Source organism: Mesocricetus auratus, unplaced genomic scaffold (assembly GCF_017639785.1).
Source record: "Mesocricetus auratus isolate SY011 unplaced genomic scaffold, BCM_Maur_2.0 Super-Scaffold_100001, whole genome shotgun sequence".
NCBI lineage: Eukaryota > Metazoa > Chordata > Mammalia > Rodentia > Cricetidae > Mesocricetus > Mesocricetus auratus.
The window spans coordinates 16366904-16655261 of record NW_024429187.1 but is presented as its reverse complement, the minus strand read 5'-3'; the positions used below and the strand labels follow the sequence as shown (position 1 = coordinate 16655261).

Genomic DNA, 288358 nt, shown 5'->3' with positions numbered 1-288358 from the left:
AATATTTGGGGATGTGTGAATGAATGGACAAGCTATAAAGTAGATTACCCTTGCTGTTCTCAAAGCCATCCTTTGTGGAATTTTTGATGCTGTTATCATTGTATTTTCTGAAATGGGTCTAGGGTTTGGGTGTTCAGAGAATAAATTCCGATTTTTTTAAAGATTTAAAAGTTTTTTGATTATGTACATGTTTGTGCATCTATATGTGTCATATCCACTGGAGCTAGAGCTACAGTTGGTTGTGCACTGTTCCCTGTGGGTTCTGGGATCTGAACTTTGGTCCTCTGCATCCTCTCTTAACTGCCAAACCATCTCTCTAGCCCCAAGACTAAGTTCTATTGTGGGGTGTTACTTGAAGATATGTTATATTTGTTTATGTTATGGAATATTTGTTCAATGACACAAAGATGCATTGCATTATTTTTATGTTACATTTGTTTGACTCTGTAAAGCCGTGTTACTTTGTCTGCCTAAAACACCCAATTGGTTTACTAAAAGAGCTGAATGGCCAATAGCTAGGAAGGAGAAAAGATAGGCGGGACGCAGAGAGACTAAATAAGAGGAGAAATCTAGGCTTGACAGAAGAAGAGAAAATGAAGAATGAGAGGAGAGGAGGACACGGGTGGGGGGGGCAAGCCACCCAGCCATACAACCAGTCACAGATTAGGAAGGAAATAAAGGTATATAGAATAGAGAAAAGTAAAGGCCCAGAAGCAAAAGGTAGATGGGATAATTTAAGAAAAGCTGGCTAGAAACAAGCCAAGCTAAGGTCCCGCATTCATAAGTAAGAATAAGTCTCCATGTATTTATTTGGGAGCCGAGTGGTGGGCCCCCAAAGAATTAACAAAACAAAACAAAAAGCAAAACAAAAACCACACAGTTTTAGAGTTCTGTTTAGCTCACAGTTTCATACCAGTTAAAAATGAAGTCTTGGTTGTTTGACTCAAATCCAGAGGCTCCGTACTCACAGCTTTATGAATAGGGCAAGTTAATTTAGCCCCTCATCTATCCTTCAGTTTTTCTACTGAAAATGGGGCGATGATGATCACCAACCCCACAGCACTGCTAAGAGCACTTGGGGGTTTTTGAGAGACCCTCTCCTTTGGAGGAACTACAGCCTCACCCAGACTATTTGCTTTTCATTTCTGACAGCTCGGGCTCAGACACCTTCCTTCCAGCCACCAGAGACTTGAGCACTGTGCTCGGAGTCCCCGTGGCTCCCTCCCTGTATTTATTTCCCAGTGAGTCCTGAGGCAGTGCTTGGCCTCATGGTCTCTTGGTGACTCCTACTCTATTGACCTGCTCTTTTACCTACCCCACCCCCATTCCTGCATCACAGCTTTCATGTCTTCAGTCTTCACGTCCTTGCACCTGAAATCTGAACATCTCACTAGATCCCCTGGAGCCTTTACTCTCTCACCAGCTTACTTTTCTCTGAGTGAACCCCAGTGACTTTTTAAGCCTCATTTTCACCTACTCAGTCATCTCGCTTCATGGTTCAGGTCCTTTCTTCACATTGTGCATATTATTGACATATCATGGCCTGGGATTCCAGAGAGTAACAACACCAATATTCAATTACTAGCAGGGAAAATATATCCATAATAAATCACCAGGATAATTCCCCCGAATGATTTATGCTGTGGTATGTTGTACAGGGAACGGTAACATGTAGGAGAGCCAGTAGCTAGCCATATATGGGATTTGGGGAGGATTCCAGGACGCCTAAGACCAGCAAATACAAAGACTATGAAAGGGAATCACTTGAAGGGCCCCAGAAATAGAACCAAGCAAGATAAATAGATTGGAGTTGGTAAGGGAAAGAGACACAAGAGGGATGTGAGCAGCTGACAAAATGAGCCTGTTTCTATCTGGGGTTTCATTTTCACTTGGTCTTTCTTCCCACCATTGCCCTGACTCTTTTATCCACATGCTCAGTATTTCTTAAAGTGTGTCTGACATCCCATACCGTGGGTCATTTTGTCACACTCAAGGCTCTCATCATCTGTCACTCAAACTCTCCTGGAGCTCCCCATTGTCTTTAATCCAAATACTCAACTAATCAAAAATGAAAGTCTAATTATGTCACTATATAGTATATAATTCTCTAGAAGATATAAAATCCAACTCCCCATCACCATAGAATGTTTTGTATAGTCTGGTGGTACCATTTGCTAACATTGCAAAACAAAACACATGAGGATTCCCCCTACTCCCAAAGCCTTTGGTAAGTCACTGCATCTCATGGACTCTAATTTTTCCTGATAACTACTAGAAGTAAGTTTATACTTCAATATAGTTGTACACAGATTCAAAGATTGTTCACATTCTTCCCCCTTTTTACTCTCAGCATTATATGACCCACTCTTTATCACCTGCAAGGCCTGTCCTTGTTTCTAGTCGAAAGAACATGGTAAAGCCAAAGGGCTGTTGTTTCTTCTTCAACTATATTAATGGTACATCACTATTTCTGGGAGACTTCTTTCTGCTTGCTTTGAAAAGGGCAGCTGCTGTGGTAAGGGAATCAAGAAGGTTCCAGGAACTAAGTGACACTCCATTCAGTAACCTCAGGACCTCAGTTGAACAGCAACAATCAAATAAATTGTGATAATACTGTCAACTTGACAGGATCTAGATTCACCTACGAGACCAACTACGAGGCAAGCCTGTAAAGGATTACCTATCACTAAGAAAGACTGTAAAGGATTATCTACCACTAGTTGAGTCTGTAAAGGATTTTCTACCACTAGCGGAGCCTGCAAAGGATTATCTATCACTAGTTGAGCCTATAAAGGATTATCTACCACTAGGCAAGCCTGTAAAGGATTATCTATCACTAGGCAAGCCTGCAAAGGTTTATCTACCACTAGTTGAGCTTGTAATGGATTATCTATCACTAGGCAAGCCTGTAAAGGATTTTCTACCACTAACTGAGCCTGCAAAGGATTATCTACCACTAGTTGAGCCTGTAATGGATCATCTATCACTAGGCAAGCCTGTAAAGGATTACTTATCACTAGTTGAGCACGTGAAGTATTATCTACCTCTAGTTGAGCCTGTAGACGATCATGTGGACTGTGTTAATAAAGTTGGGAAGACCCGCCTTACCTGTGAGTGGTGCTGTTCCATTGAGTGGGGTCCTGGACTGCAAGATGAAAAGTGAGCTGAGCACCAGCATCCGTCTCTCTCTGTCTCCCGCATGCAGATGCGATGTTGATCAGCTGCCTCATGGTCCTGCTGCCATGACTTTCCCCACTATGCTGGACTGCACCTTCAGGGAGTCAAAATAAGCCCTTCCTCCTTTCCGTGGTCTCTTGCTAGGTATTTTGTCACAACAACAAGACAAATAACTAGCACACAGAGGCTGCAACCAACATGCACACAAAGACATGCACTTAGCTGCCCCCGTAGAGCCCCCAGTGAGATCACAGCCCCAGCCAATACGTTGACTGAAGCCATGAAAGACTCTGAAACAGAGGTTCCGAGTAAGCTGTGCTTCAAATATGCAGGCATCTCAACATCATTTTTTTTTCAGTTCTTCCCTCATCTTTGCTATTTTAGATAGAGTCTCATTTAGTCCAGGTTGGCCTTAAACTCACTATGCCTCCAAAAATGACTTTGAACTCTGACTCTTCCTGTCTCTGCCTCCCAGTGCAGGATTGACAGGTGTGCACCCCATGTCTGGCTCTTTCCGCAGCCCTATGGGCACCATGTCATCCAGGCCACATGCCATTATTTCTAATGGAAATGATCCACCCTGGCTCACACATCCTTCAAAAATGGAGGACATCCTCCCCCTCCCCTTCCTCCTCCCCCTCTCCCCACGCCCTCACCCCCCCACCCTGAATCAGACATGTTTCCCTGTGTTTTCCTCGGCAGAACATTGGTCCCTCCCAGCAGACACCACCTCCCTGGAGAGATGGCAAGCAACAGATGGAGGAATCGGAGGTCACACTTTATACACCTAATTAAAGTTTGTTACTGTGTCAGATTTACATCCTTCCTTAGTACCTATATAGTTTAATTTCATTTCCTAAAAAATATTTAAGTAGGATTCTCCCATAAAACCCCCTGATACTGTTTTTTGGATGAGAGCTCTTATGTGTGTAAAGAGCACTAATTTCTCTGCTCTCTGATGAGTCCCTTTTAATCTTTCTGTCGTCATTTTCACTCACAAATGTATGATCATCTTTCCAAACACCCCAAAACTTTAAGGAGTTACAGGATCACACAAGATGTTGGGGAAAGAGCCCAGTCATGAACAGAGCAGTCGACTGTCCCTGTAGTATCGCTCCGTGTGTGTGTGTGTGTGTGTATTTTCTCTTGTTCTTGAATTCAGTGATACAGTTTGTCCCCTGCACCCCGAATCTCTCCATCTTACACTAATGTTATCTTTTATTTCTCCAGTCTCCAACTACCCCCGGGGAAACTTGTTGAGAAAGAGGCTAATTTTCTCTAATTGAGATGTGCAATTTGAAATTCTAATTCTCCATGATAGCTTTATTTCTTCTGTAGCATGAAGGCGCTTGATAGTTATGAGCAGTGTCTCTCTTTTGGGTCATGGGTGGGAAAAATTCAGCTCCACTAGGCTCAACTTCGCACATTCTAAATCTAGGCACAGCGGTAATTGGGAACTCCTGTGTGTAACTCACAATGTTGTCAGGAGCTTGGAAATGAGACTTGCAAATGAAGCCGTGAGCGGGTGCACCAGTCTGCTGCAGACTGCTGGGTATAAGCCTCAGACAGCTATTCTGATTTTTTTTTTTTTGCTGCATTTTACTTTTGGTCTCGAATGTGGCAGCGTTTTTCTTTCTAGATGCTCTCATTTCCCAGGTCCTTTTTGTCATCAACTGTGCGGTTGTAATAGACTTTTCTGTAGATGTGGCGTGGCCGTCGACTAGGGAAAGAGGGAAAAAAACATCTCCCTCATTTGGAAAATTGCTCTTTACATAGAATAAATAGTCCCCAAATGTCTGTTATCCCCAGAGCTCTGATGAGTCTAAAAGCAAAACACCGTGCCCCAGTAGCTTAATAATGTATGCTATCATCTTTAACAATGGTAATGAAAATGATGTCTTAAGTAGCACTCTCCTAATTCCGCAAGCATTTGCACATGTGTTACTGTATTACATGACTGCCCGAGTTTTGTGCTTTGATGCATAATGCAATTCCTCTCTTAGGATGGGAACTCGGATAGCACTTCACGTTCTCACGAGCAGCATCCACAGGGGAGCTGGGAAGAGTCTTTGTGTTTCCCACACCAGCTCTTTTCAACAGCGCATTTTCACTATCTAGTCATAAATAGTGGTTCCGGTGACTCTTAAGATTCCAAGTAGGAAGCAGCGATTTTACTGCTCTGGGTTCCTGCCACACAAACAACTCTCTGTAGTGACCTGTGAGTCAGTGGGCCATTAACCCTTCTGTAGTGACTGATGTCAGTCAGTTGGCCATTTGTTCACCGGGGAGTAAATCTTCTCAGCTTCAGATTTTCTGGAGATGGATGAAAAGGGCTTCATTTCATTTTCCATCTCAAACACGCCTTCCTTGCAGATGAGTTGCAGGGCTGCTTCCCCCCGCCCCCTTTGTGATATTTGTTCATTATCTTCTGCCTTACGTTGCTCTTGTGTTTATCTTTTCCTTTAAATAGTGTGTGTGTGTGTGTGTATGTGTAAACATGTATGCTCATGCTCGTGGAGGCCAGATGTGTACATTTGGTATTTTTCTCAGTGGCTCTCCATCTTATTTTTGAGACAGGGTTCCTTGCTGAACCTAGAGCTCACTAAATCAGCTAGACTGGCTGGCCAATGAGCTCCCAGGACCCACCTGTCTCTGCCTTCTAGCCCTAGCATTTCAGAACTCCAGTCCTCATCAAGCACTTCCCCATCCCAAATACTCGATGATATTTATAGTCACTTTTTTTTTCTCCGAAGTCTTTTCTTACCAACCCTATCATCTACATGGTTTGAGCATGTATTGCCGTTGATAACTTTGATAGATTTTCTTTTTGGCTATAGGCCATATTTACCGCGTTTTTGTGTTTCTAACCAGTTTGACCATCTTTTATTGTATATGTTAAGTACTTTTGGGGGGGATATTTGAATTTGGTTATTTACTTTTAATTATGTTGAATTCGCTTTGGCAGCTTTGAAGATTTGTGACCTGCGGGCAATCTTGACCTTTTTTTTTTCTTGTCTATTGAATTAGTTTTCATTTTTATTTTTAAATTTAAATTAGAAACAAGGTTGCTTCACATGTCAATCCCAGGTCTCTCTCCCCTTCCCTTCCCTCCTCCCATGCCCTCCCACCAACACCCCCAGGCCCCCACATTTCCTAAGGGAGGGTGAGGCCTTCCATGGGGGTTTCCATAGTCTGTCATTTCATCCAGGGCAGGGCCTAGACCCTCCCCCAAGAGTTCAGGGTGAGAGTGCATCTCTCATTGTTGGATAGGCACCCAAAGTCCATTTGTATGCCAGGGGTAAATACTGATCTACTACCCAAGGCCCAATAGATTGCAGAGGCCTCCTCACTGACACCCACATTCAGGGAGTCTTGATCAGTCCCATGCTGGCAATCTTGACCTTTTTGAGACTTGTTTTTGTATTTTACTGATGCAACACTCATCTAGGATGTCCTTTACTTCTGGGTTAGATTTGCATTGTTATTACAATAACTCTTTAGCCTGGTTGTTCCCAAATATTCTACTGGTAACAAATCAGAAATCGAGGACTCAGTAGCCCCAGGGACTTGAGACTTGCTTGGCTTTTAGTTGCTTTTACCCTCTGATCTCACCAGATTTCGCTCCATCCACATATTGATATAAAATAATGGCTGTTTCAAAGGATATAAGAAAATAGCTCATTTTGAAGGGCAACGAAAATGGCTCAGGTAGTAAGGCACTCATTGGCGTACCCAGTGACCTTGTCAATCTGCCAGAACCCACATGGCAGGGAGAGAGAACTGACTCCCACAACCTGACCGCCACAGACGTACAGTGGTCTGAGTGCACACACACACATGCACATACACACTGACAAGAAAATGGAAAACAATGAAAGAATATAGTTTTATTTTTGAGCCAAATGTGAGTAACTACAGAACCAGGGATATGGGCTCACCTTAAAGAGGTGACATGAACTTTATGGTCGCAGAACAGAAGGAAGACAGAAATCAATGCACCAGATGCATTGGTGGAGAATGAGAAAGAGAAGCTGTTGCCGAGTGGTGAAACTGGTGAGACTCTGCTGTCATATTAAAGCACTCTTAGCGCCAGTGTCGCCGGGGCTGGAGGTCTACAAAGTTTAGCTACACCTTTAAGAATCCCCCCCCAAGTCACAAGAATGTCAGATCAGATACAGAAGTTAAAATAAACAGGGACCAAGATGGCCTGAGATGGCCTTGGTGGTAAACTACAGTTCCCCATCCTCTCAGAAGCATGATGCTCTGAGTCACACAGTCTGAGGGGTCTTAACAGAGACACACCAATACCAGTTGATATTTGTTGTGCAATCATTTGGACCCAGAACCATGTTCATTATCAGACTCATAGCACAGGTTGAATATTCCTTATACCCAAAGGCTCCAAACGGGAAATTTCAAATGTTCACAGATGTTGCAATATTTACATATTCATAATAATAATTTTATTTTATTACAGTATTAATTTGTTTCGTGTATACCTTATACACATGGCCTAAAAGTTAAACATAATGTTACACAGTGTTTTTTAGCACATCTTGGCTTCAACTAAATCCATCCCACTAAGTCAGAGGTGGAATTTTCCACTCATGATGTCACGTTAATGCAAAGGATTTCAGGTTTTAGATGGGGTTTAGGTCTGAGACATTTGATCAGTATTTTAAATTAGCACAAAGATGTCTTTCAGAGTAAAGGATAGAAAGTCTAGTGATTGGCTTATGGTCAAATGGCTTTTAAGTGGAAAAGCTGAGAATCTGAGGTGTGTGTGTGTGTGTGTGTGTGTGTGTGTGTGTGTGTGTGTGTGTGTCTGCGTCTGTGTCTGTATGTGTAATGAGCATTCTTCCTGCCAGCTTGGTCCCTGTGCTGCATCAACCCCAAATAGCACACAGAGACTCTATTAGTTACAATGCTGTAGGCCAATGTCCGGGGCTTCTCATTGTCTAGTTCTGTCTTAAGTATTACCCATAACTACTAATATATATATATATATATATATATATATATATATATGTATTTCTATAAGATCTTATCTTACTGAGGACACTAGCCTCATGTGTCCTCTCTTCCCAGGATCACAAAGCGACTCTCTCCTCTTTACTACATTTCCCAGAATCCTCCTCGACTCCTAGTCCCATCTATCTTGCTTCCCTATTGGCCAACAGTACTTTATTCATCAACCAATAAGACAAACTTATGCACAGAAGGACTTGCCCCTTCATGTGTGTGTCTGTATCTGTGTCTGTGTGTGTCTGTATCTGTGTCTGTGTGTGTCTGTGTCTGTGTCTGTGTCTGTGTGTGTCTGTGTCTGTGTCTGTGGTATTAGGTATGGAACCTAAGGCCTTGTACATTTTAGGCAAGTTCTATCTGCTGAGCCCAAGCCCAAGCCTGACATCTGAACACATGTGGTCTAATCGCAAGTTCCCATGTCCTATGTGAACTGTGATAGCTCTAGCTTTCCCAAGACTTTTCTTGATTGTTCCTGATGCTCTGTTCAGTTTAATGATCACAATCAAGAAAATGCCATAAACAATGATTTTTGTCTTCATAAGTGGTATTTTAAAAAAAGCAGAGTCTGAGCCGGGCGGTGGTGGCGCACACCTTTAATCCCAGCACTCGGGAGGCAGAGGCAGGCGGATCTCTGTGAGTTCGAGGCTAGGCTGGACCAACAGCCTCCAAAATAGTACAGACCTTATGCTGCTCCATGGCTCTCACAGGAAAGGCTCACACCAGTGTTAGGATTGGACCACAGGCCTTTCTCCCCCAGCCCTCTGTCCCAGCCTCCTATGCCACCTGAGCTTTAGTCTTATCTGCTCTGTCCCTCTTTCCTAGACTATGTCACCAGTTGTTTTCCTAAACTAGTGGTTGGTGCTAGCTGGTGACTAGTATTGCTAAGGAAATGAGGGTTGGGGTGGGCCAGGGAGGGTATTACTTTGCAATGCTGTTGAAGGGAGCCCTGTTTCTCCTTAAGATTGATTAACTGCAGGTTTTGCATTTCCAAATGTAATTGTCTTTAAACACGGCTTGGATCTTGAAGGGGATGGGGGGGTCTTCATTAGGCAGGCAATTGTGTACCAATTACTTGAGTTTAATGTATTTATAGAAGTCCTGTCTGTCACCAGGCCTTGGGGGAATACTTGCACCGTTTAAAATATAAATTAGAAAAATATGCTGATGTAATTGTCTGCCCTGAGGAATTTTCCCCTCATCACTGCCTTCATGCCAATGTGAAAACTCCCACTTGGCCATTCTCCCCAGGCAAACTGGAGTATGCAATGCAAGTCAGTGAGAGATGCTTGGTCTGAACACAAATGCTTTATAATCTAGGGTTCTTCACGGACATTATCTTCTCCTGCCTCTCTTCTACCCAGGAGCATCTCGTATCTCCTACCCACTGGTATCAGTGGCTCTACGTGATATTCCCTGCTTGAACATCTTCAGTGTTTACTTGTCTCCAACAGCAACAAGGCTCTATAAGTGGTCTTTACTTCCCTCCTCTTCCTACATGAAAAAAGGCAGGAAAAAAAAGCCACAACATCTGGTTTGAAGTGGATGACCAGTAATTATTTTGAAATACAGGGTGTGTTGTGACAGAAATGATTATGATTAAAGAGAAATCAATCCTAAACTGCTTTAAAAAAAAATGGGTCTCACGCATGCCGTGTGGTGGTGGTGGTGGTGCATGTTTTTAATCCTAGCACTCAGGAGGCAGAGGAAGGTGGATCTCTGTGAGTTAGAGGCCAGCCTGATCTACAGAGCAACTTCTAGGACAGCCAAGGCTATGAATGCAAAGAAACCCTGTCCCCCAACAAAACAAACAAAAAGATGGGTCTCACATGGTCCAAGCTGACTTTGAATCACTATGTACCACTAAGAATGACCTTGAACTTCACATATGTGCCACTACCCCCAGTGTGTGAGGTGTTAGAGAGGCAGCCCAGGAATTCATGCATGCTGGGCAAACACTCTACCGACTGAGCCGCATTTCCACCTCAAGGTAGGTTCTGGAGAAGTTTTCCTAGACTCCATAATTTCCTTTGTGGAAAGTCTGGAGCCTGATGGCAGTGGGAACCTGCTGAGAATGTAAGTCAAGCCATGATGCAGTTTAAACCCCCAGAAATGGCCGGCGGCTTCACATCCATTTGGTGAGGCCTGCGTAGCCTCACACCCAAAACCAAGCTCACCCAAAACCCCCATCCTCTCCAACTTCACCTCCTGCGGTCACATTCTTTCTCAGTCTGTCTGACCACCCTGGCCTTCTCCCTGCTCCTTCACCAGAGGCCTCAGGGCCTCCGTACTTCCTGTTGTTGGTCTGGGACAGGGGTTCTCAACCTTCCTGATGCTGCCACCGTTTAGTACAGTTCCTCCTGCTGTGGTGGCCCCAACCATAAAATTACTTTTGCTTCTATCTCATAACTATAATTTTTCTACTGTTGTGAATCACGGTGTAAATATCTGATGTGTGAAATCATTCACCGCCCCCAAAGGGTTGACATCCACTGTTGAGAACCACTGATTTAGAATATTGTTTAGGACATGTATACTCATCTTCCCCCTTTTATTCAATGCTACCTTGTCAATGATGCATTTCCTAGCTATCTTACTTCAGATTACACACACACACATGCACACATGCACGCACGCACACACACACACACAGGTTTTATCCCCCATCTATATTCTTTCTCCTAAAGCCATTATTACTTCCCATATACTACATTTTATTGCTTAATTTTCTCTACTTTTTATTCAAAGACTCTTTGATGGCCATGTTTTCTCATTCTCTATTGTATCCCTCTCCTAGACCAGTGCTTGGCATGCAGTCTAGTCAGCCATAACATACATTTATTGCACTGACGAATGAAAGCCACCAGTTGGTGAGTTGCCGGCTTCCTCTGGCTCTCTGAAGGGACATCCCTTTCATTTATGGCCTTCTTTTTGGCTGTGGTGGTCTCTCAGTCACATTCTCTAATGAGCCAAGCTTGCACTTCATTTAAATAAATGCTTTTTTTTCTTGTTCTTCTGTGTCTAAGTATTGTTACCCAATTTTATTGTTCCAATAATAATTGCTGAAGTAGTGACAGAAAAAAAAATCACTAACATTGTGGAAGTGGCAAAAATAAACAGATAAATTCAAAGAAGGCCTTACAGGCACAAAGCAGAATTGTGTTTATTCTATTAAAACTACAACATTAATTATTTAAAATGTATTTCCTGGGAAGCCCACCCACCCACTATGCTCCAGGCTCAGTTCTAAGAGCCAGAGTCACCATGATGAATTAGCCCCTGTCTTCTTGGAGCTATGTTGTTGGATAATTAACAAACAAACACATGGTCCAGGATGAGAGAAGCTGAAAGTTAACTCAGTGTGTTAGACAGAGAGGCAAAGTGGGGCCTATTTTGTCGGGGCCAATAACAATGTCTTCGCTCTATCTTGGCTTGAGGTCAGAGAGTTCAAAACTATCCTTACTCTTCCAAGGTTAAAGTCATAAGACCTAAAGGTCTAAGGCATGGCTACTATAGGATGTTTGGTCTTAGTCCTGGATGTCTTGTCTAAATAACAAGTCACTTGGTCCGGGGTGTGGTTACTCTTATATTTTTGGTTGTGCGTCTAGCCTTTAGCAGCTGGGCCATCTCTCCAGCTGGGGTGTGGTTACTCTTAACCTTCAAGGCCAGGTAATGAGAGATTTTAGTAAGGTGTGGTTACCAAATGTTTGGAGAATTAAGGCAGAAAGCCTGCTTCTTCCTTGTATCTTGATAAAGAAGTATTTTGCCATTCCCCCCCTTTTTTTTTTGGTTGGGGTATAAAAGAATGTTGAAGAATAAACTCGGCACATTCAGTATTCACTGGGTTCCCTCCTGACTCTATCCTGTGTCTCTGTCTCTTCCTGCCGTTTCGCAATCCACACTCCCCTTCTCGGGTACGAATGAACCAGGCAAATTGGCTGGATCCGACTGAAGCCCCACAAAGACAGGTTACTACACTATTTTAAGTAGAAAGAATGTGTTAGGCAGGTTTTCCATCAGTGTGAAAAAAATGCTTGAAGAAAGTATGCTAAATCTCAGTCCATTGTCCTTTGCTTCTCGGGAGCTGAGCTTATGGTGAAGCAGAATGTCATAGTGGCAGGAGCCAATGGTGAAGCCACTCACCCTGCAGCACATAGGAAAATATAGAGAATAGAGATCTGGGCCAGGTATAACCTTCCAAGGCATGCTCAGCTAACACAGCTCCCAAATACATCCTTTCCCAAAATAGTCCCAACAGCTTGGGACCTAGCATATAGAAGCCCCTCAGTGATATCTCAAATTTCAAACCATAAGAGACAGAGTAGGAAGCATTTTAGAGAAGTGACCCAAACAAAGAGAGAAAGTCACATGATGATGACGACCACCCCACCCCACCCCCTTTCTTTTAAAGGAACAGTAAGTATGAAGCCCCTGAGATCTGAAAGTCTGCTGCAAAACCAACTCCCTTCATTCTGGATTACTATGATTGTGTGAAGTCAGGCCAGAAGTTCAAGTGGATTCATCCATCCTCAGGGTAGAAGTAAGGAACCACTGTGGAAATCTGGGAGGCCAGAGTCTCCTGTCTACCACACAAACGAGTTTGGTGCCTTTCAAACGCAATCTAGAACTTGCTTCAGAGTCACCCAGAGAGCTTGCTGAAATGCAAATTCTTGGGCCTCAGTTCAGAACTCCTGAGTCAGATATTTTCAGGACAGACCTCAAAATTTGCATTTAAACAACTTTCCAAGATACTCCGATGCAAAGATGATTGGGGTGTATGCTGAATGGTTTTATATGTCAAGTTGATACAAACTAATATCATGAGAGGAGGGAACCTCTTTCTTTAATTAAGAAATGCTTCCATGGACCCCAAGAAAGACATACATGGATGTTACTGGGAAGGGAAACACATAAGAATTCCAGAGTTAAAAACAAAAAAATTTCTTAAGTAAATTGGGAGGGGGAGAGAATTTCCTGAGTAAAGGAGAGGGGTGAGGGGAACATGAGGAAACAGTTGAGTTGGGGGAGGGATAGAGAGGAAAAGCAAGGAAACAGATATCTTGATAGACAGACCCATTATAGGGTTAGAGAGAAACCTGGTGCCAGGGAAACTCCTAGGAACTCACAAGGATGACCCCAGCTAAGACTCTTAGCAATAGTGGAGAGGGTACCTGAACTGGCCTTCCCCTGTAATCATTGATAGAACCTTCATCCAGTTACTGGTGGAAGCAGATACAGAGATCCACAGCTAAGCACTGGGCCATGCTCCTGGAATCCAGATGAAGGGAGGGAGGAGGGATTATATGAGCAAGGGAGGTCAAAATTATGATGGGGAAAAACCACAGAGACAGTTGGCCCAAACTAATAGGAGCTTGTGAGCGCTGGACTGATTGATGCCTAGGGAACCTGCATAGGACTGAACTAGGCCCTCTGAATATGGGTGACAGTTCTGTAGCTTATGCAGTCTGTAGGGCCATTGGCAGTGGGTATCCTTAGTGAATGAATTGGCTTTTTGGAGCCCATTCCCTATGGAGGGATACCGTGTTCAACCTGGGCTGGGGGGCTTGGTCTTGCCTCAACTTGATATACCAGACTTTCGTTGATTCCACATGGGAGGCCTTACCCTTTCTGAGGTGTGGATGGGGCATTGGTGGGGGACAGGTGGGAAGGGAATGGGAGGAGGTGGGGGGGAACTGTGGTTGGTATGTAAATTGAAAAAAAAACTAAAGAAAAAAAGGAAAAGAAATGCCTCCATAAAATTAGACTGTAGGCAAGCCTGTAGAGCATTTTCTTAACTAGTGATTGATGTGGGAGGGTTCAACGCATTATGGGTGGTGTCATCCCTGGGTTAGTGGTCTGGGTTCTATAAGAAAGCAGGTTGAGGAAGCCATGATGAGCAATCCAGTTAGCAGCTCTCCTCCTGGCCTCTGCACCAGCTCCTGTCTCTAGGTTCCTATTTTGTCTCTAGGTTCCTCTCCTCACTGTTACTACCGAACTGTGAGTGAAATAAACCTCTTCCTCCCCAAGTTGATTTTAGTCATGGTATTTCATCACAACAACAGTAACTTTAACTAAGGCAAGGAGTGTTGGAATAAGGGATCTCAGTATTGGGGTCACCTTTGCTAGGATGGCAAGGAAGGAATTCTGAAGTACAGGAGATTAGAGGCTGGTTTAGTAGGGCCCCCTCTTCCTCTTAAGATACTCCTTTCCTTTTGTCCTATGTTTTAGAAATGTCTGAAATGCACACATCGTGCAAATACCTGTACTCACTTTAGACAGTGAAAAAAAATTAAAGGGTTAGGGAAATTGATGATATCTGTGACATTAGCTGGCCTATGGGGATAACCCAAGGTCATCTCACACCACAGACTGCTTTTGTTGTTAATTTAGGTCCTTTGTCATTCTGGAACATGATAAACCCCTAACAATATATGTAAACTTGTATGTGTGCGCTCATTTTTTTTCAGAAGAGAGGGGCAGTCATTTTCATAAAATATTCAGAAGAGTCCAAGAAGTTTACAAACCACAACATAAAAAAGATGGCTAGCTAACTCTGATCAAAAGTTAAACACAATTTGAAAACCAGGGAAATTGCCTTTCTTACCCTTGAGCCTCCCCACATCCAAATCCTGACTCAGAAAGAATTAGCTTTGTGTGTGGCATTTTTCTTTGCATATACAGTGTGCTCTTTTAAATCGTAGAACCTCATAAATAGTAATTTTATGCCTGTCAGGGTAGTTTTGACTTCAATGAGGTGGGTAGGGTTACAAATTCCCCTGGCCTCCCTCCTCCTGACCTGTTATCTCTGAGGGTGACAGCTGGCCTTCGATTCTAATGTACACACACACACACACACACACACCAAAAACCCTCTCTCATCTATCTATCTATCTATCTATCTATCTATCTATCTACCTACCTACCTACTTATCTACCTATCATCTATTATCTATATCTCTATTATCTATCTCTAACTACCTATCAATCACTCATCTGTCTATCATATATCTACCTATCAATCATCTATCAATCTATCAACCAATCAATCAATAAATCTATCTATCTATCTATCATCTATCTATTATATATCTCTATTATCTATCTCTATCAATCATCCATCTGTCTATCTATCAATCAACCTATCAATCATCTATCATCTATCTATTATCTATATCTCTATTATCTATCTCTATCTACAATCTATCAATAATCTGTCTCTCTATATATGTATATATGTCATCTATCTATCTATCTATCTATCAATCATCTACCTTTCTGTCATCTATCTCCTCCTTCTCACTCCATATACTAAAAGCCCCACTTTCTTTTCTTCATTGGCTTCCCCTCTAGCCTCAGTATATTAACCAAGTGATAACTTTCAACCTGAGAAAATAAGAGTCACCATCAGCCACATGGCTTCACAGTTGTCATGTAAGAATTCTCTCCTAGGTCCTAGAACCAGAGCGTTCATTGGAGGAAGTCCGGTGATGAGCTGGACCACTGGATACTGTCCCTGGGGTGTCTCATTTTATGCTTCACTCTGCTGTCAGCTCTTCCAGGTTGCCCAGAAGAGGCATGATAAGCTAGGTGATAGTGGCTTATTGTGGGAAATGAAAAAGAGGAGGGAAAGGAATCCAAGCGACTGAACACACACACACACACACACACACATACACACACACACACACACACACAAGCAGCCTTTGGCTATAACTGTCTAACTGTAAGGGTCAGTGGTTCTGTCCATCTGTACTCACTTTGCTGGAAATGGGTTGGGGCCTGCACTGTGGTCCATAGAATTCTGCAGCACAGTGAGAGTCCACTTCTAAAATTCCTGTTTTTGCCTCTTCCTCTCTTCACTCTGTCCTCTGCCTAGGAGCCAGGGTAGGTCTATTGGGACAAATCCCTCTGTGGTCTCCCCATTTTACCTGGCATACGGTCAAACCTGCTATGCCCATGGGGCTCTGGATCATCAATTTCCTCTTTTTCCCCTCTCCTGTCATCCCTTCAGCTCTCTTCCTACCTAGTCACCATCTCCCACAGAACCTTGGTGTGGGGATGGCTCACAACTACCCATGACTCTAGCTCTAAGGCATGTGATGCCTTCTTCTGGCCTCCGTGGGCATTCAAGTGTACACACACACACACACATACTAAATGAAACATTTAAAAAATAGCCATGACAAACGTGTATTCTACAAGGGTAGTGATTTTTTTTCCTAACACATGGTATGATTTCCATAAGCACCTATGTGTTCGTAATATTTTTCTTTTGCTTGAAACATTAGCTGTTCCTCTGTTAAAAAGCAAGAGAGTTCCAGTGCACCCCAAATGTTCAAATGTATGTTGTGAACAGCATCACTGACAAAGATGCTGTCCTCTTAGACTACATTTTCTGTACCCATTCTCACCATTGCTAAGGCAATGGGGATAATCTCACTATGTAAGCAGTGGCCACTTCCTGAAGGCAGCTGTTATTTCCCTTGTGGCTTTCCTTGTCATGATCAACAGTCCCTACTTTTTTCAGCTTTCTCATGCCATGCTGTTTTAGGAAATCTTTCCCTGCTGGGCTAGAAAGATGGCTCAGAAGGTAAAGGCACTTGCCACCAAATATAAAATTCTGAGTGTGATCCTTGGGACTCATGAAGTAGAAGGAGAGAGTCGGCCCCTGCCTGTTGTCCTCTGACCTCTGCATGTGTCTGGGGACCTCACCCCCCTAGGTAAATGAAAATGTAACACATATGTGTCAGGGTTTTTGCTTTTCTTCTTTTTCTTCTTTTTTGATACTTTCCCAAAATCAAAACCAAATGGCATACTGAGTGGGATCTGGAAGAGTAAAGAAAGCAGAATCCGCAATGGAAACGTAGCTCAGTGGTAAGAGCATTTGCCTAGTATGTGTAAGAACCTGGGGTTCAATTCCAAATGCTGACATTTTAGACACACACACACACACACACACACACACACACACACACAGACAGAGAGACAGGGAGACACATGAGAGAGAGACAGACACACTATACACACACACACACACACACACACACGAGAGACATACACACATGAGACACACACATGGGAGAGACAATATACACATACATGAGACACACACACAAAAGAGACAGAGAGAGACAGAAAAAGAGAGAGACACACAGACACACACACACACACGAGAGATATAGAGAGACACACACACGAGAGAGACAGAGAGAAAGAGAGAAAGACACACACTCATACACGAGAGAGAAACAGAGAGAAAGGCAGACAGGAAGACACACAAACACACGAGAGACAGAGAGACACATGAAAGAGAGACAGAGAGAGACATAGACACACACAAGAGAAAGACAGAGAGACAGAAAGACACAGAGAGAGAGAGAGAGAGAGAGAGAGAGAGAGACAGAAAGACACACACACAGAGACAGACACGGAGACAGACAGAGAGACAGAAAGACACACATAGAGAGACAGAGAGAGACAGAGGGAGAGAGAGAAAGCAGAATCTTCACCTCTCCTCTTTAAGATATTAATACACTAGACAGGCAGTCATTGCACACACCTTTAATCCCAGCACTCAGGAGGCAGAGGCAAGCAGATCTCTGGGAGTTCTGGGCCAGCCTGGTCTACAGAGTGAGTTCCAGAGAAACCCTGTCTCAAAAAAAAGGATATTATTAATACACTGGGAAAGTAAAAACACAAATTTGACCTTACATTAATGAAATCCCCAAAGTCTGAGCCAGTAAGGCCATTGTGAAGTCATATCACACTACCTAACTGGATGATTGACACTTGGACCAAATTGCCCACGTCAGGCTCCAGACCCCATGTCTACCATTGTCTTTTAAGGCTCTGTGTCAGCTCTAGGTTTCATCAACTGTCTCCTCCTTTTCCCCACTCTTCTCTCACCTGAGCATTCCAAGGCAGAGGCGCCTGTGTCTCTGAACAGATGGGGACAATCACTGGTGCTTACCACTCTGGTGTAATGTCCAAAGCCCTGTGTTCTCCAAGAGCTGGAGAGTCTTGATTTCCTTCCTCAACTCTGGTTCCACTCCCAGGATTTCTTCCCTCACCTCGGTCCTTTCCTGCTTCTACTTGGACATCATCTTTCTGGGAGTACAGAACCTTTCCCTCTCTGGGAAAAAAGAAGACCCAGAGCCCACTGGTAAGCCATGAGATATTGACACCAGCTCGCCCAGACCTCAGTGCTCCATGATGGTGCTCTGCCCTCCCACTGAGCCCCAGGAAACACATCCATGTTTAGTAATCTCTCTCCACCTAGAGACACAGAGGGCAGTCTGCTTTCAGTACACTTGTTACAATTGCTGCCGGTCATGAAGAGCACTCAAAGCATAGCTTTGTTATCTGTGGTGTCACACAGCCGCACTGACCTGCAGTCACCACACCATGTCTTCTGCAGCCAAAGAGGATGCTAGAAAGAACTGTCCCAAGAACACATCTTCCTTGCCTGGTGCTCTCAGCTTGGTCTGTTACTTGCAACCAAAGAATCTTGGTTGCCACAGACACCAGCCCGGGAAGAGGGCCCAGTCTTGCCATTCCCCAGCGCAAGAGCTCTGAGCATCCAAGCTTTCTTTCTCTCTTCTAGAATCAGGATTAAGCCACTGAATCTCCTCTTGGACTAATTCTCACCCTTTCTCCTCACATGCTACAGCTCTTGCCTCAGCAGGGAAGCGATAATTTGAAAATTTCTCGGATGTACATTGAACTGAATTTGTGAGACATAATTACACAGTGCAATCTTCAAAGTTTAGTTTCGCACTGACACGTGACTCTTGTGATGAAAACACACACACACATACACACACACACACACATACACACACACACACACACACACACACACACACACACGTCTCCACGAGAGGTGTGCTGAGGACATGGCAGAAGCCAGATGTAAGGAAGACCTTAGTGTCAGCCCTCAGCCATCACAGGGACAGCCAGACTGAGGAGATGAGGGGTATCCCACTTTCTCTTGTGTTACAGCCAGATGTTGTTTCTGTTTACAATTATGTTTTTGTCAGACCTTATTAGCACTGTAGCACTGCCAAAAACAATCACAGGACTCCACACTGATCAAGTTGTATCCTGCAACTGTGGTAGGTCCCAGTTGCTTTTCAAGTTTCACCCTGCACTGAAAGGGTATCTGTTTGATCAGTGGATGTCCACATGGCATGCCCAATTCTCAAGTCTGTTGGTTTCACCCTCCCATCAAGTATATAAAGACAGAAACCATGGACTAGTGAGAAAAATAGGCAGGCATGGATGTGAGGCTGGAGGCTGGCCAGTGCATGTTTGTGGGCTTGCCCCTGAGAAAACTCAGACAAAGCATTTGCTTCCTTTTCAGAAAACAGAAAATAATGACCTTCATGCCAAACATGTTACTGTGCGTGGGTGTCAATCCCCTTGTCTCTGGCTGCTTTTTCATAATATCTACTTATGAAGAGCATTAGGTACATAACTCAATGCATTTTTGACGAGTATGTGGCTGGGACTGAGACTGGTTCTGGGGATGCAACCATGGAAGCAGCAGCCTGTGGTCAGCCCGGATCCTCCATTGTCAAGGTTGCCTGTAGCTTTAGACTTACATTGCACAGCCTTTCCACAAGAGCGAGTAGGAGCCAGGCGTGATGGCGCATGCCTGGGCTTCTGGCACGCTGGAGGCCGAAGCAATGGGGATGTCCAGTGTTTGAGATGGGCCTTGGATACACTGAACATTCCAGGCTAGCCTGTCTCAAAAGGCAAGACCACCACCGCAACAAAAGAACTGAAACTTGTCCTCCGTGGTGAGATTCAAAACACCCAAGGAGGACGGATTACACCCAACTGCAATCAACTGCAGAATTTAAGCTTTCGTACTGCAAGGCTCCCATCCTAGATCTGAGACGTACCAAGACCGATTCTTATGTTACAGGGTTCAGTTGGTAACGCTGGTTGTATTGCTTAGCACTGATGGACTGATTAGAACTTTGTGACTATGGAGAGTTAGACTGTCACAGTTTCAGACAAATGTTGGTTATCTTTCATCTCCTTAATAGCCATTCATTGCCCACCTCTGTGTCTGACCTAACATCTTGTGAATCTCAGGTAAAACTGCTGGAACACATTAACTTAGAAGACCAATAAGTTTTATAAAGCCAATCCCTATGGGCCTATAGGGCTATTTGCATTCAAACCACCAGACCAGGTATCTGGCTTTAAGGGTTCTTGACCTTACAGATTGAATAAGGAACACCAGGGAACCTTAGCAATCTATAGGCATTGAAGGCAAAATATGTTAACAAGATTTGGGATTGACTCCCTCATTTTAAAGGGCTTTTAAAGTCCAGCCTGCTATTCCTTATTAGAAGTTTCAGGAAAACAAACTTTAAAGGAATCTAAATAGTTAATATTGTTACAACATTTATAAAAGTAATCAAATGAAACTTGATAGGAGTAGGTCTATTTGATGAACAAATTAGGGCTTATTATGCTTTTCTTCTTCTGAGACAGGTTTTCTCTGTGGCTATGGAGGCTGTCCTGGAACTAGCTCTTTTAGACCAGGCTGGTCACGAACTCACAGAGATCTGCTGGCCTCTGCCTCCTGAGTGCTGGGATTAAAGATGTGAGCCGCTACCACCTCGCCTTATTATGCTTTTTGTTGTTGTTGTTAGAATTGAAGGTGGCTCGAGTCCACATTGAAATCTGTGGACCTGCTGCAGCCACAGCTGGACCTGTTGTAAAATAATCTTTTGTACATTGTGGATATGTGTTGCTCTCATTGGTTTAATAAAGAGCCTCGAGAGCCTGTGGGTAAATAAGGCAGGGAGTCATTGCCTTTGGCGGCAGACTACGAGAACCTAGGAAAATGGCAGACAAGTTCATTCTTAATGTTGACAGTGAGAGGGAAGCATAGAAGGTCCTCAAACGAGGGAGGAGCTTGGAAACGAGCTGAAGATTAGCAGTTGTGGCGGTGAGGGGACCGAGCCTGAAATTTCTGCTTGCGAAGTGAGGCAGTGGAGGCCAGAGATGAGGCCCTAAAACCATAAACAAAAGCCACTGTCTCGTGACGAATGATTAAAGACATCCTATCATTTCAGCAAAGAGAAATTTGGAAATAGCCTAGAGGTTCCTATAATAACAGTGCTACAGTTGAGGTATAATTAGACGGGAGGGAATGGAGCCATTAAAATGTAACCTGAAGTCTTCTTTGTTAATAGTTATACCACGGGGATACAACTGAGGATTAGGGAATGGAGCCAGGTTGGCTCGGGCAAGTGTGAGGAGGCAGCCTCGTGTTGGCATGTTGAATTCTCATAGGTGCCATGTCAGAATGGAAATACCATTTTTTAATTTTAGCTGAAATATAAACCACAAATTACATTTTCATTCCATGGAAAGATCTTGACTGGCCAACACAAGGATATATTGTCCTTGCCCTTAGCCACTCCAGTTGGGAGGATTCGACAAGAAAACAATTACTGTGCCACTAATCAGCCTGCAACGTGTCAGCGATTCTTGGCATCTTCACATTGGAAAGTGGGACTCTGCACTACAGATGACACTAGAAAGCATTCTTAGAAATAATGGACATGAAAATGTGTTGTCATCCATTGCCATGCCAACCACGCTTGCTATTTCCTGGGGAAGCGGACGTTGGTGGCCTTCCGAACTTGTGCATTTTGAAGAACCCCAACAGCATCTTAGACTTGCCATTATCTTTTGCATCATAGAACTAAGGGTGCTTATTTCTGTAGTAGAGACCATTTGTTTACATTTATGTACTAAATATTCTATGTGTGTCGTCTTATTTTCCAGAACAACCGAGTAGAAAGCAAGTCTCCAAGTGGTGAACAAGATTCAGAGTCCTTGGAGAGCCTCTCATTCTCCTTTCATCTTCCAGATGCTCTAAGACCCTTTCCCCCTCTCAGGAACTGCCCTTGGTTATGGGGCTGTGAAGACCCTTAAAGAGCTCACAGCCCAGTAGGGAAATGCATCCAAGAGTCAGCTATGCTGCAACCTTATCCTTGTTTTACAGGACATCAAGCTGTGTGAATACACATTCCAGGAACCTAGTTAGCAGAGGGAGCCACATGGAAGAGGTGACCTTTGGACCCTGACTTGAAAGACAAGGATACAAGCTCAGCTGAAGGAAGACGAAGAGGGTCCCTGGCAAATAAAGGACAAACATGGCTGAAGACTGTAAGCGAGACAGAAGTTGGCGGACGGAGATAAGTAGAAAAAGCTGTGTGGTTGATCAGTGGTGTTGGAGTAGGTGTGGGGCAGCCGAGCCAAGTCATCCCAGCCAAGATAGGACTTAACGCCTGCTGAGCGCCAGTGCCTGCTCTTGGCTTCTCTCCGAGGCCTGTTGGAGCTTGTAAAAGAATTCACGTTAAGTTGCCATTTTTAGGTGACTTGGAAGCCAGTAACAACTGGGTTTCTCACTTTATGATGGTGGTGTGGCCCTACTATGCAAGGGGGCAACGTTGAATGGGAAGAAGGAGTCTTTGAAGTTAGCTCGTCCTGAGAAGGTAAGAATTTTTTTCCTCAAGAAACGACACTTCGGGTAACTATAGTGTAAAAACAAAACAGGACGAAAAGCAGGTGCGACATCACGCTGATGTACTAAAACACAAGAAGGGAATTCCAGTGGGTTGTAAGGGGACACGGATACAAAATGCCCAGGTATTTCCCAAGTTTGCCATTTGAACAAGTTACTCTTGATTTTCACTGTGCAAGTCAGGATCTAAAATTTGGGGTTCCCACTTTGTGGTTTGTTTTTTTTTTTTAACTTCTCCATGAGAATGGCTATCATTTCAGCAGCAGCTCCTGTGGAAATGAAAACTGTCCGTCGGTAAGACCGTGACTTGAAATCATTTTTTGGCATCTTTAATCTAGGGCAGGATTTATTTGGAATATTAATCTGATGGTTCCACAAGCAACATTTTCCCGTCACCACCCCTTCTTTCTGTTTCTTGCTTTGAACTTGCTATGTAGTCCAGGATTGCCTTGAACTCACAGAAATTCTCCTGTCTCAGCATCCTGAATGCTGGGATTACAGGAATATCCACCAAACCTGACTTTGATCTCTCCCCCCCTCTCCCTCCCTCCCTCCCTCCGTCTCTGCCTCCCGAGTGCTGGGATTAAAGGCGTGCACCACCACCGCCCGGCTCCCTTTCTCAATTTTTAACTTAGTTCTTTATTATTTCTTTAAAAAAAGAATTTATTTACTTGTGTACACACGAGTGTGTGCACATATGTACACACATGCATGTGAGAGTATGCACACATACATGCAGGGGCCAAGGAGAGGGCAGTGGATACCTTGGAGCCGGTCTTCCAGGAATCCAAACTCCAGCCCTGGTGATTGTTCAGTGAGAGCTCTTAACCGCTGAACCACCTTTGGTTTCAGGTCCTTACTCAGTTTTAGTAATTTCTCGTGATAAACTTCATTGTTAAAAACATTCATCTTATTCTTAGCTCGTCTTCAGAGTCATAGACGCTTAGCATAGATGAGAACTTGACAGCTACTGTATGGTTTTAAGCAAGTTTTATGAATGGTCCTCAGAAAGAAACTTTATTTAATTTGCCCCCCAAAAAAATATTGAACAAGACAATCACCAAGTTTAGCTCAGATCCATGTTGAAGGTATCTATCTGACTCTCCATGAGAGATAATGATCACTTTTGACAAGTCTTCAATATAAACCGGTAGAAAAGTCAGTGTTTCTTTTCCGTTGCAAACCCAGTGATTCCTTCCAGTCCGTGGTGGTGACAAATGGATTTGTCCAGCAAAGAATATAAATATGTCCATAAGTCGTTTCTCATTTGAACCAGTTTAGCTTCATCACTGGTCTCCTCATTAGTGTATTAAATAAAATACTTGATGGTTATTCCTTCTGCGCTTGTAGAGGGATTTTGATCTTGCCATCTGAGAAGTTTGTCTGAACCCAAGTTTGTCCTCAAACCTTTGCTTTAGATCATTTGACTGCCATTCTTATTTTTAGTAAATAGAACAAGGTATTAGGTTTTTTTTTTCAAAGGATTTGCCGAGATTCAAGGTTTTTGTGCAGGCGTGAATTCACAGCTCTGCAGAGGTCTAAGCAATGCTGCAGGGAGTTAAACTCATACGGTCAGCTGTGTGCATTCTTGGCGGCTACGTAAACCTCTTGTATTTCATTTCTTCATGTTTAGTATGAGTTTGGTGTAAATAACAAATTAATAAATCCACGTGAAGGTGAAGCCCTTGGGATAGTCATGTGCTGTTTTGTTGTTGTGATTTCTAACTTGCCTTTCACAGACGCAAAGTTTTGTCAAGCATCACAGCTGCTTTTGACTTTGCTATGGGGGAAAGAGAGAGAGAGGAGAGAGAGAGAGAGAGAGAGAGAGAGAGAGAGAGAGAGAGAGAGAGAGAGAGAGAGAGAGAGAGAGAGAGAGAGAGAGAGAGAGAGAGAGAGAGAGAGAGAGAGAGAGAGAGAGAGAGAGAGAGAGAGAGAGAGAGAGAGTCAAACCATGTGTGTGATGCTCCCATCAAGGGCTGGGGAGTGAGTCTCACAAATTGCAGTCCCGTTTGCAGGCAGCATCCAAGAAGTTGCTGGACCCCAGTTGGCCTCTGTAACAACTTGGCTTTGTGTCCCCTTGGATAGCATGAACCAGATTTTCAAAAATTCTCCTCTTGTAGTCATGCTTATGGTGAGTCACCAGGAAGATGGCAGATGGAATGATCTGCCATTTGAGAATTGGCAGATGTAGTCACTGATCTGCTGATGTGTTTTGTTGTCCAGAGACAGCTGGACCTAAAGACATTCTATGTCCTCCAGGCACAGACGAGCGCATGTGGCTTCAGGCCAAATGGCCAAAGTTTCCGGAGGACACATTTCTCACCAAGAGTACACGTAAGTTTCACTCAACAATTCATTCACTCCCATTTGTCTTGTGAATGTCAAGATCCGGGATCTGACAGAGACTCTTCACTTAGTCCTAAATTCTTCAATGTTGGCAACAAACCCCTCCATATGATTGATTGTGTGTGTGTGTGTGTGTGTGTGTGTGTGTGTGTGTGTGTGTGTGTGTGTGTGTGTGTAGACTCACCTATGTGAGTACATATAAACATCAAAAGTCATCCTCTGCTGCCTTATATGTGGGTGCCAGGGCTCTAAACTAGGGTCCTCATGCTTGCAAGGTTAGCAACCGACTCACTGTGCCGTCTCCCCAGCCCATGTCATGTGTTTTCAATGACCATAAGGTTTCTTTTAATCATGTAACGTAATGTTTAAATCAAAAACCCAAAGAGAGCAATCACCTTGCTTTTAATGCCGGCCCAGCAGCAAACACTTATATGCATGGTCCTTGCAGGGTTCTTTCTGATTATTCTCTTAAAGACATGCTCCCGGAAGAGAGGCTGTTTAATCAAATGCTCAGCACAATTACATTTCGATTCGCTTTATCAGAATAGTTGCTCTAATTTACTCTTTTACCGGCTAAGGATGAAAAGACCTGATTCTTCAGAACTCCCTTGAAGTTTTAAACCAGGGCATCTCCCACTGGACTTCAGCTTTGATGAAGTGGCTGGGGATTTTGTTTCTCAAGATCTGTTATAGCCAAAGGCCGTCTCTTAAGCCAACGGGCTGCTTTGCTTCATCTGATCTTAGTCACGCACATCTCTACTCTTTGGGCCAGGAATGAAAGTCCAAATTTCCCTGCCTGCTTCCAGGTGTCTCTCGTGGGAACATCTCTGAGACTTCAAGAAGGGGTTCAGGCTGAGAAAATGTGCTGAATCAGCTTGCTTGAGGAACCGGCTGAAACTGATTTCTTTCACCTTGTGCTAAACACCAGAGCTCCTGTAGATCTGCAGCAACAACCTCCTCTCTGCCTGAGAAAGGATGGGCTTCAGAAGTCCCCTATATGCCCACAGCCCTCATGCTGAACTCATGAGTGAACTTGAAACACCTTTCATAGCTAAAAGGGGGCTGGAGTTAGCTGCTCAAGCTGACCTACATATGTTTGTTTTTCCATCCTGTTTAAAAGGATGCTGTCACTGTGCAGGCTTTGAGGGGGGTCCCAGTATGGCAAAGTCCATTTCAATTATAGACCTCAACGATTAAAATCATATCCCTGCCAAACTCTCATTTTCTAATGTAAATCCACTCCCTTCTTTTTAAAAGACAGCTGGGAAACTCATCTTTCTCCAAGAACAGCAGATAAAATGGCTTCAGCCCACAGTCAATGACTCCCTCCACCCCGTCTTGGTTCTTGGCTCAGGTAAGGAAACTACCTCCTTTTTATAGCTGGGTATCCACATACATGGGAACCTCATGTGGGTGGTGACCTTCTTCAGGGGGGTAAAGTGTCAGTCTGGGGAGATAGCTGGCAGAGTGCTTGCCTTGCAAACACTAGGACAGGAGTTCCATCCCCAGAATTCACATTTTCAATGAGAAGCCTGTGTGTACTTCTAATCCCAGTGCTGCGGAGGAGGAGATAGGTGAATCTCTGGGACCCCCTTGCTTTGCTGGCCAGTTTAGCCTACTTGGGAATTTCTAAGCCAATGAAAGACTCTGTGTAAAAAACAAAAAAAGTGGCTGCAGCCTGAGGAATGGCACCCAAGGCTGTCACACACACCGTGCATCCACATGTACACCCACTTGAACACACACCCACAAAGAAATACTAGATCATCCACAAATCTACCGACATAATCAGCAACAGACTGATAATTAGATTTAAATAAGGTTCAATAGGTTTTACACCCACCTTGGAGATCTGAGAAAACTCTAGAACACTGCAACTGGTAAGCTAGATGATTAAAAAGTAATTAAAATGACAGATATGTGACAAGGACAGACAGCATTCAAATACTGTTTCAGACATGTGCATCAGGAGTCTTTGCAAATGAAGTCTATCTCAAAGGTTTGTCAAGTGTTTGGCTTTGAGTGGGTTTTGAATGGCCGGCGGTGCCTAATTAACGAATGAATTATGTGGTTGGGATGTGTGATGTCATTGTTGGAACTGTGTGGTAGTGTGGTTGGGCTGTGTTCTGGTGTGGTTGGGATGTGTGTTGGTGTGGTTGGGGTGTGTGGTGGCGTAGTTGGCATATGTGGTAGCATGATTGGGGGTGTGTTCTGGTGTGGTTGGGATGTGTGATGGTGTGGTGTGGTAGCATAGCTGGGGTGTGTGAAAAGTACCTCTTCTTACTAACAAGGAAGCCTCTTTCTCCTTAGAGTCACTTGAAACACTTTTACAGTTGCCTTACAAATTTCTGAAGCCTAGAACCCCAGTTACCTGGAGTTACTGCTTCTCACTAATAGCGTTCTTGCCCAGCAGGTAGAGCTGCTATGATCTATGGCAGGCTGAGGAAAGAGGAATTCTGCTTTCACAAGGGAAGAGGGTCGTTTGTTTTCAGGGATGTGTGGCAACAGCTCTGGAGATAAAGTCACATCTCGGTCACACTGTCCTTCTGTCCTGGATGTTAATGTGTGTTATGGTTTGCATCTGAGGCTCGTTGCTCAGAGTGGGGCTACGGAGAGGTAGTGGCACTTTTAGGAGGTGAGCCTTGTGGGGTTGTCTGGACTGGAGCACGCCCATTAGAGGGCTATAGTGTAGCCCTAAACTCATCCTGTCTGTTTTCATTCTCGTCCTGTCCATGGAATGACTTTGCTTCACTGGTGTTTTATGAAAATGCTACAGCCCCAAAAGCAGTGGGGCAAATGACTGCAGATTGAGTCCTTTCCACTTTGTAAGCTGACTAACTAAAAGATAACAATTAGTGAAACTTTCCAGGTCTAGAGAAGGTAACGCTTCAAATGGAGGTGTGGTGAGAAGAGGATGGGCTAAAAGCTTTCATTTTTTGCATACTCTGTGGTCTAGGTTTAGTCTCAGGGAAAGCAGCTCTCAATGGCTAGTCAGTATTACCCAGCACTGATTTATGTTGGACACATTTCAGACGGCAGCCTGCTTGAAGCCTATCATTTTATTATCAAGGAAATGTCCGAACTCTGACATTTCTCTCATCTGTATCTTGGCCAGATCTATTCACTAAATTCATGTGCGCGAGCGTACTCAACTCACAGACACACGTTCACACACATAATTAAAATAAAGTAGTCTTTTAAATATGTAAATGATTTTGGTAGAGAGTTTGGGTATCCTACCTCTGAAATGCCTGGGACCAGAAGTGTTTTAGGTTCTGGAACAATTGATAGTGAACTGTTTGGGGGATGGGACCCCAGTCTACACACAAAACCCACTTATGCTTCATGCAGATTGTCTGAAGGTAATTTCATACAATATTTTTTGTGCATCTACATTCTGACTGTGACCTAGTCAGATGAGGTAAATTCTGGAATTTCCCACTTAGGGTATCAATCATATCAGCACTCAGAAAGGTCTGGTATTAAGATTTCAGGTTTTTGAATTAGTGACACTCAACTTATTTTGACCTTGATCCCATGACTTTGGTAATCTTATTTATTATAAATTGTTTAGGGAGTTCTAAAACATTTGTGTTAACTCTAAAGATCTTCACTGTTCCTTTTCTGATTTAAGGTTTTCTTTTCCTTTTCTTTTATTGCCACATCCAAGATGGCCAGTCCAATACAACACTGAAGGGAAGTAACAGTGATTGTAGTCCACAGGGGATACTGGACACTCTGGCTGGCTCCGCGTGCCCAAGAGCACATATCCCTAAGGAACAGCAGGTTTTGACTAGCTGGTGCAGGTATCAGTTGAATCTATAAGCATTATAGAAATGCCAAACTGACTTAACTACTTTGCAAGAGAGAACTGTCATTAGCTGAGGGGAGGGTGGATCCCTAAGGTTGATGCCCAGGGACAAGACAGCAGGCGAGAAGCCTAGAGGGTAGAAGAAGGAGCAACCTTTCCCCTCTCCTCGCCTTCCATTCCTCCTCTAGTAACGAGGCCCCTGATAGGACCACTCGGTAGAGGAAAGGCGTGGCTTGCAGATCACAGACCCAGCATCACAAAGCTGAATGCAGACTATAAATTCAGAGGTGATGGAGCAACAGATTAATAACGGTCACTCCAGAAGTTCACGTGTCAACTTGAACCTGGCACGAACCTGGGCGACTTCCAAAAGTCCACAGAGCCTCACCTCTGTGTTGCTTTACTCTCATAGCATGGGAAAGACTATCCGAGCTCAGGGTAACACGGATTCACTCCGCTCCGAGCTCTGCCCCACACTGAGGCCCTGGGAACTCAGCTCTGGGGAAACCCCTTGACAGTTTCACTTCTGCCGTCTTAAACACCTCCGCCATAGCCTTTGTCCTTATTTCCCCCCACATTCTCTGACTCGCTGTCACTCTCCTCCACAAAAGCATTTTGCTCTTGATCCTGAGAAAACTCCCTTCTTAGCATCCCCTGTGTTAGGAGCCAGCTTCCACCCAGGGTACCATGAGCATGGCGTCCGCATCTCTCCCTCCCTCTTACAACATCGTGCACACATTCACAAACACACAGGCAAGTGCGCACAGCCCTGGCAACCTCAGCCCGGAAACCCAGGATGGTAGCAGAGTTAGCATCCAACTTTAGCCTTGGCTGAGTCTTAAGTTCTTATTGTTTGTGTCTGCCCTGATCACCACCGTTCTTTAGTCTTCGGCACGGAGAAATCAATAACTCCACTACTTATATCCCTTCATTTTCAATTTCCTTTGAAATATCTTGTTGCGTGTGACAGTCAAATTCCTGTTTAAAAGGTAGGATGGATTACGTTATTTTCTGTATGTTACAAGAGGAAACTTTGGCTTGGATCCTTTCTTAACAGAGAGGAAAACATGTCCGAAGGATGGTTGATGAACCCACCTCTGTTTCAGTGTGCTTTCCTGTCTGAGCGCACATTAAACATTTTGAGGTTAACTCTACATCCCAAACTCCCCCATCCTCTTCTCCTTCCCCTGCCTGGAAGCCATTGGGCATTGTTTGTGCTTTTAGAGATGGTTGGCTTCCTTAGAAGCTAGTTTCTAGTTCCTGGGATATTTACCAGGCACATTTGCCTCTTATTCAATTTTTTTCCTTTTCTTTTCTTTTTTGAGTACTATGGTCTGAGTACTTGTGTTCTTCTAAAACCAATATGTTGAGAGATGACTAGGTCATGAAGCCTGCACTCCCATGGGCTGGACAGGGCCCTTATGAAGGAGGATTGAAGGAGCTTGCTACCACACCACCACCTTGTGAGTGCTTCTGTAGAAGGTGAGTGCTCCTGTAGAAAGCGAATGCTCCCCTAGAAGGTGAGTGCTCTCCTAGAAGGTGAGTGCTCCCCTAGAAGGTGAGTGCTCCTCTAGAAGGTGAGTGATCCCCTAGAAGGTGAATGTTCCCCTAGAAGGTGAGTGCTCCTCTAGAAGGTGAGTGCTCTTATAGAAGGTGAATGCTCCTGTAGAAGGTGAGTGCTCCTCTAAAAGGTGAGTGCTCCTGTAGCACGCACCGTTTGGAAGCCCAGAGAAAGTCCTTTCACACACTGACTCAGCTGCGCCTTCATCCTGGTCCTCTCCGCCTCCCGAGCTGAGAGCAATACACTTCTAGTTTTTACAAAGCAACCGTACTATATTGTGTATTGGTATCCCACATGAGCCAAGGTTTGTGGCAATCTCTTGAACATCTGGCTTTTTGTTTCAGCGTGGTGTGAGAGAGACACAAACATCAAAAGGTCTGCACTTACTTCGCTGTGAGAGCCTTGATCTGCAGAGCCAGGAGAATGTAGCTATTTGTCTACAGATTTCATAGGCATCGCATCAGTGCTGCAAGCGTTTGTAGCTCCATGTCCCTCCAGATCGCCCTCTGGGGAACGAAGTATTTAATCTGCTGGGTCGCTATAGCTACAGTCTTGAAGTAGAATTGGCATTAACATCAGAACTTCTTGGCTAGATTCAACTGATCCTTCCTTGGTCCCTTTTGTTATTATTTGTTTTTGAGAGGGGGTCTCTGACCCAGACATACCTTAGACTCACTATGTAGTCCAGATCAGCCTTGAACTCCAGATCCTCCTGCCTCCATCTCCCAAGTCCCAGCCTTACAGACACGCACTACCGTGCCTGACTCATATGTGCACATTTGTGTGAAAGCTAGAGGCCCGTCTAAATGCTATCCACCATATTTTAGAGGCGGAGTCTTTCACCAAACCCAGAGTTCACTGATAAGACTGGTCTGACTGGCCAGAGAACTTAGGGATCCACCTGTTTCTTCTTGCCTAGCACTGGGCCTACAGGCATGCCCCACATCAGGCAGACGGAAAAGGCAAATCAATTCACAAGTGGGATGCTGTAGATATAAGCATGGGATTCCAGCAGAACAACGCTATCCTTCAACTTTTCCCTTGACAGAAATGGGTGAGAGAACCTGGGTGGTGGCTCAGTCAGTAAAGTCTTTCTAGGTGAATGTAAGGACTCAGGTTGAGATTCCCAACCATAAAGGCTCGGAGTGGTGGTGTGCACCTGTAATCCCAGCACTAGGGAGGCAGAGAAAGGAGAATCCCCGTGGCTTACTGGCTAGTCTAGCCAAATCAGGATAGCCCTAGGTTCACCAGAGAGACCCTGTCTCAAAACTTAAGGTGCAGAGTGATTAAAGAGAACACTCAGCATTGACCTCTGACCTCCACATACACACATACCCCCATATATTGTACAACACACACACACACACCAAAGGGTGGATGAGATTGCATTATTTTTTCAACAGATGCTGTGATTTCATGATTTCTTAGGCTATGCTATGTCTTGTGGCTTTCTGTTCTGGTTCTATGAACATTAGGAGTACCAGGGGGAAATGTATTGATAAACAAAGTCCTTAGAACTGTCTCTGGCAAAATAATTTAAAATTGGCTTGAGATGATGAAGGCATATGTGTAGCAAGCTTCCTTGTTGAACTATCTTTGGATTGCTAGCCCCCAAATAACAACATGGAGACTTATTATTAATTATGAAAGCTTAACCTTTAGCTTAGGCTTGTCCCACTAGCTATTATGACTTAAATTAACCTGTTTTCCGTAACCTGTAGTCTTCCTGCCAGCTGCCTGGGTCCCACAGCTGTCTCAGCCCCCAAATAACACGTGAAACACTATATTAATTATGAAGCCATTGGCTGTTTGCTTGTTTTTTTATCAGCTAGCTCTGACTTAATTATTAACCCATAACTGCTAATCTGAGTATTTCCACGTGGTCTTCTCTTATCGAAGAAAGGGTCCAGATCTCTTTCTCCTCTGGTGTCCTACATCATGATTGCCTGTGCCTCTGTTTCCCAGAATCCTCCTCAACTCCTAGTCCCATCTATCTTGCTTCCCTATTGGCCAACAGTGCTTTATTTAATCAACCAATAAGGCAACATATTGTTTTCATTATTTTATGTTCTGTCATGTGGCTCAGTTACCTCTACTCCATACCATATATCTGTGTCTCCATGGTATAATCTGTGCTCCTAGATTCCTCCTCCTCTTCCTCCCTCTCTCTCTCCCAAAATCCTGCCTATCCTCTTCTGCCTGGCTATTGACCATTCAGCTCTTTGTTAAACCAATCAGAAGGTGCCTTGGCAAAGACACATCTTCACAGTGTACACAAACATTCCACAACACACATGTAAGAGAGTGAGTACGTGATGCTTCCTGCTGGGACGGCCAACAGCACACCCCTGGAGCTGGTGCTGGATCTGGGCAGAGCCTGACATTTCTATGATGATCTGGAAGAGGGAGCCAATGGCTCGTTAATGGAGTCCACAGATGAGGTAGAATGATTGATGGAGTTCTGGGAAGGAAAGGGATTAGTGAAAGTAGTAAAGCTCGATGCAACTTGTGGAAATGCTCCCTCATCCTTGGAACAGAAAAATCACCATCTGAAAGTCATTTAATGGGAGTGATCAGTCCATAAAACACCTTGGGTACCAACCAGCGAATGCCTGGAGGCAATGCCAGGAAGGAAGTTAAGGCAGAGACGGGAAGCTGAGCCAGGACAGTTGGAGTTTCTCTCTGGCAAAGATCTGGCCAGGGTTTGCGAGTTTTCCTTAGCTCTTGATACACATCCAGGGACCCTAAAGTCCATTCTGCTCTGCCTGGTTGCCAGCTTGGCCTCACACTTCTTGCTGGCTGAGAAAGATGCCCCCAGATGGGTTTCTCATCATTTTGAACCAGTCAAGTGGGTACTGTTTAATACTTTGTCCCGTGGAGGCCAAGAACCAGGCCAAGGCTAAAGGTGTAGGTCTATCTCCCATGCAGAATGTTGGAGAAAGTCCCAGCTTGAATTGGAATTGGTTATGTCTTTGGCTTCTAACGCCATCCTAACCCAGGTGTGCTCTATTTTCAGTCTTGTACCCAAGGTGATACTGCTTGTCACTACAGAGTGTAGCCACTGGGCTGGCTGGATGGATACGATACCTTGAGTGTTTCCCCCGGCATCTGTGTGCCTCCCTTCCAGTGCCCTTTTATCTCCTGACTAATTGGGAAAGACTGAAGAATTTAAGGTATTTAAGTATCAAGTAGTACAGACCTCTGTGTGGCGCCCATGCTCCCTATGGGGGAAGGGTCCAACACCCCTGACTTCAAAAAGACAGGGTCAAACATGTGTTCCCCCAGAATTAGGGGTCTAAGTATCCCCTGAAGGTCTAGACGAATTCCTTCTCTCCTCTCTTTTTTCCCATATTTTTGTTGTTTCTGTCTTTCCTCCTGTTGTTTTGAGATGAGGCTTCACGTAGCTCAGACTGGTTTCTAAGTAATTATGTAGCTGAAGTTGGTCTTGAACTCCTAACCTTCCTGTTTCTACCTCTCTCCCTGAGATTACAGGCATGTGCTGTTTTCTTCTGTTTCTCCTGTGAGCTTAACCAAGTCTTATAACTTCTGAGAGGGGGACAGAAATATTCTTTTTTGGTGACAGTCTTACCTGCAGGAAGTCATGGCCAGCTTCTCACCATAGTACAGCATCATATACATGACATTTAAATGATTCAACCCAGAAAAGCACAATTGCTTCTTATGAGAGTCTGGAGTCCACTCAGCAATGCTACTAACTCTACTATCTTGGGCTATTGATAAAGTTGAATTTATGTTGATTCAACATTTGGAAGAGTTATGGATAACAGGATGAACTTGCAAATAAATTGTTGCATGATTACTAGATTATCCAGGAAGAAATGACAAGGGTGGACAGGACAGGCAAAATGATAGTGTCCAGCATGCAATGGATAGGATGCACTCTTCAGACTGGGGTTCACTGGTGGCTGTGCCATACCAGCTTGGAAAGCCAAGATACTGGAGACCCCCACATCCTCTTTTCTTTAAGCTACATGAGGACACTTGGTACAAGATACACTTCCTTCTTGCTCTGTGATGTGGAAATACCCACTTTCAAGAGCAGTCCTCTGAGAGCCACGCTTGGCCGTGCCCAGAACCGACTGTAGCTTCTGACCTGAACTCGGGGGATCATGGAAAAGATTCTGTAGATTACCAGACCCTGATGGAGGCAGATCTGTCCCTTGTCAGACGCCAACTGCATGCTTGCCCAGCGTTCAGCAGCAAACATCTGACAGTTCTGAACCCTGCATCCTTTGCCTCTGCCCTTCCCAATGTGCGGCCTCCACCTGCTCGCTGGTTCCTTGCAGCCAACACAGCAGCGGCCGCTATGATCACATTTCATGCCACCCTCAATTAACCCAATAGGATCCAGCCCTCCCTACCCCCTCTAGAGACTAAGAGGAGAGAAGAGGCTTAAAGCAGAAAACAGAAAGAACTTTTACTTTCTCCGCTCTTCTGCAGGTAAATCTCTCAGAAAATTGCACATTTATTGTTTCCAGGCCCCACGCTCACACTACAGCAGCCCAGGTCTAGAAGGGCCTGTCAACTCATCCATCAGTTTTCACTGGGAGGAAACCCCTGTGAGACTGAGGCCACTCAGCACAGTGGGGACGCTAATGTCAGGGTCACTGCAAACGCCTGTCTTTGTGCCTGGTGGGTACCTCCCATGTCATCTTTCAGATAAAAATAGCACAGAACTTGATTGTAAAAGAAATAAAAGATGGTGTGTGTGTGTCTGTGTGGTGTGTGTGTGTGTGTCTGTGTGTGTGGTGTCTCCACAGGATAGTGTCAGATCCAAATGCCTGTGGAATTTTCCAAGGAAAATGAAAATACAGTTGCTGTCAACCTCTTTCAGGGAATCCATTTTTCCCCCTCTCTGAAGTTGGACTGAATACAACCCAGAAGCACGGCAGTCTGTACTAAAGTGGTGGCTGGTGGATATTTCTCCACATGCAAATGAAGCTTATGACATAATCACTCACATTACCTACACAACACATAACTAACATTTATTACCCAGAAAGCAACACTGACAATTAAACTGAAAGTTGGGGGAAGAAGCCTGGCTAGCTATTTAATCTCTTTCCAACGCTGGAATACGCCAAGTATATCATATTAAACTTAACGGACTACAGGCTATTATTTTACTGCTGTATCAGTCATTGAAGGCCCAAGATGTAGCGATGACAAATTAGCAAATACAAATACACCAGTTGTTCTGTGGCACACACCTTTAATTCAAGGCCTCAGGAGGCAGAGGAAGGTGGATCTCTAAGTCAGAGGCCAGCCTGGTCTACAGAGTGAGTTCCAGCCCAATGGAGGCTACATAGTGAGACCCCGTCTCAAACAACACAACACAAATCACAACAAAGAGGGACACACCGATGTGATAATTAGCTTGAGTTGCCAACCTGACCCTGATGAGTCAGCATGCTGACACTGTTCCCTAGGCAGGCAGTCCTGAACTACATGGAAGTGGAGAATGGTGTGTACACCCATTGTTCCCTGCTCTTGACTGTGGATAGGATAAGACTAGTTGTTTGAAATTTCTCCCTTGACTCCCCAGAATAATGCACTATTACCTGGAGTTATATCTGAAATAAACCCCTTTCTTACCTAAGTTCCTTTTTGTCAGGGTATTTTATCATCAGAGAAGCGAAAAATGAATCTAGGACATCCAGCTAGTGTTGATTTTTTTTCAGGTAAAGAGCATGTATTGCTTGGACTATAATTATACCAAATATTATCTGAATTTTAAATTTAGCTGGTTATATAGTTTATCTGGCAGTTATATAGAAACACCTACTTTCAAGCAAGGTACAGTTTGGTACACCTGTAATCCTAGTTTCTTGGGAGGCTGAAGGGGTAGGATACCTTGAGCCCAGGAGTTTGAGCTCAACAACATAGTAAGAGGCCATGCATTGGCTCAGAAAAAGGAGGAGAAAGAGGAGAAGAAAAGAGAAATTAAGAACAAAATAAAAGAAAGTAAAAAAATACCAAAATACCCAAGAGAATCATAAGGGTGGAAAGATCTGTTTTGATTCAGTGTCAGAAGGGTCGGTCAATCCTGGAATGGCTCTGGACATAAGCACAGAACCTCGGGGCAGGGGTAGGATGTGTGTACCGGAAAAGATTCTTCATCATTTGACGATCAGGGAACGGAGAGCCGGGAAGGGACCAGGGACCAGGTTGTCACCTGCAAAGTTATCTCTCGGGTGACCTACTTCCAACCAGACCCTGTCTCCTAAAGATCCTTGACCCTCCAGTTGACGTCACTACCCTAAATGTCCGCCGAAGTGCACATTAGGAAAACTCTGAGGAAGCCAGGAAGTGATTTGCCGCAGCTGTCCTTCTGACTGTGGCAGATTTCTGCGATCAGCACAACCCCGGTGTTTGCTGCTGGGTCTTTTTTGCCGCACTTGTTTCTTCATCATTTTGAGGCAGAAATATGACGGAACACAGGATGGAACTATGCGAGCAACTGGAGAAGATACGGGAGTCTGGGAAAGCGTGGGGGAGGGAGATGGGGAAGTAGGGCTGTTAGTACTTTCCCTGGGATAGGTGTGTCTCTAGCACAGCCACACCCATGCTTGGCCACAGTTAGTTGACTATTTCCTAATAGCTTGAGGGGAAGGTTTGAATGTTTCCAACACGACGGGGCATATTGAACGTCTGGGATGATGAGTTTGTGTGTGTGTGTGTGTGTGTGTGTGTGTGTGTGTGTGTGTGTGTGTGTGACATGATCACTCTATTTGTGTATGTGTAGACAGACCACACAGTACCCCCTCCAAGCTGTATGATTACCAGGTGCCAATTCAAAAGAAAGCTGTATAAAATTTCCATGAGAAGGAAAATAAGACCTTCATGGTGACATTTAAAAGTCTGCGATATTACTCTGGCTGCTTTTGCTTTTATCAAGCCGATTCCAGGCAACCGATGCTGCGTTTAATGCAGGGATGAGCGAGCATCTTGAATGGGAACTTTAAAGGGTTGTCTCACCCTTGTTAAGAAACTTTCTGAGACAGAGGGTGGAAGTGCATGCCTGTAATTCTAGCACTCTACAGCCTGAGGAAAGAGAATGCTGGGCTGTTGAGTTCAGGGTTAGCCTGGGCTATGTCATGTGTCCCAGATCTTCCAGGGCTACATAGCAAGTCCCCGTCTCAAAAAAATAAAAAACAAAAAACAAAAAAAAACAATTTCTAAGGGATTGCACTGTAAGAAATTAATATTTTTAACTTTCCACTAACAAGAAAAGAAGAAAATAGATTTTTGACTGGTAAAAGTTTTATCTTTTTTTTTTTTTGATGAGGCGTTTCTGTGTTTACTAAATAACCAAGATAATACAGAACAGATTCTTTAGATTAACGTTGGAATTGAGAGGGCCAAGCGGGGTTCAGGGACGTCATAGCAAGAGCAATGCCTTCCAGATCACGTCGGGAGGACTTCAAGCATCCGGGTCCTGGATGAGAGGGCTCAGTGGCTTCCAGAGTGGCCTCTGCTCCCAGGTGGGCTATCTCTGGACTGTGAACCTTGCTGCTTCCTCTCCACCTCCAGTCTCTCTGTGTTACTGCCTCTTGTCGGGTGCACATGAATGTACGGTAGCCCAGGAGCCTTCCACCTGACACCCATGGTCTGCCTCTTCCCATGACCAAGTTAGCCTTCATGACACATTTGAAATGCCCCAGAGGGGACAGCTGTTAGAGCCTGTGCGTTGCCTGTTGCTGTTAGGTTGGAAGCTCACAGAGGACTTATTCAGACACACCATACTGTGGGGGAAATGCCTCAGTAAGTAGAGCACTCTAGGCCGTGGCTTCCAAAATACTTTTCAGCTCAGATCCAATTTTAAGTATAAGTCCACATATGCTGTGTCTTCTTGTCACTGGGTCAAGAGCTGACATCCATTTATTCATTCTCCTCATCGTTCCTGGTTAATTTTCATGTTCCCTCACCCATTGGAAAAAGTGTATTGAGTCACAATGGCAATATGCAATTCTATTCTTATTTCTGGGGTCACATTTGAGATTCAAGGCCTTGGAGTAATCTTCTGCTTTTTCCTTTTCACTGGGAAGTTTCTCCTCCAAAAAGGTTTATCATTTTTTTTCAAACTGTCTTCCAAAATTGACTCAAGAGTGCTGGTTGCCATTAAAAAAATATTCTGTGGGAAATAGGAATAGACTACAGTTCTTGATTACGATTGATTGAAAGTAAAGAGACCCTAGAATTTATAATAAAATTATCACCCGGAGATTCTTTTCTCCTGGTTAAAACTGTCTACCCCAGATAATGTCCCTGAAGCAAAAACTTACAAGGGAAAGGACTGTGTGGGTCGTTCTCTATGGGCCTTTTCTCTCTGAGACAAGGGTTCCTTGTAGTGAAGACTTCCATAACTCAGTTTCAGTCCAGTAAAAATGTCTCTTTCCTCACTTGTGAAGTATTAGGTGAAATTATTGACAAACTTCATGTTTTTATAAGTGAAAACTGGAAAAATGCCTTCCATCTCCCACTGGCCACATGATTGTTTTTAAGTTACATGTTTTAATGCATTCTTCTGTGCGTGTATATCCGTGTATATCCGTGTGTGTGTGTGTGTGATGAGGGAGCCTAAGGTTAACCTTGGGTGGGTGTCTTTCCTCTAAATCCATCTTCTACCTTGGTTGACTTTTTTTTTTTTGGACAGAGTCTCTCATTGTTGGCCTGTGGCTCACCTACCAGGTTATGCTGGCTGACCACTGAGCCCAGGAATCCCCATCCTCTGCCTCCTGAGCTCAGTGGTTACAAGTATGCACTGCCTTGCCTTCCTTTTCACACAGGAGGTAGAGGATCAAACTCACACCCATATATGTAGCAGCAAGCCCTTTTCTGCCTGATCCGTCTTCCCAGCTCCAATGTGCCCATTTTAACAGCACAGTTTCAGGACAGTGCATGAGTGTGTGCATGATTGTACACGTGTGTGTTGTAAACGTGTAAGCCAAAGGACAACACACACACACACACACACACACACACACGTATGTACCCAGTGAAGACACAAGTGTAATCTTCTGACAAACTTCAGTTTCTCGGACAACCAGCTACTGTAGACCAATTGTGTCTTCTCTAAAATTCAGTGTAACTTGTGTGATGGAGTGTGTAGCCTTGGTGCCTGGCTTCTCACCCAGAAAGGCCTGTTTCTTCATTCACAGCATGGCAGTCAGAAGCTTGTCTTACTGTTACAGCTTGTAGCTGTCAGTTTCTTCACCCACTAACCTATTGGTAGGTATTTGCACTGTTTCTGCTTGGGGCTGATCATGAAACTGCTTTGAGTAAATATTTGCATTCAGATCTGTTTGTGATGTATTCATTTCACATGGATGAGTACCTAGGGATGGAGTATTGGACCACATCTAACTTACTCAGAAGCAGCTGTCTCCCTATGTGTTTATTTCTACGCTCTTCTGTCCCTGTGGCACACACATTTAACTTTGTGGGTACAAATTCAGAAACTGGTTATGATGTCGTGAATTTAAGTATCAGAAGTCTTGTAGCCTTGCCACTTTTTCCTAGGTTCTGTGCTCTTCGTAACTCTAGAATCAGGGGCTGGAGAGGAGTCTCAGCAGTTAGCAGTGTGTCCTGCCCTGGTAAAGGATATGATTTGGTTCTCAGCACCTGTGTTGAGCTCTTCACGGCCACCTATAACTCCAGCTCCAGGGGAGCCAATGCCCTCTCTGACCTCTGTGAACACCGGCACTCATGTGCACATGCTCACAAACTGCAAATAAACCAAATCTTTGAAATACATACATAATCGATTTTAATATATTTTACTTGCAACAGTTTATGACTGTGTGCGTGTCATTAGTCTGTTTCTTTTTAGTAAAGTGTCTTTGATGGGGTAGAGCTTAATTATGTATTTTACAGAGAAGAGGTGAAGACTGTATCTTCCTTTTCAGCTTTCTGAAAGAGTTTATGCTGTTGCCACTGGAACGTCCATAAATATTTGATGGCATTCATTGTGAGAATCTGCTGTGACTGGAGTTCTTTCTGTAGGGATGTTTTAAATTATCCCACTACCTTAATCTATTCAATTTATTTCAATCTACTTCATTGATTTTTTTTAACTCTCACCTTCATTTCTTTCCATCTCCCCCCATCCAGGGCTTAATTTACTTGTGGATTTGCTGGGAAGGTTCTGAAGAGAAGCTGACAGAAACAGTGTGATCCTCACTGTGGGTGTTTTCTTAAGGCAAAGGTCAATGCAGGCAAGAGTAGGTTCCGAGTGAACAGGAAGGGCTGTGGAAGCTGCAGGGCATCCCATAGAACTGAACGATGGACAGATGGAGGGTGCTACTCAGAGGCCCCCTTCCGCTCATCCTTTTGACTCTCAGAAACGCTGACTACGAAAGAAATCTTACCCCAGATCTATACTCCTGTTGCACCTACTAGATGATTTCACCATCTCAGATTGCTGCCACTTTTGTCACATGACAGTGACCGATGACAGCACTAAACCTCTGCTGTGTCCACGGTTGGCATGTACAGCTCACGTGAAGACTAGAAACAGGAGGATGGACGGGTGTTAGCATGCTTCCAACCCTTATCCCCAGCTGAGGTTCCCCAATCAAGAGCATCTCTACCAGAGTCTAAGGTCTTCACTGTAGAGATTCAGACGCCACCTCCTTGGGCTTACAGTGTTCTCGATGGCACGGCCTGCCTTGGTCAGCTTGTGGAAGTTTAAGACTTCCCGGTTGTCTGACACTACTTGTTTACTGGTGCAGATAGCTCCTGCAACTTGGGTCAAATTAAATGGCATGTCTCTGACAGGGTTAGCAATTTCATCATCTCCACGATAGGACAGTATCCATAAAAACTAGGGACGTCTTTGGGGGGTTGTTCGGTTCACATTGGCAGTTCCTGTACGTGTTCCTCTGTGTGTGGTTCACAGAGAATGTAGGAATTTGGGATATGGAAGTCCCTACTATTACCCCATAGTTATAAGTCAGCTTTGTATGTAACCGGCAAGTGAAGGCTTGGTATCCACACGGCAAACGGCGTCCTGAGGGTCTAGTTGTGGCTGAAGACAAAGGTGACATCTCTGCCAGTTTTCCATTGTCTGTCAGTCACCTCAGAAGGGACAGGTTCTTGGTGATGTTGAAAGACTTTATGAGGAAAAGGAGTGTAGAAAGAGCAGCACTAATATCTGCTATCACTCGTGTGGTGTCACCAGCACTGAAGGACAGCACGGTAATTACTGTAGAAGTAGTTTGTTGTTTCGTATGTGACTAAGGCTTCGCATGAAAGGAGAAGTTGAGCTAACTAATGACAGGGGTGTCTGAGGGCTGTTAGAGCTGACTATATTTTGAGTCTAGGGAGATGACTGAAGCAGTAGAGTTTATTATTAACATCCTATAATGAGAAAGGGAAGGAGGGAGAGAATGTGTGTGTTTTTTCATAGTAACTAATGGTGATTCATTGTGTTTGTTTTTGTTTTTGTTTTTGTTTTTGTTTGAGACAGGGTTTTCTAAGTGTAGCCCTGGCTGTCCTGGAACTCACTCTGTAGACCAGTCTGGCCTTGAACTCAGAGATCTGCCTGTCTCTGCTTCTCAAGTGCTGGGATTAAAGACTTGTGCCACCACTGCCTGGCTTATTAATGGTGATTCTTATAAATACAAAAGAAAAAAGTAAAAGTTACATATTTTTTTAATTTGCAAAGCTATTAACTTTCTTTCCCTTTATTCTAAAGCTATCTCAAAATATCTGTGTATGAGGGCAGCTTCCACCAATTCTAGCCCTGGCTTAGAAACCAGATCTTCTGTTTCTAGCTTCAGTTCATGCACAAATAGACACACTGGGAACAACAGCCTATGGGTTTCCCAGAAGCTTGTCACAAAGGATTGAAAAGGTGGTTTTTCAATTCTCCGTCTTCTATTGCCAGCTGGACTCGTGCCAAGTGCTAGAAACACAAGCCCTACCCCAGGAAATAACCTGTGTCATGCTGTATGTTTTCTGTTGTCCTACTCTACTCAAATTAGTCAAAGGCAGATCCTTCCTTGAGCTCAACATTGTGGAGCCACGCTTTGGCATTTGAAGAGCCTGTTACCATGTGTGATCAGGTTGACTGAGGTCAAAGAGGCTGCAAGGCTGAGTTCCCAGTTGGTAGAGATCTAAATTCTTGGGGAATGCTTGTCTTTTCTCTAAGGGTGAGGGTAAATTCTCTTGTTTAAAAGTTTCCTCTTCCTTTCTTAGATGACTTACATTTGTAAAAAACATGTTCTTAGCAGAGGGCTACAGGGCTGGAGAATCTGTCAGATGAGAGATCCGAGGAGAAAGGAAGAGGGTCTTGGAAAAAAACTCAAAGCAGGAGAAACTTGCAGGAAGAACATACTAAAAGAGAATTAGGCTAGCAGCTAGAAAAATGACAAAGATTCAGTGAATCAAAAGGTCGCAAGTTTTTCTTCATTTTTCAATAGCTTTAGGGAAAAATACCCTTTAGTGGAGCCATTTGGATATCAGAATTTGGGTTAGAAATTTCTTCTTGTTAATTAGAAAAAGGGCAAAATATCCAGTACTAGAAATTATCATGCCTCTTTATTCCAAATTATCTCCAAGATGAACAATGTCAGTTACAGCGGGCACTGAACAGAGCGGCCACTAGAATTCCAAATTATCTTGGGTAAACTTGTATGATTTTGTAATATGCATATAGGAACTCAAATCAGATGAAGATATCTCACAAGGAGGCATTGATAAAGTCTAAGGCAGCCTTTGAGAACTTGCAAAGATCTGATACAAGTTTCAATTGTAAAGCTACCACTGGCCAAGCCCTCCAAGCAGAATTCAGCCTTTGCTGACAACAGAACATATAAATAATTGGCCTTTAGTCAATGAAAATTTTGGAAGTCTATCAGAGAGAAAAAGAAAAAAATAGAACATATAATATTTCTAGATGGTCAGTGAGGCACAATCTTTCTGTTGGGAGATATTGGTCTGACAAGGTCTTAAACATTTTAGGTTACCAGGGCCTAGACTGAAAGTGTTGACTGTTGTTCACAACATTAATTCATGTCCAGCCTAACCAGGTATGCCTCTCCTATGGCCCACAGGCTACATGCATCCCAGGGCAGTGATGATGTCTTTGTAGATGACAATGTCATGGTGCAGTGTCAAAAGGTTGGCCACCCCAAACCAAAGAGTTTTGCCAACTCCAGCTGGAAACTTCTAGAAACCAGGTCAAGAAACAAACGTTGTGCCCCTGTCCATGGGTCCTCGGTATGGGATTCCCCCCAAGGATTTCTGTGGCATGCATCCTGGGTGTGGTTTTACTCGCTTTCATCCAGAAACCTAGAAGATTCTATAAACTTAATACTTCCTACTTTTTTAAGTTCTGAAGAGAAGTGTAATATGTATTCCAGTAGGATTAAATAGTGAGTTTCACCTCCTGCCTCCAGGAGATGCTACACAGCTTGTAGAAACCTTGCCTATACATTTGTGAATATATCCAAACATGAATTCATACTGTCAATTAACAATTACCTGGCTTGCTAGTGTGTGCAGACAATTGGCTCCGCTGTGGGGCACATGGAAATAACACTGATGGTTTAAGCTTATAAAAACAAAACAAAACAAACAAAAAACGTTTACCACAGCTATCAAGTTTAAAAACAAAGAGCTACCTGCAAAGCTATCATTCTGACTATAAATCAGTTGTATTGGTTAAAAGTTAACATTTTTATTGTCTCGCATGACTGGTATTTAGCATGCTTTACCAAGCTCATTCATAGGGGCTTCATGATTACCTTACATTCATCATTGGAGGTAAAAGACCCACGTCTAATCTTTAAACGGCCTTCACTGTTTTATTAGGGGGACTCTTTTAAAAGGCATGCCAAGAAAAACAGGGTGTTTGTTGGTGTCGGTTAACCCTTTTGGCTCAGTTGCCTCTTATTCTTAAAAAAAAATGGGGTGTATTTTGAGAAACAGATGACATCTCTGTATAATGTAAATGTATAACCCAATAGCTAATTCCCAAGTTGTTCTCTCCCTAGATAATGTCAATGATGTCAGAGCAAAAGGCAACATTAAAAGGTCTTTATTTTGTGACTCCAGAATGGAAACCACTTCAGCCCATAAAATGTAGTTTTTTTGCAGGCTGAGCAAGAGAGATGGTTTCATAAAGAAACAGAGAAACAAAAGCAGACTGGCCTTGAGACGCTGCTTTCTTCATACAGTGGGTAAGCGATGCCTAGTCATGGAAAACTGGCTGAGCTTGGAGTATCCAGGAGGAGCAGCATCCTCAGGACAGCTGAAATGGCCCTATTTGGGAAGGTTAGTTATTTCTCTTAACCGTTTTTTTCATGAAAGATTGTGTGACAGCTCAGGGTTTCTGGTGACTGGAACTTTGCCACCAGTGACTCTAGTTTGACTTTTGTCTAGTCATTAGGTCACTGGGAGTGTGTCTTAAGAGAGCACCGTGGAACCCTGAGTCTGCTTCTCAGAACAAAGCGAGGGGGTTTGCTATACCATGAGCTCCTGCCATGATGGACCTCCACCGTCTCAAAGCAGCATGGTCCAGAAACATCCGACTCAGTTCTCTAAAACGGAGAGCCAAGATGAACCTCTGATTCATAAGCGATCATTACAGACAGTTTTATTTATTTATTTATTTATTTATTTGCTTATTTATTTATTTATTTTACCGTAATGCAAAGATGGTTTAAGCTCACCACAATGCACAAGGTAAATTGCAGGCCAGTGGCTTCCCCTTGAGGAATGTCCTGGACTGGCCATGCTTGGCTCAGTCTCTCATCCATTCCAATACAAAAGAGACCACAAACATGGGACCTGCCTGTGCCACCCTCTCAGGTCCTAGCATTTACCTATCATGAATCTAAAGTTACAAGGTAAGTGTCCTTGTCATTGTTCAGTCTGGTTTTCTACTATTTTCATAGGAAGGGTTGGTCTGGTTTATCTAAACCTGTTTGTGAGAGAAAGCCTCTCTTGATTTTGGTTTCTCCCAGGGCATTTTCGTTTTTCTTCAAGGATCGGTACAAAGAGCCTTAGTCTGCTGTTTCTCCCAACCGTTGAGCTAATACAGATGTGGCAAAGGAAAGTCAGCTGTGAATTTGAAGTTGCAAAGGGAAATAAATAAACAGGAAACTCCAGACTAGAGAGATGGCTCAGTGGGTAAGAGTAGTTGCCATTCTTACAGAGGACCTGGGTTCAGCTTCCAGCACCTACAAGAGGGCTCACAAGCAGCCTTAACTCCAGTTCCCAGGATTCAATGCCCCCTTCTGGCCACTATGGCTATTGCATATATAAGGTATGTAAACATACATTCAAGTAAACACATATAAAACAAATTTTAAGTTTTTTTAAGCTCCATTTTTTTTAATCCCCAGGTAAATGCTGACAGTGGGTAATGGTTTCTCCCTATTTTATGCTAGCTTATTTTTAGCATACACTCAACTTTAGTCAGATTTTTAAAAAATTAAGCAGAAAAAATGGAGTGAATGTTAGCAATAAAACAGCCAAGGGTGTTGCCAGCATGATATAAAATATGCTGCTTTTATAGGGAAAACATACCTCTGAAGTGATCATTTGAAATTTAAGCCATGAAGGTAAAGGTTAATATATTGGAAAGGAAAAAAAAGGGGGGGGGAGATAATGCATCGATTCTGGCTTCAAAATGGAAAAAAAAAAGAAGAAGAAAAAGCAGGGAAGCCTAGTGATTCATGGATGAAGGACACACTCCCTGGCCCTGAGAGCAGAGGTAGGTGGGCAGCCATGTGGTCATTCAAAAATAACTAAATGCAGCCAGGCGTTGGTGGCACATGCCTTTAATTCCAGCACTGGGGGAGGGAGGGGCAGAGCAGGTGGATCGATGTGAGGCTGTGAGTTCGAGACTAGCCTGGTCTACAGAGCAAGTTCCAGGGCAGGCTCCAAAGCTACACAGAGAAACTCTGTCTCAAAAAAAATAAATAATAAATAATAAAAAATAACTAAATGTTCTGGGATTGGGAAGCAGATAACTCAGGGCTGCTTGGTAATAGGTTCTCCATTTTACAACAATGGGGAGGGAGGGAGGGAAGGAAGGAGGGAGGGGGAGGGCGGAGGGGGGGCAGGAGGGAGGGAGGCAGGGAGGAAAAGAGGTGAACTGCATGGCCAGGATGATAATTTTCCATCAAAGCTTGCTTTTCTGGAAGCTGACTGCCAGGCCTTCCGTCCTCAAAGCTTCTGGCTTTGCTCAATTCTTGTGGTCCCCCCCCCCCACCTTCTAGCGAGCTCCAGCCTCCCTTGAAAATCAGAGTGCTGGACCACAGCCTGCAGAGATCTGGCCAGGAGGCCTTGCTCTCTGTACAGCTTGCCTGGAAAACACTGGAAACAGAAGAGAGCAATTAGCTCCCCGTGCAGGTGTGAGACTTGGAGGACCAAAACTTTACTGTAGTGAGGGAACAGAGACAAAACGGAATCCATATTTATCCTCTAAGAACAATTTCTTTTAAATTGTGGGGAAGGCAAAAGGAGTCAGCCGTGAGGAGCATTTATCTGTGCAGCAACGTCTTTAGAAATAGTTCTTATCGGCATTTTTATGGAGTTTTCTCACTTTCTAAGTATACTGTTCACAGAAATATCCTAATGTGGCAACTTAATTGCAGAAAACTTATTACGGAAATTGCCTTTAAAAATACCGAATTAAAATCTGCCTTCTTGCTCCTGTTTGAAATTTTATTAGAAATACTTTTATTCCAATGACACCGGTAACATCTAAAGCTTGGCATGAAGTAGAGACAGACGCAGACAGTACATAGACAGGAGAGCTCCCCGCTCAGGTGCTACCTTTGGTTTGTATTTGTAGAGGGTGTGTGGATCGAGCTGGGACGATGCCTCTGGAACTAGCTAGGTGTTTTTTGGGCATAGGGAACAGGGCGTTTCTGGCATGGGTTTACATCACCATGGATGCAGCCGTTCTGTAAGCTGTCATCTGAACCTTGGGCGGAATGCAAGCAGGAGAAACTTGCTTCCTTATGTACAGTGCGTCAGCAGCGGAGCAGAACTATTTGCGGTTTCTTGGAGGCAGGTGTGCAGTGCTCATTCTTTGAAACAAGTTTTTTTTTTCAGTTGGCTAAATCCCTCCATGATTCCCTCAGACAACCAACCAGGAAATAAAATCCTAGGGAAAAACAGAAAAGGAAAGAATAGAATCTGTGAGACCAACCACAAGGCAGGACTCAGGAAAGATACAATATTCTGCTCTCGTCTGAGATGGGTCAAGATGAAAGTCATTTAAAGCCACCATAAAAAGAAGTAAAGGATGAAAAGTATAAAAACGTTCACAGATGAATCCAAAAGACATTTTTTTTTATTTCTTGTAAGCGATGGTGGATCTGAAAGGTCACTTCTATCTCTCTTAATTCATTCACATGTGGAAAAATAGTCCAAGAAATAAGACGAGCAGCACGATGAGGAAAGATGGCCGACAGTTATTTCCCAAGGGGAGAGGCTTATCTCCAGATATAACCTTCATTTCTCAGCAGTGATAAACTCCTGTGATGGGCTCTCCATCTCCTTTAATAACAGTGTGCAAAGCCGGACACTGAGTTATGGTGGGAAATGTACTGGGCCCTTTGTTCCCCAAGCCCATTAATTCTGACTGCCCCAAGATTGAGTTGGAAAATTCTGTGCAGAGGGCTCCCTCTGAAGCAGGCCTGGCCTTGTAGCTGTACAGTCTGGAATCGTAATGCTTCCTGGACTCGGTGCAGCCTCTTCTACTATTGGTTGAGCGCTGGCCATTGAAACTAGCTAAGACTTGGGCATACCTGGATGCAATTCCTTGGGTTGCCTCCAGGGGGCGCCTCCAGGCCCATCACAGACAACTCACAGAGGCCAGGTTGTCTGGTTAATGACCCCACATGCTAAAATTCTCCTCCTCATTCACCCGGTAAGCAGCATCTCTCCTGCACTTCCTACAAACTCCTGTCAACAAACTGGGAAGGGAGATTTGAACCCACAGCTCAGTCCAATCTGACAGGTGAGCTGTGATGTTAAGCTACAAGACCCAGGGATGGCTTAGTGTGGAGAGCACTTGCCTAGCAAGCCCAAGGTCCCAGGTTCAATCAGGCATGGTGGCACACACATGAGGATCAAGCCACTCAAGGTCATCCTAGCTACATATTAGCACTGAAGCCAGCCTTACTCATTGCCGTAGAAATACTGCTTTCTTTGCGTGTTTGACAGGGGCCTCTTGCTCAGTTATATGGTCGCAGAAGCAAACTCAGTAACTTTGAAACAAGGGATCCCTCATTTTAATCTAACACAGGACCCACAAATGATGTCTCTGAAACTGCTGAAGGGTGATGTTGGAGCTGAGTGGGCCCTGGGACCCTCTGTGTGTGTGTGGGGGGGAGGTAATTCCTTAATTAGATTATTTTTGTAATTTAATAAAATGTAAAGCGGTGGCATTAAATTAATACACTAAAACAAAGCCTGACTGTACAGAGTGGGATACAACGCACTTAATATTGATGAGTACGATAAATATTTTATGGAGACAGGCCAGACTCATCTCTCACTGTCTATCCTATCTTTTTGTAACAGCCTTTGGAACTGAGCTGCTTGCTCTACAAACTCAGTCATGCTTGGCTTCTCGATGCTCACCCCACCTAGCCACTTCAGATGAGAAGGAGATATTTATTTACCGTTTAACCTCCGTCTATTTTTGAAAATCTTCCTAGAGACTCTCAGTGGTGAAAAAGAAGAGGTTTGTATACTGCAGGTTTGGGGGTATCTGTTGCTGGCTTTGTTGTGGACTGGGTCGGTACCCACTAAAGACCCTTTGTTTTGGGATCAGAAGATGACTCAGTTAGTAGAGATTGCCTCGTGAGCACGAGCACCTGAATTTGGTCCCTTGGAGCCTGCATAAAACAAGCCAGATTGGTGACACACATCTGTAATCTAAGGATGGGAGAGGCAGACAGGTACCTGGGGCGCAGTGTCCAGTCAGAGTAGCCTATTGGTGACTCCTAGGTCATCGACAACAGTCTCAAATAATAAATTGTACGATGCCTGAGGAATGACTGCTAAAGTCCTCCTGTGACCATTACACGCATATGCACATATGCCACCCCCCACATGCACACATGCAAATACACACACACAATAATATTTGTACACTGTGAAAATATATTGCTGTAATTTGGTTTAATAAAGAACTGGACTGTACCGTGTAGTCTTTCTGATAGCCGCCTGTCTCAGCCCCCAAATAATACACAAAACGCTATATTAATCATGGAGCTGTGGGCCGTTTGCTTGGTTTCTTATTGGCTAGCTCTGACTTAATTATTAATCCTTAACTGCTAGTCTGAGTATTTCCAGGTAGTCTTCTCTTACCGGAGAAAGGGTCCGGACTTCTTATTCCTCTGGCGTCCTACATCGTGACTGACTGTGCCTCTGTTTCCCAGAATCCTCCTCGACTCCTAGTCCCACCTATCTTGCTTCCCTATTGGCCAACAGTGCTTTATTCATCAACCAATAAGACAACAAATACATAGAAGGACTTCCCCCATCACTGGACGACCAATAGCTAGGCAGGAGGTATAGGAAGGACTTCCTGGCAGAGACAGAATTGAGAGGAAGAAGATTCTAGGCATGCAGAAGACTGCCAGGGAGACCCTGAAGAGGTCGGGCATATGATACAGAGTGGAGGTAACGAGTCACGTGGTAGAGCATAGATTAATAAAAGCAGGTTAGTTTAAGTTATAAGAGCTAGTGGGACATGCCTAAGCTAATGGCCAAGCTTTCACAATAAGTCTCGCAGGGCGGTGGTGGCACACGCCTTTAATCCCAGCACTCGGGAGGCAGAGGCAGGCGGATCTCTGTGAGTTCGAGGCCGGGCTGGACCGACAGCCTCCAAAACAATACAGAGAAACCCTGTCTCATAAAACCAAAAAAAAAAAGTCTCTATGTCTTTATTTGTGGGCTGGTGGTTCAGAGGAAAAATGTACTATTACACACACACACACACACACACACACACACACATCATTTTTTTTTTAAAATCATGCTCCAGTTGTTGTTTTCTAGAAGTGCCCACAGAATTCCCAGCCATGGATTTATTACGGAAAAAGACACAGATGAAGGTCGGCCAATAGAAGAAGCGCACTTGGTGGTGTCCTGAAGAGATGGACATAGGCTCCCCGTGCTCCCCCACAGAGCCTGGACTTGTGGCTCTTTGTGTACCTGCCACTTTCCTATGTGACAATGTGCAGGGATCATTCCCAGCCAGGAGGCTTTGTGTCACGTGCTCTGCGTGTGGCTGACCTTCAGTCTCTGGCATTCATTCTAGACTGGAGCTCACACCTGCAGGGAAGAAAGAGTTTCTTCCTCTGCCCTCCTGCGTTCACTGCCTGAGCATTCTGCAAATTAAATGACAGGAAAACTAATTAATAGGAGAAATAGCAGGTTTAATTTACACGTATTGGCATGGGAGTTTCCAAAGAATCGTGACACAAAAAGGCAGTCAAGCTTAGTCCCTATATGCAATCTTACTTTTAAAGTTACTTATTTTGTTTCACAGGCATGGGCGTTTGGCCCATGTCTGTGTACTGTGTGTGTGCCTGGTGACCATGGAGGCTGGAAGAGGGTGTCTGATCGCCTGGAATGGAGTTACAGTTGGTTGTGAGCCACCATGTGGGTGCTAGAACTGAAGCCCAGGCTCTTAACTGCTGAGCAGCCTCTCCTCTCCCTGCTAATAGACTACTTTAAAGCAGAGAAAAGGAAGAGGCTCTTTGCTTCTGGAGAAGAAGGGGTGAGTTTCTGGAAGAAGGGGAGAAAACATGTGGCAGGCAGGGATTGTTTAACAAGGCCTGTTGTGACTATAACAGTCCTTAGTCTTTGGGGGTAGCTCCTTCTTGGTCTGTTAGAGGTAGCTCTCTTTAGAAATGGACATAGATGTCGTGGTTTTGGACAGAAAGGAGGCCAGTGAGCTCATTGCCTTGAACCTCAAACAATCCTGATGATAGAGAGGCATATTTTGAGCTTCTATCTATGGGTCTCTAGCAAGTTTGTTGTCTCTAGCATCCCCAGAGGTCAGAACTGCATCACTTTAATCCATGCTAGACGGTGGCCCAGCATGGAACCACCAGCAAAGAGACTCCTGTGAGCCAGAACATTCTAGATCCTCTCCAGGGGGTAAGGTCAAAGGCCAGTCTTGTCTATGGAGAACTTCATTCTCAAAAAAAATATGATAACCTTCCAATATTTACCATTCAATTCAAGATTACAAAACTATTAACACCAATCACAGCCAATACCATTGTCTCTGACAGGGGAATAAAGAGTCTGCTGAGGAATGTCATGAGCCACTTACCAAACATGGGCATTATCAGAAGTTAAGTTTTGAAGATGAAGATAATAAATGAGGATAGAAAGACAGGAAATTGAGGAGACCTGGGGTGAGTTAGGTTGCAGTAGCTCACCCACTGAGAGTCAATAATTCAGTACAGTTAGCAACATTTGCTTTGGAGGTGGCTGACAAAGACACAACCTTCCTTTTACGTAGAGATTATTTTCAAGCAAGAATGTTAAAATAGCAAGGAACCATGCTCAAGGCTTGCATGCACATGACCTTGAAGCATGCTCTCAACTCCCTTCAAAGTCACAAATATGCAGTTTTCTGGGAATTTCACGAACAAAGCTATTAACTTTATTTGTAGTTTTTTTTTTTTTAATGGGGTCTAACTGTCCTGTGCACCCTCTGTGAGCTGTGTCTTTACCTTGACAGCTGCGACGCTATCTGGAGAACCACCCTACCTCTCATTTACACAAAGGAAGGGAAGGAGAGAGAGACTGAGTGGGAGGGAAGACGGGGTGGGGGGTTGGGGGGGTATGCAAAAATCCTGCAAACAATGTCACTCCAGATGTCACATACGTGGCCTCTCCCTTATGTGTGTGCATATTACTCTTTCCTGAGTACCTCTTATTTTGTCTATGCTAAAAATCTCTTAACAAACTCAAGGTCTGCTTCATACTGAGATTCTTTTCCACGTTGGAGAATCCCACTTTGCCTCTGAAAAGATCTCTTCAAGCTACCGCTGTGCCTGGGTTTCCCTCTTACCCTACTGCTAATAACAAATGCTCAAAGTTTATAATTTTTAAAGTCTCCTTATTATATTTTTAAGCTCTTGTTCTTATTTACAGACGGTTTCCACATCCTGTAGAGTACCACCATGAGGCGCTCTCCTTGTCTCTGTGTAGGGCTGCCTCCTTTGTAGCACAAGGTGGACGTGAGTGAGCATAATAGTACTATGACCAGGAATTTTTTCATCTTTGACTTTGAGATACTTCTTTCTGATGGTCAAGTGGTTACAAGAGCCATTGAGAATGTGTTACAGGCCATGACAACACTGGGCCAAATGTCTGATAAATTACCCCAAAATGCAAACAAAGTTTGTACAGAGCTCATGAACCCGACCCAAGAGTTTTACCTAAGGATCTCACTCTTCATGCAACCTGGTTCTGTGTGACTCTGGATTTAATTTTAAGTGTAAATTTATACAATGGCATTTCAGTGCTTCTGACATTTTGTGTAAATTGTGGAGGGTGTATGAGAAACTAAAAGTAGCATTTTGATTTATAAGTGTAAGATAAAAAAATGTATGCATGTAACACTTGCCTCGTGTGAAAACAGTGTTCTTTTCTGTTGTGCATAATGATCTCAGTGTATGTTCTGAGACAGGGAATGTTTACTTGTAATGTGGCAGCAGTTTCAAAGGCAGAGACTCCAGTCAGTCTTTTCGCTGATGGGGTTCCCAGGTATGACTCCTCAGTACACTGGGCCTCACCTGCTGAAGGTACAGAAGGGTCTCTCCACTTTGCCTGAAGCTGGTCACAAGACTGTTCTCGTCAGAGACAATCAGGTTTAAAGAGGAAGGTTTATTTTTGTCTCACATTTTCCCAGGTTGCAGCTCCCAGTCAGTGGACACCACTGCTTTGGACCAGTCGTGGTGAGGAGTGTGTGGAGGGACAAAAACCCTCACCTTATAGAAGAAACAAAAGAGAAGAGAGACTAGGGGCCACTCCTCCTTAAGGGAATGCCCCCCCATTGACTTCACACCTCCTCTCTAGACCTAGCCTCCTAAAGGTTCCTTCCCCTTCAGATACAACCACCACACACTGGGGGAACAAATCTCACAGCACAGAACCGTGCTGAGCTGTCACTGAACATGCCACAGAAGCAATGAGGCCAGCATTTAAGAGGTGGCAGGGGTGTCTGTCTCCAAACATGGAGACTCTAGAATGAACCTGACTGGATTAGTGTGGGGAGCAGAGGAGGCCCTGCATATGTGAGTGAGTGTGCATGGTTTGACATGGGCACCGCCTGTTGAGGGTCCCAAAGCCTCAGACCCAAGGGAAATGGCAAAGCCTTCCCTCCCTATCCGAATGTGAATGTTGACCATGTGTGCAGAAAATGACCCGCATAGCTTTCTCCCCCCAGATATTTATGGGCTGCTGGCTGCTCCCCTCCAGAGTCTGTTCTAATGAGATTAGCTAAACCTGTCTCCTTGTTCAGCTGTATATAATAATCCCAACTCTTGTTAGGTTGTGTGCAATAACCCTGCCTTCTTGTTCAACTCTGTCTATCTGTCTATCTACCATCTATATCTATCTATCATCTCTATATCTATCTGTCTATCTATCTGGGGAATGGTCCTCTGTATATATTTATCTTATTGGTTGATGAATTAAACACTGTTGGCCAATAGGGAAGCAAGATAGGTGAGACTAGGAGATGAGGAGGATTCTGGGAAACAAAGGCAGATCAATCACCATGTAGGATATAAGAGGAGTAACAGGTCCACATTCTTTTTCTGGTAAGATAAGACCACGTGGGAATACTTAGATTAATAGAAGTGGGTTAATAATTAAGACAGAGCTAGCCAATAAAAAGCCCAAGCCAATAGCCAACAGTATTATAATTAATATAAGTCTTGTATGTTTATTTGGGGGCTCCAGGGCGGCTGCGGAACCAGGTGGGAACTCCGTGACATACATACATCTGTCTGTCTGTCTGTCTGTCTGTCTATCTATCTATCTATCTATCTATCTATCTATCATCACTGAGCTTCCAGGGGGCAGAGGCTTCTCTATCTGATTCCAACTTTTCTGTGTGTCCCTGTGTCTGTCTTTTCTTCATTCCCTCACTGCTCCAATCAGATCAAGTTCTTGGAGCTGTGCCAGGATGCGGCAGATCAGCCTTGCCAAGTTTCCCTGGTTACTACTGTCATCTCACACCATCCATCCTATCATGATCCTAGCCCGTGATCTTCCATTCCCCAGCAAACTGAATAAAACAAACAAATGAACACAAACGAAAAACCACCAGGGTGGGGACATTTAAGAGGGGTTCAGAGGTTAAGAGCACTCACTGGCTGCTCTTCCAAGGACCAGAGTTTGATTTCCAGCAACACATAGCAGCTCGCAACTACCTGTAACTCAAGTTCCAGGGGATCTGACGCCCTCTTCTGGCATTTGTTGGCACTACATGCATGTGGTGCACTGACATTCTTCAGGCAAAACTCATCTATTCACATAAAATACAATGAAAAAAAAATACCAGGTTCAACTGTCTTTGGGTCTTCATTTCTGATAATCTCCTGGGTCTTTCAAGTCATATATTACATCAGTTTATGGCCTTTTCTTGTTAATCTGCCAATCTTCTATGTGGACCCAGATAAGAGCCAAAAAGGACAGGAGGAGAAAGGTATTTTCCTTTCTTCTAACATGCCATAAATGCAGTGTCCACACACTTGCTTTTGTCTCGTAGGTGCAGGGTGACGACGTTTGCTGTCTAAGGGATGAAATACTGAGATGGCAGATGTTTTTGACACGTGCTCCTGTTTGCTTTGTGAAGCTGTCATAGCACAGCCGCAAGGATGGAAAGGGAAGCCAGTTCACCTCCACGTAAAGCCCGTTTAATCTCCTGGGGATGCAGCCTCTGCGGCCACCAGTCCGAGACCCAGGAAGACCACAGTTAACCACCGCAGACATGTGACATCCCAGACTGTTTTCACTTGCCTGGCTAGGTACTGGGCAAGTTGGGGAGCACAGGCTGCCTGTTGCTTATAGGATTGTCTTGAAGAAGAGATAATATTCAAATTACTCGACATTAAAAATTATTATTTGAAAGTATAGTTGTCAGCCATTTTGCTAAATTTCTGCCTTTGTAACATGGTACTTGATCCCCTGTATATGACCTGTCTGATCAGGGAGAATTGTTAGGATGGAAAGTCAGAGTGGAGGACTGTATTCGAGGAAAAACAAATTATCGAATGGTACTTGTTAAAACACAGTCAGGCTGACTTTACTCAGGATAATGGTGACAGGCATAGAACCATGGCAACAAGATCTTACTGTGGGAAGAGGGATCGGGCTCAACCCTGAAGACAACTGGGAGGCAAGTGGGAATCGATATTCAGGAGCTGTGTGTGTGTCCGCGTGCGTGTACACGCTCGTGCGCTCGGTGTCAGAGGATGGGGTATTGCTAAAATACCATATCAGAGTTAAGAAGGCGTTGGTTCTCTGAATGCAAAATGTAATGTACCCCCATTGTTTGAATGCTTGGTGCTGTTCCTACAGATTGTGACACCTCTAAGAGGTGGAGCCATGCTGGAGGAAGTGGGCCAGTGGGGGCGGGCCTTCCTGTTTGCTATCCCACTTGTGCTCCCTGCTCTCCTTGGATGCAGGCAGGATCTTGCCGCCTTCCTTTTCACCTCACTGACTTTTCAGCCATGATGGGCTGCCTCTCCCCCAATTGTGAGCCCATTTTAAATCTTTCCTCCCTCATGTTGCATCTCCCAGGCATTTTTTTGTTGTTGTTACAGCACCAAGAAAAGTAACAGTTATAAAAAAGTTTCTGGCTGAACTGATCCACCAGGATAGTTCTGTAGTCGGGTGGTTAGGCATTTCTGAACGAACTTAGAGCTTCATTTAAAACTGGGTTTTTTAGGGCAGTGCATGTCATCTAGGGTTCTAGGATAAGCTTATGAGGCCTCAATGAGGTTTGGTAAAGCCAACGTAGATAATTTGAAATCGGTTTTATTAAAATATTGACTTACCTTTTGATTTGTCTCTGGCATTCAGGAATCCTGTTTCCAAGAGGTGTATGAAATGACTCTGCCTGAGCCTCAGGGGCACTTCTGGGATTGTTTGTTTTAGATCGCTCGGGGAGGACACAGATCTCCGGGAAGGTAGTATTCCTGCAATTGCCAAGATCTTAACAATAGTTGGAGACTAAGTAGCAAGATATTGAATCTAATTTCCTCTTGGGCCCCTTTGTTAGCTGAGTGTTTTGTGCCCCGAGAGAGGAGCAGCCGTCTTGATGGCAGCTGCTCTCTGACACCAACACTGTATGGCAAGGAGCAGGATTGGGTCAGGAAATGATGAGGCTCCAGGAGAATCTTCCTACAGGTGTTCCTGGGCTCACAATATGTATTGTGAACAATGTGTTGGGCATTGGAGATGTCATACATCGAAACACATTTTAATACTTCCAACCTGTGAAGCTTAACCCGAACACCACAGTGTCAGTGGCCCTTCCGGGAGCTTCAGGAATACCAAACCCAACCCTCGAAGTGTGTTTTCTGTGCAACGGATGGCTTTCACACCACTGCCAAACTGGAAGGCTCTAGGCTGAACCTTGTAGGTTAGGGACCATCTTGATCCTGAATGAACTCCAAACCCATCCTTTTGAAGCAAAGATAGTGAAAATGTCACTGAACCCAGCGGGTAGTCTGAGCTTCCCGAATGATTCTCCCCTCTCCCTGGAGTCTCAACTCAGGTCACCCTCCAGCAGGATCATCATCACTGACAGCTGATTTTGCTTCACCCGAAAACCCAGACTGCCAAGAGAGGGCAAATGTACCTCTTCTGGGGGTGGCAGGAATGCAGTGAGGAAGTGAATTGTCATAGAATCCATTCTCGGAGTCACTCTCCTGGGTTGAGGGTATTGTGCTCCTGTTTATCACACACTGACCTATCACCAGTGACCATTTCCACAGGGCACTGTTAACTGTTCTGCTGTTCTAGAGAGCCAGTTATGGTCAGGAAATGTCCCTCTTGTATTGTTTACCGCTCCCAACACACAGTCAACCTCTCTCTGACACACAGAGCCTACCACACACACCAGCCAGTTTCACTCACAGGCAAAAAGCCCCTCACATAATACACATACTGTCTCTCACCCACAGATACAAGTCAGTCTCTCTCACACATGCTCTGTCTCTTTCTGTCTCTGTCTCTGTCTCTTTCTCTCTCTCTCTCTCTGTCTCTCAGAACCGCACTCGAACACACATATGCGGGTGTGTGGGGGGGAGGGTTGAGTAGTTTTATGCCTCTTCCCTGCCTTTGCACAGTGTGTACCAGGTAAATCCATTTTTTTAAATTACTATGGAGGAAGTGAAAAAGACACAGGTGTGTGGGGTTTGGCTAGGGCACCCACTGAGAGTCAGATGTTCTGGGAAAGCTGTCACTACGACTCAGGATTTCAACTTTGCTTCTCTCTCACCAATTTTAATTCATCAAGGAAAACCAACAATAAATAAAATAGAGGCGAAATGGGTCGGGTCTTGGACTGTGTCCCTGTTAGTCTGGGAACTGCCGAATTAAGTGCTCGGGTGTTAAAAATTAAGGAGGCATAGGAAAGCACAAAGAGCAAATTCTCCTTTACGTTTCAAATTTCTTTTAAGTTTCTTACTGGTTGTTGTTTGCTTCAATGGTGACTTTATTTTGGTCTGGATGTACAAGATCTCAGTTAACTTCAGAAATAAAGCCACGTCAATCCACAAGTGTCCTGAAAGAATTAACGGGCTTTTCAATACGAGAGAATCCAGCGTTACTCCGGAATAACTCATTTATTTACATATTGTGATTGGCATTCAAAAGTAGAACAGTTTCGCGAAAGACAGGAAGTGTCTGAGTCAGAGGCAATACCAGGGCGGTCCGTGGTTATCATTTATGTTGACAGAGCCAGGGCAGCCTTGCATGCACTACCCAGGAGACAACAGTCACACTCAGGAGATCCAGTAAGGCACAGGTAAAGTAGCTAGCTGGGCCAGGGAGGCTGAGGCAGGAGGATTTCCATGAGGACAGCCTGGCTTCTATAGCCAATGCCAGACCTGCCTGGGCGACAGAGTAAGGCAGTGTCTCAAAACCAAAACCAAAAGAAAGCCAGAAGTGATTGATGTGTTCGGCGCCTCTCTCTGTGCTTAAGAGTTTAAAGGAAAAGCAAAAGAAAGAGTCAGCCGGACGGAAATAAAAATCAAACCCGGGGTTTATTATAAGCCGTAGCATCAGCAGCAGAGAAACCCGACAAGGAGGTAGTCCACAGCCCCGGATGCACCCCTCGACTTTGGGGAAGGGACTGCTGCGCGCGTTCCCAGGGCTGGGGCACAGCGCGGTGGAAGGTTTCAAGCCCCGCGGGCGCTGGAGCATATCCTCTCGCTGTCCTGCGGGTGCCTGATCGCTTGCTCCTCTGGGGAGAGACGGTGTTAGGGTGCAGACAGTGCACCTGCTAAGCACCCCAGCTCGCGGCCAGGAGGCGGCGGAGACCTGCCCATCCGCAGCCGAGATGGGCTGGGGGACCGGTCTGGGAGAGGAGCTGGGCGTACCCACAGGGACCCCGAGTGGCTTTCACGCGTGCCCCTCAACCTCCCAAGCCGTGCAGCGCCCCCGTTCCACCTGTGCGTGCTCTGGCCGCCTGGAACGCGGCACCCGCGGGCGGAGGCCAGGTGTTAGGGACCTTGGGTCCCGGGATCCAGGAGGCGGAGGCGCGCGAGCGGGCATGCGCAGTGGGCGGAGGCGGCGGCGATGGCCCGGGGAGGCGGGGGGACCGCTGTTTATTTGCAGCTGGGCCACCGCGGCGGCGGAGCACGGGGCGCCCGGGCGGGGACAGTGGGCGCGCGATGCCCGAGCCACGCAGGCCACCGCGCGCCCCGGCCCCGGCCGGGGAGGATGCGCGCCGCGCGGGAGCGGCCGTGCGGGCGGCGCGATGCTGGTGACCCGCGGGGACCGCGGCGGCGGGGAGCGCGCGCCCTCCCGGCGCCAGCGCTGCGGGCTGGTTCCGGCCGGGGCCGCGGCGCTGCTAGCCGGGGCCAGCTGCTTGTGCTACGGACGCTCTCTGTGGGGCGAGTTTGTGCACGACGACGTGTGGGCGATCGTGAACAACCCCGACGTGCGGCCCGGGACCCCGCTGCGCTGGGCCGTTTTCGCGAACGACTTCTGGGGCAAGGGCCTTGCGGACAGCACCAGCCACAAGTCCTATCGGCCGCTGTGCGTGCTGTCCTTCAGGTGAGCCCCCGTGTGCCCTGCGGTCTGGACACCTGTCCCCGGAGAAGGGGTGGCACTACGGGGGCACTTCTGACGGATCCATCCGTACCTCCTCTAGGGTGTCCTCCCCCTTTCAGCTCTATCTTCCTGACTGTACCCGAGATCGTTTTGCCACCAGCCCGATCCTCTCCTCTTTATCTCGTGTTCTCCCGGCTCAGTCTGGTCCTCTAGGTTCTATGCTTGCTCCTGCCTGCTCAGCTCCGTTCTCCTGGCCCTGCCCCATGTTCTCTGGGCTCTGTGCTTGGTGTCCCTGCTTCTATCCTCAGTGCCTTCTACTCGGCTCGCTCCGGGTCCTCCCGGCTCTGACTAATGTTCTGTCAGCGAAGCCCCGGCTTCTCTCTGATAGAGGTTCTCTGCACTTCTTCGCTCTGCCTGGATCCTCCCGGTTCTGGCCCTGATCCTGCTGCGCCAAGCCCTGTCCCGAGTCCTCCTGGCTCTGCCTCTGCCTCTGGTGCTTACCAGGCTCTGCTCCAGGTTCTCATGGCTCTGCCCGGGTTCTCAACACTGCACCGTTTTCTTCTGGCTCTGTCTTGGATGCTCTCCGGCGCTACTCAGGGACCTCCCAGCTCTATCTCGGTCCTCCCAGCTAAGCCTAGGTTCTCCTGCGCTTCCTGGCTCCTGGGGCTCGGGCTGCGGAGTTGGGACCGAGTTTCCACAGAGACTGTGCTCTCTCTGCTAGGTTCCTAGGGGCTCAGGGCTGGTGGGTCTGACTTCGCACCGTACCCTTTCCCTATCCTTCCCGGTGTTCTCATGGAGATCGGCGGGTTCCAGAGGGCGGCGAAGCTCCAAGCTATTAGCTTCTCGGGGGGAAGGGGGACAGGGAGGTTGAGATTGGACTGCTGGGCAGATGAGGAGTAGAGGGGACAGGATCTGGTGGCCCAGAATACGCCTGGAGCTGGCCAGGCTGTGAGTGTTTCAGGCAGAAGCTGGGGAGAGGGGTTAGGTACCCTAGTCTGAGCACCAAGCTTTGCGTACTGGGCCGCTGGTAGCCTCCCTAACCCGAACATCTCCAATCCCAGCTTCCACATCCTGAAACTCTGTAACCCCAGCCTCTGAGTCCGCCCTGTGGCGCCCAGTCCCCGGGATTCACACCGTGTACGCGCTAAGTGATGGGGCACCCGCCTGGGGTCACAGAGGGACCTTTGCCTAGCACCGGAATCGTGACTAGGCGTTTCTGGTGTGAAGTAGTGGGTCCGGACGCGTTTGTAGGGTGGGGTGTCCGCTTGACTTTACAATTCTGGGGAAAGGACCGGGTTGGAGCCAGGAGCTGAACTCCATTCAATGTAACTTGACTCCGCCTTTGAGCTGGTGTGAGTAGGACAGAACAGCTCACAGGGTATTAGCCCTGTAATAACCTGCTTTCCAGTTCTTGTCATCGGAGCCTTCGTTCATGGCACTGATCTCTGGGAACAATTGGCAAAGTAACAGCCAGCGTGGGCCTTCAAGCCCAGGGCTTTGGAGAGGCGGCCCCATGGCTTAGAAAAGGAAACCCGGCAGCTGGCTTTTCACGTAGTTTTTCCAAATAAACTAGTGTTTTAAAGAGGGCAAGGAAATAACACATCTGACTCCCAAGGGGGACGTATTATAAACATTTGTCTTTGGAACGTTGTGTTGGTTTTCAACCCAAAGATAGACTTGGCTGCAGTTTTTCAGCCTTTTTAATTTCCCAAGTGTGTGTGTGTGTGTGTGTGTGTGTGTGTGTAATCTTAAAAATAGGAACGCTTCCTTTTACACTTGGTGGGCTTTCATGGAGTGGGTGAGGCTGTTGATTAATTTGAAGGTGTATAAGCTCACAACACTCAAAATGCAGACTTTTTTCAGCATTGGTCCCTGTCCCCGGCAGTTTCCATTTAAAGGTCGGGTGTTGAATGCCTGCTGGAGGATGGGCGTAAGTGTAAGGTGCTGGCTGTCCACGTGTTATTAATAGTTCCTAATAGGAGTTCTGCCGGGCAGAGGAGGAAGGGAGGGAGGGAGGGCCGTATAGCAACCCCTCCTCTGATATCACTAGCTTGACTTCACACACACACACACACACACACACACTAGCCATGGGAGGTGCTAGTGAAACGGGAAATTGGCTGGGTTGATGGGCAGGGGTGACAGAGCAGGAGGAAGGGGGAAAATAGAACGTCTTTGGGGTGTTCATTGTTTATGCAGAGCAGTTTGGTGTCAAAGACATTGCTATTTGCTGTGTGGGTTGCTTAAGGCTTGGTTTTTTGTTTGTTTGTTTGGTTTTTATCAACTTGACCCAAGCTAGAATCATCTAGGAAGAAGGAAACAATTGAAAAAACGATGCTCCCATCAGATTGGTCGGTAGGTAAGCCCGTGTGGATATTTTCCTGATTATGATTGATGTGGGAGGGTCCAGCCCACTGTGGGTAGGGCCACTCCTGGGCAGGTGGTCATAGGTTGTATAAGAAAGCAGGCAGAGCAAGCCAGTAACCAGTGTTCCTCCGTGTCTCTGCATGTTCCTGCCTTGACTTCCCTAAACGATGGAGCTGTGGTTCAGACATGTAAGGCAAACCAACCCCTTTCTCCCTAGGTTGTTCTAGGTTGTGGTGTTTATCGAAAGTAGAAATACAGCAGGTCCTTTTTTCCAATTGAGTTGAGAGTCTAGAGGTGTCCAGTCGTGAGTCTAGAGAGCAACTAGGTGTGACTCTGGTATAAGTTACTGTAGGAGTGAACCACATCCCTGTCAGATAAGTTTAGAATTTAGGTGGAATGGATATGTTTAGTTTAGGATAAGTAGATCATAACTTAATTATCACCCTCTATGTATATATGTTGTATATGTTTGAGTTTGTATCAAATTTAAATCTTCTATTTAGACTAAAAGGGGAATTGTAGGAGTGAACCCCACAAAGCTACCCGCCCAACAGGGCGGGGTCAAGGTAGAGATAAAAGGTAGTGAAAGAAAAAGAGGCCTCTCTCTTTTCTCCTGGAAGCCAGCCAAGCTTCTAACTCCTGGTATGTGCGACTCTCTCTCTCTCCCTGATAAATAAATATATTGTTTTCCCTATATAGCCTCGAGTATCGTTATAAGTTACCTTATCTGTAAGAGAAAGCAGACCAGCCCTGTTTACACGGTCAGTTTCAATCAGAGTAGCCACATCTTCAGTAGTCAATGAGGTGTTCCCCATGTTCTAGCTCAGTCCCATGAACTGAAGGCCCTCGAAGACTTCAGATTTTTTTGGGGGGGTTACAAGACAGGGTTTCTCTGTATTGTTTTGGAGGCTGTCGGTCCAGCCCGGCCTCGAACTCACAGAGATCCACCTGCCTCTGCCTCCCGAGTGCTGGGATTAAAGGCATGCGCCGCCACCACCCGGCATGACTTCAGACTCTTTTAATAGTTTTCATCCCTTTCCTATTCCTGTTTTTTGTTTGTTTGTTTGTTTCTTGAAACAGGCTTTCACTCCACATCCAGGCTGGCTTGGGATTCACTGTGTAGCCCAGGATAGTTCTTTTAACTCATGGTAGTTCTCATGCCTCAGCCTCCTAAGTGTTGAGATTGCAGATTTCAGCGAGCTACCATGTCTGGTTAGATCTATGTAGCGTGAGCCTGCAAAAAGGGATGGAAAACCACTTTGATTATTTGGTATGACTCCTGCATTGGCCTAGTGTCCTGACTATTTTTTTTATGTCAGCTTGGCATGAGCTAGAGTCATCTGTGAGGAGAGAACTTAGATTGAGAAAATGCCTCGGCAAGGCCGTAGGCATGCCTGAAGGGCATTTTCTTAATTAGTGACTGATTGATAACAGCAGCACCCAGCCCACTGTGGGTGTTTCCAACTCTGGGCTAGTGGTCCTGGGTGGTGGGAAATAACACCGATATACTATGTGGGATCTCCCCACCCCCTAGATTTCATCTGCTTTTGCATACCTCTTTTATTTATTTCGGTGTCTATTTAGTTCTCTGCAGTTTTATGCCTAGTGTCAATTTCTGAGATTTCTACGTAGCCACAAAGCCTAGGACATGTTCATCCACGTGGACTCTACACTTGTTCATCATAGCAACCACCCAAGCTCTAAAGTCTAATCCCAGACTCCCACCCTGACCATGGCAACCAGTAATTCTCCATCTCTGTAATTTTATCATTTTGATGTTATGCCCAAGCTCTAAAGTCTAATCCCAGACTCCCACCCTGACCATGGCAACCAGTAATTCTCCATCTCTGTAATTTTATCATTTTGATGTTATGTGAGCAGAATTTCCCAGCGTACACTTTACTGAGAGTGGGTGTAACGTGTACTCTTTCCCGCCAACTGCCTGGGTCCCGTCGTTGTCTCTGCCCCCAAATAACGCACGAGACGCTATGTTAATTATGAGGCTGTTGGCTGTTTGCTATGGTTTCTCTTCAGCTAGCTCTGACTTAATTATTAACCCATAAATGCCAATCTGAGTATTTCTACGTGGTCTTCTCTTACTGAAGAAGGGGTCCAGACCTCTTAGTCCTCTGGCGTCCTACATAGTAACCAACTGTGCCTCCGTTTCCCAGAATCCTCCACCTCTCCCAGTCCCACCTATCTTGCTTCCCTATTGGCCAGCAGTGCTTTCTTTATCAACCAATAGGACAACATGTACACAGAAGGACTTCTCCTATCAAATGGGTTGCTTTTTTAATCTTAGCATTTCTCTGGAGCTTCACTCAAGTGCCTCTGTGCAATGAAGAGTTCCTCCCCTTTCGCTTCTGAGAGGCAGTCTGCTCTGTAGGCCGCCCAGAGTTTATCCATTTTCCCTCATTTTTGAACCTTACTTTTTGTTCTCATAGACTCCCAAATCAAAATACAAACCTTTTTCTTTTTTTTTTAGTAAGTATATATATCCTTGATATATTAAATGTATGTCACATACTGAGATAGAAACTGTCTTCAGAACAAATGTAACCAATTTATACATAATTCTTTTTCTATGTATAAAGAATAACAGCCATACATACTTGTAAAGAGCCTTATCATACTTCTCACATAAAAAAAAAAAGGTGAAGTTGACTGAGGGAAAGGTTACCAGGTCATACTAGTTGCAGAGTCTACAACAGTGAAACAAGGTGTGCCAGGATTGTCTGCTCCATGGCTTTAACTCTGTTGTAACTGTTTCTAGAATCCCCTTCCCAGGGTGTGTTGCGGAGTTTTCTTTGTCCAGCCAGGTGCCGCCGCTTCAGCCCCAAATAAACACACAGAGACACTGTATTAATTATAGATTGTTGGCTGATGGCTAGGGCTTCTTATTGGCTATCTCTGTCTTAATTATTAGCCCCATAACTACTAGTCTGTATATTTCTACATTGTAGGAGGAAACAGTGCTCCACCATTAGCCATGGGACTTATTAGAGGCTCATACAGATGAGGTAATAAAAGGGCGGTTTACCGCACCGCTAACCACACCCACTTTAGGCATGAATAAAGACGTATACGGACATAGTCGGTGAACTACATCACTAGCCAGGCCCACTTTTGGGCGTGGCTAGGGGGCGTGTACGGAGGAAGGAATAAAAGACTGAACAGCAGAAGTCTCGCCCTCTTTTCGGCTTCCAGTTGGGTGGTGGAAAAATACTCGGCTCATCTGGGTTGCTTGTTTGTCTCTTGTGAGTAACTTCTACAATAAATACTTACTTATACTTTCAGTAAGTGTGCCGTTTATCGTTGCAGCATCGCAACTGGAGGGCGCCCGGCGAATCCTATCCTCCCAGTTCCTCCACCTCAGCGTCTCTTCTGCCTATCCTTCCCAGAATTCTCCTCCGTCTCTTAGTCCCGCCTATCCTTCCTGCCTCTACTGGCTCTTAGCCCAACAGTGTTTTATTCATCAACAAACAAGAGAAACACATATACAGAAGGAAATCCCCCATCAAGGGTGGCTCTGTGTTGGTATTGATTTGGGTACTACCAACTCTGCATTAGGCCTGACCCCAGGAGACATTTCTGAGAGGTTTGAAAGGTGGGAATGAAGCGGCCATGATCAGGCTGAGAAGGTTGGTTGAAGATGGAAATAGCGCTATCTGAAAAAGAGGTCTAATGCATTTTATTAAATATACTTGCAAGATAAACAGGGATAGAGGCTCTGGGAACGTGGCCCACTCCCAAGAGAGAGAGTGCTTTTTCTTTGGGGTCCCTTTTATCCTCACCTGTGCCCATCCCTTGTCCACGCCCCTTTGGGCGTGGACTATATTGTGGGCTCACCCCTACAGTTGATGTAAGTTTTGGGGGCTGTGGAGCAGGAGGAGCAGGAAGTTTTGGCTGCTCGTGTTGGCGGCAACGAGGACAGCAGTAGCTCAGGTCACACACAGGCCCCCAGTCTCCCCCGAGCTCTTCCTCAGTTGCCAGGGTGCCCGCACTGGAGTGGAAGAGTCAGGACTTCTGCAGGTTTGCCTTGTCAAGGCGGAGTATCAGAGGCAGTGAGAGGCGTGCCCAGTAGCACAATGTGTCTGTGGTTCTAGCTCATCGTTGCTTTCCCGACTCCCTTTGGCACCGCCCTCTCCCCCGACTGGCTGTCTTGCTGGCTCCTAACCCAAACATCAGGCTTGTGCAGGCGAGGTAACGGTGACCTCTCACATGACTATAGTAAATGTTTTTTTTTTCTCCCCTGATTCTTCCTGGGGGGGAGAGGGGAGCTCTGCCAAAGTGTTGCAAACAGTCGCCTCTGCTCCCTAAATTGCTCAGTCTTCTCATAGGCTCGTGAACAGGGACGTGCAGGAGTGTATTTTAGGCAGTCGTAGAGAAGAAACAAAGCGTGTGAAAACTTACTCTGCAGCTCCCACCTTCTTTTCATTCCGCTCGTTTTTTATCCTTCACTTTTTTTTCCCTTTAATTGCCGTTCATTCAGTGTGCATAATGGGGGAGGGGGACTTTGCACAGTTTTCACTCACGTGCGTCCTGCACTTTTTGGTGTGTTTCAGCCCATACCTTCTCCTTTCTTCTGGCTGCCCCTCCCCCTTATCCCTTACTGGCTTCTCCAGATAGTGTCACCTCTACCTGCATGATATGTGTGTATGTGTGCGTGTGTGTGCGCGCGCGTGCGCACGTGTGTATTACATATATGGTTTTATATCTATATAAAACCCAAGTCCCATATACAAGAGGAAACATCTGATATTTGCCTTTTCTGGTCTCCAGCCGCCTCCATTGTACTGTAAAGGACACAGTTGTCACTTCCCTCCCTGGCCGTGACCTCTGAAATCAGGAGGGATGTGTTAAACTTCTCTGTAGATACTGAACCGACACAGAACTGAAGGCCACAGGGCCCACAGCTCCCCCTTGAGAAATTGCCTTGATTGATTTAAGAGGTACTTAGTGTTTTCATTTGATTCCTCTCCCCCTTTCCTCTTGGGGAGAAGTTTCCTGTGGAAATTTCCATTCAGCCACTGAGTGGTCCTCGACACTAAAGATGGTGAAGCAGAGGCTAATTACAGGACCTTAAAACTCATGGTTTTTCTTTCCATGTTTAGGCTATTAGATCATTGTTTGCTATAAAGTTTTACTGAACGCCTCTGAAGCTAACATAAATCATAGGAGTGATGTGGGTGGCTTAAATGTCAGAGCTAAAAAAAAAATAGAATATGTTAATACGTGTGGCTGTGGGGACCTGTGGGTGCTTTAATGCTTGGTAATGAGAGATTTTGCCAGTTCTCATCTTTTAGTCAGAGCCTTCTGCCAGCTCTGGGAATGTGCAAGCATTGGCTTCCATGGTTTATACCTGAGAGCCCTGGAATGTTCACCTTGGGTCTGCTCCTGCCGATCTGACTTCCTTGAGGCCGCTGTCTCTGCAGGGTGACACTGCTTTCTGTATACTCCAGACAGTGAGTGAAGATGGCCTGGGATGTTTGGTTTGAGATACCCAGACATTCCATGATGGACACACAGGCAAAGGAGAAAAAACAAAAAGAATTGAAGGGAGTAAAGTCTCTATGGGAAAAATAATTTAAAAAAATTTAAACTCCTATATTAAACTACGAAAGCCCTGGAGGTAGAGATTGTGGTCGTGGTATCTCATAGGTAAGGCTAGACCTCAGTCTGGTTGTATAGGAAGGGTTGGAAAGGAGAGGAACCCAGTATTGGATCATAGGGCTTTTGTCCAGGTTTGACCTCAAAGCAGTCCATTTTTATCGACAAATGTCTTTCTATTTTCCTTTGCGGCCACACACTTATTTTTTTTTCCAGACTTTGAGTCTAGCCCTTGCTCTTTATGAGGACTGAGGAATGTTTGTCCATGCCAAAGGAATGGCGATGTGTCTCTTCCCACTGATAAGATGTGACTTCTGCCTGCAAAGTCCTGGACTCCTGCCTCCCGTACGGGTGGGTGTCTAGGCTGTCATTCCACCCAGCACCCTGGAGCCCAGGCTTCTCACAGGCCAGACTTGCCGCTGCTGCTGAGGACCTCTGTGCTGGGCGGTCTTCTTTCGGAAAACCCTTCCCTAAGCTGCACAGGGACGGCTGGCTTTCTCTGTTCCTTCAGCCTCTGCTGAGACATTACTGTATCATGGAGGCCTGCCCAGGACTCCTGTCTGAACATTCTCAATGTTTCACCTTTTACTTTCTTACTCTGATCTGTTAGTCACTTTTCCAGCACTGTGACAAAATACCCCAGAGTAGCTTAAGGAAGCAAAGTCATATTTTAGCTCACAGTTCTAATCTATGCTGGCTCCGTGGTTTCTGGGGCTATGGTGAAGTAGAACAGAGCATCATAGCGTTAGGGCTTGACAGAGCAGAGCTTCTACCTCATTCAGCAGGAAGCAGAGAGTGAGATAGAGAGGAGCCCAGCATCAGATGGAACTGCCAAGAACCCCATGCCTGGTGACCAGCTTCTCCAACTAGGCTCCACCTCCCTATAATACTAGTGAATTACTAGTCCAATGCCAGACAAATCCATGCTTAGGTCAGAGCCCTCATGGTACAAACACCTCCCAGTGGTTTGGTCCACCATCTAGGGACCAACACTCAACACAACCTTTTTGAGACTGTTCTCATCCAAACCCTCTATAACCCCCACTGCTGTCTGATATCATTTGTTGTTGTTGTTGCTGGTTTCAATGTTCTGTCACTGCTCTGTGAGCTGTCTATAACATGCTGTGCTTTGCTTGGCTTGCAAAGTAGGACTCAAGAATTGTAGAAACATGGGGCTCACTCTTTGTATAGGAAGTCTGCTTGGTTTCTGTCTTCTTTAAAGACTTTTTAGTGTGTGTATGTGTGTGTGTATGTATGTGTGTATGCATGTTTGTATTTGTATGTGTATATGTGTCCGTGTGTGCATCTGTGTGTCTGTGTGTGTGTTTGTGTGTGTCTCAGTGTGTATGTATGTGTGTGTAACTGTGTTTGTGTGTCTGTGTGTATGTGTATATATGGATATGTGTCTATGTTTTTTGTATCTGTGTCTATGCCTGTGTGTGTCTGCATCTCTATGTGTATGTGTACATATATGTCTCTGTGTGTTTGTATTGGTGTGTGTCTCTCAGTGTGTCTCTGTCTCTGTGTCTGTGTGTATTTGTGTGTGTGTCTCTGTGTATGTGTATGTATGCATGCCTGTGTGTGTGTCTGTGTGTTTGTATCTGTGTGTCTGTGTCTGTATGTGTGTGCATATATGTGTCTCTGTGTGTGTGTCTGCATATTTGTGTGTCTGTGTGTGTGTGCGTATATGTCTCTGTGTCTGTGTGTGTGCATATGTCTCTGTGTGTGTCTGTGCATATGTCTCTATGTATGCATATATGTCTCTGTGTGTGCATATATGTGCCTGTGTCTCTGTGTGTGTCTGTGTATGTATGTGTCTATATACATACGCACTGAGGCACGGTGCCTATAGAGGCCATAACAGGTAGCAAGATCTCCCTGGAGTGATGGTTTGTGAGCTACATCATGGGGAACCCAACTCAGGTTCTCCAGAAAAGCAGCAAGTACCCTTAACCACTGAGCCATCTCTCCAGCCCAGTTTTCTGTCTTAATTTACCTTTCTCCTTCCTCTCTCAGAGAGAAAAGTGGAGGCAGAAGGGGAATTTCCTTGGACATTGCAGAGGATCCCTGAGGGTCCTGTGTACTGAAGGTCAAGGGCAGCTTTGACTATAGAAGGATGATTGTAGCTCTCAGTTATAATGTGGAGAGAATGTCGATCTTTAGCCTGGCACCACTCCCCACACCCAGGGTGCCATGGAAGCATAGATAGTTGCAGAAAGCCTTGAGAAAAGAGGCAGGAGGCAGGGCTTATACCTCTGAGGCAACACCCAGAAAGAGGTTCTCCTCCCCTTTTCCCTTTGGGGGCTGAAGATCCATTCATGCCAACACCCTGCTTTCTATCATCAAATGGAGCACAAGGACATCTTGTCAAGGGAACTAGCCCATCCAGCGTTCTAGATTTCGTTTGGTGTTTGGTTTGTGTTCCTTCAGAGAAACCTTCTTTCTGAACTCTTGGAATTTCTCAATGTAAGGAATTTCACACTCTTCAGGGTGGACTCATGGTTCACCATGCCTAAGGAGCAAGTGACATACTGGGTGGTGTTGAAAAGACCGGTAATGATTAAAGGGATGGGCTTTGAGCTGTGTGATATTAGCTCCACCTCCCATTTGAAGAGGGGCAGGGGACTGAAGATTGACTTCAGTCCTGTGTCACTCAAATGGACCAAATAATGAAGCCCAAAATCATAAAGCCCCTGTAAAACCGTGGAGCCCAGAGTCTGCTCACACTTCCCTGGTAGGTTCTCTGCCACCCTGATGCTCTGAGCTGGGTGCATCTTGAGGCTTGGCAAGTGTGTGTGTTTAGGATTCTCCAGGCCTCCTTCCAGGCACAGCTGCTCACCTTGGTCCTGAGTTTTGTTCTTAATGCCTTCCTGCAATGCAGCATTTTCCTTGGTTCTGTAAGGCCTTCTAGAGAACCAGAGAGAAATGGGCAAGCACTGGTTTTGTAGTAGCTGGTCAGAAGCACAGATGCTTTGGGGACATTTGGAGTCAGGAGTCTCAGGAAGACTCTGCCTGGCCTAGGTTATTTCCTGTAACTGTGGGTAGCCCCTGACAGAACTGACCCAGTATGCTAGAAAACACACCCTTCTCAAATAAAGTAAATGCAAAATTAAGAGCATAGTTACAATAGCCTCCCCCATTACATAGTTACAACGGCAACTAAGATATGTGACATTGGGCTCTTCTAGTTACTGGCTGATTCTCTCTTTCCTATGCTGTCACCAGTGTTCCTGCCCAGTGTCCCTCCCTCTAGTGTCCCTCCCTTTAGTATGTCATTACTCAGAGTGCCAAGGAGATAGTAATGGTGGTTGGCACCTCTCCTGGGGAGTAGCTTTCTCGTGCTGAGTGAGGATGGGAGGCCTGAGCTCCAGTCGGAACTGGATTCTCTCCACGCTGTGGTACTGGTCAGTTGTAGAGTTTGTTTCTTCAGATGGATGAGGTAATGATTTGTTGATTTGTCCAGAACTGGAGGGATGGAAGAAGAGAGCCAGAATGATCGAGCATCTAGGGGATTCGCCTGAGAGGGAAAACAAGCTGAACCAGATGTTATTTATTGGTTGATTGAGCTAAGATGAACGTGGAAACCATTCCCAAAGCTTGACAGCTGCAGATGTGGGGAAATGGAAACAGCAGAAGATGGGCATCTTCTGCGTGTCTTATTGGGCTGTGGATGATCCAAGAAAAAAAATACCGTAAATGGCGATAGAGTTGGGGTAATGGCTCAGAAGGTAAAATGCTTGCCTTGCAAGCATGGGGACCTGAGTTCAATGTCCAAGAACCCATGTTAAAAAAAAGGAAAAAATAAAAGGAAAGGGTCAGGCATAGTGTCAATGCTATGCTTATTAACCCAGTACGGGGAGGCAGAGACAGGTGGATCTCTGGGGCTCACTGGCTGGCAGGCTTAGCCTACTTGGCGATCCGTCTCAAAAGCAAGGTGGGTGGCACCTGAGGAATGACAACTGAGGTTCTTCAAATGCACGTGCACCCATATCTCTGCATACATGTACACATGCACAAAAGAAGCAATGATGAAGGGGATACGCTTACCCCCGCCCCCTTCCTGATTGAGTTCTTTTTTCCTGCTTACCAATGAGCACACCGAGTTTTCTGTTGAGCCTGCTAGCCCCCTGTGCCTTCGATTGAGCTTTGAGACCCATGTCTCACAGCCCTGCTAGTTCCCTTCCTGGGTGCAGATCTCAGGCTTCATCTCCGTCTGCTTCTGACTATCCTGAGGTGGGATAGGTATCGGGGAGCCTCAGCTGAAGGTTGCACAAAGAAGCTTGGTGACCGCTGGTACCCCACAGAGGCCTCTGTTTAGGGAGGTGCAAATGTCACATTGTCCTTAGTACAATGTACTTCATATTCCAGGCATCCACAGCTGCCTGCACTGGTATCTTCTGTTCCACTACAGCGGCCCCTCCCCCCTTCCCCCCCTTCCCCCACAAGAAGAGAGAGGGTCAAGTGGCTTTGCCTTCGCCAAGGCACCAGAGTGATGTTATTAATGGATGACTACAGAATGGAGAAGCTGAGAGACAGTTCTACAAGGTGACTACGTACGTCTGGAGTTGTTGCCAGGGAGAGAGGCTTTCAGAGTTAGTGAAGGGATCCCGGGTTACAGGAGGCTGAGCCTCAGGGCTTAAATGCCAGACAAGGTGTCATTTCCACAACTGGCTGTAGAAACAAGTTTGGTGGTTGGGCTGCGCCAGGGTTATGGGGTTGGCAGGTCCTCATGCCAAGGAAACTGAATGAAGTAGATCTGTACCAGAGAAATCCCGCGCGTGTGTGTGTGTGTGTGTGTGTGTGTGTGTGTGTGTGTGTGTGTGTGTGTGTGTGTGTGTGTGTGTGTGTGGTGGGGCACAGGAGTAGGCCGGAGCTATCACAGTGGAAAGTCCTCCCCTCTGGCCCATTTCTAGACCTGTCTTGTTCATGGGTTTGGAGCATTCAGACTGAAGTACACCCAGGAGCCTCTGAGAATGCACTATTGTATGCCCCCCAGCACAAGTCTCTCTTTCTGGGATTCATTCTGACTTTTATTTTTCTTCTTCCCTTAGACCAGGGGAAGAGTTTATCTCAAGCTCCTGGCTGTGACAGGGAGGAGGCAAGGAGCTAAGGCCCTTTTTGCCTTTATTCTCCTTTGGGACTTTTCTTGGGACCTGATGTGGATGTCGTGGAGAACAGCCAGTCTGAGTGCTTTGAGCTCATGCCCCCTTCTCCTGGTCAAGCTGTGTAGGAAGACAGCTGTCTTCCCAAAAGAGGAAGGGGGAGTCCATTAAACTGAGAGGCTTGCAGACGGTCAGAGATTCCTGTTAAGATTATTTCAGAAAAAAAAAGTCCTACTGCCTGGCCTAGTTCTAAGTGAGAAATAAAGATTAAGCCAAATAAAATGAGAGACTCTTAGAGCTGAAAGGGAAAGATGGGCTTTTCTGACTCCCAGTATAATTTAGATTCATTTGTTTACTCAACAGATTCCATTTAGAGTCTATTGTGTGCTGACTGCAATGGATTTCAGTGATGAAGAGACGTTAGCTTTTAAATCTCTAAAAAAAGTGCTCATGACTCCTGAAGACAGTAGTTAATGAGTGCCTCATGGAGACACTGTGGGGTGAACTGGAACCTGAGATACTGTTCTGGTTAGATGGTGTTCTTGGCTCCATGTTGGGTGCCACAAGTAGTTGGAGGTTTCTCATCCCACCCTCCCGTTCCCAAATAACCATTCTGAGGCTTAATATTAATTGTAACTGCTTGACCAATGGCTTAGGCATATTATTGACTAGCTCTCTCAATTAAATTAACCCTTGAGGCCATGATGCTCATGGCTGGTTACCTCACATCTTGCTTCCCCGTCTCGACTCTGTCTTCTTTCTTTATCTCTGTTTGGATTACCCGCCTAGCTATATTTTGCCTGGCCATTGGCCAAATCAGCCTTATTCATCAACCAATAAAAGCAACATGCATTCACAGCGTAAGGAAGGACATCCTACCTCAGGGGACTGTCACTCTTCTCCTGTGCACAGTTTGGGTCATCCAGGCACTTGTATTTTTTTTAAATGTTTGCCAGCTGCATTGGGGTTTTCTAGAAGCACTGAACCCGTAGGATATATGCATTATATATATATATACACACACATATAAAGAGTTGCTAGGTTGGATTACATGCGAGAGGCTAGCTTGTTAACAAGTGCCACTTGCATGGAGGAGAAGCTGAGAACACCGTAGCTGCTCAGTGATGCCTTGGAAGTCCCAATGTGATGAGGCCTGGAAGGTCCAGGCAGAGCTACTGAGGCTGAATGCTCATTGGAAGGCTGGAGAAGCTACAATGTCAGCCAAGGACTCACTCAGGTAGAAGTAGAGGCCGACTCATGCTGCCTTCTCCTTGGATCTCTTTGTATCTCTTTTGGAAAGTGATGCCCCACCTTGAGGATGAGTGTCTCACCTCAACCCTTTCAGGAAACGGGGCCACGGATGGGCCCAGAGTTATGTCCCCTGCATGGCTCCAAGTACCGTCAAGTTGATGACAGTCCAGGCAGGCTTCGGTGCTGCTGCTTTCTCTTAGCGGAAGCCTTCTTGGTTCTTTTCCTCTTAAGGGTGGGACCTCAGCCGATGAAGGTGTCAGCTGACCGAGTCACCAAGGGGCGGAGCTTTGGTTCTTTGGCGAACATAGTACCTTACATGTGTTGTACTTTTAAAAAGTGGCACGAGTGACAAAGATGCCATTCAACAGGGCTTGGGTGGAGGATTTTTTTAAATTGGGGACAATGAAGGGGAAAGAGGGGGAGGGGAGAGGGGAGACCAGCCTCTGGTGGTAGGAGCAGCAGAAGAGAGGCAGAGACAGAGACAGGCAGAGAAGCAGAGAGAGAGACATACACAGAGAGAGACAGAGACAGAGAGAGAGACAGAGACAGAGAAAGAGACAGAGAGGGAGGGAGAGAGGAGAAAGAGGGAGGGAGAGAGAGGAAGGGAGGGAAGGAGAGAGAAGGGGAGAGAGGGGGGATAGACGGGGCTCTTTTTAAAGGGAACACAGTGAATGTGCACAGGTGGTACTCTTGTGGCTGCAGCCGAGGGCATATCCTATCAGAACCCCCAAGGACAGGCCAGTACAGATGCCTGAATGGTCATACCTCCTTTTCTAGGAATATGCTTCGTTTTTGTTTTTGGTTTTGGTTTTTTAAGCAATAGTCATTCTGACGTCTCCTTATCTCCTGTGCCATCATAATTCAGTGGCTTCCACTAGAAGCACACTAGAGACCATGGCTAATTTGTGAACATTTGCCCTAATGAAACAGGCACACCCACATATTCCCACATAGCACAGGCAGTCTGGAGTTGTCAAGTCTTCTAATATTTCTAGATAAATTAGAAGTGTTTGTATGCAGGCTTCTTTAAAAATTATTGACCGAATAAAAGAATAAAAAATAAAACAGATATAAAGATGAAAAGAAGCTATTTACTGGGGTGGGGTGGGGTGGGAGTGGAACCTGGCCTGGGAGAGTTTGTCTCTAATGTAATTAGACTTTGCTTCCCACCTTGGGTAAAGATAGGATAAGTAATTGCATTGTCTCAGTGTTCCATTCACCCATCCATCTGTCCATCCATCATCTACTTCAGTATTTACTGTGTGACAACCGCGAGAGACACTTGCTCTAAGACACTGGAGAGCAGCGCCGTGAGCTCCATATGCGTCATGTCCCTTGCACACTGATCACTTTCTTCACCGTCTCTCTAGCTTGAGCATCCCCCATGGCCCCCAAACCTCCCTTCCTGAGACTCCATTTCAGAGCGCCCTCACCATCCTGGAGCTCGCTCGTGCAGGCGACCCCGGTGTTGTCTAAGATGCTCTCTCAGCCCTGCTGTCCCACCTTGGGTACCTGCCTCTCTTTTCCACCTGGAGAGTGTTTTCCTTGTTGAAAGCCATGACTTGGAATGTCCCTTCCATCCGTTAATGATCTGTGCATGTTCTTGCTCCCACTACTCTGTGAATGAATCCTTTAAGAGTAGACACCATATCTTCTCTCTCTCTCTCTCTCTCTCTCTCTCTCTCTCTCTCTCTCTCTCTCTCTCTATCTATCTATCTCTATCTCTATCTCTATCTCTGGGCCCTGCTCTGGGCCCTGCACCATGTGGTTAGCACCTATTCAAATCTTGTTGAATAAACTGAAATGATAAACTGTTGCGTTCCATGGCTCTTTGTCTCTCTGTTGGTGATTTGTACTCTTTAGTGGCTGGAGAACATTAACTTTTTCAGATGAAGGTAACAACCTGCTCTGGACCATAGTATATGTACAGTTCTAATCTGGATGCAAGCATTTTGTTCTTCTTTTGTACCCAGTGAGTTTTGGCTCCCAGCGTCATGTTGACGTGAACACTTGTGGCCACGTGGCTCCTGGATTTCAGTGAGTCTTCCAGTGTACCCTTCCCCTTAAAGCACAGACAGTGTGTAATCTTAGTAAGTGTGGATTCTGAGCTGTTGGTAATGGCATTGGGCAGGCCAGAGATAATACGAGGACACAGTGACAGGCACTGGAGGTCTGAGTCCTGGAGGACGTTGATGTATTAGTCTCTACTCTGTGTTGGCTGCAAATCCATCCTGGGCTGTCATGTATGCAGCAGGCAGACTTCAAGATATTTTGATGAATGTCTGTGTTAAGACACAGATGCAGAGCATCGATCACAGCCCCTCTCCTATTAAATTATGAAACTTAATCAGTTAACCCTTTTCTTCCGTGAGCACGTATTGGCTTCCAGAACCAGAGACTATTCTCTGCCTACAGACAGGCACTGTCTGGAATTTTTGCTACCTTTTTAACTGAAACTTAACACGTCTCTACCTTTTCATACTTTCTAGATCTGTATTTTATAAATAGCATTATGAGGTGTGTGTGTGTGTGTGTGTGTGTGTGTGTGTGTGTGTGTGTGTGTGTGTTAGTGGAAGTTCAAGATTGATGCCGGGAATCAGTCACTCTTAGTTCATCCTTCTACATTATTGATACAACCCTGTCTCAATCAAACCTAGATGCCATGATGTGCACTGCTCCAGTCCCGGAACCCTGATTATGAGCGGTGAGGTAACGAAGAAAGGACAGATATACAGACGTGGGTACAGGGAAGCTGGGATTGGGCGGGGCTGTGTTCGCTCAATGGAAGCCACCCACCACCCCTGACCACCCAGAACCTCAGTGTACTTTCTAGGTACAGCACAGGGAAGTCTCTGTAGGTGAGCATCACTTGGGTAAGGCTTGGCCATTCCCATGGGGCTGAGGTATTGGAGTCAATGGCATTGTTGTGCCCACGCCACCAATATACATCCGCTCAGGGATTCCCCTGCTTCCTACACTCAGAGCTCACCAGTATGGCTAGTCTTGCTAGCCTGATTGTTCTGGGAATACCATCTCTACTTGCTTAAGGGAGAAAGTTTATTTTGACTTACAGTTGCAGAGGAATACAGTCTACAGAGATGGGGGAAGCATGGCAGAAAGATGACTGGAATAGGAACAGGGACATTTTCATCTACATACAGGAAGCAAGTAGGAGAACGGGAAGTAAGGGAGACTATAAAGCCCTCAAATCCTTCTTCCAGGTGAGCACTTCCTCTAGCAGGGCTACATACACTCCCTAACCATAACTTCCCCAAGTAGTGCCGCCTACTGGGGACCAGGTGTTCAAATACAGGAGCTGTGGCAGTGATATTTCTCAAACCAATGCAACCAGTGACCGTGGTGTTTAGATTCATGTGCCCAAATGAAGCTTGGGATGCTTATAGCTTTGAAGGTCCAAGCTATGTGTGAGTCACGCTGGCTATTTAGATCCACATATGTCATCTCTAAGGGTGATTTGTACATTCTTGGTTGGTTGTTTAGGAGGAGAGGGCGATTTTGTAAGGGGCAGGTCAAGAGCCCTAGGATAAAGACCTACCATTGCTGTTTTGTTTGACGGCCTGGAGGGAAGTCAGCTGTAGACCATCAAACTACTTGCTGTGGGCACACTGCCGCTAAGGCACCCTGGATAGGTGCATATTTTGTTTGCTTTACTCTGTAACCCACACTGGCCTCAAATTCACACCAGTCCTTTTTCCACAACCGTTCTAGTGCTGGGATTACCAGTTTTTGCTACCATGCCTAGCAAGAGGTTTCGCTGAGAAACGTGGTTTTTGTTTTGTTTTGTTTTGCTTTTTCCTGTAATTCCATATCGGCAGTTCTCAACCTGTAGGTAGTGACCCATTTGGTTGAATGACCCTTTCACATGGGTCACCTTAGACCGTCAGAAACACGGTTATTTACATTACAATTCTCAACAGTATCAAAATTGCAGTTATGAAAATAATTTTATGCTGGGGGGGGTCGCCACAGCACAAGGAAACGTATTAAGGGGTCGAAACATTAGGAAGGTTGAGAGCCACTGATCTACAGGCTTAGTTGGGGGCATTGCATCCTGTTATCAAACGTGACCTTCAGATGTTATCTGCTGTATGTTTTGGTGCCATGAAGGTTTTATTTTTATTTACTTATTTATTTTTAAAAATCATGTTGAGCACCTGGTTTCCCTTCTGTTTGTGGTTCTCCTTTAGCTGGCTTATCACAGTTCAACAAGGAGATTCTCAGATCAGTGGGAGATTGTGTTAATAAAACAAACCCTGGCCATCCAGATGGCTCGGTGGATAAGAGACTCGCTGCCAAGCCTGATGACCTGAGTTTGATCCCAAGGCCCACATGGTAGGAAGAGGGAACTTTTATTCTCTCTTTGGGGAAGAAGGACTCACATAATCTGTCCTCTCCCTTCCACATGTGAACAGTGTCATACGTGCGTGAACACATGTGCCTACCCCCCCTCACTTCTCTCCCCTAGACATACACACAAAGTAAATAAGTAAACGTGAGGGAAAACACTACAGATGCTGAGACCCCACGGTGAGCTGGTTCTTGGTGTTGCCTCAGCCTTGTGGCAGCAAGCATTGCTAACGAGCACTGCGTGGGGTGGCAACGAGACTCACTTCCAGATGGGGAATCCAGAAACATGGCTCCTGGTGGTACCATGGCTGAGAGCGTATGCTCGTGTCTGGCTCATCCTGGCTGAGACACAGTCGCCGTCTCCTGGTTTCTGTTCCTCTCCAGTGACCGGGCACTCTGACACCAGTACTTGGCACCCTCCCCTGGGCTAGAAGTCGACAGAAGAAGAATAGGAAGGGAGCACTTTTCGTGAGTCGTGGAGTGAGGCATGTCTGTGAGTGGTCCAAGTTCCCCGAATAGCAGTGCCCTGTCTCTGCATTGATTTCTGTAGATGAGCCAGTTCTGAGATAGGAAAAAAAGCTGGACCGTCCACAGGCATAAAGTGTTGAGAGTTACTGGAAGCTATTACCATCAAATAGCCTGTCTTCTTGAATGACGGATGGATCTCTTGTGCTTTTACATCGTGATCCTGTCTTGCACAGGCCCCTCTAATTTTTGGTTTTTTACTCTTTTACAGGCTAAACATATTTCTGACTGGCATGAACCCTTTCTACTTCCATGCGGTGAATGTCATTCTGCACTGCCTGGTGACCCTCGTGCTGATGTATACCTGTGATAAAACAGTCTTCAAGAACCGCGGACTGGCTTTTGTCACAGCCGTGCTCTTTGCGGTGCACCCCGTCCACACCGAGGCGGTGAGTACATGGACACTATGAAATAATGGCCCCTGACAGCCAGACGTCTATCTGCATATACCAGCTAAGCCAGCCGTTACCCTTTCCAAACCCTGTGAATTGAAATGCCCACGCCACACCGAGCTTGACCTCTGCACCCTTCTGCTTGCCGGTGCTGCATTTAGAATGCTCACATGGACGCTGCCCAGGATTCCATTGCATCTTCGCAGCACAGGGGCTGTGATTATTATAGGGGTAAAGGACATTCCCAACTTTTTTATTTGCAAAAATACTTTTTTTAATCCCATGTGCTTTCAGTTAGCAGGGGACATTGTGAGACTCCCCCCCCCACACACACACACATCTTGATGTCACCATCCCTGCTCTGCTCCACGCCCGTGTTTACATTATAAGGCTGCAGGTGCTGGGGGAAGGACCAAGAAAGCTAGACTGATGACGTTCTGCCAGTTACAAAGATGGACTTGGGTGATTTAGAAATGGCCTTCTGAGTTACTGAATGAGAAGTTTAGTGACTTTGTGTGAGGAAGACTTTGTTCAGAAACTATTGCTAGTTTGGATCGGTGGACCTTTAAAAAGGTTTGGACCGTCATGTCATGTACCTGACGGGATGGTGTCATGAAGCCACTGTGTCAAGTAACGGTGGCTGATTTCCTTTTATATGTGTTGCAATGGGGAGGGGAAAGCCTTCTGACGGGGGTACAAACACCACAGTTTTCAGGGAATGGAGCCTTCCAGTGGGTGATGGGCACCATGGTTTCCAAAGAGAGAATGAATGGCTTGTGAAGCCTCTGCTGGCACCTGGACACTTTCTTGAAGATCTACCCAAGAGCACACTTTTGGTAAAGACGCCACATTGATTTATTCCGGAGTTTTTTCTCATCCGTCCGTCCCTCGTTTGGATGAGGAATGCTCCTGCATTGTGATTTGATTGTGTCCCTGCAGTGCACGTCTGAGACTCCTGCAAAAGACAGTTTGACGTGTCCACGTTGCGATGCCTCTGTCAATTAAGGCATCACAGCCGTTGAGGAGGGCTTCCTGGCAATGCCTGTCTTCTATTTCCAAGAAGAATACAACCTGGTGTTAGGACTACTGGGTGGTACTCTATGTTAAAGTTCTGAGTAAGAAGTGAAATACTATCCAGAGGGATTCATAGAATGTTTATTTGAACTGGCATGAGAAATCATATTCAATTAATCGATACCACAGTGAGGACTGGTCTTTGTCAATTTCATCTGTTATGGCTATGTTTCCATGAACAGAATTCTCAATCTCAACCTGACATTTGACGTGTGTGTGTGTGTGTGTGTGTGTGTGTGTGTGTGTGTGGTCTCTCATATGTATATCATCCACAGGGTGTGTATGTACATATATGTGTATGTATATTAGTATATATGCATGGGAATCTGATGCACACACAATTATATATTGGGAAAGTGACAGATGAAAATACACTTTATAAACAGTTCATCATTAAGATAGTTTTCCTAACTCTTTCTGAGCAAAGTTCCTGTAAGTGGAAGAGTTTGACATGTAAGTAGTAGTCCTCCTGTGTGTCTTCGTAAAGCTGTTTCCTGCTGTAAAATGGTTATAGTGAGAGGGGGCTCTGAAGGGCAGGTTGCTATAAAGACTGTCCAAGTTAAAGTCAACCCTGGCTGACTAGTCGGATTATGGATCATAAAACATCACATGAGATGGCAGATCCCTGCAAGGCAGTTGCCTCTGACATTCGTGGTCAAAGCAGTAAGCCGTGCCTGTAAAACACACCCATCCATTCACACCCATGGGAACAATCTGAAAGGTGGAGGCCAGACTTGGAATTGTGTGGCACACTATCTTACCCTCCTAAGAGAAGGTGGAGGACCAGCCACACTTCGTAACACGCACACCTTCATGTTTGGTGCCTGACATTTTCCTGCTTTCATCATGATGCGAATTATAACCAGGATACCAATACATAATTAAAATATGATATGTAGGGATTTACGGTTCTCCCAGGGAAATTTAAAAAAATAATTAAGGGCTATAGATATAGCTCTGTGGCAGAGTGATCACCCAGTATGTGTGAGGCCCTGAGTTCCATGTCTTGCAGCACACACACACACACACCAAAATGATCCATATGTTTTTTCATTATAGAGAGGTAAATGTGATAAATAAAATATACTTAAACATTAGCATGCATGCATCAAGACAAAATGCAGAGGTGGAGTCGCTCTGAAGAAGTTCACAGGAAGAGAGGACTCCAAAGGTCTCCAGGGACAGAGGAGCTCTCCCTAGCAGGTGTAATGGCCCATGCCAGTGATTGCAGCACTTGGGAAGTGGCAGCAGGGAGATCAGGAGTTCATGGTCTTCCTGGGTTATGTAGTGCAGGGTTCCAGGCCAACCTGGGGCATATGAAACACTTGTCTCAATAAGCTAAGAAAAGAAAAGGGTTAAACTTAAGATGAGGGCGCTTGAGCTGCCTAATTTCAAAATGCCAGTGTGTATGGTGCGTGAGAGGCTAGATTCTTTTAATGCGGAAATATTAAGCTATACAAAATAGGGATGTCCTGTGATATTTTATTGAGGGTGAAATCACTTATGTGAGATGCCAAGAAAGCAGAGAACCAAAGGCCCGCACACTGCTCTCTGGACTGCAACCAGAACCCAAAAGGCAAAGGGTTTCCTCCCCCCAGCTCTTTTATCCCCTGTACCTCTGACTACGCCCAAACGGGTGTGGTCATCGCCATGGGTACATAGAACTCTCCCTACATTCTTTTAGTATTTAAAAGTAGGCTTGTAAATTCTATGTATGAGCTTAAGTAGATGAGAAATACCCAACCACCTTCCAATGCACTTTGTGGATGTATTATGGAGAAAAATTAACCAAAGATTTCTGTCCCCGGCAGTGTTCGCCGTATTGAAAGCGAGGATGATATTATATTTTTGACAAGTTTGTAAATTGCAGTTGCAGGGCTGTACTGCAGTTGGGGACAGCTACTGCGGGAAAGATCAACCGATTCTGTGGCCAGAGTTTTAACTGAGGAGAGAGCAGTACATATGTCAGGCAATCTTGGGCAGTGTGACCAAGACCTGATGGAGGTTAGATTCTAAAAGGAAAACAAAAGGCAAACCCTATTAGCAAAATGACCTTTAGATAGGGGTTTCCAGGGGCTTTTGTGCTAATAAAAAAAATCCATAGTAACACAATTAAAGAGGTGTAGGTTTTGAAGAGCCGGGCCATTATTTGGAGAAGGACACTGGGAAGATACTTGCTTTTGCAAGATGAAGGATCTGTGAGGACAAGAGTTGAACAGATCTGACCCCAGCACACGATTTGCACTATAAAGCAAAATGGAGTCTGCTATTTAATTATAGATCGAAGCTCAAGTTTCTAGGGAGGAGGACAGAGAGAGACAGAAGCAGCAATGTACTTCACAGACAATTAGTGATAAATTATTAAACACGCACAGTAAGACCTGGGGGTCTTGTGAAATCACTCATCTTTGTTTGAAAAAAAAGAGAGAGAGACTGAAAATTGGGACCATATGCCATGTTATTCCAGGAAGGATGGAGAATTTAAATTTGGGGGCGGAATTTGGTGTAGACCCATCCGTATGATTGCATGTCAGCATGCTGATGTGGCTTGCTTTATAGGTGAGGCAGTTAGCAAATAGCCTGGCTACAAGCTAGGCTTGTAGGTACCAGGAAATGGTAGGGATGGGGCGCAGGGTGCCTCCCCCAGTTAGTACACAAGCTCACAGAAAGCCGGAGACTAGACACACAAATCGATGTAGGAGAAACGGGAGAGAAAAGTTAATTCACATTTAAGCATGCAGGGACACATTGGTTAATCTGCCTTTCAGTGAGCATTTGAATGCATGCACATGGTAACGGTAGGGTAGTGTCCTGCAGGGCGGGTACTGAAGGGGACCAGACTGCCTCATTTAAACCCTGGAGATTCTTGGGCAGGCTTCCCACTGATGTATTTCTTTGAAAGTCTATGCTTTTCTGAATTCTCAGTTATCAGGAAAAAAAAAAGCAAACAAACAGAAAAACTGGGAAAATTTAAATTTGGTCATCATAGAGATCATTGGTTCGCAGAAGTGAAAGCAAAACCAGGCACAGAGAGTTTGAAGATTAAAGCCAACATTTCTATAATCAGAGCAGGAGGGTCTCAGGAGAGAATTGGCTCTGATCTAATCAGTTGGTCTGGCTCCTGGCTGTTGTCGCATGTTTCGTTCATGTTCCTGGCCCTGTCTGATGCTAATGGAGTTCATTCTTGCAGGTAAAATATTTGTAACTCTATACAAAGCCTGCTTGATACAAACCGTGTCAATAGCATTTCTAAAATAACACATTATAACCTGGAGGCAAATGAAGTTCTAATGGGCATCTCCCACCTGTGATTTTGTTATCCTGGCTGACAGGTCCACACATCCATTACAGCTCAGAGACCCCCTAACCTAAAATTCTCAAATTCCAAACTCTCCAAAGCCTGACACCTTTTTTAATGTTAACGTGTTATAAGTGGGAAATCCTTCACCTGGCCTCATGGCACAGGTCACCGCTGAAATACGGCAATGCTAAAAAACACTGTATAGGTTCACCCTCAGACCATGTGTATAAAGTAGAAAGAAATACAGGTAACTTTTGTGTGTAGTCTTAGGTCCCCATCCCCAAGACATCCATCTTATTGCTTGCACATGCATGAAGATATTCTAATCTGAGGCATTTCTGGTGCCAAGCATTTGGGATATGAGAGACTCGTCTGTTTTAAATTCTGTTCAGTCACATCCACTAGCACCTTCCAGCGTGTTAGCAGAGTTTAAAACATCACAGCCCCTGGTGATGAAGGCCTGAAGCTTGTGGCTGCATGTGCGTCTGCCCACCATGAGCTGCCCGGTGTGTTTCTGTGTCTGATCACTGGCAGGTTCAGCCACCATAGCGACAGCACCACCACCCTAACCTTCTGTCTCTGTTGCCCATTGTCCTCAGGGTTCTCCCCATTGGCGGCACAGGCACGGTCACTTCCGCCTGCCCTTCCAAAACTGCTGCAGGGTCTCCTACCCTCCAAGAGAAAGGCATGATAGCATGATAGTGCCTTTCCTGGTCCCGGTTCACGTCCCCGGTCTTGAACTCCTGAAGTCTTCTTGGACATTTTTTTAACTCTTGGACTGCAGTGCTGACCCTTCTGGGATGCTTTCTGGATCCTGCAGCCAGAGTGGATCCTTTCTCTTTTCTGCTGACAATTGCTCCTTGTGATATATGTAGTCTTGTGTCTGAATGTAAAGAGAGAGAAAGAGAGAGAGAGAGAGAGAGAGAGAGAGAGAGAGAGAGAGAGAGAGAGAGAGAGAGGGAGGGAGGAAAGGATATGCCTTCTAGGTATGGTAGAGGAGGAAGATTATTGTAGACATCTAGGACAGTCCAGAGTGGACATGACCAGGCTGAGCTGGGTCCCAAAGGGGGAGGGGGAGGGGAAGGAGAAGGGGAGGGGGGAAGGAGATAAGGAGAGCCAGGTGCAGTAGACAGGAGGCCAAAAGTACGAGAGGGGAATGGTAGCCAAAATGTCTGGGTTATATAGGGAACAGCCTCTGGGGGAAGGGCAGCCCAGCCCCTGGGCTGGAGGAGAGTTCAGGGTCAAGGGCAGGGTGTGCCAGCCATTACCCTGTAATAGGTAGGAACTGAGGGATGCTGTGAGAACCTGGGAGCCAGGTCTGCTTTTCTCAGGGCTTGAAACTTGACAGTCTCCTATTTTATACTCTCTTCTGACTCCAGCAAGTGTTAAAGTCCTTGAGGCAGGCATATAGTACCTGCTTGGAAAGTTCTCGCTCACTGGAAGGAGATCACAATGAAGACACGATAAAACACTGACTGACAGTCACAGGAAATGGGCAGCTATAGCCAAGCATTTGATAGGGATGGTTACTTTGTTATAGATGTCCAACCTTTTGCCCAAGTCCAACACTTTGCTCAACTGGGGTACACAGTAGGCATTTAACGCGTGCACTGTGGTTTAGCCTGGCGAGGAGCCTGTTAACATCAGCACTAACACCATCATTTCTGAACTTCTGCTAACGGGATTCTACATTATGATGCTATTGTCGACGTGAGGTCTTAGTATGTAACCCAGGCTGATCTTGAACTCGTGGCCTTCCTGCCCCAACCTTCCAGTGCTGGGATGACAGGCACGAGCCAGCATGCCCAGCTAGTATATTCTTTATGTCTTGGTGCATTCAACGGGCATAGTCTTCTGGTCTTTCCAGACTGGCTCAGAGTGAGGAGCAGGGCTTCGAGACACTTTGCAGGTACTGGTTATGCTTGCACAGGTTGTGACTGCTGTATTTACTCTACCTTGCTATCTATGTTCAGAATCAAGTTGCAAGCCTTGCTGTTGGCTGTGGTGATAATCTTGTTTGTACAAATAAAGCTTGCCCGAAGATCAGAGGGTGGAGCTAGCCACTAGCTAACCATAGAGGTCTGGAGGTCTGTACAGAAAGACAGGAAGTGAGATGGCTGGGCGGAGAGAGGAAGTGAAAAGGACGGTGGAGCCGGGAGCTCAGTCTGGGGAAGTTGAGTGGGTAAGGCGGCTGTGGCTTTGCTCCTTCTGTCTCTCTGGTCTCAAGGCATTTCCTCCCTATATCTGACTCCTGGCTTTGATTATTAAGACCTATTAGAACTCGTGTTGCCGGGCGGTGGTGACACACGCCTTTAATCCCAGCACTCGGGAGGCAGAGGCAGGCGGATCTCTGTGAGTTCGAGGCCAGGCTGGACGGACAGCCTCCAAAACAATACAGAGAAACCCTGTCTCGTAAAACCAAAAAAAAAAAAAAAAAAAAAAAAAAAAAGAACTCGTGTTGCAGTTGGCCACATCATTTGTTCCAGGATGAGCGTACCCCTAGGCTTTACCCCAGAACGTCATGGCCGTCTGGGTGGGCCGCCTTCTTAACCTTGGGTTTGTGCTGAGTTAAATGTTCCAAGACCACCGTGGCCACTGAGCCTGTCTGAGCCCCAACTGTGACTTCTGCACAGTCGTTGCTCAGCCTGGATCTGAACTGGGAGCTTGTACCTGTGTGTACACGGCCACTGCCTGCCTCCCTGGAGTCATTGCAAACTTCTCAGATGTGACTCTCAAGTTCCTTATAGACCAACCAATTAATGAACACTGCTTCGTGTGCCCCAAGCAGCCATGTCAGGTTCCTGGTTTGCATCCAGGTTTCTCGTGGTATAGGATGGATTTGAAATTTTCCCAGTATGTGACCTGCTGTGAAATCATATGCGAACACATAGATTTTTAGATTTTTTGTAATCGATAGACATATCCCATTAGGTTAACTAAAGATACCATGTGGGTAAGTTTTCAAGTGAAAAGAGAGTTCCTATAAGCCACACAGGAAGTGTTGTGCTGGAGTTAAGAGTCTCTCCCTTCTCCAAATCGTACTGGATGGAGCACCTTCACATGTCACCTCAGTGGCAACAGCAGTTGGGTGTTAACACCTGGGGTCTCACCTGGGTTTCAAAAGTCAGGGCCTCTTCCACGCCAACACCTTGCATGGCCTCTGGTGTGACTGTACGGTGTGCTCGTAGCATAGTATGTTTAGTGGTTCAGATTCCCTGGACATTCTTTTCTGTCTTCATGTTGGTTGATTCTGCAGTGCACAGGTTTTTGTGTCTGACGTGGGTGGCAATGTTTGCTGTGCCTGAGAGTTTTAGCCTTACTCAACTCCCATGTCAACTGCTCCTGGCGCAGCTCTTCCTGGGATGTTGTATTGTTTAGTTTTTTGTCAACTTGATACGAGCTGGAGTCATCTGAGGTGGGAGAACCTCCATTAGCAAATGCCCTCATAAGTCTGGCCAGAAACGAGCCGTTGTCTTGACTCATGATTGATGCGGAAGGGCCCGGCACAGTGGGTATGGGTATTGGGTAGAATTGGTCCTGGGTGGTATAAGAAACAGATTAATGTAAGGACAGGTCTTGGGAGAACAAGCCAGAAAGCAGTGTTTTCCAGTGGCCTCTATTTCAGTTTCTGCCTCCAGGTTCCTCCTTCAGTTCTGCTGTGAGATGAAATAAACCCTCCCTCCCCGGGATTCTTTCCGTCATGACACTTTGTCACGGCAAGAGAAAGCAAACTAGAACAGACATATTAAAAAAAAAAAACTGTGTTCCTGTTTCTTCTTTACAATCTTATAGCTTGTATTAAAAAAAATCAAAGGGAAACATGCTCACATCTTTTTTAATTTTTTTTTTTGAGACAGGGTTTCTCTGTGTAGCTTTGGAGACTGTCCTGGAACTAGTTCTTGTAGACCAGGCTGGCCTCGAACTCACAGAGATCCACCTGCCTCTGCCTCCCGAGTGCTGGGATTAAAGGCGTGTGGAGCTCAATAATGTTAGGGTGTGAAAAGCATCTCCGGCCACCCTGCATGCCTGTTCCAGCTTCCCGAGCAGCACTTAACTTCTAAAGAAACTTCAAGCTCCCTGTTCACGCTGGCTCTGTGTTCTTTAACTCACTGATTTTTAACTTTTGCTGGTTTTGTGTTGTCATTCCTCTCTTCTTCCCTCTCAATAAAAAAAATACTGTTTGTTTTCTGGAGCAGTTACAGAGGGCTGCATAATTCATGCTCCTCCACACATCAATAATTCAGCTGTGTATTTCCTAACATGGAGAGAATTATTCATGGTTTTGGTTTTATCTCTTTTAGTCCCGAATACTGTCTATCATATATTATATAAATTTCAATATGATTTAGAGTTTATATTAATATGCATGTAGTATAAAATGTTTTTAATGTATTTGAGTACAACTTATTAATGTTATATAAATATATATAATGCATAACACAAATACTTCTTAGAGGCATAGTATATTAAGATGTATACCTTGAAAATAAAAATGATATATATTGTGTTTAAATAAATAATATGCATTTTAAATATATAACATTTAATATCATTATCAGTATATAATGCACACATATATATACATATACACTAGACCTATAAATCTATAATTTTATATTATAAGTTATAAGTAGTAACATAATTAGGAATCATGATAAATAAAAATACAATATACAATAAAATAAAATACAAAACACAATAAAAATGCAAATATAATAATATCTTAATGCAGATTAATATGCTGTAAGCTAAAGTATGTACTTATGTTTAATAGAATATTTGCATTCTCCTTCTTTGAACCTGCCTGATTTTTCTCATACATGTGATTAGGCATGTATACCCTTAGCTAGAATATGTCTGTATGGTGTCTCTGTCTTATCTTAGAAGATAGTTTTCATTTTGATTTCTCGGTGGATGTGGTGTGCTGTCCTAATACGTCCTCTACATAGTGTCTTCATTGTTTTATTTTTCTAAAACTTAAGTTGGTGAGGAACTGTTTGAAGTCATGTAGATACCTTGCATCTCAAATAAATTGCATGTCCTAGAGTTACCATCTGTTCATTTTACTGATGCTGAGGATTGAACCCAGGGCCTTGGACTTGCCGGACAAATGCTTTACTATTGAGTTACCCTCCTAGCTCAACTGATATTTGTTTAAACAAAAAGAAACACAGTCAAATTGTATATAACAGAACAGTTATCAAATAAGAACATAGTTACAATATTTTAGCAAGATTTAAAGAAAATATCATCCATCCCATCCTTGTGAGTCCAAAGTTCTATATGTAGCTTATCTTTTATCATAACTAAGGAAAACTATAATTATAGCTATCTGTCTTCAACTCTATCAAAGACCACAGAAGGATAATATATAAACACTAGGATTGACAGAGGTATCTTACTGCCTGGACAGTCACCCGAAGTTCCTCTGTAACGTTGGGGCATCCATCTTCAGCCCATAGGCCACAATGTGTCTGGAACACTTCTCAGCAAAGCAGGAAATTTCAAACTGTCCATCTGCATTGGCAGTCTGTCAGTCATTTTTCTTTGTCCTGCAGAAAGTCTCGTAGACTCTTCATGAAGCAGGAACCCTGTAAGACTGAGTTCAGTAGTCACTTTCCTGTGGGTCCTGCATGTCCAGTATACAACAGTCAACAGTCTAGGCAAGAGCTGTTTCTTGCCCAAATGGCTAAACTTGCCATGTTGAAAGCAAACTCCATAACAAGTTTCTTCGATGCCCATCTTCCTCTCAGACATAATTGGTGCTGCCAGGAGCAGACATTTCTCATTGTCAAGACAAACCCTAAACCATTTTAAATGCCATGTTCTGAAGGTCTTTGAGAGGTTTGAAGACTGTCCATCTCAAATATATTTCTGTATATCTAGAAACCTAACTTATGTAACTAGAAATTCTATTATAAGTAACTATCTATAGTCTGTATTCAATTATGCATTACATTGTAAAAGATCAGTATAAGCACAATACTTAATCAAGAGGAGACATATACACATCACAAAATTGACCTTGAATTTGTATCAATAAATGAAAAACAATACCCATATCATAATTCCCCTTTTTTACCATTAAAAAAGATTGGCTGTGATCACTAGCCAATTATAAACAATCCCATTTAAATGAAAACAAAGATTTATAAACAAGATGGGAATTGGGACGTCGCTCATTCCAAACTGCTTCCTGCTGGAAGGGGCGCTGTTTATACCATGGGGATCATGACAAAACTCAGAAACCTGTATAAGTCCTTATTTTTATGGTCTGTAGAGCTGTATCATCTTAGCTGTCTCAGTTGTTGGAACACCTGGTCCACTGCTTCCGGGGTCTTGGTTCGTGAAACCACAGAAGCCTGGAAGGAATTCTCAGCTTTTCATTTTCTGTAGAAACATAAATAAAAACTCCTTTTCCGAGTAACATATCCTTATGCTTAAATTTTGAAGTCAAGGTATTTTCAAAAGATATAAGTTGTATTAATTTAGCAGCATTTATAATCAAGTGTACTTTAGTATCAGTTCCTTCCTGAGCAAGCAAAAAACTGAAAAACACAATAGTGTACAGTATCCAGACTCTCTGTGTATTTTCCATCTTTACGTGGCTTATTTATTTATCTATTATTACTTTATTTCTTTCACTTTTATTTATTTTTCTCTGAGACAGGGTTTCTCTTCGAAACCTGCCTGCCTCTGCCTCTGGAGCAATTCCTACCAGCGTGCGCCACCACAGCCGGCTTTTGTATTTATTTACCACTTTGTCGTTTCAGTTTCTCTCTCAATCTCACATATATTTTTAAACACACTGTAAACCTTTAGAAGTTTTTCTTTATCCAAGTCTGACTTTACTGTAAATCTTTATGTTTTTCTGGCCACGTGTCTTATCTGTAAAACCGTGGCTGTTTTAAACTGCCGTTTTTTTTTCAAGATGGCGGGCGTAAGCGTGACTTCAGCTTACCGCCTCAGTCCATGCTGACATCCAGCAAAAGCTGCCACTTCCAGCTGTACGTACACACCTTTCAAAAGTTAGCAGAGTCTCTTAAAAGGACCTTGTTGGTTTTTTTTTTCTTTTTCTTTTTATGCCGAGTCAGGAAGACTCCAGTAAATGAGCCTCGTGAATCTCGGCTTGTTGTTAGCAAAACAGAGCACACCTGAGAAAAATACTGCTACCAAAATCTGTGCTTCTCTCTGTTCTTCTGTTTTTAAAATTCCTTTAAATCTTCTGTTATTTTTCATGGAAATTTATGATCCCACTCCTGATCACCATTATGTTAAGAGAAGCTTTTTCTTTTGCTAGCCGCTTTGGTTTATCCCCCGCCAGTCGCCTGGGCTCTGCCGCGCCAGCCTGGTTCTAGATTCGCATGAGTCCCAAATAAACACACAGGAGGCTATATTAATTATGAAGCTGTTGGCCTTGCTTTTTTCTTACTGGCTAGCTCTGACTTAAGTATTTACCCCATAATTGTTAATCTAAGTATGTCTCTTACCGGAGAGGTTTCCGAGCTTCCTACCCCAATGGCGGTTACATCTCGACCCTCTCGTGTTTCTCCTACCCAGAGTCCTCCTGGACTCCTAGTCCCTCCTATCTAGATTCCCTATTGGCCAGACAGTACTTTATTGACAAATGCACAGGCAAATAACAGGACTTTCCCAACACCTGGCTTCTTGTTCTATCCAACCCTTACTCTTCTAGAAGCCAACGGCTGTTTTCCAGCATTGCCGTTCTATCCACACGCATCGATGGCTTTTTTTTAACCAGCAGATTCTCCCCATGTTCATTCGTTGGTTTGCCGTTTGAATTTATGCACTTGTAACCTTCATCACCCATGTGGCATCCATGTGGATTATGGATTTCTGTGTCTTCAATGGTTTATGATACATTACGTTCCTTATATTTAAATCAAGTTTCCTCAGGTTTGCTCAGCAGGAGTCCTTTTCCTTTGGATCCTTTTCCCTTTTGACCAATGTTCTGAGTGCTTTTATACTCTGACATGAGATGATGATACTCGCTGCCCTTGCATTTCCCCAAGCCTAAGCCTTAACTAGCATCAGACTTTTCCAGGGAACCAGTGTTTGTCTGAGGTGGGGCATTGCATTATGGGGCATTGACAGACCTTTGAAACCACACAGGCACACATCTGTGTGCACACATGCATACACGCACACACCAAACATATTCTCTTTAGCAACCAGGAGTCCCCCTGATTGTTAAAAATACGGATTTCTCTGCTTTGTTTTCCCTCCACTCTGTAAATTCTCTGTGGCTCATCACTACCCCCACGCTCTAATGATGAGTACAATGCCTGACACTCATGTTTGATGACTTTGAGACTCACAACCAGGGTATTGAACAGTCTAGCCAAGCACTCTGCCTCCGAGCTATGTCCGCAACCCTTAGAGTGTGTTTTAATAACTCAAGAACTGAACAAAATTTTATGCTGAGAATTTATCCTCCGTGGAAGAGAGCCTAGAAATAAGTATGAAAACTCCGTCGCTTTGTTTCTCCCTCTGTCTTTCTCTAAATGTACGGTGGAGCATATATAATAATCAGTGGTGGCTGCAGGTTTGATCCATAGGTTGCCATCTGTAAATACTATGCTTTTCTGCTGTGTGTTGTTCATATGTCTAGAGTCAGGTGCATTTCCACAAGATAATGTGAACGATAATTTTCCAAGTTTTACATTTTTTCTTCCCTGTGTCATACTTTCTAGGTGGCTGGCATCGTGGGCAGAGCTGATGTGTTAGCGTGTCTACTGTTCCTGCTGGCCTTCCTTTCCTACCACAGGTGAGCGGGGCAAAACAAACCCTTCTGTGGCTTTGGTCACATACTGCCACATGTACCCTAAACCCCTGTGGGCTATAACATGCTCAGTGGGTACCAGAGAGAGAAACCCTCTTTTTACCCAGTGCTGACCTGTTATTTTCGAACCCCATTCTGAAGTATTCACTATCCTGTGTGTGTGTGTGTGTGTGTGTGTGTGTGTGCACGTGTGTGTGTGTGTGCGCGTGTGTGTATGTAGTGCTTATACATGCATGTCCATGCTCACATGGAGACAAGAGGCCAATGTTGGTTGTCTTCCCCAACTGTTCTCCATCTTATCTTTAGAGGCAGGATCTCTCACAGAGCTGGAGAGGAATCTGTGTGTCTCCACTCCCCCAGTGCTGTGATTGCAGACATGGTGGCTAACACCTTTTGTTTTTTCTGTTTAATATACGCCAGGGATTGAACTCACGTCTCATGCTTGTGCAGCAGGCTCTTTGCCCACTGAGGTGTCTTCCATCCCTTTAAAAGACGGCTGTGCCCACCCTGGGAATCCAGACTCCTGTTTCTTTTGCTTGTTGATTCCTGGCTGAGGATAGAACTTTAGCTGTCAACAACAACAACAACCAAAAAAATAGACGTCCTCTGTTCTTCTTGCCTTTGATTTGTTTAATTTATCTTCATTTTGTTCCTGTTTCACCCTTTTCTATCATCCTTACAACAGCCACTCACAGTTACGTAACGAGGCTGATTGCAAAGCATTGTTTCTTTTTTTCCTTTTTTTTTTTCTTTTTTGGTTTTATGAGACAGGGTTTCTCTGTATTGTTTTGGAGGCTGTCGGTCCAGCCCAGCCTCAAACTCACAGAGATCCGCCTGCCTCTGCCTCCAGAGTGCTGGGATTAAAGGCCGTGCGCCACCACTGCCCGGCTGCAAAGCATTGTTTCTTAACAATAGTTTTGCACCTCAGAATCTTTTTGCCAAAACGCAAGAAACCTCTTTCTATTACATTGTGCCTTTATCCCCAAAGCGAAGGCATTTTTTTTAACTGACTTGTGACATATCTACCTATAGAGCAGAATGAGTTAGGAAAATGTGGGTTTGGACAGAGCATTCAGGGTGGGTCCCTAAAGATGCCAGGTCGGCTAATACCAACTGACTTCATTGAGAGATGCTAGCTGGGAATTGGAAATATTGGCCTTTGGATCAGTTTGATGACCTGTAACGTACAAAGCCCAGTGATTCACTTTTAAGAATTTTGTTCTAAGCCAGGCGGTGGTGGCGCACGCCTTTAATCCCAGCACTCGGGAGGCAAAGGCAGGCGGATCTCTGTGAGTTCGAGGCCGGGCTGGACCGACAGCCTCCAAAACAATACAGAGAAACCCTGTCTCATAAAAAACAAAAACAAAACAAACAAACAAAAAAAGAATATTGTTCTAAACCTGTGGTAGTGAATTAGCAAACATTTGCCTTCCTCCTCTAGGATAGTGGTTGCTTTTGAATACCTGAGGCCCAAATATCTGAGAAAACAGCCTAAAGGAAGGATTATTCATTTTGGCTCAAAGTTTTAGTCATGGTTGGGTGGCGTCACGTATACAGACAGAATGCAAGAGCACAAGTCAGTGAGTACTTAACCTCATGGCAGACTGGATGGAGAGGGAAGCGGTAACAGGTCCAGAGCGTGAGGTAGTTCGAGCATGAGGTAGTTTGAGCATGAGATGGCCTCCTCCAAGAACATGTTGTCAGTGCCCACTTCCTGCAAGCAAGCCCCGCCTTCCTCAGTGCTTCCGTCTGCCGGTACTCTTTTCAGACTTGGAACCCATTAATGTATTAAAGCACTCATTAGGCCAGAGCCCGTGTGACGTCAGTCACCTCAGGTGTCACCCTGGGTCCTCGTGATGTAAGTCACCTCAGGTGTCACACTGAGCCCTCGTGACATCAGTCACCTCAGGTGTCACCCTGGGCCCTTGTGACATCAGTCACCTCAGGTGTCACCCTGGGTCCTCGTGACATCAGTCACCTCAGGTGTCACCCTGGGCCTGTGTGACATCTGTCACCTCAGGTGTCACATTGAGCCCTTGTGACATCAGTCACCTCAGGGGTCACCCTGGGCCCGTGTGATGTCTGTCACCTCAGGTGCCACCCTGGGCCCGTGTGACGTCAGTTACCTCAGGTGTCACCCTGGGCCCGTGTGACATCAGTCACCTCAGGTGCCACCCTGGACAAGTGACACTGTCATGTAGTAAATAGAGAGTTAAAAGTGCCCCTGGACAGACGTCCTGCAGTTCATAGGACAGACCTCACAACAAAGAATTACCTGGCAGGGAAACACCAGTATGGCCGAGGAGGCCTTGGGTCTGGAGTGAGATGCGTGGAGGCTCAGGAGGAAGAGAGTGGGGCCAGACTGGTGCAGTGTTCATTCATCTCCAGGCCCACTGTCTACTGCACTTCTAATTGTGCAAGCACCGTTAGGAAATCTGAAAACTTAAGGTCAGATTTAATGTTTTCTCTTTGCCCTGGTATTGGGCAAGAATCAATCTACTGATTTAATTTAAACTTTTCTGTTCGGTTGATGTATCTAAGGAGGGGATGCGCTTTGCAGTGTGCCCCTGTCTGTGGGCTGGCTGGGTCATCACAGGTGATTATTCTGTATGCCCTGCTCACCTTGGAAAATTTAGGTTCTAGATCGACCCCATGGAAAATGCATATTTGCCATCGATTTTGCGTGTGATTTTATCTAATTGTTCCGAGGTACACTACATAGGAGGAGCCGTCACAATATAGACAGGGTGTTGGCCCTTACTTCAAAGGAGAGGGAGCTAGTGGCTGTGTGCCCATTTGAGGAAATAGTGGTACTTTCTAGGGCTAGTTTTATTGATAACTTGGAAAATAACACTGAGAACATCACGAAAATTCCTGTGGGAAATTGTGATAAAAAATAAAGATGACAGGGCTTGGGAGATGGCAGAGGACCCAAATGGTTCCCAGCACCTATACCAGATGGCTCCCAACTGTGTATAAGTTCTGCTTCAGGGATCTGATGGCCTCTTATGGCCTCCATAGGCAACTGCATTCACATGTGTGCATAACCCCCCCACACACAAATATACACAAATAATTAACTTAAAAAATTACCCAACACATGTACATTGCAAACAAATTCAAATTATCAGAGTAGTCAAAAGAAAAATGCTTAAATCCTGTTTTTCCATCATAGACAGAAATGCTATTTGCTTCTCTCTGCCGTTGAGTGTGTATGCGTGTGTAAAAACACTTTGATCTAACCATGGTGGTGGACACTTGACATCTGTCACTTATCCAGTCCTTGCTCCCATGTTAATTCCCCCATTTCTGCAGTATGGTATCATGTTTACTAACTGTACATACGTGGTTTGTACCAGGGAAGCTGGCTTCTCAATCCATGCATATTTGTTAGCAACTTGTATTATTTGCTTGAAACATATTCACGTAAACATCTTCCTGTCTACTAAATCTACCCTTACGTTAGTGTTCCAAACGACTTTTTAGTGTTCATTCATTGCAAACCATTCACTGCATCGTAATTTGCATACCGTAATTTAGTTCTAAGTTGATATTCTTTTTGGACTTTTTTCCATGTAAACAACATTTTTAAAGATTTTTTTTAAAGTGTGTGTGTATGTATGTGTGTGTGTATGTGTGTGTGTGTATGTGTGTGTGTGTGTGTGTTCCCAAGAAGATCCCAAGAAGGCATAGGATCTCCTAGAGCTGCAGTTACAGGGGGTTCTGAGCGACCCGATGTGATGTAGACTCCTTTCCTTTGGTAGAGTGACAAGAGCTCTTAGTCATTGAGCCGTCCCTTCGACCCCGCCGCCTTAACGGTTTTAAATAGATGCATGGCGAATGTTCTGGGAGAAGTCTTTGCTCGCTGCCTTGTTCTACGTGAGATACATCTCTAAAAGGTACTGTCTCATAGCAACCCATGTGTTGATAAGGAAATGCCCAACTTGCTTTGTAGGAGTCTGGATCAGGGCTATGCCGGGCAGTGCTTCCCCCCGACGGCTTCTCCCTTCTTCCTGCTGCTCAGTCTGTTCCTGGGGACCTGTGCCATGCTGGTGAAGGAGACCGGTGTCACCGTGTTTGGAGTGTGCTTGGTTTATGACCTCTTCTCCCCCTCCCACAAGCAGGACAAATTGTAAGTCCTTTCCAACCTGTGTTGTTGTATTGGTTGCTTTTCCTGCTATGGTAAACCTTACAAAGTAACTTGTAGGAGGAAGGTTTTTGGGTTTTTTGTTTTGTTTTGTTTTGTTTTGACTCTAAAACGGTCACATCTGGAATCGAAAGGAGCTGTATTGACTGCCAGTCTGCACTCCTGGTTTGTTTGGGTTGTGTCCTGCTGAGGGAATCCTGATTCACAAAGAAAATGATATCATGAATAGTAAGCATTAGCACCTTGTGTTGAGTCCCCAAATTCTGATGGCTGTTAGCCACGAGTGAGCTCCATGAACTTGAAAGCCTGTCTGCTTGCTCTAGCTGTGTAACCTAAGAGCCTTAGGGGGTTGGTTGGAGCCAGTCTTGAATATTTATGGACTCACTCACAGTCATGTGATTTTCCAGTTATAAAGAGGAAGCTTATGGAGCACCCCATTTTCCTCTTAAATTGTAAAGGTTCCTTTGTTTCATGAGTGGATTGTGATGCTAAGAGTAACTGGAGGAGATCAGAAGTTCGAGCATGTATTGTTTTCTTTCCTCATCAAACCCACAGTTCCTTGCAGTTTTACATGCGTCATTAAGAAACCAAATGACAACTGTTGATGGGTTTGTGGAGACAATAGAATACTTACACACTGCTGGTGGGATTGCAATCTAGCCCAGCCACTGTGGAAATAAGTATGGAGGTTACGACAAACAAACAAACAAACAACCACAACAACAAAAAAGTCTATCATATGACCCAGTTGTAGCATGTCTGGATATTTACCAGGAAGACTCCACATGAGACACGCACATGAATCTTTATTGCAACCAGCTGGGTACAGAATCAACATAGGTGTTTATCAACAGAGGACCCTATAAAGTTAGTGTAGTACTTATATACAATGGAATACAGCCATAGAGAAGAAAGAAATAATATCGTTTGTAGGAAAATGGGTGCATCTAGAGATCATCATATGTGGTGAATTAAGTCAAAAAGACAATTATCACATGTTTTCCTCTCCTTTGTGGGGTATGTGTGTGTGTGTGTGTGTGTGTGTGTGTAGTATTCACTTGGGACTGTCTTGGGAATGAAGAGAAGTGAATTGAGAGGAAAGGGAAGGTCAGAGAGAATCGTGGGGGGTTATGTTTAAAGAGCCTCATATACTCATGTGCAAATATCCTCAGGAAACCTAGCCACATGCACTGAGAATATGTGCCAGTAAAGATAAAACTGAAAAATAAAAACTGATAATGCAATTATTCTTTTGAAAGTAGACAATTGCAAATAGCAGAAACAGGACCTGCAGACTTGAAACCGCATCCTCCTTGGGTTCTGAGCTAGGGGAACGAGGGGTGGCTGCTGCTTTGTCACACGCCTTGTCGTTTTGTCTGACATGCCTTTCCCTCAATTCTGTGAACATTTAGGAGCAATGGGGTGATCTGTCAGCACAGCTCACAGCAGCCTGGGAACCCCCAGGCCTCCTCTCAGCATGGTCACCCCCACCGTGAGAGCAGAAAGCAGCGCCTCCCACACAAAGACACTTGGGGAGGCTGCCATCCACCATCGCCACCGGAGCCCAAGAGCAGCAGATTCCCTGTGTCCCCCGGAGCAGTGTGGTCCCTGATGAGGTAGGTCCTGGGCTGGGATCTCCACCGTATTTCTTTCTTTGTTGTACATTGACCAGTGTTGCAGCCCACGGTGTCTGCACAGCTGAAGCACTGAGTCAGCTCTTTGGGATGGCCTTCCTTCCCCAAGGGTCTTGACTATATAGGTTGGGGACTTTCATGGTGGGCTGGGAAGTTATTCTGGAGGGCTGTGAGCACCTTGAGGGTGGTGACTTTCTCTGTGTTGCTGGCAGTTGACTCCCAGTTGTTGATGCAGTCTTTGGCTAATAGTTATTTAAATGTTTGTGAGATTACAGAAGATAAGTGGAGCAGAAGAATGCATTGGGAATCAACCATAAGGAAGAAAAGGTTTCAGTAGAACTAGCAATGACGTAACGAGGGGAAAAGACGTTGGATAGAAGAATGTGAGGCTTTTGTTTGCATTTTTATTTCAAATTTCACGTGTGGGGTGCAGGCCCATATGTGTGCAGATGAACTCTGCAGAGGAGAGACGAAAGATACCAGAGCGGGAAGCGTAAAGATGAAAACCCATGAGGGTGGCGTGCTCACATCCTCTGCCTACTAACTGACTCTCTGAAGGGGGAAGCCAGATTTACACCCACTCATTTCAATGTAAATGTCCCCACCTCAGCTGATGCTGGCCCTGGAGTAAATGGTGCCTGACACTCATCAGTTTCTACTTATTGGATGACATCAGCAAAATCTCAAGATCCAAGTTTGCTATGTAGTCTAACTAGGAAATGCCCAGAGTCAGTACTCAACACTTCTTTTGATGTACTTTGTTTAAACCTATCTAACTTGATCTTTAGTGATAGCTGGCTCTAATAACTGGTTTGCAAGATTCCTAAGCAATTAGTTGGTGCCCATTCCTGAACATCAATGAAACGGGTCCATGGTGAAATCTGAAACAAGCTTCTTATCTGCTGTCCACCTACTGTTTACTGGGTAGGGGAGATACTTACACATCCTACTGTCACTCCAAGTCTGTCACAGTGTCTGTGGCCATGCTCAAAGTTAGCAAGTGTGGGAGCCCGGGCTGGAACTGGGCTGGGCCACTTAGACCTATGCCCTCTCTACCACTTGTCAGGCTTTGAGTGCAGGATCCCGGTGACCTCCGTCATCACTGCTCTGGGTTTGGAAAGATTCATGCAGTCGTCTGTAGGTCCACCCATGAGAAATGGGTGAGAGTTAGGTTACATGCTTTCTGTAGACGACACTCTGTTTTTCCCTTGAGGACACCCATGTTGTAGAAGCAGGCCACATTCTTATCTGGTCAGCATGATTGTAAGGAAAGTTCACTTTCCCTCCTGGATAAGGAAGGCTGCCATGTGTCATCTGTCTGAGTGAAAAATCTGTTAGTAAAATGGGTTTAGAAAGCTCTGAGTAATACTTTTTTGTTAAGGGAAACCTTTTCCTTGAGAGTAGCCTTCCCGCCAGCCTGGTTCTAGAGCCGCATCAGTCCCAAATAAACACATAGGAGGCTATATTAATTATGAAGCTGTTGGCCTTGCTTGTTTCTTACTGGCTAGCTCTGACTTAAGTAATTACCCCATAATTGTTAATCTAAGTATTTCTCTTACCGGAGAATAGTTCCGGGCTTCCGACCCTATGGCGTTACATGTTGACTCTCCTGTGTTTCTCCTTCCCAGAATCCTCCTGGACTCCTAGCCCCACCTATCTAGATTCCTATTGGCCAGACAGTCTTTATTGACAAGTGCACAGGACTTCCCCCAACACTTTTTGTCAGATGCGATTGGGTAAAGCCACTGAGTCTGGAGAGGCAATGGCATCCTGCCTCTTAAGATCTCTGGCTCTGTGGACAGGAAATTAAACCTCAGTTCCTTCAGATGCTCTCTGTTACCCTAAAAGTAACATGCCAGATTGGCTATCAGGACCAAGAGCATCTGTACCGAACATCAAGAACAAGAAAACATGCCTGGCAGCCCATGCTCTTCTGCTATTCAGCAGACACCTGCATCCTTACTGTTAGTGTCCTCACTCGCTTTAACTGCCAACTTGATACAGCCTAGAGTCAGCCCAAGATGGAAGGAGTCGATCACTTTGGCCTGTAGGCATGTGCACAGGGAATTGTTTGAACTATTAATTGATGTAGGAGGACCTAGCCCTGTGGGAGTGGGACCATTCCCTACTACCGGGTCCTGAGCTGGGTAAAGAAAGGTGTCACAGGCCTCTGAGGGAACTGGTGTTCAGCAGAGTTCCAGCACGGTCTGCCCTAAGTTCTGGCCCTGACTTGATGTGTAAGCCAGACAATCCGTTTCTTCTCCCCGAGCTGCTGTTGGTCAGAGAGTTTTTTTTATCACAGCAGCAAAAGGAGCCTAGCACAGTTCTGCTGTGTCGCGATTGCCGCGGGTCTCTGAACACCAGCGTGCAGTGTGAGTGGTGAACCTGTCCTGTGGGGCAGGAAGAGAGATTGTGTGTGGGTTTTCTGTTCTGGTTTAACTTCTAGGATATATATCTCACGCTTTGGTAAGAGGCTGGCAAAGGCTCAATTGAGAGCTGTCATATAAAGTGTCGTTTTCAGAAGTTTGCTAAGGGCCCACGCCCTGGAATCAGATCACAGTTGGCTAGTAGAACCGTTTACTGAACCGCTGTCTGTGAAAAGCTTTGTGTGACGGAAAAACTCCGGCGTCTCAAAGACATCAAATACACACAGGCTCACACACACTCGCCTATGTGTGCACAGAGGCATACCTTCCCTTTCACGTTAGGAAGTTCAGAGAGTGCTAAAATAAGTCGCGTCTTTGTTCTTCATGTATACACGCAGTCGACTCCATCGACAGGCCACAGTGGCCGCAATAGGCACCGAACACAGTGGTTTCTTGTACTGATCCTCTGCAGGAGTTCCTTTTCCTTGACACCCAGTGAAGTCATTCTCTCTCGTGACACACCCTGCTCCTCTTGTGCATGCTGAGACATTGTTTTTAGTGCTAAGAACATGGAGTTAATAATGATAGTGACCAATCAATGTGTGTGTGTGTGTGTGTGTGTGTGTGTGTGTGTGTGTGTGGTGTATACAACTTAGTGTAGAGATTAGAGGAAACTTGTAGGAATATGCTTTCTCCTTCCACCATGTGGGTCTTGTGGTTGAACTCAGGTTGTCAGGTGTGGTACCAAGTGCCGTAACCTGTTGCACCACCTCATAGTCCCTGAATTCATTTACTATCAAACGGCTTTAAACCTGTTTATATCTAGGATGCTATCACTTGGGCTCAGAATGATCTAATACCCTTTTCTGATCATAGTCCTATAGGTCCCCAGAGTCTTCACAGCTTGTTGGTTTTTTTTGTTTGTTTGTTTTTGTTTTTTTTTTTTGCTTTTTTTAGTGTAGTGTATTACTTGGACTTTTCTGGGCCCTTACACTGATGATTGGGCCTCAGGCAAGCTGATAAATTCTAGTTTGGAGGGAGGAAGTAGTTTATTATTGCAGCCATCTGTTCTCTTGTGGAGAAGGACATGGTTTGTAGGAGAGACTGAGTGAGTGGTTGGGAAGGAAATGCTGAAAAATGTGTCTTTGTTTACATTTTTTGTTGTTGTTGTTTGAGATAGTTTCTCCTTATGTAGCAAAGGCTGGCAGGAGACCTACGACGTAGCCCAGGCTGTCCTTGGACTTGAGGTACCCATGAAGTTGGTTCAGTGCAGTCAGGTTACCCTGAACTACCCCTCCCCTCCAGAGCCACATCCTGCCTGACAGACAAATACAGTTTCTCCTTTCTTCTGAGAAGCAATGCTTGTAAAATGTTCAGCAGATCAAAGGGTTCCTTCTTCCTCGATGGGGAATGATCTGTTGTAAAAATGTTTTGGGGCTGAGAGTTCTTTGTGACAGGTGCCTAAACTCAGTCACCAGTTTAAGTAAAGGACTCTTTTTTTTTTTTTTTGTTCTCATATGCATGGTGGTCTGTAACTTCCTTAAGTGCACTAAGACACTCCTGCCTTGGCCTGCCTTGGCCTCCTGAATGTTGCTATTACAGGCAAGCACCACCATGCCCACCCAGCAAGAAATTTGGCATAAAATAACTTTTTTTTTTCGAGACAGGGTTTCTCAGTGCGACTTTGAAGCCTGTCCTGGAACTTGCTCTGTAGACCAGGCTGGTCTCGAATTCACAGAGATCTGCCTGCCTCTGCTTCCCGGGTGCTGGGATTAAAGTCGTGCACCACCATCCCCCAGCTAAAATAACTTTTGTTTTTTAAAAATAAACAAAAATCTTATTTAAAAATAACCCGATGGTATCATGGCTACAAGGCTCATTTAACATGAACTGTGTGTTTGCAGAGAGTATGAATTTAAAGTTTTTACTGACTCTAAAGTAATTTCTCTCAAATATGGAATTCACCAGAAAACAAAATCATTTTCTTCTGTAGCCAGAGAGGAAGAACACAGGTGGATTTTTCCTCCGAACCGTTTCCTGCCTGTGAACTGAGAATGGGTAGGACTGGCAAGTAGACCCTGTGTGGGATGCAGCAGAGAGTGTGCCTGGACACATTCCCCCAGAGCTGGTTGACTTCCTGTTCTACCTTGGGCTGGGCTCAGCTTAGCACTGGGCGGCTTCAACAGAGCCTCGGCTGGCTTTGTAAGACTCAGCACAGAAAGCCTCTCCCCCCCCCCATACTTCACACACTCAGGAGGCAGAGCTCCTTTAATTTGTGGGAGCTGTGGGCGCTTTGGGAGGGGCTGGCAGTCCCGACTTCATTCTGCAGTGCCACGATTGGCTTCTGCTTTTCCCGTGTCCCCTGCGAACTGTAGTCACAGACTGATCAGTTCCATCCCTTCTCAGCCTACAGCCATCACGTTAGGTGTCTGATTCCAAGTGGAGACACGGGGACATATGTTGAAGGAGACAGCCACCCGAGGTGCAGGCATTTCTGGTTGGCACTCAGACCCGTCACCATCCCAACGGGATCTTGGAAGAGGTCTCAGGTTGTCTGCTTTTCTAGGAGCCCAACAGACACCATCTGGAATATGCAGCGTCTGGCTTCTGTGGTTCAGAGCGTGGCAGCTGTGACTTCAAGGCCACCAACCAGCTCTCTCTTCCAGTCCTGCCGAGCTTGGAGAGAGATCTCGGGGTGTTGCTGGCAATTTGCTGCTATTTGCTCTTTTAGTCAATGCCTTTGTCATCTAGCTGATTTTTTCTCCCCCTTAATTTCTCTTTTGCAGTGTAGCCCATGGCATGATTGTAATAAAAAGCAGTATTCATTCATTGTGACAATATGAACACTCAAGGAGGTGTGTAAATGTTCTTCTGTGAGATATTATTCTGTGCCAGGTCATACGTTATTGTGGCTTCAGACATTTCTTTGGGATTTGCAGTGTGTTGATTTCACAGCTGCCCAACATGTGTTTTGATCAGGTACCATGTATGGCATGACACCATCAAGATGGCCAAATCTTAAAATGACACACAGCTTGAAAGGAACAAAACTTCAGGAAGTGCGTTGAAGGTTGGTTTGTCTAATGGAAGTAAAGCAGAATTGTGGAAATGCAAATGATTTGGAAATTCTCTCATGATGGGGAGTAATTGATGAGACCATGATGAAATTACAGGCATTATGGTAGTGCCTATGTGTGGATAGCATCCACCTGACAGGCATTAAATACAGCTTGGAGCTGTGCTTCTTACCAAAGCCTGTGAGGGAGGCAATGGACTCCCAAAGCAGTGTCCTGGGTTTGGCGTGCCTGGTCTGCTAGGTGTGTGAGTAGCTGAAGATCACTTCAACTCTGTTTACTCCTGTGTCAAACACTCTGGCCCTGGTACTTGCCTCCCGGGGTCAGGGTGAGAAGAAATGAGTTAATATGAAATGAGCTTAGACAAACTTTGAATTGAGATTTTTCACAGGTGTTAAAATCCTGTGCACATTATTTTATGTCAAAAAACTGGTGTGAAGAAAAGAGTGTTTGGAAACCCCCACCCCCCCTTTTTTTTGTTCATAACCATCACTTTTCCTTTGTTATACTTAAAAGGGGAAGTAGTTATTTAGTCTTGGTTTGACTTATTTATAGTGTTTGGCAGCGTTCTTTTTACACATTTGCAATATGCTAGAAGGAAATAGAATATGAAAGACAACATTCCTGTAGTCGTGGTGGGAGGTTGTCCATGTTTAACAGGGGAGTAGATGCCTGTGATTGTATTTCATTAACTGATGCGAGCTGTCCTCTTTAGAGTTCCAGACATTCTTGCTACTCTTAGCTTCTGAGATTATTGACTTAAAAATACGTAGCCAAAGCTAGAGCCTTGGACTCCTGAGTGTTGGGGTCACTGGTGTTGTGATGTCCAGCTTAGCTAGAAATGTTGTTGCGTTTAGGGTTATGGCAGAATAAAATGCCACTTTCACAAACAAACCAGGGTGGAAATACAGTAACAAAGACTTGATACGTGAATTTTTAAAATAGATGACGTAATAACCTTAGGAAAATGTGCTTCACATATGGGTTTCTGAATTTTTCATGTTTTTCACCTCACTCAAACCACAGTCTATGTTCTCTCTGTAAGGTGAGGGTGCATATTGATTTCAAAATCACCCAAGATACTGACTCCACAAGAGGCCAAAGCATTGCAGATTTGCCTTTAATGATTTAGCCTGCACAACTATTGCTAAAGTGTTTAAAAGAATGTAAGTATTGACTTTTAGGGGATAAAGGCAATTAATACAGCATAATTGAAAAAATTTTAAAACAATCAGCCAGAGCTCTGTAGAAGAGAAAACTAATGTGTGTGTTTTGTGTTAGAGTTCAGTATGTCCCGGATATATTGTAGTAAGTAACTGGTATCTTGGTTCTTGAGTGGTGTGGAGTGTGTTGTCACCAACAATTAAATCTTATAATAGAGGTTTTTTTTTCATTCTGTGTATTTGGTTCTGGGTGAGCTCTCTTGGTGGTGGAATGCAGCTTTGGAAAGGAATGAGTTATCTGCAATATGTGATGATGAAAAACTTTGGTTGGAAAAATGATCTTGCTTGGACAGACCCAGGAGAGACTGGGTTTTCCCCAGTAGCTGCCGCCTCCATTCTCTGCAGCTGTAAAGGACAGTAAACTGATAAGGCACTTGTATCCTTATCACTTGTATTATAGTGGGTGGCTCAGAACAGAACGTCTTGAGTGTGAACACTCATTATTGCGTTGCCCAAATTGTTTACGAAAGTCAGGAACATTGTGGACCGTGATGAGTGTTTGAATTTTGTTTTGTTTTGCCTTTTGTTATTGGAAGAACAAGTTGTTTCCAGATCTTCCTGGAGCTGCAGATAAAGAAAGGAGAGGTTGGGTGTTCTTCCCCTGGCTTCCAATGTACAGTTGCTGACCTCTCTGGATCTTGGTCTGGTCTCCTTCCTGGGTCTTTTTTTTTTTTTTTTTTTTTGCCAGAGACGCCAAAGTGGTATCATTACAAGTGTGAGACACCACACCTGGTTTCATACTTGTGTTTCATTTAGTTATTTGTGCATATGTGTCTACCACAGTCCACATGTGGAGGGTGACAGTGTGGGAGTCATCTCTCTCTCCCCACCGTGTTCTGTGTTCTACCTTGATTCAGGGTGGATGGGCTGGGCTGGGCTGGGCCGTGTGGTTTGGCATTTCCTCTTGGATCTGCTCTCCTAGATTTTTCCTGAGGCCTCAGGGTCAGTTTTCCTCTGCTCTTTAATTACCACCCTTTGCCCCTTGTGATACTGGAAACTCAAGCCGGAGGCCGATCCGGAAGTGAGTTCCACAGCGGCTCTTGTGAGCGTCGGAGCAGATGCGAGGAAATCTTTCTGCTGTGTTCAATTTGCCATTTCCCCCTCATTTACTTTTCTATTCTCGACTCATATACTGCCTGGGTCTTTGAAACTTAGGTCAAATATATTGATGGAAAATGTCAACATTATGAAGATTAACTTCTAAAGATTAAATGCACTGCCTCCAGTCCTCCTAGTTGTCCTTACAGGGCCGGTCAGATCACGGATTCATTGGAATAATGCACGTTTATTATACACGCACAGCAAGCACGGGTCTTAAGGATCATTTACAGAAAGGATTCGTGTGGATTTTTATATTGAGCCTGGTTTCTGGACACCGTGACCATTGGGTCAGTGCACGTACTTATTTGCTTTGCCTTCTGAGAACTTCCTGGCATCTCATTTGATTATTTATTTAAATATATAGTTTTAACTTTTCACTTTTAGTGCATTTTATTATTTTATGTGTGTGTGCGTGCATGTGGGTGCACACCCCAGAACCCACTCACGTGAGGTCGAATTGCGACTTGTGGAAAACTGTCTTCTTCCACCACCATGTATGGAGGTCAAACTCATGTTGTCAAGCTTGGCAGCAAAGCTCCATAACTCACCGAAGTCTTGCCGGCTGCCCTTCCCTTTCAAAGACTGCATTATTTGAGTATTGCATTCTACTCTCATATTATCCCCCCTCTCAGTCGAACTTCATGTACAAGATGAGCCGGGACTACTATGTCCCCGATTCATTCTCGACAAAGAAAGTAGTTGGCCCAGCCTGGGGCTAGCTTCCATGGAGGTGGGGAACCATGCAAACAAAGGGTGGGAAACACAAGGGTAGGATTAGGAAGTACGCCCAAGAGGTCACCTTGGCATCCTGAGAAGTCTGGCTCCAGCTGACTTTGTTGCGATGAGACAGTGAGCTTGGAGGTGGCATGGTCCCTCCAGACTGAAAGCATAGTGTGGGCAGTTCAGCTCAGAGGTGGTGGAGGTTTTTCTGGAGGAAGCGACACTCAGGTACCCCGACCCTGCTTAGACGGAGCTGCGTGCTGTGTGAGCTTGTCTGGCTTAGATTTCTCTCCAGCAGAGCCCGAGCGCAAGACTTTGAGTTTTCAGAATGTCTTAGCAATAGTTCCAGACTTTTTGAAACCATGACTGAATTTTGTCTAATATTTTCTTTTAAGGTTGTATCAAGTGTATATGTGTACTATATTTATGTAAAAGCATCGTTGATTTGTTGAGATAGGGCCTTACCATGTAGCTAAGGCTAGCCTTAAACTCGCTACGTAGCCTGTGCTGGCATCAAAATGGAAGTGACTCCCCTGCCCTCACTTGTTCTTAGAGGTTTGTAATTTTGCAGAATGTTCATATTTAAGAGAAGCTGACAGGACCCTTGGGAGAGAGAATTTTTCCTGGCCCTCAGCAAGAGACAGCTGTGGTTAGTTTTAAAAGTCACCTTGTCACAACCTAGCGTCACCTCAGAAGAGAGGCAATTGCCTAGATCAAATTGGCCTCTGTGCATGTCTGTAGGGGGTTGTCTTGATTATTAATTAAAGTAAAAAGACCCAGCTCACCCTGGGGTGACACCGTTCCCTAGTCAAGGAGCCCTAAAGTGTATCAGACAGGAGAAAACTAGATGCAGGCAGTAGGGGAGTGTTCATCTCCCACTGTTTTCAAATGTGGCTGTAGCTGCTTCTAGTCCCTGCCTTGATTTCCTTCAGTGAGGTACTGTGATTGTAAGCCTAGTAGTCCCTTCCTTTCTGTACATTGCTTTTTGTCAGACTGTCAGTCATAGCAACAGAAACTATAACAGGGGCAGAGAGTATCATTTATTCCACCTCTTCATTGAGTTAAATCCTCTCGATTCATGGCTGTCTTCCAAAGAGCATGATCGTCAGAACCCAATAGGCTGCTAACCCCTTCCTGTTATATTTAACTTATAATTTTGATTCCTGGTTTCTGCTTAAAAACCCTTATTTCTTCTTATGATCGTTGTGTCTGGGCAGCTGTTGTATTTCAAACTGGGACAGGTCATTACTTTCCTAAGTGGCAGTGAAGTGAGTGGTTGTGATTTTTCTGGCTTGATTGATCAGGAGCTCTGGGATCCGATATTGACTGGGTTTTCCATAGTGACAGGGGAAGTGCACCAGTGTCCGATGTCCAGTGGCAGCTGCTACCCGCTGTCCTGTGGCCAAGACAAATCTGACTGAATCTTTGTGTCAGGTTCTGGCTTTCAGAACTCAAGGTTGAAGCAGTTTAATGGCCATGCAAGGAAAATGGTATGCTGTCCCGAAGGGCCCCACAGACGCAATTTTTTTCAGAGGTCTCTCTGGAATTTTCTTCCAGGCTCACATGTAGCGGCAGAGGGTCACAGCGTGCTCAGTGGCTCACGGAGCCCAGAGTCACACCAAAGTGATTTAAAGGAGATTTCTCATTTAGCAGCAGTAGAGGTTGCATTAGCTGATTTCTAGAGTTCTTCAAGAGAAAGACTGGTGTTGGTGGTTCTTATAGATGGCATGCCACCTGCTCCTTATGTGAAGATACCCAGTCTCTTCCACAGTTGGAGGCGGCAGAGGATGGATTGAATTGTTTTATACCCCGGGCTCTACTTTTCAATGTCTTGAGGGTTTGGACTTGTTATCCATCATCTTCCTATCACTTTAGGTAAAAATGACCAGGAGGGAAATGTCTTTTACATGGCTTGACACACACCCCCCCTCCAACTGTCACCAAACCCTTGGGACATATGTCCTCAAATGAAAGGCAGAGTCTCATGCTAGGCTCTTCATGTGGTTGTGTCATTTGTGCAAATCTCTGCCTAGTTATCCTTACTTTGATAGATCCGCAGCCAGACTATCCAAGGTGTTCGCTGCTACTGAATCCCAGACTTAAATCTCTTGTGTGTCTCCCGGATTCACCACTGTTCTACGTGGACCAAGAAGATCCCAGGGGCCAGAGACTGTGTACCTTGTACAGCAGTGAACAGCTAGCGAGTGGGCAGTCTTGGATTCGAATTCATACCTGTTTGTTCACTTGTCCAGGATTATTCACCTGTCCAGAGTTAGCAGTATTTTTCTGCAAATCATTTATGAGCAACTTCTAGAAAAGCCTATCACGGGGAAAGCCGATACTCATTGTGGGTCTTGATCTACTGCCAACGTTTGGCTGCTTAGGGACCTAAATGGCAGCCCCCTGAGTGGAAGCTCTGCTTTCCTCGTTAGTGTCAAGGTAGGTGAGTAGCTGAGACGCGTCTGTGCAGAGCCCCTGGCTACACACTCTGTGCAAGACCCTTCACCGTAAAGTATTGGGTGGGGCACTTCACATTTTTTGAAAGCTCTTCAGGGCAGTGTGCACCAGCCACTCAGGAACAGACGCAGCCCAGTCTACTCTTCCTTCTGAACCTTGTGCCAGAAGGTCATTTTGCCCTGCTGTGGAATCTCGGGAGTGGCATTTTTCTGGTGACGGCTTGTGGGGCTCAGTGGGGCTCACTCCCTGTGGGTATGGAAGTGTTCCATGTGGGCACAAACCATGCTTCTCATCACCAAGTTACAGCGTTCATTTGTAAGGCAAGATGACGAAAACGAAAGGCTGCCATTCCGTCTCTGCCTGAGAAATTAAAAAAATTGAGAATATGTGGAATAGTATCATAGACTTCAATGTTCATGTTTAATCACTCTCTCCATTCTCTCTCTCTCTCTCTTTCTCTCTTCCTTTCTTTCTTTCTCTCTCTCTCCCTCCCTCCCTTCCTTCCTTCCTTTCTCTCTCTCCATCCCTCCCTCCCTCTCTCTTTCTCTCTCTCCCTTCCTTCCTTCCTTTCTTTCTTTCTCTCTCTCCCTTCCTTCCTTCCTTCTTTCCTTCCTTCCTTCCTTCCTTCCTTCCTTCCTTTCTCTCTTTCTCTAAGTGATAAAATAGTAGAGGACAGAAAGGGTCTGCCTCACCACTGCTTTATTCTCGGTCCCTTCCCAGCTCCTTAGGGTTGGGGGCTGAGTGGGGTTTCTATAAGAGGATGCTCACCTGGGCCTCATCCTCCCCATCAGCAAAGCTTCAGTGTCTGGTAAATCTGGTCCTGCAGTGGAATGGGTCAGAGGTGCGTGTAGCCCGGGGGAAAGTGTGTTCTCAGTTCTTGTCTGGTCCTTCAGGCTGCGATGGACCTGAGGGACGGCTTCCTTTGAATCTTAATAACCTAGAGAGATCTAGTTTCCAGCAGTTGTAAACAACACAAAGCTGACTCAGACTTACCATCGTCTCTCCCGCTTCCAGTCACCTAAGCACCTGCTGTACAGTGGCTGCAAAGCGTTGCTCTCCTTGCTATCTAGTGTCAAAAACACGGGAGCCAGCAGTGACTCTCAGCAGGACTCGCCCTGCCCTATCAGAGTTCTCCTGGCAATTGCAGTCAGCTTTCTCCACGTCTGCCGATGTGGTTCCTATACCTTCACTGGCATTCATTCAGCACCAGCTGGATGATGAGGTCATAGTTTTCTTATTGGATATGATACGGAACTCCAAAATAGAGTCCCTTCTAGACAATATGGAGTGATACACACACAAATTCATACACACTCATACGCGCGTGCACACACACACACACACACACCCATGCACATACATGCAACACTCTCTTACATACACACATACACATGCTTTAAGAACTTTCCACAGATACACTCGTGGGACCCTCACGTGACTCTCCTGCTGCCTTGGTTTGAAAATTGCAGACTCCATCATGGAGATCTAGGAAGGGTAGTTAGCAGTGTTCCCTGAAGACCTCTGATAGAGACCCCTGAGCCCCTCCCTGCTCTCTGCCCTGTAAAAAGCTTCCTAAAGCACACCTTGTCAGTATAAGGGTGGACCTTCTGAGTAGGTGTCCTGGGCTGGGTCTCTGCTTCCCTGACCCAGGCACCTTCACTCAGGGGCTGAATGGAAACATGGTTGGAATATGACTCAGTGTCTAAAACCATTAGATATTTTTAGCCTGGAAGAAGCTGGTACTTATAATGGAAGTCAAACACTGTCAGAAAGCAAACTCGAAACAGAAACAAAGAGCAGCAATAACAAGAGTGATCTTATTCAAAAGATCCACAGATTATGTTTACAAGGAGCCTGCACAGCCCCAGAGCCCCCCAGGCTCCCCTTCATCACTGAGAACTGGTTTCCTGTCACGACTTCTGTTCTGCAAAACAAAACAAGAAAACCAAAGCTCCACATTACCAAAACTAAAGAGGAATGTAAAAACCTTGGCCTGTGGATGTGCCTTATTAGAGGACTTGGTGTGTGTGTGTGTGTGTGTGTGTGTGTGTGTAATTTATCTGTTAGGCTAGGTTGGCTGGCTGGAGAGCTCCAGGGATCCTCCTGTCTCTACCCCCTTGGTGCGGGGATTATAAATCTACTACCATGCCTGGCTTTTTTACATAGGTTCTGGAGTTTGAACTCATGTCCTCATGTTTGCATCACAAGTACTTTACCTACTGAACCGTCTTCCTGGCTAAAGGTGGTGTATTCTTAAAGTCCTTTCCTGAGCATTTTTTACAGCAACATGGATAGTTCTGTTCGGCTCGTATAACTCTCAGTGTAACCTGTGACCACCAGCTTATTTGCACCTGTCTGAATGCTGCGGCAGCTCAGAGGGTATGACAAGTGTCAGAAATACAGGGAGAAGGATGGCCTGGGGTCAAAGGCAGAGGTCAGGGGTCATCTGTGTGGGAATGCTTGCATCTCCTAGGGCCCACCGGAGCGCATCAGGGCACGCAGCTGTTCTTCAGATTGGTAAAGGCAGGTGTTCCGAAAGGAATAAACTGTCTGTGTGGACATCACCTTTGTGTTTTCCTGCGGGTTGAGAGAAATACAGGCATGACAAAGACAACAGCACTATTGCATTAGGAAAGGACTGGAGTCTGTATGTTAAGAGTACACACGCTTACGTGCGTATAGTCTGTACATTTTCATGTGTGCGTGGGTGCTCATCAGCGTATGTGTGTGCACGCGGAGGGCAGAGGTCAACCTCAGCCGTTCTCTCCCGGGTGCTGTCCCTCTTGGTTTTCTTTTGGGACAGTCTCTCTCTCTCTCTGACCTGGGCCTTGCCAAGAGGGCTCAGCTAGCTGGCAGTGAGCTCCAAGGATCCTCCTGTCTCTCTCCGCCTTCCCAGCTCTGGGATTAAAAGCACAGAACGTGGTTGGCTTTACAGAGAAGTTGAACACCTGGCCCTCGGGCCTGAGCAGCAAGCACTTGACTGACCGAGCTGTCTCCCAGCCCTCAGGCTCACAGTTTAATGGGTGAGCCTATCAAGAAAGCAAAGCAGATGCTGCAGCATGGTTTTCCGGAAGCTCTGTTCTGGAGCTGGAATGAAAGCACACAGGATCACCGTGCTGTGGAAGGCACGGAAGCTCGGCTGGTGCATTTGGAGCAGAAGCAAAGCCATCCCCCCCACACACACACACAGCAAGTGTTAGGTGTAAGTCTTCAAAGGAAAATAAGTAAACAACTCCAGTGTATTAATGTGCTACGGAGACTGTCATGGTAGAAAAAAAAAAGTCGCCTTGGGTTGTCAAAATAAAGGAACAAGAAGTTCCCACATAAGAACAACAGAGCAAACAGAACAGCGTTGAAACAGGCAACGTGAGAGTGTGGCATACTGAGTGCAGAATTATTGATGGCACAGAAACCGAGAGGGACGAGAAGAGTCAGGAAGAGGCTGGTGAGAAATTCAAGCTCACGGGGAGGCGTAGAGCTAGCCAGATCGTAAATGTGTCTAGTCTCATCTAGACGGCAAGGGGAGGTGGGACATAAGCGGAAGATGGGAATCATTAGCATGAGTTGATTCTGGGAGAAGAGGAGACATGTTGTGTGGAGAAGCAGGGACCCCGGCTGGACACTGTGGCCCGCCCGTTCCATGGGAATAGCTGGCTTGATTTGTGCTAAGCTTTGTGGCGAGAATTTCCCAGGTTAATGCTCAAAGGTCCCTGTTTGAGATGGATCCGGTTATTATCAGCATTTCACGGAGTTGCTCATCAAGCTAGGAAGCAGTGAGGGCCACAGTTTAGGGTAGCATCGAATACTGATCGATGGAGCCTGCGTTTGGTGTCTGTAGGTGGTTTGGTTTCAGGTCCAGCTTACACCCTTATGACCCCATGTCTTCCGTACTGCAAAGAGTTTGCTCCAGCCCAGTGACTAGCCCCTGAAATGTGCCTACATTCCTGATGTCATGGTTTTTCCTTTCTCCTCTGCCTTGGTACCACCACCTCAGCCACTCTCAATGATCTTTATGCGGTCGCTCCTTTAAGCCTGCCCGCCCCCATCTTGGCATTGGGAATGAACCCCAGAGGTGTGCCTGGCAAGTTAACTAGGTAGGCAAGCCCTTTGCCACGGAGCCATAGCCCAGCCCTCTGAAGCCACGTTTGGCTGAGCACTGGTGTAGTTCAGGTCCCATCTCCTCCTAAGATGAAACTGCATTATCATCGGTCCATGCCTGCCGTGTATTTGTAGCTTGCAGCGTGTGTATCCTTTGTATGAAGGATTTTAGCATCTTTGCAGTGTATCCCAACGGTGCTTAATGCCGCATTATACACACCGTTTACATTTCTTTTTTTATATTCAATTGACTGACCTCAGGAAGGGAATAGTCTAATCGAAAGATGTAATCACAACCCGTATCCCAGTTCTATGGAAATTGGAATAAAGTTGTCCAAATGTTGTAATAGGGAAAAAGAAGAGAACCACAAGGAAATAATAGCTAAGGAAAATGGTATAGTAAGAGAAAGAATATTCTGGAACCACATGGGATGTGCACATCTTTAACACTGTAACAGAGGTGGATGTAGAGCAGGCTATTCCTCAGTGTAGATGTAGAGCAGGCTATGCCTCAGTGTGGATGTAGAGCAGGCTGCCCCTCAGTGTGGATGTAGATCAGGCTGTCCCTCAGTGTGGATGTAGAGCAGGCTGTGCCTCAAGTGTAGATGTATTGCAGGCTGCCCCTCAGTGTAGATGTAGAGCAGGCTATACCTCAGTGTAGATGTAGAGCAGGCTATACCTCAGTGTAGATGTAGAGCAGGCTGTCCCTCAGTGTGGATGTAGAGCAGGATGCCCCTCAGTGTGGATGTAGAGCAGACTATACTTCAGTGTAGATGTAGAGCAGGCTATACCTCAGTGTAGATGTAGAGCAGGCTGTCCCTCAGTGTGGATGTAGAGCAGGCTGCCCCTCAGTGTGGATGTAGAGCAGGCTGCCCCTCAGTGTAGATGTAGAGCAGGCTATACCTCAGTGTAGATGTAGAGCAGGCTGTCCCTCAGTGTGGATGTAGAGCAGGCTGCCCCTCAGTGTAGATGTAGAGCAGGCTGCCCCTCAGTGTAGATGTAGAGCAGGCTGTGCCTCAGCGTTGACATAGGACAGCATTCCTTTTCCTTCTTAGCACTTAAAGGACGCTAATGTGTGCATATCCTTTACATATTGACATCTGTTTAGCCAGCTCCTTTAAGTAAATGAGAGGAAGAAAATAACATTAAATTCAGAGAGCCATTTCTACATTTTGTTATTTGGTAGTATTTGCAGAAGCAGGAGCTGCCCCTACACATTTTATTATTTTACTTAATTGTATTTCAAGAATGTAACATTCACCGAGCACTGCTTTTGTTTTATGCTGTGAGAGTTCTCTTTGCTAAGACTTTATTCCTCCACCCTCCCCACCTTTTTTTCCTTTTCGCTGTGTTAATTTCTCTTATAGTAACAACCGGATCACACTGAGAGAAAATTGCTGCCCAAAATAGTTTTGTTAATATATTACAACTAATTGGGCACCGGTTCCTCCAAATTCCAATTTGTGGTGTTCCTCAAAAATATGTGGTGTTCGAGCTGGAGAGATGATGCAGCCATTAAGAGTACTGGCTGTGGCCAGGCGTTGGTGGTGCACGCCTTTAATCCCAGCACTCGGGAGGCAGAGGCAGCCGGATCTCTGTGAGTTCGAGACCAGCCTGGTCTACAGAGCGAGTTCCAGGACAGCCTCCAAAGCCACAGAGAAACCCTGTCTCGAAAAACCAAAAAAAAAAAAAAAAAGAGTACTGGCTGCTTTCCCAGAGGACCCAAGTTTGGTTCCCACCCATCCACATGGTGGCTCACTATGGTCTATAACACCCATTCTAGGGGATCTGGTGGCTTCTTCTGGCCTCAGAGGGCATAGCACACATGCATGTGGTACACAAAAAATATCCATAGGCAAACACTGATATGTGTAAAGTAAGGATATGTTTTTTAAAAAAATGTGTGGCGTTTGACCTGTTTAGAGAATGGACCTCTCTAAAAGCAGGGGCTAAAGCGACCCCTGCTCAGCACCCACATGTACTAACAGTAAGGTCAGCATCCTGAGGCCCGCTCTCCTGTTTGAACGGGAAGTAAATGCAACTTCTGACTGTGGTCCCTCCCCTTTCTCATACTCAGAGTGGATTAGTAGAAAGTTAACTGCTAACATCCTTGAATCTGAGAAAGACTATTGCTGAGTTTTCTGACTTTCATTCTCATCAGGAAGGCTGAGTGGATATGGACCCTTTGTTGACACAAGGAAATAATTATGTTTTCTTATTGATACTACCACTGTCTCTAGTCCACACAGAGCTGTCTCCAGGGGCGTCCCTTCTAGGGGGTGATTCTGAAGGCACGACCTTTGCGTGCTTGTGGGAAGTCTGACCGGGGACAGGGCGAGAGTGTAAGAAAAGTAGAATTGTCTGTTTGCGAGCCATGGGTAGTAGTTAGGTGACATGTTAGCTTTTCCACATCTCAAGCGGATGTGGAAGACCGACTTTGCAAAGCTGCAAGCTGGGAGTCTTAAGAGACACATAAATGCACCTAGCTCAATCCATCCGCCTCCTCATGAGTGGGGCTGGTTTCCATAACATAGATTTGTTGTAAGGATAAAAAATTAGCTTGAGGCAGGAAAGGTAGGTTGTGTGTGTGTGTGTGTGTGTGTGTGTGTGTGTGTGTGTGTGTGTGTATGCACACGCGTGCACTCATGTGTGATAGCTCTGTAGAAGCACATAGTGGTGCTGTTCTGATAGAAAAGCTGCAAGTCTTACCCTTTTGTGTTAATCCCAAATCTTAGTTTCCCAGGTAAAACTTTCCAAAAAAATCCTTTTTTTTTTTTAGATCAAAGTAAGTCACTTTATATTATTGAAGTCCACAATGTACTTAGTACTGCTGTGTCCCTCTTTCAGGTGGGGAGTCAGGGAAGGGTGGCTCATCCCCTCCCCTCCCTCTCCGTCAGCCTGTCAGTTGGACGCACAACCAGCAGGTTCTTGGTGCACCGAGGCAAGCTCTCTGGATCTGGGATTGAAGCATAATTTTATTGAGAAATATAAATTGTATTTAGATACCCAGAAGGACCGGGGTCTGTGCCAGGCACTTAAAGTCTAGGATATGATGAGTTCCACATTGCAGGTACTTCGTCATTTCTAGTGTCGTGCCCCACCCCCCCAACTTCTTGGATGTATGAAGACATTCCTGAGGGAACACTTAGTGGATAAATGACGAGACACGGTATGTCACAGGGCAAGGATGGTGCATTCAAATGAGGACACTTCACTGTTCACAGGGGCCAGGAAAGAGTCCTCAGGCCAATTAAAATGGCAGGCCTGACGTTATCCACCACGGGGAGGGAAAACGTCCTACGGGAAGCCACCTTGAGAAGAGTCTTTGGTCTACAGACCGGCTAGGCTGGGAGGGAGTTCAGACATTAAGGTTCCCTGGTCTCCCGCCCTCATAGTCTCATAGCCCATCCCAGGCTAGACTACTAACTCCACACTCCTAGGCTGTCTGTCTTCTGTATATGTTTATCTTATTGGTTGGTGAATAAAACAGTGTTGGCCAATAGGGCAGCAAGATAGGAGATGAAGAGGATTCTGGGAAATGTAGGCAGTCAGTCGCCATGTAGGCTGCCAGAGGAGTAACACCATGCCAGGCATTACTGGGTAAGCCACAGCCATGTGGAAATACATAGATTATTAGAAATGGGTTAGTAATTAAAACAGAGCTAGCCAATAAGAAGCCCAAGCCAACGGTCAACAGTATTATAACTAATATAATATCCCAGTGTTCATTTGGGATTGACACAGCAGTGGGCCCAGACTGGTGGGAAGAATGCTTGTAACATGTTCATCTTACAAATTTCCTGTTCAGGACTATCCAGCAGACTCCATGGAAGTAAGCTGGCCTGCCCCTGCCTGGTCCCCTGTTGCCGATGGTTCTGCCCACCAACCTGGTCCCATGTCAGCCCCAAATGAACACACAGAGATGCTATATTAACTATGAAACTGTTGTCTGGTAGCTTGGGCTTCTTATTGGCTAGCTCTGCCTTAATTGTTAACCCATAACTACTGATTTATGTATTTCTACATAGACCTATCTTACCAGAGAACACCTGACTCGCGTCCTCTCTTCCCAGGGCTCACATGGCTACCCCTCCTCCGCCTACCTCTCCCAGAATTCTCCTCGTCTCCTAGCCCCACCTATCTTCCTGCATGGCCAATCAATGTTTTATTCATCAACCAATAAGAGAAACATATACAGAATGATGTCTCCCATCAGTTCCCTCGTCCCCATGTTCTGAGGTTGGATGCCCACCCTAGAGCCTATGGCCAGTAGTGTGGCCGAAGCTTCCAGTTGCTTCTTTCCAGGTCCCAGGCATTGCTAATATCTGGCACCGTTTCATTTGTCCCTCGATTCTCATGCCCTGTCACGGCTGAGTACGTCACTGGGTCCAAAAGCTGAGCCCGGTGCTCATTAGGAATTTCAAGTCCAAACGTAATAATACTGTTATGAAGACCTCTTACACCTCAACAAAGTTCTTTCCTCTCTTAAGTTAATAGGATCAGTAGCAGGAGGCTGGCATTATCTGCCATAGCAACTATAGGAGGAATACAAAACAAACAAAACCCTTCTTACTTAACATTTGAAACAGAAATAGACATGTTCCCAAGCATCCTACCTGTGATCCCGGGCTTCTTAGCCATATGTGAAACTTCAATACCTCCCAGAAAAGCAGTCAAGGGCAGTACCAATCCTTTCTTCCTTTGCTTGAACCACGGGGCCCCTATCAATCACTGGCGAATCTTTCCTTGCATGCTCTCCTGTGCCATTATGCACCACGTGTGATGGTCTCTGTGCTGTGCTTTGACAGGAGGGTGGGGGTTAATTGCACTGAAACAGCTCTCTGTCTAATCGGAACCTAGCAGGGGGGCTCCCCCCCCTGCGGTGCCCAGCGGATCCTCCTGTAAGGTTGCAGAGATGGTTGCTGACTGTCTTGTTAACCCGCTTGCGGAGATCATTATCTCTTGACTGCATCCATGCTATACAGAAGTCACACAGTCCAAGTATTTGAAAGGGACGATCTTTCCCGAGTATATTGACCTCGTGTAGTGTGTGTGTGTGTATGTGTGCAAGTATGTGTGCATGTGAGTACGTATGTATGGGGAGGCCAGTGGTTGGAGTCAAGTACCTTCCTCATTGATTTCCATCTTAACTTTTAGAAACAGCCTCTCATTAGAATTTACATTAAACAACAAACCCCAGGAACACCCCTGTCTCCACCTTCCAGCTCTGGAATTACCAGCACATACCCAGCTTTTTACATGAGTACTGGAATTGAACTCGGGTGTTCACGCTTGCGAAGCAAGCCCTTTGCTGTCCCAGCAGCCCCTCTCTGCATACTTAATGTCTTCATCTAAACAAGTCAGGATGACTGTGTTGAGGGTGTTGTCTTTCTGATTCTTCTGCTCTGTTTTCAGGCATGTTTTTCCTACCCAAAGATTATTCTTCCCAAGGCTCACAAGCGCCATGTTGGTTGGCATGCCCAGGATTTATCCTGGGGCTGGAATCCTGAGGTTCTTACAGGATAGGTGAGCAGTGCTGTCAGTTTTGGTTACAAGGTTGGTGATGAGTGTGGGAGAAGACAGGAAGAATTTCAGGAACAGCAGGATGGAGTCTGGACTTGATTGCCCCCTGGAGGGGCAAGGTCTGAAGGAACCTCTGCTAAGTGTGTTTGTCTTGGCTCTGTGCCTTACTTATTTCTTGGGGAATGAGAGGTCTTTGTTAAAAAAAGTCTAAAGAGACATTGGGCCTGTGTGAAGACTGAGATGGAGTGAATCCATTACTAACAGTACAAGCTATGAGTAAATGTCCCAAGTATCCTTAAGGGTGGCTTTTAAATTAATTGTTTTTGTCTTAAAAATATCAAGTCCAGCTATTGCGGGAGATCTAGGGTGCTTTCCAGAGATCTGCTTCCTTCCCTCCCCACCCTGGTTCTCTACAGCTCTGGCTCAGAGGCCTCCCAAGGGCAGGCTCAGGTCTCTGGGGGAGTGGGGGCGGAGTTGGAGATGGGTGGTGTCCCCTGTGCCTGCATTGTTTTCAGAGGCCAGTTAGTTGGATGCCCCAGAACACCCTGTATTTTTAAAATTCTGCTCAGGCTGAGAACTTGGCAGCATGCTCAGTTGAGCTGTGGAATTCTGGGCTTAGGCGGGTCTCTGTAAAGTTTTAGATGTTAAAAAAAACACACACACACACACTACAAAAAGCCAGGATGGAACTTTCCTTCCAGTGGGCAGCCTGTCCTTGGAGTCAGAGGCCCTTTTCTAATGTGTTTGTCCCAGAAGGCAAAGCCAAAGTTTTGAGTTTGAATAATAGACTTAATATCTTAGGTTTTGAAAGCCATTGTTTTCTCACTAGAAGTCGGTCCCCATAATGGCTTTCAGATCTATTTTTGGAAACGTGGGTCCTGTGGCTGATGACAGATGGCCGTGGAGTAGCCAACACAGTCACTATCTTTCCTGAAATGATAAAGGCTTTATTGCTGAAGCATCTTGTCTCTATAGATGTATAATTAATTGTGAACAAGAAATAAATTATATAGCTTGTGGCACATTTATTTGGTACAGCATTTTATAAACACGATTATTCACTGGTGTTTCTCAATTCTGCCTTTATTACATGATGATCTGATAATTCAGGATGAGAAATAGCTGCATTAAGGATTTGGCAGAGAGTTTTATTACGGATTTTAGATTATTTGTAATAAAACAGCACCAGTGATGTGGCGCTTTAGCTCATGATCATAGTTTCACTTTTTATATATAATGTTTTTCCATAAAAGTTGGATTTCGACTAGGAATTTTAAATGTTTAACTTGTTTTTTTTTTTTAAATAATGTGTTGAATGCCCTTCCTCCGTGGTATCCTCCCCCCCTTCCTAGAACTGCAGAGGTGGTAGTGACATTCCATGCTCTCCCAGATGTATGACACTCTGTATAATGCCATACAGACTGGAGAACACATCTGTCACTCGCTATCCAGTACAGTCCAGAGTTTTGCTGTCAGTCACAAGTAGCATTTTTGCAGCCTTCCTTTGCATGTCTGTTGTGTGCGCATACAGACTGTTATATATACTTTTTCTGTATGTAAGAGAGTGGGGGTGTGTGTGCGCGTGTGTGTTTGGGTGTGCACGCGCGTGTGAGGAGGACACTGGGTATCTCTTGCTCTACCTTATTCCCTTGAGACAGGGTCTCTCACTGAGCCCGTAGCTAGGTTGCCAGTCAGAAGGTCCCAGCAATGCTCTGTCTCTGCAGTCATGCCTGACTTGTTATGTGGGTGCAGGTACCTGAGCTGGAGTCCTCATGATTGCAAGGATAGCCTCCGCTGACTCCGCCTTCTCTCCAGCCTCTGTCTGACTCCTTTCCAGAGGTCTTATTTTGGTTTTTCACCTTTGTACGTGTCCGTCTTCAAAGGTGAGATGTGTGTAGATTCTTTGTGTTTTTTGTGCTTGGGATATATCATGAACTTGAGGACTGGACTCTTTCCCATCTGGAAATTCAATACTGTTATGCTTCGGTGTTTTCTCTGAGGCTTTTTTTTTTCTTGTTTTTCCTTTTGGGGCCTCCTGTTAAATGTGCTAAACTTCCTTACCGTTCCTTTATTTCTAATTCCCCTGCTCTCAGATCTGATCTTTTTGTCTGTTTTTGTTTTATTCTGGGTGATAGAAGCATGCCTAATTCCACTTAATCATCCCTCTCATCTTTCTTTGTGTAGTTCATAAATCTGGCCCGTGGAGTTTTATGCTTCACTTACATACCCCTTATCTTTATTGTTTATTTTTTAGAAGCCTTCATTGTTTTATTCAGATCTACTTAGACTTTTTATATGATTTTTCTTTTCATGCTTTGTGTGTGTGTGTGTGTGTGTGTGTGTACCAATTCTTTAGATACTATAGAGTGAGAGAATGAATTATATAAAAGCACACACGCTGACCTGTCTGGTGCCATGTTTTCTGGGGAAACACACACACAAAAAAAAACAAGAGTCCTGTTGTCCTAGCTTCTGGGAGGGGAGGGGAAGGGAAGTCAGGAAGAACCCAAGGTCCAGGCCATCCTGAAAACCTTAGGGAGCTCTTGCCTCGAGATAAAGTAACAGAAAGTGAGAACCCTCCAGTGTGAACAGTGGGTTATAGTCTAGGATCCTGAATAACTTTTTTTTTAAAGACAGGGTGTCACTATGTTCCTTGGCTAACCTGAAACTCATAAACATCCTCCTGCCTCTGCCTCCAGGCCTGGGTCTTGCATAACTTTTAAAGGCATGAGGGGAAAGTGTGTAAACCTCAGCTGTGGGAAGTTTAAGCTTTGAAGCTGGAGTAATACCACAGTTTCCCAGCAGGGTCAACACATGGGTCTAAACATTACAGCAGTATGTTGTATATCCACATCTTCAGCTGGGTTCCATCTCCTCCAAGCTCTCATGCATGGTTTCGGTGTGGCCCGTGTGCCTTGCAAGAATTCACTGTGACCACTACTCAGATCTAGAGGGATTCCATGGAAATCCCCAGCCTTCAGCAAATCAGCCGCATGCAAGCCATATTTATGAACTAGCTGCCTACCCTTTCTTCCCCACATTTTGGCTTTCCCAAAACAGGGGTGCAGCCCCCAAGTGTAATTTAAAAGGTGTTTTTTTCCCTTATAAATGATGGCACGGTGCATTTGAAAGTCAGTGGCATTTTAGAATTGATAAAATTTGACAGTTGGTATTTGTGTCTTAGATAATTCTGATCTATGGGCTTTTGTGGGTCTGCGGATCCTTGGAGTGCTATGTTTACTTTGAGGTTTGTTTCTGAACTCTGATCTCGTCTGTCTGTGGGCTTTGTGTGGATGCTCGGATGTCTGAACCACATGATCTCTGTTCATTTCATTTGCCTGGGAACACTGTGGCCCCCAGGAGTACTTCGAGTGCTCACAATGTGCTTTGTAGAACACAGTGGTACGGATTCCAGTGGTAGAGCCTTGTTCTGGACAGTGCATTTACAGATTCTCAAAAGGATTATTTCTCTCCAGTGACTGGAGCAGTGGAGTTTCCTCACAGGCTGCTGACAGTGAGGGTGCAACAGTTCCAGAGCCAGTTAACCTGTCGGGAAAGGAGGCTCCTTTGACCGCCATCAACGGGTGGTCTCTGTGCTGTGTCCTTGGGTTTCCGTGCCTGCAAGGCCCTGAGCTAGAAAACCCACCACATTCTTGCCTAGCAGTTGCATTCACAGCTTTCACAGTTCCCTTGTGTTGGTTTGGACACCTCAGGTGGACGCCTCTGCAGCATTGCTAGGAAAGGAACTCCCCTGTCTTTTCTGGGCTCTAACTGCGGGCAGTGGATACTAAAGCAGCAGCTGAGTATCTTTTGAAACCAAAGGGGCAAATCTTAGGGGACTTTGTAATCTGAAAATGAATCTGCATAGTGGCCTCTGGGTGTTTATTAGACATCTCAGACAGTTCTGCCTTCCCTGTCCTGTGACTTTCTCTAGGCCCCTTGCTGTGGGCTTTTTAGGTAACTGCAGATGTAATGGTGTGTTACAGGGGCTTCTCGTCACAAATACTGGAGGACACGGTCGTAAGCAGGGAAATCTGTTTGGGCTCATGGTCTCAGAGGCCTCTGTTGCAGTCAGCCGGCTCCACTATCTTTAGGCCTACGGCAAGAGATAAACATTACAGGAAAAGGGCATGGCAGGGGAAACTCTGTGTGGTATCAGGAAGCAAAGAGGAGTCACAGCGCCCGGCAGAAGATACACTCTTCACGGGTGCCTACAGATACCATCTTCCTCACCGACTCACAGTTCAGTTCAGAGCTCAAGTGCATCACTAGATCAACCGCATACCACATCTGAGCTGTTACCATCTGGTCCTGTCTGGAAGCGGCAGGTGGGAGGCTAAGGCAGAAGGACCAGTGCAGGTTCGAGGCCAGCCTGAGCTACACAGTGAGAGACACGTCTTAAAAAAATAAAATAAAGCCGGGCGTTGGTGGCACACACCCTTAATCCCAGCACTCAGGAGGCAAAGGCAGGCGGATCTCTGTGAGTTCGAGACCAGCCTGGACTACCAAGGGAGTTCCAGGACAGCCTCGAAAACCACAGAGAAACCCTGTCTCAAAAAAACCAAAAAATAAAACAATAAAATAAAATAAAATCTGCAAGTAAGTTAGCACGGTTTTAAAATCGCCACTAGAGCCGCAGTGTGAACCCGATGGGGTTTGTTAGGAGGCTGCGTATGTGACACACGCTGAGAATGGTGTGAACCTGACTGGGTTGTTGGGAGGTTGCATATATGAGAATAGTTGCACTGTAGCAAATACTGTGTGGTTTCTATTTGTTATTCTAGTCGTGCTTATTGAAAGTGGACAGTCATTGATGTGTTTTCTTATGAGTTGAATACATAATAAAAATCAGCTCATGTGTCAGTGATGAATGTTGTTGGGATGAATCTGGGCTCAATTGTGGCTATCCATGTTTTTCATATATATATGTTTACACTGAGAAGCATTTTATATAAGTAATTAAATGAGAAAAATTTTTTAAATTATTTGAATTCGTTTTGGGCTATATGCCAAAATATCACTTACTGATTCTCTGGGATTATTTTCAAGGATGTCAGTGAACGGTGTCATTTTATCTCACTTTGGTTTTGTCCAAAGGATTCAACTGCAGAATACTGCCCTTGAGAAATGATTTCACCCAGTTTCTCTGTCTCTTGTCTCTGTTTTTCTCTTGTTTATTTTGCATATATGCACACACGTGTGTATACACAATCTACACATGAACACACATGTACACGTGCACACACATACGGACACACACATGTGCACACACCATGATGCACTTGTGGAGATCAGAGGACACATTTTGAGATCAGTTCTCTTTTTCTACTTTGTGGATTCTGAGGATCAAACTCTCTTTTCCCTTAAGAATATCTTTAATGAGGCAATAAAGACAAAATTATTGAGTCTTGTGATAGTCACTGAAAATTGTCGACTTGACAGAAGTTAGAATCACCTAGGAAAAAAATGGGTCTGTGAGCATGACTGTTGGAGATTATTTCTGCTAGGTTTGTTGAGGCAGATGACTCCATTCCCCAGGCAGGAGATCCTGGCTTATGTAAAATGGAGACATGAACTGATAGCTAGTAGACGAGTGTCTTCTCCTGACTGTGGATGTCATGTGACCAGCGTGTTCAAGCTCCTGCCACTGTGGCTTCCACCGTGATGAACTGTAACCTGTAGCAATGAGCTAACTATCCCCCAAAACAAAAGCTCTCCCATTTAAATTTTCTGCCCCCAACAGAGTATTTTATCACAGAAAGACAGCACCCGGGACTTACACCATCTGCTGCAGTCACAAGCCTAACCGGGTACGCCATTCAGCATTGTTCTTGTTAGACTTAGTGTCAGAAAACGGTCTTCGTTTTGTGTGGCTACGACATAATACCGCAGGCTGGGTAATTTATGAACCACGGCAACGTGTTCTCCCTGAGGTCTGGAGGCTGAGGAACTGAAAATAATAGCAGCAGGTTAAGTCTCTGCTTCTGTTTCCACGTGGCACCTTGAACGCAGCCCTCTGAGGAGGAGTTGTGGTACGCCCTTCTCTATCTAGAGACCAACACGGAGAGAGCCAGGTCATCCATGAAACGGCCATCCTGTGCTTCAAATACCCCCCCCCCCCACTCACCCACACTCCTCAACACTGCGGCACAAGTGACTAAGTCTGAGGCATGTGACTTCAGGGGGAGGGGACGGGTGTGTGTGCAAAGTCAAGCTGTAGCAATGTGGATGGATATTCACGATCGGCATTTTCTCTCAGTGAGCAATGGGACTTTGACAGTCGTAGGGAGACAGCTTACAGGGTTGCATGTGGTGCTAAGAGACTCAGGATTTCCAATAAGAAAAGTGGGCTTTTGGAAACTGGCCATTTGTATATACTGGCAATGAGAAGCAGGATACTGGGTAAATGGGAAGAGAGGGATGGAGGAGGAGGGGGCAACAAGAGGGGGAGAGGGAGATGGAAAGGGAGGGTGGTGCAGGGGAAAGGTCTACTCATAATTTGGGGGGCTGGCAAGTTTAGAGTGGTCCCTCCCCGAGGATTGAGCAGTGAGACAGGGTTTCTTCTTGAGAGGCAAGATTCCTTTTTGAGTGGCCCAACTTTTCTCATAAGGCCTTAATGATAACTAGATAAGGCCCACCATTTGCCCGTAACTCTAATGTCTTAGTCACATATTGGAAGTCTTTGGTTTTGGCATCAGAACATGAAAGGTGGTGCCCTCCATACTGGTGCAATCAGAGAAGATGGTACCCAGTTAGAACTTAGTAGAGATGTGTTTGCTTTAATAAAACCTTTTTCTACTTTCAGAGTCATCATAAATTACTCCTGAGCAAGCCCCCCCCCGCCTTTTTAGCCTTTGAAAAATAGTAGCTTTTCTATTTCCTTAAAAATAGCCTGCATAGGGCTCTCAGGGAGGTTAGACTAAAGATGTCTGAGGTCACAGTGGTTGGTGGTACACGCTGATCCCCACACCTTTGGGTTTCTGTCTCATGGTTCCTGAGAGATCCCTGAAATAGGAACCTGGTCTGATGACTGCAGAGAAGAAAAGAAGCCACAGACTGGTCAGTGCAGACTGATTGGCAGGCAGAGGGAGTTCCAGGATCCGGGACTTACAAGGGACTGCTGTGTCTCCTCGCAGGCCTGGAGGTTTCCTGAAGACCTTGGCAGTGTGGAGCAGGCTGGGGTTAAGGACATTCAGTCCAAAGCCAGCTGGCCTTGCATCGGCTTCTGGTTACACAATGGGAGTGGAAATAAGGAAACGCACACAGGAACATGACAGTCTCTGAATTCCCATACGTTGGAGGTGGAGAGAAACCCGTCCACTAGCAAGGTAGTCAAGTGCACATCTGAGAACACCTTCCCTGTGTCATCTATCCCTTTTGGCATTGAACCCTCAGGCTGTGGGCAGTTCCTCGACTCTGCTTTCTTCTCTGGAATGAGGAGAGTGGAGTTCTGCACACAAAAGGAAGGGGAGTGTCTGGCCTGGGTTGGTTCACAGTCTGAGAGCACAGTGCATCATTCAATCAGGGAAGTCACTGCTGCCAGAGCGTGGTGAGCCAGCTGCTGGTCAGCCTGTGGAAGTGACCAGTTAGGAAGCAGAGAGACAGATGAATGCTGTCACTGAGCCTGCACCTTTTCCCACTTATTCAGTCAGGAAACCCAGCCTGTGGATGGCGCCACCCACATCCAGGGGTGGCTTTTCTCTCCTCAGTTAAAACTTTTTGGAGACTCCCTCCCAGACCTGCCCAGAGCTGTGTCTCCTAGGTGATTCTAAATCTAGTCAAGTTGACAATTAAGACTAATGAACTGGTCGTACAGGTTAGCATAACAAGTCAGGTAAGGTTGCTGGGAAAAGCCTTTAGTAGAATTTGTGTAAGTACAAAGGCATTGTGAAGGGAGGGAGCCCCGGGGCACATTCTGGAATGCAGTTGCACATCTAGGAAAGTGTCTTCCAGCTGAGTGGTCACAGCACTGTGTGCACCTGCAATGAAAAGATGGGTGGAGACAAAAAGCTCTGGGACATGGGGATTTATCCTTCTTGTCTGTTTTTTGTTCCCTTTTCTTTTGAAAAATTGTTTGAAAATTCTTGCTCATTTTTTTTTTAATCTGAGCAGGATCTTGTTGTATGTACCTATCATCCTAGCTCCTGGTGGGGGGATGGGGGTGGGGAGGGGCGGGTGAGGTTAGGAAGAATACAAGTTCCAGGCCAGCCTAGGCAGGTTGGGGAGCCCTTGTTTCAAGAAAGGAAGCAGAAAATAAGAGCCAAGCGTTGCTCGGTGGCATAGCACTCGCAAAGCGCGTGTGAGGCCCTACACTCAATCCTCATTATTATCATGGTTAGGTTTTTGGTGCAGACACTCAAACCCAAGTCCTTGCACCTTCTCAGCAGGCAGACACTCCACCAGTGAGCTACAGCCCCAGGCCCTGACTGTCTAAACATTTCAGTTTATTTATTCAATGGAAATGCATCCCTATACTCTTTCGTATTTGTGTCTGGTGTGAGAATCTTTTCTGGATTTTTGTTTTCCTTTCTACGCTCCCCCCCAACCCCCACCCCTGACTATGCTGTTTGTTTCAACTTCCAAGGTTCCAGATATTGCTGGAGAGTGGTTTTACATGCATTATCATGACCTGGGCATGGGGGCTCGTGCCTGCAGTACAGATGCCTGGGAAGCTGAGGCTCACCATGAGTTTGAGACCAGTCTGGGCCATAGAGGGAGACCCGTTCTCAACATTTTTTTATCCTCCCAAAATAAAAAAAAAAACCTCATAGGCTATTTTATTATATACATATATATATATATATATAAAACCTACCTCTGTGAATATATTTAGTATTCTCATTTTACAGAACAAAAAAATGAGGCTAAGAAGATGAATGCCCAGCAATTCAAAGTCAGAATTGGCGGCATCCTTATGTGAGTTTCAGTATTAGGAATAAGGTACCCAGGTCCTTAAAACTATTCTGCCCAATTGTTACACAGCATTGAGACATCTCTACCATACAGAACTTTTGCTTTATTCATGTTTGCATTGTGTGTGTGTGTGTGTGTGTGTGTGTGTGCCATAGTTAGAGTAGAAATTTTACTTTATGATCTATAATGACAAAGAAACAACAGCATTGATTTTTTTTTTCTCCCTGGGCTGGAGATGTGTCTCAGCAGTTAAGACTACTCAATGCTCTTACAGAGGACCCAGTTGGTGGCTCACAACCATCTATAATCCCAGTTCTAGGGGATCTGATGTCTTCTTCTGGAGCCCAGAGGCACCAGGCATGATATGGTGCACACACTTGCATGCAAGCAAAACACTCATATACATGAAATAAAAAGAAATTAAATTGTTTCCTCATTTATACTTTTGACCCTTTGATTCTTTCTCAGCGATTTCTTTTTCTCTAGGAGGTAGGTCTTGTTGAAGATCATACTCTGGGCAGAAGCAGCACTTTTTTATTTACCATGAGAGAGTGAGCAAAAGAAATCACTTCATGTCTTCGGAGAGAGCTAGATGCCTGGGCGTGGCCATTCCTTTAGGATGCTGATTTCAGTCACAAAGTTCCCAAATCTGGCCTTTCAGTTCCTATAGAGTCACAGGCTCCTCCTCTGTACCTCCGAGGTGTTCCTCTGAGAGCTCACGGGAGCCCCACCCGTGCTTCTCATGTAGAAACTCTTGTTGTTAGAATGTTTTGAGCAGCCGGGCGGTGGTGGCGTACACCTTTAATCCCAGCACTCGGGAGGCAGAGGCAGGCAGATCTCTGTGAGTTTGAGGCCAGGCTGGACCAACAGCCTCCAAAACAATACAGAGAAACCCTGTCTCGTAAGACCAAAAAAAAAAAATAGACTGTTTTGAGCAAACCCAAGTTCTCCACAGCACCTGTAGTCTAAGTGTAGTTGTGCTGTGTTTAGTAAAGTTTGCTGTGTCCTGTCTAGGAGTGGGCATTATGGGTAAAATGCCTTCAAACTGACACCCCACACACACACGGAGTCTAGGAACTTTTGAAGAGCCCCCAACAAGTAGGCGGTGGTTGTTGCTGCTGTTCTCATTGTCGGTGGTGGCAGCCGTGGCAGTGGTGTTGTCATTGTTATTGTTGGTGGCAGTGGTGTTGACATTATTGTTGATGGTGGTGAAGCTGGCGGTGGTAGTATTGGTGTTGGCGGTGTTGCTGCTGGCGTTGGTGGTAGTGGCGGTGGTTATATGTGTGTTGGCCTTGTTGGCGTTGTGTTCTCAGAGGGTCTTTGTTGGTTAGGAGCTTGTTCAGCTGACCTCTGAGTGACTTCCACCCAGATCATCCCTGTGGTTTGTAGTCTGCTTATAACCGGCCTTCCGTCTGTGCCGTTCATGTGTGTTTCTTCACTAATATGCAGTCGGTTGGGAAGCTGCTTCAGCCTAATGTCTCCCCACCTCGGCTGCGTTCACTCATCTATTTATGAAGTCCTTACAGTGCAGGGCACAGGACTTAGGCAGTTCTGCCCCACAGAGGAAAAAAAAAATCAGATCAGCGTATTAAATACTCACCATGCTGACCCGCACTGTTCCATCTCAATTGTCATCACACTTGGTAATTACCCATTTGTGTGTTGTCCCCCTCAGGAGAAGGTCAGGTCTTCTGTGTGTCCACCCACTAATGTGTTCCACAGTGGCAGGCGACAGCCTGACGTGGGAAATGATCTGGGCAAAGACATCTTTGTTGAGCAAAGGCATCTTGTGCTACTTCCAAGAGTCGCAACACAGTGCATTCCGTATCCCCTGCGGGACAGGTCATCTTGAGGAATTCCAGCTTGGAGGAGGCTAGCACACACATTTGTGGCAGCTGAAAAACAGGGAGAGAGGCTTTGTGGGAATGAGACAAGGGAGAAGCCCCAGGAAGGAGGGAGACGAGAGGATGTTTCAGGCTCAGCTGGAGAGCAGGGCCCGGAGGTAAGGTAGGCTAGCCACATGTGCAGACAACAGTGCTGGAGAGTGAGAAAGGCACGATGCTAGGGAATGGATGCATGCAGAGAGCCGAGGTGAAGCTCACACAAGGCGATATTCAGAAATAAAAAAGCACACGGCTGAGCATACCTGCTTGTAAAAGGCTGGGGACTCCGTCAAGACCAGCGTGCAGATGGCCAGGGCAGAATCTGATCCTACGAGGGAGCACCATGAACCTAGGGGATTTGACAGGAGAGAGACAGACAAAGAGTCCTATAACACGGTTGGGGATCTGAGGAAGCCCTTGCATATTCACAACCCACATCTCACCCACAGCGCCCACAACGAACAGTCCATGCAGACGAGTTCATTTGGCATCTTTCTGTTTTCTTCCTGTCATTCCCCACCATGTAACCAGCTGCTTTTAAGTTGGATTTTACCGTATTATTTCTTGTTAAACATGCAGCTCTATAGCTACGCCCATCATCATCACCAAAAATGGTGTTAGAGAAGCCACCCCTCACAGAAACTAAAGTTTTCCCAAAGTGACTCATGTGAAATGTCATTAGCAAAATCCACAGTAACTTGCAGGGAACTGAGTCTAGCCTTCTCAGCGTTAGGCTGATGATGCCTATGAATGTCTGTTCCCAACCACTTTAAGATTCTGGTCAGTGTTCCAGAGGGAAGTAATCTGCACCCACCCTTCTTGACTGAAAATGCTTCTATAATCACTTCTTCACGTGCCTACACTGATTAAAGAAAACCGCGGCTCTAGAGACCCCTCTCAGCCTTGATGCTGATGGTGCTACCCCACCAGCATGGGGCTCATTCAGAAGTCAGGGCGCGATTTTCATTAGTAAGAGAGAAAATGACAGTGAAGTGGTTGGCCAAAGTGAAAATGGAGAATGCAACTCCTTTGTATCTTTACACATAGGGAAGAGTGATGGGATCATGCTGTGTTTGCTCTTGTCTCTGTGTTGAGTGTGTTGGGTGTGAGTGCGGTGTTTGGTGGTGAGTATTCCTGGTTGTTCAAGCATATGCCATTTTGGAAGTGCATACTACATCTAAGCTTCTGTCTGCTTGTCAGGCCCTGAGTTTAGTCTCTCCACAAATATTTTCTTCAACACTCATCACACCTTTCTCCGAATTGTGGTGGCACTGGAGTCCATGGTTAGGATATCAAGTGTTTGTGGAATTCTCGACTTGGATGTTAAAGGTATATGGTCCCTTGCTGATGGGTCTGACCATTGGAAAGTGATTAGATCATGAGATGCTGACCTAGTCAGTGGATAAACCCACCCATAGAGTTATAATCAGACAGTGTGATGGCAACTGTCAGAGGTCAGTCCTCATTGTACTAAGGAGGTACTGGGGTCATGTCCTTGGTAGCAGCAGTGGGAGTTGGAGGCGGTGATTATATTTTGTCCACCAATCAAGGGCTCAGAGTCATGAAGCTAAACCACCGTGGCCTGATGCCTCCGAAGCTGTGAGCCAAATCAGTGCTTCTCACCTTTAAGCTATGCCTCTATGTATCACAGCAACACAAACCTGACTAACACAACTGACTCGGTGTGTGTCGTGAAAGAATTGTGTTTCCCTTTGAATCAGAGTGCTGGACATACCATCAGCTTCAGTCGATCAATTTTACTTCCACTCAGTAGAGGGAGAGCTATAGGAAGCATATTTTGGGAAAGCATGATGGGGTAAGAACTGTATTATGGCCAGATGTATCTTGGCTTCCATCCCTGGTTATAGTTTACATATTGGTACTTTATTCTACCCAAAGCAAACATTGCTGGGGTTGGAAAAGTTCTGTCGTGTGAGAAATAGAACCCATGGCTTTTTGAAATCACCCTTCACACTTAAAGAGTGTCTCCCAAGGAGGCCAGACATCGTGTAAGAGAAGAAATGGGAGTTTTCTCTCTTCTTCTCAGGATTCTTATTTGGGATGAACCCCTATTACAAAAGATACATAAACAAGAAGATAGAGGTGATTCCTACCAAACCGGATGACCTGAGTTTGATCTAGAATCTCATAGCTGAAGGAAAAAATCTTACACTCCCCGAGTTGTCTTCTGACTTCCACTTGTATAAATGTAATAGAAAAATAAACAGAAGTTGAGTAGCAGGCATCAAATGGAAATAGCCAGAAAAAACAATGTGTGAATCTGAGAGCCCAGGATTTGGGTTCATGCTTAAGCTCCATGGTACTTTCAATCAAGAAAAACAGGGTGTGGGCTAAGGGCCATTTGAGGGGTTATATGGAAATCTACTGCCATGGAACCTTCCTAAGATATGTTCATGTGTGAAATAAATCTAAATGGAGTCACCAAATAATGAGGGAGACAATGGTACAACTAGACATTTTTTCACAACCCAGGAACCAAACAGTGCCAGGAATAGGTTATATCTAGTTAAGCCATTGGCCAAAGAGACCCCATGGGAACCCCTGAGCATTTTATGCTATTTCCATGGCTACTAGTTGCATTCCACAAACTGGTGGAATTGAACATGGAGAAGTTGAGCTGCTGCCTAACCAGAGCCTTAACTTCTACTGACTAACGTTCATGGTGTTGGAAGGTACACTTCACACTACCAGAGGTTGAAAATAAGCATCCACCTACCTGATAACCTTGTGATCTACAATGGTGACCCACCTGTATTGCATGCTAGTGAAATAGTGGCACAAATACTATGGTAGCAACCAACCACTCTCTGATTGGATTTAAGGCTCATTCCATGAGATAGAATCCATGCCTGACTCTGCTCTAGTGGTCAAGAACCTAAGACTGTATAGGTCATGGTCCTAGGTAAAAACAAGCTACTATTGTTCCTCTAAAGGAACATGGCAATGGAATGAGATCCTTAGTGGACTTTTGATTGTTGTATGTTATGGTTTCCCATTTTGTGTTTATGTGGTGTGTGTGTGTGTGTGTGTGTGTGTGTGTGTGTGTGTGTTTCCTTTTTCTCTCTTCCGGCTTGTTTGGTGTTATGGGATTCCCGCCTGGTTCCACAGCCGCCTCAGAGTCCCCAAATAACACACAAGACTCTATATTAATTATAATGCTATTGGCCAATAACTAGGGCTTCTTATTGGATAGCTCTATTTTAAATATTAACTCATAACTACTAATATATGTATTTCTACAAGGTCTTATCTTACTGAGTATGCCAGACTCGTGTGTCCTCTGTTTTCTTTTTCTTGTTTGCCTCTTTGTTTTCTAGAGAGAGAGAGAGAGAGAGGAGTTGGATGGATGAGGAAGAGAGGAGGAGTTGGGGGAGGAGAAAGTGTAGTCAGAATATATTGTAAAAAATTTTAATTGAAAAACTATTTTCAATTAAGGAAGAAGGAAAAGAGGAAGGGAGGGAGGGAGGAAGGAAGGAAGGAAGGAAGGAAGGAAGGAAGGAAGGAAGGAGTAGGGAAACCTAGCAAGGGGATAGCATCAGGAGGGCAGAGTGTACCAGGTCAAGTGAGATTCTGAGTTGATTGCTGCCTCTGGAGAGTTAATGCCCCCTCTTTTCCTGTACATAGAGGGAGACACACTTGTTAGTGTAGATTTCTTTGTGGATGCATGGTTTCCCTTAAAGAAGGGTTATTTCTCTTCTGTTTCCACAGCTTTTTCTGTGTCTGCAGTTTCTTAGAATAGTTAGCTCAAAATAAGCCTTATCCTAGGAGGTGTATTTTGGGGTAACATATGCTAGTCTAAGAATACTAGCAATAGATGACTAGAAAAAAAGCAACCGGCAACCCATTCTGAGCTTGCTCAAGATTAGGCCCTAGATCCGTGGGGTTTGAGGAGGCCCAGGGAGGACTAGGGATAACACTCCCCACAACATCCTGTTAGCACATGCTGCCCCTGCATCTCCTCCCTGGGGTGGGCAGTTCCTGAGCTAGGGATACTTGCTTCACCCTGACCTTTCTTCTACCAGCAGACTGCATTTACTAAAGAAGTTCTCTTCCCGGACAATCACCTTCAGTTTGGTTAGCCTTTTCTTGCACTAGCCATATTATTTTGGATAGAGCCATCATTCGTCCCTTGCGGGTGGCTTCCTGCTCGTGTAGCCTGGTGATCCACCCTTGAAGAGCAGAAACTGTATTGTTGGAGAAGTTTCTCAAAATCTGCAACAGGGACGCCATGTTCTTCACCCAAACTCTGCTGTGTTGCAACGTTGTTCATGATGTCTTCAACATTCTTCTTCTTCTTCTTCTTCTTCTTCTTCTTCTTCTTCTTCTTCTTCTTCTTCTTCTTCTTCTTCTTCTTCTTCTTCTTCTCCTCCTCCTCCTCTTCCTCCTCCCCCCCCCAGGACTGAGTTTCTCTGTGTAGCCCTAGCTGTCCTAGAACTAATGCTGCAGACGAGACTGTCCTTGAACTCACAGAGATCCGCCTGCATCTGCCGCCCAAGTACTGGGATTAAAGGCGTGAGCCTTATTAAACTTCCCTCCCTTGGGGGGGGGATGGGATTTGGCATTCAAAGAGAAACCCCGCCTACATAATCCTTCTTTTTAGCGGGACAGCCTAGACTACCTAATCACTCTGTCACAACACTCCTTGGTCTTCAGTTTGTTTCCAATGTTGGGTCTGTTGTGGTGTGCCAGTGCCAGGCAGAAAGGGAGACTTCTGTCTTCAGGGTGCTGCCTTCCTGCCTCACTCAGTTTCCTTCCCTGTGAAACCATGCTGTGGTGCCGGGCCCTTCCACGCATTGCTTTTGAAGAAGAAAGCGTCCTTCTGTCAGTAGAGACGGCCGGCCTTGAAATAAACTTGCTCCTCCTCATCTGCTTTCCCTTCTCATTTACTGGCCTCTGAAGCAGCCTGTAGCCTGGACCTTGATGCAGTGAATTTAGCTTTCTTTTCTTTTTACTACTGCCTTTCTCCTGTGAAGCTGGACATTCTTAAAATTTAGCGCAGTCCAAAATGTTGAGTTAAATCTTGGTATCGTGTTAGATTTGAGCTCTCGTGCTTGTCTGAAGTCTCCTGGAGTTCGGCTGTGTCCTCCATTCCAGTAACCGCTGCCAATTCTCTTCCTCCTCATACCCTCTCTATGAGCTAAGGATGTTAAAGAAATGTGGTAGACCATTCCCCTGTGGGATGACTTCATTTGATCATGACCCCTGGCACTTACTCCTTTCCACACAGACCTTCATTAATTTGTTTATTTCCCCTTCCAAGTACTTTGTTTAAAAAAAAAATTGAGTCTTTTTTCATTTTTGGTGCTACAACTCTGGAGTTGGCATGGTGTGTTTTTAATAAACTAAGAATTGTTTCATATATAGACTTATGAATTATTGAGCCTGAACATTTGAAAAAAAACATTGAACTAGGGTAACCCTTAGGGGTGACTGCCAGGAGAGCTGTACACTGGATGACCTCTAGGATTCTTCTCTGCAAACAAATGTCTATATCTTACCGTCACACGCGGCTGTCATTGGCCCACAATGCAAATTGGCACTGGGCATGACTCACACTCAAGCACTCAAACTAGTGCTGTGCTTGAAAACCATAGGATTATTTCATAAGATTATTATAAATCAGTAAGGAGCCAAGCCTGCTGCATTTTGCTGACCGAATTAGATTCCAGCAGCAGCAAATTGCTTTCAGAATCGTTAAATCAATCACGGAAACCAGCGATGGAATACATTGTTGTTTTTTAAACTCTTGTCCTGATCATGGCATCCCGAGCTTTCTCAGAGCTTTGTCAATTAGAAGAAATTTGTCCTTTGGAAAGAGGATTTTCTAGGCTGATATGTGAACAAAGCCCTGTTTTTCTGCCTACCTCGCATGACTCTGCTTTGGGAAGACAGATTTCCTTATTTAATTTTCTTTTCTCTGTGTATTTCCAGAGTGGTCATTTGTTCAAGTTTATTACCTTTTGAATAAAAAAAAGAAGAAGAAAAAGATAGAAAACCAGGTTGGGTAGGGTGCCATCCTTAGCTATTTGCTATGGCTTTTTTAAAAAATCCTCTTTTCTTATTTTAATTAGCCAGTCTGTAGAATACAAGCATAGCGTCTAAAGCCAGTGTTCACAGTATAGGGGTCGAGGATGGGTAGTTACTTCCATGGTTTCTGCTTCCTGTCACTTGTGCTCCTGTGGGCTGGATTTCGTGACTCGCTTTTGTGTAAAAGGCAGGATGGTGTGTTATTTCTGTGATTAAGTCATAAAAGTTGCAACTGCTTGCTTTCTTGCCCTAAGAGATTCCAGAGACTCACGTGACAGAGAATGAGGGAGGCCCCAGTGATCAGCCAGCACAGGGCTGAGGTCCAAGGCCCATAGCGCATGAAGACTGACTTTGGCCTGTGCAACTGTAATGAACGGAGAACCATCCTTCTGTGTCTGAGCAGATAGGCTTTGAGGTAATCTGTTATATACAAATAGATAATTACCTCGAACTGTCCAGTGAATGTCGTAGTCCTGTTTTCTGGATATTGCTGTCATTGGGTATTCGAATAATAATTTAAAAATCGAAGGGAAGTTTTAGGTGACTCATCTGTTAGAAAAATTACTTAAATTACATTCACATTAGAAAAAGAATGACTGACCAGGTAGGTGGTGCATACGTATGCGCCCATCATTTTGGGAAACTGAGGCAGGAAGATGATGATAAGATTGAGGCTGCTTTGGCTACATAGTAAGTGCCAGGCCAGCCACGGTTAAAGACCAAAGCCCTGTCTTAGGGAAGAACTCAAAACAAACAAAAAGACCCAACAGGTGTCTCATGAAGGTAGGGATTGTAAAAGTTTATTCATCAGCATGGAGCTAAAAGAGACACTCTCAGAAATAAGATGTAATGTGCATTTCATATTATAGTGTGCTGTCAGAGTGGATGTAAGTATAGAATGGTTGTCTCAACGTTCTCTCTTGGGGTGTGTGTGTGTGTGTGTGTGTGTGTGTGTGTGTACTTGCAAGAAGCCAGAGGACAACTGTTGCTATTCAGAAAACATGTCCACTTGATGTTTGAGACAGGGCCTGAAGATGGTCTGGTAGGCGGGGAGCTATTTGGGAATCTTTAGGGATCTGTCTATCTTCGACTCCCCAGCTCTGGGATTACAAGTGCATGCCACCACACCTGGGGATCAAACCCAGATCCTCATGCTTGCTTAGCAAGCACTTTGCTCACTCTGCCATCAACTCCAGCTCTCGGGGTTATTTTCTTAAACAAGACCTGTGGTTATATTAGAAAAACATATCCGATATGAAACACAGTTTAACAAGTTATAGAAGGGACTTTTACTTACATTTGTTTAAGTGGCTTAGGGCCTCTAAGCATGCCCTTGTCCTGAAATTATTGCCATGATGAATTTAATTTACTAGTTCCCCTGTTAGGTCTGCTGCCTCGTGTCCCATATAACCCACAGAGAGATCTCCATATGGACTACTGGGGTTAGCTGCAGTTGGCTGACAGGCAGTCCACAATGCAAGGATTCGGGCATTATGCTGGCCTGTCCCTGGAAGAATGTACTCAGGCAGTACCCTGGTCAGCCCAGGGTTCCATGACTACTAGTCTACACGCAAGTGCAAGGGACCCCTTTAAAAGAAAGACCCCAGTCCACTTATACTCTTTTTCCTGCTGTTCCCCTGGGGAACTTCTGTCCTCTCTCTGTCTCTCTGTCTCTCTCTGTCTCTTTACCTCATTTCTCTTCCCTTCCCCCCTTTCCCTTTCTAATAAAACTTCTCACTTAAGCTCTGTCAGCCTGTCGAGTTTGTCCCTCTGCCTGGGTCACCCCCGCCTGCCATGGAATCCGCCAAGGTCCCCCTCGTGCTTTATCATAACACACACACACACACACACACACACACACACACACACACACATACACACACACACACACATTTAGTAATATATTTTCTCTTAAAGTTCTTACATTCACTTGAGTTGCTACAGAAGCTGGTACAAGATGAAAATTATTGTGGAATAGTTTGGGGGGGTAAAACAGAAAGAACCAGAGGGGGTAAAAGGCACTTTAGGACTTTTATTTAGTATGTGTGGCCTCTGTGATGGAGCGGAAATGAGGGGTATCTTAGGAAGAGCCCAGGCTGTTGGCCAGGCAGGTCTAGCAGTCTTCTGACCAGCATGATGGGGTCTGCGAGGCAGAGGAAAACCCACCTGTTTGCCCAGCCTTGGCTGATGGGGAGAACTGTGACCCAATCCACTCAGGGAGAAGAGGGGGGAGGCACTTGGGACTTACAGTAGGTCTAAGTGGTTGGCCTTAACGGTGGTGTGCTTTTACTGGTGTTTTCATTTTCCTATCAGAGCAAAATCTTATGAATAAGCTCATTTGGTGATCTGGGCCTTTCCACATTAGTATCGTTAGTCTGAGATACCCTTGTGAACAATTAGTTTTCTGTGTCTGTGTAGTGCCTATGTGCACCACATGCAAATAGCACCTGGAGAGGCCAAAAGGAGGGTGTCAAGTCCCCTGGGCCTGGAGTTATAGGAGGATACAAACTGCCATGTGGTGGTGGGAAACAAGCCTGGGTCCTTGCAAGAGCAGTCAGTGCTCTTAACTACTGAGCCATCTCTCTAGCCCAGACCACATATATAGTGGAGGAAGATTGCAATGTTGATGTTTGTTTATTTGTTTATTCTTTTTGAGGTTCTCGCGTATCTCAGGCTGGCCCTGCAACACATTCTACTAATCCTCTTGCCTCTCTCCCCAATGCATGGATTACAGACACGGACTGGGACATCTGGTTTATGTAGTGCAGAGGACAGGGAGGCACAGGAAGGTTCCAGGGTTGTTTGGTTATCGCAGTAGACACCTGGTTCTGTCTAATGGCAGACTAAGAGCTCAGTTCAGCGCACCAAACCCTTTTTGAGGCCTTCTTTGAGCAGCCATTGGAAGAGGCATGGAATTAATAAGTCACATTCTTTATCTTTTTAGATTTATTTTCGTGTGTGTGTGTGTGTGTGTGTGTGTGTGTGAGCACATGTGTGATTCATGTGTGTGAGCCTGGTACCAGCAGGGACCAGAAGAGGACACTGGATTCCCTGGGGGAGCTGGAGGTAGAAGTGGTTGTAAGCTGCCTGATGTGGGTGCTGGGGACTGAACCCAGGTCCTCTGCAAGAGCAGCAAGTGCTTTTGACTACTGAGCCACGTCTCTCCGGCCATGAGCTATGCTATGTGCAACTACAGAAATGCCAGGTTTCCTCCAACACGCATAATCCTCTTCATAGTCCTTGTTTGACTATGGGTCAAGGAACTAGCTTAAAGAGACCAAGTAAAATGCTGCCAAGCACAGTAAGAACATTACAGAATAGAAATATGGGTTTCTTGTAGGAGGGGGTCCAATGCCACCTGGTGGGCAGCTGGAAATAATTTGAGCTGATACCTCAACAATTTAAGACTTTTTTTTTCACTGCACATGACACAAAAGTATTATATCAGTAAAGAAGTATTTTTTGACCGGTGAAAGGTCAAATTTTTAAAAACAACCGTTTACATACCTAATTCAGTAAATTCCTACTTTAATTTATTTCAGCTTTTATTTCAATCCAATCTCTAGTTCTTATAAGGGAACATTTAAAATAGCTGTAGAAGATAGTTCTGCCCATTCGATACTTTTTATTCTGCTATATGGTATTATGCTTTGCGTGCATTTGTGTGTACACATACATGTGCATGCATGTGCATGGGAACCAGAGCTCAATCCTTGGTGGTGTTCTTCCAGAGCTCTACACCTTAGATTTTGAAACAGGGTCTCTCATTTGGAACCTGATTCTTAGCAACTGGCTGGTCAGCCAGTGGGTCACGGGCATTTTTGTTGTTGTTGTTGTCTCTACCTTCTCTGTGACAGGATTGCCAGCATGCATCACCCTGCCCAGCAAGGACTTTTCCCCACCTAGCTGTCTCCCCGGTCCAGTATCCCTTTTTTTGTTCTCCCGTAAGATTCACTACAACTCGGGTGACTCAGCTGGCAAAGGCACCTGCACCAAGCCTGAAGACCTGAGTTTGATCCCTGGGTCCCATTCGGTGGAGAGAACTTACTTCCCTAAGTTGCCCTCTGACTTTTACACACATGTGCATAATACACATATGCCCCCCATCATACATACATACATACATACATACATAGCTTGACTGCAAGAAAGAGGTATCTAAACACAATTTTCTCAGAACTGTATTTTTTTTCTTCTTTTTCCTTTTTAACTTTAATTGATTAATTAATTTGAGACAAGGTTTCACCCCTGGCTGACCTGAATGTCCTCCATCAACTAGACTGGCCTCAAACTCACAGAGATCTGCTTGCCCCTGCCTCCCAAGTGCTGGGATTAAAGGTGTGTGCACCACTGTGCCTGGCTAGATTAATTCATTTTTACGCCAAAGATAAATTTTAAATTAGACATGAAATTCAGAGGTCACAAAATTGTGACTCATCATGAGAAAGAACTGTGCATAAGAAGATATCTCCGGATTGACTACTGGGGTACTCGGGCCGGTCTCTGCATGGCTTCTCCTGCCTTTCTCTTGATGGAATCCTTGGCTATTATCCCATGGGCCCATCTCCCCACACTCAGCTTGGAACACAATGGGGCATTCCTGAGCTCCACATCTTGTGGGGTCTGTAATTAAAGATGCAGCTTGTGTACATAAGCCCAGCTGGCCCGCTGAAGTCTTGATGGTAGATTTATAGTCTCACCTATCAAAAAGTCAAAATCCTGTTTCCCATTCATCCCCATAAAGCGGCAGGAGTTTCCTGGAGGGTGTCTGCCAAGCCTGATTGTTCACAGCTGGGGAGTGCAGGGCTGGTTTCACTAGTGAGAGTTAACTCTCTCTTTCCCCCATTACCTTTTGGCTTTAAAAAATAGGAGTTTGACCCCAGGGATCTGTAACAGATACTCAGATTTGTATAATAGGACCCTGAACACCTGTCCATGCCCATGTAAGATGAGGGAGGGTTGACCTAGATTTGGTGACATAATAATGAATAATACCACAGAGGGTTTGGTTTTTTGGTTTTGTTTTGTTTTTCCTTTTGTCCCTATTTTTCTAGTACAGAGTCTCATGTAGCCCAGACTGGCCTCAGATTCACTGTGTAGCCTCAAATCAACTCGAGTTTCTGATTCTCCCATTTCTAGCTCATGAGGGTTGGGATACAGACCCACACCATACCACGTTCATTTGGGTTTACGCTATGCTGGTGAGAAAGCCCTCTGTCAACTAAACCGGGGTTGAAGTTGGGTTTCGCACATGCTATGCGTTACCATAAACTTTAAAAATTAAAAGCATAGCCCTGATAAAGCACCAATAGGCCTTCGTTTTCCTGTAAGAAAACAAAACCAGAGACAACTGTAGATTTTTAAGTTGATGATAATTCTTTGGTTCACATAGGTCTCCCACTTCAATAATCATTACAGTATTGGAATCATGTAATTTCAGGGGCAGTAACATGTATGTCTTTGGAAGCAAATGATTTGCAAGTGCTAAAAGAGCAAAACAAAACACAAACACCCCCCATTCTGTCCTTTAGTTTTCTTGGAAGTCTTGTGTAACAGAAAGGTCCCTTCTGTGCAGAGTGCTTCCACAGTGTGGGAAAAGGGTTGTGTTGAGGTTAATGAGGTGCCCTTAGATCTCTGCAAATTAAAACATCTCTTTTAATATTCTTCAGATTTCTTGGGGTGTCACTAAACATTGATGTGAAAAGGGGTGGCTGGTGTGTCCCGTGCTGGCGAGGCTCTTGTTTAAGATAGTCAGTAGATACTTAGTCAGACTGGCAGTCAGGTAGGTAGATAGGTGGTCAGGCTGGTAGTCAGGTAGATAGGTAATCAGGGTGATGGTCAGTTAGGTAGATAGGTACTCAGGTAAGATAGGTAGTCAGATTGACAGTCAGGTAGGTAGATAGGTAGTCAGGCTGGTAGTCAAGTAGGTAGGTAGTCAGGCTGACCGTCAGGTCGGTAGATAGGTAGTCATGGTGACAGTCAGGTAGATAGGTAGTCAGGCTGGACTGTTTGGAGTTCTCAGGTTTCAAAGCTATAGAAATTTCCCATTTGTCCTCACTCTTGAAACAATTTGCTAATGGGTTATTTTGCCATTTGTTCTAACCCTTCAAAGCAGCAGGGCTCTGTTTTCCCACACTCTGCAGTTGACTCAGAGCCAGCTGCGTGTGGCCCCTTCCATCTCTCCCCCATGCACAGCTGCCTGCCTGCACAAGTGACAGAGATGATAAGGCTTCAGTCCTGAAGGCTGCGATGAAGAAAGGCTGTCACAGTCCATTACCATGCGTTATTCCAGCCCGAGGTGTATGCAAACACACCTCCTTTTGGAAAAACACCGCTGGAGAGAAACAGGAGTCATGGAAAATAACTGCCATCCGTCACAAAGAGAGATGGGAAAATCAGAAGGTACAGGAGGAAATGCAGCCAGCCCGTGTCTCGGTGAATGCTATTTGTTTCAGTCGTGGAAAAGGCTGCTTCCTGTTTCCTCAAAGGGCCATACTCAAATCCATTACAAAACCCTCCTCCATAATTCAGGTTGAAGACTTGGCGTTTTAAAAAAGAAAGCCATTTCCCAGTCAGAGATAAATCATCACGGCAGGAGCACTGATTTGTCCTTTTAACTTAATTTATTTTTTATTTGGGTGCTGGGGACTGAACCCACAAAGGCTAAGCAGAAACTGCACCTCTGAGCCATATCTTCTCCAGAACGATGACTTGATTTTTTCTGATACGGGTCTCATCAAACCTTTTAAAATATTTTAAAACAGATTCTGTTTATGTAGTGTAGTGGATTAAGTGGCAGCTCCCTGAGTACCCATCCACATCCAAATCTAAAGACCCATGAATGTGACTTTATATGGCAAAAGAATCTTTTGCAGATGTAATCGAGCCTGTGGGTCATGAGGGGACTTTTTTTTCCTGGATTACCTGAGGTATGCCTACTGTTCCTCAGGGTTGTCCTATACCCATGAAGACAGAAGCGTGGAGAGTCCGTGCAGAGATGGAGGCAGAGGCTGCCGTGACAGCTTCAGGCAGAGTAAAAAGAGGAAGATGCAGGAGCCACTCTTGCCTGGACCTTCGGAGGGACCAGGGCCCTGTGCACAGCTAACCTCTAAAACAAACTGGAATGGTGGTGATTTGTTACAGTAGCCATGGAACTTAATGTGTGCAGGCCCAGCCATGGTTCTCCTAGAAATAACTGTATGTTAGTGCAAGCAGGTCACTGGGAGCCTGGCTTGCCCTGTAAGTCTACACAGAGGTAGTGTGCAGACATGAGGTTGCCCACTGCCATCCAGTGTGATCTGCCATCCAGTGTGATCTGCCAACCAAGGTGGAAAGGCCAGTGTTAACCCTGACAGTGCCAGTATTAACCCTAAGAGTGCCAGCGTTAGCCCTGGCAGTGCCAGCTTTAACCCTAACGGTGCCAGAGTTAACCCTAACAGTGCCAGCGTTAACCATACAACAGTGCCAGTTAGGTAAGTTACAAACAGTGCTTGGCTTAGAAGGAAAATATGTAAAACAAGCTACTCAAGACATACCTCATAATATATATTTAAAAAGCATGCAATAAATAACCCAAACACTTGAATTTGATGAGTATACTGAATGAAGGGTCAGTTTTCCCTACAAATGCCAAGAGAGTGAAACTAGAACATCCAACATGCTATATGAATCAGCCTGGACATTTTAATAACCTAGTTTTGGACCAGGCTGTCTGACTTTTCCCATGAAAATATTTCTCTAATTTTACAATGGAAACTGGTGAATAAGTCCTAGTATTTATCACTCTCACATAAAATGAGACTAATAGAGTATTTTAAAGCTTTGTGAAATATAATTTAGTTTATAAAATCCATTTGTTTTAAATACACAATGTAATGTTATTAATGGATCCAAAGAAAACTCTGTAGTTAGCTCCCACCCCAGGGCCCCGTCACCCAGTTCCCAAATAAATACACAGAGACTTATTCTTACTTATGAATACCTGGCCTTAGCTTGGCTTATTTCTAACCAGCTTTTCATAAATTACCCCCATCTACCTTTGGCCTCTGTGCTTTTTATCTTTTTCTATTCTCTATTCATTTTTTTTTCCTTCTTACTCCATGGCTGGTTGTGTGGCTAGGTAGCTACCTGAGTCCTCCTCTCCTTCTTTTCTTGATCTTCCTCTTCTCTTCTTCCCCAGAGCCTAGATTCTCTGCCTGGCAGCCTGGCCTATCCCTCTCCTGCCTAGCTATTGGCCGTTCAGCTCTTTATTAGACCAATCAGGTGTTTTAGGCAGGCAAAGTTAACACCGCTTCACAGAGCCAAACAAATGCAACATAAAAGAATGCAACACATCATCTTTGCATCATTAAACAAATGTTCCACAGCATAAACAAATGTAACACATCTTAAACTGATATTCCACAACAAAACTCTACTGCAGTCTTAGAAGGTCCCACCACCCCACAGAAATCCCTCTCGGCAGGGAAACCCAGCTCTCACCCAGCACCAGCCCCAGGCAACAAGCACCCGCTTCTGTCTTTGTGAATTTGCTCTTCCTAGATGGTTCACAAGAAAGGACTTGATCATCTATCTTCTGGTTCAGATTTAGTTAATGTGGTAGGTATTTTGGGGGTCTGTACAAAGCACTATTAATACTTGCATTTTTCGTGGCTAATAATATCTATGTGCATTCAGAAAATGGACACCTGGAATGTCATGAATCACATTGTTCTGTCCATTCAAGAACAAATGGTCTTCCTCTACCCCCAAATTCTTCCAAGCTTGCTGTACCAGTTAGCGTATCCCAGTGTATAAAGTTCACTCAATCCCATCTTCATTAGTATTCCTTGTTGTCATTTATTTGTTTGTTCCGGTCATCCTAGTGGGTGACAAGTGGTGTCTCACTTTGACTAATGACTAATGACGACACTGGTAGTTTGAAAGAAAATGACAAAATGGCCTGCAAAGGGAGGGGCACTATTAGGAGGTGTGGCCTTGCTGAAGTAGGTGTGGCCTTGTTGGAGGAAGTGTGTCACTGTGGGAGCAGGCTCTGAGGTCTCTTTTGCTGAAGCTTCCCTCAGTATGACACTGGGACTTCCTGTTGCCTGCAAGGCAAGGCAAGATACGGGCACTCTTGGCTATTTCTGCAGCACCGTGTCGCATGATGCACCATGATGAAAATGGACTAAACCTCTGAAAATGTAAGCTGCCCCAATTCAATGTTTTTCCTGTATAAAAGTTTCCATGGTCAAGGTGTCTCTTCACAGCAATAGAAACCCTAAGATAGATACTGACCACATCCTTTTAAGCCACCCAGGCAGACTCCCTTTGTCATTCCTTGAGCATAAAGGAAAGTGGTGGTAGGCAGAATGAAGGAGAAGAGTGAAATAATGAAGATATTGAGGGAAAGACACCAGAATAAAACAGATGTGTGCTGTGGGCAGGCAGGGAGGAAGACACCGTATTACAGAGGATGCAAGGCAGTACTTGGAAAGCCAGGTCACATTCTCATAGTGACACTGGTTGAGACGGTTAGAATGGGTAGTTTGAACCTCTGTGTCCGGAGTCCAGACACCATGTGTCACCTCTGGCTGGGTCCTTTAAGCCGAGGCTAGAGTTACGCTGCAGAACTCTGCTTAACTTCATGAGACTCTGGCTATATTGGGCTCATTAAAACCCCCTCCCAGACACTGAGCATCTGAGCTCCTTCCCAGGGTGTGTAAGCAGCTGACAGCCTTTGACAGAGGAGACGCTTGATGGTCTAGCTGCCCATTAAATTGTCCGTGCTCCTGTGACACAACCCATCCTCCTGGGTAAGTCACCCCCGTAAACTCACTGGTTCATCTGCCTACATGTAGTTAGAATTGTTCTTTAGCCTGCTGTTGCCCTGTCTGTCCAGGGTGACTAGAAGTCGACTTCTCAAGTTTGGCCAGGCAGCTTATAGTCTAGTATCTCAGGAGGCTGAGGCAGGAGGATAAAAAATTCAAGACCAGCCTGGGCTACAGAGTGAGTTAGCTTAAGGCCAACCTGGGCAACCCATTAAAAATCTGTCTCAATGCCAGGCGGTGGTGGCGTATGCCTTTAATCCCAGCACTCGGGAGGCAGAGGCAGGCGGATCTCTGTGAGTTCAAGGCCGGGCTGGACCGACAGCCTCCAAAACAATATAGAGAAACCCTGTCTCGTAAAAACCAAAAAAAAAAAAAAAATCTGTCTCAAAATACAAAGTACAAAAGAGATCATGGGAGATAAGGGACTGGGGGGGTCTGAATATGGTATGCATACACATGCGTTTAGGCAGGTGTCAATTTTTTTTTAAATGTAAAAGTAGGGCTGGGGATATAGCTCATTGGTAGAATGGTAGCCCAGCATGTGTGACATCCTTTGTCCAACCCTCAGTACCAGAATGAATGAAAGCAAGGGAGAAATCAAGGAGAAGAAAGGAGGGGGGGAGAGAGGGAGGGAGAGAAGGGAGAGGGAAAGGGAGGGGAGTGGAAGGGAGATAGGGGAGAGAGAGAGAGAAAGAGAGAGAGAGGATGGGAGGGAGGGAGGGAGGAAGGGAGGGAGGGAGAGAGGGGAGAAAGAGGAAGTAAGTATAGATGAGATCTTAGACCATTCGTCTTAGGCTAGCTGGTCTATTTTTTTTTTTTTTTTTTTTTTGGTTTTTACGAGACAGGGTTTCTCTGTATTGTCGGAGGCTATCGGTCCAGCCCAGCCTCGAACTCACAGAGATCCGCCTGCCTCTGCCTCCCGAGTGCTGGGATTAAAGGCGTGCACCACCACCGCCCGGCTTGGCTGGTCTATTTTTAAACACTTTTATTAATGTGCATGTGTGATGCCATTATGTGTGAGTGCCATCAGAGGCCAGAAGAGGTCTTCAGATCCCCTGGGACTGGAATTAGAGACAGTTGGGATAGCCCTACGTGGGTGCTGGGAACAGATCTCAATGAAAGGCTAAAAGTCACCACTGAGTGTGCTCTCCAGCCAGCCGTAGCTGTTTAGTCCTAGTCTCAAAGGCTGTCACTCTGCCACCCCCCCATGCACTCCAATGCATACATGTTTCTATTTGAAGGACTTTCTTACTGTAGTAAGGATATTACAAAGATTGAGCATGCCGAGCAAGTGCCCTATCACTGAACTATGGCTCTTAGGACTTATAAAAAAATTTATTTTTATGTGTTGGGAGACTATGTCTCCTTCGGCACTGAGTTTATATCCGGTTAACATTATATGTATGCTAAGGAGACTAAGTGCTGTGACTGGTTTCAGTACAGAAGTCAGAACTGCATAGCAATGGTCTCAGCTATAAACTCGCCCCGCTCGCTTTGAATTCCTTAATTCCTTGTTTAGAAACTCTTATTTTGAAAATTCCATCAGTGCCATTTTATGAGCCAAACAACAAAAGACCCATCTCATTTCTTTATTGTCATACTTCATATATAAGATGCGAAAGCAATATGCCTTAGTAATTGGGCTTATAAATAAATAGAGATTTCCTATCTCGTACATCGCCTGGTGCTTGGTTTCGGCTGTTTTGAAACGCGAAATTACATGTTTTCCTCCCGTCTCATCTCATAAGAAAAGCCATATGTCGAAAGCACAGAATGCCTGGGCCTGCAGCGCTTGGTTCTCAGAGTCTATTACTCTCTCACCGATTTTACTAGCAAGGCACCCTCGCGCTCCCCCGCCCCCAACTAGATATTACCCCCCCCCCAAAAAATGCTCTAAGCGCCTTGGTAATGGATTGGTTTCTGTTGTTGTTTTTGTTTGTTTTACAATGATAGCTATGCCGAAAAGGGGGTTGGCTCCTGCAAATGCTGCTTAAGATTTCAAATTCGTATCACGGACTGGAACACCAAATGTGGTCAGCCGGGACAAGAAGAGGTGTGGACGTGGTGCTTGGGGTGCGGACGTGTTCAAATAAAGGGCCTGGCTAAGTACTCGGTGTGCCACCCCATAGTTAATATGTGTTCGAGAACACAGCGCGGTTGAGCCGTGAGCATTCGTACAGACAGAGCGTGGGTTCCCCCACAGACGGTAGGACACAGAAGAGGCCATGCCATCGCTCAGCGGTTCTAGAAGGTTAACTATTATTCATTTTCCAGTGTCCCAGCGACCATCCTGAAGTCCCGCATGGGGAGGGGGTGGAGCCTGGCCCAGGAGGTGGCTGGCCGATGGCAGTGCCTGCTGTGCAAGCCTGAGGACAGAGTTCAGAGCCTGAGAACACACTTGCATGCTGGGTGTGCTTGGCGGGTTCCTGTAATTCCAGCCCCCCCAGGAGGCTGATACCCGATCCTCAGAGCCGGAAAGGCTCGCAGGATTGGCGAACTCTGTGTTTGATTGAGAGGTCCTGCTTCGATGACGATTGGATGGTTCCAGACGCCAACCGCTGGCCTCCACGCGCTTGCGCACAAGCGTGCTAACGTTTGCGCAAAACAAAACAAAACAAACCCCCAAACCACACACACATGCGTACATAGAAGTGGGGGGGGGGGTGTGGAACCCGTGATTCTGTGATTCTCAGTGTCCTGGTCCGTGCAGTTTCTAAAGCTTTTATAGTTAGAAAAGGCTGGCCGGTAGTTCATGTTTTTGACCCTGGCACTCGGGAGGCTGAGGCAGGGGGATCTCCGAGTTAGATGCCAGCCTGGTCCACACAGCGAGACCCTTCCTCCAGACCACTCGGAGCCCAGAGCTACATCCTGTGTGCGTCATTTGAGCAAAGATACTCTTAGGACCTAGGCTGGGGTGCTGCATTATGTTTCTCTAATTTAAATAAAGCTCGCCGGGCGGTGGTGGTGCACGCCTTTAATCCCAGCACTCGGGAGGCAGAGGCAGGCGGATCTCTGTGAGTTCGAGGCTGGGCTGGACTGACAGCCTCCAAAACAATACAGAGAAACCCTGTCTCGTAAAAACCAAAATAATTAATTAATTAATTAATTAAATAAATAAAGCTCGACTCTTCTTGCTCCAGGGCGGACTGACAGACACACAGCTCCACGTTTGTGTACCGCCAGTCCTGCTAGTCAGTCAATCCCTGGTATCCCGTTAGGATTTTTCTACAGATGGATTAGGTACAATTACAAGAACTTGAAGTGCATTTTAATTGTAAAAATAAAAATGTGAATGAAATGGGATGTTTCCATTTTAGCCTGTGTTTTGGGTTTTTATTGTTATTTTTCCTCAGTGAGGGCAATTGAACCCAGGATCTTGCCCGTGCTAGGCAGGCACTCTAAGAAATTGAGCTATACAGCCAGTTTAAAATAACATTTATAACACAGAGATGTGGCTATGTTGGTAAAATGCTTGTCTGGTGTTCAGGAAGCCCAGGGTTCAGTACCACACAAACCTGACCTGTAAAAAGCTCATAATTCCAGCATGAGGAGACGAGACAAGCAGTTCAAGGCTATCTTTGGCTACACAGGAAATTTAGAACCTTCCAGGGCTGGGGAGGCAGTCTCAAAAAAAAAAAAAAGTTAAGTTTTATTGAACACAGAATGTCTGAGCCAGGCTCTTCTGTGTTACTATTGAGTAAGAAAAAAATCCTGTGTATTCACCTCAATCATTTGTAGTGGCTGTTAGGATACAGTGCTAACCGTGTGCACATGAACACGTATGCCTATGTTCCATGTTATATTTTAACGTTAGCAAATTAATGAGATGCCAGTTCATTCGAAGGGATTCAGCATTAAAAAGTAAGAGCCATCTTTTTGTAAATAAGATCCTCATCTTTGGGATATCTTATCTCTTAATGACTAAGAGGGACACTGCTCTTTGCCTGGGACCCGAGTTTGTTCTCAGATCCGGTAGCTCACAACTGCTTATCACCCCGTCTCGAGGGGTCTTCCACCTCCAACATCTGTGGGCACTGCCCCCACACACATCCTGAAAATCTTGTTTGAGCAGGCAAGACGGCAAAATTGGAGAACTACTATTCAACTTTCCTGGCTCACTGGCATTGAAGTGCTAGGAAATAAATTATTTTCATTTTACCTCTAAGCTGCTATTATGAAGACGACTGAGTTCTCTTGTAATTAGTTTCTTTGCAAGCCTTGCTTCAGTGTTATTTTTCTTGCTTTGGATTTTCTGTTTCCATAAATTTGGGGGTTTTCTAAGAGAGAAAATTATAGCCGCACTTTGTTTTAAAGAAACACCCTGGCAATAGAAAGCTTGACTTACTACTCGTATCATAATACAGTTGGCCACAGGTTCCTAGTTAAGGGTTACATTTCAGTATATTCTCTAAATTATTAGCCTTGGGGGTTAGAATAACAACCTCATTTTCTGTTTTGCCTTTTTTTTTTTGTCTTTGTTTTCTGAGACAGGGTTTCTCCATGTGTATAGTCCTGACCCGAATAATCCCATGTTTATACCTCATAACTTTTGGGGGTTCTTTATTTCCAGGATGCTTGGGGGTGGGGGGAGACGGCTGACATTAAGAGTCTGACATCTAAAAGTCTAAAAGTTCCTACCGATTTTATAGGCCTCTAGGCATTCAACCCCAACCCTGGGATATTAAAGGGAATAACGCAACAACATTTGTTCGGTTGTCAGCAAGGGTTACCCAAACCCTGCTTTGTACCCATCTTTTGCAAGACGAGGTGACCACACGTGGGGGTGGTTCCCCCACTCCCTAATGACGAGGCAGTGCGGCGGCGTGTGGCGAGGGGAGAAAAAAAACAAACCACAGACCAGGATGAAGGTGGCTTCCTTTTTTTTTCCTTTTTTAATTCAACATGCTTTCTCAAACTGGAAGGGTAAACGAATACAAAAAAACGGCCCCGTAACGAAGCCGGCTTCCTTTTTAAGTAGAAAAAAAGACTACAAAATGCGCCCGTCCCCAACCCCCACGTCCCTTGAGAGTCCCCCGCTTCACCCGCTCTGCTTGGCCGCCAGCCTCTTGTCTCGCTCTTCGGCGATGGTCAGGCGGATCCCCTTGCCCCGAGGCAGGGAGATCCAGGGCTTGTTGCCCTTGCCGATGACGAAGATGTTGGAGAGGCGGGTGGCGAAGCCGTTGCCGTTGGCGTCCTTCACGTGGACCACGTCGAAGGAGCCCGGGTGTCGCTCGCGGTTGGTGATGACGCCGATGCGGCCCAGGTTGGCGCCCCCCGTCACCATGCACAGGTTGCCCGTGTCGAACTTGATGGCGTCGGTGATCTTGCCCGTGTCCAGGGCGATCTGCACCGTGTCGTTGACCTTGATGAGCGGGTCCGGGTAGCGGATGGTGCGCGCGTCGTGCGTCACGAGGTGCGGGATGCCCTTGGTGCCCACGAAGACCTTCCTCACCTTGCACAGCTTGTACTTGGCCTCCTCGGGCGTGATGCGGTGCACGGCGAAGCGGCCCTTGGTGTCGTACACCAGGCGGAAGTTCTCCCCGCTCTTGTCGATGCTGATGACGTCCATGAAGCCTGCCGGGTAGGCCACGTCGGTGCGCACCTTGCCGTCCACCTTGATGAGGCGCTGCATGCAGATCTTCTTCACCTCGTCGCCCGTCAGCGCGTACTTGAGGCGGTTCCTCAGGAAGATGGCGAGCGGCAGGCATTCACGAAGGCGGTGCGGGCCCGCGGACGGACGGGGCGCGAACACGCCCGTCAGTTTGTCCAGCATCCAGTGACGAGGGGCGGCCACACGCTTCAGGTGCTTCTTCGGACCGCGAGCCATGGCGGGGCGGCTGCAGAGAGCAGAGCGGGCGGGCTGGCTGGCGGGCGAGCGAGCGGGAGAGCGGGCAGAAGCAGGCCCTTCTCCTACCCCGAGCACCGGCCTAGTGAGGCGGGCTGTGTGCGCACGCGCGCACGCAGCGGTTGAAAACTCCGCCCCAACTCCCCGTGCCCATCCGGGTCCTTTTTGTATTCCGGTGGGCAGGACTGCCTGGCGCCACCTGCTGGCGGGAGGCCGGAGGAGCAGCCAAGCAGAGACAGGCCCGAGCTCTGTGTGTGCTTGGAGGGGGAAAACACCAAGATAAGAGCGATAAGCTATCTGTCTGCCTTCAGGGAAAGTGCAGCCTGCCTCACAGGGAGATTAAGATCAACAAAACTCGCTTGGATACTTTCTTCTTCTTCTTCTTCTTCTTCTTCTTCTTCTTCTTCTTCTTCTTCTTCTTCTTCTTCTTCTTCTTCCTCTTCTTCCTCTTCTTCCTCGTCTTCCTCTTCTTCTTCTCCTCTCTTCTTCTTTCTTCTTTCTTCTGGTTTTTCGAGACAGGGCTTCTCTGTGTAGCCCTGACTGTCCTGCAACAGTCCAGGCTGGCCTGGAACTCACAGAGATCCGCCTGCCTCTGCTTCCCGAGTTGCTGGGATTAAAGGCGTGCGGCCACCATCTCCAGGCCTTGAATGCGTATCTTGTACTATTCGTTATATTATATTTATTTCTGTAGTTTGTTACTGTGTAAATCAGAGGATGACTCCCCCCACACACACACACACTTTTTTTTTTTTTCCTACCGTGTGAGGCCTGGGAATTGCACCCAGGTCCTTACATTTAGAGGCAACTGCCTATACCATGCTAAACCACCTCACCAGCCCTTACTATTTCTTGAACGTGTTTTGCCTGTGTCATCTTTCAGACACCCTGTAGCCAGTCCACCAGCAACTTACTAAGTGAGAGAATGGTCCAGCAAGCCTTTTTCTCATCTTCTTCGCAGACAGTGGAGGGCATGGGCTATAGGGATGGCGGGGATGGTGAGGTCTTTGCACAAATTTTCACACCCTGCCCGTTGCTCCCTGCGTGATGCCCGTGACACTTGTCACAAAGTGTCAGGGAACAGGGAGCTTGAGAGAGAGCATTGGGCGGTCCAGCCATGTAGATCTTGATGTTTTATGTTCCTGAAAGCTACCATTGGTCCTCTGCTTCCTGCCCGGAGGGAGCCCAGCCCTCAATTACCCATGGCTCCCCTGAGATGGTGAACCCTGCCTATCCCAAACCTCTAGGCTATAATTACACCAAACTATAGTAAGGCTTCAGTGCCTTCTCTGACACTGTTTTTCATTTAAGGCAGGGCTCCCTCATATAACACAGGCTATCTTCAAAACTCGTGATCATTCTTCTTGTGGTGGGCATTAGTTACGTGTGTCAGTCTGCAGTATTCTCTATGCCGTTAGCGTGGCTGCCGTGTGAGAGATAGTGTAAGTGTCATAGTGGTGGGACCCAGGATATTGGAGCCTTCGTGGGTAAGAAGAATGATTTTGGATAACTCTGAAGTAAATTGTGGATACATGGGAAACATGACAAGAGAGAGTGTGAGATCCATTGCCCAAAGCCAGGAAAGGAGAAGGAAGGTCACAGGAGGCTGGGAGGTTAGAGATTTCAAGGAATCATGGGTAGATGAAACGTACTTTATTTACCTAGACACAATCTTCCAGGGAGGCAGCTGCTGGTATGAACCCAGGTGCAAGCCAGCACCCATGAGTGCACGCAGGAAGTCACACAGGTTGCTTGATGATATATTATTTATGATTTATTAAAGCTTGCCTGAGGGTTCAGAAAGCAAAGTCAGCCACAAGCTGTAGAAGCCAGGCACACACCTTTAATCCCAGCAGCCAGAAGCTAGAAGGTGACAGTGCACACCTTTAATCCTAGGACTCAGGATTAAGAGGTAGATGGATCTCTCTGAGTCCAAGGCTACCCAGATCCACACAAATGAATCAGTCTTAAAGGGAATTACAGCTCACACCTTTAACCCCAGCACTAGGGAAGTATGCAAGACAGAAGCAAGGTCTCAGAGAGGCATTCGTTCTCCAGCCACACTGAGGAGAGGCAGCAGTCTGAGGCTTGGTGAGGAGCTCATGTGTGGATCAGTCCTTTCAGCCCAAGCTAGAGGTGAGAGTCAGTGGCCATCTGCTTTGCTTCCCTGATATTCAGCTTTATCCCCAGTATCTGTCTCTGGATCTTTTGTTTTTCGTGTTACCTACAGACAAACAGACATGCCAGAGCCAGGCAGGCTAAGGCTTGGGCCTCTGACCTCAAGGCTACATTAGAATCACATAAAAGTGGTTATCTGCCAAAAATTTATAGCCGATTACATCACTGTTTACTTGGCAGTTCCCTGGATGTCCAGTGTCAGGGATTTTGTGTTGACTTGTAGCTCTCCTGCATGACAGTCATGTTTTAACTGACTTTTGCTAGATATCCATAATAACTCTGTGCTTTCTAAACATAAACTGGTCCACACGACCCTCTGTTCTGACAGTAGCTTACAGGAAAACCTCCATGAACTTTAAGTGCTACCTATATTTCAAAATGAAAATGAGTATCTGACAACCTGTCTTCACCGACATACACAGGTAAATGTGTCAGACTTCCAGGTTTGGGGATTTCAGGGTGTTGGTATTGGTTGGTTTTGGTTGTCTATAGCTAAGACTGATTAATTAGGTACTGGTTATTTATGTGTTTTAAAATGTAGACATCAGACTCCTTGTATTATGTTGTGGGCTGATTCAAACTTGGGTTTTAGAGTATGGACCCGTCCGTCAGCTTGGGCGTGCGCTACATCAGACCGTTATACTTCCTGCGTTGAGGGGAGGCTGTGCCACCCCAGTGTTTGTTAACCCTTTTGCCTCTCCTCCCTCCTCTCCTTGTTGGTGCTTAAACAGAAGTCATGGTTATAAAGAATGCCTTAATATTAGCTCATCACGTTAAGTGCAAAGGCCTGTCAGATAACTGAAAAGCACAGATGAGAAAATTCTGGTTTGCATCTGTTTAGAATCAATAAGTTGGTCTGATTAATAGGTGACTCTTACCAGAGAAGCACTTTTTTTTATTAATCTCTTACAAGGAATAGGGAGAGAAGGATGGCAGAGAGAAAGAGGGACAGAAGAGGGAGGAAAAGAAGAGAAAGGAGGAACGACTAATATGAATATCAGAGAGTCCTGAAGAAAACCAAACTAATTTCTTCTTTGAATTTTTGGAAGTTGAGGTTTGGCCTACTCCTTAGCACTTTACCTCACTGCCCTGTACCAGCTAAGTATGATGTCACTGGGGATGACTTTCTCTCTTAAGCTTCCCTGGACTTTCCAGTTTAGCATTGGAAGCCGCATGCTAGGCACATGGACTGGTTGCCACCCTTGAGGACAGTACAGCCTCCTGTATGAAAACCTCTTGTATGTGGAAACGTTGCACTGGATAATGTTCAGAAGACATTTAGTTGAATGAAATTCAGGGTAGGGAGGCTACGTTTTCTTAAAATCAGACTTTGCAATCAGTTGGGCTTTATAAAGGCAGGGTAACAACTTAAATGCTAAGGGATTCAAAACTTCAGCGTGATGCAGTAGATGCCACCGTACAAAGCACTGAGCTGCCTGGGTGTGGTGACACATGCCTTTAACCTTGGTACCCAGGAGGCAGAGGCAGGTGGATCTCTGTGACTTCAAGGTCAGTCTGATCTGCACAGTGAGCTCCAGGACAACCAGATCTATAAAACAGAGAGATCCTGTCCAAAAACAAAACAAACAAAAAACAAAAGCAGAAAGCAAAAGAGAAAACATTGAGCTGAATTGCACTTGAAGCACATCTGATGGAAGAAAAACAAAACAAACAAAAAAAGCAAAACAAAACAAAACAATTTGTTGTTTGGTAACCTTACCCATGGCCCAGTGACTGGAAATTCAGCAACTTGTGTGACTAGGCCAGTGTGCAAACGAAATCTGCTACGAAGGGAATGGAAGCATTAGACTAAAGTGTTAAGAGAAGCTTTATCTTTGCTAGCCACTTTGGTTTATCCCCCCGCCAGCCGACTGGGCTCTGCCGCGTTGTAGTCCCCAAATAAACACGGAAGACACTGTATTAATTATGAAGCTGTTGGCCTTGCTTGTTTCTTACTGGCTAGCTCTGACTTAAGTAATTACCCCATAATTGTTAATCTAAGTATTTCTCTTACCGGAGAAATTTCCGGGCCTCCTACCTCATGGAGTTACATCTTGAACTCCTGTGTTTCTCCTTCCCAGAATCTTCCTGGACTCCTAGTCCCTCCTATCTAGATTCCCTATAGGCCAGACAGTGCTTTATTGACAAATAACAGGCAAATAACAGGACTTCCCCAACATCTCCTCTTTTCTGTTTAAACAAAAAGAAAGGTCTTAACTTTAACATAGTCAAATCATATATAACAGAACAGTTATCAAGTAAGAATACACTAAAGTCTCTGAAAAAGTCATTACCACAGCAGAAGTATTAAGAGATCTGGGCTGCTGCCACACGTAAGGACCTCTTCATGAAGGAGCAAACTGCAAGCATGAGGCATGTGGGCAGCGTGATGTTCCAGGTCCATGGCACCCCTTACTCTTTTGAGTGCACCAGGGGAAGGTTTCCCTTCCTTAGGAAAGTCGGTGGAAATCGGAGCACAAATTGATTGACAGGCTCGGGCAGCCTTAGTACCTCAGTAGCCCCGCCTCCGCTGGCATCCTTGCATGCGTACAGTCTGTTCACTGCATGTCCTGTGTGTTCGTGGTGAATTGTCAGAGAATTAAGTCTTCAGCTTCTAGGAAAACACTTTTGTTTCTCTCCCCTTCCAGGAAGGCTGTAAATGACAGGCCTTAACGACAGCAAATCCTTTCCGTATTTGCCCATTGAATTGGGACTGGGGTGGCATTAAGCTGGCCTAATTGCACATTGACACCTTCTGTCAGTAGTGTGTGCTTCCCAAGAGCATCTGTGTTGCTACAGACCATGCAGATCACATGTAGCGAAGGCATGTACCGTTCAGGGAAGCCCTGGCTGCCAAATGTCCCACTTGACCTACTAGTGAACTGAACACGTGAAGCCAGGGTATGTGAGAGGCTCTGAGTTATGTAGTTTAAGGTGAGGAGGGCAAAGAGGGAGCTCGAATTGAAAGCCCATCTTTAAAAGGTGGCTTGGTAATGGTTTGTTGAGACTTTCTCCTCTCTCTGCCTTAAACGTAAGCAGACCAGATCTGCAGCCCAGACCCCCAGACCCAGGTCAACTGTAAAAGTGGGCTGGAGAAAGACAGGCCAAACAGACCAGCCTGACCTTCCTCTGCACAGACCCAACAAATGGATGAGACATCACAGGCGTGATAGGACCAGCGAGCGATCTCTCCCACCAGCAGCGTGGTTAGGCAGCGCCCATCGCGCTGATGGCGTAAACTCGCGGGGAGCCATCAGCATCAGGTCCGTGGGGATCAGAGGGTGGGTTTATCGTCTAACCGGCTGCAGCTTCTGAATGGGTACAGTGCTCAGGTGACACCCGTCAAGGACTAGACAGGCCTAGGAGGCAAGAAACGTCCAGGCAAGCTCACCGTGCTTCAAAGGACGCTAAGCAAAATAAAGCCAGGGTTTCTCTGTATTATTTTGGAGGCTGTTGGTCCAGCCTGGCCTCGAACTCACAGAGATCCGCCTGTCTCTGCCTCCCGAGTGCTGGGATTAAAGGCGTGCATCACCACCCCCCCGGTCATAATCTTATATTTCCAGTATCTCTCCAGCTTCAGTCCACGCTCTTATGTTTTCAATGTCTCTCCAGCCTTCGGCCAAGCATCGTTTCTCCTGTTTAGCTTCTTTTCCTTTCCCAGCTCAGGTCAAACCCTCCTCTGATCTGTAGCCCTCCATCTCTTGCTGCCTTCCTAGGACAGGGTGGAGAGGAAGCCAACGCACAGACTCGCATCGTGATTCTGCTGATGACTGGTTCACTTTTTAATGCCTCGGCTTCCCTAGTACCACTTGATTTCCTAATTATATGAATGTAGATAAAGAGTTGAAGTGTTTGGAGCAGTTTCTGGGCCCCTGCTGTGTGCTCAGCAAACATGAGCTGTTATTTAAATGTTAGATTATGCATTTATTCCTTTCATGTAATAGTTCTAGGGCCTGGCTCTGTTCCTGGAACTTTTCCTGTCAAACTGAATATCGTTTATGTGAGTAACTTGTCACTTTTCATAGTGATGAAGTTGTATTAGGTGTTCTCCTCATTTCCTGAATTGATCGGGTATGTCTGGAATCCCTGAGATTGAATCTGTCTCAGCATGTGTCCCTGATACATTTATGATCCAGAGGATTTATCCCAACTTCAGATGTCTTAGGGAGATGGAGACGGCTTTGCTGATAGTGATTGGAGAGGAGGAGCAGAATGTGTGTACCAAAGGCACAGGCTGGACTTGTTTTTTTTTTTTTCATTTTTTGGAGACAGCCCCCTGTGAAACTTTGGAGCCTGTCCTGGAACTTGCTCTTGTAGACCGTGTTGGTCTCGAACTCACAGAGATCCACCTGCCTCTGCCTCCCGAGTGCTGGGATTAAAGACGTGCGCCACCACCCGGCCACAGGCTGGATTTGTGTTCCGCCTCCCATCTCTTACTATCCTGTCAGACCATAGGACAAAGTACTGGGCCATTAATGCTATAATTTCCCCTCTTGCAAAAGGGAATATTAATAATGTCCATCTTGTGGGAGCATCATCAGGGTGGCATGTATTAGCCTAGGATACACAGTAGGCTGCCACTAAATGGTAACCTAAAGTTACTACCCAGTGGATACCGGGATCCGGGTCCTCTTCATGACCAAAACATACTCTTAACTACTGTTGGGTGTCTGCAGGCCCAAACGAAAGGTCCATGCTTTTTAGCAAGAACCGACCCCTGATCCTGTCACAGCAAGGCAATCATGGAGAGAAGATGGGAGCACTCACTACAGTGACTGACACCTGTCAAGTGCACTTATGGGACTGTGGCTGAAAGACAAAGCTGACGTCGCCACAGTGGAGTGATGTCACCATTCCTTGTAGAAAGACTTAAAAACCAGGGATGTTGACTAACTGTGGAGGGAATGTAAAAATGGTTCCTCTGACTAAATTAATGAATCCTGATTTCATTGACCTTTGACACACAAGGGCCATGACTTTCTCCAAATCAGTTTACGTTTCTCGGCTCCTGCATGTATGTGTATGTGTGTGTGTGTGTGTGTACAGAGGCCAGATGTATGTAGATATAATGTGTCTTCTTCAGTTGTCCTCTACCTTATTTTTTGAGTCGGGGTCTCCAACTGAACCTGGAGCTTGCCCATTTGGGTAGACTCTCTGGCTAATGAACTCCAGAACTTTCCATCTCTGTCGCCTTGGCACTGGGATTACATGCAAGGGTTGCTGTTTTCAGATGTGTGTGTGTGTTAGAAATTGAACTCAGGTCTTCATTCTCGTATAACCTGAACACCCTATAGAACCATAAAACTCCCCTAGTGTTTTGTCCCCTTCCAGTTCCAGCTTTTGATATTCAGAATGGTTCAGAGAAAACCATGCTCCACTGTGATCTCCAGCCACATCTCTACCATTCTGGGAGAGAATCAAAGTAAAGGCTCCTTCAGAAACTTTTAGGACTTGAAGTTTCTGAAAGAAGCATTCACCAGAGCTGCAGAGTTGGGTGTGGAAGGTGGATTTGGGTTCTGAATGGACAGGACTGAGAAATGAGCCACTGGTTCTCAGAAAAACTCCATCTCCCATCAGTCATGGGACTGGCAAGGGCAGCATCCAAACCTGACTCTCGAGAGATTTGCTGCTGACACAGCATTGAGGAACATCTTCTAGGGTCCGAGGCCATGCACTGAAGAGGGATCTAGCTTTCTTTGGTTTGCGGTCAGTTTATAGTCTTTTCTAATGTGAGCTGTGGTCTTTGCTGTGTTTTAGCAACGTGAGAATGTTTTCTTGTCTTTCAAAAGATTTTTATTTCAAAGGATCTGAATTTAACTTCTTTCTCCATTTGGAATATGTGATTCTTTGCCAATATTCTTCATTGTTTTGGATGCAAAAAAAATGGAAATTAAGTCAGTGTGGCCAGGAATTCTAGAGGAATTTCTGATAGCTGCGTGTGTGATTGGCGTGCTGCTGAGCAGCGACAATTTGCCGCCGGTTTCGCCGTCCATAGCTGACACTTGTGCCGAAATTGTGCAGTGCACAGATTCTGAAGGGCTAGAGAATCAGATACAATGTCCATTCCAGCCATCAGGATCCAAGAACAAGAAAGCAGTGTTACTCAGGTGGTGTCACCCTCCACCCTGCTGTCTGCACCCTACCCTAAATCAGATGTTCATACTCCAGCCTAGTGCTAGGGAACATAAAGAAAAACACAAGAAAGAGGCCGAGAGGCGGGGAAAGAGAGACCTTCACAATTCTGCTTAGGTCACTGGGCTTCATTGCTCTTCTTGATGTTCATATGAAAGGAAATCTGTCCAGGTGGTGGGAAGACCGTCTTCGAGGTGGAGCAGGCCCGTCAAGGTGTGTGTTCAGGGTTTGCTGTGAAGGTATTCTGTAGTAAGAAAGAGGGTTTCGTTAAACCCTGACTGTAGCTGTGAGTGGAAATTGATTGCCAAGAACAGTTGTTGGCAGAGGGGAGCCCGTAGTCTTAATGTAAGTCATGAACACAAAGGAACTGAAGCCCCGCCTCCCCAATCCCGCCTTCAAAGTGGCTTGGAATTTGTTGTTCTTGGTACTCTCTGTAGCTCTGCAAGGAATGTGCAAACTCCAAAGGAGAATCTGCTAAAATGTAAATGTCAATAGGCAGGGTTGGTGGCACACATCTGTACTCTTTGGATAACAGAGTCTCAGGTAGGAGGATTGCCATGAGTTTGAGGCCATCCTGGGCTGCCTACTGAGTACCAGCAGAACAAACAACTTAGTGACACCCTGTCTCAAAAATACATAGACACAAAATAAACAAATATAAATAAATAAAGCGTTGGTAGTATACACGTTTTTCTTAAGATTGGAGTGAATAACTGAGAAATCAGGCTTAAAAATGATCACTTCTAATTCTTTGGTCTTGCGGAATTATTCTAAAATGGTAGATAAGCTGTCATATTTAAATCAAGATACGTGTCTGACATGTCCTGTTAGTTGTTATTTTTACTAATGCTATTGGTATTCTTGGTTATTGTTCAGATCTGTTCCATAGGCCATAAGAAGTGAATCAAGGAGGGAAATCTCACTATCTAGCTCTGGGGTGCAGTGGAGGAGGAAATATAGAGAACAGAACCTATGACACACTCCCCCGCCCATGCAGTGCTTATTCAGAAATGATGCCGTGTCCGTCTCGTTTACTGTGGGCCCACAGCTTAAAATAGAAATCTCGACCTCTTTTTTCCCTCTATGGGCCCAAGCTTAAAACAGAAATCTCTGGGGGTTTTTGTTTGTTTGTTTGTTTGTTTTCCACCAAGAATCTCTGCACCATTTCAGGCTTGTGTGACCTTACGATGTTACATTTTGAGGGTTAATTACCTGGTACTCTTAGCCCAACTTCTTGTGGAAATAGAATTTCACCAAGAATCTCCAAACTAGAAGACACATTATAGCTACAGTTATTAAAATAGCCCTCATAGTAAGCTGTCAGAAATGATATATGGCAGCTTCATCTAGGTTTAACCTCAAGAAAACCCCAAGCTGTGTGGCTTGTTCTATAGAAAAGAAAGCCACTTGTAGTTTTCCCAGTGTTAAACAAGTCGCCGAGGGGCCCCATCAAGAGCAACTACCTGGACACATGTCCACCCTTGCCCTCCTCAGCACCCTTTCCTGACCCCTGTCTGTTTCCTTTAACTGCCCGTTGAGAGTTATCCTGCATCCTTGAAGAAACAGAATCGCCAAAGACTGGTCTTGGTTTAATTTACCTGAAAATGACAGTCACAGAGAGGCAGCACCCAGAGAAGGATGTGTATTTTTTTTTTTTTGTCCTACTAGATGGACCTAAGCAGCAAACCTTATTTGGTGGCCCAGTGCTTGGATGGCCAGTTCTGAGCACGGATCACTTCCAGAGAGTCTCATGAGCCAGGAAGAGGAGGTTGGGAGTGCCGAGGAAGATACCTGCTTTTGAGTAAAGCTGTCACTTCCCTGCAGCTACCAAAGCTTGCTACACTACAAGGGGTTACACGGGACCCACCTCTGCAGGACACTAGCCCACTCAGGTTTACTGAAGAGGCACCATCTGGACCAAAGTTTCTCTCTAGTGAAGAGCCCTTGTTCAGATGCAGATCTTAAGAGAGAAATCCTTTGAGGGAAGAAACAGATTAAAGGGAGTGAAAAGAGCTAAATGAAAAGGGGTTAGGGAAAATGAGGAGGAGGGGAATGCCTAGGGATTATGTCAACTCCTTTCTCCACTTTGACTAAAGTATGCAAGCCTGCATGGAGGATAATACGGACCCTCTGTGTTTTCACGGCGGGGCCCGTTAACCTCTGCTCTTGCTTCTATGTCAAAGAAGCCAAACAGTCCCATTCGCAAGGCTGCAACTCCTACTTTGAACCAGTGGGGACTATGGCAGATGCAAGGCCCCCATTAATCTCTCTCTCTCTCTCTCTCTCTCTCTCTCTCTCTCTCTCTCTCTCTCTCTCTCTCTCTCTCTCTCTGTCTCTCTCTCTCTCTCTCTGTCTCTCTCTCTCTGTCTGTCTGTCTGTCTCTCTCTCTCTCACACACACACATACACACACACACACACTCTGATTTGTTTCCTAGGACAGAGGACAGTAAGCAACTGAAAAAATTCTTCAGTGTGCAGGAGAGGTCTCCTTTACACCCCAGAAGCACAGTACATTTTACTTTGCATAACCTTGGCATCCTTGTTCTTCAGGGACAAGACAATTGTGAGATATCTCATGGATCGAAGACATTGTGTCCCTCAAATTATTATATAAAGTGGATAAATGTAAATTCATGTTATCAGAGTACATAGATTAATCAGGGGCAAATGGTAATATTTATAGCTAACAATGCTAGGTCCTGTTCCATTTATTATCTCCCTGATTCCCTGCACTGTTCCCACAAAATAGATATTATTACCTTTTAAATGAGCAAAGTAGATGTGCAGAATGAAGAAACCTGTTCCCACTTCCCAAGTCGCAAGTGGCAGAATGGGGTGTTGAAGCCCGAATTCTCGGTCTCCAAAGCCAGGCTCTTGATGCCTCCTCAGAGCTGTGTCTTTACCGAGAGGAACATTGTGCTGTAGATGGTTGCTCTTAGATGTTAATCTTTCTTTCCCTGTTTCAGGTGTCTGACCGGAAGCAGCAACAGCAATTTCCTGCTTACCCTGAGACCGTTTTTAAAACGGGCCATTTTGGTCGTCAGTTATGTAAGTCTATAATGTATACTTCAAATATATCTAGTAAGGGAGTTTTCACTTAGTCTCAACTCAGAGACATGTTTCAGATTACTGAATAAGCTCACTGTCAACATCATCTCATCACAAAGGCTTACAGGTAGTAAATGTTGTTTCTGAGCAAAGGTGTGTGGGAAACCATACACAGGAATCTGATGGCATACTGCAAACCACTCTGTCTTAAAGTCCCTTTCAAAGTGTTTTCAAAGTAACCCGGATGTTGTCTACTGCTGGATACAGCATGCAGTCCTGGTATCCAGAGGTGTAGACACAGCCACCTGCTGCATGTCTAGGCAGCTTTAGATTGGAAGCTCAGCTGAATGGTTTCCCCGTGTCATGATTCAGGGCCAGGGTTACCCAGGCAGGCTCATCTCTCAGCTGTAAGAGGAGTGGACAGCTGCCTTCCACTTCCTGATGGGGGATCAGAACGCATGTACAGAGATGGAAGGCATCCATGTAGGTGGGCATTTCATCAGCTCTTCTCATTCCTCCAAGGTGACGGTCATTCTGTATTTCCGCCTGTGGATAATGGGAGGAACTATGCCCCTCTTCTCCGAGCAGGACAATCCAGCTTCGTTTTCGCCTCACATCCTTACAAGGTCAGTGGATCTACATCATGAAAACTTTACTTGGCACTTGGTAGTTTTGTTGGACATTTTTTTATTGCCGTAAAACCATTTGTACAAAATAACAGGTCTTACAAGCAATGAGATCCTACATACCAGATGGATCCTGTCCAATAATATTAAATCACAGGCCAGCTATGCATTTCGAGGAAATAATGATCATGAATACACGCCTTTAATCCCAGCACTCCGGAGGCAGAGGCAGGCGGATCTCTGGGAGTTCAAGACCGGGCTGGACCGACAACCTCCAAAACAATACAGAGAAACCCTGTCTCATAAAAACTAAAAATATATTTAATAATAATAATGATGATGATGATGATGATGATGATGATCATGAACTAGCCAGTACAAGGATAGAAAGGGAAACACCATTCACATATTTGAAATTCTTTTCCATTCACCTGGGCAGGGTCGTGACTATAATTCTTTGTGACTATATATTTACTTATTCGACAAGTATTTTATTAGATGCTTATTGTCTGTAATGTCTATTGAATGACTTTTAAAACAAGCATTACAGAGCAGAGCACAGAGATGTGGGCAGAGATTGGTTAGACAGCACGACCTAAAATCCAGGAGTCTCAGAACAATGAACAGAGAGGAACGATATTTGCAAAGACAGTGCTGATGGTTCCTTTCACGCGCCCTCAGACGTTCTAGAGATGCTGAGTTAGGAAGTGATGTTGATGAATGTTCCTGTGCCCTGGGAAGATGTTTGACTTCTTATCTGCTACATTGTACTGTTAGAGCTTTAAGATAAATCACATTTCCAATTTTAAAAGCTTCAGATTATATTCTCCATAGTGTTTTAAACATGAAGATGTCATGTTCAACGTTTTATTAGTTATATAGGCTATGAATATCTTATAATGAATATCTTATCATTTTAATGATAAATTTGTGGTTTTAACCTTTACTATTTTGGTGTATATATTTTTGTAATATATTATAAAATATGGTAAATCTTTTGTTTTCAGATAGGGTCTTACTATATAAAGTTGGTTGACCTTGAGCTCAAGATCCTCCTGCCTCAACCTCCTAAATGCTAGAATGACAGACAAGATACATCTTTTGTTGTTGTTGATGGGGTTTGTTTGTTTGTTTGTTTGTTTGAAACAGGGTTTCTCTGTGTGGTCCTGGCTGTCCTGGAACTTGCTCTGTAGACCAGGCTGGCCTTGAACTCCCTAAGATGCTCCTGCCTCTGCCTCTCAAGTGCTTCAATTAAAGGCGTGCACCACCACTGCCCGGCAATTTATGATAGATCTTAAACTAATCTTGATGAGTAACTGGCTTATATTGGACTTATTTGTATTTCTTGGAGATAACAGAACTTTGACCTTAGTTTTTTGTTAAGCGGCAGTCTTTGCCCTATCAATTTAGCATATGTTTTAATTAATATACTTCATTACTTGTTTTTGCCTATATGGTTTTTCTTATGTTTTTTGAGATTTTCCTCTTTTCATTTTTGAACTTTTATCTGCATGATGTGTGTGTGTGTGTGTGTGTGTGTGTGTGTGTGTGTGTGTGTGTGTTTCTCTTTTGGTTTTTTTGAGACAGGGTTTCTCTGTATTGTTTTGGAGGCTGTCCTGTAACTCTGTAGACCAGGCTGGCCTCGAACTCAAGGAGATTTGCCTGCCTCTGCCTCCCAAGTGCTGGGATTAAAGGTGTGTGCCACCAACTCCCAGCTATCTGTATATTTTATCTGTTGCTTCTGAGGATCAGTTTGGTGCAAGTCAGTGCTCTCCTGAGCTATACAGCCCGCCCCTCTTTTCTCATGCGGACCTCTTATTTTAGCACTCAGAAAAGATACCTTCCAATCTGACTGACACAGTTTTATAATAAATACTCCGTCACAATTGCTTTCACTACTTTGACACCTGTTTGTGCTCATGATCTTGAATACTGTTTCCTAAATGTCTGATGTTAACTTACCTATTAAGTAGTAGAAGAACTTTGTAATGTTGTTAGCGTTGTACATTCTCAAAATGTTGTTCAGCTTTAAGCTTGCCTCCTGAAAACTCAGCTCTCTGGCAATAGCCTGTCCTTTCTAGATCTCTCTCACCGGCATGCAGTCTCCAGGCTCTTTTCTGGGTATTTTTAGATGTGACAGTTCACGGATGAGCAGTTCTGGTCTGTGGCTTCTTCAACAGCTACTTTCCACCTTTAAGAGGAAACAGGACACCAAGTGCTATTTCTGCCTGGTGGACCCACTGTCTGAGTTAGAGTTATTATTGGCATAGAGAGACACCATGACCACAGCAACTCTTATAAAGGAAAACATTTAATTGGGGCTGGCCTACAGGTTCAGAGGTTTAGTCCATTATCTTGGTAGGAAACATGGTGGTGTTGCAGGCAGACGAGGTGCTGGAGAGGTAGCTGAGAGTTTTGCATTTGGATGGGCTGACAGCAGGAAGTAAGAGTGAGCCAATGGACCTAATCTGAGCTTCTGAAACCTCAAAGCCCACCTCCAGTGACAAGACCACACCTCCTAATAGTGCTACTCCCTGGTGACTAAGCATTCAAATCTATGTCTGTGGGGGCCATCCTTATTCAAACCTCCATACCCATCCTTCAACTTTGGGATGATGTCCTTTAATTTGGGGATGTTTTCCCCTCAGCTTGAGGGTAGTGGTGTTTGTCTTGGGGGTTATTTCCTGCTGAGCTTCCTGTCTATGAATTGAGGCAACTACTCTCAGCTTCTTAGGTAGATACAGCCTACTCCATGAATTAAGCCAGGATGAGGAGAGGAAACAAAATAATCCTTCCTGGTTTTTGTTTGCCTTTTCCTCGATTTCTTTAAGGGAGATTTTCCTCTTTAAGGGCCTCTATCATCTCCATAAAGTTATTTTTAAGGTCATTTTCTTGTGCTTCAGCCGTGTGGGAATGTCCAGGTCTTGATGTCATTGGATCTCTGGGTCCTGGTGATGCCATATCTCCCTTTCTGTTATTGACTGTGTTCTTACACTGGCATTTAGGCATCTGGATTTGGGATGATTGACGGTTGTCGCACCTGCTGTGCGGCCTGCATCCGAGAATGTAGCGAGGTGGTCGGGATAGATGACACAGAGACTGGTCGGTTGCTTTAAGAAAACTTTATGCTTCCCAAGTCAGCTTAGGAGGAGACCCCAGTCCGCTTAGGAGAGCTCTCAGGAGAAGTCTCAGGAGAAGTCTCTCTAAGAAAAAGGAGCTTCCCTTTTTTAAGGACTTGTGCCATTCATCTACATACCATTCTTTCCTCCTGGCTGGTGGTCTAATCTCCGGCCCCAGAATCGGGGAGACACCACAGGGAAACAGGAAGAGGCATCTAGCCGTAGGGGGGTGTGAAAGGCATGGTATTTCAGTGAGCAAGCCCTATCTGAGCCCTAAAGCACTGAATTGTTTTCAGTAAACATTACATAGATGCCTGCTCCCAGGCTGAAGGGGAAGTGGGTTTCTGCTCAAGGTCTGGTGTCCCCACAGACGGTCTAGCTGTTGACTGCTATATTTGCATTTGTCTTTGTTGGGTGGGCGTTTTGTTCCTTTATTTTCTGTTTCCTCTCTGGTCTCCTGGCCTAAATGGACAACAGTTCTGGTGACCTGTGAGTCTTCAGGTCCAATAGGGCATCTCCATTGGAGTTTTGGGGCCTTGGGTCCCTAGATCCAGCCTGGCCCCTGATAAAGCCCATCTTCTTCTGAAGCTGTAGACCAGAATAAGGAGCCCAGGGGAGGGGGTGCTGTTCTTGTGACTGGTGTGGGACTGTACCTGGGCCTATAGGGGTTTGATGAAGTTGAGAGGAAGGGTTGGCATCGGGAAGGATGACGAGGTGAGGAGAGTATGGGGGATCAGAATCCAGGGGTGGTGGCTGTCCAGCTGACTGGTATGTCACTCACCAGCTTGTGGACTGGTGAGGACTGCACCGGAGCCGAAACAGAACTCATAATAAGGGACTCTCAAAGACTTTCAGAGAGTGTCTGAGCCTAGATGGAGGTCTGCTATACATTCCCAGCAGCATTTTCCATCTAACTTGGGAAATTCTGTCCACACAAGGTGATAGAATAGAATAGCTCAATAACTGTGCCTCTGCCCCTTCTTCCTTCCTTCAGTTTTGAAAGGGGGGCTCACTCTGTGGCCCAGGCTAGATTCAAGCCCATAGCAATCCTCCTGCCTCAGTTTCCCTTGTACTGGGATTATAAGCATGTACCACCATATTCTTCTTTATCTTAAATGATATATTTCTGTCCTCGAGTTTCAGACTTCAAATATGCAGGTCCCAGGGATGTTGCATGAGCAGGTGACAATAGCTGTCCACATTCTTCTAAGGTGACAGAATTACCTAAGAGACCTGTTCATGTCTCCGTCAACATCACCTGGGCGTATACACTTTACTCCTGGCAGGCTGGTGCTTCTCTAGAAAACTCCCTTGGTTTGTTTCCTGGTTTTGCTAAGCTGGCTCCTGATCACCTGACTTAGCTGTGATGTGGCAGCCTCTGGGAAGTCTGTCTCTGCTGGCTCCAAATTTTGTCATTGGCTTTGTCTGTCTGCCCCATTAAAAAATTCTTCTGCATTCGTCTGCTAGGACCGACAGAAGAGTGTGTGACCCAGGCCACAGACATAAGCCCTCCTAGTTCTGCAGGCTGGAAGTCCCAAATCAAGATGCTGTCAGGGTTGGCGTGTGGGGAGATGTCTGTTCCTGTGTGGCAGACAGCTGCTTGCTCACTGCATTGCTTTCCCAAGTTCTGGGGTGTGTGTGTATGTATGAGTATGTGTGCATGTGTTTTGTGCAGTGTGTGTATATGAGAGTGTGTGTGTATGAGTGTGTGTGCAGTGTGTATATATGAGTGTGTGTATGTGCGCACCCATGTGCACTTTCGTGTGCAGTGTGTATGTACAGCTGTGTGTGTACATTTGTTGTGTGTGCAGTGTGTGTATATGAGTGTGTGCACACGTGCATGTATGTGTATGTGGTGTGTGTGTGCACATGCATGCATGTGTGTGAGTGCATTCATGCATGTGGAGATCTGAGGGTACCTTCAGGTGTCTTTTTTTTCCGGTGTTGTCTACCTTGTTTGTTTGAGGCAGGGCCTCTCACTGACTTGAACTGGACAAACAGGCTAGGCCTGGCTGACCGGCAAGCAACCCCGGAAGGTCTACCTTTCTCTGCCCCTCTGGCACTGGGATTACAAGAATGTGCCACCATACCCAGCATTTTTACCTGGACTCTGGGGGTCTGACACAGGTTTTCCTGCCTGCACTGCCAATACTTTACTGGCTCACTCTCTCCGAGGCCCCGATGTCTATTTTTTTCCAGGAACCACTCATGATGGATTAGAGTCCCTCCCATGTTAGTTACTTTTCTTGACACTGAGACCAAAACCCCTGACAAAGATAGCTTAAGGGAAGAAAGGTTTATCCTGGCTCATGTTTTCAGAGGAAGGTTTGGTGGGGTAGCATAATGCATGGCTCTGGGAGCAAATGGTGGCTGACCAGTCTAGGGAGCTGAGAAAGAGGCCAGAAACCAGGGCAAACTGTAGTGGCAAAGGCCTCACCCCTAGAAACCCACCTCTTAGGGAGTCCACAAACTCCCACTAGTAGCTGGGAACCAAGTATGCAAACACATGAGCCTGTGGGCAACATTTCAAGTTCAAACGGCAGCACAGCCCTTGTGACCTCTCTTGACCCTACCCTCCAGGTAAGCTGGAACTCAAGGGGGGGATCTGAAGTATACATCATGGGGGTAAATGCTGCTCAGTGGCTTGCTTCCCCTGGCTTATTCAGCATGCTTCCTTATATAGCCTAGACCTACTTTTCTAGGAATGGTACAGTGGGCTGGGTCCCCCCTACATCAATTAGCAACCAAGAAAACGTCCCCGAAGATATGCTCATAAATCCGATTCAAGGGTGGCGATCCCTCAGATCATTCATTTGCTCAATCTTCAATGAGACCACCTTCCTTGCGGCATCATGGTCTGCTACCTGCGTCACTGATTGGTACAAATGACCTCTGTGTGTGTCTCTCTCCACAGTTACCCCTCGGGGGTTGCGATGCTCCGTGCTGTGCCCAGTTGGCATATCTGGCACTCTTTCCTAATATTTCTAGGATAAGCCCCTCCTGACTTTCTTCCTGCCACCTCCCCGCCTCTCTGTAACCCCAGCCATTTACAGGCCTTAACTGCTTCTGCTCGGGAAGTCCGGCCTCCTCTGTGCCTCAGTCCGTGTGTACCCTCTCCTCCATCCTTTGGCCTCCGTTTCTCCTGTGAGATCTTTCTTGAGGCTTCTCAATCCCGAGGGCTGCCCCGTTGCTGCTTTCAGATACACTTTATTGTGGATTGTTTGCCAATTTCCATTTACTCTACAGATGGGAATTTTTTGTTTTGTTTTGTTTTTGTTTGTTTGTTTGTTTTTGAGGCAGGGTTTCACTATGTAGCCCTGGCTGGTCTGGAACTTGCTATGTAGACCAGTCTGACCTCAAACTCAGAGTCCTGACTGCTTCTGCCTTCTAGTCCTGGGGGTTGAAGGCATGTACCATCATGCCCCATTCTCAGCTGGGGTTTCTTAAGGACTGAGACCCTGCCTTAAATTCCTTGGGATCACTCCTGCAAGAACATGCAGAAAGCCCACCACTGTTGAGCGGCAATGTCAGCTTTTGTTTTCCTCTTTGAGACTTAAGGAAATTGCAGATGTTTCTCCTGGTGCTACTATCTGAGGGTGGCTCCCTGATAAAGAAAAGATGATCAAGACATTCCTGTTTCCTGTCTGTGCCAAACATGTAAGCAGGGCATAAACCCTCTAAACCCTAAACTCTACCAAATTCTTGGGGGGAAAGGAACAGAGCCGTGTGGTTGATTGCACAACACAGATAACTTAGGTTGTGATTCCCACACGGAACCTTTCACCAGCTTTCCCCTGAGGAACTTTCATTGGCTTTATTTTTATTATTTGTCTTTTCTTTTTTTTGGGGGCCGGACAGGACCTCACTCTGCATCCTTGACTGATCACCAACTCACAGAGATCCATCTGTCTCAGCCTCCTGGGTGCTGGGATTAAAGGCCCCCAACTCCTGGCCATCCCATTGGCTTTTTATTTACTTATCTGTTTACTAACTCTTGCCTCAGCTCTTTGCCCGTCTCCTCCTTCTCCCCCTCCTTTTCCTCTTCCTAACACATTCTAGACAGTTTATCATGCAGCCCCGAGATGTACACAAAGGCGACTCAGATTATGTCTGAATCCATCTGCATTTCACCGAGGTGAGACTAGGCTGTGCCAACCTAAGAGCAGACCTGCAGTCCTGAGGTTTCCCAAAAACGGTGTGATCGTGCTCACCGCTGGGAGGCTGTGGATCCTGCTCCCTCCTGGTGGTGGCTCTGGGCTGTGAGCTGCTTGTGTTTCATGGTTGCTCCAATTGGAACAACTGTATCGGTGTGGCAGAGGAAGAGGAAGCTTGCGGTGCTCAACGCCTCTCACATTAAAGCTCTCAAATTCACATCACGAAAGAAGAGTAGAAACAACACGATAAGCTCCCTTGTAACAGGATACTACCCAGTTTCAGTATTCATGAAGGTGCTTAGTTTTGTGTTGTTGATAACCACCCACATCCAGTCTGTCTCTCTCCCTCTCCTTGTCACTGCTTAATGCTGCACTGTTTTGAAATTGGTCATGGAGAGAATATCAATGCAGCCATCATTATTTCTGTCTTCCACTACATGTTCGTGATACCTGCCACCCTCAACAGCTGGTGATTCTGTAACAGCATCAAGTATTCAGCGCCCGACAGTGCTCCTTTCGGCTTTCAGAGACCATCGCCTCTGACCACACTGGAAGTTTTTATTTGTCCCAGCCAGCTGCTAGAGAGCTGGAAGTACAACGTTTTCCACTGTGCCTTGCAGAAATACCTACCAGATATGCATGCCTATCAGATATGCCTGGAGGGGCCCATGATGGTGTTTGCTTTTAAAAATGATGATGGATAACACGGTTGAAAGAATTGTTCTATTCAGTTTGACATCTAACTTTTTTAGAAACAAACTCTTCCCTGGTATTTTACTGTTAGTTAATATTCTCAGTTGCATGGACCATGAGAACAGAACCCTCATCCTGCTACGGTCCTCACAGACCCTCATCCATTCTCTCAACCCACAGTATATGTTATTGACTTGAAGCCCCAGCTGTCCCCTGGCTCAGACACATGCCCCCTCCTATTGAAGTTTGGTATTAAAATAGCATCATTCAAACACAGTCTGTGACTGTCTTCTTACCACCAACACAGCGTAAACACACTGGTGGAGAGTCAGGGCCAGATCAGCACTAAGACACGCACAGAGAATGAGTTAACATTTGCTGAGTTCAAAGAGAAGACTTCCTGTCGATTGAGAAAGACAGTATAGGAGAGGCTTTCTTGGGCTCTTCCAGGAGAAGCTTCTAGAGATGATGCTGTGTCTGCATAGCCTTGTCATTCCTGGGTCGCAGGGGCCTGGGACAGTCTACTGGAGCAATTAGGAGCTGAAAGGTTGACAGGAAGCAGCCACTGCAGAAGGGCAGGAAGGATCACCAAAACCCACAACCCTAAACCCAAGCCTGGTAGGTCCAGGTGAGTCCAACAAAGCCAAAGGCCCAGTGATCACTGATGTCAGCATCTAATGCCAACAGTTCACGGAGGCGCTATCCTTAACAGTCAAGACAAAGCCAACCCAGACATCCGCTTACCCGGGACTCATTGAGTCAGTGGGAGGGGGGTTGTCTAATGAGAATGGATGACGTTCTGAAGGTGAAGAGGAGGAGGGTTCCAGCAGCAGCACCCTTGATATAAAGCAAGCCAGAGCTACTGTTCATGGTATGGTTTTGTTCCTATGTCCCGGCCATAGGCATCTGTCTAGACAAGGAGTGAGATGGATTCATCCTCTGTCTTAACTAGAAAGGTTCACTCAGAGGCAAGGGCACAATACATGTGTGTTTCTTCCTTTAAATCACACACACACACACACAAAGTGAAGAGTTTGGTTCCCAGAGCCACACAGTTTCAGTAGGGGCAGTTTGGAAGTTACTCTTCCCCAGGAAGCTTACCCTTTCTGTGTATTTTTGTAATGATATCTTCCTGCCATTATGTGTTTTTGACAGGGTGTCTCACTGTGGCTGGTCCTAGTGCTCACAGTAGACTGGGTCCTGTTATACCAATCAGCACTTGAGATAATCCCTCATAGTTATGCTCCCACGCTAACCTGATCTAGGCAGTCCTTCAGTTGAGGCGTCTCCTCTCCGGGAGACTCCAGACTGTATCAAGTTGGCAGCAGTGGAGGCTGATCTCAAAGTTGCAGTGAGCATCCTGCCTCGGTTTCCTGAGTTCTGAGATTATAGGCATGAGCTGCCCCTTCTGGCCATGAAACCCTTCTTCAGTCATCCCTGGGTTCTCTATAAAGAAAAAATTGAATCATTAAATTGTTTACATCTAATTTCCAGTTCTCTGAGTTGTACATTCTGTTTGGTTGGCAAGACATTTTTGTGGTTTCTCCCACTAATGGGATTTGTAGTAGAAATCTGGTAAATAATTCATTTTGGTTTCATTATTGCTTTAAAACAACAACAACAACAACAACAACAAAAATGAGAACCCAGCAGGGCAGAATCATTGCACAAGCTATTTCATTTCTAAATTTTTTAGCATTTTGAGTGTAATTCATAGAGAAGGAGTTAAAAAGAAAGCCTGTAATTGTTGATCACAGTTAGCTCAAATAGCCCTCCCTAAAAGATAATTAGCTTTTGGAGCGATTCCAAATGGCTTCTTTGTTGCTTATATTTGCAAAACATTTTTCCGCTGCTATGTCCCTATCTCAGAAAGCACTTAAAGAAGTTTGCTAGCTACATGATCACAATACATACAAGCTGGAAACCAGTAACTGCTGCTTCTCATCTGCGATTTACTCTGTTCTCATTAAGATTATAACTTAAAAAAGAAAAAAAACCATGAATCTTAATTTTTGTTTAGTTGGTACAACATTGCAATTCTAGAAAACAAGCACGGGAAGGAAACTTGCAGGGCAAAGCAAACATATGGACTTCAAATAAGAAACCCTGCGTAGCGTTAGCAAGCGTCCTGTGAGCCAAATGTAGCTGGGAAGGAGACATTTGAGCAGCTCTGCCACCTCCCTCGATTTAAGGTTTTTTTTTTTTTTTAAATCATGAAAGATATCAGATGCACCCAAAGTAGAGAAGGGGGGCATGCGAACACCCACATAGTCGTCAGTTTGAGCACTCACAGTCTTCAGCCATCTGGAATGTTCTCCTCCCTCCTCTTCCCTTCTGTGCCTGGTCAGTTACACTGAAGCAGGTCCTAAATCAATAAGCTCAACTAGTTCATTTCTCACGGTGTTCTTCCATCCTATAACAGTATCACACTTTGAAACTTAAAGATGAAGCCAGGGAGGCGGTGGTGGCACACACCTTTAATCCCAGCACTCAGGAGGCAGAGGCAGGCTCGTCTCTGTGAGTTCGGGGCCAGCCTACAGGTCTACAGATCCAGTTCCGGGACAGCCAGGGCTGTTGCACAGAGAAACCCTATCTCGAAAAACAAAAACAAACAACTTAGTGATGAGTCTCTGTATCCAACTCTACTATCCATTAATATTATGGTTTTTTCCAATTATGTAGTAAAAGCTTGATATAATAGCCTCTTTCTCAGTTACTTCCTAGTGCTGTGTTAAAATTCCCCCACAGAAGCAACTTAAGGGAGAAAGAGTTTGCTTTGGATCAGAGTTCGAGTCGTGCAGTCGATTATGGAGAGGAAGTAGCAATGACAGGAGCTTGGGGACCAGGGAGTGGAGAGCTGTGACTGCTCAGCTTAAGCTCTCCTTTTTGTTTAGTCCTGTCTGAGGCAGAGGGATCGCTGGTACTCGATATCAGATTGGGTCTTCCCCCATCTGTATAGTCTCACAGGGTACACCAAGGGGCTAACCTAGTCTAATAATTCCTCGCAGATGTGCTTGGAGGCTGGTTTCTTAGGTGATTTTAGGTCCCATCAAATTGGCAGTCAGCACTAACCACTATGTAAATAGAGTCTGTCCTCTGGTGTGCCTCTTAGGCCATTCTTAACTTATGCATGTCCCCCATTGCCATACGCCTAAGAAACCAGCTTGTCAGTACAGTGATTTCTCCCACATCTTGGACATTGTGTCACGTAACGTGTTCTGATGGTTCATCAGTGTATTCCGTATTACCAGCTGGTCTCAGAATGGGTTCTAATTCAAGGTTTTGTCTCTGTTGTTTTGTTTTTTTTTTACAAGATTATTTCATCATAGGTCTGTGTAAGCTTTTTCTCTCTCTTTATGACATTAAAACAGAATTAGTGAGCTCTATGTACCTGAAATTCTTGTTTGTTGTTTGAGACAGGGTCTCACTCAGTAAGTACCCTAGCCTGGCCTCTGACTCGTGGCTATCCTCCTGCCTCAGCCTCTTGAGTGCTGGCACTGCAGGTACCTACCATCACATTAGTGACTGCATTATTTGCCACTAACCTAATATGTTTAGTAGTCATTAATGACTATATATATCTGGGGTTGTAGATTGTAGGCTGGTAATCCTCTGCTCTATGTCTAATATCCACATATTAGTGAATACATGCCATGTTTGTCTGTGTCTGGCTTGCCTCACTCAGGATGGTTTCTTCTAGTTCCATTTATTTGCCTGCGAATTTCAAGATTCCTTTTTGTTGTTGTTGTTGTTGTTTTTCCACTGAGTAATAAACCATTGTGTAAATGTACCACATTTTCTCTATCCACTCTTCAGTTGAGGGGCATCTAGGTTGCTTCCAGGTTATGGCTATTACAAACAATGCTGCTATGAACATGGTTGAACAGACATCTTTGTGGTATGAATGTGCATTGGGTATATGCCTAAAAGTGGAATTGCTGGATCTTGAGGTAGACTGATTCCCATTTTCCTGAAAAACCACCATACCGATTTCCAAAGTGACTGTACGAGTTTGTACTCTGACCAGCAATGGAGGAGCATTCACCTTCCTCCACATCCTCTCCAGCATACACTGTCATTGGGGTTTTCGATTTTAGCCATTTTTGGCAGGTTTAAGATTACGTATCTCTAAGTTGTTTCGATTTGCATTTCCCTGATGTCTAAGCAGGAAAATACTTTAAGCAGTTTTTAAGAGGTGGATAAGCATGACAACTGTTCTGTCTGTGAAATGTGTGGCTCAGTGTCCACCAGTCAAGCCACGCAGAGACTTTCCACTGAACTGAAGGGAGGTGCATCATATCCAGGCAGAGACAGCAGTACACAGCAACGCCACTGGTTTGCTGTGAGCTGGCTCCCTCAGGTGACAGCACACAGGCGCAAGGCCTACGTCAATCCAGTCTTTACTATTTGTTCATTAGCATTTCATTAAGGATTCCAAGAGAGGAAAGTGGTAGGAAATCCTGTTGAAGCAGTCCCAATCCTGCCCATTTCTGTGTTGGAGTTTAAGAGTATTTTTCCTCACCGACATCGTTAGGCTCGAAGCCGGAGATGGTGATGGAAGAGGCAGCTTGGAGTATCTCGCTCGGGTCAGGAGTAACTGTGTTGATGGGTTTCGCTCTAAAGCGTCACAGCCACAGAACCTGTGTTAGCTGCTCCTCCTGTTGCTGTGAGGAAAAGTGCAAGAAATACTCAAGGAAGGGAAGAAGGAAGGGTTCATTTGGGTTCACACTTTGGAAGGGTGTGGTGGCAGGATTGTTAGGCGGTTGGTACTCCCGAAATCTTAACCAGGAAGCAGAGAGAGGTGCCTGCCAGTGCTGAGCGTAACTGTCTCCTTTTACTCAGTCCCACCACCTCGTTTACATCCCCGTGGAAATGTCCTTCAGACACATCCACAATGATTCTACAGAAGACAACAAAGAAACTCTGCTCTGGCCTGTGCACCAATGCAAGAATCCCTCCTGTCTCGAGGACTTCTCTTTGGGCCCTGAGATGGATGTTCTTCTCACTTTCTCCTGTTCCTTTGGGGTGTATCATTTGCATCATTGTATTGTAGAGTCCTTGGAGACAAGGTGTCACCTGATTCTATTTAATTGCATACTGATGTCATAAACAAGTTAGGTTATCCACTGTTGATAACAGGTTTTACTTAGTAACTGTTGACGACAAGGGGAAGATCTGAGTCCATTCTGGCTTGTATAAAGGTGTCATCTTCATCTGCTTGCTGGCAGTTACTAACTTAGGAACCTATCCCCCACTGGACTGGAGAAAGATGCCTCAGCCTTCCTCCCTGGTTGGAGTTTAAAGCATGGCTTTTAGGTCCCGGAGAATGACAATCCTGGGTTTGTTTGTTTAATGTAGACATGTGTGCATATGTGTGTGTGTGTGTGTGTGTGTGTGTATAGGAATAAATGTGTGTTTGGAGGCCAGAGGTCACCTTCTACCTCAGAAACAGTGTCCATCTCCATTGAGATAGGATCTCTCACGGGCCCAGAACTCACTAAGCATGTTTTGCTGCCTGTCCATAGAGCTCTGGGGGCTGTCCTGTTTTCCACCTCACCAGCACTGGTATTACAGGAGCCTGTCACCACGCCTGGCTTTTTAAAGTGGATTCTGGGAATCAAATCCGGGCCTTCATGCTTATGTGTGGAGGACTCTGCCTGCTAAGGTGTCTCCTCCACTCCAGCTTTAAGGTATACACAGTCACAGTCCTAAACCCTCTTATACACAGTCTAGGAGGGATGCTTACAGAGGCCTGTTAGGCATTGACTGAAACAAAGAACAAATTCTCTGCTCATCCTTGCAGTTACTCTGCCATGCATCCTAATACACTGGGGTGCACAGATCATCTCAGAATGTGGGCCCTGTGGAGCTAGCAGCCATGGGGCAGTTGCTCACCTCGTAGTGCAGAGGTTGGGATGGATCCATTCCAGGGGCCCTGAAGTTCTCAGGAACCTCAGTTGCTACTTAATGACTGTGCAGGCTAAATGGATTTGGATAACCTCACTTTCCTCTAACCCCAAAGAAGATGTTCGAATAGAATACTGCCTGTTTCACCTAGAGCCTCGGGGATAAGAACCCACCCTCTGTCTGTCTTCCTGCCCCTCTGCCCCCTGCCCTGTCAACCGTGAATGAATAAGAGATTTCCTCTCCCTACCACAAACATTTTCTTTCTGAAATGGTTTCATCTGGACCAATCTGCTGTCAAGATGGTGAGATATTTTCAAAAGTACTGGAAGATTCTGGTCAATAGTGAGATGAGACAGTCTAAGAGGCCGGGTTTCCTACAAAGCAAGACTGTGCTTACTATTTACCTTTATCGTGGTGTCCTTCATTTGCGTTTATCCCATGCTCTGCATATTCACTTGTGTGATAAATTTAAATATATCTTCCTTGGGAACTATGTCCTTTTTTTTTTTTTTTTTTTTTTTTGGCTCTCTGTTGAAGTCAGCACCCAAACACGGTGGCCAGAAACTGTAGATAATTTCCCAGGTGATCAGTTTAATAGCCAGTTTGATGTCTTTCCCTGTCTTCCTCTTCCACCACAAACAACGGCAGAGCAGGCATGCCGTTTCCTAGAAATGTGGTGAGCAAGTGTCTGCAAACTGTGGGGAGGTGTGTTTCACAAGTGTTCTCTTCATAGGTTCCTGACCTACTCCTACCTCCTGGCCTTCAACGTCTGGCTTCTGCTGGCGCCTATCACCCTGTGCTATGACTGGCAAGTGGGCAGTATCCCTCTGGTGGAGACCATCTGGGACGTGAGGAACCTTGCCACCATCCTTCTGGCGGTGGTGATATCCTTACTGAGCCTGCACTGCATGGCAGCCTTCAAGGTAACCCCTAAGAGCAAATGGACTCTCATGTTGCGAGGCACACCATCTCTCTCTACCACTGCTCCTTTTCATAATGGGCATCTGGGTCAAAAATCACACGCTACTTACTTGCAAAAGTTTGCAAGTTAAGTTTCCCTAATAGGTAATATGTACTTAAAAGTCTTTAGCAGGTCTAATAGACCTTGCCCTTCTTAATTTTATCCCGTCTTTTTTTAAAAAAATATTTACTTTTATTTGCGCATATATGTATGTGTCTCCACGTGGGTACGCCACGTGTGTAAGGATGCCTGTGGTGGCCAGAGAAAGGTGTCTGATCCGCTGGAGCTGGAGTTTCAGGTGGCTGTGAGCTGGATGACTAGGGGCTGGAAGCCAGACTCCACTCCTCTGACAGAACAGCAATTGTTCTTAGCCACTGAGCCATCCCTCCAGCTCTGTGTAATTTCTTTGATCATGTCCAGACGCTTTGTAGAAATAAAAATTTCCTCCTGGTATGGTTGGCTAATATTTGAAGGAATTTAATCGATATAATGTCATAAAAATGAAAATATACTTTCAAGTGTTTAAGGTACGATTGAGACGCCTCGTCCACTTAATGATATTAAACTTGAGGGTTTCTTTTCCTGTCAGAAAAAAATATGAACCTGGACAGAATTATGAAGTTCAATCATTTAAAAATGATCAAAGGTAGAAGAAACTAGAAAGTACCGATTGATGGGAAATTGCCACCACACTGATGAAACGCCTCTCGCCTGGGTTACTCGCATCCTCCCAGACTCAGTGATAAAAATCCACAAGTCTCCTGGTAGCTGATTGAATTGCAGAGAAAAGCAAAAGCAGCTCAAGTTTCTGTTTGCTCAGTGCTTTGAGACAGGGACTCATGTAGCTCAGGCTGGCCTTGAACTCGGTTTGTGTCTACAGACGATATTGAGTTCTTGATCCCCACCCACCACCCACCACCCATTCTCCCACCCCACCCCCCCACCCCACCCCCCCCACCCCCCCCCAACCCCCGCCTCCATATCCCAAATCCTAGGATTGCATGCCTGGCTAGCAGCTGGGATTTAAGGGGGGGAAGACTGTGTAAGGGAGAAAGCTGCAGAATGCTACCCCAAAGCCTCCCCCTGCCTTCCTGGTGACCCCTAGGCCATTATATGCGGATGTGAAACTCTCTGGAACATGAGACTGGTTTGGGGCAAGTCTGCATGAATTCTTCCCATGCTCAGCAGTGAAGGGCAGACCTTCACTAGTGTGAGTTATGTCTACATAGTTTATGTTCACACCATTGGCTGCCACAGACCCAGCCAGGCACAGCAGCAGAGTTACCCAGAGACCCACCCAGAAACCAAAACCAAAGCAAAGAAACAATAGCAACCGTTTTAAAATTCTGACCAAAAATCTCAGCACTCTCCAAAAACACAGGGCAGGGAAAAGACTCAGTTGTACAGGGCCACCGGCGAAAGTATAAAGACTTGTGCCTCGATCCCAGGGCTGCTGTGGCATGTGCCTGTTTCATTGGCACTGGGGAACGGAGACAGGAGGATTTCCCTGGGTTTGCTGGCCAGACATTCTAGCCAATCAGTGACATATGTTTCATTCCTCTTAGGCTCATTGCTGATTCATGGAACAGTTTCATTTTTAACGTTTCTGCAGACTGTCCCTTCCCATGCATTGGCTTCCCTATGTTATATTCCAGCTCCACAGTGATGCAGAGTTGGTTCTGCGTCTCCTGCTTCAGTGTGAGCCTCCCTCCTCCTCCTATCCCCCTTCCCTCTCTCCTCCTCCTTACTTCTCCCCTCCTCCTAGTCTTTCTTCTCTCCCCACACTCCCTTTCCCCCCTCCTCCTCTTCCTCCACCTCCCCTTTCTCCTCCCCTGCACTTGTATCCTCCAGGTAGAGATTGCGGCTTCTGTTACAGAAATGTGGAGAACCATCTAGAAGCTTTTACCATCATCGGCTCAAGTTCTTTCCAACAACAAAATTTAAAGTAAAATAATTTTCTCAACAACCGGTTTTAAAATCACTGATTTACTCTTAGTCCCTCTGAGGGTATTTACAGCAGAGATGAAGGGTATGCCATCCGTGAAGGAATTTACCCCAGGAGAATCATGGGCTAAGCATGCCCTGGAGCTTTTCTATATGACTGTCATACAAACTTTACAGCGTTAGGAACGCACCCTGTCTGACACGGTGTGTTTAGGGAGCTTCTTTCCACTGGGCCTCCTCTTAATAGATTCCTTCCCATGACCTGTCCTCCAAAACGGCCTCACTGAGTGTTGGAAATGCTGCCCAGTGGGTTTCGGGAGTAATGTGTTTGATGTGTGCTCTTTATGCCATTCTCACAGGATTTCTTGAGATTTTAAAGAACATTCAATGACTTTTATAGCCTTGCAGCATCCCTATAAAAGGAAAACTGGATAAAAAAGAGGAGGAGGAGGCAACATGGTCACTTGGCTTGGCTGACAGCCTCACAGTGACAAAGAACTTTTCGAGCAGAGGTCCTAGGTCTGTGCCTATCTGTGACTTTTTCTCAATCTCCTGATGATTTCCTCGAGATTGGGGCCAATCTTAGACTGCAGCTCTGAGACCTGGGAAACAAACCTAGTTCCTGGGTCCTCGGGGAGGTGAAGTTGTAGCTGTAGCCCTGAGGGCTTGAGGAGGCCTGCTGTGGGAAGGAAGTCTCTGAAGCCCCTCACCCGAAGAGGCAGATGCATTTCATTCCTGGGACCTCCTTTAGTGTCCGTTCCTAGCCTCCATCCCCCCCCTTTAAAGTCCATGTCACAATCTTCACCTTTTTCCTCCCCATAAAGTAGGCACCTGGGGTACAGAGACTCCCACCTAACGTGTCTGAAATAAGGCCCCCATATTCTCAACAAGGAGGCAGGCTAGAGTAAGAGCAGTTGTCGGGAAGTAGTTATCTGCATGTGGACTTCCCAGCCTTGTTAAGAACAGATTCAGAGCAGTCAAGTAGACAACCCTCCCCCAACACACACACACACACACACACACACACACACACACACACACACACACACACACAGACCAAAGAAGGCACACCTTGCTGTTTCTAAGGAGCAAGAAATTAGAAGCTTGGCTGCCCATGTGATCTGTCACAACTTTATCCTTGAAGCAGAATTTAGCCAACCAACCCAGGAGCACAGCATTGTTCTACTGTGGACCCATACATTTGAACTAGGCACGATTCCAGATTGCTAGACATTAATTTTTGCATTTTGTTCACTCAAATAATGTTATCATATTATTGTGACACATGGATCACTGGGTTCTAGAACGTCCCTTACAAAACCTGTTGAAATGAACAGTGTGTTTGAATACAGTGAATATCAAAATAGCAGTGAGCCTGGAGGATGAAGACAGCGTTTAACAGTGAGTGGTCTTTGCCCACACTGCTTTTTTCCTTCCACTCGTGTCTATTCGGTCCCCATTCTCTGCACACAGCACTGTCCCATTCGCATTGCCTTAATTCACAGAAATCCTCCTCTCAGGATAATAGGGACTCAGCCTTTCTAGCTCACAACAGCCCTTCTGGATGCTGTACTTTGGGCCCTTGATAGCTGAGGCTCCAAACTGTGCTGCCAAGGCCCTACTCGTGAGGTCAGCTGATGGGGGGACGTCCTTCTGTGTATATATGCTTTTCTTTTTGGTTGGCGAATAAAACACTTTGGCCAATAGAAGCAGGAAGACAGGCAGGGTCAGGAGACAAGGAGAATTCTGAGAAAGGGAGGTGGAGACAGACCATGAAGAGACGCCATGGAGGATGGGATGTACCAGGCGTTCTCTGGTAAGATAAGGCCATGTAGAAATATATAGACTAGTAGTTATGGGTTAATAATTAAGAGAGAGCTGGCCAGTAAGAAGGCCTAACCATCAGCCAACAGTTTAATAATTAGTATAGTCTCTGTGTGCTTATTTGGGGCTTTGAAGGGTGGCAGGACCTGGTGGGGCAAGAAACCACCAGCAACAGTGAGCTCCGAAGTAGGCTCAGTCCTGGCAACTTTCCAGCGCCATCTCTGCCGGGTCCTCCTTATTACCTCCTTACCTGTGGCCACATTGATCTTGGGCCATATATTTCTACCTCAATAGCTATCTGTCTTCCATGTTTGCCCTTGACCAGTACAACAGAACTGGAATTTCACCTGTAACCCTTTTCCGAGGTGGGTTTGAAAGTAAACTTACCCTTTACCCTCATACGGTGTGGGGAGAGACAAGCGTCGCCGTGGAATTGACTCAAAGACCCTCTCTGCTGCTCTCCCTCGGGCACACCATGTCATTGTGTCACCACATGTGATAAAGACACGGCTTCTCTTCTGTGGTTCTAATTGTATATGGTAATCACATTTTAAATCCATGGCCAAACACCTCACCTGAAGCCTGGCCCCTCTGTACAGGGGGGGTGGGTATAAGAGGAATGCCACCCCAAGTCTTGGAGGAAGGGAGACCAGGGTTGGTGATTATGGCTTTGCTGCTGCTCACCCGTGTCTGTTCCCCTCCCACAGCCTCCCCCTCCCCTCCCATCCCATCCCCTCCCACACCATGCTGTGAGGTCAGACCAGGGTACCCTGTGTCCTCTGACACAGCACGGTAGACCTCACTGAGGAACAATGAATACATTCCAACTGTTTTCAGAGTCTGGTCATTGTCGTGGTCACCGTCATCCCGAAAATGGGCCAGCTCAACTCCAGGAGGACAAAAGGGCTCCTGTGTATAAACAGCAGAGTTAATGCAAAGAAAGCCGCCCACTGCTTCCTTTGTCTCTGTAGTCAAAGACCCATGTTTGCTCAAACAGCCAAAATGTATATAAAGTTGTTGTTATTTATGAACATCAACCCTCTACCTCACCCTTACCCAGCTCCCTTCATCCCCAGTGGCCGGGAACGTCTTTAAATTCTTTAGAACAGCCTCTTTCTGGACTTTAATGATATGTGGGTTACTTTTCTCATCACACTGACAAACAGAAGGGAGGAAAAGTTTCTTTGGCACCATAGTTTGGATATACAGCCCCTTATGGCCCAACCACTGTGGCGAGGCGAGGCTGCCTGGTCACATCTGGACAGATGTGGGGACAGAGTCGGGGCAGGAAGATTAGCCAAGGCCCTCCACCCAGCAACCCACTTCCTCCGACTGTACTCTGCCTTCTGAAGCCTCAGCCTCTCAGAATAGCTGTGTTCAAACACTCAGACCTGTGGCTGATGATCCCAGCTCAGATCCTATAACAGGCACCACCCTAGAAACGTACAGCCTGTGTGTTCAGTTCAGCTGTCACGGAAGGGCAGGGGTGAAATCACTGGTTTAACTGCATGTGAGGGGCACAGAGTAAAGGAACCGCCTACCTGACCATGCCATGGTATGGCTAAGGGAAAGGTTTTTATTGAGCATAAGAGTGAGAAAAACCCAGAGGCATCTGGAAGAACCCAGAGCAGAGAGAGAAAAGAAAACAGACTGGACATGGCCAGGGCTATATTAGACTATTAGAGAGAAATGGAAGAATAGCAGAATAAATTGTGTGTGTGTGTGTGTGTATGTGTGTGTGTGTGTGTGTGTGTGTGTGTGTGTGTGTGTGGTGGGGGTAGGAATAGGGAGACTAGCAAGATAGCCAAAGAGCAAGAGGACAGTAAGAGAGCCCTTGGTGAAAATAGCTGTATACTCAGGGACAGAGGCTATAGAGAGCCCTCAGAGAGAATAGCTTTATAGTCAGGGATAGAGGCTGTAAAGAGAGCAGGATCTGAGGTGAAAAGGGCCAGGATGAGATCATGGACTTTGGGGGAAAAAATTGTATAACAAGTACTAGGTGAGTAGGAGCTGAGGGTGCCTGGAGGCCATCAAGGGCTTTGATGTACAGCCACAGGTATGCATTAATGGAACCAGGCGAGCCTTCTGCCAGAGGTAAGGGAAATGACTCCTTCTGGCAGATGGGAACTGGTTTTATAAGTTCCTGAGGATTGCTGGTTTTGTCTCACCACCAGGAATCCTCCTACAGCCCCACTTTGAGCTCATTCCTAGACATATGGATGGCCGGAGAGACCTAAAAAACGCTGGCCTGCTAACTCCAGTAGTTACAGCCGAAGACAACGAGGACCTGGAAGAGAGCGGCTAGCATCAGGGAATGGGCACAGGTGGACACTGGAGCCTCACACCTTCATGGTGTCTGAACTTGAGAGATGTCTTTAAAGGTCCTTGAAATTTTATCAAAAATTGATTTTCTTTAAAAAAAAAAAAAGCAGTCCTTCTAAGGGTGCTGGAATGGAGTTCAGGGCCTGCCGTGTTCTGGTCTCCATCTCATCTCCAGACGCAATTTTCCTTTTGCAACTGCTGCTCAGTCCTCTTGACTGCACAGCTGCTGAGCCTCTTCTCCTCCTCCTCGGCAGTAAACGGTGGGGCAGAAAGCACACCAGAAAGGCATCTTGTTTATTCAGTGGCTGTCTGAAAACCAGAGGCCAATAGCCAAGCCCTCCCCACAGCTTTCTGTGTATGGGGGAAGGCTATCCCACCTGCGAAGCTCCGCGTCTGCCTCCTTCCTCTGGAGTCTGAAACCTACAAATCACGTCTCCAGGAGCCCCGTGTGATGTGGTCTGCCTGTCCCCGGCGCTCTCTGCTCCGCTTTTGACCTGGAGTATTTTCCTCACCATTAAATAACCTCCTTTATTCGTTGCCTTCACGGGGCAGTCACCGTGGCACAAGTCACGCTGCTTGGTGAGCAGATGACCGGCCTGCCGCGCTGACGTCTGTCTACACCTCAGCTGGAAGACTCACCGAGCGTCCTCATAGAAGGATTAGAGTGCCGTGTATTACTAACAGACGTTTTCACATATCGCCAACGGCTTTCTTTGTTTTTCTTGATTTGAACGCTGTGTGATTCTCAGTGAACTCTAATGTCCACGGTGATGCCCTGGTTGAGTGTTTGAAATGTAAGCTTCCCTTGCGTGCGCATGTGTATACGTGAATGTGTCAGGTATGTGCACAGACAGAAGACAGGTTGATATTGACATCTTCCTCAGTCACTCCCTACTTTGTTTATTTTTTTTTAAGCAACTCGCTCACTGAACCTGGAACTCACTGTTAAGTTATCTGACTGGCCAGCAAGTCCCAAGCCCCCTCCGTCTCCACCCTCCCCGCCTTGGGTTTACAGACACTCACTGCTGTGCCCAGCTTTAGATGCGGGTGCACATTAAATGTGACTGCACACCCTCCTAGCCCCATAGCCTTGTCTTTAGCACTTGTGGTTCCTCTCACTTTAATGAACAACCGACCTGTGGAACTAACCCGTTACCACGTAGCTGTGAGATGCTTCCTATAATCTTAAACGTAAAAAGTCAAAGACATTTTTATAACTCCTCAAGCCACTTAGTCCTTCCTGCCTCCATCAGGGCATAAAGTCTTATCGAAAGTGGCACATTCTTTCTCATCTTGTCCTCAGCTGCAACATGTGAAATTTCGAGCTTCGGAAACAAGTGGCGGAGAAGGAGAAGCCTGTTGTGTGGCTTATTGACTTGGGACATATGAGACAGGGATGGGTTACCGGGTTCTTTAGAAGGTGGGGGTCATAGTACCCAGGGGGTGGATGAGTAAGGACAGCATAGGGGCAGCTGCCCCTCGTTAAAAGGGACACAACGCATCTATGTGTATTGCTAAGGGGCAGAGGGCATTGGTCAATCCGTAATAGGAATCTTAAGTGTCCCTGTCTCTGTTCTTAACACACGGTACAGTCTATGGAACTTCTTACAGTGTATTAAGGACAAATGAAATCATGGTGTAGGTTTTCTCACCAGGATAAGCTAGTAGTAGAAAGGGCTGCCTGTATGTGTGTCTCATCCTCAAGCCCACCGTCCCTGACTGACTGCTACACGAACTCATCAGTCTGTTTCCTCAACTGTTTTTTCCATCCCAGTACTTTCTACTGTTGACCTGAGACAAAATTCTTGACGTTTCCCCTCTGTGTCTCTTGCTCTCCGTCCTCTTCCCCTGACTCCAGCCTATCTACCTAATTCATGTCAGCCATACTGTGAGCACTTTTCCCTACCCTCCATGCCATTACCCGGTCTAAGTTCTAAGCCCTAGGTTATTGCCCTGGCCTGACTGGCCTCCTCGCTTCTGCCTTGTGGTCCAGCCTGTTCTCAATATGGAATTTTGTTTTTCATTCTGTAGAGACTGTTGTCACTCATCCCTTTCCTCCCCACCCGTGTGTGTGTGTGTGTGTGTGTGTGTGTGTGTGTGTGTGTGTGTGTGTGTGTGTGTGTGTTGGTCACAGTGTTGCTGTGATTGTGGGGTCAGGATGTGCCCAGGCTATACAAAGCCTTCTGTTGAATACGAGACCAGGGAGGCAGTGTCAACTGCAGTATCAGTCCCACTCTTTATAAATGTCTGTTTCCAAACTGTGAGCAGAGTTGACCCCACACCCAGAATAAGGAAGAGCTGTCTCACAGGCTACATTGCTGCTGTAGGAGGCAGTGCTCTGGTGGAAACCCCAGCGCCCTGCCGTGTGGTCACTACAAAGGGCACCTTCCCTGGAAAACTCTTTTCTTACTTTTGGAGACATGGTTTCATGTAGCCCAGGCTGTCCTGGAGGTAAGGGTTTTTGTTGTTGTTTGGTTTTTTTCTGACTTTAGGCCTCCACATGCTAGGGTTACAAATGAGTTACCAGGCCTGGATCATGGAAGATTCTGGTAGGAAAGTTAAAGGTTAGAGGAGGGCGTGCCCAGAGCTTCACAGAGCCAGCATGCTCCACTAAGTGATTGCATTTGGGCAGAATCTTGTCAGTATAGTTTCATTTCTGTGAGCCATCTGGCTCTGGTTGCCAAGAGGCCTCTAGTGTTTACAAGAAGATCTGGCAAGTTCAAGTGGCCAAACAGGCTACGGGCTTATAACCCGGAAGTCTGACATTGGGTACTGAACAACGATTAATTGGGAAGAAAGAGCATTTACGAATGTTGCCCTCCTTGGCACTGCCCTGAAAATTTCCTCTGTTTCAAGTGTCACAGCTTGTTGGAGTAACTGGCAAGTAAACTTGAGTTTTCGTAGATTTAGGCGCTCATCATATCAGCGTCTTCACCTGAGAATAATTGGGCACCAACATTTGGTAAAGAAACACGTTACCCTTGATTTTCCTGTTGGGAATATATTTTTCTCTTAGAACCTCACAGGAGGCGTTCCCCAAGAAAAACATGGCCCCACCTCACGACTGTGGGTCAGTCTTGTTCTTTGATGTCAGACCTCACTTTTTTTGTAAAGGGTCCTCTCACCAAACACGCGAGTGTTTGATGGAAGCAGGCCCCTTGATGGGGCCTCTCTCCATTTCCTTGAAACAAAGAAATGGACGTGTTGGTACGTACATGTCTGGACTTGGAAAATTACAGGTGTTTGGAACCATTTTGAAGCATAAAGCCTTGTTTTTCCATCCTCTGCTGTGTGTCATTAGACCAGTAAATTTAAGCTGTGGTAAACTGAACCTATAGTGAAAAGATGAGGGGAAAATGCCAGGCCCAGTAATTTGTGAAGGGAGCCCTTTAACTGCCTCTGTGAGAACAGAATTATCCACCAGGCTTTCCCCATCACACATCTCAGAAGCAGAAAAATGGGACATGTCCCTTGAATTGCAACACATTTTTGGTAGATTCTGGATGAGGACGCTGACTGGGAACAATGACACCTGGATCTCGGTGTCCTTCTCCTCAGTGCTTAGGAAAGAGGGTTCCTGGTCTTGTCACCCATGCACAGAGTGACCTGAAGTAAGCCAGACCCAGATCTGCAATTTGTCTGATACAGCAGGGTGAGTTGTTGCTAAGGGAGGCTCCTGTAAGCCAGCTGGTCTTCACTAGGGAACACAACCACGTGTCCCTTGTGTCTCCTCCTCCTCCTCCTCCTCCTCCTCCTCCTCCTCATTAATCCCAGAGAGTACAGCACAAGTGTGTGTCCTCTAAGGCAGTTAGTTCTACGTGGGTGGATGAACCATAGCTCTCTCTGCAAATAAGACAAGGAAAGCTTCCTATCTTTCTTGGTAGACAGATGTCAATGACATCGTGCATTGGGGGCGGGGGTGCTTAGTAGATGTTGATGGCATCCTGGACTGTGGGAGTGCCTGCTTAGAAGATGTAGGTGGCACCCTGCGCTGGGAGGGGTGTGGTGCCTGCTTAGTAGATGTCCCCACGCAAGTGTGGTAGGGAAGAAAACATTTCTGCTGGTCACACACATCCACAGGACAAAGTGACTTAGGGAACGCTTCTGGTTCCTACTCTGCCTGCTCCCTCAACCCCAGCAGAAGAAGATCCAGCAGCCACTCTGCTGTATTTAAACCCATCCTTGATCCTCACCGAGTCCCTCCCTGAGACACTCTTGTGAAGTTAAGTGTGCTGACCTTGGACTTTGTGGTTGCACGAGTTCATATCTGGAATGTTCTCCAAAGGCCATGGTCCCTAACCTGAAATGGTGGTAATGGTCATTGCCAGCCTACCAAATGAGCCCAGGCACATGTGACCCACTTCCTGAAGCCTAGGTGTCCAATGTGGTCATACTGTACACCTCCAAGCTCCTCCTCATTCCTGAGTCCCTTCCGTCTGAGTGAACCCTGAGTGTCAGTCACGTTACATTCCCAGAAGAGTCAAGCTCATTTGTAAATTGTGTGTGTGTGTGTGTGTGTGTGTGTGTGTGTGTGTGTGTGTAAGTCAGAAGCCAGCTTGTAGGAGTCAGTGCTCTCCTACCACATGGATTCCAGTTATCAAACTCAGGTCATCAGGCTTGGTGGAGGCACCTTTACTCTCTGAGCCATCTCATTGCCTTAAGTGGCTTCACTCAGTGAGTAGGTATATGCTATGTGTTATATGCTATGTGTCTGGTCTCGGACGTTGGGTTTCAGGAGAGTAATGACCATCTCGTACCATTCCTTGATTCCCTGAAGCAGAACATGTGACAAGGAGCAGTGCTGTGTAGACTAGGACACCCAGGCTTATGTTCACCTGATGCCCTGTTAGATGCTGTAAAGAATGAGACTTCCTTGACCATGCAGAGCCTCATATGGCTTCCTCCACGCTGAAACAACTGACCTCTTGCCCTGACATTTCCACCTACACTTGAATTTGGATACAGAAGAGGACAGACTTTGGAGTTAGTCAGGTCTCAGGTGTTTGGCTTTTTGTTTGTTTGTTTGTTTTTTGTGGTTAGGAGGAGTGCTTGTAGAGACCTGAATTTGGACTCCCACAATCCACATAAAAGTCCAATCTGGTGGTGTGTGCTGGTAACTGCAGTGGCGGGAGGCAGAGCCAGGTAGAGCCTGTGAGCTCACCGGACAGCCAGCATAACCCAAGCATTGAGCGTCAAGTTCCCTGAAAGACTGTCTCAAAAATGAACTGAACTGGCAAGACAGATGCCCAGTGTGACCTCTGCCCTCCACACAAGACCTTACTGGTGAGCACACACGTCCTCATGTACCTATACACACACATGCACCATACACACACAGAGAGAGAGACAGAGACAGAGAGACAGAGAGAGAGACAGAGAGAGAGAGAGAGAGAGAGAGAGAGAGAGAGAGAGAGAGAGAGAGAGAGAGAGAGAGAGAGAGAGAGAGAGAGAGAGTCACTATGTAGCCCAGGCCGGACTTGACTTCTCAGTCCCGTTTGGACTTCCCAAGTGCTGGGGTGGCAAGTGTACACACCGTGCCTGGCAGCCCTTAGTTTGAAACTTTCACTTCCCATGCATTGGAGTGGCAGGTAAGTGCCAGAAGCCACACCCTGACATTTAATGATGGCCTTCCCCCAGCATGTTCCCCCTGTCCCCCACTAACTGTTGGCCCCTCAGCATGACTCACAGAGGGATTCATACATTGAACAGACCCTTAGAGGAGGATAGCGAATCTTGTCACTTCTTCCAGTCTCACTGTTTCTCAAACAAAAACATGTAGGTTTACCCATTTTCCTGTTTGCTCGGATCCAAAGCTGGCAATGAAGACGGTCATTTCTGACTCCCTTGCATCTCCCTAAAATACTGAAATATTTTCATTCTAATTGGGTGAAGATTTACTCAGCAGCATTTTCTACTCTTTTCTGACTTCTCTTAAGGCTTGCCTACCAAGCTTAAAGCAAATGCATATTTTTGTACTTATTATCCTGTAGGTTACCTTTGAAGATATCTGCCTTATTTTTTCTTTAAACAGTTAACAACACGTTTAAGCAAAAGTCTGACTTTACATTTCCAAGTAAAGTTATAAATTAGATTGCTAAGGCAGTCTGAGCACCTTGGGCATCCCACCCCATTTAACCCTGCAGTGTAATTGTATAATTGTACACTTGAATGAGATAAGAAGTCGAAATCTTGGGAACCAGAGTTGGCAAGGAAGTTCACACCGTTAATTAAATACAAATCAAACACAAAGCTGTGTTCGGCAAAAAAGAAAAAACAACCGAAGTTCAAAATCAAAGACCAGAAATCCAAAATGTCAGTTTTGAATGCTGTGATTCAACCCACCTCCGGCTCTGTTCATTAGTGAATCCGGCGGTGCCTCTTGGCTGGGAAAAGGCAGTGTTTAAATTGGCTGAGAGAAGGCATGGAGTTATGCACTCTCCTTTTGTCTCAGAGTGGGTATAATCCCTCCATTGGTTTCCCCCCTTTAAATTTTTACTCTGTGAGCATTTACCAGGAAATGTCAGTACTCAAGAAAGTCAGGAAATGACACCATCAGCCTGAGCCAGGCCTAGTCCAGGGCATCCACGCTGGCATTGCTGAAGCCACCCTTGAACTGGTCCCTCTAATATCAGTCTAGGAGAATAAATGGTAGGTCACCCTGAGATATGGAGTATGCTCATTTCCTGGGAGACTTGGACCTTGACCCTTCTTCTTAGAGCTTTATTAGGAGTCCTGGCTGAGTATAGAATGAGGAATGAGACAGCTGTAACCAACCCCCAGTAATCAGCTTCGAATTGTGTGTGTGTGTGTGTGTTTGTGAGAGAGAGAGAGAGAGAGAGAGAGAGAGAGAGAGAGAGAGAGAGAGAGAAAGTGTGCATGTGGCAGCCAAAGAACAAGTTTAACTGTTCTTCTAGCATCCCCCACCTTGTGTCTTGAGACAGGGTCTCTTACTGGCTTGAAGCTCACCAAGTAGGTCAGGCAGGCTGTCTAGTGAACCCCAGGGGTCTGCTCATTTCCACTCTCCCTGCATTGAGATCACAGGATGCTGTGACATCTGGCTTTTTACATGAACGTTAGGGATCCAACTCAGGTCCTCATGCTGACAAGGCAAGCATTTTTATCAACTAAGGTATTTCTCCAGACCCCATCTTTATGGCTTTTATACAACACTATAAATTTCTATAGCTTCACTGATCTTCTAAGAGCTTTACCAAAGGACTGAAGCCTAACAGAAAAGCAGTGGTCAACACTGTGTGAAGACAGGAACATGCCTGGCTGTTCTGGAGCCAACTTACCCGTGCCAGACGTCTGATCCTCATTGAAACCGTGTTTCTGCTTCTGTCCCTGCAATCTTCTCCTCCCTGCTGCCCTGAGCCCGAGTTTCTGCAGGACACATAGGATGGGAGCTGTAGCCCTGGAGAATGAATTCATCTGGTTTTTGATAATATAACAAAGTATCTGAGGCAAGCTTGTTTTTTAAAAAGAGGTTCCTTTGGCTTACAGTTTTGAAAGCTCCAAGTCCACACAGCATGGGACAGGCTTTGGCGAGGGTCCCCCTTTGACTGTATCATATCATGCAGGAAATGTGCGTCTAGGCCTCATTTGTGTGGTCTTCCTCATAATGCCTAAAGGGTCCACTCAACAAGTCTAAGCAGTTTGCAGGCTCCCGCCTCTGAACGCCATCATCGGGTTAAATTTTCGTACTCTTAACTACTTTGAACGTGAGCCTTGGGATGAAACTCCTGCATGAGTCTGGAGGAAGAGAGATTGTAGGCGGGAGCTGTGCCATATATAGGCAAGTCACTGCCAGAGGGAAGCAGAGGCTGCAAAGGATGCTAGGGTGGGTACCCAGAACATGACGGCGATGGCATCACTGGGGAATGGACTCCAGGTCCCTGGTGCAGAGCAGATGGATCTCTGACTCCTCTACCTCAGCATGGTCTATTGCAGACTGTGTTCTTGGTTTCTGCGGTGGAGTGCCGAGGGCAAGGTCAGTCCCCCGGCCACCTGGGCTCAGTCTGTTATCTCCATCCATAAGAGCATTGCTACACATAAGAGCTTTTGTGATGTTTCGAATGAAGCATAGTGTTAGATCTATTAAAGCGGAGAGGCAGAGACTGCTTTCTTGTGGATGTTGGCTTTCAAAGAGCTGAAGGCAAAAGTCAACTCTCTATGCAAACTGAAACTGAACAGAAAGATTATTTTCAGGGTACTCCGTATAGATTCAGGGTTATGGGGAACAGTGTTTGCTAGTGAGAAACCCCTGCCCTGGCAGCACAGGATTCTGAGGGTGTTGGTTTCCGTTACATACGCCAGGTCCTTAGACTGCAATGCCCTTGGTAACCTCAGACCATTACCTGAATTAGAAGGATAGTATCCTGATTAACTGCCTGGAATTATCTGGGAAGAGAATTCCAATTAAGGAATTTCTTAGATCAGATTGTTCTGCCCGTGGAGGTGGGGGGTGTCATCTTGATTATTAATTGATGTAGAGAGACCCAACTCCCTACTGTAGGTGGCACCATTCCCTAGGCACGTGGTCCTGAGCTGATGCATAAGAAAGCCACCTGAGCATCAGCCTGCCTTGCAACCACCAAGTCACACCGTGGTTCCTGTCTCACTTCCTTGGCTATAAATCGAGTTCCTTGGACATAGAGGTAATGGTATGTAGGATAGCAGGCAGGCCTGCCTTCAAATTCCTACCCTAACTTCCCCAGTGACGGACGGTGACTTGGAAGTGTAAGCCCAATAAACCCCTTCTTCCTCTAAGTTGCTTTTGGTCAGAGTGTTTAATCACATCAACAGAAAGAGACCTGAAACAGACAGCTTGTAGCCTTTAAGCACAGTCAACTGATGCCTCATGTTTTTAGTCCCTTTTTACGTTTTCACTTGGCAATTTTGGGAGATCATAGAAATATATGCATACATATGTATATGTATGTGTATATGTATATGTATATGTATGTGTATGTGTATGTGTATGCGATGCATACACACACAACATTCCTCTGTGGTTACCTGATCTGGAAGTCACTAAAATGACCTTTATTTACCCCCTTACTTCTAAGGAGTTTGGCTCCTGTAGGTCATTAGTAACAGAAAGAGATCATTTGAGGGAAACAGTTCAGACCGTGTGGCGTCTCTCCAAGAGATTTCATTACTCTGCGTGTGGTAGTTAATAAGACAAAGAATTTAATAAAATCCTGGTGACAAATCTTTTACTTTGCATATTTAGAGTATTTGTAGTTCCTGGTAGGCAGTTTTATTTATGTTTATGATATTGTCTTATTCTCTTCTAGTTGTTAAAAGTAATATAGTACTTTAAATATTTATGAGACTCATAAAAGATTCAGTGTGTGATAATGGGAAAGGCTCTCTGTCCTGGCTGGTCCCGTAGTACTTGGGTCTCAAATAAACACACAGAGACTTATATTATAAAACTGTTGGCCAGTGGCTTAGGCTTCTTATTGGCTAGTTCTGTCTTAATTATTAACCCATTTCTATTAATCTATGTATTTCCACATTGTCTTGGCTTACTGGAGAATGCCTCATGTGTCCTCTCTTCCCCAGTCTCTACATGACGATGCCATGTGGCAGGCCCACCCTGCCTACCTTACCCACAATTCTCCTTGTCTCCTAGACCTGCCTATCCTCCTGCCTCATTGGCCGAACAGTGTTTTATTCATTAACCAATAGGAAAAATGTATACATAGAAGGACAACCCCCAGCAAGCATGGATTGATTGCACATAATAACGGGTTTCATCACAGCATTCTCGTATATTATAAAATGTGTTTTTAGTACTTTGCCCTCCACTATCCTTTCCTGTCCCCTCCCTCTATCCTGATCTTCTCACCTTGTACTCTTCTATTTTCATGCTTCTTAAAAAAAATCTCATTCTGGTCTCTCATAAGATTACAGGAGCACCGGCTGCTAACCTGTGGCTGTACCGCTAATGGAAATGCTCCTCTCTCCCCTAGCAGCCGTTAGCTGCCTGGAGACTTGCTTCCACTCCTAAGCCTTTTGTTTGTTTTTGAAGCGGTCTCCCCCTGCACCCCGGGCTAGCCTGGGACTGTCAGCGGTCCTCCTACCTCTGCCTCCTGAGCCCTGAGATTGCAGGGTATACCTCTAAACTAACAGCATCCAGTATCCTCAAGTGTCTTTTAACTAAAACTCTTCAAGCACGTCTGTTGAGTACGAATATGTGGAAGTACAGCCACCTTTGCTTTTTTAAATTATTTAAAACAATTTTTAAATATATAGACAGACAGACAGACAGATAGTATTCTTCCCCTCCCCCAAGTTTGTCAAGATCTTCTCCTCCTTTCTACCCACCAAACTTTACGTTCTTACTCAGGAAAAAAAAATGAACCAAAATACAATACAACAAAATGCCCAAAACCTAGAAAACAAAACACCACGTCATGCAAAGAGAAAAGAAAGCAAAACTGTAAGCAAATAAAAACACATTAAAACAAACAAACAAACTATGCTGTCCATTACTTGTTGGTTAACTACTCCTGAACATGAGATCTGCCCTGGAGTGGCTGGCATACCCAGTGTCACTCACTGGAGAAACCTGCTTGTCCTCTTCTTAGCAGGTATAGGCGACAATTCTGTTGTTAACCTTTACCTTAGTGGCTAGGTTTATGTCCATTCATTCATACGTTTTAAAATATAACAAAATAAAATATAGTAAGATAAAACAAAAACTATCACATTAAAGCCAGAGAAGATAGGCCAACAGAAGGAAAAGAGCCTAAGAGAGGGCACAAGATTCAGGGACCCTCTCGTTCACACATTCAGAATCCCATGGAAACACTAAGCTATGATATATACACAGAGGACCTGGTGCAGACCCATGCAGGCCCTGTGCACACCGCTCAGTCTCTGTGAGTTCATAGGAGCTTTGCTCACGTTGAGTTAGAGACGCCTTGTTCTCCTGGCGTCCTCCAAGCCCTCTGGCTTTTACATTGTTCTTCCTGCCTCCTCTTTCTCTTTACGGGGTCCCCTGAACTGTGAGGGGGAGATCTTAGTTAATAGAACCATTCCAAGTTGACTTTTACAGATTTTAATTACACAAAGATTAAAGAAGCATCTTTACAAATACTGAGAAAAGGCCCTTTCCCTACTTAGTGAGTTTTTGTCATTTTTGCTTGTTTGGTTTTGCTTTTCCAGACAGGGTTTCTCTGTGTAGTCCTGGCTGTCCTGAGATTCACTCTGCAGGCCTCAAATTCACAGAAACCCACCTGCCTCTGCCTCCCAAGTGCTGGGATCAAAAGCGTGTACCACAGCTGCCCAGCTCATAGTGGTGTTAATTTAAGAAATTCTGCAGCGGGTCCTGGTAACCCATGCCTATGATGCCAGTACTGGGGAGGCTACGGGAGAAAGATGGTTGTGCCAAGGCCAGCCAGGGCTACAGAGAGAGATTTTGTCTCAAAGCAAACAAACAAACAACAACAACAACAAAAAACTAATAAAAAAACCCCAACCTAAATAACAATCTACTTTAGCTTTAATATGAGAGGTACCAAGAAGCCTACAATGCGTCCTCCCCATTGGCACCTTCAGTTTCGCCATCAGAACAGCATTTCTTTTACACAAAGCTTGGCTCCTGCTAGTGACCTCTTCAGCCTCTTTTTTAAGAGCCGGGTGGGTACCACTGTATCCCAGTGCTAGGCTCCGCCCTCCGCTTTGCCCTCTGTGCAGTGCTGAGGCCATAGGGGACAGGCGGGGACGAGCAGAGTTCTCGGGCTTCCCAGAGCGGTGGCCGGTGATCACCCACTGTGCCCATGTCAGATGTTTCTGGTGGCAGGTGTGTACTGGGCACAGGCGAGCGCGTGGAGAGCCAGCACCTCTAACCAGGTCTTCCGCGGCCAGTCCAGCTCTCCGATGTGAGCATTCGGTCATCAGCTGAGAACCAGCTGAGGGCCAGACGGTAACAATGCCGTCTGAGACAGAGATCCAAACGCGCGTTCTTTCCCTGTCGTGTGTTTCAGAGGCTGGAGCACAAGGAAGTGTTGGCCGGCTTGCTGTTCCTCGTGTTCCCGTTCGTCCCAGCCAGCAACCTCTTCTTCAGGGTGGGCTTCGTGGTGGCCGAGAGAGTCCTGTACATGCCTAGGTAATTACCCTTACCCATTGTACAAGCCCCCGAGAGGGCTCCAGAGAGACCGTCCTCGGTGAGGCACGGAGCCTCCTGAACCCTGGCGCCATCTCCAGGGACCAGGCTTGCTCGTGTCCCTTACTCACAGACCGAGAGGTACCAAGCACCACAGCTTCCTATGTTCAGGATATAAGCAGCAGTTGCTTACTGCACTGTCGTTGTCCAAATGTGTTTTATTATTATACTTGTGGTATTTTTAAGTACTTGTTGATTTGCAAAATATTACTGTGTTCAGTATCTTCTTTATCTCCCCCCTGCCCTTTTATTTTTGGAAAATAGAAATTAAACTTTTTTTTAAATTATCTTTGGAGAAAACAAGAAAATATATTTATCTGTGGCTTACATGTTGCTTAGTTTTGCACATCTGCTCTTTGTTTTAGCTTGTATGTCATCTTATTCAATGTCAATTGTCCCAAGGCCACTTTCCTGGAAATGTTACTGAATCAGGAGACAATCTTGTTCTGGCATTTACTAAGTTATATGACCTTGAGCAAGGTATGAAGCTTTTTTTATATATCAGGTTTTCTCATTTTTTTTCTTTAAAAAGGAAGAAATTGGTGCACACATATAATCCCCCCTGCACTTGGGAAGTGAGGCAGGAGAATCTGGAGTTCAAGGTCATCCTTGACTAGAGTCAGTCCAAGGACAGCTACGTAAGACAAAACATGAACTCTCTGCCTTTTGATGCTGCGTCCCAAGCAGAGTTTCAGAATGCCCCTTTACTTTCGGAGTCATCTGACTCAGGTGAAAATAAAACTGCACTGTAAAGAAAATGTCAGTGTTCCCCGGAGCAAGCGCTTGCCTCTGAGAGCCTGGATTTGCTGACGTCAGACGCAGTGAAGGGTCTTGCACCAGTGTCAGTACCCGCCCTCCAGCCAAAGACGACTGTCCTTTCCTCTCTCGGAGGCCCTGCCTGGGTACCTCACAACAATCTTGCTGAGGGATTGTTCGTTCCTGCAAGTGACTGTCGAGAACCCTGCCCCCCTGCCACCATTGTGCCCAGCATGGCTGCTGCCCCTGCAGAGGGAGAGTGTCAGCAGACTCCAGAGCCTCTTGACCAGAGGTCTGTTGACTTCTTGCCCTTGAGCCAGGGTCCTGAAGCTGATGGATGGTCAGTCAGATGACTCCAGCCCTCCCTTGGTTTCTTAGCCTTCCTAAGCACACGTGAGTCGAGCCGATGAGGATGGAGGCGCAAACACATTGGCAGCTTTAGTTGAGGGACCCAGACAGCAGCAGTGCCACTCACGTCCCTGGCCAGAGACAGGAATGCCAGCTGGGGACTCTGGCTTCCTGCTAGCTTTCTCCCTAAATGAGCAATGGAGGTGTAGGGATACAGACACTCGGATCCCTTCTGGGGGCCAGCTTTGGATTTCCACAGTGGAGCTAACTTGTGTTTAGTTTCCAGTTTCAACTCATCTCCCGAATGATCTTAAGGTCTCAACTCCTTTTTCCTTTTTGGGGGGGGGAGGGTAGCACTGGCTAGCCTAGAACTTAGCATATAGACCAGGCTGGCCTTGAACTCACAGAGATCTGCCTGGTTCTGTTTTCCCAAGTACTTGGGATAAAGGCATCCAGCCAGGGTCTCAGCCCTTGAGGACCTGAGGGGTTTGTTGAGGCCCAGGAAGGGAAAGCTTTGAACTCCTGGTTAAAAGAATGGAATATACCCCTGGCCCTCAAGGAGACATGGCATTCTGGCCAGCTCCAAAGATTATAACACTATACATTATTGTGTCCTCCCTTTAGAGTTAATGCACCTTAAGTAAAAATAAAATAAGATAAAAAATTAATGTTTCTGGGCCCATCGATCACCTCATCAAGATACCACCCCTCAGGAAGAATATGATACCTAAAGTCCTGCTAAGGACATGGAAGGCATAATTATCCCTTTAATGAGAAAATGCACATAACCCTTCCCCAAAACCCTATCCCTGTGCAGTCTCTTTGAAGAGACCCTGACATATAGCACTACTAAACTTGCCTGAGAGAAAACTTTCCCTTTTTCTTTTTCTTTTTTTTTTTTCCTCTCTTTTTTTCAAAGCCTGTACACACTCTCCTCAACACTTTGGGCTTTCTCACTCTTTATCTGAAGCCTCCCCGACCCTCTGCCGTATGACCGCTGCCAAACGACATGGTTTTCTCTCTCTTTTCCATCCCCCTCCTTCTGGCAACCACCCTCCTGTTTAACCTCCCAAACTCCAATAAAATTCTTCTCAAGCTTCCCCTCGAGCCCTGTGGGCTAAGGACCCACAAAGGGAAACTCCGACTTCAACCTGCAACTAAAGGAAGGGAGGGAAGGAAGGAGAAAGGGAAGGGAGAAAAAAAGGGGGGGGAAGGCAGAGGAGAAGGGGAGGAAGGGAAGGGCATCGGCTGTCATTGTTCCCGGAGAGAAGTGAGCACATCACAGAGAAGGCCAGCCAGCAAAGAAGCCACCCTGGGTCCCGCAGCCCGGAGGGACCGGTGGGGCTGTTTTACAGAAGAAGCCAGACTCTCTGCGCCCTGTCATCTTCCCCTTCTGAGACTAACAATGCACATGCCACTCAAACCTTCTGCCTTCTGTTCCCCTTCCAGCCTAGCCCAGACAGGGCCCTTCTCTTATCAGCTGGCCACCAGCAGTCTTTGAATTAAAGAGACAGAACTTGGCTATTTGCTTAGCCTCTGGGGTCAAAGTTTTACCATCAAAACACACAGAAATAACATTTTTCTTCTTGCTCTGATAAATGTCACTTCTGCGCATGCCATTTTTGAGCTGGCAAGGGAGTCGGATGGGCTAAAGTCATCCTTTCACAGAAGTTTTGCTCTTTTATCCTGTCTCCAAGAGAAGCATATGATTTTATGGCTATCTTCCTTGCATTTTATATATAAAAAGACACACTGTAAAGGGGGTGGGGACCCAACTGAAACTCCGTAGAATCAATGAAGCAAAAGTAGTTGGTGAAGGCCCCCTGGGGGGGGTAATTTAGAGAATACAGTTGAATGCTCACCCCATGCCATTTGAGATCCCTTTCACTCTAGGGGCAGAGAGCACCATCTCCCAGCTACTACAGCAGAACCTGAAGGAGCAGAGAAGAGGACAGAAGGGACTCGGGGAAAGCAGAAGTTTAGTGGTGTGAGTCTCAGTGGAAGAAAAGCGTCACACCACACTCTTAGAAAGTATTCAGACATGGGCTGGTGGGGACGATTCACATCCAGATCAAAATGGGTTGTAAGGGGAGAATTGCTTATGTGTTTGTCTCTGAGGTATGTGAGTGTCAATAGGAGCACGACCACATGCATTCCACATACTACCTGACATTGTATGACATGCGCACCATAAAGCATTGTAGACAAACCCAGTACTCGAAGCGAATACTACCGTACAAGTGAGCTTGCAGCTGCAAGGATATTTTTACATGAGTGTTCTTAAAATGCTTGGAGGTGTCTTGTAAACCAGATGTTTTGTTCAAGCAGGGCTTTGATAAGCTGGGTTATTTATAGCTCTAATCCCATGCTTCAGCCATTTGCAAAGAGCAATGTGGCAAAAGCAGACATGAACACGGTAATGCTCTGCATGGCAACGTGGCTTCTCCCGTTCGACTCAGTTCATGAGACATGCCCACACACATTCTTTCATGCAACCCTGTGAAGTGGGCTTGCAGGCATATCTATCAACCCTGTATGTAGCACACACAGCTAAGCCTCCCAGAGGTTAAGCAGCCCTGACCACTCAGAACCGTTGGTTCCCCTTGACACTGTTTCTTACTCTTGGTCTCTCAGGAATTCCCTTTCATTGGCTTTGAAGTGCCAGACTGTCTGCCCTTGGACCCCTGCACGTCCTCCACTTGCTAATGGCCTGAGATCTTAGGAACCCTGCTGTATTTGCAGGACACTGGAACAGATAACAGATAGCAGAGATTTCCTGCCTCCCGCTCCATTCAACAGACACTGCCTACTCTCCCAATGTTACCGCAGCACAAGAATCTTAATGCTGTCATTTATTATGTAATGTACAGTGGGCACTGTACAGCATGAAATAATGTCCTTTTACAAAGGAAGGAAACAAAGAACTTAGAATTTAAATATTTTGCCCCAAATCAGCAAGCATCAGGGTTGAGATACAGACGAAGGATTTTTTTCCAACTTGTAGAGTCCCGCTTTATTCCCCCAGGAAAGGCCTCATAAATCCTAGTGCTGTTAGGTGAGCTATGACGGGGAGGGGGGGAGAATTGCACCACAAAAAGCCCGAGAGAATTATGTCCGTTATCAAAATGGAACCAATGACAGATGCCCTGGCTTCCTGAAGACACACTGGAAAATGACAGCAATCTGTCATGGAGAATCACACATGAAAAAAAACGTCCCGTGCCACCCCAAGAGCACAGCACCTCTCGCAGGGGATAGGGACCTGCTCGGCAATGCCCCTGCGGTGTTCTGAGCCTGGATGAACTCCCTCCTCTGAATACGTTCAGTCCTCTGGAGAATTCCCCATCAAATATCTGAGATGGAGAAGTAGGGCGGAAGTGGGGGGGGTGCTCTTAAGTGTTAGCTCACAGCAGCCTTGCAGCCTCTGACTCATTACCATTGGGGCACAACCGGCACCAGCCCTCAGCTCCATGTTTCTGGGCTTTACTTTTGAACAATTACGGGGACCACACCCCTGAAACCAGAATAAAAACTTACTGTGACGTAACGTACTGTGAGAAGAGGCATCAGCAGAGCACAAAGAAGCCAAAGGGCTCATCCTTTTAGACCCTTTGATGCTTAAATTGATAAAAAAAAAAAAGGGTCGTGTCTGTCTTGTAATATTAGCCTTGCCTGTAGATAGTCTCAGTGGACCGTTGGATCTTGTAATTAGGTAAACTTTCAGCTGTGATCCTAGCCGCCACCCCGCCCCCAAGTCCTTCCTCCCAGTATGACCCCATTGATTAAATCACTTTCTTCTGCTTTTCCCTTATTCACCTCTTTTAGTTGGCTTACTGAAGATGGGTGGCCAAACCTGGCTGTGACCCTAAGTCTGATAACACCAGCAAGTCTGATGACCTGATTTTGATTCCTGGAAACCACATGGTAGAAGAAGAGAACCTACCCCCACAAGTTGTTCTATGATCTCCGCATGTACACTGTCATACACACACACACACACACACACACACACACACACACACTCTTAGTCACTGTCTGTCTGTCTCTCTGTCTGTCTATCTATCTATCTATCTATCTATCTATCTATCTATCTATCATCTACCCACCTGTCTATCTATTTTAAGACAAAAAAGGATGGAAGGCAGGCAGGCAGGCAAGCAGGGAGGAAGGGAGGGAGGGAGGAAAGGAGGGAGGGAGGGAGGGAGGAAAAGAGGGAGGAAAGGAGGGAGGGAGAAAATTAATCCTAGTGATGACTAAGACTTTCACTGATGGCTCTGTAGGCTTGTGAAATGCTTCTGAATTTGAGCTATTGGCTTGTGTCTCTAGAGGTTCAGACTTGTTCCAGGACTGGTTTGTAGGGGCTCCTGTGTGCTCTGTGTGGATTTCTCTGGTCAGCAGCCCAGAGGTCCCTCATCCAGAGTAAGCAGAGCAAGGTAGTCTCAGGTTCCAACCTCCTGGAGAAAAGGCATGCAGTTTCTCATTTGCTTTATTTTCTACTTTCTCTGTGACCCCACCTTGCCCCCGGCGATAGAAAGAACACGTTTCTGTTGCCCACTGGGAACTGCACTAAAACAGATGTCAGAGGATGAAGTTTCAGAATGGAGGAATATGTCACTCACTGTAATGTCTATGTCTGAAAGAATGCAATGGTTCCCAAGAAATTGCAAACCTAGCCGCGATTACTTTCTATGGCATAGTATTTCTGAAGCCGAGTGTCAATTCAAGGACTTTGGGGGGGGGGAAAGAACAATTTATCATGTTATTAGATACAAAAAAAATGATGTCAAACGGTAAGGAGAGGTTCTCCCTCATCCCCACAGAGCAGGGGCCAGCGAACTGTGTGGCCCATGAGTCAGGTCTGGTCCTCTTCACAGACACGCCGATGCACGTACATGGTGTATGCTTACTCTCACACAGACGGAGCGAAGGAGAGATGACAGAGGCATTGTAGCCTACATAGAGATGAAAGGACTTACCCTCTGCTCTCCCAATGTCTGGATATTTATGTCCAATAAAAAGGATTGACAACTAAGAGACGATTGACAGGATGTAAAGGCAAACAAATGTGTTAATGTTCACGGACAGCTCATCAACTCAGGAGCTCAGAGAAGACAAAAGCGTCTGCACTCTCCCCTTAGGGATGAGGCCAGTGGGACACATGGATGGGTCTATAAAAGAGAGGAGGGCCCCAAAGAACTAGAGGTGGGCTGACACAGTGCTCTGAGTTGGGATGGTGGGCTAACACAGTGCTCTGGGTGTGGACAGTGGGCTAACACAGTGCTCTGAGTTGGGATGGTGGGCTGACACAGTGCTCTGAGTTGGGATGGTGGGCTAACACAGTGCTCTGGGTGTGGACAGTGGGCTAACACAGTACTCTGGGTGTGGACATGCAGACAGTAGGCTGACACAGTGCTTGAGTGCGGTGATTGGTTTTCAGTCTCTTCTTCTGTGGTAGGAGTTTAATCTTTCTCGGTTAATGTTGTTTCCCTAAGGAGCTTATGGGCAGTTGTATTTCCCTGTGGTTGATCCAGTCTTTAGTTGGATATGGGAACTCCAAGAAAGCCCTTCCATGTAGTTTTTGCGAAAATGGGATTGAGAGGCATGAAGAAGGGAGGCTGGGATGGGGAAGGTCAGAGAAGCCTTATGGATGCTGATTCAGCAGCAGGTAAATGGAGGGCTCTTGGGGGATAATGTTTTGTGAGCCCCAATACAGAAAACATCTGCACTGTCTACTGCCTAGCCTCTTTGAGAAGGAGTTTTGCAATCCTCAGTTTTAGCATTTTGTCAGAGTCTGCATATCTGGCTTGTTGAGTACTAGCTTTGGGGCTGTAGGTGAGTGAGTTCTTCAGTTTGTCTGTCTTTAGTTTCTTCACCTAGGACACGGATGACACTGAGAATTTGAAGTTCCAGTCAGAAAACATGTGCAAAGTACTATCCTTGCCCTGCAAATGCCATTGAGATCTCAAGTGACGCTCTTAGCATTGCGCCTGGCACAGAGGACATGCCTGTGGACACCCAGACGCACACACTGGTGATGGTTTCAGTCCTTGTCTTCATCATCCTTGTCTGCCAACACTTCAGTGCACCTCTGTGTATCCGCTGGGGTTCCACGCCCTCCCTTCGGGCTGTTCCATCACAGGGCAGCCGTGGTTCCTACAACCAGCGAGGTCGCACAAATCAGAGCTAAGAAAGACTTAGTATATGAAATAGTAGGTGAGATGGCATCCAGCTTATCAATATCAAAAACCGTATAGCAGGGCAGCATGTGGGACAAGGTGCTGGGTCCGAATCCCTGGGCTAGTCCCACTGTCCCTTTGTTCTCTAGATATCTGACCTCCTTCAGCATCCTTAACCACCCTCTTCACCAGCACCTTCTTGGATTAAGAGCCCCCCTGGCATCCATAGCTTCGTGAGAAGCCGTGGTGCCGGCCACACAGATGATACCCCCTACCCCTTAGCAATCTTTGTGTGGAGGGGAGTGGGAAGAGAGTAAGTCTGGGAGTGCAAATGTCTGCATGGTGTGATCTCCATGCATTTCAGGTTTTCACTCATGTGTCTGCAGGTTCCTACCTGGCCATCCGTGTTGAAATAGCCATTTTTCCATTGCTTGATTCCCTCATGCAGCAAAGTATAACACCCATGCTGTCTATTTAACCTACCGTTTTCTCCCCATGTTCCAGAATTGTGACTACAGTGTTGTTTATTCACTAATAAGTTCTTGGTGCCTGTAATACTCTTATCTACATAGTAGTCCGTAAATCGTCATGAATGAGGGGGCTGGCCGTCAAGTGAGCTTGATTCCCAAACACCCGTGGAAAAGTGGGAGGAGAGAATCTACTCCACAGAGTTGTCCTTCGGACCGCCACGCAAGTGGCACTCTCACACAACAGTGATTAAAAATTGAAATTCTTTTAAAAGCAAATTGTAACATAGGAAGGAATGGACTCCAGAGGACCTCCTTGTGGTCCCAGAAGCATCCTGATTAGCTTGGGGGATGGGGGGAACCTGGCTGGGATTAGAAGAGCAGGCAGCAAGAAGCCTCACGCATGTGAGCAGCCATCGTGATCAGGCACTGCAGTAACGTTAGCACAATCAGTTCTACAGAAGCAATAGATTTGTAGAGGAACCCCTCATCTTTAAGGTCAAATATGGACATTGTAACTCAAGAAGACTTTTTTTTTGTACTGGAGATGGTTCTGATGTGTACATGGCACTGAAGGACCTGTGCCAAATGGATTCAGTACTTGGGGTCACATCTGGGAACCCACCCACATAGGTAGGATGGGGACTCCCTTTGGCAAACTTGATGTTCTCTTGAGTCTGTTCCGCCAGCAGGAAGTTCCTCTGCAGGTGTGTGAGTGGTGGGAGGGACCATGGGCTTTCGGAAACACCATGCCAAAGACTGGAAAAGCCAGGGCAGAGTCAGTGAAGAAACCTTATTAGTCCAGCTCAGGGTGGATTTGGAAATGGAAGGACCTAAGAGAAGATGCACTGGGAGGCCTCGTAGGTGGCATATCTCTGTTCCTCCATGATTACTATCCATCCCTGGTGGTCCTCCAGGCTGCCGGGGTAGGACCTGCAGGCTGTGAATTCAGACACACCTTGCCACACCTTGTGATGGAGGCATGAGGAAGCCTGGGCCAGAGAATCCCCTCAGGTCCCATGTAAGACTTCCCATGCCTGAGGCTTTGAGCCTGTGACTTCACAGCAATGCTGGAGAGCTAGTGAGCCATTGCATGAGAGCTAGTGCCTCAGAGAGCCCTGCCCATGTCTGTGACAGGGGAATTCATATGTGTGTCTCTCTAGCACAAGACAGGCCTGTTAGTCCTGATAGCATGCTTGGGGAACTTCCCACCCATCATGATCCCCAACCCACAGTGACTGTCTTAGTCACTGTTCTGTTACTGTGAAGAGACATCATGTGTGGAGATATATTATTGATCATTTATCAAAGCTTGCCTGAGGATTCAGAAGGCAAAGCCAGCCACAAGCTGTAGAGGTCAGGCAGCGGTGATACACACCTTTCATCCCAGCAGTCATACTGGCTAGCCAGGCAGTGGTAGCACACACCTTTAATCCCAGGACTCAGGAGACAGGCAGATGGATCTCTCTTGAGTTCAAGGCCACCCTGGCCTACACAAGAGTAAGCGAGTAACAGAGCTCACACCTTTCACCCCAGAACCTGCAATCCTGGGCCTTTAATCTCAGCACTAGGGAGGTGAAGACAGGAGTGATAAGGCTGGACAGAGAGCAGAATGTAAAGAGGAGGAGATAGGAACGGAGAGCTTTTGCCTCTGAGGATTCATGGGGACAGGATTGCCATTTCAGCTGGGTTAAAATTTCTGGCTTGGCTGCTTTTGCTTCTCTGACCCTCAACTTGAATCACAATATAAGTCTCTGGGTCTTTTATTACTCGTGTTACAAGCATGACCAATGCAACTCTTATGAAGCAAAGCATTTAACTGGGACTGGCTTACAGTTTCAGGGTTAGCCCATTATCATCATGGTGGGGAGCGTGGTGGCATGCAGGCAGAGGCTAAAGCAGCAGCTGAGACACCCTGATATGTAGGCAGAGAGAGAGAGACTAGGCCAGGCATGGGCTTCTGAAACCTCAAAGCCCACCCTCCCCCCATGACACACTTTCTCCAACAAGGCCACTCCTAATCCTTGTAATACTTTCAAATACTGCCACTCTCTGAACCAAGCATGGGAATATATGAGTCTATGGGGGTCATTCTTATTTAAACCATTACAGTGACCCTCATACCCATAGCCACCCCCCAGACTGTGACTCCCTGACCCTCAATGACCTCTTACCCACAGTCACCCTCCTACCCATAGCCACCCCCCATACAGTGACTCCCTGACCCTCAATGACCTCTTACCCACAGTCACCCTCCTACCCATAGCCACCCCCCAGACTGTGACTCCCTGACCCTCAATGACCTCTTACCCACAGTCACCCTCCTACCCATAGCCACCCCCTAGACAGTGACTCCCTGACCCTCAATGACCTCTTACCCACAGTGACCCTCCTATCATAGCCACCGCCCAGACAGTGACTCCCTGACCCTCAATGACCTCTTACCCACAGTGACCCTCCTATCATAGCCGCCGCCCAGACAGTGACTCCCTGACCCTCAATGACCTCTTACCCACAGTGACCCTCCTATCATAGCCGCCGCCCAGACAGTGACTCCCTGACCCTCAATGACCTCTTACCCACAGTGACCCTCCTATCATAGCCACCGCCCAGACAGTGACTCCCTGACCCTCAATGACCTCTTACCCACAGTGACCCTCCTATCATAGCCACCGCCCAGACAGTGACTCCCTGACCCTCAGTGACCTCTTACCCACAGTCACCCTCCTATCATAGCCACCGCCCAGACAGTGACTCCCTGACCCTCAGTGACCTCTTACCCACAGTGACCCTCCTACCCATAGCCACCCCCTAGACAGTGACTCCCTGACCCTCAGTGACCTCTTACCCACAGTGACCCTCCTATCATAGCCACCGCCCTAGACAGTGACTCCCTGACCCTCAGTGACCTCTTACCCACAGTGACCCTCCTATCATAGCCACCGCCCAGACAGTGACTCCCTGACCCTCAGTGACCTCTTACCCACAGTCACCCTGCTCTTCTGCTTTGTTCCAGCATGGGCTACTGCATTCTGTTCGTGCATGGACTGAACAAGCTCTGTGCCGGGCTGAGCCGGTGCGGGGCCGCCTCCCTGATGGCGTCTACCGTGCTGTTGCTACTGCTTTTTTCCTGGAAAACCGTGAAGCAGAATGAAATTTGGTTGTCGAGAGAGTCCTTATTCAGGTATGATTAAGCAGGTAAATGTACATTTCTTCCCACTCTTTCCCTGATGACAGTTGCTTCCAAATGAAGTAACATAGCTGTGATAGTTTGTACTAAATCTGGAAAATTGCTCTTAATAAATGCGGAATGAAAGATACCATTTTATCTGGGGGTTTAATTTCAGGTTTTATAAAGCGATATATAAACTTTACCATGAAATCACTCAGAGTGGGTTTGTGAGAATAAGGAGATCCTGGGCCCGTGAATTTGGGTAGAAATACCGACCGACGAGCTGGGTTGTAAAAGCAGTCCCCAGATGTAATCCATACGCCTCGTTCCCTCACTCAGCCTGGTGCAAGGGAAAGGTGAGCACACAGCAGGAGGGCAAGACAGGAAGTGACTCTTTCTGGAATATTCCGGAGCATTAAATCATGATCTGTGATCTCATTGTTTACCACTGTTTATTTAAACGTTAGTTTTAGATGAGAAAATAAAAGGCTTCCTTTTTCTGGTGCTTTTTTTCCTCTGTGATGGAATTTTTTTCTGAATACAAGCATGCTACCGGGTTGATATTAGCAGCTCTGGGGCAGAGCAGTTATCAGGCACACTGGGCTAGATCCCTAGCATCACCCATATTGGTGTGCATATGTGTATTTATTATGTGTATATGTACATATATGTTTGTGTACATATTTACAAATATGTAAACACATCTTATATATACATAAACCCACATATATACATATGCTCGTAAGTTCATATGTTTATATGTATGCACATGTACATATGTGCATATATGTGTATGTGCATATTTACATATGTAAACACATCTTATATATACATAAACCCACATATATACATATGCTCGTAAGTTCATATGTTTATATGTATGCACATGTACATATGTGCATATATGTGTATGTGCATATTTACATATGTAAACACATCTTATATATACATAAACCCACATATATACACATGCTCGTAAGTTCATATGTTTATATGTATGCACATGTACATATGTGCATATATGTGTATGTGCATATTTACATATGTAAACACATCTTATATATACATAAACCCACATATATACATATGCTCGTAAGTTCATATGTTTATATGTATGCACATGTACATATGTGCATATATGTGTATGTGCATATTTACATAGACATATATATATATGTGTGTGTGTGTGTGTGTGTGTGTTCATCTATAGCTTTCAGCCTTACCCAAAGTATGAATATTAGAATTAGTAGTGAAGAAGTAAATGAATGCATGAATGAATGAACAAATAAGGCAGATAGATGTTCACTGGGCTCTGCTACTTTTTGACAATAATATGTCTGAGCCTGGGTGTGGTGGTGTATATCTTTAATCCCAGCACTTGGGAGGCAGAGGCAGGTGGATCTCTGTGAGTCTGAAGTCAGACTGATCTATATAGAGTTCCAGGACAGCCATGGCTGCACAGTGAGACCCTGCCTCAAAAAAAAAAAAAAAAGGAAAAGAAAGTGTCGTTCTTACGCATTTTTAATGTAGTTAACTTTGCATGCAAGTCTGGGTGTCATTTACCAACACAGTGTCATTGCAGCCCTGGTTCCCATAGAGCGACTGCTGTCAGATAAGCCAGAAATTATAATGGGCTTCTTGTTGACACTCTCTGCACGAATACAAGGAATTTCGACCACATTCATTCTCCATCCAGTCTTTTGTCCCCTGTCCACCGATCACCTTCTTCCAAACTAATACCCTGACTACTTTCATTTTTTTGTTTAACAAGTTTTTTAAGATTTTTGTTTTATATCATTTTATTTTTTATGCATAAGAGTATTCAGTCTGCATGTATGTCTACACACTATATGTATCTGGCGCCCACGGAAGCCAGAAGAAGGCATCGGATCTCTGGGAACTAGAGTTACAGATAGATGGTTGTGAGCCATCTTGTGGGTGCTGGGACTCAGACACAGGCTGTCTGTAAGAGCAGCCATGCTCTGAACCCCTGAGCCTCCCCAGGCCCCCTTCGTTTTGTGAGTTCCATTAGGACTGCTAACAGGAAAAGGTCACATTACTGAAGACAGAGTCTCTTCCTGTCACCCAGATGTTTCACTTCTGCCTGTTTTGATGCATTCTTCCCTTCGCAGACCTGATAAAGAACTCTGGGGCTTTGCCCTCACCCTCCTCATTCACGGCGGTTCTCACGGAACACAGGGGGCCTCTCCCTCCTCATCCCTTAGTCTAGGGGCATTGAAGTTCAGACCTCCTCCCGGTCTCTTGGTTTAATCTTTCTCTCACTGTCAGTGGATGACTTTTTAACGAAAGACCTCCCAGCCATTCTGCTGTTGGGTTGGGCACTCTCCCTGGATAAAGCCACACGCTGGGAATGGCATCGTCTATGATGTTTACTGCTTAAGCAAAACAGCTTAGGTGGTGGGAATGGGAGATAGTGCTTGTTCCAAGGATATAGTAAGTTAGAGTTCAAACCCTCTGCAGCTAATACCCATATTTTAAAAAAGTAAGTAAAAACAGCAACAGCGATAAAACTGGAACACACTGCATCCCAAACCTTCTGTCCCTTTTGGTGGGAGTGTGTTAGAACCTAGTAGTTGGTCACCATGATACAACCATTCCACAGCTGTGCTGGAAGGGGCTTTGGCCTGGGAGGCTGAAGATGGAGGTTTCTGTCCGGTCAGGTCCTGCCGCCCTTTGGCCCCAAATAAACACATGGATGCTTATAATAATTATAAAACTGTTGGCCAATGTCCAGGGCTTCTTACTGGCTATCTCTCGTAATTACTAACCCATTTCTGCTAACCTATGTATTGCCACGAGGCTGCAGCTTCCCCGTAATCTGGCATGTTACCCCTTTGGCAGCATGGCGTCTCTCCCAGCCAATCAATGTTTTATTCATCAACCAATAAGAGAAACACATATACAGAAGAACATCCCCCATCCTTAGGCCATTGAAGATGGGGTGATTTGTGTGTGTGTGTGTGTGTGTGTGTTGCAATCAAAATTACTAATACTTTAAATACAACTTTGACTCTAAGTCCTGGGGAAAGTTGGAGGCTTGTAGAATCTTTTTCTCTTTAAGGCTAAATGTGCTTGTCTTCATCTATGAGAAACCATGCCGAGGTGACTTGAACACTACACTGCCAGCCTCTGAGGTAGGGCAGGGTGAGTGAGTGACTGAAGGCAACATCTGGAGTTGGACTTCCTGACAGCATGCTAAATTCACCTGTTTAATTGCTTGCTCTCAGGCAAATCTCCTAAAGTTGAATGAAAAATGGAGAATAGCAGTGTTTATTATCTCTCAGCATCATATGCTAACCAGTTTTAGGAATGAACTTGATACTGGCTTTTGGTTGAAATTCTGCCCAAATACTTACCAGGACTCTGGCCTCTTCATCTGTGTTACAGAATAAAGTACTTAGCATCTGCAGTAGAGTGAAACGATGACACATGGTAGGTGGGCACTTGGCCCGGTGTTTGGTTGAAGGTGAGTGGCAGACAAGCGTCACCATCTGCTGTGGCAGTATGAAACCTCTGGGGCCAAAGCTGGACTCAGAACCGAGGAGACCTACCTCTCCTCCTTTCCCTTCTCTGATGTGCTGGCTGCCGCCAGTGGCGTTTTCTTGTTTGGTCTCTAACTAGCAACGGGAGACCAATCCACCAACCTTCTCAGTAATGTGAACAAAATAAGTTGCTGTTCTAAGCCCTGGGAGAGACATGTGATAAAGGTGACTTTTTTTTCCATTTTTTGCTATTTCCTCTATGTCTCAAGTCATCCACAAATAAGAGATGTGAGGGAGATGTGTGAAGTGCAAGTGTTAAAATGCTGAGTGGTGAAGACTGGAGAGATGGCTCAGCAGTTAAGAACACTGGCTGCTCTTCCATAGGACCTTTGATTCCTGACACCCGTATGACAGCTCACAGCCATCCATAACTCTAAATCCCAAGGGATCAGATGCACTCTTCTTCTGGCCTCTGAGGGCACTTCACAGACAACATGAAGGCAAAGCACACACACACACACACACACACACACACACACACGTCTTAAAACAGCAAAACAAAAATGCCGAGTGTTGGCACACTGCGGTGATGTCACCACATAGGAGGTGTACACACCCACACTACTTTATTTTTGGTTCCTCAAGTCTTTGGTTGACAGGATGAAAATAGACAAGATTACAGTGTTTTAAATGTAAGGGTACCCAGAGTAAACTCTAGGATCACCCCCAGCTAACTGGGTTTGCGTCTTCTCATTGAACGCTCTCTGTCTCTGTTTATCTCTCTCTCTCCACACAGCTTTTATAACGTCTTGCAGGCCCACTCATGTGTCAAGCATTGTGTAATCTCCTCTTGTAAAGCGGGCTATATTCCACTGTCATGATTTCTCTATTGTTTCTGTTGTTCATCTGTTCACGGGCCTCTTGTTAGCATATCTTGATTATGGAGAGTAAGGGGGAAAGCTGTTTGATACTGTCCCTGACAAGCATTTCTTAGATATCGCTATGAAGGGTAAGCATAGGGCAATAAAAGCAGAAATGGAGAAATGGGGCTACACCAAACTGCAAGGCTTCTATACCTGGGTGTAATGTTCCCGGGATCATTTAGCAGGACTGTGAATCAACAGCTCAGGCTCCGTAGAATGGGTTGTTTTCAACACGCCAGGAATAAGTGCAGCCATAGACTTGGTTAGAAAATGGAGTCCTTGCAGACTCTAAGTGGGAATGGAAACCAGTGCAGCCATCCTTAGAAACAGAAGAGAAGTTTTGCAAAGGGTTGAAAATAGAAGCCACCGTGTGGTCGGGTGTTGTGTCCACAGGAATTGAGACTAATACTTAGAGTGTCTGTACTTTGGCAGCAGGGTATAAATCTGTCCTCTGCTGTGTCTAGCTGACCTGTCCCTTTTGGATGGTCTCTAGCTTCCCATGGCCCCATCAGGCCTTGCTACAGTTGCTTGAGTTCCAGCCAGAGTGCTTTGAGTGAGGCAAAATATAAAGAGGCTGTTTTTTTTTTTCAGCAAAACTGGTCCTAATGTATTTCCCCAGTGGGTTTTGTACAATGTGTGGGGTTTCCCTACTAATACTGTCTTCATGTTTAAAAATTAAATGGAAAGTTCATCTAAGAGAGGTGGTACAGTACAATCCAGTTGCCTACAAAGCAGGTTCTCATCAACTGTTCCTCTTTCTCCTTTAGCAAAATAAATCCCAGGAGTTTTCTTTCCAAATAGTCCCCTGCCCTGTTCACTTTGCTGTCAAGAGTGTCCGGCCACCACTTCCCTTTAGGCAGAGGGACAGGCTCCAGACCCGAACACCGTGTGCTTGAGTTCCCCTCCAGGTCACTTAGCTGCTGTCTGATCTTCTTCAAGTTAAGTTTATGCAGCAGGTGCACAGGACAAGCTGATCCTCTCCTGGTCCCACCCTTCTCTAACCATCCTCAGAGCTTGGGGCTGCCCCCGTAGGGGGACCCCCTGGGCCCATGATCTCGGCTCTAGGCAAGCGTCTGATGGGAAATGCAGCGTTGGCGTTTAGCCCCGTGGCATTGGGGACATGCCACCCACGCTCACTGCTGATCGGTAATCATTACGTACTGAGTGTGATTTTAGTGGGCTGAGTCCCCCAACTTCAATTCATATGTTGACGCCTCAACGTACAGTTTTGCTGTGTTTGGAGTTGGAGTTTGGGAGGGAAATGCTAATGAATGAAGTCATTAAGATGGGGCCCCAACCCAAGGTCTGTTGACAACACAGGAAAGGACATAAGAGCTTATTCCCTAGGCACACTGGCAGAACAAGGCCATGAGAGGACACAGCTAAAGAGTAGATGTCCAGGAGCCAGGAGCAGGGCCTGCCCAACAGTGAACTAATATAGAGAGTATGTCCACAGGCCAGGAGCAGGGCCTGCCCAACGGTGAACTAATATAGAGAGTATGTCCACAGGCCAGGAGCAGGGCCTCCCAACGGTAAACTGACTGGATTAGATTCTAATCACCAGAATTGAGAGAAAGAAATGTCTTTCTTTTTTGTTTGTTTTTTGGATTTTTTGTTTGTTTTCTGGATTTTTTTGTTTGTTTTTTTTTCAGACAGGGTTTCTCCATATTGTTTTGGAGGCTGTCCTGGAACTCACTCTGTAGACCAGGCTGGCCTCGAACTCACAGAAATGCGCCTGTCTCTGCCTCCTGAGTGCTGGGATTAAAGGCGCGCACCACCAACACTCAGTCTAGAAAGAAATTTCTTGTTTAAGCCACTTAAACTATGATGTTTCGTTATGTCTGGCTAAACAGACTATCACTTGCTTTGTTGTTGTTGGTGTGTGTGTGTGTGTGTGTGTGTGTTTAAGACAGAGTTTCTCTCTATAGCTCTGGGTGTTCTGTAACTTGCTCTGTAGACCAAGCTGGCCTTGAACTCACAGAGATCCTCCTGCCTCTGCCTCCACCTCCCGGAGTGCTGTGATTAAAGGCACGCACCACCACTTGCTTAAGCAAGGCTTTTGATGCTTCCGAAATCTTCTTTTCATTAATTATAGAATAATTATTCCTATAATAATTTAAGTTAGCATAGACTTGATGTGGTAATATTAATTTCAATAAAGCTTATCAATAGGGATGTCAGCTTACATTCATCTCTCTGGTAATGATTTTTGTACTTTTGTACTCAATCTTCAAATTACCCGAAGGAAAAAAACAAAAACAAAAAGAAGGGGCTAACTGAAGGAAGGAAGGAAAAATACAAACAAACAAAAATGGAGTTGACCTGTAGGTCCAAATTTTTCTTATCACAGATTGTGCCACCTCCCCCTCGTGGCCACACCCACCCCCTGCTCCCTCCCTCCTTCCCACCCTGTTACCTCTCTGCAGTTCCTCAGCAGGCCTCCCTGCCTGCAGTCCATTTGCACAAAGCACCCATTAGGATCCTTGCAGAACCCTCAATTGCAGGCATCATTTCTCTTCCTAAAGCCCCGCCCTGACTCCCCCACTGCTCTGCAAATGAAGCCCAGAGTTTTTCTGCCTAATCACTTGGCTGTTGCTCTCCTCACTCTCAGTCTGGTCTCTGGGTGCCCAGGCACCCCTTACTCTCCTTCAGCTCCCTCCCCGACCATGTTCCTGGTCTCATCTCCCTGTATCTTCTAGGTTGCTTGTTGCCTGATGAGAGGCAACTAACGGGCGGGGCGGGGCGGGGCGGGGCGGGAGGATTTATCAGGGGAGATAAAACCCATCATGCTCAGGAAAGCTAGGCAGCAGGAGCTAGAGGTGTGTGGTCACATTGCATTTGCCATCAGGAAATAGCAGATAAGAGGCGGACCAGGCTCTAAAACCTCACGTGCCACTTCCCCTGGCTGCCCTCCACCTCCTCAAGGCTCCACAACCTTCCAGAACTGCAGCACTGCCGGCTGCGAGGTCTGAGAGACAGTTCACTTTCTCTTCCACTTAGGACACGCCCCTGCCGCTTCCTCTAGCTGCCAACCCAGCTCTCCTCTTCCTCCTCACAGCTCATTTCTGTCTCCGTTCTGGACTGAGCTCACCGAGATTTGCTGATAGCCTACTCACACATGAAAGGTTCTTTCACTGCTCCTATTTCCTGCATGTCCCTCCCTAAGAACAGGCTCCCTGGACATGTTTTATCCCAACACCCACCGCGGCACAGATACCGAATGACCGTGGCATTTACTTGCACGAACTGGTTTTAAGCCACCAGACTTCTGAGATGCCGCAGATACCGCAGACCATACATTCTAGACCTGGGCCTGTCTTGAAGCCCAACGAGGAAGCCAGGATGTAGAGAACAGGGAGAGAAAGAAGGCACAGAGCAAGGACAGCACTTGTCAGATCTCGTCTTGTGCCTTAAAGGGCCGTGTTGGTGACGGGTCGTGCCTTCTCACTTCAGGACATCCAAATCATCTTGCCATCTTGTACCTCTGTATTAGACACATAGACTCGCTCAGGCTACTTCACTTTCTGTCCATAAATAAAAAGCCTTCGCCTGCGAGAGACACGAGAGAGAAGGGCCTGCCTGCCTGGGGCTGGAGTCCCTCAACCAGGGACAGTGCCTGCACCATCTTCTGCGGGGTCCGACTTTGTCAACGCTGTGTCTTACTTCATATCCTCTGCCCTAAGTTGCAAGGACAGACTGGCCCGGACAGTTCGAGGCTTTGGGCCCCGGTTGTGTTCTGCTCCTTCATGTCTGCGGTTGGGTTCTGCTACACCTCCACAGGAAGCCTCAGCAAAGGTGACCACACCTTACCAAGCCCCAGGTGCTGTCTTCAGCAGAGAGAAGGGTCTGCATGCTTCCCTGAGGAGAACATTTCGTTCATCCTCAGTTATTCAGTCGTGCATGCCTGGCCAAGGCCTTCCCTGTGTAATCACTCCTATGATTCACAAAATCCAGAAGCCTATTCTTTGGTATGAAACCAGTGGACAGCTTCATACAACTGGCGTAAAACACAAAGGAGCCTTTCAATGGTGTGATTTTTGTTTTCTTTGTCTTTAATATCCTTCGTAGGTCTGGAGTTCAGACTCTGCCCCACAACGCGAAGGTCCATTACAACTACGCCAATTTCCTAAAAGACCAAGGTCGGAACAAGGAAGCCATCTACCACTACAGAACCGCCCTCAAGTAAGCGCTGCAGAAGGCCATTGCTTCCCACTACCCTTCCCCTGCCCGGGTGTGTGAGGGTGGCCGTGTCTCTGGGCAGTGAACTCACCCTTGGAGGTGGGAGGGCTCTTGGATTCTGAGTCTCTGGGCTCAGTATTCAAGTCTGTCCCATATGTACTCAACGTTGCTTCTCCTTCCGCATTTAACATCTTGTAAAACATAAAATTGTCATTGCTACACATAACACAGCCGGATGCATACGGGCAAAACAGGGGGCTCTTGTTAAAAGTCACACGGTAAGTCTGGGGAGGGATACTTGTCCTAATGATCCTTTAACAGTATGTTTATTGGAAGCTTTAGGCCTCTCCCTTTTTTGCGTATGTGTATGCGGGGGATGCACACATGTACACACGATATGGAGGCCCGAGGTCCATCTCAGATGTCCTGCCTTAGGCACTGTACACTTTGCTTGGAAACAGTCTCAATGGCCTAGAAATTGCCAATTAGATGAAACTAAATGGCCATTGAGACCTGCCTCAAAAAGGCCAAAATAGAAAAGAGAAGATATATTATGCCATCACAGGTATGTGTAAAGTACACTTTGGCCTTAATAATAAATGTTTCATGGTTTCTCATGCATTCTGGAAGGGAGGAAATGGGCAGTTAGTCTGCCCAGTGGTGTTGGTGGGAGAAAGATTCTACATGTTTACAAACCCTGCCGGCTTCAAATAGAAAAGTAACTCCAACCCTCATGCACAGCTGGGCCAAAGGTTTATATTCAGTCAAATTCTCTGGCAGTTGATTCCACAAAATTACAGTTGCTGCTTTGGTATTTCCTCTTTTTTTCCTGTGAAACAATATAAATAAGTATTTGCTTCCAGGGGAGATATACACCCTGAATGGGGGGAGCATGGTCAAAGCTTAAAGCCAGGGCTGAAATCAGTGAGGCATTTAATGCTCTCAACCTGGAGCCCAAACATCTCTGATTTAAAATCTCACCTTTTTTAATGTCCTCCTCTGCCATGGACCTTCGGCAGATATGACTGCTTTACCTTCTATTTTGAAATAAGTTGTCACTCTTTGTGCTAGACAAAAAAAAACAAAAACAAAAAACAGGAAAACGAAAACTCCAGGACCATTCATCATAGTGACAATTGTTTATCCCCGGTGATTGGATAGACTGCCCGTACTTCAGTATTACTGTTTCTTGGTGGGAATTTCTGAGAGGGACTCATCTCCTACCCAACGACTCTTCTCCTCGTATATCTCATGCCCTCCGTATTTACCACAGCAAGGAAGAGAGTGACTGGGAAAGCAACAACTTAAAGGCAGTAGGGTCTGGAGTCAGTTCCCCGATCCCCCTAACTGGCTGAAATGACCGTGTAGACCCCCACAGGTGGTGGTATTTTATCTATTGTGTTGGTGGGGAGCAGAGAGCAGAGGGGAAGCAGACTCTGGCCTTAAACCAAAAAGCACCCAGTGACCTACTTCCTCCAGCGAGGCGCTACCTCCTGAAGATTCTATAAGTCTCTCTCCAGCAGCACCTCCAGCTGCAGGCCAGTGTTCAGATGCACGGGTCTGTGGGGCCGGTACACGCGCCCACCGCCTCAGAAACCTGCCCTTAAACCTTCAGCAAATGCTAAGCCTGTGTTGGCTTCGTGTTGCCACGAGGGGCAGCTTTCAAGTTCACACTTAATCTTGACACTAAAGCCTGGGATTTTCATATGAGAGGATCAGAAAACGTGGGCGTCTATCTGCCGTCTGTCTCCAAAGCTTTCTAACTTCCTAGTGTGCAGCAATGGGCTCCTGCTGTTTCGTGGCAGGGGATAGGAGAAAGCTCAGACACCTCCCAACAATCCAGCTGTTCCCACCTACGTGCTCCCAAGCAATGCCTTACCCAGTAACTACGGAAGGAAGGGTGGCCTGAACAACGTGTGTGAGATGTTGAATGCACACCTTGTGTGTTTATTGACTGTTGACTAGTATTAAAAGTCAGTTACTATGAAACAACAGGTGTCTCCTCCCGCCCTCTTCCTCCCCTTCTCTCCTCCTTGTTTCTCCCTCCCTCACCCCCTCTCTCTCTCTCCTTCACCCCTCTCTCTTCCTCCTTCACCCTGTTTCTCTCCCCAACCCCCCTTTTACATTTTATTTTGCCATGCTGTCTCAGTGGCTTAGACTGATCTTGAATTTGCAATCCTCCTGCCTCGGGCTCCTGAATAGCTGGGATTCATAGGCTCGCACCTCAGCCAGCCTTATGAACCCTTCTCGGTATTTTATTTTGCCTTGAAATTTCAAATGTGCATTCATTCACCAGCCTTCTAGTAACAAAAAATAAAAATAAAAAATCCTTGAGAGCCCTGTGGATTACACTTTGCAATGTCAGTACCCACTACAGTTTTGTTATTTTAGAGTAGAATAAAAGTTAAAGTTACTTGCGGTTATTTGCATAGACTAGTTGAGATTTTTGTCTTATTTTCCTTCTGGTTTTTACAGTTGCTTCACGTCTAAATCAGTGGCAGGTTTTTGGACAACCCTCTCGTTTTTAGTATTTCTAATTTTTACCTAGAAATGCAACTTCTTCTTCCCACACTTACATTTTACCTGTTTGTAAAGTATTTCAAAGCAATGAATACTGTAAGTAGAAAAAAAAACACCTTTATTAGACACAGCTGAGTTTTAGCAGTCCTGGTTTAACTCATGAGAGCAGAAGGGCCGAGTCTCTGAGTTGCAAACCTTCCGATACATGTAGCCGGTTTAGAGGCTGTCTGGAGATCTGATGGCACAACTAAGAGGCTTTTTTGAAGTGCAGCGATGTACTTCAGGTGGTAGTTAAAGATCTGCTTCTCACTAACTGCTTAAATCCCTACGTAGTTAACTTCGGGTATGTTGAGCTGTTGCTGGTCAAGAATCAGCACCTGGACCAGAGACTAAAGTTTGCCTTTGTCCGGGTGGATCCCAAAGACTTCTGGCTGAGCAAGGTGATGCATGCATGCATGCATGCTTGAAATCCCAGCATGTGAGAGGCCAGGGCATGAGTGCCACTGGGAGTTCAAAAACCAGCCTGGTCTGCTTAGCGGGTTCCAAGGCCTGCTAGAGAGCTACATGGTGAAGCATTGCCTGAATTCTCATTCCCATCCCCAAAGAAAGAAAGAGAGAAGGGGGTGAGGGAAGGAGAGAGAGAGGAAGAGAGACGAGAGAGGTTGGGGAGGGAGTAAGGAATAGAGGAAGAAAGGAAGGAAGTAGGTGGGAGGGAAGATATACCTCTCTCCTATCAGGGTAAGTTCCACGGAACCCTCATTCACTTAGATGCATCACACCCTGTCACATATTCTACGTGCAGGATGCTACGCTGATTGAGGGGCTGCAACCCTCTGCCACTCGGGCAAATCTTTTCACAAGGATGGCTCCATCTTAAACTCACAGTTAAAATGTAGCCACCACAGTCCCAGCAATGCGGTCAGGCAATATGATGCCCACTCTGAAGTCACTCAGGTGGACATTTCAGCCAGGTTTATAACCTGGAGCATGAATTCCCTCCTGTGCAATCCAGCCTTAAAGTCAATCCAAAATGACCCATTGCATCCATAACCTTCGTGCCACTATTGCAGCAGAGAGCATGTCCGACCCTGCAGGTCAGTCAGTATTGTTGCACAGAGTTCGTCACAGGATAAGTCCACTGGTGGGTTTTTCTCCCCCTAACGGCCTACACAGCATTTCTGCCACTTTGAAAGCTAGCCTGCAGAGAAGAAGTTTTCAGATCAGTCCCAGTTTGACCTCTCTGTGTCCTACAACCAAAGTGTGTCGTATCTGCACCCATAGGCTTTTACCATCTAGTTATGGGGGCCAACTAATAGTAGTGGCAATAGCCTTTTTTTGGGAGGATTGTTTGAGGCTTCCTGATCAATAGCTCATAGGGAGATGTCTTAGTTATTTTTTCTATTGTTGTGCTAGAATACAATGACCAGGGATAACTTATACAAGAAACAGTTTTAGAGTTCTTACCGTTTCAGAGAGGGAGTTCATGACCGGCATGCACAGAGCGTATCAGCAGGCAGGTGGGCATGGCCCTGACACAGTAGCTGAGAACTTACACCTTGATCCTCAAACACAAGGCAGAGAGAAAAAGACTAACAGGGAATGGATGGGCTCTTGAAACCTGGAGGCTCACTCCAGTGACTTACCTCCTCCAATAATGTCACACCTCCTAACCCTTCCCTTACCAGCTAGGACCTAGCATTGGAATGCACGAGCCTGTGGGGGCCATTCCCACTCCAGACACCAAGGAAGGATCCCACAGTGGACCAGCCTCTTTTCCACTGGATAACTAAGATTTCTCCTTACAAAAGAAATCTCCAGTGCGATGGCTGATTTCCACTGTTGACTGGTTTTAAGAAACACCTAGGCCATTGATGAGGCACACCGCCGAGTGTGTTTGTGAGGGTGTTTCCAAGGAGGGAAGACCTACTCTGAGGGTAGCTAGCACCGCTGGGGTCTTCAACTGAGTGAAACAGGAAAGGGAGGTGGCTGGACACCAGCATTATTATCCTTTGGGGTAACTACAAGTAAGCAGCCTCCTTTCCCCCAGGTTTTATCACAGGTACAAGAAAGGAAACTGATACATCCATCCGCTATTTGATTGGCTGACGCACGGGAAGGAATCGAACTAAATCTACTGCAGTTTGCTCAGTGTGTAGACTTGTCAGGAGAACAAAGCTCATTGATGCAGTTCTTTGTGTTCCCCCCTACGCAGGATGACTGGAATTCTACAGGGAGATCCCGTTAGATTGGGATAAATGTCTGTGGGAAAACGAACTAATAGAGGAAGGAGTATTGATGAAACACAGGCGTCATTAGAGTCTGAGGAAACCTGGGCTAATTAACCACTTCTCTTGATGCCTCCAGTCTGCCAGCGTTAGCTCCTTGTAATTCCTTTTAAATGCTGTTTATAAGCCGATGGAGTTCAGTCTTTAAAAGTCGAGAGTCTGTGTTTCTAGAACTTCCTTTACAGTCTGTGCTGAGGGAACATTCCAAACGTCTTTCTCATGACCACGACACCATCTGCCCTGTGTCTCTGGAAAAAAATTAAAGTCCCAGTATTACTAGCCAGGTTTAGCCAAGAGGAGATGGTTTCTTTGGCTGGTATGGCGTTTTTATCTGTGAAATTCTAAAGGCCTTTCCAGTATCACAAGAAAGGATTTGAAATTGTTTTGTTTTTTCCTGTTGATGAACCAAGAGGAAATTACATCTTTAACTTACATATACATGCACAAACATGCACATACATACACACGCACACATCTCAAATACACACATGCATATATGTATGCAAATGCACATCTGTATGTGTTTTTTATTGTGTCTCATATTGACAAAGTTTAAATAATTAATCTTACTTTATTTAGGAAAATACTGAATTTTAGTGGAACTGTGGCCAACTGAGTTTCAAAATGGAAGTGTTATTATTTATCTTCAGGAAAGCTATGCGCTCTCCAGCTGTCTTTTTTTTCCTACCCTTGTCTCACTTTCCTTTAGCTAGCTGAGCTGAGGCTTCCCAGGATGTAGACTCCAGGGCCGAGGTTTGCAGGCAGGAAACCCATCCAGTTGACTCTCATAAACACAGGAAGGAAGCAGACAGCAGGATGGACAAGGGCGTGGGGATGCAGTGGATGGCATCAGGCTCACTGACTCTGAGCACTTCTGCAGCAGGGCTGACCCCTCAGAGCTGCCACGAGCAGACATCAGTCTAGACATTCTCCTCGGCAGCTGGGCACTACACCCCAGGTGTCTGGTGGAGAGGCGGTGGGCCTTGGTAGCGCCACATCCTAGCAGTACCCACAAAACTGAAGGCGCATACCCAACAGCACACCCTGCTTCTTCACGGGAGCGCTAGCCCTTACCCCCAAATGTCTGGGATCTGAATGTTCGGAGTTCATAGCATTCATCAGAGTGGAGTTTTGACTTTGTGTTGATGAGGACGGTGTTGCCACCTACTTCAAAGAGATGCCAGATCTCATTGTTATTCCTGTAGCCGACTTAAAGTCATGTTCAAACAATTCATCAGACAGCATTCAGAAACAGAGTCTAACCATAGTCACCCCCCCTGCTGTTCCACCTGTCACCTAGACCATGCAGCACAGGCTGACCTTGAACTTGGAACAATCCTTCTGCCTTAGCCATGAAATTATAGCTGCCTTAGTGGTGGTCCTGTTGCTATGAAGGGACACATTGACCTAGGCAACTTTATAAAAGAAAGCATTTTATTGGGAATTTGTTTAAAATTTCAAAAGATTAGTCCATTATCATCTCAGTAGGGAGCATGGTAGCATTCTGGTAGGTGTGGCCCTGGAGCTGAGGGCTTTACATCCTGATCTACAAGCAGCAGAGAGGGAGGGAGGGAGGGAGGAGGAGAGAGAGAGAGAGAGAGAGAGAGAGAGAGAGAGAGAGAGAGAGATTGAGCCTGACATGGGTTTTTGAAACCTAAAAGCCCACCCCATCAAGGACACACCTCCTCCACCAAGGACACACCTCCTAATACTAGTAAGCATTCAAATACATGAGCCTGTAGAGGCCATTCTTATTCAAATCACCACATTTCATTCTCATAGGCTGTTACCTATATCATAATACAAAAAGCATTCAATCCACCTTTAAAGGTTTCATAGTTTTTGGCAGTCTTAGCATTGTTCAAAAGTCCAAAGCTCTTCTGAGACTTAAGGCAGACTCTTAACTGTAACCCCCTGTAAAATCAAAACAAAAACACATATCACATACTTCCAACATACAGTGGCACAGGATGTACATTACTATTCCAAAAGGGAGGAAAGGGAGCATAGTGAAGAAATACTGGACCAAAGCAAGACAAAAAAAAAAAAAAAAAAAAAAAAAAAAAACCAGCTGGCAAACTCCTGAAGAGTGCTTTGACATTAGACATAGAATACAGAGTTTGATCTCCAACTCCTTTCAGCTTTGTTGACTACATCACACCTCTCTCTCTCGGGCTGGTTCCAAGCCCAGTCTGCAGCTCTCCTTGGGCAAGTATCCCAGGACTCTGGCATCTCCAGTATCTTGGGGTCTCCAAGGCAATCCATGCTTCACTTTCACAGCTTCACGCGATGGCCTGACACCCCTGACACATGCCTGCCCCCAGTAGCTTTTCTTAGCCATGGTATCAAGCTCTACAACCTCTTTCTTGTATCCTTGACTGAAGCCTAGAACTGTGTGGCTGAAGCTGCCAAGTTCTGCTGCTTTTGGGACTGGAACGTGGCCTCCTCATTCAATTATACCTGCATCAGCTTTCAAGCTTTTCTTTAATTCCTTTTTGCAAGTTGGAAGCTTACCTGGATGGGGTCCTGCACCGAGGTCACCACTCCCTCTGTTCTGTCTAGCATCAGGCCTTTCTTTAAACTCTGTGTGTCCTTGAGCACTAAACTTGTCTCCAACATTACATTTCCATGCTCTCCTTTTTGCCTCAAGCTGTACACTCTACACTTGGTGTTTTTCCTTGTCCCTTCTCTTACCATGGATCTGCATAAAACTTACCACTAATAATGTGACAGTCAGCACTAGACTGTCTTTAAATCTCCTCTGCCAAAGCCCTTAATCCAAAACTCTTCAATTTAGCCTCAGACAGATTTTTAGGGCTAGAGCAAAAATCACCGTATTCTTTGCCAAAATATCACCAGGATGGTCTTTAGGCCACTTTAATATTCTTCCCCTCTGAAGCCTCTGGAACTGGGCCCCTGCATTCCACATTGCCCTCCTCACAACTCTCTTCCATGCTCCTTCTAGGATGGCCCAGTAAGCCCCACTCAAAGTGTATAACTGCTTCTCTATTCCACATTCTGCCAGCAAGCAGCATTGTAAGGCATGTCACAGCAATGTCCTAGTCCCTGGTACCAACTTCTGTTTTTCTCATTGTTCTATCACCAAGGCAATTCTTATAAAAGAAAGCGTTCAATTCAGGGCTTGCTTACAGTTTCGGGGTATAGTGGGGAGCATGGTGGCATGCAGGTGAGTATGGCCCTGGAGGTGAGAGCATTATGTCCTGATCTACAGGGTCTCTAGGCTACTTACTAATATTCTTCAGGGAGGGAAAAAGGCGAGAGAGAGAGAGAGAGAGAGAGAGAGAGAGAGAGAGAGAGAGAGAGAGAGAGAGAGAGAGAGAGAGAGAGACTGGGACTGGCATGGGCTTTTCAAACTGCAAAGCACATCTCCATCAAGTCCACACCTCCGTAGGGCCAAACATACATCCTGACAAACTTGCTGCTTACATATCCCCCACCTATGTATGATCAAGGGCATCCTGTGCAGTTGGGGCAATCAACCTTGTTTACAGAAGTTAAAACATGTGGCTTGTTATCCTATACGGACAACAGCCCCCAGCATTACCGGAAGTTGTCTGTCCTTGGGCAAGTGGGCCTTACAGGTTAGAGGAATTTTGGCTTTTAGATCTCTCAAGCACAGTGATTAAAACCTAAAACATAAAGCCCACAACATCTTTCTTTCTCTCCCCGCTCTTGCCCCTTCCTCAGGCCCAGTGCCCACCATCACTGTCCCTCCTTGTGAATCTCCAATGTGTAGAATACCTTGAGGAACAAGGAGCTCCCAGTCGTATATGTGTTCCACGTGCTTCCTGACACTCACCGTTTCCACTTTGACTGTCTGTTTCCTACTTACTGGAAGCAAGGGCAGGTTACAGGTCCTCGACAGAGGACGTGGCCCATTGCAGGGAGAAAGCCTGCGTGATGACGACAATGCATAACATCTCAGGCACAGGACACTTAGTGAGTGGTAACTGGTGAGTGGTGATTCTCGGAGAGCTGTGGGCAATGAGGGCAGAATAGCTCATCCTGGTTACAGGGATGATCTAGGTATTGCCAGATACTCCTCAGCCTACCTACCTACTTCCAAGTGCATGCCAAAGATGATCCCCAGTGGTCAAGACTGATGTTCAGAATGCCCTTCCCACCTCCATGTTCTCTTTCACGAAGAATTGTTGGTTAGAAATGTAAGCATATCTTCCTGCCCACTGTTATCTCTAGGTTAACTCACCAGCCAGTATGCGTTCATGCTAAGAAATGTCATTACAGCAAAGACCCAGGAGCACACGAACCTGTCACTCAGAAGGTGCACAGGACTCGGGATGACCTCCTGACCTTGGTCGTGGCTTTAAAATTGGTCTAGAATTGCATTTGGCGCAGAGCAAGCAGGAAAAGCTTTGGGAAATGCTGCTAGGCCTGTGAAGATCAATTACTCCTACTGTGAGGAATTGACAGTTCTCAAGATGGTAATGGCTCCTTAGCCTGAGTACTGAGAAGACACAGCACAGGGAGAACAGGTGGATAGGAGCTGCTTTAAGGGTTTGTTCACTGGGCTGGCGATGGAGAAAGAATAGGTATTTTTTTGACTGATGGGAGCAATTCAAAGGCCCCTAGAGGCAACAAAGAGGATGAGCGGTGTGTGAGTTTGTGCATGTGTGTTCACCTGTGCAGGTGCATTCTCCTCCCCTTGTTTTTTCTAGACAGTCTCTCACTGAGCATAGAGGTCACCCACCGTATCCACTAGGCAGCCAGTAAGCCTTAGGAACCCACCTGTTTCTGCTCCCCCAAAGAACGAGTCTACAGATATGTACAACCATGTCCAGCTTTTGCACGAGTATTGGGGAACCCCAACTCATACAGGCATGCCTGTGTGACAGGGACTTTACCCACTACCTCCCCAGTCTGAGGGTGATTTTTCTGATGCGAGGGAAGGAGAGCCCTAGCCTGGCATGTGATCACCAGAGAGTCCTGCGTCTGGCCTCAAAGTACAGTTGTGATGATGGATGTTTTCATGTCCATTATCTCGTTCACATGGAAAGTTTATAAAAGCAGCTAGCTCGCACATGTGCACGCACACACGCGCACACACACACACCCCTAGCATCATGCAGCTGACCTCTGTCCCCAGTATTTTCCCCATGGACCAGTTTCCTGTCCACTCTGCCACTTGATCCAAAGTTCGTCACCCTCCAAACCTTCCCTATTGAAAAGAGCAGAGAAAGTGTTAGTTCAGTACATTTCCCAGCCGCTAGAAGTGAAATCTCTGGAATCAGGACAATACAGCCATTATAAGTGACTCACTTCCGGAGGGTTTTGAGAAAATGTTTTTAACTCCGCAGAGCCTTGGCCAAATCCCTGGGTGGAGTCCCCTCCACAGCAGTGCTGGGGTCACCGAGGTGAAAGAAGTGAGGGGTCATGTTTAGTCCCTACGGCTTTCCTGCAGGGATCAGGAACCCGGTGCCAAAAAAAAAAAGGGACAGAGCAGGTGAAGTGCTGGCAGTCACTTCAGGCCATCAAAGACACAAACCAGGAAGATCACCAGTGTCACCCAGGGCCAGTTAGTGACAGGATGATTGAACCGGTGGCACAGAAGGAACCAAGCACTTGAAATATGCGGAATTAGCAATCTATCAACGTCTGAAGAGAAGTTAAGTCTGAGTACATTTGCAGAGATACGTTTTTCCCAGTCATGTTTGCCTTTGTGGCATTTTTTTTTCTCAACAGGAAACAGAAAACAACCAACCAACCTTAGAGTAGTGAACCTCAAATAAATTAATGTGTGGCATGAAAATCAGACACTTGATTATAGGTGTGTGTGCTCTGGAAGGGAGCTGCAAACTATAACCATAAATCAGTGTTATTTGAACAAAAAATTACTGGAAAGGTACTGAAAGGGTGAAAACATATATGGCATTCTTATTTTAAAATACGCGAGTGAAACAAAATATAAGCCCAAACTTCAGTCCCAAACAGCTATGTCTGTGGGCCTTCGCAGACAGGGGTGGAAAGATGGCACAGTAGGCAGGAGCTCTTCATGAGCAAGCGGGATGACCTGAGGAGTTCAGATCCCAGCACCCACGTCAGAAGCCAAGTGTGACTGCCTACGCCTGTAACCCAAGCACCACCGTACCAGTGGAGACTGGATCAGCGGGGCTCCCCGACCGTCAACCTAGCCGCAGTTTCGTTAAGAGACCCTGCCTCAAAGAAATAAGACAGAGACTGACAGAGCAGGACACTAAGCATCCTCCACATGTGCACACACACACACACACACACTCACCTTACAAACAGTGACTCATAAAGCAGGAGCTCACTACTTAGAGGCTACTGAGTGTTACTGACTCTAGCTAGCTCCCATATAATCTATGCCTGTCAAAGAGGTATTGTATAAACTAAGGACACCGAGTTGTGGTGGAAGGGAAGGTTTTCATTATAAACATGAGGGAGACAGCCAGAGCCATCCAGAAGTGTCCAGAGCAGGAAGAAGTAGCAGACGGAACATGGCCAGCAGAATGGGCTTGGTCGTGCGAAGAGAGAGAGAGGAAGAGCAAGAGAGGAAGACAAAGAGAACGAGGGCAAAGGGAACTGAGGAGGAGGGGGCTAAGCCAAAACAGTCAGGTTATAAGGGAGTCAGAAGCTAGGGAAGGGAAGCCCATGCGTTGGAGCGGTGTAGGGTAGGGGATGGGGTGAGAAGGGGTGAGAAGAGCTGAGCGTGTCAACCCCGCCCGTCGAGAATAAGGCCACTACCACAATTTAAAGCCATGTTTGAAACAAGCTTTTTATTAAATACTGGTCGGTTCGATGGACTTTCCAACCAGGTCCATCTCTGGGTTTCCAGAAAATGGCCCCAAGTCACGGTTTGCAGGGGCTGATAAAGGCAAAACCGGTAATTCCAATCAGGGATAAGCATACATCCTGACTCCCTCCCTGCCTGTGAACCTCACCCCCACATGTGATCAAGCACATCAGGTGCAGATGGGTCAAATGACCTTGTTTAAGGGAGTGAAAACATGTGGTTTGTGGTGTCCCCTGAGCAGCCTCCAGCATTTCAAGCAAGTACCTGTCCTTAAGCAGGTCAGAGGCTTTCTTGTTTCATGGATCTCTTAGGCACAATAATTAAAATGTAACTTTTGTTCTCACAGATGCCAGCATGGACTCACGTTGTTTTAATCTAAGTTACTCTATTTGCCATGAAGACTCAGGACTCAGATACTGGGGTGAAAAAAATCTGCTAGATCAGAGACGCCGAGAAGCAACCATTTTTAATCTTCCTTATAAGCCTCCATACTCTCTATGACTATATCTTGTCAACTAGTCCCTGGCTCGGCCCCCAGTCCAACGTTAACTTTATCAACACAGTCTCGGAGAGTCACCGTGGGAACAAATATCCCGCAACGGACTTGGTAGCAGATACTCGTGATGCTGGGAGGGCCTGGTGGCCAGCATGTGCTTGGTGTGCTAGTAGTGCCACAGATAGCATTTGTGTGGGATTCCTTCTGGACCTGGCAGTGATGATGGTTTTAAGACAGTGGGCGATGCTTGGGAGTAAATAAGCGTCTCTGTAGCCAGCATTTTTACATGTGGCATTGATTTCCCTTCGCCCTCTGAGAACTGGTTCATATATTAGGTCATCATTTAAGCAAACTGCTCATAAGAAATAATAAAAAATATTCTGAATAGAAGCTTCAGCTCATAGCAATTCATTTATTTGCTGAGGGTCAAGAGACTGGTGTATTATTTGTGGAAACAAAGGGATTGACAGGAATAATTTGCCTTTTTAACACCTAAGAGGACAAGTGTTTTTGGGATGATGGGGGGGGGACAGACAGACAGACAGAGACAAGCGCTTTAGTTTATTTTTCCCAGCCTCCTTTTTCCTCGATGGTAAAATGCTATACAGGGAATTTTTAAATATGGTGATGTATGAGAAAATGCTTCAAAATGCTGTTTGCATTAGCATATACTGGGGCAAGCATTGCCTTGGCTCTTCTGCATTACAGGCCAGCTCTATGGGTAAGTGACAGGTAGAGCAAGCCTTCTAGCCTGCTAAGTACGTCCACTCCAGACTGGTCAGGAAGGGCTGACTCTGTGGTGGTTCTACCACATTGAATGAAAGACTGAATGACCCCTCCCTCCCTTAATGTGATAATGTAGTTTGCTGATACATACCCTACCCTGCTTTTTATTTTGTTTGAATTTTAGTAAGGCTGGCTTTTACGTCATTGCATGGTAGGTTTTTTGTTTTTTGTTTTGTCTGAACTGTTTTTAAGCTCTCAGCATTTTAAGAACTGTATCGAGTGGAATGAAAGTGAGTGAGATTGGGGGAAGAGGCTCAAGATCAAGTGTTTCGTTTTCATGAGGAGACATGTGACTTCCACCCTTTCCTGGCTGAGGCAGCCTTATCAGGTTCTGATCCGGAGATATTTGAAAAGATTCCTTGTAAACGGAGGCTTTTCTGTGTCCTGCCCATTCCAGCCGCTGCTTATAAAATAACCACTCCGAGGCTTCATATTACTTATAATTGTTTGGCTGATGGCTCAGGCTTATTACTAGCTAGCTCTTACATATAAATTAAATTATTCTATGTATTGCCACATAGCCGTGGCCTTACCTCATTTTCTACATGTCTTACTTCCTCGGTGGCAGGCTGGCATCCCCTTGGCCCCCCACCCGCTTTCTCCCTGTACATATTCAGTTTGGCTTTCCTGCTTTCAGTTTGGCTTTCCTGCTTTCAGTTTGGCTTTCCTGCTTTCAGTTTGGCTTTCCTGCCTAGCTATACCCTGCCCTGCCATAGGCCAAATCAGCTTTATTCATCAACCAATGAAAGCAACGCACATTCACAGCACACAGAAGGACCTCCCACATCAATCCCTCCCTGGGGGACCCCACACCGACAATAAGCACTGAACAAGGAAACTGGTAGCTGTGTGACCTCGGCAGAAAGTTCCCACCCAGGGCAGGGAAGATTCCTTGGCAGAGGAATATAGTCAGCTTCTGAGGGACTAACATGTGTTTACTCTTACAGATTTACATTCTACTTACTCTTGCTGCAGTGTTGGGGTTTATTTCCTTACTCCTCTGAGTCTAAAGGTCTCGCTCTCTGCTCTATCTGTTTAGATGTCTTCAGCTGCAAAAGCACTTTGCCCTTAGCTCTAACACAGGCATCCCATAACAAGGAAACGCTCAGGGTCCGTTCGGTCTGTGGCACTCTTGGAGTGCCAGTTCAGAAGTCCAAGTTTAACATTTTGTTTTTTCCAGGCTGTACCCACGCCACGCAAGCGCACTCAACAACCTCGGGACGCTCACAAAGGACACGGCGGAGGCAAAGATGTACTACCAGAGGGCTCTGCAGCTCCACCCCCAGCACAACCGTGCACTCTTCAACCTGGGGAATCTCCTGAAGTAAGTAGGGTGGCTCCTGCCAGCTGGAGGGTGGCCCGGAGAGTGCCGGAGACCCTGGTTTCATGGCGCTACTGATGTCTCCTCCTACCGATGAATAGTTTTCACACCTTCGACGCCATTAATTCTGTATCTCTCAGGTGTGTTTCTGGCATCAGTCCGTTGCTTGTTGCCGGGAACTGAGAAGGGTTGCGTAGCCAAGAAAACGTAGGATGTGCAGTGTTACAAAGAGAGCTACAGAGAGCTTTCCTATGCCCCAGGTCTCTTGTGAATCTTTCTGAAGGACTCCATGGTGTACAGCCGTTCCAAGGCTGATACTCCACAGTATACGTCCAAAACAGCAGTGTTCTCTAAGGGTGAAATGAAGGGCCTCACCAGGAATCACACTCAGCTTGGATTAAGGAAAAAAGCAAAAGCAGAAACAAAGCCAGGCTTGTTTGGAGTTAGAAATTCTCAGGAGGGGGCCCGCAAATGTGGCTCAGGGGTTAAGAGCAAGCAGTGCTCTTGCAGAGGGACCAGGGCTCAGTCCCCAGCACCCATTTTGGGGAATTCGTAACTGCCCGTAACTCCAGGTCCAGGGAATCCGATGACCTCTTCTGGACTCCACAGGCACCCACACATGTGTGAACATACTCACACAGACACATGCACACAAACAGAAATAAACCTTAAAAGATAAAATGGTAACAGATCAAAAGGCACGAGAAGGGTGAGTTCTAGTTACTGAGACTGCTGGCTAGCTGCAGGCATCACATTTACTTCACTTTAGAACCTCTGTGAACACTGTGACTGTGTGTGAAGTTGTAAGGACTCGGGTCTGAACGTCACTGGAGTGTCTATGTGTGCTTTGTTCATGGATCAGATGAGTGGGTAGAAAATCCCACAGATATCTCCTTAGAGATATCTGGTTTCTATAGCATGCATTTCAGAGATCTTTTCAATAAGTGTTTTGTTGCTGTTGTTGTTTTTCTAAGAAGTCAAGCTGAATGGCTGGCTGCAGAGTGAGAGTCCTCGTAAGGGATGCTGTGCCCAGGGTCCTGTGCTCAGACTGTACAGCATGACTCTGTGGCAGGGGTTCTGTCCCCTTTCCTCCTGCTGGGGACCAAGCTGACAATGTTAACCCCAGCCCTTCTTCCATCCATCAGCCTGTCTTCACTGGCTTCTTCAATGGTTACATCTGAGTTAAAAACCTTAGGAAAGAGTGCTTTAGAACGTAGTTATGACTGCCTTGCAGTGAGAGAGGCTCCTGACTTACCAGCGTAAGGCTTTCCCCTGCTTAGTACAATCAGTTATCACCCAGATCTATAGTGTGGCTTTACACCTGTGTAAGAATGGGACAGACTCTGGGGGCTGATGGGGGGGGGCATCCTTCTCCTATTGGTTGATGAATAAAACACTGTTTGACCAATGGAGGCAGAAAGATAGGCGGGACTGGGAGGCGAGGAGAATGCTGGGAAGAGAAGAGAGAGAGGCGGAGGAGACACAATGTAGAGACCGGGAGGAGAGGACACGCCAGGCATTCTCTGGTAAGATAAGGTCATATAGAAATATATAGATTAGTAGTTATGGGTTAATAATTAAGAGAGAGATAGCCAGTAAGAAGCCCTAGCCATTGGCCAACAGTTTTACAATTAATGTAGCATCCGTGTGTTTATTTGGGGCTAATCGGCTGCGGGACCAGGGGGGACAGAAACCGCCATCTTCAGGGGGTCTTTCATTTTTCATGGTGCTCTTCCAGTGAGACTTCAGTGTGAGTAGGGAAGGGGAAACGGGGACCCTAAGACATGCCAGGAATAAGGAGAAGCAGTCTCAGTGTGAGTCTCAGAATCCAGTGGATGAAATCATGTTAATAGCTAACATCCGTGTAGTACTTTCTAACCAACAAGTGATATGCACAATATTCTTGTAACACATGTGTGCCTGTATATAGCTGCACTACGGAATTCTTAAAACAACCTGTACTAGGAGGTATCACCATCTTCACCTCCTTTCACAGGTAAGGGACCCAAGGCTCCTCCAAGAGCTATGTGACCCTGACTGACCTAGGCTTGTGACTGACCCAGGATTGAACTGTCTGCCTTTTGACTGCTTGTCTTGTTTGCTTTATATTCCTGTTTGTCCTAAATAGTTCACCAGCCCCCAGGTTGTATAACATTAAGCTGTGTAAGAGCTTGTCTTGGCCTTGTATAGACTTCCTAATAGTCTTTCTGAAGGAAACAGTCCAGTTTGTTTTCATCATGCAGAGGTTGCTTGCTGAGTGACAAAGGAAGATGATGCAGAAAACTGCAGGGCTACTCTGCATTTAAATGGCTCTGAGCTAACCTCTGCTTCCCCTAATGGGCGTCTGAGCCAGTAGTAATGAGTAGAAATCAAGAAAAGGGTAAGAATGTTGCAAATGTGGGGTGAAGTGTGGGGATCCACTGTTTCTTCATCTACGCCCTAATTGCCTCTGGAGTCAGCTTTTGAGTTGTTGGAGTTTGCTTTATAAAACCATGACTCTTTCTGTAGAGTAGATCGTAATGCTCACTCTTTGTATATGAGCAGCTCAGGTCTGACCATTCCTAAGAGGCATTTACTCACCATTCCTATTTAATAAACGAGGACACTAAAGTTTGGACTAGAGAAACCTCAGTCCCTTTAACCTAGCAGACCTAACCACCGCCTCCTAGTGACCCCAATGGAAAGTGCTGGCCAGCTGTGAAACGGCCATCAGCTGCCTGGCAGGAGCTGTGTGAGAGCTGTGTATGCAATGTCAGGAAGTCATTTTAAAACATGTAAAAATGAGCTTTAATTGTATCTTTAATTAAACTCTAATCTGTCTAAATTATTATTTTAGTACAAGATTAATATTTTACAATGGCTTAAATTTTTAGCATAAAACATTGAAGATATGAATGAGATGGCATGCGTCCTTATGCCAAATCCGTTAAATCTAATACATATTTGATGCTCACAGCCCGTCTCAGCGGAGTTATACTTCACATGTGTGATAACCACACGTGGGGATGTTTTCTCTCTTGACCAGCACTGACTTTTTACTAATAGCCTGGACTTTGAAGGAATCACAGGTCCTTTGTCCAGGCCTGAAAGTCTGAAAATGAGATGCTTCTCTGTAGTGCCAGCCAGCTCATTGCAAGCTGCTCAGATTCTTGGAATCATGTGACCCCTGCTTCAGGCATAGACTCTAAGGGTCATCCACCTGTATGTGGTCTCATTCTAGCCATTGCTTGCGACTTTGAAGCTTCTCTGTTGTCTGTTCAGCACATTGTGGTAGAAGATTGAGAAGGAGCAGCCCCCTTCATATTGATCAATAATGGCTTCTCTTGGGACCTAAAATATCAAAAAGTAAAAAATAAAGAAAAGCAAGAAGCAAGAAAAGCTTGTGATTTTTTTTTATGGGCAAACATTGCAGAAGTCCCCAGTGTGTCAAGAGGCACAACAGAGTGTTTAAAAATCAGGGTATGGGGAGACATTTATGTGGATACAAGATTAAAATAGAACAATTTAGTTTGTTACTAAAATGAAAAGTGAAGAAATGTCAGGGGTCCTGTCATACCCCTGCTACAACAAGCTGCCACTCCTGTTAGAGGGTGTGGGTGTCCAAAGTATTCCTGTGAATCTGGTGATAACAGTGACAGAGTATACCAGAATGTCCAGCAATGGAACTGTGTGATAAACTGTGTGATAGATAGCAATGTGTGTTTTAAGACGTGGAAACATGATTATTATCTTATAATAAATTTAAATGTTTGGTACATACTTCCTCATAGCATCTTCATTGGCCACACAATGTGTTTATGAAAGGACATCTGTATGCCCACAAGATGGTAGATCTCTACTTCTCGGCTTTGGTCTCTTTTGAGACAGAGTTTCACTCTGTAGCTTAGCCTGGCCTTAAACTCATGACAGTCCTCCAGTTTCAGCCTCCCGGGTACTGGGTTTTCAGTCACAAACTCTTACTTTTTGACTTCAGCACAAAATACCAGTTTAGTGGGTAAAGGTGCACTTTCCCTGGCTGTACCCTTGTGGACAGCATGTCAGCTATGTGTGGTGATATATTATTTATCATTTATTAATGCTTGCCTGAGGATTCAGAAAGCAAAGTCAGCCGCAAGCCATAGAATCTAGGCACACACCTTTTAATCCCAGCAGCCAGAAGCTAGGAGGTGGTGGTACACACCTTTAATCCTAGGACTCAGGGTTAAGAGGTAGACCGATCTCTGTGAGTCTAATGGCACCCAGATCTACACAAGATTGATCCAGTCCTAAAGAGAAACAGCTCACACAAAAGTGACCTCAGCACCTGGGATCACACGCCTTTAATCCCAGCACTAGAGGGGTATAAAAGACAGGAGCAGGGTCTTCAGTGGTCATTATTGGGCATTCATTCTCCAGCCACATTGAGGATAGGAAGACATTGAAGTCTCAGGATTCTCCAGCCATGCTGAGCAGAGGTTACAGTCTGAGATTTGTAAAGCCAGGATGGCCTTTCAGTCTGAGGTAGAGTAAGAGCTAGTGACCGGTTGCTTTGCCTTTCTGATCTTTAACTTGAAGCTTGAACCCCAGCATCAACCTCTGTGTCTTCTATTTGCCATGCAACAGCTATGGGTGGACATGTTCTGGTTCTACCGTTTGGCCTGAAACCCTCCACTCCCTGTCATAGTTACCTATTTGTGGTTAGGTTGCTTCTAGCTTTATTTATCTCTCGTCCTAATCCATTATGCCTTTCCCGTCTCATCTTAGCCTAACTCACGCCTGTCTCTCCAGCTTCCAAAGCCCAGCTCAGCATCTCATGATGCCATCTGCATCGTCATCTCTGCTCTTCATAGTATTCTCTGTACTCTCCCAGCATCACTGTCTTGAGCACCAGGCAGTGCTTTTCACTGTCCCACAACCTCTGTTGCCATCAGTAGTGAACTTCAGTGTCTATGCCAGTTCCCCGGGTTCTGTTCATTCTTCTCTGTCCTGCACTTGGGTTCATCCTTCTCTCCAAGGCTGTCAACCTTATATGCTTGGGTTCATCCTTCTCTCCAAGGCTGTCCATCACCTGCACTTGGGTTCATCCTTCTCTTTCAGGCTGTCCATGTCCTGCGCTTGGGTTCATCCTTCTCTCCAAGCTGTCCATGTCCTGTGCTTGGGTACTTTCCAACATGGCTGTGCCACCAACTTTGTAGTGTGCAGACATTTCCATTCTATAGTTCCTGGATTCTGACCTTTGACTTTTGGCCTCTTACCTCTGCTTGCTAACCTTTCCTTTCCCCCACTCTCTTCACTCCTCTTGACCTTCGTGAATTGTCATCTTGTAACCCTTCTCTGTGTCTCTTTCCAGACCTCCTGTGCTGAGCACAGTTCTCCCCTTACACCGCCTTACTGCTGGTCTGTTCACAACTTTGTTAGCTTCCCTCTACTAAATACGTCGTATGACATTATTTTGCTCCTTTATTCCAATACCTGGTCTTCTTCATCCTCTCTAAGGACCTGGGAGCACTCCTGCCCTTTGCATTGGCACAGAGTCCAAACGTCTCAGCACTCAGGGTTCCCTCCCCCTCGCCACTCATATCCACTCCTCTGTCCTCAGTAAACCCAGACCCAGCTACTACTGACCAGTTGTCAGCGTGTGAAAGACGCCTGCCAGACGACATTGACCGAGGCCCTCAGCACAGCTTAAAGTTAAAACTGTTCTAGGACACTGAAAAATGTCCCATTTCCCCTCTCCTCCTCTCACAGTGTCTGTCCCAATAGGCTGATCTGATAAATGAGAGTACGTGCTGCAACCCTGTAACTGAGGACACAGCACACTGTTACAGTACTTCTGTGAGCATTGCCCCCACAACTATGCACACGCGCATGCACACACACACACACACACACACACACACACACACACACACACACACACACACACCACGATTCCTGCTGGTCTTAAGTCCGTAGTGGATTTCTCTGCTGTGATAAACACAGTCCAGGCCAGAGCAGAGTTCCACAGGAAGCAGTCTTTTTTTTTTTAATTTTTTTTATTTTCCATTTTAAATTTAAATAAGAAACAAGGTTGCTTCACAAGTCAGTTCGAGGTCCCTCTCCCTTTCCCTCCCCTCCTCCCGTGTCCTCCCCCCATCCCCCCCCCCCGTTATCCCCTCATTCCCCCAGGGAGGGTGAGGCCCTCCATGGGGGTGTCCATAGTCTGTCATTTCATATAGGGCAGGGCCTAGACCCTTCCCCAAGAGTTCAGGGTGAGAGTGCACCTCATATTGTTCTATGGGAGTCCAGAGTCCGTGTGTATACTTGGGATGGGTACTGATCTGCTGTCCAAGGCTCAATAGATTACCTAGGCCTCCTCACTGACACCCAGATTCAGGGGGTCTTGATCAGTCCCATGCTGGATTCCCAGGCTGATGCCTGGGATTCAAGAGTTAACCTTTGTCTGGTCAGCTGTTTCTGGGGGTTAAACCAGCCCAGTCTTAATCCCTTTGATCATCAGTCCTCCCTCTCTGATACTGGCTTTCTTGAGTTCAGCTCAGTACTTAACCAGCCAGTAAATGAAGTTTCTGTTTCCCAGACTCTCTGGCCATAGGATTGTAGGCTGGCACTCCCCAGATCTATGTCTAAAATCCATATATGAGAGAGTACATGCCATGTTTCTCTTTTTGTGACTGGGTTACCTCACTCAGGATGGTTTCTTCTAGTGTCCTCCATTTGCCTGAGAATCTCATGATTCCATTATTTTTTTCTGCTGAATAGTACTCCATTGTGTAGATGTACCACATTTTCTCTATCCACTCTTCGGGTGAGGGACATCTAGGTTGCTTCCAAGTTCTGGCTATTACAAATAAAGCTGCTATGAACATAGTGGAACAGACATCTTTGTTATATGAATGGGCATCTTTTGGATATATGCCTAAGAGTGGAGTTGCTGGGTCTTGTGGTAGGTTTATTCCCATTTTTCTGAGGAATCTCCATACTGCTTTCCAAAGTGGCTGAACCAGTTGGCACTCCCACCAGCAATGGAGGAGTGTCCCCCTTTCACCACATCCTCTCCAGCATAAATTGTCATTGGTGTTTTTGATTTTAGCCATTCTGACAGGAGTGAGATGGTATCTCAGAGTTGCTTTGATTTGCATTTCCCGGATGGCTAAGGATGTTGAGCACTTTCTCAAGTGCCTCTCAGCCATTTTAGACTCCTCTATTGAAAACTCTCTATTTAGTTCTGCAGCCCACTTCTTAATTGGGTCCTTTGCTGTTTTGGAGACTTGCTTCTTGAGTTCTTTGTAAATTTTGGAGATCAACCCTCTGTCAGATGTGGGACTAGTGAATATTTTTCCCATTCTGTGGGCTGCCTTTTTGTCTTGCTGACTGTGTCCTTTGCCTTACAGAAGCTTCTCAGTTTCAGTAGGTCCCATTTATTAATTGTTGATCTCACTGTCTGTGCTACTGGTGTTATGTTCAGGAAGCTGTCTCCTGTACCAATTCGTTCAAGGGTACCACCCACTTTCTCTTCTAAGAGGTTCAGTGTGGCTGGATTTATGTTGAGGTCTTTGATCCATTTGGACTTAAGTTTTGTGCATGGCGATAAACATGGATCGATCCGCATTCTTCTACATGCCAGTCTCCAATTATGCCAGCACCATTTGTTGAAGATACTTTCTTTATTCCATTGTATATTTTTAGCTTCTTTGTCAAAGATCAGATGTTCGTACGTGTGTGGGTTAATACCCGGATTTTCAATTCGATTCCATTGGTCTGCCTGTCTATTTTTGTGTCAATACCAAGCTGTTTTCAGGACTATAGCTCTATAATAGAGCTTGAGGTCAGGGATAGTGATGCCTCCGGACGTTGCCTTGTTGAACAGGGTTGTTTTGGCTATCCTGGGTCTTTTGTTTTTCCATACAAAATTGATTATTGTTCTTTCAAGGTCTGTGAAGAATTGTGCTGGGATTTTAATGGGGATAGCATTGAATCTGTAGATTGCTTTTGGCAGGATTGCCATTTTTACTACATTGATCCTACCTATCCAAGAGCATGGGAGATCTTTCCATTTTCTGAGGGCTTCTTTAATTTCTTTCTTTAAAGATTCAAAGTTCTTACGATACAGGTCTTTCACTTGTTTGGTTAGCGTTACCCCAAGGTATTTTATGTTGTTTGTGGCAATTGTAAAGGGTGATGTTTCTCTGATTTCTCTTTCAGCCCTTTTATCATCTGTATATAGTAGGGCTACTGACTTTCTTGAGTTGATCTTGTAACCTGCCACTTTGCTGAAGGTGTTAATCAGCTGTAAGAGTTCCCTGGTAGAGTTCTTTGGGTCATTGATGTAAACTATCATATCGTCTGCAAACAGTGAAAGTTTGACTTCTTCCTTCCCAATTTGTATCCCCTTGATCCCCCTTTGTTGTCGTATGGCAATAGCTAGAACTTCAAGTACCATGTTGAAAAGGTATGGAGAGAGTGGACAGCCTTGTTTTGTTCCTGATTTTAGAGGAATTGTGTTGAGTTTCTGTCCATTTAGTTTGATGTTGGCTGTTGGTTTACTGTATATGGCTTTTATTATGTTTAAGTATGTCCCTGTTATCCCAGATCTCTCCAAGACCTTTATCATGAAGGGGTGTTGGATTTTGTCAAAGGCTTTTTCTGCATCTAGTGAGATGATCATGTGATTTTTGTTTTTCAGCTTGTTTATATGGTGGATTACGTTGATGGATTTTCGTATGTTAAACCATCCCTGCATCCCTGGGATGAAACCTACTTGATCGTGGTGAATGATTGTTTTGATGTGTTCTTGGATCCGATTTGCCAGTATTTTATTGAGTATTTTTGCATCAATGTTCATGAGGGATATTGGTCTGAAGTTCTCTTTCTTGGTTGTATCTTTGTGTGGCTTGGGGATCAAGGTTATTGAAGCCTCATAGAAAGAGTTTGGCAAAGACCCTTCTGCTTCTATTGTGTGGAACACTTTGAGAAGAATTGGTATAAGCTGTTCTTTGAATTTGTGGTAGAATTCTGCACTGAGGCCATCTGGACCTGGACTTTTTTTGGTTGGGAGACTTTTGATGACAGCTTCTATTTCCATAGGGGTTATAGGTCTATTTAAATTGCTTATCTGTTCTTGATTTAGTTTTGGCAAATGATAGCTGTCCAGGAAGTCATCCATTTCCTTTAAATTTTCGAATTTTGTGGAGTACAGGTTTTCAAAGTATGACCTAATGATTCTCTGGATTTCCTCAGAGTCTGTTGTTATGTCCCCCTTTTCATTTCTGATTTTGTTAATTTGCGTGTTCACTCTCTGCTGTTTGGTAAGTTTGGACAAAGGTTTGTCTATCTTGTTGATTTTCTCAAAGAACCAACTCTTCGTTGCATTGATTCTTTGTATTGTTTTCCTGGTTTCTACTTTGTTGATTTCAGCCCTCAATTTGATTATTTCCTGGCGTCTACTCCTCCTGGGGGAGTTTGCTTCTTTGTGTTCTAGAGCTTTTAGCTGTGATGTTAATTCTCTGGTATAACTGTTTTCCTGTTTCTTCATGTGAGCACTTAGTGCTATGAACTTCCCTGTAGCACTGCTTTCAAAGTGTCCCATAGGTTTGGGTATGTTGTGTCTTCATTCTCATTGAATTCGAGGAAGTCTTTAATTTCTTTTTTTATTTCCTCTTTGACCCAGGGATGGTGCAGTTGAGCATTATTCAGTTTCCATGAGTTTGTAGGTTTTCTGCAATTTGTGTTGTTGTTGAATTCTAATTTTAAGGCATGGTGGTCTGATAAGATGCATGGAGTTATTCCAATGTTTTTGTAGCTGCTGAGGTTTGATATGTTGCCAAGTATGTGGTCGATTTTTGAGAAGGTTCCATGTGGTGTTGAGAAGAAGGTATATTCTTTTTTATGTGGATGAAATGTTCTATAGATATCTGTTAATCCCAGTTGGGTCATTACTTCTATTAGACCCTTTGCTTCTTTGTTGAGTTTCTGTCTGGTATTCTTGTCTAGTGGTGAGAGTGGTGTGTTGAAATCTCCCACTATAACTGTGTGGGGCTTTAGATGAGATTTAAGTTCTAATAATGTTTCTTTAACGAATGTGGATGCTTTTGTATTGGGGGCATAGATGTTCAGGATAGACACTTCATCTTGGTGGGTTTCACCTGTGATGAGTATGTAATGACCTCCTTCATCTCTTTTGATTGATTTTATTTTAAAGTCTAGGTTGTTAGATATTAGGATTGCTACCCCTGCTTGTTTCTTGGGTCCATTTGATTGAAAAATTTTTTCCCAACCTTTAACTCTCAAGTAATGTCTGTCTTTGAGGGTGAGGTGTGTTTCTTGTATGCAGCAGAAGGAAGGGTTCTGTCTTCGAATCCATTCTGCTAGTCTGTGTCTTTTTATGGGTGAGTTAAGGCCGTTAATATTGAGGGATATTAATGACCATTGATTGCTCATCCTTCTTCGATTTGCGATGGTTGTTGTTGGTGGAATTATGGGTGGAATTTCACCCCTTTGTTCTTTTGGCTGTTGGTAGAGAGGGATTCTCTAATGCTTATGTTTTTCTGGTTGTAGTTAGCTTCCTTGGGTTGGAGTTTTCCTTCCAAAATTTTCTGTAGGGCTGGGTTAGTGGACACATATTGGTTGAATCTAGTTTTGTCATGGAATATCTTGTTTTCTCCGTCTATAGTGATTGAGAGCTTTGCCGGGTATAGTAGTCTGGGCTGGCATCCATGGTCTCTTAGTGTAGGTAGAATATCTATCCAGGACCTTCTAGCTTTCAGAGTTTCCATGGAGAAATCAGGTGTAATTCTGATAGGTCTGCCTTTATATGTTACTTGACCTTTTTCCTTAGCTGCTCTTAATATTCTTTCTTTATTCTGTATGTTTGGGGTCTTGATTATTATGTGGCAAGGGGATTTTTTTGTGGTCCACTCTATTTGGTGTTCTGTAGGCTTCTTGTACCTTCATTGGCATGTCTTTCTTAAGGTTGGGAAAGTTTTCTTCTATGATTTTGTTGAATATGCCTTCTGCCCCTTTGAGGTGGATTTCTTCTCCTTCTTCTATACCTATTATTCTTAGGTTTGGTCTTTTCATGGTGTCCCATAATTCCTGGATGTTTTGTGTTAAGGATTTGTTGGATTTAAGGTTTTCTTTGGTTGATAAATCCATTTCTCTTAATGTATCTTCAACACTTGAGATTCTCTCTTCCATCTCTTCTATTCTGTTGGTAATGCTTGTATTGGTAGTGCCTGACTGTTTGTCCAGCTTTTCTATTTTCTGCCTTTCTTCATATTGTGTTTTTTTTAGTGTCTCTATTTCAATTTTCAACCCTTGCAGCGTTTGCATTGCTTCTTGCAATTTTCTGTTTATCTGTTCGTCCATTTGTTGCCTTTTATGAATTTTTTGGTTTGTTCTTTCTTCCATTTCTTGCATTTTTTGGTTTGCTTTTTGTTCCATTTCTTGGATTTTGTGCTTTGTTTCTTCTTCCATTTCCTGCCTTTTTTGGTTTGTTTCTTCCTCCATTTTTTTCATTTTTTGCTTTGTTTTTTCTACCATTTCTTGCATTTTTTGCTTTGTTTCTTCTTCCATTTCCTGCCTTTTTTGGTATGTTTCTTCTTCTAATTCTTGCATTTTTTGCTTTGCTTTTTCTTCCATTTCTTGCATTTTTTGCTTCATTTCTTCTTCCATTTCGTGCCTTTTTTGGTTTGTTTTTTCTTCCAATTCTTGCATTTTTTGGTTTGTTTTTTCTTCCATTTCTTGCATTTTTTGGTTTGTTTTTTCTTCCATTTCTTTGAGGGATTTTCCAATATCCTCTTTTAGTGCCTCTATCATTTTCATGAAAGTGCTTTTAAGGTCGTTCTCTTCTGCTTCCTTCACGTTAGAATATTGGGGTCTTGCTGGTGTGGAGTCTCTAGAATCTGGCGGTGTCATATTTGTTTTTCTGTTGCTGACTCTGTTTTTGTATTGTCTCTTTCCCATCTCTTCTTCTAGTGGGTGCAGAAAGAGCCCCTTCCTGGTCTGGGGACCAGAGTTCCCTTTGGGTGGGTGCTAGTAAGTCCGGTAATCTGGTGGTTCTTCTATACCTTGTCCAAATGCTGGTCCGTGGGTGGAGAAGAAGAACAGGAATCTGGGGCGCTTAGCCTCCTACCTGGTCCCCTGGACCCTATGCTGGGTCCTGTTGTACCTGATCCGGAACAGCTACTCCCCTGGTCTCCCTGGCTCCTCTAGTTTCCTGGTCTCTTTGGTGGGAGAGAAGATCTGGAGTCTGGGGTGCTTGGCTCCCGCCGGGATTGGGAGCTCTGTGCAGTTCCCAGGCGATCTGCAGGCTCTGGAACACAGGCCGGGAAGCTGGCCTGTTTACCTGATGCTCCCACAGGGATTGGGAGCTCTGTGCAGTTCCCAGGCAATCTGCAGGCTCTGGAACACAGGCCGGGAAGCAGGCCTGTTTACCTGATGATGCCAGAGGGAAGCAGTCTTAAAGGAGCCTGGGGCTTTGTTTACATTCTCTGGGAGGATTGTCATCCACTTTCCCCGTGCAGATATCTCCAGGAGAAGTTAGTGCTCCAGGCCAGACTGCCTTGTCAAGTACAAGAGTTTCAAGAATCTCTCCTGAGTGCCTTTGTAGTTGAGATCCTGAGGGAGGAGGCTTAAGGAAGGAACGGTCCAGTTAAAAGCTAATGATAGCATGCCAGTCACTGCAAAACTTCTTTTGCAGACACTGTCATATGTTAGACTACCAACACTTCAACCTGTATCTTGAGTCAGTCCTGCAGGTTTTTGCTTTGACACAAAAACTCAACTTGGTATTCGGGTTGTTGGAGGATATCAAAAGCTTTCAGGTTTAAAGATTGTAATGTGTACTCTTCACGCCAGCCTGGTCCCAGAGCCGCATCAGTCCCAAATGAAGATGCAGAACGCTGTATTAATTATGAAATTGTTGGCCATTTGCTATGGTTTCTTAATGGCTATCTCTGACTTCATTATTAACCCATAATTACTAATATATATATAAGATCTTACCTTACCAAGGACACCAGCCTCATGCATCCTCTCTCCCCGGGATCACATGGCAACTCCCCACTCTTGACTACATTTCCCAGAATCCTCCTCAACTCCTAGCCCCACCTATCTTGCTTCCCTGTTGGCCAACAGTGCTTTATTTATCAACCAATCAGACAAACATATACACAGAAGGACTTCCCCCATCAGAAGATGCAATTTGTACACCAGACAGAGAAGCAAGAAGGACGGAAAGAGGAACGTGGATGCTCTGTGTTTTCATACCTGTTTGTGGCCTGCAGGCTCCATCCCAGGCAGCACTTGGGGAGTGGAACTTGGCTTAAGGATGCTTCCCCTTCTCAGAGACTCATTGTCAGTTCTGCCAGCTCCCTTCCTCCTCTGCCTTCCACATAATTCAGTCTCCCCAGCCTGTCTTCTGGATAGCAGGTGGGCTCTCTGCCCTCACCCTTCCCATTACCTTCCTCCACTTGACAGGAGTGAGGGTTGATTCACACCTTCCTTAAGACTCTGTCCACTGGGAGCAGTGGGGTACCACCCCAATAACTCTCCTGTCAAGACAGAGAACTGGCTAGGACAGGATCGTGTAAGGAGAGGTTCTTTGTCCTGGCCAGTTCCTTGGCCCTTAAGCCTCAAATAATCACACAGACGCTTTATTAGTTATAAATTGTTGGCTGGTATCTAGGGTTTCTTATCGGCTAACTTTGTCTTAATTACTAACATGTTTTTATCAATCTGTGTATTGCCACGAAGCTGTGACATACCCAGTCATGCCCTAGCATGTTGTTACTCCTTCAGCAGCATCATGACCATTTCTGGCAGGCCCACTCTGCCTATCTTTCCCAGAATTCTCCTCGTCTCCTAGTCCCGCCTATCTTCCTGCCTCATTGACTGACAGTGTTTTATTCATTAACCAATAAGAGAAAAATATACAGAAGGGCAACCGCCATCAGGATCACATGCCAATGAACTGCAGAGAGAGCCTTGATAGCCAGTGCTTCCTGTGACATCAGGCCATGTCCTTTCTTAGAACAGGCAGCTGCTACCATGTGCTGGTCTCTGGTTATCACGTAACTTCCGGGAAACGGTTTTAGCTGGCTGTGGCTTTCAACTGCTCATGTATAAAGTAGAAATAGTTCTAGAAACTGAACTTCTCTTTAAGTACTAAATGCAATGCATGTGAGCACTTAATACAGGACCCAGAACCCAATAAAGATGAACTAGTTATTAGCTGTTACTGTAACCTACGAACATAGTGTCTCCTGTCCAATCTGAAGCTCAGCTCTTTGGTGTAACGTTAACAAGCGATGAGAAGTGGGCAGCCACACTCTACCCACACCACTAGTTAAACATCTTACGATGATAGTCAGCTGCTGGGAGGCCCGGATCTCTTCACTTAAGTGGAATACAGAGCCTCTCGTTGTCCTGGGACTTGCCAAATCGGCTAGGACAGCTGGCCAGTAAGCCCCAAAGATCCACCTGTGTCCATCTCCCGAGTGCTGGGCGTATGTTTGATATTAATCACACTCACCTGCTAGGGATCAAACTCAGGCCCTCGTGTGTATGTATACGATGGAGCCATCTCTCAGCCCAGCATTGTGATTTGAACTGGTCACTTTCCCAGTCTTCACTGTCATGTAACAGGAATGTTGCCCTCTGGGCTTTTGTGTGTGAAATTTATAAAGATTCAAGCAGAAGGCTAGGTGTGATCTACAGTCCACTAGGTGCTTTTGTACACTGCTTTGGCCACAGGTGTGCTCAGAAATCCTGTGCTAAGGCTACGCAGAGCAACCGGAGTCCTTCCCATCCTGTGTGGGAAGCAGAGCCCCAGAAAGTTCACGATGACAAAGCCCGTCTCCTGAGATGTCTGTCCCTGGCTTGAATTTCACACGGCAAAGCCGGTAATGTCTCCTGCCATAAAAGCAGAAATAAAGTAGTCTTCTTTGTGTACGGGAAGCATCATTTTCAACCCAGTGGCAGCAGAGAGCAACACGGCACTAGCCAGAAGCCCGGTGGATGCAGAGGACCTCCTGCTGCCTCCTTCGCCCTTCACTCCCTTTTTCTCATTCTCCCTCTCCCTCCATCCCACGCCCACCCCGTCTAGTTTATATTAGCCAACCACCGCTATGGGAAGGGCTGCCCTGGACTCTGGTCCTATATCAAGTATCACACCATTGAAGAAAACTGACTGACCCTTTCCCAGAAGCATTCAAATGCCAACAGCCCCTCAGCTAGGGGCAAGACTCCGTGCCTACTCCTCCCACCACCACCACCACAAACCCCATGCTGGGATTTTTTTGTCTGACTTGAGCTTGTGCATGAGTTCACATATATATCTATCCCGTTGTGTTGGGGAAACACTCTTCCCTTAAACTCACCTACTACCCTCCGTTTCTTACAATCTGTCCACCCCTTGGTTAACACGGAGCCCTGAGCACCGAGGGGGAAGAGTGTGATGGAGACATCCAGTTTATGGTGGAGAAATCTGAAGTTTCTCGTTCTCTACGATGACCAGTTAGGAGTCTCTGTGTTAGCAGCCATTGTGTAGTTTCAAAGAAAACGGCCCCCAAAGGGAGTGACACCATTCAGGAAGTATGGACTCGTGGGAGTAGGTGTGACCCTGTTGCAGGAAGTGTGTCACTGTAGAGGCGTGTAAAGAGAAGCTATTTCTTGAGAGAATGCCTTCCCGCCAGCCTGGTTCTAGAGCCCCATCAGTCCCAAATAAGCACACAGGAGGCTATATTAATTATGAAGCTGTTGGCCTTGCTTATTTCTTACTGGCTAGCTTTGACTTAAGTAATTACCCCATAATTGTTAATCTAAGTATTTCTCTTACCGGAGAGGTTTCCGGGCTTCCTACCCCAATGGCGTTACATCTCGAACTCTTTTGTGTTTCTCCTTCCCAGAATCCTCCTGGACTCCTAGCCCCACCTATCTAGATTCCTATAGGCTCAACAGTACTTTATTGACAAATAACAGGCAAATAACAGGACTTCCCCAACAGAGGCAGGCTTTGATGTCTCCTTTGCTCAAGCTATACCCAGTGAGTCAGACCACTTCCTGTTGCCTGCGGGGCAAGGTGTAGGAATCTCAGCCTTCTACAGCACCATGTCCGCCTGCACATCACCAGGCTTCCCGCCACGACGGTAATGAACTAAACCTCTGAGAATGTAACCCACCCCAACTGAATGCTTTTCCTTTATAAGAGTTGCCGTGGTCACGGTGTCTCTTCACAGCAACAGAAACCCCAACTAAGACGGCCATCTACGACTGAGAAACTCCACTGCTGCTTGCAAGTGGCCAGTTCTGTGTCTGATACTGACACTTCCCAAGTCCATCCCTTGGATCGATTCTTTCTTTAAGCAATCAGCTACTTCTGTTGGGATGACTGTGGGGATGTTGGCAGGAATCCAGAAAGTTTTGTAAAGCAGCAAGTTTAACCTATCTCTGGAAGAAAATGTGGCAAACCCCCAATGCCCCCGCTAAGTACCCTGTCATTGAGATGGCCCAGGAAAGTGAACCCCAAGAATGCCTTGACTCTACAACACAGAGGAAGAGTCTCAAGAAGCCACAGGTGTTGAGCTGTGAAATCTTCACATTCTGAGCGAAATCTCATTTCTCCTCGATGTCTTCTTATGAAATCCATTCAGAGGGTATTACTGGTTTCAGGAACCCATTCTAAGGAACATTTTCTTGGAAATTCCTGGGGCAGGGGTCATTTAAGAGAGTTGAGTCCTGCTGCAAAGTTGTAAAAGGTTTGTATTTGTGTTTGATGTTTACATGGATAATGCAGCGCTATGTACATGTGATTCATGGTTGAGGGCACTCTAGCAGAGTTCCTGTAGAGAAAGCTACCTCTATAGGAGCACTGTCTCTTTGTCAATCCTTCTACTCCATCAGTCACTGAGGATGGCTTCGAGGTCTTACCATATGCAGGTCGTTGGACTGGCATTGGTGAGATTGTCTTAGATTTAGTGTCCAATTGCTGGAAAGAGACACCATGACCTCAGCAACTCTTATAAAGGAAAACATTTAACTGAGTCTGCCTTACAGTGCACAGGGCTGTTGCTGATTGTTTTCTTGTCCTGCCAGGTCCTGCTGCCACTTCAGACATGGAGACTGTCTTTGGCATGCTCTCCCCACCTACCTTTCCCAGAATTCTCCTCATCTCCTAGCCCCACCTATCTTACTGTCTCATTGGCCAGACAGTGTTTTATTCATCAACCAATAAGAGAAACAGATATACAGAAGGACATCCCCCATCAGGCTTCATCCATTATCGTCCATTATCATCCATTGTCGTCACGTGGGAAGCATGGCGGCATGCAGACAGATATGGTACAGGAGAGGTAACAGAGAGTGCTACATCTGAATCAGCAGACATCATGGAGAAAGAGAGACACTGAGCCTTGACTTGAGCACTTGAAAGCTCAAAGCCTACCCCCAGTGATACACACCCTCCAACAAGGCCACACCTTCTAATAGTGCCATGCCCTGGTGCCCAAGCATTTGAATATATGAGCCATTCTTATTCAGACCACCACAAAGATCCAAAGTCCACTCACAGGGGCGCTTACAATTTAGCAAAGGTCACAGATCATACACTCTGGGTGTTAGGGTTCTCAAGGGATTTACTGGTACACTGTTTCCCAGCATTCCCTGGGAGAAGCCCTGATGTCTCTGTTTCCACTGTGTCACTCACATGGAAATTAATGGAGTCCTCAAGGACTTGTGTTAACAAGCTGTGTTAAGTGGTAGTTAATCTCTCTGGGTTCATTTCTGGTCCAAGTTTCCATTCTAGCTGACATGAGTTATTACAAATGAAAGCCACTAATCCATTATTGTAGTTTTTTCCCCCTTCTGCTGATTTTGAAGAATTTCCAGCTAAATAATGTCCTGTAGCAACTAATTTTCTGCCTTAATTCTGTAAGTCCATATCTTTCCTTGGATTCAAGCAGAATTTCTATATGATACTTGGTGAAGACTCTTTGGAGCTCTAACCGTAAAATCACAGTAGTCAAATTACTGGCGTTAAAACATTCATTTTTGCTTTAAAAAATATGTACAAATGGGAGAATGACTTATAGTGTGTTTGTAAGAGAACACAAGTGTGTGAAACCTCAGAGACTTTGTAGAGTGATGCAGAACCTTCTTGAGTTCTTTTTGACCAAGTAAATCAACAAGAGAGTGCTGCTATGAGCTGTGGTGCAAATGTATTATAACTTTCAACTCTAAGGACTCAGTTCAAGGATGAGTCCTTGAAGGGCTGGGCTGTTAACCCCTGCTGTCCAAGACAGGAGCATGTGTGCAGGAGAGTCAGTTGGGAGCTAACTTAAGTAAGAAGAGGTAGACAGGATCTGCCTTTTTTTTAAAGATTTAATTTATTTATTTATTATGAATGCAACATCCTGCCTCCATGTCTGTCTGCAAGCCAGAAGAGGACACCAGATCTCATTGTAGATGGCTGTGAGCCACCATGTGGTTGCTGGGAATTGAACTCAGGACCTCTGGAAGAGCAGTCAGTGCTCTTAACCTCTGAGCCATCTCTCCAGCCCCAGGGTCTGCCTTTGATGGCTAGATTAACTGATTTGATAAAAATCGGAATCGATTCGGGGGATCGATTTGGGGGAGGGAACATTATTCAGAAAGCGTCATCGTCCTGACCCATGGGCTTATTTGTGGGGGCATTTTCTTGGTTATTGATTGATGTGGGGCATGGGAGCTGGAACACCTCATTCAAATTCATTTTCTCGAGCTTTCTGTTTTCAGTGGTTTCCTTCACGGTCTAAGCGTGGCTCTCTTGGAACTCGATCTGTAGACCACGCTAGCCTCAAACACAGAGATCCACCTGCCTCTGCTTCCTGAGTGCTGGGATTAAAGCGTACACCACCTTTTCAAGAATTGGAAACTTAGCTGAATGGGGTCTTGCCATGAGGTCACCATTCCCTTTTTTCCACTTAGCATCAGGTTTTTCTTTAAACTTTCCCGATTCTCCTTTTCTCCTCAAACTGTACATTTTGTAGTTTTCCTTTCTCGGTTTGCTCCATTTCATTGTAGATCTGCATAAGATTTGCCACCAATAACCAAGCAACTCAGTACTAGACTGTCTGGATATCTTCTCTGCCACAGCTATTAATACATAACCCTTCAATTTAGCCTCAGGCAGATTTTTTTTTTTTGGTTTTTCGAGACAGGGTTTCTCTGTGGCTTTGGAGGCTGTCCTGGAACTCGCTTGGTAGTCCAGGCTGGTCTCGAACTCACAGAGATCCGCCTGCCTCTGCTTCCTGAGTGCTGGGATTAAAGGCATGCGCCACCAATGCCCAGCTCAGGCAGATATTTTTTTAACAAGGACAGAAAGCACCTGCACTTTTTTTGACAAAATATCAGAAGAATAATCTCTAGGTCACACACTCCTTTGAAACCCCTTCATCCAGACCCTCACAGTTCAAATCACCCTCAGCACCACTGTCTTCAATGCTCCTACTAGTACAGTACATTTAGCCCCATTTAAAACATTCAACTGCTTTCCTAATCCAAAATCCCAAAATCCACATTCCTCTAAACAAAAAAATTTAGAACCATCACAGCAATACCCCCACTCTTGATACCAACTTATGTCTTAGTTAGGGTTTGTTTGGGTTTTCTGTTGTTGTTTGGTGGTGGTTGAGACTGGGTTTCTCAGTGTAACAGCCCTAGCTGTCCTGGAACTCACTTTGTAGACCAGGTTGGCCTTGAACACACAGATCTGCCTGCCACTGCCTCCTGAGTGCTGCAATTAAAGGTGTGTGCCACCACACCTGGTTTAGTTAGGTTTTCTGTTTGTTGTAAAGAGACATCATGACCATGGAAACTCTTATAAAGGAAAACATTTAGTTGGTGCTGGCTTACCTGTTCCAGAGGTTTAATCCATTATCATCATGGCAGGAAGCATGGTGGTGTGCAGGCAGACATGATGCTGGAAAAGGATCTGAGAGTTCTACATCTGGATCAACAGGCAGCAGGGTGGGGGAGTGGGGGTATGGATTGGGGGTGGGTGGTGATGCTTGAGCATTTGAAACCCCAAATCCCACCACCAAGTGACACACTTCTTCCAACAGGCCACACCTACTCCAACAAAGTCACATACCAAATAATGCCACTCTCTCTGAGCCTATGGGGGCCATTTCTATTGAAACTACCACATATACCAAACTGAATCCTCAACCCCAAGGACTTTTGAACCTGTGCCTTTTTTACTCCCAAGTCTGTGATAGGAATCGTCTGCCTTCTAGGTGAAACTTACTGGTAACAAGCTGCTTCTGTCACCAAAGCATTCGGACTACATTCTATAGACCCTGGACTTGCAGGGGTTAGGGGAGAAGGCTGGTATCAGGAATGGATGACCTTGACCCTCAGCCACCCCTGGGAACTCATGGCATAGGTTTGCTGAGATCACCTGGGAAGTTCTATATTTACAGCGGGCTGCCAGGTGACATTCACGCTAGTGCATGAGTCACTGTCTGAACAGCTCTTGGGGGAGAGGGTAGAATCCTGAGCAGCTAAAAGAAGCAGCTACGAGCTGGCATGGTGGCTCACACTTGTAAATCCCAGTGCCCAGGAGGCTGAAGTAGAAATTTTAAGTACATATACAATGATCCAGAAATAAAGTAATAAAGATGTGCTTTAAAAATAATTTAACATTTGCTGGGCTTTTACTATGTGCAGGCCATTAGAGTGGTCTCTGGGAGCAAAAGCAAACAAACGAAAAAAAAAAAAAACCAAAAAGATGAATAAGATCCAAGACAGAGGCCACAGAAAGCATACACTCAGAGTGTTAGGATCATATTTTAAACTGGTCTCATGCAGGAATTTTTCCTCAAGGGATTTCCAGGCTGGCCTAGCATATCGAGTTAGATCTTATCCCGAAGAAAATGAATCCGTTGTGTGACAATGGAGAAGCATTTGGAAGATGATGTGAACATAACTAGAGCCATTAGGCCCTCCTGCGTGTGGACTTTTACGTTAGAAAAAATGAGCACAATATCCATTGTGTGGAGCTGCTGTAAGAACTGAATTCATAATGCTACGAGACTTGATGAGAACGCCCAGTACACAGTTATCACTGAGCCGAGCTGTGAAAACACAGGCATCAGACTCTGAATTGGTTTCTGATGGGGAAAAGGGGCCTGCAGGGACTAGGCCTAGCTCCCTGAGGCCACGGACTGTCTGTGGTTCCAGAGATTCCGTTCTCCATACTACAGTGTATTTGTTAGGTTTATAATATCAGTGTCTGTGGAAGTTGTTTCAGTAGCAAAGTTACTACTGCCTAAGCATAGTGAATGTTTTGGCCTCAAAGACAAGAGAGATCCAGCGACCAAACCAACAGGACAGGGGTCCTTCACCCAAGGACAGAACTTCAAGTCCCAGAGAAGACCAAATAACAAAAATGGAGACAGTTTGTAGTGAGGACAAAACAGTGCGTTGACTACCCTTTTCCAGCCAATGGTCATAGTGTTTTCTAATTTCATAAATTGTATGTGACATTTTCTTCCTTGGATATAAATCATAGATGAACATTTGGCCCGGCTTGTCCTGGGCCAGTAGCCACCATTAAGAATTCAGCTTGCAGCTCACAGACCTTGGACCGACAGCCAAGGGAGTCTGCATGGGACTGACCTTGGCCCTCTGCACATAGGGGACAGTTGTGTAGCTTGGTCTGTTTATGGGGCCCCTAGCAGTGAGATCAGGACCTGTCCCTGGCGCATGGGCTGGCTTTTGGGAACCTATTGCCCATGCTGGATTGCCTCACCCAGCCTTGATACAGGGGGAGGAGCTTGCTCGGTCCTGTCTCAACTTGATGTGCCATGATCTGTTGGCTCCCATGGCAGGCCTGCCCTTTTCTGAATGGAGGAGGAGTTGATGAGGGGGAAGGGAGTTATACGGAGAGGAACAGAAGGAGAGGAGGGAGGGGGAGACTGCTTTGTATGTAAAATGAAAGAAAAACTTAATAAAACATCTCAAATCAAAAGATTCTATGCTAAGATCCTCAAAGGAAAAAAAGCGCAGCTTGTGAAGCTCCTTAGTTAAAATATACGTGAGTACCAGGCACCCATACTGGGTGGATCATGACCCTGTAACTCCAATTCTGGGGCATCCAGCGCCCTCTTCTGGACTCCGTAGGTACCTGCACATGGGATCTACGCACAGATACACATTTGCAAGCATAATTTTTTTTTAAAGGATTTCAGACTGTGGTGCTGTTAGAAATGGCCCAGACCGTGTTTGCATCCTTATACTCGGTTCCAAGGTGATGTCTCAGGTGTGTTGGCCTGAGGTCTGTGTTTCTTGTTAACAGACCTCACAGACCCTTTGGTAGAACTCCCAGACACTGCAGAGCGGGTGTGCTTGCCCACTACTCTTCCTGTCACTAAGACGTAATCCCTAACAAGCAAAAAATGTAAGAGAGGAAGGGCTTCCTTAGGTTCCCAGTTAAACAGATATACAGCCCATCTCGGTTGGGGAAAGGCGTGGCCTTGGGAGTGTAAGGGGACATTGTGTCCACAGTCAAGATGCAGTAAAATGGACAAGAAGTAGGGTCTGGTCTAAAAAGAAAACCTCAAGGACTGCCCCAGTGATCTATGCCTCACCACCACCACCCCCCATCCTCCCGTTAGGTTCAAAAATCCAATGTCCACGACAGCATCTGCACCATCTGGGAACCAAGTGTTGTTAAGACACACGAGCTGTAGGGGCACAGCACATTCAAACCACAGCAGCAGGGGGCCAGGAGCCTTCACATTGTCCTCCATTGAGAATTCAGGTGTGAGAGGAGACCGTTAGACCAGCATAACATGTATACACTAATACAGTAAAATCCAAAACTGAACCACCTAATCTTTGCTAAAAGAAGGGAGTCTAAGCAGAGGACTAAAGCGAGCGCCAATGAGAGACAACCTCCCCCTGTCCTCTGCAGGTCCCAGGAGAAAACAGAAGAAGCCATCGTGCTGCTGAAGGAATCCATCAAGTATGGTCCAGACTTTGCTGATGCCTACTCCAGCTTGGCTTCCCTCCTGGCTGAGCAGGTAACTGTTTCCGTATAATCCCATAAGTGTTTCCTCAAAGGTGATAGTTTCACAAGTATTTCTTTAAAGGTGACTGTCAAGCGCATCTGCCAGCATCATCACAGATTTTTATAGAAATAACTAATCATTGGTAGCCGCAGTCCAACACCGGGGCTTGTGTCGGTTTTGTCCTTGGTTGAAGCTAGAAGCCGGGTTTTCCCTCTGTGTAAGGATCCATCTGAGACGCCTTGAAGCAGTCACTTGGCTCAAGCTAAAGGAATGATCTGATACCGCACTTCAGTTACCAAGGGTACGGTTTGCATTTTAAACATCTCAGAAGTTCCGACAAGTAGCAAAATTAGAATAGTCTATTATGAATATTTGGGTGGCAGAAATTATAAACTTAGTTTTTATGCCATCCCCAGAACCTTCTTCAGACACGGAAATCTGTGGATTTGTGGGTCCCAGATATAAAATGGCATTAGAGGTAAATAACTCTTGTGCACATTTTCTAATTACTTAAACTTAGTGCAGTATACACTACCTATGCAAATAGCCATGGAAACAGCTGTACACTGCATTGATTAGGGACTAAACACAAAAAAACTTCAGTACAGGCAATAGTGTGTGTGTGTGTGTGTGTGTGTGTGTGTGTGTGTGTGTGTGTGTGTGTGTACCTGATTCAGAAGAAGATATCCAATGCCTCCCTCTGTTGCCTTCTGCCTTAAGATAGGGTCTCTCAATGCTCCTGAAGTTTACTCTTTTGGCTACACTGGCCAGCCAGTGACCTCCTAGGATCATCTACCTGTTTTTTAACCGAATCATTGAGGCCATAAACACATGAAGTCATGTGTGTACTAGGGACTCAAACTGGGGTCCCTAAGCTTATACCCAGTAAGCTCTCCCCCTGTCCCCTTTCTGAGTGTTTGACCCTGCAGATGGAGGGGGTACCCATGTTCTCTAAACAGCACAGACAGGCTGGAGACAGAAAGCCTATCTGGGGTAGATGATTTTCTTGAATGTTGACATGGAGTGCTTTAAATTAAGGTCAATCCTCCAGTCTTTGACAGCCTTTCGCTTATGTTAACGACGACGCTGGAGGGTTTTCTACAGAAAAGATGTGCCTGCATCCCTCGGTGTCATGTCTTCTCACGTCACCCTGGTGCCTTCATCTTTCAGAAATGCACACCCTGCCTCCGCCTGTGATCTAGGCGTGCCAAGCACCCTCGCTGGGTGGGCGTGTCCCTCAACCACCTCTGGTCTCCGGCACGGATCCATTCCCTTCTTTCCCTTCTTCTTACCACGCCAGTTTCTGCCCACACAATACCTTGAGGTCTTCCCTCATGACCCTTTGCCACAACTTCCATCATCTTGTCCTGTGTTTTACCCTCCCTCACAAAAGTTACGCCATCTAACATAGCTTTAAGTGTCAATGGCCTTTTCACCCACCCCCAAGATGTCTGAGGACATTGTGAGGACAGTTATTATATCTATGGCAATATCCCCACACCCGCCAGGCTGCATGCAGTCAGCAGATCCCAGATTGGTGAGTAACTAAATAAGCTTGAAGAATTCGCAGTGTCCACGCCATAACCTATTATGGAGTGTCCTCCTGCATCATGGGGGAGGGGGAAGGACTGGGTTTGGGGGTCACATTGCTGTCACTGAATCGTGCTTCAGTGTGATGGCACTATTCATAGTGACCCCAGGCTCTCAACCATGAGGCCATTGCAATGGTCCCTCACACGGTGCAGTGTATCTCAATGGGGACCCGAGGGTGAGAGAGATCTGTTTCAGTGTTGGAAAGCCTATATGTGTTTATCCTAAATTGCATTTGGTTTTTATTTTCTTTTCAATCTGGCGCACGATGATTTTTTTTTCTGGAAAGGTCAATTTTGTCTCCACTTCCGTTTCTCCTCAACTGACAGCCATCTGGACTGTATTAGCCACTTCTCTCTCCAATGCTGTTCTTAACTCCTACGTTTGTTATTTTTTTTCCCTAATTCATATTCAGCTCATGTTCCTGCCTTGATTTCATTATGCAACAATGAGGTGTGAGTGAAGATTGAAATACTTTCCAGCTCAGATCTTTTTCTCCCAGCTCCCCAGGCAGGTAGCAGACACTGAATTGCTCTCAAGGAAATACACAACGTTAAGCAGTGTTACATTGGCATCTACAAGCGGTAACCAAGTGTCTTGGGAGTTCCCGATGGACTGATTCCTCTTTATGTAGTTCTCCTTTCTCTGGACCATATTTCTTTCTAAGTCCCTTCTTGCGCTACCAGAACAAATGCAGTTTCCAGTTCCCGCCCGAACTTTCCCCCACTTCCCCTTCTCGTGGCGAGTTACGTGTCCATCACTCTGCCTGTTGCAATGAGCAGATACCCCCAACAGACCCAGCTTGCAGTATTCTGCTCACGGTTTGGGGGGTGCAGTCTGTCGTGGAAAGGCACGGTAGGGAGTGGTTCCGGGGTGGTGGGAATATCCGACTGCCGCTTGTTTACATCTCGGTGGTCCAGGACGCAGACAGGAAGTGTGCCCGGCTCTAAGTCTCAAGACTTGTCTTCAGTGCCCGCCCCCACTTCCTCTACCTAGAGCCTGCCTCCTAGAGAAGCTGTTAGGGAACCAACAGCACCAGCTGGGAACCGCATGGCCCATGAGGGACGCTTCACCCTTGAGCCGTGACATCAGCACACAAACGCATCGTTTTTATCTCTCAGGTTAGTATCCTGAGATAACATTTAAACCACGTGGCCAGGGACATGGCTGGGCACTTTGCCAAGCGGCTTGCTGAGACAAAGTGTGAAGTCTGGAGTTCAGATCCTGGGGCCCTAGGTAAAAAGTGAAGCAAGCACTAGTCCTACCTGTAATCCCAGCGCTTGGGAAGCAGAGAGAGGGGACCACCCCCCCCCCCAGGCTGGGCTCACCTGAGAAAACCTGCCTCAGTGCAGAAAGTGGAGCACGACGGAGGAAGACAGGCAGGGTCAGCTTCAAGCCTCCACATGTGCGCACTCACACAAGTGTGTGCACCCATGCTCACACACCACAAATGCGTGCACTCTCACACACACACAAGTGTGGACACACACGTGCTCAGACACAAGTGAACACACGTGCTCACACACCACAAATGTGTGTACTCTCACACACCACAAATGTGTGAACTCTCACACACACACAAGTGTGGACACATACGTGCTCACACACAAGTGTGAACACACATGCACACACACCACAAATGTGAGCGCTCTCACACACACATACTCACACAAGTGTGAACACACACGCTCTCACACAAGTGTGGACACACATGCACATGCGCACACACAAACGCAGGCACTCACACACACACAAGGGTGAACACACATGCGCTCACACACACACAAATGCATGCACTCTTACACACAAAAGTGTGAACACCCACACGCACACACCACATCACATTAAAAAAACAAAGAAAAAAACAATAGATTTTTGGTGTTTCAGGCTTATCTTTCTCCTGCCACAGGGTTCTCTAGGAAAAGCGTGGTCTTAGATATAACTCAAATTAGTACTTTTGTTTACATACAAATAAAGCATTAATGTGCTAATGCTGTAAAAAATGATGGGCCTTAGTAGGTATCCCAAAGTTTCAGCTGTATTCCTTTTCTAAATGGATGAACTCTGAGTTCAGTTAAAGATACTGTATGAAGGCTGGAGTGATGGCTCTGTAATCAAGAGCACCGGAATTTCTTCCAAAAGGCCCGGGTTTGATTCCTAGCACCCACACGGCAGCTCACAACTGTCTCTAACTCCAGTTCTAGGAGATCTGGAACCCTTGCACAGACATACACACAGGCAAACCACCAATGCATGTAAAAATAAGTAAATCTTTTAAAAACTAGTTTTAAAAAGATACCACTTAAAATGATCAAGATGTTTAGGGACCCTGACATCCCTACTAGCCCACCCAGGACCGTAACATCACTATTACGGTGTGCAGGTCTCATACCAAGTGGCAGTTTGTTGTTTGTTTGTTTTTTAATGAAATAAAGACACTTTTCAGGCAAAAAAAAATTAAAAGAGTAACATATACTTTTTCCTTAGCTGAAGTTCAAGGGTGTCAGATGGGGTGTTTGAAATGATTTCCTGACTAAGTTATTTTCTGTGGGAATATGTGAAGCTGAAACAAAAGGCTATCACATTCCACACAGTCTGAGCTCGATAGTTGTGAAGAGAAACAGACTATGCAGGAGACCTCCATCTTTCCCGACAGACAGAAATCACATCCTTTGGAGGAGACCTGTCTTTTCTGACAGGCACATCCTTTCTGGGAGGTGGGGGTTAGGAGGAGTATGAAAATGCTTTGGGATCTGAGACTCTCACTGAAACCCCCCCCCAAGGGTCCTTCTGCCCTGAGGGCAATTGGTTTTTAACTTGAAAGAGAGAAGACAGCTGTTTGGCAGAACCCAGGGCCCCTCCCTTCTCCAAGTCTACACATCTCACCTTGATGCCTGGAGTTCCTTTGGGGAAGAAACAAGGTTTCTGTTACACACTGTATGAACAGGCCGTCAGAAATCCAGACCTGATGTTCTTTGAAGCATCCCCCTTTTCCTGGTGGGACCCCTCTAACAGCATCCTAGCCTTTCAAACACCAGGAAATATGGAAGTAATATTCTTAAACCCCGGTCAGCATGCACACACCCGTGACACCTTCCCCTTCCCCTGAGCAGAGTTACCATCTGACACACACACACACACACACACACAGGCCATGCCCAATGCTAACCGTGGATGTGAACCAATGTCATGCTAAAAGAAATAGTGACTGAATAAAACCTCCCATGTGCAGGCAAGATTCCAGAAGCTGTGTGAAAGAATTCACATTTATCTGCATTTAATTTCAAGTTTGCAGAGAGCACAATTTACGGGGCTGTGAGGCACTTGGCAATTAGGATGTCCATACAAGATTTGTCTTTCGAATATGCCTGGTTGGTTCACACAAACATTCCTTATGCTACTATGCTCATGTAAAAATCTTAACAGACATTTCACCAAGCCAGGAACAGTTGATTGGACAGAAAATGTTGGGGAATCGTCTCTGGTAAGGACACTTTTGAAGTCTGCAGGTTCTACCCACATCTGCAGGGAAGTCCTTCAGCTGTGGCAGGCTGAGAAGGTGACGCTGGTGAAGGTCCAGGAATCCCCTGAGAGCCTAGACCAGCAGCTGGACTGAAATTCGGTGGTTACCAAGAAAAGGCCATGCACAGAGTCTTAGGGCTTCTTGCTGCTAGGTAACAACACAGAGCCTAGAGAAGCCATCTTTCCAGAGAAAGGCAGCGCCATCCTAGAGACCATTTCTGCAGTTACAGTTTTTATTGTTTCACTGGGCAGTAGCTTTGGCTATCAGGGCTCAGTAGCATATCAACACTTCCTTGGGATTACTTGGTTAGCGTACCAAGGCCTGTCCTGGGCTAAACTCCTATGTGAGGCTGCCGCTGAGGCCTAGCTCCTGACAGTGCTGCCTGGTGGCAACCTTGGGCGTCACAAAAAAAAAAAAAAAGGCTTTTTTAAGTCACACAAAGTGGTGTGCTCCTACCTTAGTTCTTTGTCTCGGCCTGAACTTTCTGATTCTTTAGGACTTTCTAGTCCTGTCTTTTCTGCCATTTAAATACTTAGCCTTTCCAGATAACTATTTCAGTGGGGAAAATTGGGAACAGTAACTTTCTATTATTTGCTTTTGTCTTTAAAAAAATACTTTATGGCCATGGGGATAGTGGCTCAGGCCTGTGACCCAAGTATTTGAGAGCAGAAGCCTGAGAGTCTCAGAAACACAGCAGGGCCCCTCCAGGACAGAGATATAGACCCCAGCAGGACACCTCCAGGACAGAGACACACAACCCCAGCAAGGCTCTTCCAGGACAGGGACACAGACCCCAGCAGGATACCTCAAGGACAGACACACACAACCCCAGCAGGACACCTCCAGGACAGACACACAGATCCCAGCAGGGCTCCTCCAGGACAGACACACACAACCCCAGCAGGATACCTCCAGGACAGACACACACAACCCCAGCAGAGCTCCTCCAGGACAGACACACAGACCCCAGCAGGGCTCCTCCAGGACAGACACACACAACCCCAGCAGGACACCTCCAGGACAGACACACACAACCCCAGCAGGACACCTCCAGGACAGACACACAGATCCCAGCAGGACACCTCCAGGACAGACACACACAACCCCAGCAGGGCACCTCCAGGACAGACACACACAACCCCAGCAGGACACCTCCAGGACAGACACACAGATCCCAGCAGGGCTCCTCCAGGACAGACACACAGATCCCAGCAGGGCTCCTCCAGGACAGACACACACAACCCCAGCAGGACACCTCCAGGACAGACACACACAACCCCAGCAGGACACCTCCAGGACAGACACACAGATCCCAGCAGGGCTCCTCCAGGACAGACACACAGATCCCAGCAGGATACCTCCAGGACAGACACACACAACCCCAGCAGGATACCTCCAGGACAGACACACACAACCCCAGCAGGACACCTCCAGGACAGACACACACAACCCCAGCAGGACACCTCCAGGACAGACACACAGATCCCAGCTGAGCTCCTCCAGGACAGACACACACAACCCCAGCAGAGCTCCTCCAGGACAGACACACAGATCCCAGCAGGGCTCCTCCCAGGACAGACACACCCAGCCAACGGCTCCTCCAGGACAGACACACACAACCCCAGCAGGGCTCCTCCAGGACAGACACACACAACCCCAGCAGGACACGTCCAGGACAGGGAGATCAACCCCAGCCACTTCTAGTCTTGAAGAAGCCAGAGAAAAGCAAACTCGGGCAGAAAATGAGGTCAGCCTTTTCTCTCATCACACAGGGAATGGGTGTGATGTGTTAAAATCGGAGAAGCGACATGTGTTCTCTGCTCAGTGTGATATCTAGAAACAGTGTCATCCTGCTTCATTCAGGGCTCCTCTATCCATTTATGTCAATACTTGGTTTATGTGTGGACCAAGTGGGTTCTTTTCCCCTGCCATCAGCTAATGGATAACAGTGTACGTTATTGTGTGCATGTGTATGGATGCACACGTATCATGACACATGTGCCATGGCATGTTTGTGGAGGTCAGATGACAACCCTAGGGAGTCTCTTCTCTCCATCCATCTCATGGGCTCTGAGGATTGAACTCTGTGTTCCCAGGCTCAGCTGAGCCACCTCACAGCACCCTACAAGTATCATTTTGATGTTGACTTTCTAGTTAAAAATAATGTGTTGTAGTTCATATACAAAAGCACCAGCTTTGGATTCTCTTGCTTACCTCTTCCTCTTCCTCCTCCTCCTCCTCCTCCTCTTCCTCTTCTTCCTCCTCCTCCTCCTCCTCTTCCTCCTCTTCCTCCTCTTCCTCCTCTTCCTCCTTCTCCTCCTCCTCTTCCTCCTCCTCCTCCTCTTCCTCCTCCTCCTCCTCCTCCTCCTCTTCCTCCTCCTCTTCCTCCTCCTATAACAGCATACTTTTTCTTTCTGGTAGCTTTGTAAATTACAAACAGTATTTTGAGCTAGGTGTGGTGGCCCAACGCTTACAATCACACGGCACATGTAAACGAAAATCCCACATGTACAGGATGGGTGGGTGGACTCCTGGGATGGTCAAGCGACTTTGGACTTCAAGCAAATGAAACCAGATTATGAGCAGGTGGTTTCTCAGAGCGAGACGGAAAGACCAGTATTGTGGGGGTGGGGAGGATCTTAGGGGAAGGAGGGTAGTTCAATCAGTCCAGAGCTTGTTGATCATGCATGAAGACCAGAGTCTGGTCTCCAGAACCCAAGTAAACAGCAGGGTGCGATGGATTATGCTTATAATCCCAGCACTGGGGAGGTGGGAACAGGAGGATCTCCGAGGCTCACTGGCCGACCAGCCTAGATCTGTGAGCCTCAGGCTCCAGAGAGAGGACCGACCCTGAGAGAAAACACTGAACGTTTACTTCTGTGGTGTTAGTTGCACTGGAGAAAGAGAACGCCCCTCTGGGTACCACACAGCAGAAGGGGAGGTCTTAGGGAGGCAGTATCCTGGCTTCTGCCTGGTTTTCCCCAGATCTCCATCAGCATTCAGAGGTAGACACTGAGCTTCGCAGACAGGGCTCTAAGTTCCTGAGCCCATAGGAACTTGTAACCACCTAGTTATCACAGAACAAAACGTGGCGTCACGTTAGCAGTAAAGAAGATGAAATTAACATTGTTTATAACTCTGACCACTGTAAATTATCCGGTTTATAGTCTATTGAAAAACTCAATTAATAGGATATTTTCCTTTCGTGTATCTGGTGATGCGACTTTATTTAATACCAGAGTGTGAGGTGGCTACTCTACCAGAGGTCCTGAGTTCAACGCCCACATGTTTGCTCACTACCGTCTATAATGAGATCTGGCGCCCTCTTCTGGTGTGCAGTAACACATGCAGACAGAACACTGTATACATAATAAATGAATAAACCTTTCAGAAAAATACCAGAGTGAAAGAAGATTGAGACCTACCGTGAGTTCGTAAGAGGATGGGCTCAGTTTCTCTCCTTCTGCAATGCTGTCATGAATTGGGACAGTCACACTCAGCACTCGCAGCTAGGTCAACTTGGAGTGAGCCCTAATGTAAGAATGGATTGATTTAATCATCTATCTCATGGTGGCTGAGCACGCAAATTCCATAGATCCATCAGGTGGCAAGTCCCATGTCTTGCCTTCCTGGGCGCTAGTCCCAGGACTCGGGACTTTGAAGCAGGGCATGAGACTGCCTGCCACGAGTGTTCACAGCACTCTGCACCGGGGAGGATGTCACGGGGACTTGAGCCCACGTGGCTGAGGGTGTGGCAGGTGCCATAAGCTAATGCAGGAAACTGAGGAGAGAAACCTTTCTGGCCAGGAGTAGACGGCATGGATATTACATCTGCCAGAGGAGAGGACGGAGCAAAATGACAGGAAACGCTGGGAATCACACACGTGGGTCTCCCCTTTCCCTGGTCCCGTGTCATGCCTGTAGAGGTGCACCCTTAGGTTCTTTCTTCTCATGTATGACTTAATTTGAGAATTCCATACGTGTATGCAGTGTAATGTGATCATATGCATTTCTGTTTTCTCTTCTCCTCCCTGCCATCATTTCCCCTAACACATCTGTCTCTCATTCCCATTCCCATATCTTCCTCCCTTTTCTTTAAATAACCCACTTCATTCACTTAACATCATCCACTGGAGCACACGCAACCTCCGTAAAAGAATGATTCCCCCCCTGGAGCTGTCAGCTGCCAGCTGTCCCCCAGCTAGGGGTTGGGCTATCAACTGACTCTTAGGGAGTCATCTCATGGCTTTTACTGTAATTTTTGGGAGCCGCATTGTCCGCTCATTCACTGTACTAACTCTTTCTTGCCTACTAGTGGGCTTCCATAAGGTTTTCTCACAGCCCTTACTTTTGGTGAAGCCATTCTCCCCCTTCCCCTTAACGTTATCCCCTTGCTTCCATCCAGCTTGGCACTTGAATCCTTGTACCCCTCCCCTCCTCCTTCTGTGTCACATGTATCGTGCTATCCCTCCCGGTTGCCCCGTCCTCTGGCTTTCCTCTCTGAAGTGGCTTCCTCTTTTGCCCCGTTGTCACACACACACACACACACACACACACACACACACACACACACATAAACACACACTGCTCACACTCTGCTGGGAGGCAAAGGCATGCAGCATCAGAAGATGCCAGCGTTTTCTCGGGGATGAAGAACGCCAAGCTCTTGGTTCATTCCAGTTGGATGCGAAGGAAAACGAGGCATCAAATGCTGATAGAATATTTCCCAGAAATGTCCTGTGATCACCTGAAGCTGAGCATTTACTGCCTTGTAAAGAATTTAACAGTGGTGAGCGTGAGGAGGCAGAGCCCCCTCTGGGTGCCTCCATCTTTGGAGCTGCTGTGTCTTGGGCAGTTTCTTAGCAAAGCCAGCAGGGGGGGTGACGAAGCCACAGACTGTCAGACTTGTCGGACTCCGGCTTCCCAGGGATGTCACATCCCTTAGTCTCCAAGTCTCCAGTTTCCTGAGGCTGCCGGAATTATCAGCCCCCAGCTTCCCAGAGTGTCAAATCCATGAGTCCTCAGCTTCCCAGGGCTGTCACAGACATACACCCCCAGCTTCTGAGTGCTGGACCAGTGAACAGTCACTGCGTGACTGCCCTGCTTCATGGGTTAGAAGGAACACATTTCTGGATGAAGTCCAGACCTGTGGCTGTATCAGGGAACTGTTTCTTTTTTTTTTTTTTTGGTTTTTCGAGACAGGGTTTCTCTGTGGCTTTGGAGGCTGTCCTGGAACTTGTTCTGTAGACCAGGCTGGCCTCGAACTCACAGAGATCCGCCTGCCTCTGCCTCCCAAGTGCTGGGATTAAAGGCATGCACCACCAAGGCCCGGCTCAGGGAACTGTTTCTATTGTTAGAGGAACCCACTGTATACCTCCTATACATTAAACACATCTTGCTGTGGGCTGTCCTCTATGTCACCAACTCCAGTAGTGTCGAGGGAGCCCCCACAAGGGTCCACAATGGTCTCTGCAGTCTTCCTACAAATATGAAAAGGTAACTTGCCTTTCACACTCATTCTTAATGTGAATTTGCAGTAGTTTTTGGTGGTCACATGATGCAGCCACAGTTCAGAAATATCTGTTAAAATGATAGTCCCCCTTCTACTTTTCAGCTTGTCAGGCCACACTTTCTTCATAGTTTATAACAGGAACACTTAAAAGCACACCTTCACAAAAGCAGGTGTGAGAATCCAGGTACCTTCTACTAGGTCAAACATTAAAGAGATCAGTAAGTGGGGCCAGGAGCTAGCTCAGTACCTAGCACGTGTGTGGCGCTTAATTCTGTCCCTAGTGTTCCCACAACCAAAATACTCTGATAAGCATCTGTTAATGCCACTATAGTATCTTCTTTTGCCCGCAGCTCCTCAAGGTGAGAGGAGAACTTACAAGCCCCTCCCACCGAGGAAAGACTGTAGTAGGTAAAGACCCAATTCTTCATATGTGCAAAAGTGCACGCATGTGTGTGCACACACGTGCACGCCCGTAGGTCTGTGTGTGCCACTGTGTAGGTGTGGAAATTGGAGAACAACTTGAGGAGGTCAGTTCTCCCCTTCTACCGTGTAAGTTCAGGATTCAGGCAGGTAAATGAACAAATGCCCTCTAATACTTTATAGGTGTTGGTTGGAATCTGATGCAGTGTACACTCTTCATGTCCTTTTAACACTCACACACACACACACACACACACACACTTTCCAAAGGACAGTGTCTTCAACGCCTTCCTTCAGATCAAAAGTACCTGTTTTGAGATTCTTATTCGTCTCTAACTTCTCTGAGTTTGACATTTGTTGGACTTGGCAGTTAAAGTCGTTTGAGAACCGCACATCTCCTCCTTTTTGCTGGCCTGTGGATCTCTGATTCAATACCTAACACTTATCACACATCCTCAATGGTGCGAAAACAGCTAGATTCAGACAGACAGCACTGGTGGTCCCACACGAGATGAAGAGCCCACGGTGTCCCTGCCAGGTTCCCAATCTCAGTCTCTTGGCTTACCGAGCAGTACAGAAGAAGACCTCTCTTGCAGGCTGAGGTGTTCGTATTCACATGACTGATGATGTCACGATAACAGTGATAAACTTTTAGCGTCCCAAGGAAAAGCCGCAGAGCACCTTGTTCTGGATCAGTTTCTTTCACCCGGCTTTCACAGCAGTACTAGGAAATAAAACTGCTAACTGTGGTTTTCAGATACTTCTCAGAAACTTCTCAGGACCTTTGGTTGTCTACATAGTTTCCATCCATGTATTTTAGAAGAAAGATTGATACGATGACTTTTGAGTACTATGGAAAAAATACCTGTAAGTTATTGTGCTCTGAATTAAAAGTAACTACACTATAAATAATTAAAATATGTTAAGGTTCATAGGGCAGGCGGGCAGTTAGAAAATTGTCCACTGGAGGTGTGGCGGTTGGTATGGCCTATGTCTCAAGGGGACAGACAATCCCTTTGCAGAGGGCAAATCAGAAAGCACAGATTTGGGGTTTTTTTTTTTGGTTTTTTTTGGGGGGTTGTTTTTTGTTTTGTTTTGTTTTATTTTGGTTCGGTTTGGTTTTGGTTTTTACGAGGCAGGGTTTCTCTGTATTGTTTTTGAGGCTGTGGGTCCAGCCCGGCCTCGAACTCACAGAGATCCACCTGCCTCTGCCTCCCGAATGTTGGGATTAAAGGCGTGCGCCACCACCGTCTGGCCAGATTTGTTTTTTGTTGTTTTTTTTTATATATAAATTGTGTCCTTTTAATACTGGGCATCTGATTTTTTAAAATATTTTTATGTGCATCATTGTTGTTTTGCTTCTCCTGCATGCATGACTGTATGGCATCAGATCTTCTAGAACGGGAGTCACAGACCATTGTGAGCTGCCTTGTGGGAGCTGGGAATTGAACCCCGTTCCTCAGGCAGAACAGCCAGCGCTCTTAACTGCAAGCCATCTCTCCAGTCCCCTGAAAGCACGGATCTAATAAGGCAAGGAGCACAGGTTTCAGTGAGCTGTCAAAAGAAGCTTCAAGAAGAGAAGGGGTTAAGACAGAGCCCTCTTCGTCTGCACCAGTCTCCCCTCATCACCCATCCGAAAACTGCCCCCCAAGCACTCGTGAGGTTGAGGCAGGAGGCTTATAGTGAGTTAAGAGGCCAGCCTGGGCTATAGGCTAGGTCAACCTGGACTACAGAGTAAGTAGGACTCTGTCTCTCTGTCTCTCTCTCTCTGTCTCTCTCTCTCTCTCTCTCTCTCTCTCTCTCTCTCTCTCTCTCACACACACACACACACACACACACACACACATACACTGCAAAACTCCCCTAGGGAATCTTAGGTGGAGGTAAGAAAGAAAGGAGTTGTTCTGTCAAACAGTTGTCAACCCCCTAGTACTCTGCATCTAAGTCCAGCAGCCACCTCTCCATACCTCAGGACCTACGCTGATACTCAGCATTTCCTTTAGAGTCAACAAGGTGAAAGAACCTCATTCAAAACACTATTCTCAGCCCTTTTCTACACAGAACTCTAGGTCCATTCAGATCTTCGTAAGTATCAATGTTTGCACCAGAGGAACCAAGCCCATCCGTGTCTGTGCGTGTGGTTAGCGTTGACTTGGATTCGGGCAAAGGTCATGGTATTTTTCCTGGTGCCTGGTATATAATCAAGGCTCAGCATTTCTCTTTTCCCTGCTCACTCCCAGCCTTCACTGTATTGTTGATTTTATAAAACTTTATTTTCCCTTGTTCTCTACTAAAGGAAAGATTTAAGGAAGCGGAGGACATCTACCAGGCTGGGATAAAGAATTGTCCAGACAGCTCAGACCTACACAACAACTACGCGGTTTTCTTAGTTGACTCTGGTGAGTGAGACGTGACCGTCCCGAGATTCCTTTTCTCTCTCAGACCAGTGGCAGTCATCAGCTGTGCAGGGGGGCTTACACTTCAGACCCATGCAAATGGTGGCTGGCACCTGTGAGCGACTCCCGTAAAGCCTTTACAATTGCTTCCTTGACGTGCATTGCAGAAACGCATCCTAGCAGTCGGCGCAGTGGTCTGCTGTGGCAGGTGGAACTGGGCACAGATTCTCTCTCCTCTGTGATTTGTACAGAGCCCCATAGGCTGCTCATGTGTAATGGACACTCAGAAGTAATATGATGACACTTGGCTTTAATACAAAAGAGCCTCTCCGTCCCCATTGGCTCAGCGACTGTCTGCCCTACAGGAGAATTCAGCCTGATTATTATTTTTCAATATTGAGTGCTTGAAAGGATTTTCATTTTCTAGGATGCTTGAAGCTTTTCTGTTTAATAGACTATAAGCTTACCTTTGGATCATCAAGGGAAAGCAAGCTACTTCTTTGCATATAAGTGGCTGTGTGGTGCCCCCTGCTGGATCATTAGACACATGCTAACGCATCATTAAAGGAAGAAGACAGAAGAGCACCCTGCCTGAACCAAAAGCTTGTCCTTTAAGTCCAACAGCAGACAGCCCCACGTGACGCTCCGAAAAGACCCCAGACAAATCACTGATGGCCCTCTGACATGGTCCTGGATAGACCTGTGCTCAGAGAGAGCTAGTAGGGAAGACTAATGTATGGACCTGTGGCTCCAGCCCGTTGCACTGTGGGCCGTTCTGAAATTCCCTTACCTAGTTTCTAGGAAGCTTCTCCGGGGACCCTTCTCAGACCAGGGAGACTCGATTTCCCCCTCTGGCTTTTGTCTCCACTTGCCCTGGGATTGTCATCAAGTCTCTTGAGGCCTTTGTACTTCAGTGTCCACATCTATGAAGAGATCTTTTTGTTTTGGTGGTTTTAAGAAGCACCTCAGGTCCCAGGAGGCAGCTAAGTAGGATCCTGAGCAACTGCGGAGGCCACGTGAGCAGAGGGGATTTTAATGCACACTCCAGGCAAACGCAAGGTGACACAGCTTCTGTGTTTAAAATCACATCAGATGCATACCATTGAGGCCAACACGGTGGCTCAGTGGGTAAGGGTACTTGTCTCCTAAGTCTGACCATTTGAGTTTGATTCCTGGGACCTACAAGACAGAAAGAGAGAAAACTGATTCCCACAGGATCTCACTCTGACCTTCCTGTACACGCACGCGCGCACCAGAGTTTATTCAGCACACACACACACACACACACACACACAACACACACACTGAATAAAATGTGTGATTTACAGGTTTTTGAGAACTGTCTCACTCTTTTGTCCCATGAGTTGAGACAGACCTTTAGAAGTCACTGAGACCTGTGATCTTTCTACAGTGCACTGTTCTACTTTGTGCGTTATGATAAGCAGCAATGTCTTAGATACATAACCACAACCAGTGGTGGAGGCTCATGCCTGTCATCGCAACACTTAGACTGAAGCTGTGGGATGTCCATGAGTTCAGGGCCAGCCTGGGGCTACATAGTGATTTTTTTTTCAGGTCAGCCTGAGCTAAAGGGTAAGATTCTTTCTCTAACAAACAATCACTGCCAAACTTGTTATTAACCTCTTAGGAAGCGTTGGCGAATAGTGACGGGCCAAGGTTAGGCAGTGACAAGCATAAGAGGCAAATAAATAAATAAACCTGATCATAAACCAAATACCTGATGGCGTGAGTGATGCTGTCATGCTGAGGGAAGGATAGCATACCTCAGGAGGGGGACTGGGAGCCACGCCCCTCATCCCTGTGGTCTGTTCCCCCCCTCCCGCCCCACCCCTCTCCACACTGCAGGCTCTCCAGAGAAGGCTGTGGCCCACTACCAGCAGGCCATCCAGCTCAGCCCGAGCCATCACGTGGCTGTGGTGAATCTGGGCCGACTCTACAGGTCCTTGGGAGAGAACAGCATGGCAGAAGAGTGGTACAAACGGTACGGCCCCTTCTCTTCGCTTTCTCAGCCCCTTGGAGGCACCTGCGGTTCCTCACAGGCTCCCCAGTTACTGGAACAGACCGGCTTTCAGAACAGGAGCACACGTTGCCAGTTCGGGTGGCAGAGACCCCCCCCACACACACACCCAGTTCCAGAATAGCGTGACAGTGTAGTCACGAGCTCACATCAACTTCCCCACGGGTGAGACTCCAGGGTTGGGATGAAGCAGCTGTGTCAATACTGGAAACGGAAGAAGGGCTGCCACTTTGCCAAAACCTGAGCAAGGTGGCCTCCATCGCCATACAGGCTCCTGGGACCCAGCTGCCAGGTTGGTGGGTCACTGGAGGCGTTCGCCCAAGATAAGGCATGGTGTTGCATTGGTGGTATAGTGGTGAGCATAGCTGCCTTCCAAGATACGGCATGACCTTGATCTATAAGCAGACTAAGTTCATTCAGGCAAGCGTCTAGCTGGATAGCCCTCCCCCTGCCAAAGCGCAGACCTTTGGAAATGGGCCCACCAGAGAAGCATCTGTTTGTTTGCTCCCCCCCCCCCCCGCAGTGCCCTGCAGGTGGCCCGCACGGCTGAGGTCCTGTCGCCTTTGGGAGCACTCTACTACAACACTGGCCGACACAAGGAGGCCTTGGAAGTGTACCGGGAAGCTGTCTCCCTCCAGCCCTCCCAGAGGGATCTCCGCCTGGCCCTGGTGAGTAGAGAGAAAGTGATATGCTGGGTGTAAGTGCAGCTTGCAAACAGAGAGCTGGTACCACTGCGGCCTCCGAACCGCAAGGAAACGGCTGTGCTAGGGCCAGCGTGTGACTGCTCAAGGAGCCTCGGTGCCACCCAGCACACAAGGCCAAGGAACCTCGGTGCCACGGCACACAAGGCCTGTTGCTAGAGTTTTTCTTCTTCCTCCAGGTGCCGCCTCCCTTCAGCCCCCAAATAAGCACACAGAGACATATTAAACTGTTTGGCCAACGTCTCAGGCTTCTTATTGGCTAGCTCTCTCTTAATTAATAACCCATTTCTAGTAATCTAAGTAGTTCCACATGGTCTTATCTTACCAGAGAAGGGTCCGGACCTGTTACTCCTTCCTCAGCTACATGGCATCCCTTTTTGTCTCTCTCTGACTGACTACCTTTTCCCAGAATTCTCCTAGTCTCCTATTCCTGCCTACCTTCCTGCCTTTGTCGGCCAAACAGTGTATTATTAACCAATAAGAGAAACATATATGCAGAAGGATGTTCCCCGTCAACGGCCAAGACACAGACACTGGTGTCGCTGTAACGATAAAAGGCACACTTGTTGAGGGTGCCTTTCTATTGAGGGTAACTGTTTATTGTAGAAATTACTCACAAGAGAAAACGGGCAACCCAGATGAGTCAAGTAGTTTTCCTGCCACCGAACCGGAAGCCGAAAAGAGAGCAAGAGGCTCTGCTGCTCAGTCTTTTATTCCTACCTCCGTACACACCTCTACCCACGCCCAAGAGCAGGCATGGCTAGCAGCAGCGTAGTTCACCGCCCCATCATGACCACATCCATATGTCTCTAGTCACGCCCAAAGTAGGTATGGTTAGCGGCGTGGTGAACCGCCCTGTCATTACCACATCGGTATGCGCCTCTGGAGCACCACATGGCTAATGGAGCAGTCCTAAGTCTCCCCCTACACATTGGTGAAGCTCCTTGTTTTCAAAAAACTTCAAACTTCCCAAAGCAAGCTACAAGGGAGCTTTGTGAACCGACAGAGCACTTGCCTAGCATGCCCAGGGCCTGCTGCATTCTAGTCAGCAGCCCCAAACCAAACCAAACCAAAAACAAAACTGCCTGGAATGCTTGACCCACATCCTCCAGTTGTCTGTCCCTCCCTCCCGTACGTGAGTGTGAACAGACAGGTGTGTACATGCACGTGTTTAGACGTGTTTGCGTGCGTATCAGTACGCGGTATGTTTCTGCTGGCATGACAGCTTGTGGTAGATGCCGCTCCCTTTGTCTCTAACTTGTTTCCTTTGTGATGCCTGTAAATAAGGATGCTGTCCTATATAATTGCACCATGGTTGTCAAACTCAAGGCAGTTAACACCTCCAACTTTTAAATTTTTGAATTCCATGCCTTTTGGTGGGTGTCTGTGGCACTCCCATCGATGGCACCCGAATGCGTGCAGGTATCTACAGCCGAATGCCGAACTCTCTGCTGTGGCATTCAGCTGTCTCTAAAGCGCTTTGTGTTGGGTGTTGGGATGCTTTGTGTATACCTGTCTGAAGAGGTTGCTCCGTCTGCTAAGGCGTGACCAGGTGTCTTCTAAGCCTGGTGCTCTGTGGTTTTGCAGGCACAGGTTTTAGCAGTGACGGGTCAGACCAAAGAAGCAGAAAAGATGACCAGTCGCATAGTGTCCGAGGAACCCCAATGCCTGGAATGCTACCGCCTGTTGTCAGCAATCTACAGCAAGCAGGAGCACCATGAGAAGGTAAGGAAGCTCTCTCTTCCAGGCTGTCAGCCACCAGAGCAAGAGAGAATGCCAGGATGAGGTAGAAAAGGGCTCTCAAAGCCATGTGGGGTTTACACAGAAGAAAAAACAAACAGTGTGCACCAAATGTTCCTGTAGCACTATGTTCACAATGCCACAAAGTCTTGAAATCGTTGATCTGGACATTCTGCCCAAGGGGAGCTTTCCTCAGACACCCTCTTAACTCCCGACACATCTTGAAGCAGCACATCCTTGGCGCCTCCTTGATTTTCAAATACTTCATATCATTATTACAGTTTGTTTCCAGCTAACTGGCCCCTGCATGCCCAGCCCCTGCATACACAGCCCCTGCATGCCCAGCCCCTATATTTCCAGCCCCTGCATTCCCAGCCCCTGCATGCCCAGCCCCTGCATTTCCAGCCCCTGCATACCCAGCCCCTGCATTTCCAGCCCCTGCATACCCAGCCCCTGCATACCCAGCCCCTGCATTTCCAGCCCCTGCATGCTCAGCCCCTGCATGCCCAGCCCCTACATACCCAGCCCCTGCATGCCCAGCCCCTGCTGCATGCCCTCTGGCTCTCAAATTCTAATGTTTGATACAATCCTCAGGACAGCCCTGGGAGGCAGAGCTGTCAGAACTGTTGCTCTTTATCTGCACATTGAAAAATCACATAACCATTAATTCATAAACTCAAGAAAAGATTTGTTAAATGCCTGCAAAGTGTCGGACACTACGGTAGACTCCAGGCACAGGGGAGGATGGGGAAAAGATGTTGCCATGGCAGATGTGATTGGTGAGATGGGAAAGAGGGACACAGGCCTCCCACTGAGAATCAGCGTCTGGCTAGTTTGTCAGGTATCACATGGCAAGATGTGAGGGGAGGGTGAGGAGAGGAACAGGTCAGCAAGCAAAAATGGGCAGCTGTGACTGCAGAATCGGGTGTGCCCGAGGCACAAAGGTCTGGGAGCACACACAGTTCAAGATACAAACATGACTGGTGTCTCCCATACACACACACCTATAGAAAGGCCAAGGGTTTTATTCCTGATCTAGGATAATTTGGAATTTTAACGGAAAGGCAGAACTGTGCTTCTAAGCAATGTCTATTTGCAAAGGCGGGGCAGGCACCGGGGGCCAGCAGTTCAGATGGACACGTGATCATGCAAACCCCACTGTAGCTGCACAACCTTCCTGTAAAGTGACAAAGACGTTTGATTGTTGCTCCTCTATGGACGGAGAACCTGAGCCATAAGGAAATGCTCTTTCTGAGGCCAATGGCTCCCAGTGAGAAAATGGGGGTGTAGAAAGTACCATTTGTGTGTCACGGGTCACACTAGCTAATGGCTATGAACCAAGGTGTAATGACACTCTAAGTTAGGTTTCCCACATTTCCCCCCTGCTGCAGGCACTCGAGGCCATAGACAAGGCTCTTCAGCTGAAGCCCAGGGACCCGAAAGTCGTATCCGAACTCTTCTTCACAAAAGGAAACCAGCTGAGAGAGCAGAACCTTCTGGACAAAGCTTTTGAGGTAAGGCAAACTAGATGGTCATTAAGTCTGCAGGTTTAAATGAATACTGCAGCTTGAACCTTGTGATTCATGGACAGTGCTATAGACTCGCTTCACTCAGGCCTCTGGTTTTTTGATGACCCCCACACGCAACACCTCTGCGTTGTCTCTTAAAAGTATCATGGATGGGAAAGCACTCAAAGCTCCCCATTCTGGAATTCTGAAGCGCCACCCACACTGTGTGGTGATTTATCTTTCTTGTACAAATAAAGCCTGTCCGGGGGGGGGTCAGAGGATGGAGCTTGCCAGTAGCTAACCATAGAGGTCTGGAGGTCTGTACAGACAGACAGGAAGTGAGGTAGCTGGGCAGAAACAGAATATGAGCAGGGAGAAACAGGGGCTTGATCTCCAGTCTGCTGAGATTCTAAGGAGGTGAGGTGTGGCCATGGCTTTCTCCTTCTTCTCCCTGATCTCTCAGCATTTCCCTAGAACTCCATTTACAACACCGTCTGTTTTGTCTGCGAGAACCTCTGTCACGGCTGGACTGGAGCCCAAGTAGCTTTGGGCATCTACGTGTCTGTGACACCTGTCGTCACCTCTAGACTTCCTCTTATCCCCAGGGCTCTGTCTTCCCCACGGAAGCCCCTCCAGACCAGCCGTTCCTGCAGTGACTCTTGTCCTAAAGCTTAATAAGTAGCACGTCAGGGATGGCTCAGTGGGCCAAGGCGCTTGACTCCAAGCATGACCTATCTAGGACCTGCTTGGTGGATGAGAGTGTTGACTCCTCTAAGTTGGCCTCTACCTCCACATGTGTGCAGTGACATGCATGTACACACACACACACACACACACACACACACACACACACACACACGTTTAAAAACATTTCCTATGTTAGCAGGATGTGGAGATACATCTGGAGGCAGAGAAAATAGGATCACAGGTTCAAGCCCAGTGAGTTCCAGGGCAACAAGGCTGTAATGAGAGACTCTGTCTCAAAAAATTAAAAAAAAATAAATAAACACTCTATTATTAAAGTATCAAGGCATTTGACCCTGAGCAGCTAAAATCACAGAAATGTGGCGCACCACACCTCAGCTTTGAAGAGCTTCCGAAAGGCAGAAGAAAAGCACGCTGCTTTCTTTAAATGCTTAGCAGCAGGTTGGAGGTTGGAGGGACTGGGCCAAGGTTAAGTTGCTTAGAAGAGCACCTTGGGTTCTGTGGTTTTCCTTTGTCCATTTCTTTTATTTCTTTGTTTGTTTGTTTGTTTGAGCGCTGGGGATCAAGCCCCAGGGCCTCACACAGTGCTCTGCACTGAACCACCCTCCTTGGAGTCTGTAATCCCGACAGCAGCGTTCCTCGAGAGCTCATTCATGACGAGGAAGGGCCACAAAGCACTGCTCCCCTGCAGAGCCAGAGAAACAAGCTGTTTCAGAAATCCCTGGGTCCCCACCGGCAGGCCAGACCTGCACTGTCACAGAAGCCCCTGGGGTCCCCGCACTTCAGAGCCATCAACTCTAAAAGGACAACAGGCTACACCTGCCACCCGCTAAGTGGCCTTTAGCAACCAGGGCCTCCACGTGGGCAATGGCTTGCACAGTTCCGGGGCACCTTAGCTGCGTCTCGTGCCTTAACTCGAAACTTTCCTTCTCTGCGCAGAGCTATGAGGCTGCTGTGACCCTGGACCCCGACCAGGCACAGGCATGGATGAACATGGGTGGCATCCGGCACATCCAGGTAGGAGTGGCGCTCGCTGTGCTCCCATCCTGCCCTGGTTCAGAAGCCTCTGTCTGTAGTCAGGGTTTCTTTCCCACCCGGTCCAGCAGCCGCCTAGCCCCAAATGAACACACAGAGACTTTTGCTAGTTAGAAACTGTTTGGCCGATGGCTAGGACATCTTACTAGCTAGCTCTCTCTTAATTACTAACCCATGACTATTAACCTGTGCATTGCCTCAAGGCTGTAGTTTACCGGTAATCCAGCTTGTTACTCCTTGGTCAGCATGGCGTCTCTCCCCAGGCTTCTCCTGGTCTGGTGGCCCCGCCTATGCTTTCTGCCTGGCTACTGGACAATCAGTGTTTTATTCATCAACCAATAAGAGAAACATATGTACAGAAGGATGTCCCCCATCAGTTGTTCATCTTCTCACTTAAATCATTTAAATACTTGAGACATAGGCATTTTGAAACTGAAATTCAGAAGAGCTATGTTTTCTGAATAGTGAACATCCCGGGCCTGTTTAAATGTTTATAAACTTAACTCCACAATACTGCAGATCGTAAGGAAATCACATGCGTGCGAAGAAGTGTTACCAGACAGTGTCTTAGGTCTGTGTGCACTAAACTGTAAAGCCTGCCAACGCCCCAGCAATACCAGACTGTTAATCTAAATGCCGCCGTACTATTTCCTAGCTTTTATTATATGTGGATGTGGAATGTGGACGTGGGTTTATACATAGGAGTGCAATTCCCTCAGAGGCCAGAAGAGGGCGTTGGTGGATCCCCTAGCGCTGGAGTTATAAGATGCCCAGCACGGCTGCTGAGAACTGCTTAGCTCCCGCGCCTTCATTTGCCATGTTGAAAACATTCTGTATTCCCTGACCTTTTAGTGGAAGACACCATCGTCTGTTTTGGTGCCCACCCCCCAAAGCTAAGTTTAGGTGAGTCTTTCTGCCAAGAATAATTGAACGTGACCCCGGGTGGTCATTGTTTGTAGCCAATGAAGTCAGAGATGCGTCATGATTCATCATTCACCCATGCACTCATTACCGCTCTCTCCTGAGCATCCATCTGGTATGCCAGGAGCCAGGCACGTGACGGTGATCGGACAAGACGGGGGAATTCCCGTCCTGCTGCAGCTGGTGCTCTAGTTTGCACGACAGGCAAAAAGTACAGACGTATACACATGTGTACATACATATGCCTAAGACATATCAGATAGTAGGAGGCGTGTGCAGTGGCATACATATGTCTAAGACATAGAGGATAATAGGATCTGTGTGCAGTGGCATCTCGTTCCCCCAGTAGACTTGAGGATGCTGAGACTACAACCCAAGAAATAGTCCCAGTGAGCCCAAGCGAGCCCCAGCGAGCCCCTCCTCTTCCTTATCAGGGGTCCCATCTGCACGCCACAGCCACACCCTCAGGCCATTACCTCAAGTCTATTGGCCATGAGACAAGATGCAGCTACAGAGTGTATGAAGGGAGAAAAGGAAAGGAGAGCGGTGATGTCAGGGCTCTTAGATAAGGCTCCCGCAGAATGCAGGGGTCTGAAGGCATCGAGCCGTGTGGGCTAATAAGAGCGCACGCAGAGGTCTGAGCCTGAAGGTGTGTCTGGAAAACGGAAAGCAGGCGACATGACCGGTCAGAGGAGACAGCCGAAGCCGAGGTCCCGAGAATGAGGCCCCAGAGAGATCCCCAGGAACGTAAACTTCTGTGCCAAGTCAGCCGGGTCCTCGGAGAACTTCTCACAGAGATGCTGTGGTCTGATTTGCCCTCATGTATCCCTCAGACCCTGCAGGGATGAAGGGCAGCGTAGTGATGAGAATTCCCAAGAGGCCCGCCTGCCGGCGCGTTTCCCTTCCACGGGCACCCCAGCACTCTTAGAAAGACCCCAGGGGTGAAGGGGACCCATGGCTGTGCAGATACCAGACAGTGTACACCTCCCTGTGGGGGATCTAAGCATGTTATTGTTCAGTCACAGACTCACACTCTGGTCCGAGCCGCAGCGTGGGGAGTTCAACAGCTTCACTTAGCTGTGAAGCAGAGTGGACTTTCTTAAGCCTAGCGCAATATTTTTAAGTATTTAAAATTACACATTAGGGGTTGGGAAGCTCCACCCAGCCCTTAGAAAGCCTGCTGCCATCATCGGTGACTCCTTCCCCTGGGATGCTCAAGTCAACACCAACAGGCTATTTAAGATTGGGTTGAGGGGTGGCTGGAGAGATGGCTCAGCGGTTAAGAGCACTGACTGCTCTTCCAGAGATACTGAGTTCAATTCCCAGCAACCACATGGTGGCTCAGGACCATCTGTAATTTGGTCTGGTGCCCTCTTCTGGCTTGTAGGCATACATGCCAGCAAAATACTGTATACATAATAAATAAATCTAAAAAAAAAAAAAAACACCCAGGCATGCTTTGCTCAGATCAAACCTGGTCTAACTAATTTGACCTAATCTGATTTATTGCATCAGCAGAGAAACTCAATGCTGGGGTACAGAAACTTTTCATTTAGTAGTTTATTTTTTTTAAATAATGTACAACTTTCTCAGGTGGAGTGTACCAGAAACTAAAGTTCAGTTGTTAATTTGAAGAAGTAGAAAGGGTGTATGTACCTGAGAGCACTCAAAGGAGTAAATGGTATAATTATTCTGTGTCTGAACTCAGGGTCATATATTCAGAGGACAGAGCTCTGGAGACTAAAGCACTGTCTGCTGGGTGTATTGTTTTCAAATGTCATTGACATACATTTAAAATAACCAGCCTCTGTCACCGCAGACATCGTGGATTAGCTTGAGCAACAGGAAACTCCCATATTCATAGTTCAACAGTTCCGCGGGTGAGTTTGAATAATGTGATCCAATATAAATGTGTGCAGTGGGCACATAGCTTGGCCGTGGCCATTCTGACACCACCATAATAGACTAGGATTATCACCGAAGGCATGCAGGGACAATCCTGAACTTGGCGTGTCTTTTCCGAGAGTGTTCATCACAATGTCACCCACCCTGGCCCTGGCTCCTGCCCTGTTCCTGGGGAGTGTAGAGCTCCGAGGGTTATGGAGGAGATGGAGAATTTGAAATAAGGCTTTGCGAGGAGGTGGCGCAGGGATGGGGGGAAAGACGCCGAAGGTTGTGGCTGTCCTGGGAAGGGAGGGGCGTGATCACACAGTGTGCCTAAGGTCAGTGCTCTGGCCGGAAGTACCTCAGATGTGGACAGTCAAGTCTAACTGCAGCCCCTGCGGCTGATCATACGGGATGTTTCTAGTGTTGGACATGTAGGCCGTCCCACGAGGTCAGTTGCAGAAGCCTCTATTTATGGCGTCTCGTTTGTTCAGAAAGTGTCGGGCTTTGGACATTTTGTGTTTTGGGGTTAGGGATGCTCACTCTCTGGTATGCTCCGTGAACTTTCACGTAAGATGAAGTAGATGGGCTGGAATTTCAAGCTGTAATAGGAGTGCATCATCCAAGCCAAATTTCAAAGTACTGTTTCAGCATGGCTTCATGACAGCCACCGAGTGCTTTGCAGAATGGCGTTATCTAGTAGAGCTCTCAGGCATGATGATGATGTCCTGAGTCTTCATTGTCCAAGGAGCAACAGGGCACAGGGACTGTGTCTTAATTAACTAAATTCACTTCTAGAAATCAGATCACCCCAGTTCCTACATAACATACAGTTAGAGTCATTGACTTAAGGGATATGATTTTTTTTCAAAAAAACAAAAACAGGGATTACAGTTTAATCAAGAAAAGAGGAATCTGAGGTAGAGAGAGAAAACTAGATCTTGTGCAAAAAGACAGAAACCCAGTGATCTCAGACAATGCCAAGGTTAAGGATGAGGCCTAAATTCAGGGTAGCCTCCAGGGACAGCTTGAGGGCCTGCTGTGTGAAGAATCCACAGCATGCAGGTGCCCAAGCGAACGCCAAGCTCAACAGAGACCAGAGGCTTGGAGGAGGATGCTGGAGTTAACAAAACAACAAGGCAGCAGAACTGGGCTCCTTGTTCCAAGTCAGGGTGGCCTTTTTCATCCGGCTTAATTGTCAGATATAACTGCACAAGCCAGTGCTGGCTTCTCAGTGTGCAATTCCTTTTTCTTTTGGGTTTTTTGGTTTCTTTTGTTTGGGGTTTTGTTTTGTTTTGGTTGTTATCTTTTGGGGGTTTTGGTTCTTTTTTGTTTTTGTTTTTGTTTTTGGCATGTCCACACCCTCTCATGCCAGCTGCACGCATTAACACCATGAGAACTAGACAGTGAGTCATGGAGACTGAACACCCTACTCAGTGATGGGGGGAGGGGTAGCTCCAGCACCCTGTTGAGGTCTCACTGTGTGCCAGGCAGCGGCCACGCTCTTGGCACACACCAAAACGTGTGGGAAGACACTTCCGCCCTGGCAGGCATTAGTTGCGGGCTTGGAGAGGCGCTGTTTTAAATTGTGATGAAGTTGAAAACGTCCACCCGCATGGGAGCCGCAGCTGTGAGGATGAGGTAAAGTCATAAAGTCGATGTGTGTTGTTTTAGAGTGGGAAGAAATTGGACAGCTCCCTGGGGACGGTGTAAACGTCTATGCCCCAGATAGGAGAGACCGGGGGACAGAGTCCTAGCTGGTGGAAATTCCACCCAGGTCTCCCCCCCATCTCTCCAAACCCCGCTGCATCTCAGAGAGCCTGCCAAATGATGGCCCCTCCCCCGGGGATACTCAAGACCACTCCCACAGGGTATTTAAACCGCACCCCCAGAAACCAGACTTGTGGTTTTTCTGGTCTCCCCTTCCCATCTCTCTGTGGGGCTGGAAGGCCATCCAGGAGCGCTGTGTGCATTAAACGTGGGCTTGATTTGGTCTGATTTTGGTTGCTGCACCAGTGGAGAGGCTTGCATATCGGGATGGGAAAACTTTTCAGAAAGCATCCGCAGCATCACTGAAAACCTGTCTCCAGAGATGCCTCCCAGCTCCCCACCCCCATCCCAGACTCAGCCTCCTGAATCTCCTCCCTCAACTTGCAGCCACTGCTGACTGCTTATGTCACCTCAGAGAGGGGCCCCTCCCCGGAGTCCTCATGAGCTTCCTAGGCCTTGCGAGCAGAGGAAGCAGCAGACACTATCTGAAATACAGAGCATCTTGGGGGGCTCTGCGGGACTCAGAACCGCAAGGCGGGGCCAGACAAGGAAGATGTGCATTTGGCAGAAGAAAGGGGAACACAAAAAGCTACCGACTGTGACCACTGGCCCGTGACCATCTGGGCCCAGGCGCACTGCGCGCGCGCACACACACACACGTTAGTAAACAGATGAATGTTGACAAAAGTGGGAGCAGGTGTGCTCAGCAGGTCAGAGGTCCCATCCTCCTTCCCTCCTGCAGAAAGTGACTAGCAGGTGCTTTTCACTGCGTACCCTGGCTAGGAGATAAATCTGAGTCCATCTTTAAGGTGTGTTTTTTTTTTAATTTATTTCCCGTTGAGTAAAGCCTTCCTGCCAGCCTGGTTCCAGAGCCGCATCAGTCCCAAATGAACACACAGGAGGCTATATTATGAAGCTGTTGGCCGTTTGCTTGGTTTCTTACTGGCTAGCTCTGACTTAAGTATTTACTCCATAATTGTTAATCTAAGTATTTCTCTTACCAGAGAAAGGGTCCGGATCTCTTACTTCTCTGGTGGCTACATGATGACTCCCTGTGTTTCTCTTTCCCAGAATCCTCCTCGACTCCTAGTTCCACTATCTTGCTTCCCTATTGGCCAACAGTGCTTTATTCAACAACCAATAAGAGACAGATTTCAGAATTAAATCTCCCATCAATTTCCTTTATATGTATGAGATTTGCCTGTATGTATGTATGTATGTATGTGTGCATGCAGTGCTCACAGAGGTCAGAAGAGGGTGTTGGATCCCTTGAACTGGAGTTACAGAGAGTTGTGAGCCATCACGTGTGCATGCGTGTGTGTGCTGTGAGTGAGTAGCACCGACCCCAAGGGCCCCCTGGAAGAAAAGTGCTCTTAACCGTCCAGCCGTCTCTCCAGCCCCAAATCCACCTTTTAATTCAAGCCTCTCATTGTGTAAAAACCTGCATTAGGCAAAGAAGGCTGCCTTTGTGTTTCAAGTTGAAGATCAGAACAAACCAAGAAAATAAAATAGGTGTCTGTTTAATTACTGCTCTCCCTCCCCACCCCCACCCCAAGCCCACTTGCTTACAGAGAACAGCAGACCACTGCTAACCTCCAAAAAGACAGTCTCCTCCTTCTCAGTACTGGGAAAGCAGAAATCTGTGTTTCTGCCATTTAACTTATGGTGTGGCTGTCAGGTTCCATGATTCCCCAGCTGGTCTGGTTCTTAAAACAAATGGATCCCCCCCCCCCAAAGCACCCCCACCAAGAGATAAGGATAGAAATATCCACAGATAAGCTTTCCTTAGGGTAACCTGAACACTCAAAGGAAGGGCAAGTGTGTGTGTGGGGGGGTCCCTTCTCTCATCCTCAGAGGTTGTGTTAAGCAATCTTTCCCTCTTTCTACCTCCCCTCCCCCCCAGGGAAGCTATGTGTCTGCAAGGGCCTTTTATGAGAGAGCCCTGAGGCTGGTTCCAGACAGCAAGCTGCTGAAGGAGAACCTGTCCAAGCTGGATCGCCTGGAGAGAAGGTTGCAAGAAGTCCGAGAAAGGGATCAAACGTAGCCCCAAGGACACACAAGTCACTGTGACTCTGCGGGCTGGAAGAAGGCAAGAGGGAGGCTGCACACACTGTGGTCCCCGCCAGCCAGCCAGTCCCCTCCTGGTGGCACCCAGCGGGAGACAGCTGCTTCCTTGACAAACAGCGAACAGGGAGGGGGGCCAGGCAGTCTGCAGGGAAGGGAATTAGCGTGTGCACTTCACAGGCTCCTCCCGTGTCACACTCCCAGCCCCCAGGATAAGGAACTCCATTCGTACTGCAGCCCAGAAACACAGAAGCTTGCAGTCCTGTAGGGGAGACAGCTGTGGGTAAGGAGGGCTGCATCCTCTGAAGCCCTTGGGGGGAAATCTACTCATGGAAGTTCAGTCAGTTCTCAAGAATCCAGAGTGGGTGGTGAAGAGAGGCTTTCCGGAAGGCACTGGGGCAGAGCACTTGATCGACTGGGCCTGGTCTAATAGCCCCCAAGAGTGTCACTGAGGACCTTTGGAGAAGTACATTCAGTTCCACTCTCATAGACATGTTTTTTTTTCCCAGTGCCTAAAACACAAAGGGATCTTCTAGAATCGTATGTGGGTATCTTTATCTCTACAGTGAAAAGCTCCCTGAGCAGTTTTTAAAAAAAAAAGCTCAGCATCCTTGATTAGTTATGGGAATGTTTTTTTAAGTGTTTGAATTGTATTCCAGGTCTTGCTAGAGCTGTGTCTCCACTCTGAGACTTCTCAGTGCATTAGCCAGGAGACTGCCTGCCGCCACCCTGAAACATACTGCTTGGGTGTGGAGCCGCGGGGTGCAGGGTGCACTCGGCCTGGAAACGTTAGAGGCCCGGTCCAGAGAGGTGTTCTCCTTTATTCTCTTAAGGTCAAGACGTCGTGAGATTTATTATTTTTGAAAGATATATTTGAGCACCCAGGAACCTTCACATTGTGTCGCAGAATTCCTCCAGGACTGAGTTGGGGAGGGAAGAGAGCTCTATTTACTGACTTGAGGGTTAGTGGGAATTGTGTACTTAAAAGACAAGTGAACTTGTAAGTTTCCAGACTCCACGGAGAATGCTCTGAAACTCTGTGGTAAAGTCTAAATTCATAATTTTTTAAAAATATATTTATATTTAAAAATGGGGAAGGCAAAGTTGAAATCATAATTTGACATTATTTTAGTGTTATTTATTGTATAACTTATGAAATATTTAATATATATACATATATATATATCCACAAGTCTGCTTTTTTCCCCCTCTGTGCATAATCATTTTGATAGCAGCTGCCAAAACCAATCATATGAAAACCGTCAAAGGGAAAGCTTTAACACTCTCCCCTGAATTGTCCTGGTTATTAATTGCCACTTGAAGCTAATGGAATTAGGGGGTCAGTTCAGTGTTTGGGTGTCAGCTGGAGCACCTGCTTCTAACTTACCACTGAAAACAAAAACCCGGAGGGAATGCACTTTCTGATGCTGAGCCGGCTGTCACACAACCATGACAGCCAGAAAGCAAAATGTCTGACCTGTACAGCCAGGCCGGAGGGAGAGCCCTCTGTTCCTTGCAACCCAACATCGGCATGCAACACCTCTATGTGTTATTTTTTTTTCTGGCAGGTAAGTTGAAATAAACAGCTGAAAACTTACTTTAAAAGGCATGGGTAAAGCCAGGTGGTGGCGGCGGCGGCGGCGGTGCACACACCTTTAATCCCAGCACTCGGGAGGCAGAGGCAGTCGGATCGCAGTGAGTTCAAGGCCAGCCTGGTCTACAGAGCCAGTGCCAGGACAGCCAGGGCTGCACAGAGAAATCCTGGCCCCACCCCCCAAAAAAAGGGGGACTTGACCCAGCGCACACCTACTCTTTAGGGCCAGCCAGTATTTGTCACTGTCACCTGATGTATGCAATCGTCTGTCAGTGTTGCATGTCATAAGTTGATCCGGAATCTTAATTTCTTCTGTCTAAGAAATAGCATCTTTAGTACCAAGATCAAAAGTATGTGCTACAGCATTTATTATAAAAAAAACAATCCCAGGCCCCCTCATTTGGAAAGCAGGGGTCCTTAGCAACATCTTAGTACCACATTTTAGAATAGCATTTACCAAAACGGGTGCGTTGAAGACCAATGGGACAGGTTGAAATGCAGGGTTTGACGAAACTTTCCCTCGTGTAAAGTGCTGCAGAGGGTCTCAGTGTAAACTTGTTAGAATGACTTAAAAAGGCAATTACAACATAAACGTTTCTGAGGAGAAAAAGCCACAAGTCGTCTAGGAGACTGCGGCTTCGGGCCCCTCTCCTTTCTCGTCTGTCTGCCCATTTTGGCATCTCCCGGAGCAGTAAAAACAAAGCACTGCTTAAAAAGAAAAACAAAGTCAGCCTGCTTTGTTGGCTCGGATATGAAACGAGCCAATGAGATAGCTTCCATGGTAGAAACGTTGCCTGGGAGAAAATCAACTGTGGAGTGTTTCTCAAAGCTGTCCGAGTGTGTCCTGTAGCATGCCGTTTGGCCCTGGAGACGTGGAATAATACGGAGGGGTCATTACAGGGAGCCTGGCTTGTTGTGAAAATGCCTCTGATTTGCCGTTGGCAAGCGTGTGCTGTTTCTGAAACCCAGGGTTGGAGCTGGCTCTGTGCACTCACCGTACTCGGCTGGCAATTCTAGCATTGTTATCACTGGTGCTGGGAATCGGATCCAGGACCTTGTACTCACCAGGAAGCGCTCCCCACCGAGCTCGTGTTTTTGCTTTTGTTTTTGTTTTTGCCCTAACAGGGGTCCAGCCCCATGTCTCAGAATTCTGTAACATGCCCTGGGTGTGTTACAGGAGGAGACAGAGGGAATCAGGAGTTGATTCTCCTGGGTTGAGCCTCCAGGGTGGTGGCTCCCCGGAGGAGGTCTTTTCCTCTGTTACACGCTGAGCCCTCCATATCTGTGTAGCCCCTCCCCGAGCATGCCGCGCCAGGCCTGTCCATCATCCCACCTAGACCCGGTCCTTGTCCTGAAACCGCCCAGTGGCAGGCTATTCGCGTGCCCTTCAGGCACAGAAGCTATAGGAATGGCTTTGGTGGCTTCTTCTAAATTTAGGGTTTATTCAGTCAGGAATTTTTCAAAGCGATTCAAATGTTTCAGGTTATTAACATCTTTTCTAAAAACCTGGTTTGGTGGTTGGAACTCAGGCGAATGAACCAAAAACGTAGAAACCTCGGAAGAAGAAGTGTTTTGGGGGTGCTGGGTGTGGGCGGCTCTTGTTTGTTTGAGTGGCTCTGCATCTGTCACTGGCTACCAGAGTCATCTCTGCCCCCGGACTTGCTTATTTTGAAGGTTATCACAAAGCAAAGAGTCTTGTGGTCTTCATGGGCACGCAGTTTCTCCTCTGAAGTCTGCAGCAGAATTTCCCACAGGCCTTTTTCAGCTCTCAGGCAAGACTAAATAGAAAATTCCGCACCACACTGAGGTGACTGAACCCAAGGGAGAAAAGAAAGCCAATGCCTCACCCCTTGTGATCATTAGCAGATAGTCTACATCCCTGTGATTACAGAGCAGCATGGGCGGGTAGGAGGCCTTCCCTCCTGCACAGGGCCTCTCAGCGCTAGCTGCCTTGAAAGAACAGCTAGGATTCTTCCAAACTCCCTAAGACCCTGGTGCGAACAAGGTCCTGCAGGGCTGACTACTTAATGAGGCTTATGGCTTCTACCAAGGAGCTGTGCATAATATCTTGAAATTTTTACTTCTAGCTACTGGACTAAAAATGAGCCAAAGAATTCTAAAGGATGAGTCATTGCTCCGTGGGTTGGTCAAGGTGGTTATTCGTAGGCTGGCTGGCAGGTAGCTGAGTAGGTGGCTTTATGCTTGTGGCAACTGGACTATAATTTGTGCTTCTATCTAGAAAACTCTTGGGTGTCAAATGGAGAGGCACCACCATACCATTTGCACATACCAGGCAAGGTGCCAAGGATAGAAAAAAAAAAACCAAAAAACTGCTGCCTTTTTACTCTTAGAAAATGTCCGTGGCACAAAGATTTTCTCTTCTTGCCTGGCACACAGACACTAGGGCTTTGTTATTTAGTTCTTGATTGCATTTACCAAGACCTGTTTTTGCTGACCTGGTTATGCCAGCACACATCCTTAGTCCCAGTACTCCGGAAGCAGAGGCAGGCAGATCTCTGAGTTCAAGGCCAGCCTGGTCAGCAGATCAAGTTTCAGGACAGCCTGGACAGTACAGAGAGACACTGTCTCGGAAAACCAAACCAAACCAGCCGACCAACCAACCAAACAAACAAAAAAACTCCTTTTAAAAAAAGAGTAATGGTCAAAAATGCCTGTTTTTGTCTGTGGTGGATCCATCCATGGGGATGATAAACCTTTATGAGATCACTAATGACACCAAAAGCTTGCAGCTATGGTAGAAGTAGGCTGTTTCATTTTCTTGGTTTAAAGTCACACTTTTAACTGTACGTTGGCATCACCCAAATGCTGCAAAACCCAAGTGTCTGAATGCCGTCCTTTTACATTTCAAAAGTGTAATGTCAGTCAAACCTTTCTTTCAGACTGCAGCTGTTTACGCTAAGACTTTAGAGTACCAAAAACCAATATTGCAAACATAATTCTTACCATTGTTCTCAGTTTTCAATGCAAAGCATGTTGTATAGTTATAAAAACACTTCCAATATTTTTCTTTCTTTGAGTTCTTTGTTCTGAAAGGAGATGAAGTAAACTTAGTACAAAACATGGCTTCATATTAGAGTGGGACAACAGGATAGATAAAATACCTGGAGTCATAAATTGCCTCATATCAAAATAGTCCATTTTCATCACCAGGGCTCTTCCGATTAAGGCCATTGGCATGCAACTTTAAAAAAACAAGCAAACAAAAAACAACTGCTCATAATATATAGTCCTGGTGTAAATACAGGTTTCCAGTCATTCCTAACTGGAAATGTCTGCAAACAGAGGTCCAGGATATCTCCTCTTTGTCAGGGGCACACAGTATGTATTTGAAGTGAGTCTAGAATTTCTGACTGTGCATACCCTTTGGGGTTATTTAGCTGCTGGCCCATGGTGGGGGCACACTAGTTCAGGTTTCTTCAGAGTTCTAAATCTAGGGTCACTCTAACCTTACCAGGACAGGTTAGTCCATGTCTCAGTAAAGTTTGCCACCCATGAAGCACTCACGGTCCTGTCCAGTGGTTCCCGGGATACCATGAGCCTCAGAAACGAACTAGAAATCACTTAGTATCTGTGGAGATAATGATCTTAGTCCTGACTGTTCTTAGTGACAACCACAACAAAACAGACAACAATGGCAGGAAGACTAGGCTGTCCAAGTGTGTTCCATGACAATAGTAACTCTTGCTTTACAGCTGTGCTTACAGCTCCTCTGGTGACCCTGTCACTTTCCTGGGAGAATGCATAGCATCTTCTCCCAGGGAACCCAGGTGTCTGTAGAAGGGAGGGGCTGGTTTAGCACTGTGTTTGTGGTCAGGACCTTGGTCTTTGTTCTTAATATTCAATGTTCCTGTTTTGTTTTGGTTGTATGTAAATGTACACCTGCGTTATTTTTGCTGCGCTGCTTAAAATACTTCTCCGTTTGAGTCTGACTGTATACTTTGCCTAAGTCTTTCAAAAATAAAATTTATGTAAATGTCTATTTTATATAAAACATGCTAAAATAAGAATTCTGTCTGGCCTCAGTCTCTCAAGTTCTCTGATTAGAATCCACCGATAGCCTTTTTGCTGGCGGAGCTGAGCTTGCTTCAAAAGCAAAGGCAGCCTCTCTGTCATCTTTCAGGACAATTTCTACTTGCCATTCATTGTCTTTGTTGTAATCCAGGCAAACCTGGTCCTGCCTCTCACCCACTCACCTGCACATGGCAGGTGTGTGTACCCTGGCCCTTTAAAAAAAAACCCTCCCACTTCTGCTCTTTCCCGATGTTCCTTACCTCCCTCTCCTCCCTCTGTCTCTGTCTGTCTCTCTCTCTCTCTCTCCTCTCTCCTCCCCTCCCCTTCCCTTCCCTCCCCTCTCCTCTCCTCCCCTCCCCCCTTCTCCCTTCCCTCTCTAATGAAACTTTCTACTCAAGCTCTGTCTGCCTGGCATTTTCACCTGCCATGGAACCCGCCAAGGTCCCCCATGCACTTAGTTCATAAGGATCTTAATCGGTGTGTCTGAAGTTATCCAGCCACCTGCCACTCTGTATTATAATTCACACCAATAGGCTCTTTTCCCATGGATGGGAAGACTTTGTAAGGGTGAGCCTGTGCAGATGAATCCTCTGCGTTAGGGTAGAGTCTCCCATAAGACAGAGGGCTTTCAACTCTGGTAACAAAGGGGGCTGTGCAGTAGCAACTCCTGCTTTAGCAGCCGTGGCAGGCTAAAGACTCAACATGTGCTTGCCTGACCTTACTGGGCCTGCCCTGGTCACTAGGAGGTCGTGGCAAGGAACCAATCAGAAGTTAGCTGGCCAGGCTGTGCTTTACGGTCCTGGGTGTGCTTTATGGTACAAGTGCACAACAGTGACCTGCAGAGCATAGCAACCGCCCTGGGAGGGTCTATGGGCCATAACAACCAGTTGACCAATCAACACAGGGCAGGTCGTCCAAGCCCGGAAGTGCACCACCAATCCTGAGACTGTTGCGTACCCCTAGACACTCCCCTTGCTCTACCCAATCCCTACCACCACCTTATGGTTCCCCTGGGTCCTCCAGCATGCGCCCCATGAATGGACGAAGGACCCAAGCTAATGAGGTTAGCTCATTAAACAATAAAAGACTGCTTTTGCATAGGAATGGGTCTCTTGGTGATTTGGGGGGGTTCAGAATTTGGGCACAACACAAGGAATGAGACTGTGCCCAGTTATGTGGAAGGAACCAGAGGATGTAGGAAAAGCTATGTGGGCCACATGTAGGAGAGCAAGGGGAGATAAGGTCTGGGGACCACTTGCGGAGAGTGACTACATCATGACCAGAAGTGGATCATTGCACCCCTGCAGTTACCAAGCAGCCCAGCTTCCCGGCTGTGGGCGATGCTTTTACTCCAAAGGCTCTTGGGTGGGTTTTTAGGTCTGTGTGCGGCTCCGAGTGTCAGAGGACAACAATGTGCACCTGGGGTAAACGAGGGCTCAGTGGAGGAGGGGGGAGCAAGCCTCGTGGCACTGGGGAAAGAAAGCAGAGTTAGCGGGGCCACTCACTAGCCAGCCCGCCCACAGTGGGACGCTTCCAAGAGGGGACACAAACCCTGCAAGTTGAATATTTTACCACCTCTGCCCCAAGCCCACCGCCTCATTTCTGTGGACTTGGCTCATGAAAATCAACTAACGCGCTCTTTGGGTGCCTGTACCCTACACTTGCCATTT

At 46.0% G+C, this 288358-nt stretch overlaps 2 protein-coding genes and 2 long non-coding RNA genes across 4 annotated transcripts; 1 reads left to right on the top strand and 3 right to left on the bottom strand.

The window, feature by feature from the left end:
* Positions 1–46965: 46965 nt before the first annotated feature.
* On the bottom strand, positions 46966–57582 carry LOC110341405. Its single transcript, XR_002383340.2, has 3 exons — positions 57365–57582; positions 56559–56699; positions 46966–47617 (listed from the first exon to the last, which is right to left on the bottom strand). It is a non-coding gene; the product is annotated as an uncharacterized LOC110341405 (long non-coding RNA).
* A 751-nt stretch (positions 57583–58333) lies between these two features.
* On the bottom strand, positions 58334–59462 carry LOC121139714. The gene is made up of 2 exons (XR_005876631.1): positions 59179–59462; positions 58334–58972 (listed from the first exon to the last, which is right to left on the bottom strand). It is a non-coding gene; the product is annotated as an uncharacterized LOC121139714 (long non-coding RNA).
* Positions 59463–59473: 11 nt separating this feature from the next.
* Positions 59474–286684, top strand: Tmtc1 (transmembrane O-mannosyltransferase targeting cadherins 1). The gene is made up of 20 exons (XM_005072945.4): positions 59474–59787; positions 79219–79396; positions 92489–92562; positions 96533–96709; positions 98137–98340; positions 162694–162775; positions 163298–163401; positions 178008–178197; positions 196325–196446; positions 207267–207434; positions 215917–216030; positions 230088–230231; positions 253159–253267; positions 266597–266699; positions 268563–268698; positions 269258–269402; positions 271023–271160; positions 272567–272689; positions 274328–274405; positions 280902–286684. The coding sequence occupies exons 1-20, from the start codon at positions 59489–59491 to the stop codon at positions 281040–281042; spliced, it is 2829 nt and encodes a 942-aa protein (XP_005073002.3). The 5' UTR covers positions 59474–59488; the 3' UTR covers positions 281043–286684.
* LOC101839291 (40S ribosomal protein S4, X isoform) lies at positions 150437–151537 on the bottom strand. The gene has a single exon (XM_005072944.4). The coding sequence runs from the start codon at positions 151398–151400 to the stop codon at positions 150612–150614; it is 789 nt and encodes a 262-aa protein (XP_005073001.1). The 5' UTR covers positions 151401–151537; the 3' UTR covers positions 150437–150611.
* Positions 286685–288358: the final 1674 nt, after the last annotated feature.

What these genes read in the sequence shown, in the direction of transcription:
- Tmtc1 (XM_005072945.4), top strand. Translation starts at nt 59,489, where the DNA reads ATGCTGGTGACCCGCGGGGACCGCGGCGGCGGGGAGCGCGCGCCCTCC. An exon ending in ACTGCATGGCAGCCTTCAAG is followed by an intron (nt 178,198 to 196,324) that starts GTAACCCCTAAG and finishes CGTGTGTTTCAG; the next exon opens with AGGCTGGAGCACAAGGAAGT. An exon ending in CACTACAGAACCGCCCTCAA is followed by an intron (nt 216,031 to 230,087) that starts GTAAGCGCTGCA and finishes TGTTTTTTCCAG; the next exon opens with GCTGTACCCACGCCACGCAA.
- LOC101839291 (XM_005072944.4), bottom strand. Translation starts at nt 151,400, where the DNA reads ATGGCTCGCGGTCCGAAGAAGCACCTGAAGCGTGTGGCCGCCCCTCGT.